The following is a 288,358-nucleotide window of genomic DNA, read 5'->3' on the forward strand; positions in this document are numbered from 1 at the left end:
AGAGCAGCCTGTCTACCCTTGCTCATCATTTGTGCTTAGTGCTATTTTATGAAGCTGTACTCTAGAGGGATGGCCTGCTGCAAGCCTCAGACTAAAGATGCCCAGCTCCCCTCCTGATCAGTTTACAGTTCTGGGTTTACTCCTTCTGAGTCTCCGAAGCCCAGCCCTGACATTTTCCAGCTGGATGATTGGGCAAGTTACTTAGCCTCTTTGGGCCTGGGCCTGTTTCCTTGTATGTATGAGGACAACCTCATAGGGTTATTGCGGGGATTAAGAATTTGGCCATAACATACGTAGAACAAATCCTACTCACAGGAAGTGCCTAGTAAATAGCACACTATTGCTACTAAGTAAGGTTACCAGATAAAATACAGGCTGTCTGGTTAAATTTGAGTTCCAGATAAACAACAGATTTTTTAGGCTGGGGGTGGTGGCTCATGTCTGCAATCCCAGTGCTGTGGGAGGCTGAGGTGGGAGGATTGCTTGAGGCCAGGAGTTTGAGACCAGCTAGGGCAGCATATCAAGATCCCATCTCTACAAAAGATAAAAAATTAGCTGGGCATGGTGGCTCATGCCTGTGGTCCCAGCTACTCCAGAGGCTGAGGGGGCGTCGCTTAAGCCTGGGAGTTTTGAGTTTGCATTATTTTTTAGAGACAGGGTCTGGCTCTGCTGGCCAGGCTGGAGTGTAGTGTTGTGATCACAGCTTCCTGTAGCCTCAACCTCCTGGGCTCAGGTGATCCTCCCACCTCAGCCTCCTGAGTAGCTGGGCCCACAGGCGCACACCATCATGCCTGGCTAATTTTTCAAAATATTTTCTGTAGAGATGAGGCCTCCCTATGTTGCCCAGGCTCAAACTCCTGGATTCAAGTGATCCTCCCCCCTCAGCCTTCCAAAGTGCTGGAATTACATGGTGGGCCACCACACCCAGCCAAAAATATTTAAATAAATTTAAAAAGGGAAAATTTTAAAAAGTGCATACACCAAATACTGTATGGGATATACTTACTCTAAAAAATGTTTACATGAAATTAAAATTTAACTGGGCGTTAACTTTCCTTCCTAAATCTGGCACTCCTACACTGAGGGAGGCTCCACAAACCCAGGAACCTTCCTGTTCCCCAGCCCCAAAACAGCCCCCACATCCCTCTAGTCCACCCAGCACAATGGGATCATGCAGAAAAACCTTCTTTCCTGTGGGCAGGACAGAAAGCTGGTTTCCCGCAGTGCTCTGAGACCAATCCCAGATCCACTCTGTACTTGCCTTGGGACTTGGAACAAGCTCTTCCTTGTCCCTTCCTTATCCTGTTTTTCCAGTGAGACTGGTAAATCCTCTCGCTGGCTATCCAGAAGGAGTAAAAGACCTATGATTCAACAGAATCAGCAGTATTAAGAATCTCATTGATTGGGCCAGTGGCTCACGCCTGTAATCCCAGCACTTTGGGAGGCCGAGGCGGGCGGATCACCTGAGGTTGGGGGTTTGAGACCAGCCTGACCAAAATGGAGAAACCCCGTCTCTACTAAAAATACAAAATTAGCCAGGCGTGGTGGCGGGCGCGTGTAATCCCAGCTACTCAGGAGGCTGAGGCAGGAAAATCGATTGAACCCAGGAGGTGGAGGTTGCAGTGAGCTGAGATTGCACCATTGCACTCCAGCCTGGGCAACAAGAGCGAAACTCCATCTCAAAAAATAAAAATAAAATAAAAATAAACAAAGACTCTGATTAATCATTTCAATGAACCCCATCAACAGCCCTATTAGTGCAAATTATCATTATCCCCATTTTACAGATAAGGAAACAGACTTGGAGAAGGGTGTTCCAAGTGGCTGTTCCTCCCCCGAAACTGGCCCTCATTCTAGTTCTTCCCATTGTCCTCCAAGGCCTGGGCTGAGCCAGAACTCAAACCCCAAGGTCGTCTAGGAGGCACCAACTTGTCACAGCCATGCTCAGACTCCATGTCCAAATCAACCTCATAAAACAGCTTCCCAGGAGCCAGCGTTGAACTCACCCTTTTCCCTGTTCCCTATTTTGTCCCATAGATACCTTGCTGAATTTGGATTATGAAAGTGGCCACAATGCCCGCCGCTACGCAGCCAAGATCTAAATTACTGGGCTGGGTGAACCCTACTTCTGACCTAATAAAGAAATCCTGTGGTTTCCAGAAGAGGTAAATGAACAATACTTCTTACAAGAGGCCATTTAAGGAATCTAGTGTAAATCAATCTAGCATCAAGTTTTCCAGAGGGTGTGACACTTATTTGAGTGTTCTGTTTTTCCTGGTGCCAATTTTTCCGAGTGTAATTTCTTCATTCAGTTTTGGTTTCTGAGATAGAGGCCCCAGACTGTTATCACGAAAGGCAAAATTGGGGTGCTGTCTCCCCAGCTGGTGGGACTGCGGGGTCCAGCCCAGCTCTGCTGTTCGTGATTGACAACATAGCTTTGGCAGCCTCTCTGGTGGCTTTCAGGAGGCAAATTCGATGTTGGCATCCCTCTACCCAGTGCCCAAGATGCTGTGAGGACAAATGAGGTCACTAATGGCAAACACACACCAACAGTAGTCCAGTGTGCTGAACCAACTATTCCTATTCTGCCCTTGTACAAGGTAGTATTTCCTGGAACAGGGTTTTAGGTAAAAAATGAAACCAAGACGCTTTACTACTTATTAAGTTATTATGAGGGCTCCCTATGTCTTGATTAGAGGCCTATAAAACCTAAGGCCTTACTGTAACAATGCCCATCCATGCTTCAGGCCATTCATGCACCCATCTGGTGGTGCTTAGTTGGGACCCAACAAGATGAGGCTGGGTCAGCCTCTTGCTCAACCTTGAAAGAGGCTTTGGCACTTTCCTGCCAGCCTCATCGGTAACTTCTGACCCACCCCTTTTGGGGTTGAGACACCATGCTTAGGAGCACAGAGTTCTGAAAAACCTTGAGAATTTCAGCTACCCTGGTGATCCTATGTCTTATGAACCTACTGTAACCTATGCAAGTCTAGTTCCCCCATACATTCCAGGTGTGTGATTGAGGTGGGACTCTTGGTATGGAGCTTAAGAAGTGGCGCTGGGGATGTACCAGCTGAGAGCATTCAGGCCTCAAGTCTGTGGAGCAGGATGCTGTGCTGCCAATTCCTTTTTTTTTTTTTTTTTGAGATGGAGTCTTGCTCTGTCGCCCAGGCTGGAGTGCAGTGGCACGATCTTGGCTCACTGCAATCTCTGCCTCCTAGGTTTAAGCGTTTCTCCTGCCTCAGCTTCCCGAGTAGCTGGGATTACAGGTGTCCGCCACCAGGCCCAGCTAATTTTTGTATTTTTAGTAGAGATGGGGTTTCACCATGTCGGCCAGGTGGGTCTCGAACTCCTGACCTCAAGTGATCTGCCTGCCTCGGCCTCCCAAAGTGCTGGTATTATAGGCGTGAGACACCTTGCCCAGCCCCGACTCCCTTCTAGGGCATGTTTTAACCAGGTGTTCTGGTCAGTTGGTCGAGAGATAGGCCAAGTCAACCCTCATGATGAATATTCAACAAGTCCTCAGTAGGGTGCCCAGCACGGATCAGACACCTCAGAAAGACGGTGGGCATACCATGCACTCCTCAATGCCCCAGGCAGCAGGAGACACCCAAGTGCCACTGAATTCCTCAAATACAAATGTGACTTTTAAACTTTTTCTTTTGTTTTTAAATCCAGGATCAAGACCACAATTTATTATGTAAGACATGGGGTGAAGAATGATCAAGGAAAGTTATGGCCGTGAGTGACATGGAATTAGATGAAAAGGCTCAAGTTTGCTGAAGAGAGTTTAAATTTGGCTTTTGCTCTTGGAAACGTCAAAATAATCATAAGAAGCACTTGTGCCTTACAGAGCAAATAATCCACAGAGTGTCATATTCATTTTGCAAACAGGGTCACAACAGCAGTCAAATAGAAGCCTGAACACCCAGAGAGTTAACATACAGATTCGATAAGGATAACAAGGGATTGAGCATGCTGGTGGGTTTTTAAGTCAGATCCACATTGAACCCTGTGACCTATTGGAGGTTATAAGTGGAACCCGGGGAAAGCAGCTTTTCCATACAAAACAACAACAACACAACGACAACAAAGAAAACCAGACTCTGCTGGATGTCTATAATACTCATTCGCAGTAAGGCTTTCAAGATACAGGAATTTTTATAGCATTTGTATTTTAAGGATTTAGGGCAAATACATTTTTTTTTCTACTTGATAAAAAGAAAATTAGTACTTAAAAGGTTCAAAAATATATTGATTGAGTTATTTTTTTTACATAAATAAATTATATTGATTTTTAGGATTTAACAGCTGAAAAAACCCTTTCTGCTTCCACTGGAGGCAAAACTGAACAAAATGTTAGTTAAATAGAGAGAGCAGCATTTCTAAGAAATCTGTGGTCAGCATTATAGACCATCTATGCTACAAGGATGTCATTAAATAGGATTTGTTCAATTACTGGATTCTTCTTCTATGATCAGTTATAGAATTTCTGGTTTATATCTCTGATTCATAAAACTGGGACTCCACTTTTTGAAGATACATCTGATTGATTTTTTTCAGTCATGATTTAACAGACTTCTTTGAGATGCTCATTTTAACATTTACATAATTTATAATCCCAAATGTATAAAAGACAATGACAAAAGCATCATAAATAAATAATGCAAAATGAAATAGTTATGTCAAACTTTTGGACCTTCTGATAAATTAGCAAAACTGTAACAGAAAAAGTAAAAAATACAGTAAATTGTGACAACAAAAAGTGAAACTGGTACTAGTAACACTTGCAACATTTCCAAGGGTCCTGCGCAGCCCTGCGCCCCCAGGGTACTGAACCATGAGCTTACTTCAAGTCTCAGAGTGTGAACTACCTGTGAAGAGTGAGACCATCAGAAGGGACGTTAATATGAAGGTGAAAGGACACGGGTAAGTGCTGCTTAGGCAGGTTCTTTCTCAGTTCCTAAACATGGAGAAGCTGAGGAAGAAGAGAAAATAATGTTGACTTGCAACGTAGTTTCGATTAACTGATAATTTGGAATTTGGGTCCAACTGTAAGATATAAACAGAATGGAGAAATTAATGGAGAAGTAACTTTTCACAGCTGTATTATAAAGGGTGGCACACATTTGACAGCCTCAGACACTCCTGATCAAAGGACCTACTAGCAAGTGTCAAAGTGTTGGGCACTGGTCTTCTTGCAAGCTCCAGAAAGAGCCTTATTCTTGGTGAAGGAAAGCCTGAAGTGAAAATCCATTCGGTCCTGGTGCTCTTTAAACACAGAGAGGCAAATTAATGGCTAGAGAAATCTGTAAGCGAACCAGGTGAAGAGCAGAGCGCTAGCCGTGTGCTTGTGAAGCAGCGTGTAGCTCTACAGAGCGCGGGTCCTTGCCCCACCCCCGTCGCCAGCAATAACTCATGGTGGGTAAAGCTTTCTGGCAGCCAGAGGAATCTTTTCACTGGTGAGAGGGATGTATAGAAAATAATGCCTAGTCAGTCAGTATTTCTTCTTGCTGCAGGTGTCTGAAAAACCATGAAGGGGGAAATTATATTACTACCGGTAAGGTTTTTGTTTTTTATAAAGAAATGAATATATGTATTTTCAACCATTAGTTATATACTTCTGTCTATACTACTCACTTAGTAATCATGATAAAATAGGGAAATATTTTAACTCAAAAATATGCACCAGCACTTCCTTTTTCTGTGCTTTTTGGTTCCCTGTGACATTCTTCCTGTGCAACCCAGCTCACAGAAAAAGAGCTCCTCTTTGTCTCTGTTCTTCAGCCCTTCAATGGTAGATCCCTAGACAGCTTTCTTTTGCCATTTTTCCTCCTCAAGTGAGTGGGAAACTCGGAAGAGAAGGGGGTAGGGCGTGTCACCACGTACTGTATTAACTATGATTGCTGGAATGAACTGGATAACAGAATGAGAATTCTGTGCCTCCTAGACTAGGTAGACAACACTTATCTAATGAAGTGGTGAGACCCTGCAACTATTAACATCTGTTACCATAGTTCTCAGACAGGAAATCAGGTAGGTAATCTTACTTATGGAAACACAGGTTCTTATGGAGGTGAAGTGAGGGAAGTAACAAACCTTTATGGGATAAGAAACTTACAAGTCACAATAATTTCTTAAATGAAAAAAGTTCTAATTGGTGTCGTTGTTGGAGTCTTTGAGTGCCCCCTCCCCAGCCTGTGCCCCATGTTCTCTCTCTGCGGGCAAAGGGGCACTACTGGGTTCGGCACAGTTCTCATCACCGCTGGGCTCCCTTTCGCAGCTGGGAGCAGGCTCTGGGTGGGAGTTGGGGTTGTCCCCCTTTGTCTTCTTCTTCTTCCTCTTCTGGCTCTCCAGACCTACTATTTCCGAGTGTCTGGCCTGCTGCATGGCTGGCAGAGCCATGCCCATACCAGGGGAGAGGAACATGGATGGGTAAATGAGTCCAGGAGATACTCCTGGGATGAGAAATGGGTTAAAAGCCACAGGACTACTAGTAGTTATTGCAGGTTCAGACTGATCAGAAAATGGACCTGGACCAGGCTTGTCCTCAGCTAAAGTGTCTGTTTTCACATCATGGCTACTCGGCTTGTCTTCCGCAGTCTTTTCAGTCACTGCCGTACCACTTTTCGTTGTGCTTGATAGAGACGCCGGAGCAGTGGAAGTGCAGGTGGTTGCCATGGGTGGACTGAGGAGTCCCCCAACACCAAACATCTGGGGCACAGCAGCCATGCCTGGCAGCATCATGGGCAGCATGCTTAGGGTACTTTTGACCTCTTCACCAGTTGGCATTGTGGCAAAGCCAGCTGGAAACCCCACCAGCCCGGTGAGGGGGATGCCTGGCATATTTCTCATGTTCTGAAGTCCTACCAGGTCCATCCCAGCAATCAGTCCATTCATGAACAGTGGCCCCATTCCAGAGGGAGAGTCTGCTACAATGGAAGGAGCCTTCAGGAGTTCGCTCCGAGGCCGCCTCCCCCTCCTGCGGGGGCCCGTATCTCGAAGAATAGGCTCAGCCAGGGTGTGATTGAACTTGTTTTCTGGAAGAAACCCCTGGAAAAACAAAGAAACACAAAATGCTGAAGGCAAAAGGATGGCAGGTGGTCAGCTGAGGGTGATGACCAGGGCTCTGCACTGGCCTGGCCTGTCTCCAGCTGCACGAAGGGTTCCCAGTACAAGGAGCACCTCCCCCCTACTTGTGCAGCTCTCCGGCCTGACTGTACCTGACCGGCTTCTCCCTCAGCAGCTGAGATCATTTTGTGGCATGGGCACAACTAGGGCACCTGTACTGCCCAGTGGTAATTCCAACATGCTGACTGGCAAAAGTGGCATCCAGTCTGTGAGAAGCTGGCAGAAGAGAGTGGGGAGCTGGAGAAAGCACTAAAAGTGCCCTGGTTCTCGGTGAGACTATTATGGCTGAGATCCCTTCACCAGATCCCAACACTTGCCTTCCTCTTGACACAGGTTTTTATTGAAGCAACAAAGCAGAATATGTAAGACAGGGTTTTAATCCCGAGTTTAAATCCTGACTGCAACCTCCTAGCTGTGGGACTCAGGACACGTCAGTTAGCCTCTGAGTTTAAGTAAAAAAGGACAATGGTACCTATCTTTAGAGTCACCAAAAGTGACATGTTTAATACATTACCTGATCCATAGGAAGCAGTGCTTGCTAATGGCACATTACTTATTTACTGTGTGTATGCCCCACTCCTCTCTGAATACAATGGGATGTGTACATGTTTGTTGAAGAAATGAAGGACTTCTTGAACACTGTTGGGGAAACTGCCACCAAAATAAGTGGTGGTTCTCCCTAAGGGAGACCATCTATTTTTTCTCTATTTGGAGGTTCACTCTCCAATTTTCTTAATTAGCAGAGAGTTCTGCAGTAAAGTACTTCTGCTCCATGTGGACCACACTGTGACAGTTCCTGGGCCCTCAACACGGGTGATCTGGCACCTGCACTGGACATTCCCGTAACCCATCAGGATGGCTGAGCTGCACAGAATCATGGGGGAGGGCAGATCGCTCCAGCAGCATCAGGGAGCGGGAGGCAGCACGTGGAGAGGAAGGCACAGGCTGCAGCCCCACACCCTCCTTCCTGAGAGTGGAGCTCAGGAGCTCTGCAGGGCAGAGAGGATGCAGCCAGGAACCCGGTCCCTGGAGTATAAACAAACCACTGCAATTACGATGGATCTTTCTCTGAATTTATAATCCCTAGAGAGAGAGAGAATTTCTTCCCACAGATGGGAAGCAATTTCTTTCAGGACTTAGTGCCGTAGTCCCTGTGCCCCTGGAGAACCGCATGCCTTTCTCTCTCTCTCGATTGCCCTCCACACCTCACTGCTATCAGCTAGTTTATCAAGTAGTACATGCCCATGGTATTAAAAAAGGTGAACTGTACTTGTGCAGTTCAGCAGTCTCAGCATTTCCTCACACAGGGGAGGTGTACAGTTTGAGGACAAAGCCCTCCCCTGCTGGCACCCTCCCTGACTGCCTGGGCATCTTCTTCTTATGGTTCCTGCTACAAAGTCAGTGCTGTTTTACCCCCTTCCCTTTGATTACAGCAATGGTGAAGCAAAAATGTTCAGAGTGGCTTCAATGGATCTTGTCACACTGGATTCCACTGAGGTCAATGGTCACCATCAAGGCCGGAATGCGCAGCCTACGGAGCACTATGAGGTAGGAGAGCTCAACAGCGAGGGGTGAGGCCTCTGGGCTGCTGAGGCAACTCCCAGGGCTGCACCTGCGGCCTTTTCAGGACTCTCCTTTGGAATACCTTCCCTTCCACTAGAGTCTGCAGAGTTGGGGGTGGGGATGTGACAAGCAGCAGCTGAGGCTCCACCAGCCCATAGCCTCCTTGTCTGTGGGAATCAGAGGCAGGGATCTGGCTGTTCCTCTCAATGGGGCACACTCTTGGGGCAAGAAAGGAGGTGTGGGTCCACCAAGAGACACCAGAATGACCAGAAAAACCCCACAGAACGTAGAGAAAGAAGCCAGGGAAGCTAAGGATATCTCTGGGCTGAGACTGGCCACCAGGCCTGAGGGCATTTAAGAAATCTATTTACAATCTGCCTAAGGGCACCTACTTTTAACTTTAATTCGGCAGCCCAGGCATTTCCCATTTTTTCCACTGCCTCTCTTCTCCATAAACTATGAAATAAGCAAATCCTTAGAAGACCCACCAGATTTTTATTTAAGAGGCAGCTGTAACCTTAGTTGGTGGCACTGGTTTCAGGTTCTCATGGGCTGTAAGGACACATGTGTGTGGTGGGCCCCAAATGAGCAGCAGCTGGACCGTGTTGGTTCCCACACTAGTGGGCACTCAGCAGCGAGGGGAACGGCTATCAGAGGCAGCAGGGAAGGCGGTGCTGATAAGAGGATGAGCAGCAGAAGAGTGCGAGACGCCATGAACGAAGTACTGATCATGTGTCAGGCACTGTACGAAGGGCTCCAGCAGCATCTCAACAAATCAGTGAATCAGCCCTGTGGAGTCAGTACTATCATCATGCCTGCTTTACAGAGAATTTACAGATTCATAGATGTGTGAAAACGTGCATATCTGAATGTTTCTGAGTCCCCAGTAATATTTTTTGAACTCCTACACCTGTCCTTCAGTTTTCCAAGAATATTAAAAAAAATAAAAAATAAAAAACCCAGTTCATCATAGACAAAAAAGCTTTATGATGGCAACTTTAAGAAAATTCTTCTCAAAAAGCCTTGGTTTGCATCACAGAGCTGGAAGAAACCCCTGAAACTGTTATATTTAGTCCCCTTGGTTTTCACAAGCCGGGGGGTGGGGGTGGGGAGGGTACAGTTGGTCAGGGACAGAGCAGGTGAGAACACAGGCCCTGTGGTTCCCAGCCCAGGCCTCTTTCCACAGCACACCACACCCTCTCTCCTTCCCAGCATGACCTGCCACTTGCAATTTGCTAGGCTGGCAACTGCACACTCTGGCTCTAGGGAGGATCACTGGGGAAGCAATTCCTGGCTGGTTCCTGTTTCTAAAGAGAGACAGTAGGACTTGATGGATCGGGGCCAGGCTAAAAGGATAATTTCTCACCAGTCTGTCTTGAGCTCATCAATGCAAATCGCCTCATTCTGGGCCAGCCACTCTGTCTACACAGCACAGTCTCAGGCCCTTGCTGGCATGGCACCACAGCCCAGGGTGCTTCAGCCAGGGTAACCACAACTTGACCACGTATCTTTCTGAGCCCTCTTCCTGCAGCCTACCCACAACCGAGAGGCAGACAAAGATGCTGGGGAGTGTCTTTCCTTTACATCCACAAATGTGCCCTCATAACTCTCCAGAGAGAGGGGGCATATTCCACCTCAGAGGTCTTTCTGTTAGGAAGAAAACAAGCCCAGCACTTGATGAATGGTGCCTCTTTCTTCTTTTCAAGCAATCTGCTATAAATCAGATCTTCTCTAACATGCTTTGAGACCGTCCTCAGGGCATCTAGGACCAGCCTATGCCCCAAAGGACCTTTGGCCACCTTGGCCCTGGCCCAGTAAGTGCAAGTAGCACTCTCAGGATCTGGGATGTCAAAAGCATCCTTTCCCTGCCCTTGCTGAGAACCATGAGTGTAGAGAGAATGGTGGGTCCTTTCAGAAATGAGAACTTGCTTAGAAGGCACAAGCTGATCTTTCTTCCCCTCTAGATGTGGAGAATAGCAGCAGAAATGCCCCGAGGATAAAGAGAACACTCTTCATTTGCAGCAGAGCAAGAGCCTGGCAAAGGAAGTCAGCTTTAACCATGTCCTGTGGAGGAGTCACCCCAGCCACCAGCTGCTGCCCACTCCAGTCAGGTGCCCCTCCCAGCAGCACGGCGACCACACACAGCGGCCAGGCGGGCTTTGGCAGCTCTCCCTCCCGGTAATTATACCCTGGGAGCAAACCTGCTTCCCCTTCCAGGAAAGGCCTGCGGAGGGGGCAAAGAGAAAAAGGAAAAGGAGCTTCCTTATGTTCAAGTACACTGGAGGCAAATCTGCTTTCTATCTAATTGCACAGGCATTCCAGCCCAAGAAGAACATCCTCATTAATGCATGGTGGCATTATTCCAACTCTAAAACTTAACTCTGGGTGGAGTTAAGAGAAGGTGGTGACCAGAACTTCCTTTCTCCTCCGAAGGTTAGTACATTCATCCAACAAATGCATGCTGGGTGAAAAGAGACCTAACGACAAAATGCGATGTGTGGCTCTTCATTTAAAAATCCTAAAACCAAACCAAAACACAACCACAACCAGCTTGACAAAATGCGATGTGTGGCTCTTCATTTAAAAATCCTAAAACCAAACCAAAACACAACAACCAGCTCTAAAATACATTTTTGGGATAACTGGTGGAATCTGAATATAGACTAGATAACAAGTATTATTAATATGCACATGTAATAAGGGCAATAATTATGCAGGAAAATGTTCTTTATGAGATGCATGCTAAAGTATTTAGGGGTGATATGTCATGTCTGCAATTTACTGTCAAATGGCCCAGCAAAACCTCAAAACTATACACATACAGGTAAAACCAATATATACATATGTAACTTACATATATAAACTATATTAAGTATATGTGTGTGTATACATATATTTAATGAGTAACCACTAGGTAGTGGACATTAAAAATTGAATCCCACAACCTTCCATGCAGCCTGCGCTATGAGAATTCTGTGGACACCACCTGTCCAAACCACAGCACGTGTGGCAGAAGGGCCATGTGAGCTTGAAGGAAGGGAGGAGTTCCTTGTGAGATTTAAATCTATTTCTAAAAAGAGGGGTAGGGTTTCTGCCATAAATATTTCAAATTACTATGTTGAAATCCTGTGCCCCAAGATGATGGTAATAGGATGCAGGGGGTTTAGGGCGGTGATTAGGTCATAGGGGCCGAGCGCTTATGAATGGAATTAGTGACCTTATGAGAGCTGGCTGTCCCTTCCTCCATGCGAGGGCACAGTGAGAAGACCCCGATCTGGGTGATATGGTATGGGGCCTCACCAGATACCCAATCTGTCAGTGCCTTGACCTTGGACATTTGGGTCTCCAGAACTGTGAGAAATAAATTTCTGTTGCTTATAAGCCCCCCAGTATTCTGTTATGGTAGTCGGAATGGACTAAGTTTCTATGGCAAAGAAAAAGGTACAGTGCACCCTAGAAGGCCCTGTCCCAAGAGGAGCTGCAGGAGATACACGGGTGCCCCTGTTCGGAAGGCTGAGCTGCCCGAGGTCGTCTTCTTGCCTTACTGCAGGAAAAGGGCCTCCGAGGCAGGGAGTGTGTTTATTTAATAAAGGAAGCTAACACATCTCTGGGAAGAGGCTGGCTTGCAAGAACAGCTTAGAAATGGGTTTTCTGGCAAAGGGTCAGCATCTGTAGGGAGGGATGAACACTAATTTCCAAGGAACATGAGGGAAACTGTTAGACATGGAGAAAGAAACAAGCAAGCCAAGGGGGAACTACGTGGCTCTTCCTGACACATCTCTAAAGCAAGAGCTCAGAGACTACAACAAAGCAAGAACCGGAGATCTTCCCTTGATGGCCTATCTAAGACACCGTGTGCCGAGACAAAAGGAGAAGGTGGGAGGCAGCGTGAAGGGGTGAGGAAAGACAGAGGGGACACAAACAAAGGTGAAACAGCTCGTACTGCTCAAGCAAGTGGAAGTAGGGGAAGAATCCTAAGAAAAGGGTGGAAGGGACATTTTCTCAGACTAAAGCAAGAGGGGAAGAAAGGGCAGCTTCTCCAACGTGACAAACTGTCTAGGGCCCAAGTCTCCCCCAAAGGGACTGTGGTAGCAGATGGAGATGAGCAACGGCCACTAGTGGAACTACTAGACCAGCGGTAATCCACGGTGACAAACTCTGGAACAAGTTCCCTGAGAACATTAAATGCCAAACTCTTTCTGCACGAGGAGGAAATGACTAGGGTGGGCGGTCTTTTGGAGCTATAAAAAGAAATCACATTGAAGCAATCCCACCGAGAAGGGAATTCCTACTCCAGGAAAGATGTAGCTGGCAGAGTACTTAAAAGAAGGCATTCACGAAAGCTTGAGTTTATGGAACAACCTGGGAAAGGCAAAAGTCCCCACGAGGATCTTCAGAAGCTCCCTATTCGGGCAGAAAGTGCTTTTAGGAGGCTAAAAGCACATTTATGTATAATCTGCCCAAGCGCAACACATTTTCAAGTTGAAATGTTGTTACCGCCCCCTAGAGGTTATGACTTTGGTAGTCCAAATTTGTACTAATCTGTAAACTATAATTAACTCGGATTCGTTATACTAGAAGTATTCTGCAGAAGTCTTTGAAGTCCCTTCCAGTGTCATGATGCTATAATAGGAAAAGGGTAGTGCTTAGAGGCAGCTGTTTTTCATTGCCAGTGAGGCTGGACCAGGAAGAAATGTCTTAAATGGTAGCCATAAAAACCTAAATTAGGAAATGAAAACTTCCAATAATGAATTTTGTTCACTGACAAAGGTTAAAATTTCTTTCCCCTTGTAACTCTACAAATAGGAGAAACAAAACACAAATCCAAGCTTTGGCAATGGTTTAACAAACAATTCTGGAGGTAAGGGTTGAAAACAAATGACCACTGGGAGTCATAGAGCGCTCAAAAATGCCACAGCACCACTTCTCGCTGCTAATCAACTTCCTGTGCTGGCTTCTAGTCCTCTTGAAAGATGTCTCCCAGCGAACCCCTTCCCAGCTGGGGCTTTCTCTCAAGTGTGTAAGGCACAGCTCAACCAGGATGCTCCTCCTGGCCCCACACTCACGTGGCCTTCTTCCTTACCCTCAGTCCTGGCTCCTTGGGGATGGCAGGAACCCTCTCTTCCCCGCTCAGGGAGCTGACATCTAATTTTCCAGGTTCTTTACAGCGTGGCCTCCTCTGCTTTGGTTTGTCTGAAAAATTCTAGGATGAAAACAGAGACCAACATTACAAAACATACTATCCCAGATTCTTCTGATGAGGCTGATGCTTTTCAACTGGTTTTGCTATTGTTCTCATCAATGGCTTTCTGCACAGGAGCTGGCCAGGTTAAACTAAAGGAAATAGCCACTTGGCCTCACCTAGGCTTTCTCTCCTGAAGCACCAGTGTTCCTACAGTAATCTGGAAAACAGGCCGTGTGGGCCCCCCAGCCCTCCAGCCTAGAACACCTGAGCCAATTCACCAGGCGGCCAGGGCCCTGTTAATCCCCGGCCTTTTCCTCTTGATCATTTCCTTGGATTCTCTCGTCACTGCTACCTGCCTGGCTGGTTTCGCCTGTCTCCGGAGGGTGCACATCTGTGAATGTGTTCTCCTCTTCCTGTGTGCTCTCTACCTACATATCTTATTAGTTAGGTGCACCCAGGACAAAGACAGTAGTGGGGTAGATAAGCAAGTGAGAAGAGAAAAACCAAAAAAGACATCCGTGCTCGAGTCCTCTCCTAAAAATGTCTAGTCTGAGGGACTTAGGACAAAGGCAGTACGATGACTTGAAGGGAATGTCCTAAAGCAGAGTAACCATAAAACTAAGGACAGACGTCCCCCAACCACTACAAATGAAATGCATTAACTTGAAAAGAATTCAAAGGAACATTTTCATAGGTGGCAGAGTTTATGCAACCTAAAGATTTCTCTATGAGCTTATGACACTGTGTGGCAATTTTTGTGGGGACAGGGGACAAGTTCTGTCCTCTTAGGATTTTGAATGTCTACTTTTTGGCATAGTATTTTGAGATGGGCTATCATTTCTATTACTGAAGAATTTAATCAAAATTTAAACTTAAAAACAAAAGTCCTTTAACATGATGTTGTCAGCTGACAGATTTCTCCCAAACAGCTCCCAACTTCCTGGTTGCCCTCAGCATGCTTTCATCAAAAATAGCAACAAGTCAGCAGGAAGTAAACAGTGATCTCAGGCAGCACCAACAAACACTTACTGCCCCAAAGCCAGGAACTTCTAAGGAGTAGTCAGCCTGCTGCCTCAGCCAGTCAAGCAGACTCTTGCTGGGAATGGATTTCTCGGCTTGGCTGCTGGCTGCTGTGGCTGGCTCAGGAGCCGAGGTGGCAGGCCCTGGCCCCTCAGGGTGTGTGGTGCTCAAGGTGGCCTGCCCTGGGTCTTCATGGACTTCCTGGATGAAGGAAAAACGAGTATGTATAATCACGACAGAATGAAAATTAGTTTCTAAAGAAAGAAAACATGTAAGGTGTTATTTGAATCACTCCATCTATTTCCACCCTGATTATTACTCAGCTGGGGTGCCTGAATTAGAACCCTACACACACCACTGACCCACGCCCGCAGAAGCTCTTGCAAGTGATTTGGTGTTCCCTTCACCTGAGCACTCCTCTCCCGCTCTTGTCCACTTGGTACACTTTAACTCCATCCTGACTGCCGGATTCAGTTTTCCTCCTCTGTCACCACTGCCCACTGTCCCAGGCAGCACTCACTGCTCCAGCTCCTGTCCCCACAGCACTCGGTTCCTAGCTCTCTCACATAAAGAAAACGCCATACCACAATTTACTCACCCTCTATAGTTTGAATGCCTGTCTTACCTTTGTTTTACTAATGCCTATAATGGGGTCTATAACAATGACAATGCTAAATAAGTGTTTGCATCAATAAATTAAAAAAATACTCTGAGGACAAGGGGGAAAATTTTTATCGGTCATTCCATTGGAATTCTATGATCATTACAGAGAAACTATGGTGTTGCACATCTAAAAAAGATAAAAGACTTCTTAAAAGCTTGCAGGATTGAGCAGGGAAAGAACGTGTCACTTCAGCTTCCCAAATTACTTTGAAAGTCTAAGAGGAAGACATAACCCAAGCAATATGGCTTAGCAGTAAAGTTCTCAGCCCCTAGAGAAAAAGGTCCTTGGTTTGGTTTCCTGCTTTGTCACTTACTAGCTGGATAATCTTAGGGAAATTATTTAATGCTTTAAAGTCTTATTTTCCTCACCTATAAAATGGGAATAACAAAGCCCATCTTCAGAGTGGTTGTGAGGAACAAACAAGATAATCATGTAAAGCCTTGAACATGGTAAGCAGTAGGCACTCAATAAGTACTAGCTATTATTATTGCTTTTAAAATAAGAAAACATAAAATGTGATTCCTGTTTTGGAGCTCAAAATCCAGTAAATGGGAAAACCCAAAATACAACATGAAACATTAAACAAAGCATAAAAGGGATCTCTCTTGGCCAGGTATACGGTTTCTGACCTTTTCTGTTGTTTGCAAATGATTTCCTTTGAGTTTGGAACAAACTGTCTTAGCATGATCTCCGTGAATCTTCAACCCTCCGTGGTAGATGCTGTTGCCCCACTTTACACAGGAGCAAAGTGAGGCTCAGTTGTAGACCAATATCACCCAGTAAGTCAAGCAGAAGAGCCAGGATCACATTCAGGTAGCCCTGACTCCTGTTCTTTCTCCCATACCCCAGTCTTGGAGAGCCTTACTACCCCGGAGAAAAGCCGCTGCACACTCAACCCTGCCATCTTGCTCTGCCGTGCCGTCAACAGTGGCTCTTCTGAAACCCTGGAGGAGCGGGGGTGTTCCTATTTGAAATGGCAAGACCTCCTGGCTCATTTCTCCAGGCTGTAAGCAGATTAAGCGCCATTAATGAGTTAGTAACTATCTAGTTCTACAGAGGATGGAGGGCATCTTATAATGACAGAAAATAAAGCAGGACAACCGAAATAGAGATAAAAGATCCACAAATTATTTTGTGTCTGAGGAAGAAGGGTTTGTTTCTCAGTGTAGAAAGGTAAATGTTTTTAATCTAATGACCTCGATACCCACCAAGATTCCCGCCTGAAGTGTCTGCTCCTTCAAAAAGATGAGGTCCATCCCTCCTTCAACATGTTTCCGCCTCCCTCTCCGCCTCCTTGTGGCTGCATCATCTCTTCTGAGGCTTCCATTGACAATCTGTCCAGTCACAGGATGGATCAGGCCAGCTTGCAGAATCCCAGACAAGTCCATGCCAAGGGCTCCCTGAAGTGAACTGATAGCCCCAATCTTAGGGGTGCTGGCGCTCACTGGGAAAGGGGATGTGGCTCCTGGGGACCCCTCTGATGAGCAGGAGAGGTCCATAGCTGACTCCCCGTGCCAGCCATTGAGGATGATAGGGGTGTGCCCGTGGGTGGCAGAAAACTGCTCCAGGCCCCGAGCCTTTGCATCCCTCTCCACCTCAAACTCATAGGGACGCCTGTGCTTTTGTTCATCCTTTGTGAATACTGGAGCTAAGAAGCTCTCCTGTGAACACACAAATAGCAAGAGAGGTCTGAATGCCACACAAGTGGCTGAATGCTAGCTCTTTCCCCAGGCCTGATTTCCCTAGGCCTCATATTATTTCCAATCATCTTTTTAGGAGTTCTTCTAACTCAGGCCTCCTCAAACCTGAACAGCTTGTTAAAATGCAGATTCTACTTCGGTGGGTCTGAAGTAGAGCCTGAGAATCTGCTTTTTTTTAACAGGTTTCCAGGTGCTGCTAAAGCTGCTATGCTAGTCCGTGAACTACATTTGGTGTTGCAAGATGATAACTCAGAAATGTTCAACCTCACCTGTGCATCAGAATCACCTGGGAAGTTTAAAACAACTCAGTACCCAGGACACACTCCAGACTGATTAAATCAGCATCGTTAGCTTGTCAGGGTCCCCAGTTGATTCCAATGTGCAGTTGAGCATGAGAACCAGCATGTTAATAATGTATCTCAAAACTCATCACCCCCACCAAAACACTCACTCCTGCCTTGATTTCCCTAATTTCTATCAGCTTCCATTGTTAGCTCAGTCTCTAAGGGTCAACCACACTGTTCCATTCATGCTTCCCTTTCCTTATATATTTATTAGTCATGGGGTCATCTTTGCCAGTTCCCCCCATCTTTGTATCCACTCTGAACCAACTGGGGTCTAGAACCTCTCTTTATCAGTTTCCTGCTTGGCCCCCCTAGCCAAGCTGTATTCCACTCCAAGTGAGCTGCAAACCCCTGCTTTCATCATGCCTTCTCCTGCTCCAATACTTTTACTAGCTCTCCACTCATACAGGATAAAGTCTAAATTCCCCAATCAACTCTAATGGCTTGGCAAAAAAAACCCCCTATCCACTCAGTAAATACTTGCTGAATGAATGAACTCAACTGAGATGTGGAACACGCCCACCATTCTTTGTTTTGTGGTCATTCCATTCTTGCCGGCTCACCTTCTGGATCTGGGCCACCAATGCTGCACCATTGCTGAAGCTGTGTTCTGCTGCTTCCGGCTCTGAGAGGCTGGTTCGAGAACCAGCACTGCTGGTTAATACCGGGGTGGGCAGTGTGCCTGAGGGCTCATACTGCTGGCTGGAGGGCCACTTCCCCTTTAACACCACGTGGCAGATATTATCTAGGCGGTTAATTATCACGCGGTCCTAGAAAAAAGGTTAAAGCTCTGATGAATAAGGATCGAGTTACCTAAATTCACAAAATCCTTTGAGATCAAGGGTTAAGCTTTTCACCAGAAGGAGTCGATAAGAAAAGAGCACACTCAAACATACTCACTTTATAAGCCTTAAAATAAAAATCACAGTCTGGACAATACAAATTAAAGCCATGGTACTACAAATATGAGGACAATTTGACACCTTCATCTTACAGTCGAATTAGTTAAGCGCACGTATCTTTAATGTTCAAATGCTACATAACTAATATCTTTTAAAGGTATTAAACATTTCTGAGTTTCTTGTTTCTAAACTCAACAAAAACTATTTCTAAAAGGGTTAAAAAAAGCAATTCAAAGCTGAGAATGGTTTGGGGACGGGGTGGGAAATGCAAGCTCTGGGGTACCTTTGGCCACTCAGAGAAGGAATAGAGAGTTTTCTCCTGTAGCAGCTGAGCAATAGTGGGAGCTCGAGCCTCCTGTAGCTCATCCCCAATGTCTCCTGTGATGCCCGATGTTGAGCTCTTGCTCTCCTCTTCAGAATACTTCCCTGGATAATCTGGGAAGAGGTTAAAAAATTAATCAGGCACTTAACTGTAGTAGTGAGATACTAGTGATCTGAGAGATTAGGATATCCTCATCTTTTCCTTTTTAAATTAGCTCATTCTGTGCTAATTTATTTTAAATGGAATATTAATTATGATATCTTCTATTTCCAGGAGAACCGTATCAGTTAAGCCATAAAAGCAAATCCTGCTCTGGGGCTCCCAAGGCAAGTCTTCTAGTGAGCATTTGCATCCATATCCCAACACAAGAAAAGAAAAGAGAATGGAAATTTTTCTTGTGTATCCAAGAGTGAAAGGAGATGACTAACCACAAAGAGGCTTCTCACTTAGTGTAGTGGTCAAGGGAAAGCTGAACATTCTAACACTTTGAGATCTTTGAAGGGACAGTCTATGAAATGTAACATGGCAAGACGGTGATTAATATGAGAAAGGATGAAAGTCATGAAGCTTACAACAAAGGTAAGACAGACCTGATTCATGTAAAAAAAGATGCCAAGAAACTCAGAACATTTCAGTTTTTCACTCATGGAAAGAAATGGACATGTAACTTATTCTTTCAAGCTTCAGTAATGGTGAAAGTTTATCATCAACGTGAATGGATCTTCAAAGATCCACTTACAGGAAATGAACAGACAATGGAAAAACACCTAAGGCAGGAAAAGTTGTTGACCTCTTTCTTGGTTAAATGACAAGGAGCATCCATCCTTTGAAATGTGGATATTTCACTTCTGAATGTGCAACAAGAGGATCAGCGACCTGACCATGAAAAACAGGCCCTTGCTAGGCCTGGTGGACTCAGGGTAAGCCAGACAGATACGGCCCAGGTCCTCAAGGTTCTTACAGCCCTATGAGGGAAGACAGCCAGGAAAGAGGTGACAATAAAGGAGCAACTAAAATTATAAGCTGTGATAAGTGCTATCAAGGGAAAGAAACAAGGTGCCATGATAGGGAACAATAGGGAAGAACCTACTCAAGTAGGTTGTTAGAGAGTCTCTCGGAGGAGGGAACTCCCATGAAGATGAGGTGGCAACAGGGAAGGGTATCATGGACATGCTGAGGAACTAAGTGAGGGCCAGGAGAAAAGTACAAAGATGAGGCTAGAGGGGTGGAAATCATCTAGAACATGCTGAGTCCTCTAGGCCAGGAAAGAAAATTTAGATTTTATTCTAGATTCAATGGGGGACCACCACTGAAAGGTTTTAAGCAGAGAAGTTGAATTTAAGTTTTTTTTTTTTTTTAAAGCAAAATCATGTGAGAGAGAAAACCTGGAAAAAGCAAGGAGACCTGGGGGTTGGCCCTGACAGGTGTACCAATTAATTACTGCTCCTTCAGGACTGTAGATTTCTAGTTTCCAAAACAGGGCTAATCCTCTCTGCCCTACCTGTCCCACACCTCATATGTGTGGAGGATCCCTTCCAGGGTCTGCAAAAGCACTTTTAAAAGCATCAGTGAAAGGGACTCCCACCCACGCGTGCACATGATGCTCACCAAAGCTTATTAAGGTCACTGCTCCCTCTACTCTGACTTAGCAAGGCTGACGCTGCCATCAAAGGACACCAGTTCAGGAACATAATTTCTCCTCTAAACCATACTTATCTTTACCTTGTACTCACTTGACTGCCTGGGTTTCCAAGGACTGATAATTTGGTTATTTTTACCCGCAACACGGTTGAAAAAGCAATGTGGGTTTTATAATTCAACACATGGCAGCAATGCTTCATGGCCTGCCGTGAGGAGGATCAGGCATAGTTTTAGACTGGCTCCTTCTGGGTTGGCTGGGGTTACAATTCTATCAAGCTACTTTCAATTTGGCTTCTCGGTTTTTATCTTAGCTAGTGTGTAAATTTTAATTTGGGTTCAGACTCTTCCCAAGAGTTCTGAATAACTAAAACCAAGACGAGGAGTTTAAAAATAAAAAGCTAGATAACTTGAGGCTGGGTGCAGTGGCTCACGTCTGTAATCCCAGCACTTTGGGAGGCTGAGGCAAGTGGATTGCTTGAAGCCAGAAGTTCAAGACCAGCCTGGCCAACATGGTGAAACTGTCTGTACTAAAAATACAAAAATCAGTCGGACGTGGTAGCACACACCTGTAATCCCAGCTTGGGATGTTGAACCCAGGAGGCACAGGTTGCAGTGAGCTGAGATTGCGCCACTGCACTCCAGCCTGGGTGACAGAGCAAGACTCTGTCTCAAAAAAAAAAAAAAAAAAAAAAAAAAAAAAAGCTAGATAACTTGAGGGACTTAGCTCCTCTCTTTCCCTCTTCAACATAAAATCAGTGCCCCAGAAAGGGACGATGTGTCTGTCTACACCCCTCAGCACCACAGTGGACCAGGCATGAAGGGAGTTGTTTTTGGTTTTTTGTTCACCCTAATAGGCCTTCTTGGATCTGAAAAAAATTAAAACTACAGCTAACAATCATTTTGTTGCTGTTGTTCCTCAGGATCCCTGATCACTGTGTGTCTATTCTTGCAACGCCCATAGAATCTCAGGGTCACCTAGATTCTTAATATTTTGAAATTCCTTCTAGCTTAAACCCTTATCTAAGATTTCCCTATAGGATCAGATCTATTTTCTTCATTGTTGTAAACTTTTTATTTCTGTTGAGTTACTGAAAGGAATCTAAACCAAATGCACTGACCTTAAGCCACACAGTTTTGAGAATGACATGAATAAATGGCTTTTTTGCTCACCTTAACAAAGATCAAATTTATTTGTATTTTTGTTCAGTTCCTGAAAAATTAACTGCTCCTATATTAAACTGCAAGTTCCTAACATCCCAAGGCTGTTCTACTTTAGCCAGTTTGAAGCACCTTATCTAGGGGAAGAACAAACTATTTCCCGTTAACACCATACATAGCATCTATTGAATGAAAACACACAAGCCCCTACCCAAATTATATGAGTGAGGCAGCCAAACTGCTATGATTGTCTATGATCTTCAATTTTCTACAACATGACCACAGTTACTAAGCTACTTGAATTTTCAGTCCAAGGCCTATGACCTTTGGTGAGGGTAGGCAGGTCTGTTTCAGAAGCTGTAAAAATATGAAGCACTCTCTCCCCTAAAACCCAACCCCCCGTCATGTGTGAACTAGTTTATCCAAAATGCCACAAGATCCTACATACTATACCTTGACTATGGCAGTTTCCGTCTCTATCATAATCATCTTTATTCTCAAAATCCATGTCTTCTGATTTGAGCTCACTTCCTTCAAGAGGATATGTGGGGAAAACGTCTTGCCCCTCTGCACTTTCTTTCCAAGGTTCTTTTAAAAGCTCATGCTTCACTTTAAATGGCTGTGATGGAATAGCAGTGGGTTCACCCTCCATGGCGATAGTATTGGTTTTACTTTTGAACAGATCTGGGATATAAGCCTTGGGTTTCTCGATTTCAAATTCATCATTCTCGAGGCCATGCATCCACCTCTCCATGTGTTTGCAGTGGCACTGACAGGCTGCTGGAGGGGGGAAAGCCCTCTGTAGTCCAGGAGTCTGGTTTGCCACCTCTAAGCTTCCTTTCTTGGTTTCATCTGCATGGAAGCCTTGGTTCTTTTCCCTTGAGATGTCAGTAGTGGGCTCTGTGAGATGCAATACCTCTGGCCTTTCCCCCATGCCTACTGCCATGACTAAGTTTTCCTCCTCGTTTTCCTCCTCTTCCTCCTCCTCATCACTGTGGTTCTGACTCAAAATCAATTTACTTTCTAAGCTTTTGTTTTCCAATAAATCAATTAATTGCTGATCTGATGACAGGTTTCTTTTGGAGTCACAGACACTAAGACTGCACATATCTACAAACCCACTTTCATTTCCTGGATTCAAGGAAGGGGAAGCTAAACACTTGGCTTCCAGCTGGCCAATGCTTTCAGGTCTCTGTCCTGCCTCACTGCAGCAGAGCTCCCCTTCCTTTGAAATAGACATCAACAAATGTTTTCCATTTTTGATGTTTGCTTGAGCTACTCCTCCTGCTTCTAAGCTACCCATAAAAGTAGGGCCAGAAGCTATTTCTGCCTCATGGCCACCAGATTGGCAGTTCCCATCTTTGCTTATTGGGATGGTAATAACATCTTTTCTAGATTCAGTATTGATACTTGGGCTCTCCTGAAAAGAGCCTGGTTCTTGGCTGAGCACCTTCTTACCATACATCATGCTCTCTAAGGACTCAGGCAGCAGACTTTCATCATGGTTGATGGAAATGACATCCTGAACTTTAGAAATAAAGTCTTCACATGTCATATCAGGCAGGCTGAGATGATCATCTCTGTTTTCTACTTTCACTAGATTCTCAGGTTCATTTTCAAGGGACTCTGAAGTCCTACTCATTTGAGTATATGTAAGAGATTCATATAACTTGGAGTTGGTCTGGTAAAGGCAACAGAGATTTCCTGGTGCCTGGGTGTCAGATCTTTTATGCTGGGCATAGTTTCTATAGGCATCCAGGAAGGACAGCTGGGGGTCATTCATGATGTAACAGTCAGTGCGGTTCAACCCATGTTTGGCAGTGCCGATGAGCAAGTCTCGATCATGCTTCCCACACTCCCACCAGACTGGGAGGTAGAGGCTGGGCCTGCACAGCTGGAGGCGTTCATGCAGCTGAGGGCACTTGAGCACTTGCTCTCGGACTTTCCGTAACAGTTCAATGCGGTACAGAGTTCTTGCAGCACGTTCCTCAGTGATGGGTTCAACGTAGATGGTGGTATCTGGGGGACCTGGAGAGAAAGGGAAATAAAGCCTATCACTGAAGGTAGCCTCAGACACTCCCCACTCACCTGAGCCCCTGCATCTTTGGTCTTGGAGTTTAGCTCCCTGGCTCCTCAGCATGGCAGTTTTAGATGTGTGAGCCCTTGCCAAAATAGGAAACTGAGAAAGAATGGAAGGCTTTTATGAAACAAGGACAGACCCAAGGGGTGTGAAAGAAGAGCATAAAAATTCCAGTTCTGAAAATAGTATTAGTTTCCTTTAAATAAGCATGTACTAGGCCAGGCATAGTATAGTAGTAGTTCATGCCTGTAATCCCAGCACTTTGAGAGGCAGAGGCTAGGAGGATCGCTTGAGGCCAGGAGTTCAAGAAAAGCCCGGGCAACAAAGTGAGGCCCCACCCTCCATGTCTACAAAAAATAAAAAAAATTATCTGGGCATGGTAGCATGTACCTATAGCCTGGCTGCTTGGAATGCTGAGGCAAGAGGATCTGAGAACCCAGGAGTTTGAGGTTACAGTGAGCTGTGATCATGCCACTGTATTCTACACTAGGTACTTTATACACATCTCTTAGTTCTCATGAAAATCCCACCATACCATCATCTTGCCTGTCCTATTTCAAGGATAAGGAAATTGGCTCAGATAAACCACCCTGCTCCACGTGACAGAACCAGGATTTAAATCCAGGTTTTGTCAGTGTGACTCCAAGGTCCACATCTTTCCAATATATTCAGCTCCCTGGCTTGGATGACAACACTTTAGCCCTGCCATATAGGAGGCAAAGGCTGGTATGTCTTGTGCGTGCTGCCATCAGCCCTGAGCCCACACTGAGTAGGCTCAATGTTTGCTTTAGCTTTCCTAAAATATAGTCCCATGGTCCAGAGGAACTCCATCTACAAAAACGAGGCTAAATGGAGGCCTAAAGGAAGCTGTTGCAAGTGCCAACCAGGAAGACATTTTTCAAAAGGGTTCTCTATTGCATCAGGGGACATTTAAATGACAGCCACTTACTTTCCATAGTTACAAGTCAACATGTGAGGAAATACTTAAAGTTATTAAGATTTAATCTAAGGAAGGTGCAAAGTTCAGAGTAGGATAAATCTGAACATGACTTAAAAAAAACCATGACTTTAAAAAAACCCTTATACTTTGGAGAAAGCGGTTAGCAGTCTTTCAATATTTTTGTGATGTTTTAAGCTGAATTTCAACTTTCACTGAAGTTACATCATTTTGAGAGAGAGATTTTATGAGGTGGACCCAATTAGAAGTTTATGAATTTCTAAAAGCCACTCATCTTTACCTAAATTCCTCATGTAGACTCTAGTTTTTATAGGTATACCTAAAGTAATTCTGCAATTTGAAAATCAGAATGTTCTTTCCTTGTATCATCTGACAATATACTGATAGTTTTCTCACCGCCATCTTTCCATGTGGGTAGACGACAGACATTCCGGCACATGGCCACAAAACTATAAAAATACTGTTCCAGGCTCTCATCCGACTTCTTGTCCAAACGGGAAATGATGCGGAACTGTGTCCAGTCAAAGGTTTTCTTTTCTTGATCGTAAACAACACCAAAGGAAGACACTGTTCTATAGAAGTCTGCTTGTTCTCTCCTAGTCCACCTTGAGATTTAATCAGAAAGAAAGAGTGAGCTCTTTCTTCTTTTTTTAAAGCCAATAACTGCTTATTGAGAACCTACTATGACAGCCCATAAAGTCAAGAAAGGAGGCAGAGCTGGTTTGTCTCTTTTATTATTTTTATTTAAATTAAAATGGGCTGAAGGGCTTATAATGAAAACAGCCTATTATCCTACTCCCAAAGAGGTAATCACTTCCAAATCTTTCAGCTCTTTCTTCTGGTATTTACCTCCCTATTTCTAAACCAGGTATACACTTGCTATCTCTTGATTCATCAATTTTAGGAATCACCTAGTTAACTTCTGCCTGTAGATGATGAAGATTTTAAAAATACTATATATGCTTAAATAACTAGCCTTATTTTTTTTACCCGTATGGCAATATAGAAGCAGAGAATCCTGAAGGGATGTTCCAGACCATTAAATTCAACCTCCTCATCTTACTGGTGTCCCGAAGGGAAGTGACTACTTCAGTGACACAACCCCTGCCTCCCCATCTCATACTGCTTTTCTTTGTGGTTTTATGTAGGTAGGTTGTCCATGACAATTATCTTCTCTGGGACACAAAGGTCCTCTAGTCTTTATATCCTATATGACTAAGTCAATGACTTAATGGAGGTGGATAATTATATACCACCACAGCCTTTATGAGGGGCTCCTGGGCAGGGTGCTCTCCAATCCAGAGGGAGTCTAGCTAGGCATGGGGGTAACAGGGTGAGGGGTTAGAGAAAGAGTGAGAAGCAGGGAAGAAGTGGCTCTGGTTCTTCTCTTTAGAGATGTGCAAGAAGGAAGAAATATATTCCCTGAACTATCAAATTTCGTAAGTCAGGAGTATACAGAAGTAATTAAATTTGTTATGCAGTCTTCTTTTAATTCATGGGATGTTTCATCAGAAGGATAGACAGATATGACTCAAGGAATTGCAGCTTCGTTGATACCTTCTGGTGGCATCATTCCTAGCCTATGCTGGCCTTCTGTAACGCTTTTAGGGCTTAATTCTCAGATGGGCAAGTCACTGCTGGTAATTTATTCCTTCCTTCTGGGCTTGTATTTTACGGTATTTATTGCCCTGGAAGGCTTGATAAGGATTTGGCTATAAGACAGCTTCAATGCACACTGTTCCCTTTGTTACTAAAAGAATTAGGGGGTCTGAAATGGTCTGACACATTCCATTGTGGTGTTTCTAAACCATATCCCCAAAGACTGGGGTTTAACTTAGGTAAGACTGTCAAATTAGAAAATCATAAAAGTCTGGAAACTGTAAAGACAGGGTGTTCCTAGACCTCAACAGACTCCCGTCACCATGATACCATCACAACTGAAGGCTGAATGTAATGAATTCTGGAGATAACCTAACTTCACATGAGAACAGAAATATACTCGCTCTCCAAGCTACCAGCTTTACCTTTTGAAAACTTCACCCAGTGGGTGGCTGAGCATGCCCCTTTGGCCACTGGCTTTTACCTCTTTTGGGCTTCCTTGTTGATGAGGTCCATTTCTGAGGTTCTCCTGAACATCTCTTCCTGAACCCAATATCCTTGGTTACCTGGTCCCAGAATTTCAGGCCGGCACAGTTCCTTGCGGTTGCAGCGCTGGTAAACAGTGACCAGACGTCTGAGACGAGCTGTGAGGGCGGAGGAAACTGGCCAGGGCGATTTGTCTGGGTCGGAGCCATCCTGGGCTTCAAACATCAGTGAGGATATTAGTATTTACAAACAGAACTAAAACAGGAGTGACTGTCTTTTGGTTTTGTTTAAATAAAAACAAAGCTGATTCAATAACTTACTCAAAGTAGTTACTGTTTTAATAATTGGCCCAGGAGCAAGGCATGACTGGAAGGGCTGCAATTTTGCCTTAGATACAGCTCATGCTGTGGTCAATTAATTCTGTTATCTCTCAAGCACAGAAGTGCCTTTTTGTGGTGGCAGAAGTTATGTGAGGACTTTGCTCTAAAGCACAGGAATGAGCAGATCCTTTGTTGCCTGCGCCTTCCAATTACCAAAGCTCCTGTCATGTCTGAATTCAGAAAATTCAAAAAACAAACCAAATTAAACCAATCCCCTTTCTTTAAAAAAAAAAAAAAAAAAAAAAAAAGATGTCATCACAATTCCTTTTTACCTCTCAGACCCTATTCTAACTTAAGATATTAACATTTACTTCACTTTCAAATTTTAATGCCAGGTAGAGGAAGCCAGAGCCATGCTAAAGCTCCCTGTGTGACTCCAGGGGAGTTTGATGAAGGTCAACTTATTTGGCTTTTTAAAAGAGCCTCCTTAAAAAACTACATACTAATTACATATAAACTCCACGATAACTAACAAACTAAGACCTTACTTTCCTATGCCTTCAGAAGGACACAGTCTCACCTGCCCGGCTGTCATCCTTCTTTTCGCCAAAAACGCCATCACCTCCATCACTGGAGCTCTCCTAGGGATAAATAAAGCCATCCCATCAGCAAAACTGCAGCTAGAAGAAACCAGCTCAGAGAGTCTTGAAACGGAAAGAGTAAGCATCACGCATAAGAGCTGTCCCCTGCCTATGAACAACTCAGACCAAGATAGGACCTGATAAAGCTTACTTCTGTACAATCTTAAAAGAGCCAGAAAGCAGCTTATTTAAAATAGGTTTTTTTTTTTTTCTTTTCCTGGAACCATGTGGAATGCTTCTGCCTGTAGAGAATCGGCCTGAGCAATGATGAACTGGCACGCTCTCTCTGGCAATTACATTTTACAAGTACTATTTTAGTTGTGAATTTAAATATTTGCCTTACCATCGTCACTTGCAATTTAATACTGTCATTTCACGAAGGTTGTGCCTGCATTTCTGTTCTTTTGCTGTGAAAAAGTGTCATGCTCGTGTTCATTATGGTTAGCTTACTTCACAGCAACAGACACTATTTTCATAAAACACTACTGCTCCAGACATGAAACCTGATGGCGCAAAACCCCAGGAATTTAAAATTAAAATCATGACTTGAGCTCTAAGTGAATCTGGAGTAATATCACAAGCACTGAGCTTGCCCAAGTCGGTGTATGTGTCAAACCAGCTTTAATGGATTCCTTCACAAACCATTCTTGGTCTCAGGAATGGAACTTTAAAAACTCCTTATATATAATTCAGGTGGGAATCTGAGGGGGTAACAGAAGTGACTGTGCTATTTTTCAACTGGACTCTAATTTCAACACTAAAACTTACTACATTTTGACTAGCATCTTTTGACCTGAATGACAGTACAGAACAACCTCAGGATTCAAGACTTTGCTATTTTAGAGCACACGGTCAGAAAGAAGGGTCAGCAAACTGCGACCTGCAGACTTTCTGTGTGGCCCTCAAGCTAAGAATGGTTCTTATGTTTTTAAAGGGTGAAAAAAAGGGAAGAAGAATATGCAACAGAAGCCATATATGGCCTTCTAGCCCAAGGTATTTACTATCTGGTCCTTTACTTGCTACTTCCTGGAATACACAACACGGTAGACCAGTAACCTAGGATGGTAGGAAAGGAGATACCCATGACTGCCAACAGTGAAAATTCAAAATGCTCTTTTGGGCCCCTGATACAACGCAAAGAACAGGAGCCCATTTTCTGAATGAATTTCTCTCTTATGCAGAACAGTGATAACAGCTAATATTACAGAAAACTATGTGTTAAGCATTGCACAAAACCTTTTACGTGGCTCATCTCACTTAGTTATCAGCACTGTCTCATGAGATAGAAACCATTACTCTGCTCATTTTACAGATGCAGAAAACAAGCCCTAGAAATATTCAGTAACTTGCCCAAGGTCACACAGCTGGCAAGCAGCACAGCTGGGATTCAAATACAGGTAATCTGATTTGAGAGCCAACACTTTCAACTATCAAGCTGTCTAAAAAAGGACAAGAGAGTCTTAGATGAAAATTTGTTTTGGAGAGTGAAAACATATTTATAACAGAAGTGGGGAACACTAGCTAATCTCCTTTGCCTGGGCCAGAATTGTCTCCTGTTATCTCATGTTAATGAAGAGTGAAAACCCAGGGCTGATCTACTGTACCATTTTGAAGTGGGTTAAATATACCATCTTATCTTATACTACTATTTAGGCAGTTAAAAAAACAACCTACTATGCCTCATATAATTTCCTGCCAGAGAGAATCTTTTAAATATCCCCACAGTATCTGTGAAGATCCTTTGAATGCTGAAATGTGTAAGTGTAGTACTTCCAGCTGAGAAATGTTCTACAGTCTATACGACACGGGTGGCAGGCCCCAGAGCTACCATGTTCCTTCTTGCCATGTAGTGGTGGCTGACATGGGCATCATCATACCCCAAGTCCATGACAACAGGCTCCCAGCTTGGTGTGAGGCAGGCATACAGCAAATGCTAGCTTCTCTTCCAGTCCACCCAGTAGTTTCTGTTGGTACAGTTAGTAAACATGAATAGTTTTAGGCAAAACTTTCAAGTAAGGAAAGCTTTTCGTATTCATAGTGTTTTTCTGTTCCTGTCCTCTCTTGAAGGTACTTCCTCTCTCTAGAAATGACAGAATGAAGACGTAGTTTGTTAGTAGCTCAAGTGAAAAAGATGTCAGACTTTTAGTTAATAATCCGTTTAATGTGAGTGTGTGAGGTGCTGTAGCAGTGACAGTCCTGAGCATGCAGAGGCCCTGCATCTGAACTATGTAGTCTAATGTGTGCCACCTCAATTTCTGCTTACATGATTAACTTGAAAGAAATGTTCATCTTCGAAGAGGTATGAATCAATCATCTCACAGAGAAGGGCCCCAGAGTGCTGACAAGAATGTCAACAACAAAGCACACTGATTGGTTACAATGTGCAATTTCTCCATCTTGAGAACACACGTGGTTCGGAGTCCCATGATCCACTGCTCTCTGGCCTTGGGCAAGTTGTTTTGATCTCTCTCAAGCTCATTTCTTCTTTTGCAAAACGGAGAATGGCATAAACTTCAGGTGGAAAGCAGATATACCTCAAATGCCATTAACACAATATTCAAGGATTTTATTATGGAAAGATTGCAGAATGTAGAAAAAGAAGAGGGCAGGGGAGATACCACTCTTGTGTCCCCTGGCTGTATGACTTTTTTGCAGCTGATTAAAACTGAGCTCCCTCGTCTCTACAATGGGCATAAGAATAATGCCTAACAGATGGGGCAATATGCTTTGCAAGTGTGAAAGTATACACAAATACTAGTATTTGAGTTCACAGAACCCTCAAACTCCTAACTCACAAGAAGAGGGTGCTTGTTCAGTTCCTAATTAAACCTTTTGTACAACGGAATGTAGCCATTTTAGGCATTAAATTTTCCTGCAAGTCCTTGGCCATGACTTCATCCTTTTATACACTGACCTCATGGTTCAGAGAGCACCTGAGATGTCACAGCCACCTATGGTAGGAACTGTGGCACAGCACGGACATGCACGCTTTTGACAGCATAACTACAATAATGAAAATTGTGCTGTTACTTATTGCTATTTCTGTTAAAAGACGTGTTACTCTCCCCACATACTGGCTGTGATAGAGAAAGATTTTGTTTACAATTCCAGGCTCCAGACCATTCCAACCCAAATATACTTTCAGACTAACTGAATCTGGCTGCACGTGACATCTGTAATGATTTGCCAATCAAAAGTGCTATTGGTATTAAAACAGAGGGTGGGGGAAGCTGTAACTTAGATCATTTCAAATCTCCCTTCAAATTCTAACATTCTATGACTCTCTGAACGCCACTTTTTAAGAGGACAACAACCACTGTGTGCTCTGGAAGGCGCGGAATAGCAAAGGGTCTGGATATGATATGGTATGGAAAAATATAGAGGAACTATAGGTATTTCACCTGAAAAGAAATTTAAAGAAATTAAGGTCATGAGCTGGTCTCAGCAATTTAAAATTCTATCAGAGGGGAAAAACAACAGTTTTGTTCTTTGTAGTACCATGAAGAAAGCTAGATGGAACCCATGGAACCAGCTGGGAGGCAGATTTCTGGTGTGGTAAAAAGAAGTATCATCCAACAATAAAATAGACTTCATTGGAAGGTGGCATGTTCCTCTTGTTTTCCCCATGAACTCCCGGGAGTCCCTCGTCTACCTGGAACGACCCCTTGACAGCCCCGCTAAAGAGGGAACGCCACACTGACACCACTCAGGCATGTGCCAGGGCTCCTTGCAATGCTAAGACTCTACCAATCTGCTAAATGGTTGCCTTTCTATGCCCAGGTCTGTTGAATTCAGGGGAACTGCTCTAATGAACAGGCTCTTTTTATACAATGCTTTGGGCTTCTTTAACTCTGCCTGAGGACAGAGCTGGGAGAAAGAAACACCCAGTGTCTTCAGTGCAGGAGGTAGGGAGCAAGAGTGAAGCAGGGTGGGCAGCAGGCTTGGCTCAGATGCCGGCCATCCCTCTATGTGTGTGGTTTTAGCATGCAGACTAGAAGTAAAGGTGAATCCGTTTATAGTTTGTCCACCTCAGAATCTGGGGAAATCCACTCCCCATTTCAACTGCTTTTAATGATATTCTATACCCCAGGTTTTAAGGATATGAAGAGCAAATCATAAATGTGTTAATTTTGTAAATGAATACAAAAGTAATTCCAGAGTTTAATATATAAGAGCACGTAAGTTATTTTTATTGATTCTGCCATGGCCCTCCAGTGTCCTCCTAACTGATTAGCTAAGCATGTCCAGTTTAATGTCAGTGGCTTTCAGAGGCTGGCCTCTTCATATGAGCTACTGCTGGGAGGAAGAGGCATAAACGCATACCTGAAATACTCTCTATTGTCTGGACTACGAAAAGAATACCTGACTACAACAAAGAATACCGGAATATCTAGAGAATTACAAGTCTTAGCTCTGTCATCTAGTGGTTGTGAGAATTTGGTCAAGTCCTTTAACTTTCAGGGAGGGCCTAAAGTTTCCTCAGCCCTCAAATGAAGACAGGGTGAGGTGAGGATCAACTTAAATAAACGGAGTAACTGGTTTGAAAAGAGTCAAGTTCCATATGAGAATAAGGTACTATGTTCATTTCTTTGGTACTTGAGTTGTTTCTACAGGGAAAACGCGTCCCAAGTTCCAGACAAAAGAAATAATATAAACTAGGGACTGGAACAGCAGAACATGAATTTTTTTATTTTTTATTTATTATTATTATACTTTAAGTTTCAGGGTACATGTGCACAATGTGCAGGTTAGTTACATATGTATACATGTGCCATGCTGGTGTGCCGCACCCATTAACTAGTCATTTAGCATTAGGTATATCTCCTAATGCTATCCCTCTCCCCTCCCCCCACCCCACAACAGTCCCCAGAGTGTGATGTTCCCCTTCCTGTGTCCTTGTGTTCTCGTTGTTCAATTCCCACCTATGAGTGAGAATATGCGGTGTTTGGTTTTTTGTTCTTGTGATAGTTTACTGAGAATGATGATTTCCAATTTCATCCATGTCCCTACAAAGGACACGAACTCATCATTTTTTATGGCTGCACAGTATTCCATGGTGTACATGTGCCACATTTTCTTAATCCAGTCTATCATTGATGGACATTTGGGTTGGTTCCAAGTCTTTGCTATTGTGAATAGTGCCACAATAAACATACGTGTGCATGTGTCTTTATAGCAGTATGATTTATAGTCCTTTGGATATATACCCAGTAATGGGATGGCTGGGTCAAATGGTATTTCTAGTTCTAGATCCCTGAGGAATCGCCACACTGACTTCCACGATGGTTGAACTAGTTTACAGTCCCACCAACAGTGTAAAAGTGTTCCTATTTCTCCACATCCTCTCCAGCACCTGTTGTTTCCTGACTTTTTAATGATTGCCATTCTAACTGGTGTGAGACGGTATCTCATTGTGGTTTTGATTTGCATTTCTCTGATGGCCAGTGATGGTAAGCATTTTTTCATGTGTTTTTTGGCTGCATAAATGTCTTCTTTTGAGAAGTGTCTGTTCATGTCCTTCGCCCACTTTTTGATGGGGTTGTTTGTTTTTTTCTTGTAAATTTGTTTGAGTTCATTGTAGATTCTGGATATTAGCCCTTTATCAGATGAGTAGGTTGCGAAAATTTTCTCCCATTTTATAGGTTGCCTGTTCACTCTGATGGTAGTTTCTTTTGCTGTGTGAAACTCTTTAGTTTAATTAGATCCCATTTGTCAATTTTGGCTTTTGTTGCCATTGCTTTTGGTGTTTTAGACATGAAGTCCTTGCCCATGCCTATGTCCTGAATGGTAATGCCTAGGTTTTCTTCTAGGGTTTTTATGGTTTTAGGTCTAACATTTAAGTCTTTAATCTATCTTGAATTAATTTTTGTATAAGGTGTAAGGAAGGGATCCAGTTTCAGCTTTCTACATATGGCTAGCCAGTTTTCCCAGCACCATTTATTAAATAGGGAATCCTTTCCCCATTGCTTGTTTTTCTCAGGTTTGTCAAAGATCAGATAGTTGCAGATATGCGGCATTATTTCTGAGGGCTCTGTTCTGTTCCATTGATCTACATCTCTGTTTTGGTACCAGTACCATGCTGTTTGGTTACTGTAGCCTTGTAGTATAGTTTGAAGTCAGGTAGCGTGATGCCTCCAGCTTTGTTCTTTTGGCTTAGGATTGACTTGGCGATGTGGGCTCTTTTTTGGTTCCATATGAACTTTAAAATAGTTTTTTCCAATTCTGTGAAGAAAGTCATTGGTAGCTTGATGGGGATGGCATTGAATCTATAAATTACCTTGGGCAGTATGGCCATTTTCATGATATTGATTCTTCCTACCCATGAGCATGGAATGTTCTTCCATTTCTTTGTATCCTCTTTTATTTCATTGAGCAGTGGTTTCTAGTTCTCCTTGAAGAGGTCCTTCCTTGTAAGTTGGATTCCTAGGTATTTTATTCTCTTTGAAGCAATTGTGAATGGGAGTTCACTCATGATTTGGCTCTCTGTTTGTCTGTTATTGGTGTATAAGAATGCTTGTGAATTTTGCACACTGATTTTGTATCCTGAGACTTTGCTGAAGTTGCCTGTTAGCTTAAGGAGATTTTGGGCTGAGACGATGGGGTTTTCTAGATATACAATCATGTCATCTGCAAACAGGGACAATTTGACTTCCTCTTTTCCTAATTGAATACCCTTTATTTCTTTCTCCTGCCTAATTGCCCTGGCCAGAACTTCCAACACTATGTTGAACAGGAGTGGTGAGAGAGGGCATCCCTGTCTTGTGCCCGTTTTCAAAGGGAATGCTTCCAGTTTTTGCCCATTCAGTATGATATTGGCTGTGGGTTTGTCATAGATAGCTCTTATTATTTTAAGACACGTCCCATCAATACCTAATTTATTGAGAGTTTTTAGCATGAAGTGTTGTTGAATTCTGTCAAAGGCCTTTTCTGCATCTATTGAGATAATCATGTGGTTTTTGTCTTTGGTTCTGTTTATTACATTTATTGATTTGCGTATATTGAACCAGCCTTGCATCCCAGGGATGAAGCCCACTTGATCATGGTGGATAAGCTTTTTGATGTGCTGCTGCATTTGGTTTGCCAGTATTTTATTGAGGATTTTTTCATGAATGTTCATCAAGGATATTGGTCTAAAATTCTCTTTTTTGGTTGTGTCTCTGCCCGGCTTTGGTATCAGGATGATGCTGGCCTCATAAAATGAGTTAGGGAGGATTCCCTCTTTTTCTATTGATTGGAATAGTTTTGGAAGGAATGGTACCAGTTCCTCCTTGTACCTCTGGTAGAATTCGGCTGTGAATCCATCTGGTGCTGGACTCTTTTTGGTTGGTAAGCTATTGATTATTGCCACAATTTCCATTCAAAGCAGTGTGTAGAGGGAAATTTATAGCACTAAATGCCCACAAGAGAAAACAGGAAAGATCCAAAATTGACACCCTAACATCACAATTAAAAGAACTAGAAAAGCAGTGTGGCGATTCCTCAGGGATCTAGAACTAGAAATTCCATTTGACCCAGCCATCCCATTACTGGGTATATACCCAAAGGACTATAAAACATGCTGCTATAAAGACACATGCACACGTATGTTTATTGCGGTGGTATTCACAATAGCAAAGACTTGGAACCAACCCAAATGTCCATCAATGATAGACTGGATTAAGAAAATGTGGCACATATACACCATGGAATACTGTGCAGCCATAAAAAGTGATGAGTTCATGTCCTTTGTAGGGACATGGATGAAATTGGAAATCATCATTCTCAGTAAACTATCACAAGAACAAAAAACCAAACACCGCATATTCTCACTCATAGGTGGGAACTGAACAATGAGAACACAAGGACACAGGAAGGGGAACATCACACTCTGGGGACTGTTGTGGGGTGGGGGTAGTGGGGAGGGATAGCATTAGGAGATATACCTAATGCTAGATGACGAGTTAGTGGGTGCAGTGCACCAGCATGGCACATGTATACATATGTAACTAACCTGCACATTGCGCACATGTACCCTAAAACCTAAAGTATTAAAAAAAAAAAAAAAAAAAAAGTAGAAAAGCAAGAGCAAACACATTCAAAAGCTAGCAGGAGGCAAGAAATAACTAAAATCAGAGCAGAACTGAAGGAAATAGAGACACAAAAAAGCCCTTCAAAAAATTAATGAATCCAGGAGCTGGTTTTTTGAAAGGATCAACAAAATTGATAGACCGCTAGTAAGACTAATAAAGAAGAAAAGAGAGAAGAATCAAATAGATGCAATAAAAAATGATAAAGGGGATATCACCACCGATCCCACAGAAATACAAACTACCATCAGAGAATACTACAAACACCTCAAAGCAAATAAACTAGAAAATCTAGAAGAAATGAATAAATTCCTCGACACATACACCCTCCCAAGACTAAACCAGGAAGAAGTTGAATCTCTGAATTTTTCTTTTTTTTGAGACGAAGTCTAGCTCTGTTGCCCAGGCTGGAGTGCGGTGGCTCGATTTTGGCTCACTGCAACCTCTGCCTCAGCCTCCTGAGTAGCTGGGAGTACAGGCGCATGCCACCACACCTGGCTAATTTCTTATATTTTTAGTAGAGACAGGGTTTCACCATGTTGACCAGGCTGGTCTTGAACTTCTGACCTCGTGATCCACCCGCCTCAGCCTCCCAAAGGCTGGGATTACAGGCGTGAGCCACCGTGCCTGGCCCCGAACATGGATTTGAATTGTCAAGATGAGAACCTAACTTCCTTCATGTTACCGGGGTCTGAGGCTTCAAGCTGATTTCCTTCAATCCACTGTTTCTCAAACCTTGAGGACACAGGGAAATGCATCTTTGAAAAATTATTATTATCTATTTTAAGAAAGGGATGCCATTGTTACTGTTACAGGGGTCAGAGCTGATGGAGGCCAAAGTAAATAAATACCATACATTCTGCCAGCTAGAATCAACAGAAGAGAATGGAAAACAATGGATAATTTTTGGGTAGTGATCAGGAGAAGAAGAGGGAGGACCCTCACAGGGGAGTCACTTGGGGACAATGCTACAGTAACTTCTGGGATCCAGAATCCATAACATTCTCTCTATTACTCAACGCTAGAGAAAATTTGGTCATATGGTGCTGGGGCCCAGGTAAGGTTTCAGTCTGCTTATGCAAAATCTCAGGAACTCATTTTAAAAATGCAATACAGACTGCCGCTTCTGGGATGCATTTCCCTATTCTTTAAGTACAATTAAACCCTCTAGATATTAAATATGAAACAAGCATAAGAAAACTCTGAAAGGTGAAAAAAAGAAAGGACAAACTAGAGACCTCAGGACCCAAGGAATGACACGAAGAAAAAAAATGTTTTTTTTTTTGTTTTTTTTGTTTTTTTGCTTCGTATATCCTAGATTTGGAGGTAAAGAAGCCGGCTACCTGGAAATGGCAAAGGAGGCAGACAAAAAAGGTCCTCAAAAAAAACCTTCCGGGCGCAGTGGTTCACGCCTGTAATCCCAGCACTTTGGGAGGCCAAGGCGGGTGGATCACCTGAGGTCAGAAATTTGAGACCAGCCTGGCCAACATGGTGAAACTCTGTCTCTACTAAAAATACAAAATATTAGCTGGGCATGGTGGCACATGCCTGTAGTCCCAGCTACTTGGGAGGCTGAGGCAGGAGAATCACTTGAAGCTGGGAGGCGGAGATTGCAGGCAGCCGAGATCATGCCATTGCACTCCAGCCTGGGCAACAAGAGTAAAACTCTGCCTCAAAAAAAAAAAAAAAAAAAAAGAAAAGAAGCAAGGTTGCTTCCTGCTCTCTCTAGTTAAGGACTAGGAAGAGGCAGGTTAGCAGGTTAGGGACACAGAAAATATTAAGACAATAACTGCTATACCCCAGCCCAACAATGCAGAAGAAACTGTGTCTCAACTCTACCCATGGCAACAACGGTGAGTGGGAGCTTAGACTTCTACTTTTTCCAGGTGGTAATAGGGTACCCCATTCCCTTGCTGGGTTGGTATCAGAAAAAGCTAAGCAGGAAGTCACGACTTTCAACCCTGACAGGTAGTAAGTAATGAGGTTCCCCGCCCCTATCCATGGTGGAGCTAAACTTCCATTCCTGCTCAAAGTAATGAGAAACATCCCCTTTAGGGGTTAATGGAAGCAGACTGGGAACATGAATTTTTGCTTCCACCTCACAGAAACAAGGTGCCCCCCCCATCTCTGTTCCCCTGCCAAGAAAGGTGCTGAAAGAGAATGTTTAAATAAGATCCAGAGTCTCACAATATAATGTCCAAAATGTCCAGGTTCCAATAAAAAATCACATACCAAGAACCAAGAAGACCTCAAACTGAATGAAAAAAAGACAAAAGAGGCCAATGCTGAGAGGAAAGATCTTAGAATAATCTGACGTAAGAAATTAACAGTCATCAGCGAGCCATTCTGAACATGGCTCACTGTTCAGAATGAAACAGTGAAATGAAATGAAACAGACAGTTTCAGCAACGAAACAAAGATCCAAATAATATTTGGATTCAAAGGGAAATTTTATGTTTGAAACGTACAATAAACTGGAACAAAAACCAAAACCAAAAATGAAAACCCAAAACCCTCAACAGCAGAATGGTGGAGGAAAATAATCAGTGACCTCAAAGACAGAAAAATGGAAAGTACCCAATGTGAATAACAGAAAAAAAAAATGGACAGAGCCTTAGAGACCCACAGGTCTATAACACAAGATCTAATTTTCATTTTATTGGCTTCCCAGAAGGTGAGGAGAAAGAGGACAGGGCAGAAGAAATACTTAAAGAAATCGTGGCTGAAAATGCTTCACATTTAGCAAAAGACAGAAATCAGATTTAAGAAGATGAGTGAATTCCAAATAGGGTAAACTCACAGAAATCCATAAACACATAAAATCATAAACTTCTGAAAACTAAAGTCAAAGAAAAAATCTTGAAAGCATCAAGAGAGAAAAGACACATTACCAATAGGGGAAAAACTGCCTGAATGACAGATTTCTCATCAGAAACCATGGAGGCCAGAAGGAAGCGGCAGAACATTAAGAGTTGAAAGAAGAGAAGTATCAACCCAGAATCCTCCATTTGGTGAAAATATCCTTTGGGAATAAAGGGGATATTAAGACATTCTCAGATGAGAAAAACTAAGGATATTAAGACATTCTCAGATGAAGAAAAACTAAGAGAACTGTCTGACAGTTCTCTAGACTACCTTAAAAGAATAGCTAAAGAGATTTCTCTAAAAAGAAAGAAAACAATAAAAGAAGGAGCCTTGGAACACCAGGAAGAAAAAGAACACAGTAAAAAAAAATGGGTAAATATAGCATATGGTAAATATAGCATACTTTCCTTCTCCTCTTGAGTTTTCTAAGTGATGTTTGACAGTTGAGGCAAAAATTTTAACATTACCTGATAAGAAATGGTTAAGACAACTATATTATAAATGGAAGAGGGTAAAGGAACAAAAATGGAAGTAAGGTTTCTACACTTCACTTAAGCTGATAAAATGATAGCATTAGTAGACTGTGATACATTACATACAAATATATGAAACACCTAGAAGCATTAAAAAGCTACAAAAATAAAGATAAATCAGAATAAAATCATACAAAATACTAATGTAAACCAGAGGAAGGCAGGAAAAATAAAAAATCAGGGAAAACAAAGAGAAGACAATAAAATGACAAGCTTAAGCTTTAATGTATCAATAATTACATTAAGTATAAATGGTCTGAATAATACCAACTAGAAGACAGAGACCGGCAGAGCGTATTAAAGATTATGATCTACCTGTATGCTATCTATAGGAAACTCACTTCAAATACCATAAAGGCAGGTTGAAAGTAAAAGAATAAAAAAGTTATATTTATGCAAACATTAATCAAGGGAAAGTAGCCATATTAATTTATCAGATAAACTACACTTCAAAGCAAAGAAAATTACCAGAGTCAAGAGAAAGACATTATATAATGATAACAGGGTCAATTTGCCAAGAACGTGTAATTCTCTCTATACATTTTTTTGAGACAGAATCTCGCTCTGCTGCCCAGGCTGGAGTGCAGTGGCATGATCATGGCTCGCTGCAACCTCTGCCTCCTGGGTTCAAGTGGTTCTCATGCCTCAGCCTCTCGAGTAGCTGGGATTACAGGCATGCGCCACCACGCCTGGCTAATTTTGTATTTTTCGTAGAGATGGGGTTTCACCATGTTGGTCAGGCTGGTCTCAAACCCCTGGCCTCCAGCGATCTGCCTTCTTTGGCCTCCCAAAGTGCTGGGACTACAGGCATGAGTCACTGCGCCCAGCAAGAACATATAATTCTAAATGTTTATGCACCAACCAGAGCTGCAAAATATATGAAGCAAAAACTGATAGAACTGAAAGGAGAAATAAATAAATCCACAATTATAGTTGGAGGCTTCAATATTCTTCTCTCAACAACTGATAAAACGACTAGACAGATAATCAACAAGGATACAGAAAAACTCAACAACATCATTGACCAACAGGACCTAGTCAACATTTATGAAATACTGCATCCAACAAAACCAAAAGCATGTTCTTTCCAAGTGCCCATGGAACATATACCAAGATATACCATATACTGGGCCATAAAACAAACTTAACAAATTTAAAACAACTGAAATCATATAGAATGTGTTCTCTGATTATAACAGAATCAAACTAGAGATCAATAGCAGCAAGGTAATGGGGAAATTTCCAAATACTTGGACACTAAATAATAAACACCTAAATAATTCATGGAAAGTCTCAAGGGAAATTAAAAAAAAATACATTAAACTGAATGAAAGTGAAAATACAACACAAAATTAATGAAACGTAACTAAAGCAATGCTGAGGGAAATTTATAGCACTAAATGCATGTTATTAGACAAGCAGAAACGTTTCAAATCAATAACACAGAAACTCCCACCTCAAAAACCTAGAAAAGGGCTGGGCACGATGGCTCATGCCTATAATTCCAGCTCTTTGGGAGGCCGGGGAGGGAGGATTGCTTGAACCCAGGAGTTCAATACTAGCCTGGGCAACATAGCAAGACCCTGTCTCTACAAAAAATAGAAAAATAGAAAAAATTAGCTAGGTGTGGTGGTATGCACCTGTGGTCCCTACTACTTGGGAGGCTGAGCTGGGAGCATCACTTGAGCCTTGGAGGTCAAGGCTTTAGTGAGCTATGATTGCATCACCACACTCCAGTCTAGGTGAAAGAGTGAGACCCTGAGTCAAAAAAAAAAAAAAAAAAAAAAAAAGTAAATGCAGAGGTATACAGTAAGATTCAGTACTGTAAAAACTCAATGAAAATGTCAATTCTTCCCAAAGAGATATAAAGGTTTAAAGCAATGCCTATCAAAATCCCAGCAACAGTTTCTGTGGATAAGATTATTCTAACATTTATATGGAAAGGCAAAAGAACAAGAAAAGCAAAAACAATTTTGAAAAAGAAGAAAAAAGTGGGAGGTATCAATCTATCAAATTTTAAAAATTACGGTATTGCTACGGCACTCAGGATTATGTGCTACTGGTAGAGGAAAAGACAAATAGATATATGGAAAAGAGCAGAGAACTCAGAAATAGAATCCACAAATACGCCAAACTGATTTTTAATTTTTTATTTTTTGTAGAGACAAGGTCTCACCATGTTGCCCAGGCTAGTCTTGAACTCCTGGGCTCAAGGGATCCTCCCTAAAAAGAGACACTTACAGGGTGGGAGAAAATACTTGCAAACTACGTATCTGACAAAAGACTAGTATCTAGAATATATACAGAACTCTAGAAAATCAACATTAAAACAACGAAATTAGAATATAGGCAAGAGACATAAACATTTCACTGAAAAGGACATACAGATGGCAATTAAACACATAAAAGATCTTCAACATCATTTAGCCATCAGGGAAATGCAAATTAAAATCACAACAAGGTATTGCTACACGCCTACCAGAATGGCTCAAGAAAATAATAGTGACCACACCAAATGTTGGTGTGGATGGAGAATACAGAGAAAGTGGATCTCTCATGCATTGCTAGTGGGAATGTAAAATGGTACAGCCACTCTGGAAAACAATTTGGCAATTTCTTAAAAAACAAAACATGTAAATGTCATATGACCCAGCAATTACACTCCTGGGCATTTATTCCGGAGAAATGAAAATGTATGTTCACACAAAAATCTATATGCAAATGTTTACAGAGGACTTAACAGTCAAAAACTGGAAACAACCCATATGTCCTTCAGTGGATGAATGGTTGAACAAACTGTGGTTCTTCCATACCACTGAATACTACTCAGCAGTGAAAAGGAATGAACTGTTGATACAGACAACCACCTAGATGAATCCCAGGGAATTTTTCTGCATGAAAAAGCCAATCCCCAAAGTTTACACACTGTATGATTCTATTTACAGAACATTCTTAAAATGACGAAATCATAAAAAACAGAGAACAGATGAGTGGCTGCCAGGAATTTAAAAAGGGGTGAAGGCAGAAGGAAGAGGATGTGGTTATAAGACAGCAACAGGATGAATCTTTGTGGTCATGAGAATGTCCTGTATCTTGACTCTATCCATATCAGTATCCTGGTTGTGATATTGTACTACAATATTGCAAGACACCACTACGAGGGGAAACTGGATAAAAGGTATATGCAATTTCTGTATTATATTTTGTGACTGCTTCTGAAATATATAGTTATCTCAAAATAAAAAGTTTATTAGAATAAAAATGCAATTGCAGTCTGTATATTTTAAGTTTTTATAATAAAATGTTGGGGAAAATGCAATGTAACTGTAGTAATGCAATCAAGTTCCCCCAGATCACTACCAAAATAGGGATTTCTTTCTTAATATGAAAGACAGTGTAAATGACCAATACTGCACATTTGACTCACCGTTTGTTTCTGGAGGCCATCTACTTTGTCCTCAGCATTGTCTTCTTTATCTGTGTTGCCTCTAAATAAAAGTAAAAAAAGGCATCACATACTACCTAGGTCCCCCTTATCCACAGTTTCAGTTACCCTGGTCAACCACAGTCCAAAAATACTAAGATATTTTGGGGGAGAGACAGGGCGAGAGAGAGAGAGAGAGAGAGAGAGATCACATTCACATAACTTTTATTACGGTATATTGTTATAATTGTTCTATTATTATTGTTGTTAATCCCTTACTGTCCCTAATTTATAAATTAAACTTTATCATAGGTATGTTTATATAGGAGAAAACACAGTTTATACACGGTTTGGTACTATCTGAAATTTCAGGTATCCTCCATGAATAAAGTGGAACTTCCGAGTCAGCCATCTGTACCCATGGAGGATTGGTTCTCAGATCCTCAGGGATACCAATATCGGCAGATGATCAAGTCCCTTGGTTGGCCCTCTGGATCTGAGAGTTCTGCATCCACAGACAAGGAGGGCTGACAATAGATCCCTTCTTCTGAAGGCATTCCAAGTCTTAGTTTTTCCCTCCCTTGTGGGAGAACTCAAGAGACACTATCACCAAACAGTCATCATTTCTACAGGCAAGGACCTTTATTCAATTGAGACTGCAGCATGAGGCTCCAGCCTCATGTCTACTCAGGCAAGTTCAGAAAAAGGTAATTCCTGCCCATCAAGAGTCATCTGAACATGTGACTCTGATAAAAGAACACACTCTAGAAACTGAAGGCTGTGCACATCAAATGAGGCCTAATGTTGCAACTCCCTGGTCACAGTAGGATGAATCTTCCCACAGAATCATATTTGGCAAAAGTCACTCCTTGGCTTGGAAGGGAGCTCTGCTGCCACTGGTTAACATGGACATTTTCCCCTTGTTACCATCAGACCCTTGATGCTAGCTCAGCTGCCTAATGTCTTCTCTTTTGTGAGCTTAACTACTGCTGATGCCTACCTGTTTTTCATGATTCTTTTAAAAACTGACTGAGGGTGGGTGCAGTGGCTCACACCTGTAATCCCAGCCCTTAGGGAGGCTGAGGTGGGCAGATCACCTGAGGTCAGGAGTTCGAGACCAGCCTGGCCAACATGGTGAAACCCTGTCTCTACTAAAAATACAAAAATTAGCAAGGCGTGGTGGTGGGTGCCTGTAATCCCAGCTACTCAGGATGCTGAAGCAGGAGAATTGCTTGAAACTGGGAGGTGGAGGCTGCAATGAGCCGAGATCATGCCACTGCACTCCAGCCTGGGTGAAAGAGTGAGACTCCGTCTCAAACAAACAAACAAACAAAACCCCCCCAAAAAACTGCCTTTGAAATATTCCCGTCCCAAATATTCTTGTCCTTGATGCTCAAGTCCTAGAGGCAAGATAAGCTCCTGGCTTTACTGCTTAACCGTAGAAAGAAAAGCCATCCCACAAAAAATAGCCCTTATGCCACATTCAGGCACCCATCCAGGGAGTGTTTTCCCTGTATCAGTGAATGAACATGAGAATCACCAGTCTTATGGGCCTTTGTTAACATCTCCCAGAATGCATCCCTGTTACCTGTCCTCAAGAAACACGCTGGGGCAGCTGAAGTGTTCATCAGGGGTTAAGGACAGATGGAAAATGCACTGCACACTTTTCTTGGCCTGAGCAAATAGTTAGGGGCTCCTGGCAGTGCCACACTCTCAGGTCTGGCCACAGTCCTGGGCAATGCAAAGCAGTATCTGCTACTTTTGGGGAGAAACTAAGAGATAAATGCTAAGAGATAAATGCTATGTTTTGGCTGGGTGTGGTGGCTCACGCCTGTAATCCCAGTACTTTGGGAGGCTGAGGTGGGTGGATCACCAGGTCAGGAGTTCAAAACCAGCCTGGCCAACATGGTGAAACCCCATCTCTACTAAAAATACAAAAATCAGCTGGGCATGGTGGCACGTGCCTGTAGTTCCAGCTACTCAGGAGGCTGAGGCAGGAGAATTGCTTGAACCTGGGAGGCGGAGGTTGCAGTGAGCCAAGACTGTGCCACTGCACTCCTGCCTGGGTGATAAACCAAGACTCCATCTTGGGAAAAAAAAAAAAAAAAAGCTATGTTTTCAAAAACATATATATAATTTGAAGAACTACAATTTTTAGCTGCTTAGTTTTCCTATGTATTTATGTCAAGAGTAAATAAAAATCAGTCAGAGGAGATGCCTTCCATACTTTTTTGCACACAATCCATGGACAAGCTGAAATGCCATGGCCGTCAAGGAGCGGCCCCTAAATCCATCTTGCTCATGGACTATGCAATCCTTAGACAATACTGGAATTTCATCTGAGGAACTGTAGTTCAAAGTCAGGAAGGCTGTACTTGTGTCTGTTCTTAGCTTTCTGCCAGGCATGGGAGGTCTGAATTCTCCCACAGGAATCCTCTGACCAGACAAGGGATGGACATGGTTAGAAAGCTGGGCAGGCTTTTAGAAAGGTGGGCAGCCTGGGAAACTCATGAGGAACAGGAACCGGTACTTGGTTCAAAGTGCTTGGAAGTCAAAGAGCAGGTCTGAGGTAGAGTAGGGTGTAACCAAAGTAGCAATTACGGAAAACAGCGGCAGTGTGGCAAGGTGTAGGGAGATGCCAGACACTGAGGAAGAGATACAAAGAGTGCTGGGTGTATGAGGAAGGGGTCACAGATCAGTGGCATGGCATGTCACATCAGGGCTGGCCTATGTGGCTTCTCACCTTTCAGGAATGTCTGAGGTCCCATCTGTAACACCCTGTTCTGCAGAAAGGGACTTCTCATCGGGCATCCCAACTTTCTCCAGGAAGCAAAGTGCTGGGTCTGCTCGCATGGCATTGTACCTTTCATAACCTGATCAAGAGTGGTGAGAAATGCCAGAAGTCACGTTAGAACTCACAATATTTGCTTTGGGCACTAGTCGTTTTGTTTTCCTTATTTGGTAAAGAACAAAACAAACACAAAAAAATAATTACTTAAGATTAATGAGATCCTATAAGACTATCAGGGAAAAATCCTGGTGCTAAAGCGGACACCTTTGAGTAGTGTTTGACCAACAAACAATGGCTTACGGAAATACTCAGTGTCCGTGAAAAGACAATTGTATAGATACACAATTCTGTTTGCTGCTTCCCGTCAGTTGGTTTTGCAACTTCTTCCCCCATCCTCAACTCTGGATACCTTGTTATATCCTTTATGGGCCTTGTTTTCTTATAGCTCATTTTTATCCCATGTGTTAGAAAGGGAAGGTGAACAACACGATGGATGGCAGGACTGAAATATAAAGAGAACTACGATGATTGTTTATTGCATTAAGACAGACCTGTGGCCTCTGTATCACAAACTCAGTACAAATCTTAATCCACACTGGCCAGGGCTTTGGAATTACTCCTCATCACACCCCAAAGTTAACAACAGACAGTGTTTTGACCCAGAAGAGGGTCCTCAAAAAGGAAGCAAAAAATTTTTAAAAACCCTGATTTTCAGTTTGATAAAGTCCATGTGTGAGGATTTATTTTATTGAACCTAATGTACTCTTAGAATGAGACAGCATTTGGCCACATAAAAGGCAGAGTCCCCATCAGAGGAGATGGAAGAGCTGAGTGTAAATGAGAACCAGCTGGGCTCTTAGGAACAAACCTGATTTAACTGTGTTTGGTATTTCATTTCTATTTTGGTTTTTGTTCTCGTATCACTGTTGATGCAGTTGTATCCTTCATGCTGTAGGTAGCACCTGGTTCTTTTCCCTGAGGAACTGTGGGTAGCTGATCTTTTAATCCACAGTGGCTCTCCTGCCATATCCATGACAGGTGCTGCCCACATGAGGTACCTGGCACAAGAAGCTCTGCAGTGCCTTATGTTCTTTACTCACTTATTCCTTACGGCAATGACTTGATTGCTCTAAGTCTCTCATGAGGTCGTGAGCTTCCTAGGAGCAGAACCTGTATCTGTTTTTGCTCATCATTATATAATCAGTATCTAGCAAAGGGCCTGACACTGTACAGACTCAACAAACAACTGACCAGATGAGTCGGTTTTGCCTAGATTCTTTTCTCTTCCAATCACTGTTGTAGGAAGAAGAACCACTCTCACCCTTTCCCCACGTTCCTGCCCCAGCTCACATCAAACAGAAACTTCCCCAATACTCCTGCTTTTAAGGAGGTTTCAGCCAGTTTCTCCACCTGCTCCTCATGAAGACAGGGGTAATTTAAATGACAGGTGAGATGGTGAAATCCTTCCCTTACTGTCCCCTTACTACTGACGGAGGCCAACTGTCCAGGAGTATACCACCTTCACACTCTGTGCTCAGGCACGGAGCAAGCTGGGACCCTCCCTGACCTGGGCAAGCTTCTACTCTGTAGACTTTCTCTTGTCATGTGTGGATCTGAAGCCTAGAGACAGATTCAGTATTTTTATTTCTCAATTAGCTGTGAAGCTGGAGGTGAGGAAGAATGACTGTTTCAGTCCCCTAGAAAACCCTAACAACTGTCCTGAAGAGAGGCCAGTAGGAGCTGCAACAGCAATACAAAGACAAAGAGCAACGTGACAGGCCCGTGAGGGGGTGTCGGCTGCCTGCCTCTTTTCACTTTTAGTCTATAAGCTGCTCTCTAAGAATATCAACAGAAATATTAAAGTCTGTATGTCAAGGAAAATTTCACACATCCAGGCTACCTTGGAGGGGCAGCAGTCACTCAACCCAACTGAGCTGTCAAGAGCATAATTTAGAATAGGTTTGCCACAGAAGTCTTTTTGCTGCAGGCTAAAGCTCCAACCAAAAACTAAGCCAATGCTAATGGGGTCAGCTTGGAGATGGATCTATGGCTATATTCATCTCATTTACAGGGTTACAGCAGGCTATGTCTGGAGTGGACTAAAAGATCCACAAGCCCAGGCATGGTGGCTCACGCCTGTAATACCAGCACTTCAGGAGGCTGAGGCAAGAGGATTGCTTTGAGTCCAGGAGTTTGAGACCAGCCTGGTTTGGACAACATATGAGATCCCCTCTCTACAAAAAATTAAAAAAAAAAAAATTAGCCAGGCATGGTGGTGTGCACCTGTAGCCCCAGCTACTTGGGAGGCTGAGGTGGATGGATCACTTGAACCTGGGAGTTCAAGTCTACAGTGAGCTGTGATCATGCCACTGTACTCCAGCCTGAGTGACAGAGTAAGACCCTGTCTCTTAAAAAAAAAAATTTCACAAAACCTCAGTCAACGAACAGTCATGTGTTTCTTAGCAAAGAAAATGGCTGCAGCTCTACAGCTCATGCTTAACCAAGCATGCAGGTGAAGTGGGGAGGGCTTCCTGACACAATATCCCTGAAAAGTGAACACCAGACAGACTGGCTTTCTGAAAATGGCTGAGTATCACATCTCCAGAGCTGCTGAATATCTGAGAAGCTGTCACCTGGTAAGACATGTTGTATGGGCTTGGTTATACTGTGATGAGGGCTAAGGTTAGAAAGGGGTGGTCAGATGTGTTACATAGATGAGGACAGGTCTAAGCCTAAGCTCATGGAATAGGCAGCACCCAGGCAAGGGCAGGATCTGATTTGGACTCTGGCGGGTGCCAAAGAGGATGGGCCCATGAGGCATCCGTCCAATCTCATCTAAGTTGACTCCAATGTAACCATCCAACTAAACTGATCTGGCGCTATGCAGAGTCTGCATTTATGGCTTAGGATCAGTCTCCTAGCACTGAGAACAGAGGCTTTTTCTTCTCTTGTCTTTATAGCATTATCTGCTAAACTAATCCTGTACAATGAGACACTTCAGACACTGCACAAATCACCTTCAAGGCCTCTGCCCCTCAGCTGTAACTGTAAATTCCAAGTTCACCTCAACTGACAATCTGTGAGAATCTGAATGGAATTGAGTGATGAAGCGTCATCTTAACATCTCACAGGTGTGATCAGGAAACACAAATTAATTTATACTCCCCAAAACTCCTTCAACAAGCAGAAGAGTTTGGGAGCGACCTTATGTATCATCTGGGCTGACTCTATCTCCAACATGAGACTAAGAGATCAACTGATTAATCCCAATACCCTGAACCGTGATTAGGAAACTAGAAGGTAGGGCACCAATAATAACCTGTCTTTTCCAGGTGAGAAGGCGTCTTGGACCTCCTTAGATTCCTGTCCACTTTTACACATTCTAAGGCTATGTCCTTCACGTGAGAATTATTAATAATATCTTCCTGGTGAGTTGTATCTATCATCATTGTGTAATGACCCCCTTTCTTCCAAATTATGCTTTTTGCCTCACAGACTGTGTGTGATACTGATTTGCCTTACCAGGTTATTGTTAGTAATTTCTGGGCATGTCTTGTTTCACCTCTTGGATGTCAACCTCACTCTGTCCTCTAAGTCTCATCTTCTCTTTCATGTCTTCATCTCTTTATCTCTCAGGGATCTGTTTCTTTAGCTCTGCTTTCTTGGACCAGACAGCTTTTTCTTGCTTCCCTTTCCTGGAGGGGCAGCCCTTTCAAGGCCATGTTTTCCATTTCTGTGGGTATTAAAAACCCAGTCCTTCTGGTCCACTGTCATATTGGCTCCTAAGCTTTCAGTTCTGACTTTAAATGACTTCTGCATTTGGGGACTTCCCTTATTTCTTCCAAGTCCTGATCTACCTTGGTTTTCTGTATGTCTATGGTGGGTGTGTTGGGGTGGGGGAGGAAGAAGTAGCAGCATGTAAATTCTACCTGCCATACTTCTGGGACTTCAGATGCGTTCTCTTTTCACAGCATGTTGTTGCCATGCAGGGACTTGGCAATGTGCCCTAAAACCACCACTGAAATGAGACTCAGGGTCACTAGGCCTTTCCCCACAAACCAAATTCAGATGCTCTGGAATCTGGCTGCCTTTAGCAGCCTGTTGTCTTCTGGGGTCCTTCCAAAACTAGGTTAAGCCAAGTCTGGGTTGCACTGTGGTACCTTGTGACTAACAGGGAGATCACACACTTCTTTCTACTTTGGAGCTGAGTTCTATCCCTGCACTGTCCAACAGAGGAGCCACGAGCTACATGGGGCTATTTAAGTTTAAATTAATTAAAAGTACATAAAAGCTCTCCCTCTCCCTCTCCCTCTCCCTCTCCCTCTCCCTCTCCCTCTCCCTCTCCCTCTCCCTCTCCCTCTCCCTCTCCCTCTCCCTCTCCCTCTCCCTCTCCCTCTCCCTCTCCCTCTCCCTCTCCCTCTCCCTCTCCCTCTCCCTCTCCCTCTCCCTCTCCCTCTCCCTCTCCCTCTCCCTCTCCCTCTCCCTCTCCCTCTCCCTCTCCCTCTCCCTCTCCCTCTCCCTCTCCCTCTCCCTCTCCCTCTCCCTCTCCCTCTCCCTCTCCCTCTCCCTCTCCCCTCTTTTTTCGGTCTCCCTCTCCTTCTTTTTTCGGTCTCCCTCTGTTGCCGAAGCTGGACTGTACTGCCGGGATCTCGGCTTGCTGCAACCTCCCTGCCTCGGGCTCCTGTGACTCTCCTGCCTTGGCCTGCCGAGTGCCTGGGATTGCAGGCGCGCGCCGCCACGCCTGAATGGTTTTTGTATTTTTGGTGGAGACGGGGTTTCGCCGTGTTGACCGGGCTGGTCTCCAGCTCCTGGCCTCGAGTGATCTGCCTGCCTCGGCCTCCCGAGGTGCTGGGATTGCAGACGGAGTCTCGCTAACTCAATGCTCAATGGTGCTCAGGCTGGAGTGCAGTGGTGTGATCTCGGCTCTCTGCAACCTCCACCTACCAGCCTCCTGCCTTGGCCTCTTAAAGTGCTAAGATTACAGCCTCTGCCCCACCGCCACCCCGTCTAGGAAGTGAGGAGCGTCTCTGCCTGGCCGCCCATCGTCTGGGATGTGAGGAGCCCCTCTGCCCGGCCGCCCTATCTGGGAAGTGAGGAGCGCCTCTGCCCGGCCGCCCATCATCTGGGATGTGAGGAGCGCCTCTGCCCGGCTGCCACCCCGTCTGGGAGGAAGTGAGGAGCGCCTCTGCCCGGCTGCCCCGTCTGGGAGATGAGGAGCACCTCTGCCCGGCCGCCCCGTCTGGGAGGAAGTGAGGAGCGCCTCTGCCCTGTTGCCCTATCTGGGAAGTGAGGAGCGCCTCTGCCTGGCCGCCACCCCGTCTGGGAAGTGAGGAGCGCCTCTGCCCGGCTGCCACCCCATATGGGAAGTGAGGAGCGCCTCTGCCCAGCCGCCCCTTCTGGGAGGTGAGGAGCGCCTCTGCCCAGCCGCCCCGTCTGGGAGGTGAGGAGTGCCTCTGCCCGGCCGCCCCGTCTGGGAGGTGAGGAGCGCCTCTGCCTGGCCGCCACCCCGTCTGGGAGGAAGTGAGGAGCACCTCTGCCCAGCTGCCCCATCTGGGAAGTGAGGAGCGCCTCTGCCCGGCTGCCACCCCCTATGGGAAGTGAGGAGCGCCTCTGCCCGGCCGCCCACTCTGGGAAGTGAGGAGCGCCTCTGCCCGGCCGCCCACTCTGGGAAGTGAGGAGCGCCTCTGCCCGGCCGCCCACTCTGGGAGGTGAGGAGTGCCTCTGCCCGGCCGCCCACTCTGGGAGGTGAGGAGCGCCTCTGCCTGGCCGCCACCCCGTCTGGGAGGAAGTGAGGAGCACCTCTGCCCGGCCGCCCACTCTGGGAGGTGAGGAGCGCCTCTGCCTGGCCACTCCGTCTGGGAAGGGAGGAGCGCCTCTGCCCGGCCACCCCGTCTGGGAGGTGAGGAGCGCCTCTGCCCGGCTGCCACCCCGTCTGGGAGGAAGTGAGGAGCACCTCTGCCCGGCTGCCCCATCTGGGAAGTGAGGAGCGCCTCTGCCCGGCCGCCACCCCATATGGGAAGTGAGGAGCGCCTCTGCCTGACCACTCCGTCTGGGAGGTGAGGAGCGCCTCTGCCCGGCCGCCCCGTCTGGGAGGTGAGGAGTGCCTCTGCCCGGCCGTCACCCCGTCTGGGAGGAAGTGAGGAGCACTTCTGCCCGGCTGCCCCGTCTGGGAGATGAGGAGCACCTCTGCCCGGCCGCCCCGTCTGGGAGATGAGGAGCACCTCTGCCCGGCCGCCCCGTCTGGGAGGTGAGGAGTGCCTCTGCCCGGCTGCCACCCCGTCTGGGAGGAAGTGAGGAGCACCTCTGCCCGGCCGCCCCCTCTGGGAAGTGAGGAGCGCCTCTGCCTGGCCGCCACCCCGTCTGGGAGGAAGTGAGGAGCGCCTCTGCCTGGCTGCCCCATCTGGGAAGGGAGGAGCACCTCTGCCCGGCCGCCACACCGTCTGGGAAGTGAGGAGCGCCTCTGCCTGGCTGCCCCATCTGGGAAGGGAGGAGCACCTCTGCCCGGCCGCCACACCGTCTGGGAAGTGAGGAGCGCCTCTGCCTGGCTGCCCCATCTGGGAAGGGAGGAGCACCTCTGCCCGGCCGCCACACCGTCTGGGAAGTGAGGAGCGCCTCTGCCTGGTCGCCCCGTCTAGGAGGTGAGGAGCGCCTCTGCCCGGCCGCCCAGTCTGGGAAGTGAGGAGCGCCTCTGCCCGGCCGCCCTGTCTGGGAGGTGAGGAGCGCCTCTGCCTGGCCGCCACCCCATCTGGGAGGAAGTGAGGAGCGTCTCTGCCCGGCCGCCCCGTCTGGGAAGTGAGGAGCGCCTCTGCCCGGCCGCCCCCTCTGGGAAGTGAGGAGCGCCTCTGCTCGGCCGCCCCCTCTGGGAAGTGAGGAGCGCCTCTGCTCGGCCGCCCCGTCGGGGAAGTGAGGAGCGCCTCTGCCCGGCCGCCCCGTCTGGGAGGTGAGGAGCGCCTCTGCCCGGCTGCCACCCGGTCTGGGAGGAACTGAGGAGCGCCTCTGCCCGGGCGGCCCCGTCTGGGAAGCGAGGAGTGCCTCTGCCCGGGCGGCCCCGTCGGGGAAGTGAGGAGCGCCTCTGCCCGGCCGCCCCGTCTGGGAGGAGAGGAGCGCCTCTGCCCGGGCGGCCCCGTCTGGGAAGCGAGGGGCGCCTCTGCCCAGCCGCCCTGTCTGGGAGGTGTACCCAACAGCTCCGAAGAGACAGCGACCATCGGGAGCGGGCCATGAGGACGATGGCGGTTTTGTTGAAGAGAAGGGGAGGAAGTGTGGGGAAAGGAAGGAAAGATCAGATTGTTGCTGTGTCTGTGTAGAAAGGGGTGGGCATAGGAGACTCCATTTTGTTCTGACTAGGAGAAATTCTTCTGCCTTGGGATGCTGTTGATCTATGGCCTTTCCCCCAGCCCCCTGCTCTCTGAAACATGTGCTGTGTCAACTCAGGGTTAAACGGATTAAGGGTGGTGCAAGATGTGCTTTGTTAAACAGATGCTTGAAGGCAGCATGCTCTTTAAGAGTCATCACCACTCCCTAATCTCAAGTACTCAGGGGCACAAACACTGCAGAAGGCCGCAGGGTCCTCTGCCTAGGAAAACCAGAGACCTTTGTTCATGTGTTTATCTCCTGACCTTCTCTCCACTATTATCCTATGACCCTGCCATATCCCCCTCTCCGAGAAACACCCAAGAATGATCAATAAATACTTCAGAAATTAAAACAAAAAAAAAAAAAAAAAAAGAAAAACAAAATCCTGATTCCACAAATAAAAAAAAAAAAAAAAAAAAAAAAAGAAAAAAAAAAAAAAAAAAAAAAAAAAAAAGTACATAAAAATACACTTGCTCAGTTACATTAGTCACATTTTAAGTGCTCAATAGCCACACAGGGCTGGTGGCTTTCACAGCAGACAGTGCAGAATTAGGGCATTTCTATCATCGCATGTAGTTCTACTGGACAGCACCGCTTTAGCCTAACCCCAGCGGTTTGACAAAGGGTTCTCAGCAGCACTGCACCACCTGAAGCCTGCATTCTCAATACCAGTATCCAAGTTTTGAGTGGATTCCAAATTAAAATATGTATAGGCATGGTTGTTACTTAAATATAGCTGGTTAGCCTGTAAAAGTTGAAGAATTCCCTTTAAAGAATATACATTAGAAAGTTAACAACCTTCCAAAGGCAGAGTAACATGGGAGAGTGGAATAGCACCCAGCACCTATTATGTACCAAGCACTGTTCTAGGTGGTCTACATTTAATGTAATATTTAATCTTTAAACAACCCCTAGGTAGGCTGTTTTGATACTATACCTCCTCCATTGTATAAGTGAGAAAATAAGAGAAGCTTATGACTTGCCCAATGTCACACATTTAGTATGTAGTGGAGTTGATAGCTAAAGCCAGGTATACCTAACTCTTTTCAGTTTAAACCTTGCTCATTTTAAAATTTCTGTTGATTCACCTGGCAGGGAAAGTGTGTATCAGGTATACTATGGGTGACTATCATTTGCACTTTCATCATTCATTTTAATGGCTGGCAGTTGGCTGAAAGCAAGGGCAGTTGTTTCAAACACTGCCAGAGGTGAAGAAAGGGGGCACTTACTTCAGTTTTTCCAAGTGCTTAAAAAAACCTCTCAGTCCCCTTTAGTGGCTCAATTACCACATTTTTAAAAAGACAGTCTATGCTATCTTCTATGCTTAGTTTTTAAAATGCCAATGGAGTAAAAGATACACACTAGGAAGATGTAGATTATCTAAAATGACCTTATAATTCTGCATATATATGAAATGCGGAAACTTAGCATTTCCCGCCATTTATTTACTCCTTCATTCAAGGTGCCTACTATGTGCCAGGCACTGGGGACTATTAGAGGCAGTCCCACATGTGACAGCATGCACAGGCAAGGGAGGAAGATATACACCAAACAGGTTCTTTGTGGCCTGAATGTTCCTCAATAATATAATATTCGCAGTATTATTGTGAGCCATACATTCATCTGGTGGAAATTCCAAGGGGGCAGCGGTGAAGCTCTACTTTTTAAGATGAATGTGTAACAGAATGATGGAGTTTTGCAGGAACATGCCGAGCTTAGTCGGAGGGGCTGAACTCATCCTTCCTGGGGGAAACTGATCCAGAAGGGAACGACTTCAGAGAAATACACACCATGCTTGAACACGCCAATGAGAAGGGACTTATCGGCTTCAGCATCCCACCAATCCACTGGGATCTCCATGTAGTCGATGTCGGGCAGAGGTACATCCAGCTCTCTAGGGAAGGAAGGGCGTAGACTCAAAACAACACAAAAGCTACTGGCCCAACCCTGGTATTAGGCCACAGTCCTACTGGCATGCTGAGATGCTAAAGTAACAATAAACAAAAGGATTAGGAAGGCTGTGGGTCATTGTTTCTTAACCAGGGCTTTGCATGAGAATCACTTAGGGAGTGATTTAAGCATAAGTACTTGATTTCCAGGCTCTACCTTTGACAGACTGACACAGTCTTGAAGCACCTCTTGGAGAACCCAATGTCAGTTGGTCCAGGGTGGCATCTTGGGATCCATATGTATGGAGTACTAATGTACACCTTATGTGAACCACAGCAAAGGCCACTGATATATTGGACATCTGAAGGTAGAGCTTCCCCAACAGTTGAATGCATACATGATTGTATGTTTAAAATAGTGCCCAAATCATTGTGGCTCAGTATGTTGCCTCAACAAGTAGAGATCTTACGCACCATTTAGGAACAAGAGTCCACACTGGAACAAGTGGGTATATCAGGAGGACCTTTCAGAGGGTAAGTGCCATAACAGGTGGCACCTCCTGGCAGTGGTCTATTAGATCAAAATTGATCAAAAACTGCATTGCTCCTGGCCAAAGGGATGCACATAACTCACCCTAGGGCACAGACATGCAGGTGTTAGCCCCTCTCTGAGTTTCTGTACATGTTTGGAGAGCTCACATAAATCCTAAGTTCACTGTCTTCATTCATCTGAGTACAGTCCTCGCTCTTTAAGGCTTTGAGGTTTAGGGAATAGCATGCACCTGGATGGCTTCTCCTTCCCCCTCCAGCTGCCTCTGAAGTTTCTTCTTCCGTCAGACTCTTACTGTGACACAGGACTGAATGCTCCCTACTAGGCCCAGCTCCCTCTGTGGGGATAGCGTTTCCTGACCCCCACCTTTCCAGGGATCCATGGCTCTGCCTGCCCAGTGCCATGGCTGAATGACTTTTATGGGATGAACTACTGTTCATGCTTCATGGCAACTTCTCCACAAGAAGGTATTCAACCTGAACAGCAGCAGTAAGAGACAGAGGAATGCAGAGGAAGGAAGAGGGTGGGCAGCGGACTTACTCTCTCTGTGTTCTACCTAGCTACCACCTATGACTTCCTACACATGACAGCGGTAAGTTCAGAGTACTTCTGCCAGGTAACACTTGATGGATATTATCAGGTGGAATTCTGCTGCATTTATATGACTCAAATTCAACCTGTCTACCAAACACACAACCTCCCCATCCCTGCTGGAAATTACACTGGTGACTCTGAAAGGCACAGAAAGTGGTAACAGTTGCTGAGGAGCCTGGCTCTGATTACAAGTTGCCCCATGGGTCGAGTTGTCTATGTCCCTCTCTCTTACTTTAGTGCTCCTATGACCTCTAAAGACACTAGCATTGCTCAATGGAAAGCAAGAGAAAGAAGAAACCACGGCCCTAGGTAATCTCAACACAAAGTCCAGATATCAGCACTCTTGGTATTCTCTAGGAATGACAGGTGTGCACAGGGCTAGCAAACTGCACCTGGTGATCCCATTTATAAAGTGGGACTTTCTGACAGCTTTATTAAGTGGAAGCTGAGAACCTGGTAGCCTCAATCTTGGAAATCTTGGGATACTCCCACAGGATTCTATAGCTTTCCAAACACTAATTTGCAAAACTAACATGCAACAAAACAAACAGGCCGCACATATTATTAATATGATTAGCAAATAAAGGAAATATGTATATGAGTACTAAGGCAAAGAATGGGATGGTGGGTAAAACTTCCAGTCTATACATGTCAGATCAGTAACCGACACTCATTCTACAGTAAATGACTGTTTTAAAAGAAAATTTATAACACTTTTGAGGGAAATAAAATGAACTAACTCACCAAAAGCTAGGTTTCTAAGAAAAGGTTTTCTCCTTTATTTTATTTGTAGATGACCTGATGAATTGTCCTTATTCTACTTGCCTGTTCTCCCATCTGGGTCACTGGTCCTGGGCAGGGGGTAGGAGGAACATGGGCCTCTTTAAGCACAGGCAAGTTTGGCCAGCTCCATGAATAGGCATTTTATGTCAATTCTTTAACGCTGATATGTTAAGTTTCATTTGCTTTACCTGGCAGGAGATCCTTCAAATGCTTTCTCAGCTGCTTCTCCCAGTATTTCAGCTTTTAGGTAGTACAGCATCCGAACTCGCAAAAGTACTCTATGAAAGGTGAACACATTAATGCAAACAAATTAGAACCCATAACTGTCTGTGAACCACATCCCCAAGTTAACACTGGGAAATTCTGGGCATTCCCATGTAGTTAATATTATGAAGTAACAGAAGAGAAGGCACTAGAAAAACAAAACATTATGGCAGACATTATTATGATCATTCCCATTTTACAAAAAAAAAAGACCACATCAGTTATCTGTTAGATCATTCTGTAAGCCACAGGGGGCAGCAGGAACAGACAGCTCTTCTCATCTTTAAGAGTACTCACCCCTTCCATGTGGCCACAGTGACCTCTTAGGCAGAGGTGGCTTCCGAGAGGCCAGCTACTGAAGAGTGAGTAGGGTGAACAGTGGTGCTTTCAAACAGTTTCACTTGTACACATTTAAATGAATAAATGAATAAAGGCAAGTGTCTATTTTTCATGGCAGTATGTCTTCTCTTCTGAGGTGCTCAATTCATTTTTATTCTGTATGGACTACACTCAGGCTCCAAGGGAATGCATCAAACATGTCTCAGACAAAGCAATTAAGCAAGTATTTGTTGGGCAACTGCTATATGCGCTGCATCATGCCGGGTGCTATAGGTATATAACAAAAGTAATGCCTTTTGCCATCGGATGACCCTTGACAACAAGCTGGTATCATGCTCTTGGGCATCCCGGCCTGCAGAGTCATGAGCAAATACCCAGTCTTTGGTATTCTGTTACAGCAGCAGAAAATGGACTATGACAAAGGGGTAAGGCCTCTGAGAAATCATAATTTCTATGTATTAGATCTGGGTAGAAAGTGCCACTGTGGGCTCAAGTTGTAGGTGGCAACACACAAAGTCAGAACTTATAGATTGGAAAGAACCCTTATTATCTCTGGTATAACACTTCTCATCTCAGCTGCCAATCAACTCAAATAATTCTGAGATAATTTTTTTTTTTTTTTTTTTTTGAGATGGAGTTTTGCTCTTGTCGCCCAGGCTGGAGTGCAATGGCGCGATCTTGGCTCACTGCAACCTCCCCCTCCTAGATTCAAGCGGTTCTCCTGCCTCAGCCTCCTGAGTAGCTGGGATTATAGATGCCCGCCACCATACCTGGATAACTTTTTATATTTTTAGTACAGACGGGGTTTCACCATGTTGGCCAGGCTGGTCTTCAACTCCTGACCTCAGGTGATTCGCCCACCTCGGCCCCCCAAAGTGCTGGGATTATAGGTGTGAGCCACAGCGCCCAACCTGTTTGTTTGTTCACTTATTTATTTTTAAAGCCCAGAGAATAAGAACTTTTAAGAATTTATAACCACTGCCAATCCTTAATTTGTAGATGGTCGTAGCTGACAGCCTCCTTAGTAAAAACTGGAACAGAATGTCAGAGTCCTGCCTGCTGAGACTTAGCTCAATTAGAGTAGAGCTTTCCTGAAAATGTCTGTCTCCCTAAGATAGGGAGAGCTGTTTCCATTTCTATGAAGAGAAACAAATGTGTTGATGTCTGACAATATCTGCAGCATGAAAGAACAGAATTTAAAGCCAGTAGTGTTCAATTCTCCTCCAAATGGAAGGGAAATCAATTCAGAGGATGGATGGACAATTCCTCATAGCCAGCCCCCTCCTCCAAGCTGGTGTCTGAACTCAAAGGGACACACAGCTGCCGCAGGTTTTTAACACCGTTGGTTTAGCCAAAGAAAACAATCCATTAATATTTTGGGTGGCGACATATCCTTTTTTCTTTTTAGAAGTATTTTACTGATGTTAAATATACTTCTATAACGTGCACACTGCAAAAATGTATAGCTTAATGAATTACTACAAACAAAACATATGTGTGTATTCGGCAACCAGATCAGGAAGCAGAATATTTTCCCTTAAGTCCCCTTGGTATTCCCTTCCAGTTACTATCCCATCCCCAGTGGATAACCATTATCCTGTCTGCTTTTAGCTTAGATTTGAAACAGCGCTTTTTAACTTTTTAAAGGTTCTTTTGATGACAATTTCATGGCTAAAATAATATAGTACTAATAATAACAACACTTTGAGTGCTTACTGCTGTTTCTGAAGAGCTCGTACTTTTGTGTACAATAGTTTTTATTACAGTATTGGGCATGAGACTTATCTTCAAATATTTGAGGTGACCAAGGGAAAGGATTATACTTTATCTGTAAAAGAAAAAAAAAACCAAAAAACACCCCACAACCCAACAACTACAAAATCATTAAGAGGATGTTATAGGGAGACGGGAAAACCCAAGCAAGAGCTCTTAACCTATAAGGTAATAAACTCTTGATTACCAGAGGTGTGTAACCGGAGGCCCTCACACTGCCTACCAGGAATGCTGGGAAGATAACTCTTGCGTGACCTTGACATGAATTAGATCGTTTCCAAGGGTCAGATACATTGCACAGTGGTGCAAATATCTACATGCAAACTTGCCATTGTTTTGCTGCTGAATGCCTAAGTCCCCAAGACTAAACTACATATGAACAAAGTTTCATTTTTCAATCACTGTTTTTTTTTTTTTGCTGTCTCCATCCCACCCAACCCCAGCTGTTAGCCTACAGATACAAAGCATACTATCTCAAATGCATGTCTATCAAATAACTGAAGGCCATGAACGGCAACAGCAAACTGGAAGAGGAGGCTGAGAGTGGCAGCAACCAAGGCCGCAATGTTCTGCCCTTGTTAATGTGACCTCAGGGGCAGAGGATGACCTGACTGGTTTTTGAGAGTCAAAATAGAAAAATCCTCAGGGGTATATACAATGCAATGGCAGAGGGGCCAGGTTCTGTGGGAGAGCAGAGGTACTGTTAAAGGAGTTATAGGAGCTGTAACATGAATTCTGACCCAGCTTAGACCACAGATAACACATCCCGTCTTTCTAGACCTTGCATGGAAGTAGTACAAGAGCATGAAGTGGTCTCCCTGTGGGGTTCCCAGGAATCGAAGCAGTCTGAGTCGGGCTGCTACCAGGGTATGGGGAGGAGGGACACTCACTTGTTGCAGTGCTGTTTGAGGTGTTTCTTATAGCCATCATCATGCAAGACCACCTCGGGGTTGCAGGTGGCTAGCCAATCTGCATCCTTTAGCTCTGGGATTAGCAGCTGGTTCTTCGTCTTCTTCCCCTTCCTCCCTCTGGGGACTGGGGCAGACAAGCCTGAAACAGAAACACAGCATAGGGCAAGTGGATAGCCAAGGGGGGGTTACACACGGGTTTTAGAAGAGCTGGACTGGGGTTTGTTAGAACAGAGTTGGGCTGTGGTCTGGATGACAGACCCTACTCCTTAGCCCACAGGTGGTGGTGGTAGGAAGGCCATGCACTTGGTCTCCTCCTTAGTAAATAAACTCCAGGACCATTTAGTCTGTCAGTAAGATTTCCCAAGTACCCTGTGAGGATTAAGAAAGGTGTAACATAACCTGTGCCCTTTGGGAACTTATAACCTGGCTGGGAAAAAAGGAACATTTGACCTGAAACTTCAAGGGGAGCCTTAGCCAAGGACAGGGAAGGAGTGTGGCACAAGAAAAGGCACAGACAGAGGTGGGACAGGGACAGGATGGTGAAATGCAAAAGGCAAGTCACAGAGCACTGGGTGTGCATCCCTAATTCAGAGGGGGAACTTGTGTGAGACTCAGGTTAGTGGGCAGGACCGGATGTGGGAAACTTTAAGAGGGCCCAGTTGTACTTCAACAAAATATCACAGGTAACACTGGGAGATTCTGAGGCAGAAATGAAAGCAACATCTTTTCCCACTGGTAACATTATGAAAAACATCTGAGAAAGAGAAGTCCCCCAAAGCACAGCAGTATGGCCCCGCAGACGAAGAGGGAACGAAGTGCATGGGAATCGTGCTTCTTAGGCATGGCCCTGCCACCTCTCACCTGAGTGGTTCTGGAGGGTCTGGGCTTGCCCATCTTTGGTAGGTGTGATCAGTTCCCAAATGAAACTCTTGATCTTCTCGTCCCCCTTATAATGCTTGACACAGTACACCAGGAGGGCACGGCAAATCATCTCCATGTCCTTCTCGTTCAGATGCCACTTGAATCGGCCATGAGTCAGGATGTCCTTCCACCGGCCCCAGCTGACAGTGGACATACAGACAGGTGTTGGAGGGAGGATGGGCCAGGCCATGCATGCAGCCTCCCCACAGGAGAAACAAGAGCCATACATGCTTTTTGTTCTCTGTAGGTCTGTTAATCATTCCAAGGGCTTTGTCCCAAAAGGCCTTTGAGGACCACCTGACTGTAGCACACCAAATATCACTAAAGTGACCTGGACGTTGGACACTGAGAGCTTCATATGGCCACTACCATGTTAAAAAGGGGGGGACCAAAATACTGGGAGCAGGGAATAAATTTGGAATTAAAAAGAGTCCAGCAGCACTATTCAAAAGCAATGATAGCTCATGGAAGCTGAACCTTTGATTTCTACCAGAGCCAAAGCCCCGCACGAATCATGCCTTGACTATAACATCTGTTGTGTGGACTCCTTATATATCCTTGGGGGATGGGGGGAAGCAGGAAATCAGTACCAGACAGCAAATTAGGACCAGAGATTTGTTGTGACAGGCATATGAGAAAATCATGGCATGTCTGCATTGTGGTTGCGGAGCATACAGTGACTGAGAGGGATGCTGGGCAGAAGGCACAGTTCTCTCTTGCTCCAACAGATCCCCCTTTGCCCTATAATTCCAAAGGTGACTGGAGAGACATCCTAGACAAATCTCAGGGACTGAAAAACAGAGAGGAACAAACAACAATAACAACAAAACCAAGCAGAGCCAATACCCACCCAAAGATGAGCAGGTTCTTCTCTACCCGGAAGCACTCCGCTCGGAGGTAGCGCCTGGCTTTGTCATTGAGGCGCCTGGATCTTGTGGGCCTTTCGTCTGAGTCGCTGTCTAACTCTGAAAACTCCATGAGCTCGTCTTCCTCAAACGAGTTGTAGTGTTTGGTCTGCTTTCTCACGCGAGGTCGGTCGATCACTAAGCTTTCCTAGAAATGGAGAGGACTACTGGGAAGAAAGTCCTCTTTTCTCTACTCCTTTCACAAAGCATAAGTGTATCCTCAGGACACATTTGGGATAGAACCATGCCCCTGTCTCATCCCCCAGCACGAAGGGCTCTTCCTAGCACACCTGCAGTCTCCATGACCACAGGACAAGCAGAGAAGATTCTCTGGGACTTGCTCAAGTTGACGTGCTCCCTGGCCCCCAGTGCTGCTTGTCACCATCTGTTGTTTCTGCAGTCTTTCTACCGGGGGTGTGGGCAGGCAAGGCCCCCCCCAGTGACCAAAGTGGTGTCGGCTCTTGCCAAGAAAGACTGGAGTAGTGAAGACCCAGCTGTTCTGCCCAGCATGCAGAGAGCAGTCTGCACTCTGGAGACAAGACAAGCTAGAGAATTCCATCTGCTCAGCAACTTTCTGAAGACAAACGCATATTCCTGCTTTATTTATCTGCCTTCGACTGGTTCTATCCACTAACCTTTTGCCTTTCACTGAAAATACCATCTCCAGCTCAGGAGCCTCGGTCATTCTGATGGCTTCCCTGGCTATGTGTCTTCTCTAGTCTCCACTGCTTCCTGCTCCTACTCCTTCCCCCATACCTCTTCCCCAAGTCAGGCCAACCTCCTGACTACTCCTCCACACAGCCCAGATAACAAATGTCGTGTTATCCCTGCTTTGATCACCATGCCTCCCAACACAGAAGCCTCCAACTGCTTCTGCCTGGCTACAGGGCCACAGAGCTTTCTTCCCCTGCTTGGACCCAATGTCCTGCATACACAGTAGCTTCTTGATTGCAACACCGTGAAACACTTAGAACAGGTTACTAAAGGGGACTGCAGGATCTTCTTAAAAGAGGAAAATGAGCATTTCTATTTATAGGAGAAAAGAAGGTAGATTAAGCAACCTGTGGTGGTTCCGGCTGGATGCTGGTTACTGAATTAGCTAGCTACAAGCAGGAACTGTCTCCCGGCTTTGTGGAACCATGAGAGTTCAATACTCACCTGAGAAGACACTCATTCTGAAGTGAGGTGACAGGGTCAGAGATGAAGGAAGGGAAATCAGCATTTAAGGGGTGCCTCACAGTGGGCTGGGCACTGGTGCCAGTTATACCCACAAATGTTACCTTGTAACCCCACAGTGTGAGCCTGACCACCTCCTCTTCTACTAATCTCAGTGGGGATTAGTAGAAGGCATCCTCTGGTTTCACTCTCAAGTCTGTTCTCTTTCTCATGTTCAGAATTAAGAAAACAAGAGACACTGAAAGAATGGAGGTAAAGCCAACAAACTTTTGTCATGCTTTTTCCCTCTATTATGTGTGAAGTTTCTCTCACAGGAAGTGTTGAAATAGAAATAAAACAGTCACATGCCAGGGATAAAATGTTGGTTTGAGACAGAGGCCTGAACTTGACCTGTGTGCCCCAGTTTCAGTTCTAATTGCCTTCATCTAATTTCCAAGGTGCCCAACAGACTGAATGGCCATTTAAAAATGACAACAGTTAAGATTTATTGAGTGATGTCTATGTGCCAGGCATATTTTAAGCATGGTACAAATATCATTTAAGAACCAAGACTCAAGAGTAAATAATGACTTGAGCTGTGTAGGAATTTATTGTCATGTATGACATTAGTGAATGTTCCATGGAATAAAATATTATTTTGCTGTACCTTTTCATTCTTTGCTTCAGTATCTAGTTCAGCTATTTTAGCCCATTTCTGCCAAAAGTTAGGATCATCTAAGGAAATATCTGTTCTGTTTCCTGAAGCCACAAAGCTAGCCTGTGAAGAAGACAAGAATTAATAAACTGTGCTTGAACACAGCACAAACTAATAAAACACCAATGTTACTTAAGAGAAACCTAAGTATATTACCTATTTGCATTCAAAATCAAACCCTTAACAGAGCTTCCAAAATGAATTGAAAATCTCAAGGCTGTTCTTTTTTTACCTTTTATTTTAAAAATTGGGTGAGGAAATTATAATTTCAACTGAAGGGATCATTTTTTTTTTGGAGCTTAAGCTTGGAAGCAGGAAGGCAAACCCCGGAAGACAATGGCAATATGCCACTTGGTGTCTAGTTTCCTATGAAAGAGTTAATGCTTAAAACTTTTCTAGATTTTTCTTTCAGTGCAACAGTTACCAAATGTCTGCTATGGAAAAGGTACTAGGCTTGGCAGTATGAGGCATACAGACAAGGGATGGTTCACCCATATCCTCCTTATAAAACACTGAATGTCCCACTAAAAAACTTCCAGGTGTCACCAAACAGGAGATTTAATCAAACAGGTCACAAAGCTCACACAGGAATCAGCAGTGGTTGTGGCTAGGGAAACCTGAGAGTGATCTGCTAAGTTTTAAATCCAGTGGCCTAAACAGCAGAGAAAAGAGGCACCCAGACTAGAAGCTGGGAATTTTACGTAAAATCTCTTTCCCATGAAACAAACAAACTAATTGCTTGAGTTTGGGGAATGGAGTGTTCACTGGAGCTTCCACTCTCTATCAGAGATCAAGAAGTGCTCTACAAGGGAATCAAGATGTCCACTGGAAGGTTTCAGAGCAGTCCTTGCAAACAGAGCCAGCTGAGAATAGGAGTGTTTATTCTGTCTGTTAAAGATCAGCTCTCAAAGGTGAGGAGTGGTATTTTCTTTGTATAGTCCCTGACTCCCTATTCAGACTTCCTTCCTCTAAGGATCTACATCTTTAGATAGTCATGCAGACTAAATGTGCAGCCAATTTCTAGGATTTGCATTCAGAGAAACAGAAGCCCTGCTAATGGGTTTCAGAGAATAAACATTTTTTTTTTCTCTCCCAGCCCCAACAGCTCTGGAGACAAGGCCTTGTACCTTGGCAAAAGTGGACCCTTTCCCCTCAGACTGGATGGTGATGGTGTGCGTTCTCCTCTGCAGAATCTGGTCTATGTCTTCTTCACAGAACTTGGAGCCTTCATCTTCTTCATCCATTAAGGCTCCATAAGCACCTTTCCGGAGTAGGTCCTCTACCTCCATTTTTGAGAGCTGCTGTACCTGGACAGGTCACCAAAGACTACTCACAAAGTGGAAAATGTATAGGAGAAAAACAGCCTCAAATCTGGTTTTTGTGATTCAGTGCATAGTTCCTCCACGAACTGCATGTTAGAAGAACAAAGGACATGGGCAACAAACTTCAGCTAGTGAAAACCCAGATGCGATACTCTGGGGAGGGCAGGCAGACAGTCCTCTATAGGTAGCTCTGAAATAAAGCTCAGCACATGATCCAACGTCCCTAACATTCTTCAGGATGTTGGTTATTATCAAATGTCACAAGCCACTACAACTATGCATCACTGAAGATGGTATTTTTGACATCTTTATATTTTAGTTAGAGCTTGTATCTTTAAAAACCTCCAGATGCACCAAACAAGCAGAAGAACAATGATTTATTCATTATTAAATAAATATGTATATTAGCATTGTAAATGATGTCATTTCTCAACTAAAAAAAAAATGATCCCATGACAAATGTGATCCTCTCAAAAAAAACAGGAAATGGGGTTCCAAACACCCTTTTCTGGTTCTAATTAAGGATCTGGTTCTCTTTATATCAATCACAAGAGGGAATTCCATGACTCTCTGCATGACTAACTTGAAGTATTATAGTTAGCAACATATGCATAGCTAAGAGGATATGGAACATCTGGACTAAAGACAACTCATTTAGAAGGTTTAAGCATCCAATCTTTGATGCCCTGAGCCCAGAGATTAAGGAGATATTCTGCTTTGTTTGCCTATACTTTAAGAAACTTTAAGACAATTTAAGAATCTTAGCTGTAATTCTTATGCCCCTAAAGGGGGAAAAATATTTTAACTGCCTTATTTTAAGCTGCTAATTTATTCATTCATTTACTGACCATCCAGCACTTTATGTTTTTAATATGCCGAGCACTGTTAGGGGCCGAGGGGACATAGATAAAATTGGTCCCAGTACACTCTCAAAGCTCAAAGTCTGAGGTATGAGATAAGGCATAGTAACAAATACAATGTTAAGATCTACTGGCTTCTAATGGGCATGGTTAAAAACTCTGTTTACTGAAATGTTACACCAAGCTGGGCAATCCTACCTCATAACTGCTTCTACGGATTTCTTTTAACCACCCAGAAAACACAGACACCTGACACTGAATGATGCCCTGTTGCAGGGAATTACCCAATAATGATGTGAGGGCTGGCTCAATGCAGCGAAAGTGAACCTTAAACAGCTGTAAGAAAAGAAGCCTGCCTGGGCTGTGCGACCAATGCTCCTTAAGACTCCAGAGCAGGCCCATCACACTCACCCCATTGGTGCCGCCCTTTCGGTTGATGTCCTGAAGAACAGCCTTGTCCAGCCCCAGCTTTAGGCTGGCCTTGTCAAACATCTCGCGCTCGTAGGAATTTCGAGTGATGAGGCGATACACCTTCACAGCTTTGCTCTGGCCTATGCGGTGACATCGGGCCTGAGCCTGGGAAGAAGGGTCATACGCATCACGTCACCATATATATAAACAGCAGCAACCCTGGGAATAGGGGAGTGCTTAAATGTCACGTGGTGTGAGTAGCCAGCTCTCGGTTACAAGTAACGGGACTGATTTCAGAACAGAATTTATACCCAAAGGTTGGCTGCCACCTCCGTGGCCACTCATTTCTTCTCCCATTGTGTACTGACTACTGTGTGCCAGGGATAAAGCAATGAGAAGGACATGGTGTCCCATCCTGTGCTCCCACCCCGCTGTGGTCTGTGCAAGGCACCTTGTGAGTGGCACACATTCCCAGGATGCTGTCCTGTTCTCTTGGAAGATACGCTTCAGAGCTGGTAGCACTGAAAATTTATTTTTAAAATTTTGCTACTGAAATTTTCAAACATAGATCAAAATATAGGAAAGTATAATAATCTCTTACGGACAATCTTGTTTATTTTTACCACACTCCACCCTCCCAGATTGTTAGGAAGTAAATCCTAAGCATCATACTGTTTCATCCTTACATATTTCAATACACATTTCTAAAGATACAAACTCTTGTAAAATATATATTATTATCATTGCCACACTTAAAAACAACTGCATTTCTGCTGTGTCACTGAACAGATACCTTTATTCCCTGTATTTTCTCTAAACTAGGAGTTCTACCTTGGAACTTGATCAGCTTAAGATTTGAGCATCTGAATGTCCACCAAGAGGCAGATGGTATCTGGTCGTCTTTCTTTTGAATTGATGATCATTACCTAGATCTGTTAATTCATCAGGGGCTACCCTAATGTACAGTTCATATAGGAGGGACAAGCTAAATATTTGATTCTTTCTCTTTATTTAATCAGTTTTCAAAATAACATCCCAAAAAGTGACCAATGAAAATTTTTTTATTACTTCTTTATGGGATACAATGAAGGCATGCATTTAAATATATCTGCCATGTTTTACTGCACTGCAGTTATTATTCTTATTGCTGTTCACATTTGGCTCATGGGAGCCTCTCTAAGTCGGCTCCTGAGTTCCTTCAACATGACCTAGCAAATGTGGAAAAAAGGAAGGATGAGAATCAACTCTGCGGTATTTGAATGGACTGAAGATATCAGTATGAACTCACGGTTAGGTGTATATGTATATATACACACACATACATACACATACACACACAGATATAGAAATAGGTATGGATATGTGTACATTTATGTTTGTATGTTATATCAAAGACTGGTAGTCTTTCGATAGTTCCCTTGCTTTCAACATATTCCACACTCCTCTTATACATTTCCTGTCCAGACCTGGCTTCAGCCATTTTGTTTCCAGGCGTTCTAGTCTCTTTTAGCAGGAATGTTTTTTCTCCCTGAGTAAGCAAGCAGAGGGGTGATTACTGACACTGAGAGGAAGAGGTGGCCATGCCATGTGAGTGAGCCCTGCAGTTATCACTGGACACCGCGGGTCCTTCTTATCTTTGCCCAGAGCAGTAAGAAATGTGGCCCTTGCTCCTCTGTGAGTTAGTGGCAGAGCAAGTCTGGAGCCTTGGACTTCTGCTCCTGCCCCATGATCTTGATCCTAGAGTCCAGAATTGCAAGCAAGGGGTCCCCTGTGTCTGAGGCCAGGCTGTTTGAGTTGGATTTGAAGTTACTGGGCCCAGAGAAAGGGGTAAGTCTAAGCAGGAATTCTATGTTTGCCCATAAGGGACTCACCCAGTGCCAGAATCCCTGGATATGGAAGCCTCCACCCAGGCCCTGCCGACATTCTTCCCCTAACCTCATGGCTGAAAATGACGCAAGAATTCCTATAACTCAGTACTAAAGTGGCCCAAAGACTAAGAAGCCCAGTTAAGTACTGGGACAGAAGAGAGGCCACTGGGGCGGGGGTACAGGAAATGGCCATTAAAGCAAGGCTAAAGGAGGGTGGGTCCCAGGCACCTCCTGCCACTCGGCCCACTGTGTTAAAGAGGTCCTCCTTGCAATAAGAAAGCTTGAAGTTCATCTTGGTGCCCCAAATTTGCATACTTCTGTGATACGATTTGGCTGTGTCACCATCCAAATCTCAACTTGAATTTAACTCCCAGAATTCCCATGTGTTGTGGGAGGGAGCCAGCAGGGAGGTAACTGAATCACAGGGGCCAGTCTTTCCAGTGCTATTCTAGTGATAGTTAATGAGATCTGATGTGTTTATCAGGGATTTCTACTTTTGCTTCTTCCTCATTTTTCTCTTGGCGCCATGTAAGAACAGCCTTTTGCCTCTTGCCAGGATTCTGAGGCCTCCCCAGCCATACGGAACTGTAAGTCCAATTAAACCTTTTTTTGTTCCCAGTTTTGGATATGCCTTTATTAGCAGCATGAAAACAAACTAATACAGTAAATTGGTACCAGTAAAGCAGGGCGTTGCTGAAAAGATACCTGAAAATGTGGAAGCGACTTTGGAACTGGGTAATAGGCAGAGGTTGGAACAGTTTGGAAGGTTCAGAAGAAGATAAAATGTGGGAAAGCTTGGAACCTCCTATAGACTTGTTGAATAGCTTTGCCCAAAATGCTGACAGAGATATGGACAATAAGGTCCAGGCTGAAGTGGTCTCAGGAGATGAGGAACTTGTTGGGAAATGGAGCAAACGTGACTTTTACATTTAAGCAATGAGACCAGTGGCATTTTGCCCCTGCCCTCAAGATTTGCAGAACTTTGAACTTGAGAAAGATGATTTAGGGTATCTGGTGGGAGAAATTTCTAAGCAGCAAAGCATTCAAGGGGTGACGTAGGTTCTGTTAAAAACATTCAGTTTTATAAGGGAAGGAAAGAATAAAAATTTGGAAAATTTGCAGCTTGACTATGCGATAGAAAAGAAAAATCAATTTTCTGGGGAGAAATTCAAGCTGGCTACAGAAATTTGCATAAGTAACAAGGAGCCTAATGTTAATCCCCAACAGCATGGGGAAAATGTCTTTAGGCCACATCAGAGACCTTCATGGCAGCCCCTCCCATCACAGGCTCAGAGGCCCAGGAGGAAAAAGTGGTTTTGTGGGCTGGGCCTAGGGTCCCTGTGCTGTGTGCAGCCTAGGGACTTGTTGCCCTGTCCCAGCTGTTCCAGCTGTGGCTGAAAGGGGCCAACGTACAGCTCAGGCTGTGGCTTCAGAGGGTGAAAGCACCAAACCTTGGCAGCTTCCATGTGGTGTTGAGCCTGAGGGTGCACAGAAGTCAAGAATTGAGGTTTGGGAACCTCCACCTAAATTTTAGATGTATGCAAACGCCTGGATGTCCAGGCAAAAGTTTGCTGCAGGGGCAGGGCCCTCATGGAGAACCTCTGCTAGAGCAGTGAAGAAGGGAAATGTGGGGTCGGAGCCCCCACACAGAGTCCCTACTTGGTCAATGGCTAGTGGAGCTGTGAGAAGAGGGGCACCATCCTCCAGATCCACTGACAGTTTGCACTGTGTGCCTGGAAAAGCCACACTCAACGCCAGCCCATGAAAGCTGCTGGGAGGGAGGCTGTACCCTGCGAAGGCAAAGGTGTGGAGCTGCCAAGACCACAAGAACCCACCTCTTGCATCAGCATGACCTGAATGAGAGACCTGACATCAAAGGAGATCATTTTGGAGCCTTAAAATTTCACTGCTCCAGTGGATTTCGGACTTGCATGGGCCCCCTTTGTTTTGGCCAATTTCTCCCATTTGGAATGGCTGTATTTACCCAATACCTGTATCCAAATCATATCTAGAAAGTAATTAGCTTGCTTTTGATTTTACAGGCTCATAGGCGGAAGGGACTTGCCTTGTCTCAGATGAGACTTTGGACTGTGGACTTTTGGGTTAATGATGAATGAGTTAAGACTTTGGAAGACTGTTGGGAAGGCATGAAATGTGAAGACATGAGATTTGGAGGGGCCAGGGGCACAGTGATATGGTTTGGCTGTGTCCCCATCCAAATATCAACTTGAATTGAATCTCCCAGAATTCCCACATTGTGGGAGGGACTCAGGGAGGAGGTAACTGAATCATGGGGGCTGGTCTTTTCCATGCAATTCTCACGATAGTTAATGAGTCTCATGAGATCTGATGGGCTCATCAGGGTTTTCTGCTTTTGCTTCTTCCTCATTTTCTCTTGCCACTTCCATGTAAGCAGAGCCTTTTGTCTCCCGCCATGATTCTGAGTCCTCCCCATCCATGTGGAACTGTAAGTCCAATTAAACTTCTTTTTCTTCCCAGTCCCTGGTATGTCTTTATCAGCAGTGTGAAAATGAACCAATACATCCTGGTTTACCAAGCTGTTCTTGGGGCAGGAGGGAAGGCAGAACTTGTTCTCCACTGTCACTTTCTTAGACTCAACAATGCTGGTCACTTCCGGGGAGACCCAGACCCCACTGAGGAAGGAGCACATAGCTGGTGGGCACGAGCTTATGTGTGAGGCCACCAAGCATGGGCAGCAGAACAGACCCTGGGCTCTCTGTGCACAGCAGGGCCACCAGGAAGACCAGAGCAAAGGTCTTCATAGCACGGGAACAGCTAATTTTTTCTCTCTCTCACCAGGCTGCAGGGCAAGTGGCTAAGAAACAGTCTAGCCATAGGCATGGGTACAAAACTTACAGACAACGATCTGGATGCCCTAGAGGTGGTGCCTGCTACTAGGGATGATCATGGTTTCCAGTGCCTACTCAGTGGGCAAATATAGGAAGTGTTTGTGTGTGTAGAGTGTATATAAACATAGGCATATACAAGACAAAATACATCATGAGGTCATACTGATATTTTAGTTCAAATTATGATTGAAGGATTTTAGTTTCATCAACCTCACATCTGTATTTCTTTAATCATGTTGAAAAACTCAATTTTCAACCACACCAATATCAGTACTCATTTGATTTGTCCCATAATATAACATTTTCAGAAAACCACTACCATTACAACTCACTCGAAACATAATTACCAAAAAATTGCAAGATTTTTATCTCCCCAGCCACTTAGGGTTATATCCTGCTAAGTGTGTATAGTGTTTAAATACACACTTGAAAGTAGGTTTATTTTCTGTAGTTGCAAGGTTAGCAATCCTGAAACTACTTTCTGTTTAATCTAGGATTCAGCAAATGAGTACAGATGCCAGGGGTAGCAGGAGTAAGGGCTTTCACTGTTGGAGAAGGAAGTTATAAATATGGAAAGGAGGAAAACTAAAATAAACTCTGTAGTGCTAGAATGAATTGGAGGTATCAGTATTAACTCATGGTTAGGTGTACATGTGTATTTATATACACACATACATATACATAAAGGTACAGAAATAGATATGGATATGCATGTTTATGTATGCACTTGTGTCTATACACACATATACAAATGAATGCATATATTTACACATATGCATATTTATAGTCTCTCTTTCTGTGTGTATTCCAGCTATGTCCACTGAAAGGGCCTAGAAGAAACATCACTGCAGTAGCAATGAACACGCCCAACTCCTGAATCTTGATTGCTAAAAACCATTCTGTATACAACAGAGCCACAGTGTGCTAGAGAAATGGCTAACTGTAGCTAGGGCTGTGGTAGAGAAAGTACAGACTAAGCCTGAAACATATTACTGTGTCAGATGTAAGAAAGTACTCAAAGAATGAGGGAGACATGAGAATAACACTTAAAGCTCGAAGAGACTCCCACTGGCTAAGTCTAGAACTATACGAACAGAACATCAAAATAAAGATAGTAACAGATTATAACTCACTAAATAAAAAAAGAATCCATGTATTCATATTGACAGAAAATAAATAAATGGGAGAAAAAGGGAACACTCTTCCTTACAGTAGAATGCTAACTAACCAGTGCAGAGCGACAGTTAGAAAATCACCACTTTGTAACCATCATAGTGATGACTGATTCAGCCAAAAATAATCAATGGATGCTAAAACCAATGGGTGATACTTTGATGAGGAACAGGTATAGTTCCAATTTATTTCTCCAAAATTACTTATTATTTTCAAAGGGAAAACCAGAAACTTTATACGTGGAGAAATCTGACAGACATCACTGTACTAAGTGATCAAAGTTACCATCATCAGACAAATGGACACCATGTTATTTCTGATGTGATATATTGAGATGGCTGTGTCAGTTCTGTAGTAGTATTAAACCTAGATCCAACCCTGAGGAAATACAGACAAATCCAAACTGAGGGACAACCTACAAAAAAAACTGGCCAGTACTCTTCAAAAACTTGAAGGTCATAAAATAAAAAGAAAAACTGAGGAACTGATTCAGATTAACGAAGACTAAAGGGACATGACAGCTAAAGGTAATGGGTGATCCTGGACTGGATCCTGGACTGGGGAAATGACAGCTATAAAATATGTTGAAACAAATGATAAGACTTGAATATGAACTGTGGATTGGAGAACAGCATTTTTATTCCTTGATTCTGAGAAATGAACTGTGAATATACAAGAGAAAGTCCTTGTACTTAGTGAAATACACACCGAAAGTATTTAGAGGACAAAGGGGTACAATGCCTGCAACTTACTCTCAAATACCTCAGACAAAAAGTGACGTATGTGTCTATTCATGTACTCAGAGAAAGAAAGGGACAGAGACACAAAGGAGAGAGTGAGAAAGGGTAAAAATGATAGAGTCAATGAGGCAAAATGTAAACACAGCTGGTGAATCTGGGTAAAGGGTACACTGGAGTTGCAAAATGAAATTATATAGAAATAAAAATGTGTAAACATATTAAATATAGACCCTTGAAATAATCCTTTTCTGTGAGTTATAAGCTATTCACTTGATACACAGCTAGATTCAACTGTTTCATTTTGCTTTTGAGTTTTAGGAATTGATGTTTCCCCCTATTAATTTAACCACACTGAAGCAGGTGGTGAAGAAACTAACTAAACTAAGCAACTTTGGCAAATAGTATTCTGATTATATATACTGTAATACTAAAGACCAAAAAACCCGCTATAGACCAACATTATATTCTGGTAAATGTATTTTTCACAAAATATGGGTTAGCAATTCTAAAACTACTTGATGTGTATACTAGCATGAAATAAATGAGTAAATATACTGTGTTATGATAACAAGGTCCAGGCTTCATCCTGCCAGAGAAAGAAGTTACAAATAAGGAAGAGGAGGAGACTATAATGAATCCTGTGATGCTGTAATCCTGTAATCAGAAAATTCACTATGGATGAATATATACACAATAAATATAGCTGTGTGGTATGAGTGCTTGTGTAAGTATGCATACATCTGTTTCCTAGCTCCATGTGCACAGAGGGTCTAGAAGCAATAACAATCCAGTAGCAGTGGGCATACCTAGTAGCCAGAGTTTGGTTTCTAAATGCTCTTCTCAAGTAAAAGAAAGCAAGGATCGTTGGAGAATGGTCAATTCCAACGTGGGGGTATGAAAAATGTAACATGGACTTGAACATCTCATGTTGCCAGAAAGTAAGGAAGCACTCAAAAAATGATGGGAGCACGTCAAAAAAAACACAGAAGCCAATGTAAAGGAGCTACCAACGGCCAAATCTGGACAACTTGAAAACAAAATAAATACAGTAATGGATTATAAAATAAAAGAAAATCCACAAGTCAATACTGATATAAATAAATGGGAGACAAGGACAACTTCGTTATAATAGAATTCTTATTAATAAATGTAGAAGGAATGATAAGAATAGAAAATTACCATTAGCTAAACACCATGGTAATAATTTACTGGAAGCAAGAACCATTGATGGAAGCTAAAATTAATGGACAGAAGTAGGATGAAAAACAGGACAGAGTCTCAAAATATCCACTCAGAAGATACTAATTTTTAGAGATAAATACAGTTATTTTATGGTGGAGAAACTTGGCAGATGGCACGTTAACCAAGTAATCAAAGTTACATCACGAGTAATAAGATGTATTCATATCACACATCCCCTGATATAATGCACTGAGGAGGACATAATATGATTTCTATGATACTCTTGCCTAAAATGCATAACCTCAAATCTCACCATAAGAAAACATCAGGCAAATACAAACTGAGAACAGTCCACAAAACAACTGGTCAGTACCCTTCAAAAGTGTCAAGGTCATGAAAGATAAGGAAAGACAAAGGAATTGTCACACACTGGAGAAGGTTAGGGAGTCACAACTTCTAAATGGAACGTGGATACTGGGCCAGAAAAAAAATATTTCTAGGAAACTGAAGGAATGAATATGAATAAGGTCTGTAGATTAGTTAAAGAGTATCATATCAATGTTGCTTTCTTGGTTTCAATCATTATACTACGGTTATATAAAATGTCAACATTAAGGGAAGCTGGGTGAAGTGTACATTGGAATTCTACATAATTTTTGCAACTTTTAAAAAAGGTTAACAAATCAATTTTGTTTTAATAATGAGGTAAAATGCTTAAAATGGTTCCAAAGTCAAATACACAAAACGGCATATTTGGAAAAACTAGCTTCTTTCCCCGTCACTTCCATCCTGTTCTCTAAAGGTAACCATTTAAAAACAAAGTTTGTAGGCCAGGTGTGATGGGTCACGCCTGTAATCCCAGCACTTTGGGAGGCTGAGGTGGGTGGATCACAAGGTCAGGAGTTCGAGACCAGCCTGGCCAACATGGTGAAACCCTGTCTCTACTAAAAATACAAAATTAGCTGGGCGTGGTGGCGCGTGCCTGTAATTCCAACTACTTGGGAGGCTGAGGCAGGAGAATTGCTTGAACTCAGAAGGTGGAGGTTGCAGTGAGCCGAGGTTGCGTCATTGCACTCCAGCCTGGGTAACAGAGCAAGACTCCATCCCAAAAAAACAAAAACAAAAACACAAAGTTTGTTTTAGTTTTACCCTTGGTAGGGAAGGGACAGACAGATACAAAGACACACAGCCTTTTAAGATAAATGCTAGCATACAGTACAAACTTTTTCCACCTTATTTTTTTCCCCACTTAACAATATATCCAGGGTACAATTCCATAGCAGGATATAGTGATATTCTTCATTCTTTTTTCAAAGCTGAATATATTACAGTTTATTCAATTAGTATCTATTGCTGAACAATTGAGTTGTGTAGTCTTTGGCTATTATAATTCGTTGCTGGACCTTCTTTCTGTATCTGTAGCAGTAGCAAATCTCTGCTACTGGGAGAAGGTTTGATGAATGATTCTGCAAATTAAGGAAGTGATCATGGTAAACAATATGGTTTATGAGACCTTCAAGATAGTAATTTTATACAGCCCTTAAGTACTGACCCTGATTTCTTTTTCTAGCTCATATGGTGTTGAGGGTAAATTACAAGAGGGAGCTGAAAAGTTCTGAGCAAAAGATCTGATGGAGGAGCCCTGCAGGCACTGCTAATGGCCTTCGTAGCATCCATCTCTTTCTTGCTCACTGCCAGAACCCTGACTCTTGTACAGGGCAGCAACGTGCTCAACCGAAACCACTCCCAGCCTCCCAGGGATGGCCAGGTAACACAGTCCTAGACAATGAGGTGTAACAGAACCTCCTGAAGATATGTGCCAAAGTTCTGCTTTCCTGTAAAAACCAACATGCCTGCTTTCCTTACTTTTCCTTTCTGGGATGGAACCAAGAAGCTGTAAACCACACATATTGAGGCCAGTGGAGCAGAAAGACAGGAGGAACCTGGGACTCCGATGACACTATGATGTCGCCTCACTAGTCCTCAACTGCCTACCTCTGGACTTGTTAACTGAGAAAAATAAACCCCTGTTTGGGAGAGCTGAGGCCACAAGCAGCTAAATTACACAGAAATAAACATGTTCTCCCACAAGATGACTTACCTGAAGGACAACAGGATGAGTCCCATCACATTTAAGAGACTCATCATTTCACAGTCAAATCTCAAACCATTCTTTATTTTCCTAAGAGAACTCAACCAAAAAAACATGAGATAGAGAAAGAAACATTCAGAACTAGGGCCAGGAACTCAGAAGAAGTCCAAGGGAAATGCATCAGCAAAGGTATAAATATAAAAACCTTTGGAGTAAAACACAACTAGGGGGCAGTGGTGCTACAGTCCCCCAGCCCTAATCCCTGGAGAAAATTATAGTGCTCTAATGATTTGTGGGCTCACAATTTCTTCTTTATTTTTTAATACATTTGGGGTGGACAAAGGACAAAGAGAAATGAATAATGATGTTCTGACAACGAAAAAAAAAAAATGCTGGGTGTTGTGGCTCTTGCCCATCTTCCCAGCACCTCGGGAGTCTGAGGCAGGACTGCTTGAGGCCAGGGGTTTGAGACCAGCCTGGGCTGTCAACATAGCAAGACCCTCTCTGGGGTTAAATCTGTCAGATAAGTCAGTCAAGAACTAGCTGAGAACAGGAAGGACAGATGAATTCACAGAATGGGAAAGGGGTGCTTTTGGGCAGCAGAAGGGAGTTAAAAAAAAAAAAAAAAAAGAGGACATTGACAAGGAGAGGCAGCAGTGTACTCAAAAGGAACTTGACTCATTCTATTTAAGACTGGTGCTGTGTAATAAGTGCCTGTCCCATCCTGTGCTTCAGAGGTGCCACCTATTCACATCCCACTCTACATGGTCATACTCTTTGTTTTGTCTGGAATATTCTTCCTTCTTACCTCATAATTTTAGATCCTTTTCATTATTTCTGCTCAAATGTCATCTTCTTAAAGAAGTCTTCCTAGACTACTCTTTCTAAACCAGGGCAACCAACTCCTATCATTCTTTTTTTTTTTTTTTTTTTGGAGATGGAGTTTTGCTCTTGTTGCCCAGGCTAGAGTACAATGGCATGATCTTGGCTCACTGCAACCTCCACCTCCCAGGTTCAAGCGATTCTCCTGCCTCAGCCTACTGAGTAGCTGGGATTACAGGTGCCCATCCCAATGCCTGGCTAATTTTTGTATTTTTAGTAGAGATGGCATTTCACGATATTGGCCAGGCTGGTCTTGAACTCCTGACCTCAGGTGATCTGCCCGCCTCGGCCTCCCAAAGTGCTGGGATTACAGGCATGAGCCACCACGTCCAGCCCCAACTTCCATCATTCTTATCCCCTTATTTTATTTTCTTTGCAGTAAATATTGCTTATCTGTAATTATCTTATTTTTCCTCATTTATTGTCTGCCTAATCTACTGAAATAAAACTGTCAGTCTAGCTCACCAGTGTCTCTCCAATACTTTAAGTAACACCTGGCATGTCCCAGTGACCAAGAGATAGTCACTGAATAAATGACTACATAGTATAGTATTTGTGTATACATTTACAAATTATTACTTTCTCATAGCAAAGAAAACTCAACAGGTGCAATCCTCCAAACTCCAGACACACACACTGTCAAGAAATAGGGGATGCAGGTGGGGCGTGGTGGCTCATGCCTGTAATCTCAGCACTTTGAGAGGCTGAGGTGGGTGGATCACTTGAGCTCAGGAGTTCAAGACCAGCCTAGGTAACATGTTGAAACCTCTTCTCTACAAAAATTACAAAAATGAGCCAGGCATGGGGCTCGTGACTGTAACTCCAGCTATTCAGGAGGCTGAGGTGGGTGGAGGTTGCAGTGAACTGACTTTGCCTGGATAACATAGCGAGATCCTGTCTTCTGAAAAAATAAAATTAATAAGATAAGAAATAGGGGGTGCAAGCAACGTGGTGGCAGCAGAGGAAGAGGCATAGGGGTCCAATACCTCTTCCCCTCGGAGCAGTGTGGGAGTTTCCTGAGTCCTGCTTCTGGCGATTGTGGAAAGGGCCTGTCTCCTCACTTTGGACTCCCAACTTACTTCCAAAATGCTGCAGACATGCAGCAGCTGCATTATCTTGTGGCTGTGCTCTTGGCCAGGACATCCGCTCCCACACTTTCTGAATTCTGCCTTCAGGGACCTTAGCAGCAGGAAGGACACAGAACTGTGCAGCCCACCACTGTTATCTTGAACCCTCTTCAACTCTAAGGATCTCTTGCCTCCAGGTGCAAAAAGTCCCCCACAGAATAAGAAGCAGAAGTATCATGGAATAATGGAAGACGAAGGTTTGTGGTCTCTGAGGGGAGCATGATACCATGTTATTCCCAAGAGGTCTGCCTTTGCCTTCAGGGGTAGCAGCAACAGTGGCCTACTCCTAAGAAGAAAGAAGATAAAAACCCAGTTTTTCCTTTGTCTTTCCTTCTCAGGCTACTGTTACCGTCCTGTGCCACTTCTTAACCTTAGGTGTTATGGGAAACCTAGACAACACCTGCTGCTGCTGATGTGCCAGGACTAAATTAGAGCCCCTGTCTTCTAAATGATGGTGAGAAAAGGCGAACTGATAACCTTCCATTCTGTACACACATTGATGCGAATACAGACATATTCAAGGTTTGAGAGAGGGTGTGGCACTTACCTGACTCTAGATAAGATCTCCCCATTAAGGGGACGTAAAAATTGGTTTTCCTTTAATAGTCCAGAGAAAACAGTAATATTGTTAAGATCTCTCAGTGCTAACTTTAATCTCTTTTGTTATTTCTAAGTAGTACCCAGTTTCTATCCTGGATCCTAATGAACCTGTGCCTTCATTTTCTGGAAAGCAAGAGGAGGAGAGGAGGATTTGGGAAGAGGAACACGATGATCTCAGCGTCCCAGCCTCCACACTCTCTCTGGAGTAAATATTCTATATTTATAGCATGTGGATGCAAGGGCAAATGCCAAGGGGCATGGGAATGTGTGTGTTTGTGTGGGAAGTGTGCATCGTTCCGTGGACAGTCTCCAGCCCTCTTGCTTTTGGAAAAGCCCTCTTGCTCTCTTCCTCATCACACCAAGCAAGCAAGAACCTTACTCCATCTCTGTGGGAGACACAGAATTTGGACCTTCCTCTCTCTATCACATCTTTTTTATAGCCCACCAGTCCCACTCATTAACAGCCACTCTTCTAGTCCCCTGTCCTAAAACTGCTCTACATTTCTCAATTCTTTCATCTCTACCTAGACTGGCTAGACTTTAAAAAAAAAAAAAAAAAAAAAAAAGATGATTCCTTCCGAGTTGTACAAATGTTCTCTCTCACACAGTAACCTTTTGCTGCATTCTCCTTACGAACTCCCACCCTGCATCTTCCACCTTGGATCTTCCGCAGTGCTGGTCTTCTTTGTTTCTTCATTCAGGCTGAGCATTAGAGAAAGTTCAGAAACTGACTCAACACACTAATAAAGTTCACACTATCCAATTTCAGTTTGGACTTCACTGCTACTCCTTAATTCATCTCTTGCCAGCTCCCCAGCAGTGGACATTGAGAACAACTACTCCAAAGCTTCTCCCTTCATCCAAGACCCTTATTCTGGACAGTCCCACCCAACTTCTCTGGTTGCTACACATATAAATCAGTCACCTCAGATGACTTTGCCTTCTCCACTAGGTTTGAATATTCACGTTCTTGCTTTTCCCATGGCATTGCACCTATTCAATTGGTAATGTTTAGAGTTCACCTAGGTGAAGCATGGTCATTCCAAAATGTTTGCCTCTGGCCATGAGCTGTTGCCAGCCCCATGCTTCCACTGATCCTCCTGGATATCCCTTCAGGCATGTCCAGCCGAGGTGTCCTCAAACTGGCCATTCAACTTTGGTTTCCTGTGCCATTATTCTTCCAGCTGCCATGCCTCACAGTCAGGTGAGCATCACAAAGAAGCCGAGAACTTTGTAACTGTCAAGGACTTAAGAAATCATGTTTTGGGGTTGGCAAAAATCTGAAAAGGGCCTGATAGTAAATATTTTAGGTTTTGTTGGCTATGAGGTCTCTGTTGCAACTACTCAAATCTGCCACTGTAACATGAAAGCAGCCACAGATTATATACTTACAAATGGTGTGATTATATTCCAATAAAACTCTTTTAAAAACAGGCAGCAGGCCAAAAGGCAATCATTTTCCACCTCTTAATCTGTATCATTGTCGTAAATAGGTTCTTGATAGTGAGCTGATCAAATATTAGTTTTTGCTTATTATTATTTTAGTGTTGAGTGTGTTACTCCTTTAAAAGTGGGTTATTCGTTATATCTAGCAACTCATATTCAGCCATCTTTTCACCAGTAGAAAGATGGTAAGCTAGTTATAATCACTGGTTTTCTTTGAGATCACTGGTTTTCTTTGAGGTTGCATGTTGAACATAGTTTACTTTATGATGTATACCATGAAATATTTTGTTTTTGTTTTTTTTTTTTTTTTGAGACGGAGTCTCGCTCTGTCGCCCAGGCTGGAGTGCAGTGGCGCGATCTCGGCTCACTGCAAGCTCCGCCTCGCGGGTTCACGCCATTCTCCTGCCTTAGCCTCCCGAGTAGCTGGGATTACAGGCACCCACCACCACGCCCGGCTAATTTTTTTTTGTATTTTTAGTAGAAATGGGGTTTCACCGTGTTAGTCAGGATGGTCTCAATCTCCTGACCTTGTGATCTGCCTGCCTCGGCCTCCCAGAGTGCTGGGATTACAGACATGAGCCACCGTGCCTGGCCATTATTTTCAGTTTTAACCATCACTAACTTAATTTAAAGCACTAGTTTTCAACTAGTAGGCTGCTTTCTTCAAACACAAGTTTATGTGGAAACTCATTACATGAAAAAGACAAAGGGCCGGGTGCAGTGGCTGACACCTCTAATCCCACCACTTTGGGAGGTCGAGGCGGGCAGATCACCTGAGGTCAGGAGTTCACGACTGGCATGCCCAACATGGCAAAACCCCATCTCTACTAAAAATACAAAAATTAGCCAGGCGTGGTGGCAGGCCCTTGTAATCCCAGCTACACGGGAGGCTGAGGCAAGAGGCAAGAGAATCGTTTGAACGTGGGAGGCAGAGGTTGCAGTGAGCTGAGATCGCCACACTGCATTCCACCCTGGGGGAATGGAGCGAGACACTGTCTCAAAAAAAAAAAGGAAGGAATAGACAAAGCAGCAACTCTGTAGGAGTGGCTGGGTAGAGAAGAAGCCCAGATACCCATTGGCTTAGTGCCCTCTTCCCTGCATCCCTTCTCTTGCAGTATCCCCTAGAGTACCTCTTGAATCCTGTCAAACAGCAGCCTCCAAACTTCTTTTGATCAATCACCTGTATTATGAAAAAGGTTTTGAGCCACCCACCCACCTTCTTCACCACATACCCATAATCCTAGTGTTAGTAAATATCTCAAGATATATGCAATATACACTTAAGATGAAGTTCTTCATTAATGACAATGGCTGTAAATCTATATTCCATATAGTCTTATTGACAAGTTAGAATCTTTTTGGCTGACTTCGCGTCCCATATAGTTAGAATACCATTGTTTTTACTTTGAAACAGGGTTGATGAAGAACTCCAAACTGGACCCTGCCATTTTCTTGCTTGTTTATGTTAGCTTTTAAAAAATATATCAACTCCAATCTTTGCAGTAATCTTTTAAAGCCACCGGTTATTTAGTTTGGCTAAAACCAGAAAATAGAATCCATAAAGCCACTTAACTGGACACATATAAACTGTAACGTGTTGCACTGTGTGGAGAGCAAAGGAACTAGTGAGGCTGCCCCTGCTGCCCCTGCCACGCCATGGAACTTTCCCACCCCTCTGGGTTAACTCGTTTACTGTACATGACACATGACCATCTTAACCAACAAACTGAGTGAAAATGCCCGAATCATCTACATATCAAGAATTAGAGCATTAGTCAAGATTAGTATCTTTACTTCTGATAATAATAATTAGTAGTTCTAGTCTATATCTGGAGGCTACCACTGTGAAACATCATTTGATTTAATGGAAAGAACCACACTCTCTAATTAGTCGGAAGGGTCGACATTTACTTTTCATTCAGTTTCACCCCCTGACCAAGGCCCTAAGCCTGTCATCCAGCTGACACCATAGCACAGAGCATCACAGATGCTCTGTAGCCAAGCCAGGCCCTATCATGATGTTCTGGGATCTAGGGCAGCTAAGGCAAAGAGCAATCATCCTAGTGGTTACCTGCAAGTCATTTTGTGGGTTCCAGTCAGAATCAAATATGATGCAGGTATCAGCAGCTGTGAGATTGATCCCCAGGCCTCCCGCTCTGGTGCACAGAAGAAAGACAAAGCGGTCTGAATCTGGCTTACAGAACCGGTCGATGGCTGCCTGGCGCAGGTTTCCCCGTACTCGCCCATCAATTCGCTCATAGGTGTATCTGAGGGGACCCAAATGAACGAAAGCCCAGGCGTTAATCATGACTTCAATGGAGAACAGCACAAAATGCAGGAAGCTGTTGACTGATGGCCTTAAATCCCTCACTTCTAAATTTGGACCAAATGACAGCAGTCTAGAAGGAATCCTGCCCCCTACATATGCAGCAGGGCAGACACTTAAAACTGTATTGCAAAATGCCCCCCTCTCAAAACAAAACAAAAAAACCAAAACAAAGCAAAAAAACCAGCTTTTGTAAACTAAGAAGGACTAGAAGAATTAAATCATAAAATACTGATCCCCATAGCCCAAGCAACTTATTCTCTCAAGTATTTCCCAGTTTATATTCGTACTAAATCTAATCATAAGACCAGGAAAAACAAACAAAAGCCTTTCCCATCTACTTGAGTAGTGCTCATAAAAAGGACTCAGAGTTCTCATCAGTTTCCAGCTACTTTAGGGTAAACCAGAAATGTAAGAAGATTACACTGTGAGGCAGTCCTTTTATGTCACTTCTAGCCTACCAAGTTCCTCAAAGCTTTGGAGGTACACAGCAAAACCTCCAAGTTTATAGGTGAAACCAAGGTCTTCTGGGCAGTACACTGCCAAGCATAAATCACAGGAAAGGTTTTTGAGGTGTGTGTGTGGGGTGAAGGAACTGATGAACAGTTAGAGGAAAATAAAGTAGGAAAGTAAAGCTGAATATCATTGAGAAGGCATACACCTGTGTGGAAAATCAAGAAACAGGGGTGGAGTGAATGGTAGAGGTAAGGGTAAAAGGAAAAAGAATAAGAAATGAAACTGTTAAGGGAACATATTACTCATGCCCATCTAGAGGGAAAACAGAAGAGACCTTTATGTTGGAGATCATGGGATTAACACAGAAGATATAGCAGCAATCTGGACAGCTGCTGGGCGTCTTACTCTTTTCTTATTTACCCCTGACAACATACGAATTAACAAGGGGGATGTTACTCTGGGCCCAATTTTGACCCCCAAACATGAACTGGTTAGTGAAGCAGAAGTAATAGGAAACTTGTGAGAAAAGAACCAAATAATCCCAAACCGACAACAGCCAAGACCATGAATCCTGGCAAAATACTATCAGTAGCCCAGAATTTGGGAAATCAGATCTCTAAAACTTACATAAATAAGCAGGAAGAAAATAAGGATAGATACCCTAGGGGTAGAAAATTCTGTGTGAGGATGGCTTTGGAAAACTAAATCTGGCAATATGATCTTGACTTCCTTGAAGAAATGAAAAAGCCATGTAAAGAAACCACTCAAGGAAATGCACATGAAGAAACCTGACCAACTCAGACTTATAAGGCACACGTATAAAGCAAAGAAACAAGCCTGAAAATGCTGTCTCCCTTTTACAAAGCCACAATACAACCATACCTAAAATTAAGGGTACAATTTTTTGTTTCTTCTTTATTTAAAATTATAATACACTCAAGAATAATAAATGAGAACTACAGCAGCAAATGAAATGGGTGGTGGTGATAGGATTGTCATGAAGGCAGACTAAAAAGATTTTGTGTCATAGACAAAGGCTAAGGATTAGATGTCTGAATTCTATAGACTTAATTATCACCATTATTCTTAACAACCACAATAATAATATTAGCAGCAAATTCTTAAGTGTCAGTTCTGTGCCAAACCCTGTGGTACATGCTTGGTACACATCATTACGTTTAATTCTCACAATAGTCCTATGAGGTAGTTTCTATTATCATCCTCATTTTACACTTAGGAAACCTAAAAACAGAACAAAACAAAAATTCATACAAGTAAAATATCTTGCTCAGTCATCTAGCTGGTTAACTGAGTTAAACCCACTGTACCTTACATTTCAATGCAGTAGGACAGAAACGTTTCCCTAAACACTTAAGAAGAGAAATGGAGAAAACATAAGGGACACTAGTAAACTTTGGAAGCTTGTAACTCTAACAGAAGGTGGAAACAGAAACTATAACTAGGTATCAAAACGTTTTTGATAAATCAGTGCTCAGGATCTGTAACAGTTACAGAAGTTTAGCCATATATGTGATGCAATAGAGGAAGCACAATATTTGGAGTCAAAAACAGGGTTGAGATTCAATTAAAGAACAGCCATTTACCCCCCTCCACCCTCCACCACCATCACACATATGAATGATTAATGCTGCAGGAACAGATTCCATGCTCTTTGAAAAGACACCCCTAGTCATCAGATGAGAGTTAGATACCACATGGATCAGAGTGAGGCTGGGAATTAGCACAGCCTTAAGGGGGAGGGGAAATCAATACACAGTTGATGATACAGCTCAGCCATCACCTAGGGAAAATGTTCCCATAAAATTAGGTTAAGTTTTTGTGTATTATAATGTAACAACACTTTTAGAACTTTTAGAACAAGATGAATGGAATAATTCTCTATCACTTGTTTAGTTTTGAGGGATTGCTCTCAAAGAACACAAAACTTAAAAAAAAATTGAATTATTTGAGCTCCTCCCTCACTTCTGAGCCAGATCCTCTGGCCATGCCCTCATTCCTGTATGAGAGTCTGGCATGAAATTAAATGGGAACAAAACCAAACTGACAGCTGGAGAGGCAAAGAGGCTCAAGAACAAAGAAAACCTTGAGGGCTAATAAGTCTGAATGAAGAAATCAGACATCATAAAATTTTCCACACTGAACTTCAGCACAGCAATTAACCCTCTGTGACAACTGTATTTTTAACAAGTTCCCTAGGAGCTGATATGGTTCAAACTGTAATTCTGAGTCACTATCAAATACTATCAAGTATCAACAAGCAGCAGGTGGCACTCTGGAAAAAACCTCTATGTGACTGGCCGGGAGCAGACTGGAAGGGAGCGGAGTGACATGTTTTTGGCACAAGAAATGTTGACTTTAGAAAGGCCTGAAGGGAAATGAACAACTTTCTGGTCTCCCAGCAATAATCAACTGGAAAACATGAAGAGTTAATTTAAAAAAAGAACCCCCCCCCAAAAAAAAAACACAACACACACACACACACAAAACACCAGGAAAAAAAAAAACCAACACAAAAAACCATTCACAGCAGTTACAAGCATATAAAATACTTAGGATTTAATTCAGTAAGAAATATGAAGGATTGGTAACATAACACTAAGGGGCCATGCTTTGTTCACCATTATGACTGTAATACCTATAGAGGTTCTAGCACAATGCAGACACTTTACAAGTATTTACTGAGACAATAGTGTATATGGAGGACCTAGGTTAAGTGTAGTGAAAAGCATGTTCTTTGATTTTGCAAAGATGTCAGTCTAAAAAAAAAAAAAAGAAAAAGAAAAAAAAGCTAAAAAAAAATCCCAACACACGAATATATGTATATATATAAACATGTAAATGTGTACGTATGTATACATACATCTATACATACACACACATTTTTCTGGAGTTAGGGGCTGGAGCAGACAGAGACAGAAAAATAGGCCAGGTATGGTGGCTCACTCTTGTAACCCCAGCAATTTGGGAGGCCAAGGCGGGAGGATCACTTGAGGCCAGGAGTTCAAGAACAGCCTGGACAACATAGTGGGACCTCACCTCTACAAAAAAGAAAGAAAAATTAGACAGGCATGGTGGCCAATGTGCCTATCGTGGTGGGAGGATTGCTTGGGCCCATGAGTTCAAGGTTGCAGTGAGCTATGATCATGCCACTGCCCTCTAGCTTGGGAGACAGAGCAATACCCTGTCTCTAAATATAAATAAATAAATAAGTAAGTAATTTTGAAGTTCATCTGGAATATTAAATGTGCAAAGGAATAAAACTACTGATCAAAAGAATAGGCTAGACATATATCCAATATATATAATATCTGCCTATATTTCATAGAATTTTATGAGTGAGGGAAATAGACTATTTTAATAAACAGAAAATTAGAAAATTCAATATATTTGGAAATAAATGAAAATCAGACTTTGATTATATGCCATTTACCAAAATTACAGAAGGGCTAAAGACTTAAATGAAAAAAAATCAAATAATCCAGTTAAAGATTACGAATTAACAAACACATTTAATTCTTTGATCTCTCCAAACCTCTAGTAATATGACAGTAAAGGATTTTTTAAAAAGGTATAATCCCTTCCCCAAATAAATCCACCAAAAGAACAGAAGTGATAAAATTCTGGAATCTGGAAAGTTGTATTTGATTTGAAGAAGGCAGAATCCCAGGCAAGACACAACCTAATTTAATAGTGCAGAACACTTGACGCGATCAAACATTGGTGGCACTAGGTACCCCTGAAAGCAGGGATGCAGAGTCTAAAAACAGGGAAACTGGTGGAATATTTGCTGAAGTATTTACTTAGCCTCTAGATCACCTACCCCAGCCTTGAAGAGGGTAAAATAAAAGATCTTGATCCTCTCTACTCTAGAAGATACTAACCACAGTTAAAAGTGAACGTGCCATGCTGAAAAGGGGAAGAGAGACAGAGATAGTGGGAGCCCTTACTCTTTCTCACCCCTCCCCACAATTAGCTCTAAATACAGTCAAGTTTCCACCTATAGGCAGGGGAGAGTAAGAGGAACAGGGCCTCAAAATGCTGATATAGGAGGATCCCCAATGAAAATGGTCCAGCCAGATGCACAGTGCTCCCATATGGAAAGTGAAGTGCACAGTCAACAAGCCTTGCTCACATACTCAGAGCTTCTGGTTGGCTCCACAGTGCCCCCGATCTGATGGCCTAAGATATCAGACATGAGGCTGATACGAAACACACAGCCTCTGCTTCTGGTAAGGAGGGGCAAGGTCCCAACACACCAACCCTCTAGCAAATGACAAATTCTGGACAAACTATAAAAACCAAAATGAATGAACAGAAAAACCTACCTGAGGGCACTGGTGAGTTAACAAAAGCAGACAGATCTTGGAGAAGAATAGAAATTTGTGGTTTCAGCCAGAGGGGAGGCACAATTATGGTGGCGAGGTGTTGATCAGCTGTAACTGATAAAAGCTGTTGTCTTTCTGACACACATCAGGGGAAGGTACCTAGGGCAACTAAGACTGCCAGAGAGTGAGAGGGGATCCCCAGAAAGCAGAGAAATAGAGATGGGAACCCCAAACTCTGGGTATAAACTCTGCCCAAGTTTCTGGCTGACTTCTGACTCACACTTGCTCGGGCCTGATTGTGGTAGTCTGAAATGGGAACTACTATCTACCAGAGACATTGACAGAGTTTGCACTTTTAGCATAACCTAGTTAACTGCTTCCAAATAAAACCCATCAACATCTTCAGAGCAATATAACAGAATTCTAAATCTCTAGAACATAATATTCACTAGGTCTAGGGAAAAATTCAGTTATTCTCATTCTCAAGGGAACAGACAACAGATGTCAATGTCAAACCTACAATGTTATAATTCAGACAAGAACTTTAAAGCTGCTATTATGCTTACGCTTAATGAAGTCAAGGAATGTTAAGTAATGAATAAAAAGATAAGAAAACTCAGCAGAGAAACAAAACGTTAATAAACATAGAACCAAATGGAAATTTGAGAACTAATAAATAAAGCATAGAGTGTGCTTAATAAGCATGAATGGAGATGATAAAGAGAAGTCAGTGAACTTGAAGACAGATAAAAGAGAGAGAAAAAGGGTTTTTAAAAAAACAGCCCATGGACTTGTGGGGAATATCTCAAGGTCAAATAAACAGGTAATTAGTCTCACATATAACCAAGAGAATGGGGCAAAAACAAAAAAGAAATTGAAGAAATAATGATCAAAAGCTTCTCAAATTTGATGAAAGACATACATTTACAAATTCAAGAAGCTCAGTAAGCAGGATGAATCCCAATGATCACAGTTAAACTGCTGAAAACCAAAAATTAAAAAGAAAATCTTAGAAGTAGCCAGAATAAATTAATGTATTGCACACAGGGAGCAGCAATGTGAATGTCTGCAGAACTTCTCAAAAGAAACCACGGGGACCAGGGTACAGTGGACTAACACTGTAAAGAGCTGGAGGGGGAAGAAAAGGAAAAAAAAAGTGAACCTAAAATTCTAATATGAAAGACAGATAGAAACAAATGGGAAAAAATATGACTTGGAGAAAACAGATGAAGATAAAAAAATTCTATCCTGATAAGCCTTAGAAAGACAGGAGAAGACACTGTACTTGTGAAATAACTGGTGCTATTAAAAATGGAAAAATTACAAAAAATGTTCTGTGAAATTAAAAAAATATAACTATAATGAAAGATAAAGTCAAGAAAATTCCCCAGCATCTGAACTTAGATTTCAGATGGGAAAGATCTATTTAGTATCCAGCACCAATGAAGCAGTTCATTGTAAAATTTCATAGGACTGGGGACAAAGAGAATACATTAGAAACTTCTAAAAAGAACAAACATAACACATACACAGACTAAGAATCCTACAGGCTTCGAACTTCTCAATGGCAACCCTGGAAGCTAGAAGACAGTGGATTAACACCTTCAAAATTCTGCAGGGAAATGATTTACAACCTAGAATCTCAAATCCTGCGAATAGATTCCTTAAGAATGAGAGCAGAGTAAAACATTTTCAGGAAATGTCTCAAAATTTACTTATCATTCACCCTTTCTCAGGAGCTCCTGGAAGAGGTGCTCTAACATGGAATCCACCAACAAGAAGATCTGATTTAAGAGGAAAAAAAAGAAAGCTGTCAGCATGAGAAAGAAGGCAGATCAAGCTGACAACTGTGTACTCTGTGGGGAACAGCAACAGGCCAGGGAGGAGGAAGTCAGGAGGCCCCAGAAGGTATGGCCTAGAGAAGAGGAAACTGATGTGCTGGAACATAAACAGAGATTTAGACAACCAGGGTAAAGTTTGCTGCTGAATTATAATAGGTGTATAGAAAAATAAGCAATCAAAAGATAATTTTTAAGTTTCAGAGAAAATACAAACTGTACAAAAATGAAAAGTAAACAGCACATGACATAACTCAGCTGTAATTTCACATTTTCATAAGTCATAATAAACAACAAATATTAACCTAACGCAAAGTATTATGTGGCACACTGGGAAGATGAGAGGACAGGAAGCTGTATACATGACGGTATGAGGAGCAGTGAAAGAAGGCTAAACATTCATCTTCCATAGTGAGAACAGATAATACCTACAACTGAAAAATATCAAGAAATTACAACTAATACCATTATTGAGATACAGCTATAAATACCAAAAGAAATAGCATACAGAGTTGAAAGTAAATGCTTCTGGGATATGAGAAACTGGGGGAAGGTAGAGAGTGAATTAACAAGTAATTTTTCATAAGTGTAATAGAATGATATGGCTCTTTAAATTATGTGCATGTACAACTTTAATGAAAATAAAAACTAAACTAAAAAGAGAAAGGCAATGATAATATTAATGCCAGAAGAACCCTGTTGGATGCAGCTTGGGTGAAGAAGTCATAAACATGAAAAGAAGAGCTGGGTATGGTGGTGTATGCCTATAATCCAGCTACTCAGGAGGCTGAGATGGGAGGACCACTTGAGCCTAGGAATTTGAGGCCACAGTGATTGAGCCACTGTACTTCATCTTAGGTGACAGAGCGAGACATTGTCTCAGAAAAAGAAAAAAAAAAGAAAGAAAAAAATATATATATACACTTCAGAATATCTATATGGGTCTCACGGTTAAGATGAGACAGAAGCCTTTTAAAGCACATTAATTTAAGCTTAAGTTTAGACCTAAAAAAGGATTTAAAGTTGTTTTAAGACAAAGATTTGACTATTATAAAATTTAGGACATCAAAAAATAAAATAAATGAAAACCAATACTCATAAATAAAATTAAAGAACAAAAACAACACTGGGGAAAGTTTTTGCAACAAATTCTTATAAACAAAAAGTCAAAGACCAAGAGAAAATGCATGAAAAACATGAATATGCAATCCACAAAAATGAAATATAAATAACAAATATGAAAAAATACTCATTAGTAATCACAATTACAAATTAAAGAGATAATAATTTTGAATTACTGGATTAGCAAAGATTAAGAAGTAAAAACAATATTGATCAGAATATGGAAAAAAAAAAGCATTCTCATATGGTATTTCGGAAAGGAATACAAATAAAACACTCTTAACTAGAGGGCATTTTGGAAATACTGAGTGTATCAAATGTTTTTAAAAATGTGCACTGACATTTATCCTAATGAAATACTGAAAACATAAGTACTTTAAAGGGATATTCATTTATAGAGTCCCTTAAAATGCTGAAAAATTGGAAATGTTTAAAATAAGAGTATCACATAGATCATTAAAATTTTGTTGTAGAAAAATAAAGAAAAAAATTTCATTATATATTAAATAAAAAATAAGTGTTACAAAGTGCAACACAGAACAGCACTGCAACTCAAACAAACAATAAAGCTAAACATATTTATGCAGAAAAAACAGACTGAGAAGATAACCCCAAGATGAATGGCGAGTTGTGCAGGTGGTAGTGTTACATATTTCCACATTTTCAAGAGAAACTACAATCTTAAGTAATTTGAACACAAAATGAGCAATAAATAATAAAGAGAAAATAGCATAAAAGAGAGCTAAATAAAGACTTCTATACTTACCAAAAGTCTGTTATATACACTTATACTCATTTTGGGGGGTTCTTTTTTAAAAATCTGCAAACTAACAGTTGTACATATTTTAAAGAGTAAGATAATATAAGAAGCAAGTGCTCTGGCAATAGGCTCCTAATCTATAGTGAATTGAAAGCTACAAAACTGCTTTACAAGTTTTGATTTATTCATGTAATACAAGTCTCAAGAATCCTTTACATAGAAATCTCTCCTATAGAGCTCTGAGGAATTTATTGTCTAATCAGACTTTGAAGAATCATTTATGTTACATTAAATGTCAGTATACCCATAGTTTAATTTGTCATTTCTTTTAATCCTCTTGCTATAAAGTACATGTAATGTACAAGGGCAAACAGAATGTTAAAGAATAAGAACATCTGTTAAGACACCCGAGATTTGCCATGAAAACAAGATTTTCTTTAGACTTAGCAATGCGTAGGCTACCAGTTTCTATGATCTTGAAAGTCTTTTATCATTAAGAAAGAATTTTTAAAAACTCATTTGTCATCTTCACATCATTGATGTGTCACAATGACTGAAAATCTAAAGTAATACATATGAAGTAACAAATGTAGTTCCCATACAGAATCCAAATAACCCACACAGCACCATAGACTTTTTACTTGCATGAAGAATGTAACTTAGATTCAAGGAATTCTAACAGTATGAACAAGAAAATAAATTGGGATGCCATAGCCAGTGCATCATAAAACCTTAGAGGGCTTGCTGAGAAAGGACACAAAATATCCCCAAATTCTTTCTCTGTGAGTTGCCAGTTTATGCTCTTTTAGAAATTTGATATAGTGATGATTTCCAGGATATATTTCTTTCACCATTATTAACCAACAAAAACGTAAATACATTATTTTCTTAGCCCTTTCTAATGCTATTTGAATTGTTTCCTCCAACTAAAGTGAATATAAATAAATATGTGGAATTTTTTTTTTTTAAGCAAAGCAAGGACTCTACATCATAGGTCATGAAATTTACTCTTGACAGTTAAACTTGGGTCCATTTGGTCATAAAACTTAACTCTGAATTTCAGTCTATCTTTAAAAGGAGATTCCTTTCCTCCATTTTTGAATGTTTTGTGTTTAAACAAAATTTTTGAATGGATCAAAAAAAAAATCAAAGAAAAGGAACTGTCCCAGTGTTGAATGCAGAGCTTTGACACAAGTCTCACCTTCTCTGGATGAGGTAATCTTCCAGGATGTCGAGGCAGCGCACCATCTGGGAGAAGATGAGTACTTTGTGGCCACCTGCAATCAGCTTAGGGAGTAGTTTATCAATCAACACAAGCTTCCCTGCTGCCTGAATCATGGCCTGCAGCTGAAAGTCAGGGGCATCAGGGCTGTGGGTTTTTCGGAAATCTTCTAGAATTTTCTCCTCTGCTCCTGAAAAGGAATGGAACAAAACTATTCCTCGGACAGAATATAAGGATAAAGGTTGTACTCTGCTTTACAGATCCTGGGAAAAATGAAGTGAATTCTTAGGTCCTAGACCAGCAGTCCAGTGAGGAGATACTGGGTGCACTCTTCGGTCTGTGCCTTCAGCAGAGGGCTCTGCAGTGGCAGCAGGAGAGAACGCAGGTGCTCCACTCTCCTGGGAAGTCTCACCAAGTAGAGAGAGGATCTGAGATACCAAGTCCTAAGCCGACTCACCCAAGTAAAAAAACCTTCCCAGACAAGAAGGACTTTCATACCTCTTGACATCACAAGACTATAAGATAATCCAAGCCACATTTTGATTTTAAAATTTCTCCAGAAGTTTCATTGTAAAAAAAAAATCCTCCCAACATTTTCTCTAACTAGTTTGGTTAACTGTTAATTTGTCTGCAGAGTTTTAATCATTGCAGCACTTTCACTGATTCAACTAAGTAACACATTTCCCTGTCCCCAAGTAGAAAGTGTGGGTCAGACTTTGAACAAATAAAGGGCAGCAAACTGGTGAGTGATATCCATCTTCTGCCCGGCAGAGTACATGCTGTGAGGCAGCGTGTTGGCAGAAGTTAAGTTCAAACCTTGGCTCTTGGTCCTTAGTAGCTATACCGCTTAGGCAAATTCATCAAGCTCTGTGAATCTCAGTTTTATACTCTGTAAAAAGGTGAGAATGCATACATCCTGGCATATAATGAAAATTCAATACATGAGTTATTTGATTATCATTAGCTTCTCGCAGAGGTCATGGCAGTCCTGAGTTACTTCCTAGTGCCCCTGACTCACCATTGATCAGGTAGGGATGGTTACAGCACTTCCTCAGCTCCATCATGGTGTTGATGAGATTGGGCATGTTGTGCTGATTTGCCCCCTTGGTCAGGAAGGAAAAGTTCTTCTCGAGGATGGCACGGTAGTACTTTTTCTGAATATTGGTCAGTTCCACCTCAATGATCGTCTCTTGTTTGGGAGCAAGGTTCTTTTCCACATCATCTTTCAGCCGCCGAAGCATCATTGGTTTTAGGATAGACTGCAGTTTCTTTACCTGTCCAGGGAAATGAGACCTAGTTACCTGCCTCAATCCCAAGTTAACGATTACTGGGGTATTCCAACCTTCACTCTGATTTCTTGAACATTTACGCATAGTACTGTGGTAGTAGACTAAAAGATTATGATCGATCCCTGAAAATGGAGAGTTTATAATAGTACTGAAAGGGAATAAGGGATATGATTTTAATTCACAAGCAATTACTCAGAATCTAGTGGCAATCTCAGAAGATAAAAAGGGAGAAAGGTAGAAAAGAGTACCTATTGTCTAGGATGGAGAAAACACGTCTCTCTGTCATTCTTTTCTCTAATACACACACCACATGCACAGTAATTACCTGAAGAATATTTTAAATTATGTTAGGAGGTATGAGTGATATATTACAAAGGAAACTTAGATGCTGAGAGAATGGAGTAAGAAGTAGAGATGATCTGGAAAATAATTCCTCCTATACCTTTTAAGTAACAATAGCAGCATACATGCTTGGGTGTAGCAGTATGTAAAGAACTAATGTTATAGATGACATCTACTCTATCATGGAATCTGTCACATCAGGGGCACTTTAAGTCTGATGGTGTTCTTTGCTACAATTTGTCTGTTCTTCCCCTAAAAGCACAGGCCTGGACAGCAGATCTTTATGCAACTGACTGCACCAGCAAGGTGACTTGTTGCCCCTCCCAGTGAGACAATGACAGACTGAGGGATTCAAAGTCAAAGTACCTGAGTTAACCTGGAGCTAAAACTTGATACCGGGAAGATTAACTCTGATGGAAAAACAAAATAAGGGAAGATCAAAGTGCAAAAGAAATCACGTTTCAAGTCAGAAACAGCTGTTCAAAAATTTTAAAAGGGGTAGACTCTGCATAAACAAGTTGTGTGATGCAAGATTGCTTCCTGAAGAAATATAAAGTGATTTACAGAGAGTGATTTAGAAGAGTTACTTACAAAAGCACATTTTAGACAATGATGAACATGCTTTATTTTGGAAACAGATACTTTCCAGAACTTTTATTTACTGTGTTTTAAAATACAGACATCTCATAGAGCAGAGATTAGAGTAGTGGTTACCAGGGTCTGGGGGGTGGGGCCGGGTAGGGAGGTATTGTTTAAAGGATACAAAATTTTAGTTAGACTGGTGGAATAGGTTCAAGAGATCTACTGAACAACATGGTGACTACAGTTAATAGCAATGTACAGTATTTCTGAAGATTGCTAAGAGTGGATTTTGAATGTTCTCACAAAAAGCATGTGCTAATTAGCTCTATTTAGCCATTCCACCATGTATACATATTTCAAAACATATTGTACATGATAAATACATATTTTTGTCGATTAAAAAAATAAAGCCAAAAAATAAATTATATATAAATATTTAAAAAATAAAATATTTGATGTCATTTTTATGGTTTTCTCCTACCTAACTCCAATCTTAAACTTAATCTTTTTATGAGACTTTCATTTTTACCAACCAAGGGTACTTAGAAATCGAATCCCCCATATGGGTAAGGAATTACTATATAAGAACCTAAAGAGAAAAGACACAGCTAGCTGACTGTTAAAGACAGGGACAAATGTCAATCTGCCACATGCTGGGTTCAGCTTTTGCTCTTCTCTTGGTTCATACCTTGAATCATTTAGAGTTTACTATATGCCAGACATTGTGCTGGTCAATACAACAAACACAACTTGGGAGAAGATGTGGGCCTTGTCCTCAAGGAGATCTTTGTCTAGGAAGAAGAAAAAATGCATACCACAAATTAAGTGCAATGGGAGAAGAGGATGCATTTCTAATGGTCCAAAAACGGAGAGAAGGTTGGAGCTGGCTTTTGAAAATCAATAGAGAGGGCAAATGTAGGAATTAAGTTTGATTATTCACTGCTCTGATGCAAGCCTGACTTGCATCAGAAGTAGGAAGAAAGAGATTGGAACCCCAGAGTATATGCTTGACATGTGGGCAAAATTCCCAAACCTTTTCATTCCCCTCATTCTTTGCCCCAACCCACTTACACACCATTGCTGGATTAATTTGGCAGAGCTAATTATGTCATTCCTGTAATAAGGCCTTGCATGGCTTCTCTGTTACCTACTGAATTCTTCAAACTACCTTTCAAGATCTTCCCACAATATAACCCTAAACCCTTCTGGCCTTATATTTTCCAATTCATCCACTCTGTTTTCAGCTTAATCAGATGTTTCCCCACTAGTGAATAACTACCATGACTCTGATTATGCTGGGTTTTTTTTCTATGCAGAGTGGTTACCACCTCTTCCCTCTACACCTGTGAAAACCTGCCCATCCCTCAAGACACATTTTCAAATTGTACTCTCTCCCTAGAGTCTTTTCTAATTCTCAAATAGATGTGACCTGTCTCTCCTCTGAAGGACCAACTCTACTATTTGTTCCTCTTATGGCACGTACATTTGTCTGGGTTATTTCTATAATCCCCAGTAGAGATTCTATAATCCCTAGTAGAGTATTTATTACTATCAGTTGTTTTTTATTAGCTTTGAGTCCAACAAGGTAGACTTGGAACTGGACCTTGAAAACTGCAGAAATGCAGTTGATCTGGACAAAAGTGGACTTATCAACTACTCCAGGTATGTGACTGCCTTCTTTTCCTCACTACCTGTGTATTGCATTGTACTCAAGAAGATGGGCCTGGGAAAAAGTTGCAGATTTTGAAGGGGAAAGGATGAAGGATGAGGGAAGCAGAAGAAAGCACCATGCTCCTGAGACCAGAGCTATAAGCAAAATCAGTGAATGCACAATATGTGAAATTAGTGAAGCAAGGAGGCCTGATACACCAACATGAAATATTTTGGGCACATAAGACATTTTGGGTACGGACCCATCTATCCTCTGGGGCAATAATAACTGCTAATTATCAGCTTACCCTTCTCAACATAAACAAACACATAAAATAAAGGAGGTAACGCTCATTTTACCAGGAACATGACAACTTGCTAAATCCTGGCCCCATAGCATCCTGCTCTTTTCTTGATGAAGATAACGATCACATTGTCTTCTCAATTCTTTGGGTCCCTAATTACCTGTTCCTCTGTTTTCAGATCTCCAAATTCCTCCAAGAAAGCGGTCTCTGAAGGAAATTGTGATGGCTCCAGAAAATTTAACAAACTGAAGAGCTCCTCCACAGAGTTCTGCAAGGGTGTTCCAGTGAGAAGCACTTTATGTTCCTGCGCAAATTAAACACACATGATGAACAGTGCTTGAGCCACCAAAATAGTGCATTTCTGTGGGGAAAATCAAGCCAGGGCATTGAGTGCTCAATTTGGGGCAATTCTGATCTGCTTTAATGAAAAGATAATATGCCATCATAGGGGTACAGTCAATAAACGAATCAACCTTCCTTTCACATCACTGATTCCAGCAGCACGTTCGTGTTAATTAAAGCAACTTTCACTCATTCACTAAATATTATTGAGTGCCTCCCCACCAGATACTGGGCACTGTGCCAAGGCAGTAACGTTAAAAGGGCATCATCTTTGGTACCAGTTCATTTAGGGGCCTGGAAACCAGCCAAAACACCTTACGTTTCCAAGTCATATATTTCATGGTATTTAAGAGTCCTCCTAAGTCTATGGAAATCAACCTATGGCAAAGGCCAAATTGTTGACCCAGTTTGTAACAAAAAAATCTTAATTCCCATACTATTGCAGTTGTAGAGACCCAAAAAAGAAAATCTAATGTAAAAGGACTAGGCAGAAATAAGTTACATGCAGAATGGCTAAAGAGTGTTTCCTCCAAGCTGAACAAAAGGAACCTGTGTTTATGTAAAGAGCTGCTAACTCTCACCAGGGCCATAAGCTTTAGACCCTCCAGAAGTTTGCAGTTCCTATTCTTCAGTCTGTGGGCTTCATCAATTATCACACAGCTCCAGTGAATCTTCTTCAACTCTGGGCAGTCTGCTAGGATCATTTCAAATGTTGTGATGACGACATGGAACTTGAAGACTCCTGAAAGGGGGTTTCCCTGAGGATGACACAACCAAAGTCAAAGCTTTACACCATGGCTATAGAATTCTGCTAATATCTGCTGGATTACAGGAGGCAGCACTACAAATGCTGGGGCCTAGGTGAGAAGACAAGCACTGCTTTTCCTCATGTGAGAAAAGAGAATATAAGACTGAACGAGCTAGTTAGCCAAAAGGCCTCACACCATCAATGAAACAGAAGCAAGACAACATCTGCCCTCACAAAGGTGAGAAGGATGGGCAATATGGAAGGCACAGCAAGGGAGCATTTTTATTTATTAGCTGTCATGATAAGGAAATCAGATAGGTGTTGGTTCACAAGTTCCCAGCCAGGAGTCAATGTAAACCATGCATAGTTTGAATGCCTAAAGGAAACTCTCTGCTATTTTTCAGACTTAATTTCACCTTATAATTTGAGTTGTAGCACAGATTGAAGGTAATGATCCTGATTCACCTAAGACAAGCGCTACTAGGCAGGACACAGCTTTGTTTTCCAGACTGTCTCGGTGTTGCCATCACATTTCAAGAGCAGAGCTGCATCATGTTAGAACACTTCTTAAATTTCTTCCAAGTGTCTCTGCTGTTTTTGAAACCTCTGGGGAGACCACTGGCTTTCCTCTGATTGAAATCGTTTAATTTTTACCTTAATTATAAAAACCAGTGTGCAGGACAAACACATAACTATATTCAGCTAAGTGATAGCACTTAAAAAACTTAAAAAAAGAGAAAATGTTGCTGTTGTGTTTTTAATGATTTGAAACCTATTTTCTCTTTATCCTTCTCTGTCAAATCTGTTAACCTCCTCTCCAAACTCCCTGGCTGGGAATCCATTCTCTGTATAGTAATTCTTTTGCTCACTTTCTTCACTGAACACGTAACAATTCAGATAAAATCTTCTGCATATAAAAGTAACTTCATAAACCAACAAGTAAGTCAAACTTTCAGTGTCCTAAAAAAGGTATATCTCAGAGTTTAGACAGCATGCCCTACAATCCTGTGTTGTATCATAAATTAAAATGAGCTACCAGGGAGAGCAGGAGTCAGCCTTGACAAACATATTACAAAGTCATTCCACATTAACACAAGATGCAGGGCACTGGAACTTCTGAAGATAAGTGACAGAAAGGCTGTTCTGAGCTTAGGCAGTCCCTGGGTCTCTGATTTCACGTGAGGCTCACCTGGGCATCTCTGTACACCATTTCATACTGCTGGATCATCTGCCTGCTGATCTGGCTACCGTGGTACACAATGGCATTCATCTCTGTCCATGTCCGGAACTCCCGCTCCCAGTTAGTGATGGTGGAGAGAGGGGCGATAATGAGAAAAGGGCCGTGGATTCCTCTCAGAAATATTTCTGAAAGGAATGTGATGGACTGGATGGTTTTCCCTAGGCCCATCTCATCAGCCAAAATACAGTTTTTTCTGCAGAGAGTGAGAAATATAGATAATTCATTATCAATATAGGAAACTTATAGAGGCTGGTTATAACTTGAAAAGATGCTTCACAAATAGACCTTTACCTATAAGATTATCATTGAAGGCTTTATCATCATTTTACATATTAAACTGAGGTTAGTTATTATTATTATTCATACCTTGCCTACTTCCAAAACAGAACTGTGCTAATTTGGGAGAAAATACAGTCATGTGTCACTTAAGGATGGGGTCACATTCTGAGAAATGCATCACTGGGTGACTGTGTCATTGTGGGAACATCATAGAGTATACCTACTAAACCTAGATGGTATAGCCTACTACACACCTAGGCTACGTGGTATATAGCCTATGGCTTCTAGGCTATAAGCCTATACAGCATGTCACTGCAGTGAATACCGTAGGCAATTGTAACACCATAGTAAGTATCTGTGTATCTAAACACGTCTAAACACAGAAAAGGCAAAGTAAAAATGGAGCAAAATATAGATTAAAAGTGGTATACCTGGCCAGGCGCAGTGGCTCACACCTGTAATCCCAACATTTTGGGAGGCCAAGGCGGGCAGATCACCTGAGGTCAGGAGTTCGAGACCAGCCTGGCCAACATGGTGAAACCCCATCTCTATTAAAAATACAAAAACTAGCAGGGCGAGGTGGCAGGTACCTGTAATTCTAGCTACTAGGGAGGCAGAGGCAGAAGAATCGTTTGAACCCAGGAGGCGGAAGTTGCAGAGAGCTGAGATCACACCATTGCACTCTAGCCTGGGTGACAGAGCAAGGCTCTGTCTCAACAAAAATAAAAAATAAAAAAATAAAATGGTATACCTAGGTGATAGGTTGACAGGTGCAGCGAACCACCATGGCACACATTTACCTATGTAACAAACCTGCATATCTGGCACATGTACCCTAGAACTAAAAAATAAACATTAAAAAACAAAAACAAAAAAAGTATACCTATGTAGGGCACTTACCATGAATGGAGCTTACAGGACTGGAAGTTGCTCTGGGTGAGTCAGTGAGTGAGTGGTGGGTGATGTGAAGGCCGAGGACATTACCGCACACCACTGTAGACATTATAAATACTGTACACTAAGGCTACACTCTATTTAAAAATATTTTTTCTTCAATAACAAATTAACTCTAGCTTACTGTAACTTTTTTACTGTATGAACTTTCAATTTTTTTAAAACTTTTTGACTCTTAAGTGTTATTTAAAAGAGTCAAGAAGTTTTAAAATATTTAAAAGTTTTTGTATAGCTGTATATTCCCATATATATATATAGATATAGATATATATTTTTGGTTAAGGATTTAGAAATGGAAAACAGCTTTAAAGGATCTTCTGGATTTTGTTTCATCTAGATTGAGCCCAACCTTTTGGTGTGGCTGGCCAAAAAACCAAAAAAGGCACAAAGTCAATGATGTCTAAAGATCATTCCTTTTGGTTGGAGAAACAACCGACAAAAATAAAGTAAGTCTTGGATGATTAATGTGCAAAGATTACCACCCTAAATTGATGGCCATGCTGCTCCCTCTCACCAGTCTGCTACTGCGACTCTAGGTTTTCCAGGCTAAGGCAATGATATACCTCTGGGTACAAACATCTGGGCTGGTTTTGGTTCCTTACCTGTTATACCAGTTAAAAAGAAGCCAGTTCATCCCCTCCAGCTGGTACTCCCGGAGCTGGTTACTGTTCTTATACTCGCGAGACTTCTCGAGTTTCTGCCAGGAGTCTGAAGCAGGCCGCTCCTAGGGAGGAAAGCAAACAGCATAATAGATAGAGAATGATGTTTTAGGAGCATAACATGGATACTAATGAGGACAGTGGTAAATCTCACTGTCCCAAGGCTGGTTTCAAACTATAGTTATTACCTTCTGAGTAATGTACAGGTTGGGGGAACTAAGTAGGAGTCAGGCTGAGAGAATGGGTAGGAAACCTAATTGCTTCTAGATAATAACTTACAATTAGCTTCAGAATGAAACTCTCCCTGCTCTCTATCTGGTCCATCACTGCATTACGCCACACACCACAATTAGCCTGGTGCCGTATTTATTTATCCATGCACACACATGCTTCTTCCATTAGACTGTGAGCTCCTGAGGGCAGGGCCTGTACCTTGTTTCTTACCATATCTCACACAAGAATCAACCTATAGCAAATGCTTAATAGATGATTGACAAGTTGAATTAAAAGCAGAAAACAGTATACATGGGAAAGGGTTGAAAGAATAATAATCAACCATGCAAACAAAACACTATGAACTATGTAAGTTTCTAATCACAGTTCTGCATCTCAAGACACCTCTATCTACCTTTCATATGCCAAAAAAAACCCACAAAACACTGCTCTTGAATGGACTCCTACAGGGACCTAAGTTTAATGTTCCAAGTATCAACTTTCCAGTGATGTAAAAGCAACAAATAATATTAATAAGGAACTGGATAACAGTTTTTCATATAAAAATGGCAACTTTTTTTTTTTTTAAACAGAAACTGATCATTCCAGCCTATAGCCATATTCTTTAACAACTGACTCTCTTTTCAAGTTAGTTACACCTTAATAAAGCTCTGGGCCAGTTGTTGTGGCTCACACCAAAGTAATCCCAGCATTTTGGGAGGCCAAGACAGGCAGATCACCTGAAGTCAGGAGTGACAAGCCTAACATGGTGAAACACCATCTCTGCTAAAAACATACAAAAATTAGCCAGGCGTGGTGGCACGCGCTTGTATTCCTAGCTACTCAGGAGGCCAAGGCAGGAGAATTGCTTGAACTCGGCAGATGGAGGTTGCAGTGAGCTGAGATTGTGCCACTGCACCCCAGCAACAGACCAAGACTCCATCTCAAAATAAAAAAATAAATAAAAGCTCTGATCCCAACTCCAACTCTCCCTCCTTTTCTTTTTTGAGACGGAGTCTCGCTCTGTCGCCCAGGCGGGAGTGCAGTGGCGCGATCTCGGCTCACTGCAAGCTCCGCCTCCCGGGTTCACGCCATTCTTCTGCCTCAGCCTCCCGAGTAGCTGGGACTACAGGCGCCCGCCATCATGCCCGCCTAATTTTTTGTATTTTTAGTAGAGATGGGGTTTCACCGTTTTAGCCAGGATGGTCTCGATCTCCTGACCTCATGATCCGCCCACCTCGGCCTCCCAAAGTGCTGGGATTACAGGCGTGAGCCACTGCGCCCGGCTCTCCCTCCTTTTAATTGTTGGATGATCTATATACTTCTCAGGTGCCCTGGGAGATCTTGGCAGTTGAGTGGTAATAATCCAGAATCAGAAAAACAAATAGATTCAATAATGTTTATCAAAAACCTATGTTCTCTCTGTGGGAGTCACAGGGATCTGCAGATAAAGGACAGTTCTTCCACTTAATATTCCAGTTGAGTGAAGAAGGGAAAATCAAAGAAAAGAGGTAGCTGATGAAGAGATAAGAAACAGGAAAGATACTACTGAGCTTCTCTTGCACGCCAACCATTTCTTACAAATTTTATTTTACTGACTCCATATAACAGCCACACACCAAGAAATCTAAGCCAATATCAAAGCTTCTTAAATGTCATATACATCAAAATAGACCTGAGACCTAAAGATGACCACGGTGCTGGCAAAGTTCGATCTGGGGTGGAAAACACTGAATTTCGGATTCAATGAGAAGTAACAAAGGTAAAATACCACACAAACCACCTAGGAACAAGCCAGGTGGACTTCCGTGATTGCAAAGTTCATAAAATTACATGTTCCGAGAAGTGTCAGAGAAAGACAAAACTACTTTACCACATGCTTAATTTCAGGGAGAACTTGAAGAGATTCAAATTCTTTAACTTTTGCAGGATCCACATCTTCCTCTAGCTCCCATGTGCTTTCTTCATATGGTAGTGAGCACCACTTCACCAGGTAATGTGTTACCTCCTGGTGGGAAAACAGGAAAGAAACTTAATGTTCTATTAGGTTAAAGGAGTCACTCATATCTGCCCACCTCTGAAAAACCACCCTACATGACTAGACAGGAATACTATTGAGACAAAGGCCACATGTTAAAACAAGTGAAATATGTGGAAAGAAGGGAAGATGCTTTAGGAGAGGCGAATACCCACCTCCCCTGTTTCTGCATCCTTGGTGTGGGCCACCTCCAAGATGCGATCAACTTCTACATAGTCTGGATTGAACAAGTCTTCATCAGGCTAACACAAACAGAGGAGAACAGTTAGGAAGTGTGTCCCCTTGCCTCAATTCCAACACCTAGGGTGTTATCTCTAAGTGACCCCTACTCTGGGCCCTATCAACAAACACAAAAAGAAAGGGTTGGCTTAAGAATAAAAGTCACAGGCATTTATTCACTGTCTCCAAATCCTGCTCTCCATGACTAAATTTAAAGGATCCAACCATCTTAGAGGCTACACCCTAGCCAGGTAATAATTCCCTGTTGGTCATTACAGCAATGTACAAAAATCAGCAGAAGGGTACCCTTTTCCTTACTGGTCCTTATTTCAAACATAGCCCTTGGCAACTAGGAATTACAGTTTCTTTTTCTTCTTAATAACAACAATAGTTAACATTGGAAGGGGGCATGAGGGAAGCTTCCTGGGTGCTGACAATGTTCTATTTGTTGATCTAGGTAGTAGTTACACAAATGTGTTTACATTGTAAAAATTCATTGAGATGTACACTTTTATCTTTATGCACACTATGCTTCAAAAAAAGTTTACCTACAAAACAACAAGAAGCAACACATGGAAATACTTAATGTATGTCCAGAGTAATGCTAAGAACTGTCATTTAAGCTCCAAAACTACCTTACGGAGTAGGTACTATAATTACCTTACAGATTAGGAAACTGACTCAGAGATATTAAGTAATGTGACCAAGTTGACGGAGCTATGTTAACTGGACCGTTCACCCAGGTCTTTCTTACCCAGAAGCCTCCTCCAGGAGTGCTGAAGAGCTCTTACTGCCACTTAGGCTGCAAGGCACTTTTGGGGCTAGTTTCATCATCTAATCAATGCAGGATACTTTTTACAACATCCCTGGCAAGCCTCTCAGATTCAATTATTCCCAATTAAGAAATTTACTACCCTTCATGACCTGATTCACTGTTGAAACAGCTTTATCTCTACCTCTTTAGTAGTAGCATCATGATCTTTATCATTAGTAAATTATAACTTAACTTCCTTCCTTATAACTTGTTGCTCATTGGCGTGAACTGCTTCCTTTACAGCAGCAATAAGTAATTTGATTCTTTCCTCTCTCTTTAGGCTCTTCAGCAATCCCCTCCCTATCTGGGTTAAAAAAAAAACCCAGTTTGTTCAACAGTTCTTCATATACCGTTTCCATCTTAATGATACGAAAAGCTAATATTTATGGAATAGTGCCTATGAGCTAAACACTGCTATAAACATTGTGTCCTTTATTATTCACAATAGTCAAGATATGGAAACAACCTAAGTGTCCATTGAGGGATGAATGGATAAAGAAAGTGGGGTGTACATATCTAGATAATAGAATATCATTCAGCTTTAAAAAAGAAGGAAATCCCATCATTTGCAACAACATGGATGAACCAGGAGGATGTTATACAAAGTAAAATAAGCCTGACACACAAAGACAAATATTGTATGATCTCACTTACATGTGGAATATAAAATAATCAAACTCATAGAAGCAGAGAGTAAAATGGTGGTTGCCAGGGATGAAGGGAAGGGGTAAATGGGGGAGACATTGGTCAAAGGGTATAAAATTTCAGTTACGCAGGATGAATAAGTTCTGGAGACCTAATGTATAGCACGGTGATGACAGTTAAAAATATTGTATTATATATTTGAAATTTGCTAAGAGGATAAATCTTAAGTGTTCTCACCCTTAGGGGGGAAAAAAGAAAGAAAAAAAACCCTACTTATGTGAGGTGATGGATATGCTCACTAGCTTGACTATAGTGATTATTTCACAATGTACACATACATTAAAACATCAAGTTGTACATCTTAAATATAAATTTTTGACAATTATACTCCAATAAAGCTGAAAATGGCAAGAAAACTATCATCTAATCCTTGCAGGTATTCCGTGAGGCTGATTCTATCAGTTCTCCTTTTTCCTATGATATTGAGTTTGAAGGAGCTTATGCCATGGCCTGAGGCCACCCAGGTGTGTGTGAGGCTGGGCTGGGAGGGGCAGTTTGACTGCAGAGCCTAGGCTCTTACCACTGTGCAGTCTGCTCTCCACCTATGCCCCATTCCCACCATGACAGTCCTCTTGCAGCTGCCCTCACGTTTTGCAAAGTCCCTCACTGAATCCTGGTACCCAAATGAACATAGCATTTAGGAATGAAAAGAGCATGGTACAGCAGGACTGTTCTATTGGTGCAGTCTAGGATTAGTAGGATTCGTTTACTTTTTAAACAGCCATGTCCTACTCCTGACACACAGTAAATGTGTAGTTAATTGAACTGGCAATATGTTTTCTCCCTAGAACTGCTACCCAGTCATCTTCCTCACTTCAGAACTAGAAAGATTCCAAGAACAATGTAGGATATTACATTTATTCCTACATTTTATTCATCCTACCCTGTCCAGGCAAACCCAGGCTGATCCTGACATTTATTCTCTCAGTATTGGATCTGGTTAGAATGTCTCCTGGGTGTTCAGGAGTTAGGATTTCATCAGGAGTCTATCTCTGTGCATGTGGGAAGTTGCAGGCTCTTGGAGCCTGAGTTTCCTCCACGTGTGCTTTAGCTACCTCATAAAGCAGCTGGAAATAATGGATATAAAGCTCTACTCAAAACTAAGTTACTATTTGTATCACAAAAATATTTACCCAAGTTACTAACAAATATGTTGAATAGGTCAAGACCAAAGGCAGTGTTGAACTACTCTTCAGTATTATTCCTCCTTAATTTCATGTGTTCCAATCTTCTCAAAAGCCTTTCCTTCCCACAAGAATATGAACTCTTGTTGCATTATTTCTACATACCCCAGCACAGTTTCCTCTATTCTCGGCCAAGGAAAAACCACTGCTTTGGGAATAGATCAGAAAACAGACACAAAGGGTTGTGTAGGCTATATTGCAGGGTTTAGTCTTTATTCCAAGAATAACACATTAAGGTTAAGGTTTGTGGCATTTTCTGATATATAGCACTTATAGATTTGTTTAATATTAAAATCCATCAGTCCTTCCTCTTGCTATAGGTACAATACTTAGAAATTCCCAAGTTTACATAAATAAAATTATTTATTTGTTTACTTTCTCTCACTTTTAGATTTGTTTTGTTTTTTACATTCAAACTTTAGGACCTTCTGAAATGTCCTTTTTGGGTTGCAGCGGGTTGAGGGAGCAGGGACAAAAGAATTGTGTGCATATTCCTCTCACTCTAGCTATTTATTAGTATTCAGACCAAGATGCATGCTCTTATGAGTTGTCAGTTTATAAGGTTTGATCCTTAACTTTGGTGGATACTTTTCTTTGACTTGAATCTAGACTAGTTTTGTTGCAAATCAGCACACATTTATCAATTTGACTTGAGCAACAGATCTGTATAGGACTTTAACTTGGACTTAGAAATGTAAACACAGTATTTACTGCTGCAAGAAAAGCAGCAGTCAAATGAGTCAGTAAATATTGCTTCACCTCCGTAAAAATGTGCTTCATCTGGGCTTGTTTATTCCTAAATCGCTTGATCTTCTGCGCGATGCGAGGATCCTTTTCGAGCTCTTCCATTGTGGCCCATTTACAATGTAAGTAGGAACTATCCAAAGATATACAAATTGTCAGGCAAGCACATAACTAGCAAACGATCGAGCGTTAAGGTGTTCAATAAACACGGTGACCACCTAACACAGAAATAGTAAAATGGTTTATTGTGAAACTGCTGGAGATTGGGCTTAGAAAGACCTTCCTCTTAAGGGCAACAACAGAAAACAAAACAAAATGGAGTAATTCCAAGCAACTGATCTCTCTGTAACTTCTAGAGAAACCGGCTGAGAACAGAGGGAGGGCAGCTGTGGGCAGGTTATCATTAACACACATTAGTGAAAGTGGGTCTGTAGCAGAAACGAAAATATACAAGAGGGGAAAAGAGCATATGCTACAGGAGGGTGGTTCTCTACCCTGGTTGCATATGAGAATTGCCCAAGGAGTTTTTAAAAAAACAACAATCCTTGGGCCCCACTGAGTCTGAGCCAATGGTCTTGGGTGGAGCAAGGTCTTTAGTGGTTTAAAAAAGCTCTCCAGATAATTCTGTGTGCAGCTATAATTGAGCGTTACTGCCTAAGGTAAACTTAAGTCAGCCAAGATCTGTGGGTCATGCCTTAGAGGCAAGACTCTGAAGATGTAGAAGATAATAAAGTCACAAGAGAAAAAAAGTTTTATTCATATAAAACCCAAATACAGAGAATACTTTAAATAGACGTACAAATTTCTATACTTAACGTAGAACAGCTCCAAGTCGAATGGAGGTTCTCCTGGGTGAACCTGTAACAAATAGCAAGCAGTTATCAGCCCAGATCCCAGGCAGATCACCCTTACTGAGCCAAAAGAAAACAGGTAATCAACATCTCTGCCTGATTTCCATAAAGATTTCTTAAAGCATATTTTCATTTTCCCAGGCCTTTTCCTGACACCTATTGGGTCAGGTTTTCCAAAGGTGGGATACACAGCTGCAAGGTAAAAAACTGATCTTCCTGCTGTCCTTCCAAGGTCTAGGTTGGGATGGCACTCAGCTGATAAACCCAAACTGGCCCAGGACTCTGAGAAATGTCAGGACCAGAGCCTGGTGTGGAAGTGACTACATTAATCTCTGGCATCCCCCTAACGCCTCACTTCTGAAACACCAATAGTATTCACTCTCCAAATAAGGAAGTTTACTTTCACAAATACTTGAAGTAAAGATGAAGCCATGCTCTCACCAGCACCAACATACTCTACCACTCCAGGAATTTCCTATAGGAGATTCCTACAATGGCCCTGAGATGTCTGAAGAAAAGAACCCCCACGTTTCCATTAGGACTCATATGGGTGTGTATGTGTGTGTGTATGTATGTATGTATGTATGTGTGTGTGTGTGTATATTTTTTTTAAATAGAGACAGGGTCTCACTATGTTGCCTGGGTTGGTCTTGAACTACTGGGCTCAAGTGATCCTCTGATGTTGGCCTCTCAAAGTGTTGGGATTATAGGCGTGAGCCAATGAACCTGGCCTCCATTAGGACTTTTTTTCCATCTCTTCTTCTTGGCCCTCTGCTAAATTTTGGTGGGCTACAGCAACTAAGGGATATATGGCTTTTGCTAGGATCACAATGGAGGAAATCATCAGCTTGAGCCATTCTAGATATATTAAGAGTTTTATGTCCTAAAATGCTCTACAGGGGTAAAAATAAGTGTTGGCTAGCCAGACAATATTCTTGCCTAGCTCTCACTCCAGCCAATAATGGTCATTCTAGGTTCTCTAGCCAAAAATCTCTTCACAGAAGATGTAATCTGTGCTAATGATATAAAAGCTAGAAACATAAGCCACCAACCTCCTGGACAGTCTTAGATGCCAGGATCTTCTCAATGATGTTTGCATCATCTTCTGGAGGCTCCTGGGGACAAAGATGAAGAAAAAAAGAAAATTGCTGGAACCACAGAATCCAAGAAAACAATTCTATAAGAAATACTACAATGGGTACTACTTCTTTCAAAAGTTCACCTTTGAGTACCAAGGCCTCCCATCAGGCCACAGAGTGGTCAAAAGGTCACAAACATTTTGCAAAGCTAGAATTTAAAGTGGTGGCTTCTAAGCTCTGGATACAAGTCTGTCACAAGAGCAGAGAAGTTTTTCAGATTCAATTTCAGATCTGCATTTAACATACCTAAAATTGGTCCTCAGATTTACCTTCTTTGCAAAACTACCTACATGTTGCTGCATACAATTTTCAGAAAGCTCTAAGAGTCTGGGGTCTTAAAATTGGTTCTAATATCTACCAGCTATTGACTTTAGGCAAGTCAATTAATACCTCCTAGTCTCCAAATATATTAAAATAGGAGTTAAAAATACGTATCTCACTGGATTAGTGGGAAGATAAAATAGTATTACTATTGGAAAAATGTTTTCACATACTATTCAAAATCAAGGTATAATTATTCTCTATTAAATTGTACCATCTTTCCCCTTTGTAGCTGGAAAAGGCTGTTTCACTGATCATCCTTTGAACGTAAATCTCAACTGAAAACATAAATTCCTTTTTACCCTAGATAACCATCAACACTTCTATGCTCCAATCTCCATGAAATCTCTTTCTATAGGGTATTTATAGTTAAAAATACAAAATGTTTAACATTCTTTCTAGAACCTTGAGCAGCATTATTTCTCAGTGGTTCGTATGCACAATGACCTTTTCAGATCTATTACAATATGAGACTTAAAACACCATATGAAAAGAACACTCATCACAACAACGAAACTGCCAAATTCGGTATTCTGGGTTCCTGGCTGGAACGTCCCAGAAGGATGATTTGTATATCTTCAGTCTAGCCATTCTAGGGCATAAAGCCATAAAATTACAGAAAACATCTTTTAAGATCTTAAATCAAGCTTTTCCCAGGAAAGTGATGATGGGTTAAAAGAAATGAGGAAGGCATATGGCAGAAAAGAATTATGGAAATCAGCAAGCAGGCACAGGCAGATGCTCCCGAAGGTTACAAATATTTACTAAGCTCTCTCAGACACATGGCATTGTGCTAGATGCCATGCAGAAGTTAATCCAAAACCACACACATCCCTTCTCACCACTCAACAGGAAGGCAAGTAAACTATAATTACCATACAATAGAAGAAAGGGGTGTGAATACAGATTATGCTTTTGTTTCTCTGTTTAAGTATTTGTTCTGCTTGGTTCCTAAACACAGACAGGTGGCAGGGAGAAGGTGGCAGTTCACTGTTTATTGCTGTCTTCTCCCTTTACTACATAAACCTTCAGAGGGCAGGGATCCTTGTTTTATATACCGACATAGCTAGACCAGGAAATGCATAATCAATAGGTATTTGTTGAATGCTAAACAACAAGGAAGAGGAAAAGAAAGAAGGAAATACAGTGAGGAAATAAAGTGTCAAACTCTCTGAGGCTACAGAGTACAGACAGCTATTTTTCTTGATTTATGTCACTTGATTTAAGAAGTCTCCCCCTTCTCCATACACTCAGACTTACATACTGTCAGGACGGTAACAGCAAAGGGCCAAAGCCAGGTGTACTCTAATGAGCAGCAAGGACCACTATCACTGATCTTGCAGCCAACTAACTAAAGTCTGACTATGGCAAGTGGGCAGCGAACAGGTGCTAGGTTAAAAGAAACTAGACTAATGAACCAGCTTCCTACCTCATTTCCTTCCTAAATTTTTATCCCACATTATTTATGGAGTGCTTTTACTTTATGCACTGGTCTTACAGAAGTAAATGAGATATGTCTAGTCTTAATCATCAAGGAACTATCAGGCATGCTAACATAATGCTTAGTTACTGAGGTATGGCATGCTTGTAGTACACAGAAATCTCAAGTGTACATCTTGATGAATTTTTACATACAGAAATGCACTTATGTAACTACCACTCAAGATCTAGTTATATAATTTTTCCAACACTCTGAAAAGTCCTGTGCCCCCACTGTAAGTAACCAATATTCAGACTTCTACCACCATGGACTGGTTTTGCGTATTACTAAACCTCATGTAAATGGAATCATACAGTATGTAGTTCATTTTTTTTTAACACTGTGTAGTATTTTGTAATATAAATAAACTATCCACTCTACTGTTGAGGAATATTTGGTTTGCTTCCAATTTTTGTATTACACAAGAAATTCATAGAAATTATGTCTTTTGGTGGAAAAATATGCTCATTTATCTTGGATATATAACTAGGAGAAGAAATACTGGGTTATGGGGTAGGTAGATGTCTAATTTTAATAAATATTGTCAATAAATAAATAATATTGTCAAAAATTTTCTCAGTGATTGTAAAAATTTTGACACCTACCAGCAAGGTATGGGAGTTCTGGGTGACTTGATATTGTCAGTCTTTAGCATGTTAGCCATTCTGGTGGATGTATAGTGTTGTCTCTTTAATTCACATTTTCCCGATAACAGAGGATGCTGTGCCCCTTTTCATATGCTTACTGGACATTTGGATATCCTCTTTTGTGAACCTCCTACTCAAGTCATTTGCCTATTTTATAAATTGTTCTAATTTATTTTCAAGAATTATTTTAAATAAGAGTCCTCTCTCAGATAGACAGATTACATTTTCTACCAGTCTATGGTTTGCCTTTTCAATCCCTTAATGTGTCTTCTGATGAACAGAAATTCTATATAATCCATTTTATCAATCTTTTCTTTTATGAATAGTATTTTTGTGTGCTGTTTAAGAAATGTGTGTTGCCACCAACATCATTAAGCTACATATGTAATTTAAAATTTTCTAGTAGCCACATTAAAAAAGTAAAACAGGTGCAAGTAATTTTAATATATTTCATTTAAACCAATATATCTAAATTATCAATATGTAATCAATTAAAAAATTAAAAAATATTTTAATAGTCATTTCATACAAAGTCTTCAAAATATGGTATTTTATATTTATAGCACATCTTAATTCAAACTAGCTACATTTCAAGTGCTCAGTAGGCACATGTGGCTGATAGGGTCCATACTGGACAAGGTAGTTCTATTTTGTTCAGCTGGTCTATTTGACTATCCTTATGGCAATACTGCCCCGTCTTCATTCCTATAGCTTGATTACAAAGTCTTACAGTTAAATCTTCCAATTTAGTTCTTTTTCATGACTATCTCAGGTTATGTTAGATAGGTCTTTAGAATTTTCATATAAATTTCCACCAATTAAAAAATGCCCTGCTTAGTTTTTGACTGGGTTTGAATTATAGACATCTTTGCAGTATTAAATAACCATATATGGCTGGGCACGGTGGCTCATGCCTATTATCCCAGCACTTTGGGAGGTTGAGGCAGGTGGATCATTTGAGGTCAGGAACTCGGGACCAGCCTGGCCAACACAGCGAAACCCTGTCTCTACTAAAAATACAAAAATTAGCGTGGCGTGGTGGTGCACGCCTATAGTCCCAGCTATTCGGGAGGCCGAGACAGGAGAATCGCTTGAACCTGGGAGGTGGAGGTTGCAAAGAGCAAGATCATGCCACTGCACTCCAGCCTGGGTGACAGAGTGAGACTCCATCTCAAAAACAAAACAAAACAAAACAAAGCAAAGCAAAACAAAACAAAACCCCATATGTGCTACATCTATTTGTTTAGTTCTTCTTTTTCATAGCTATATTTTTAGCATAGACGGCTTGTGTATTTTTTGACTTATTCCAGGGTCTCTAATACCTTGATGCTATTATAAATGGGATTTAATAATTATCCTTTCCTGATGTTATGTCACTAGTTTATAGAAATAAAAAATATGTATTTGCATATTGTCTTTATGTATCCATATTGCATAGTCTTTATATATCCACCAACTTAACTAAACCTACATTTATTATTTCCAATGATTTGTTAGTACATTCTGTTCAATGTTCTACTTACGCAGTCACGTCATCTACAAATAATAAAAAAGTTTTACTACTCCCTTTCTAATCTTTTAACTTTTTATTTATTCTTTCTCTTTATTGTAGTGGCCAGGTCCTACATTGTATTTTTGAGTATAAATTATGACAGTGAAATATTTTTCTTACTCTGAAATTCAGGAGAGAATGCATTCAATATTGTACTACTTAATACAATATTATCCACCAGATTTTCTCTTGTGGCTTTTAAATGTTCTCTCAGTCTTTGTTTATATAGTTTAACATATGCCTAGGTATGGTTTTGTTTTTGCATTTTTCCTGCTTGAGAGTTATCTGATTTTGAATCTACTGGTTGATATCTTCCATCAGTTTAGGAATTCTTGGTCATTAGTTGTATCTTCAAATGCTACTCTGCTCCAATCTCCTCTATCCCTAGCACTCCAATCAGAAATACTTAGAACTTTCGGCTGGGTGCAGTGGCTCACGCCTATAATCCCAACACTTTGGGAGGCCGAAGTGAGTGGATCAGCTGAGGTCAGGAGTTTGAGACCAGCCTGGCCAACACGGTGAAGCTCCATCTCTACTAAAAATACAAAAATTAGCTGGGCATACTGGCACACACCTGTAATCACATCTACTGGGAGGTTGAGGAACGAGAATTGCTTGAGCCCAGGAGGCAGAGGTTGCAGTGAGCTGAGATTGCGCCACTGTACTCCAGCTCGGGTGACAGAGTGAGACTCTGTCTCAAAAAAAAAAAAAAAGAAAGAAATACATTACAACTTTTAACTGCATCGCACTTGTCTCTCTTTCTTATGCTTTTACCTTTTGCTCTGTTTGATTCATTCTTTTTCCTCTATGTGCTTTAGAAATTTTCCATTGATCTGTCTTCATATTCACTCCTCTTCTGCTGCATCTAATCTACTTATAAACCTATCCACTTGGTCTTGAATTTTATAACCTGGATTTTTCATTCTACACTGTTATCTGATTCTCTTTATAGATGTAATTCTCTGTTGGAAGTCTTCATTTTAAAGTTCATCTTGTCCATCTTTTCCTCTATTTTCTTTTCTTTTTTTTTTTCAGACAGGATCTCACTCTGTCACCCAGGCTGGAGAGTGCAGTGGAACGATCTCACCTCATTAAAACCTCCACTTCCCGGGCTCAAATGATTCTCCAGCCTCAGGCTTGCAAGTAGCTGGGACTACAGGCACAAGCCACCACACCCAGCTAATTTTTGTATTTTTTGTAGAGAAGGGGTTTTGCCATGTTGCCCAGGTTGGCCTTGAAATTCTAAGCTCAAAGTGATACTCGAGCCTTGGCCTCCAAAAATGCTGGGATTATAGGCATGAGCCACTGTGCTGGCCCCCTCTATTTTCTTTAACATTTTAATCATAGTTATTTTAAAGTTCTTTCCGCCTGCCAACTCTAATATCTGGATCACCTGGGGTCTGCTTCTATTTTATGATTATTCTCTTAATTTTTAGCCACCTTTTCCAGCCTCTTTGAATGTCTAATTTTTTTTATTTTATGTTGGACACTGTGGACAAACAAATTGTAGCAGCTCCAAACAATATTTTCTACTACAAGTGTTTCCCATTTTCTCTTAGACAACCAGGGCGAGGGGGTGGTCCCTTTGATCCAGTCAGAGACTGAGTTGGGTCAGGACTGAGTTACTGTTTTAAGATTCAATCCACCTCTTATTTTACTGTTTTTGGAACATGAGTATCCAGGGTCACTGACTGAGAGACTGGCATGTCTTTTTTCTCTTGAGCCCTGAAACATGCTCTATGGAGGTTTTGAGCTTAGTATTTTAGTCTTCTACCCCATGCAGGTTAAAAGTCCGACAAATATCTTAAGCAAGAGTCAGTATTTTGTGGTAGGTCCATTCCTTTAGCGATTTTTTTGTCTCTTAAGTACCAGGCAACTATGAAATTTCAATCTGCCTTCTGGCTGAACTCCCAGCTTCCTGGGATACCCCAGAATTCAGCAGAAGTCTCTTGAGGAAATCCCCTTGCTTTGGGGATTTCTTTAGTTTCCAAACATTCCACGAGCCTTGTATATTCAATCCCCACCAGGGTCAGATGGTTTCTCTTCTATCCAGAACAGTCTCTTTTGTTTGGGCCAAACCTGATCCTCGGCCCACTCCCAGAACTGAGAAATGCCTCCAGAGAAGAAAACAGCCAGCCGTCGTCAGCCCACCTACGGATGACTCTTACTGTCTGATATTTTAGTTCATCTAATTCTTGTTGTTTCCACAGCTATTTGATGCCTTTAAAAAGAGCTTTTTGCAATTTATATATATATTTTTTCCAATATTAACTCTTATTACCGGAGCAGTCTAGGGCCTAGTTTTTGGGTTTCTTCTCTTTTCTATCTGTATTCATTCTCTTGGTGATCTCACTCGGTCTCGGGGTTTTAAATACAGGCGTCATCCAGCTCAGAACCTCTCCCCTGGCAATAGCCTCATATACATAATTCCTATATGCCATCTCCACTTGAGTATCTCAGAGGTATTTCGAATTTAAAATATCCACACACTAAACTCCTATCCAATCCCCCTTTCCTACCCCTTCTACCTACAGTCTTCTCCCAGCTGAGTTAGAGTAAACTATCCTTTCAGATACTCAAACCAAAAATCTTGGTGTAATCCTTGACTCTTCTCTTTCCTTTCCATACACCATATCTGACTGGCCTAGAAATCTTGTTGGCTCTATCTTCAAAGTATGTCCAAAACCCAGCCTATTTCTCACCATCTCCATTGCTTCTAACCTGGTCTGTACCACCTTCATTTCTCACCCAGATTATTCTCAAGAGTCTCCTAATTTGTCTCCCTGCTTCTGTTCTTGCCCTACTAGTCTATTCTCAACCTAACATTCAGAATGACCCTTTTTATTAGGCTCCGCTTACACTGCTTAAAAGGCTTCTCTTTTAACTCAAAGTAAAACTAAACATTTTCCAATGTTTACAAATTCTACAGGGTTCCTGCCCACCCTCCCACCTCATCTGCTATGTTTCAGTTATCCTTGTCCATTCTTCATGCATACCACGCATGCCTCTACCGCAGGACTTTGTATAGACTATTCCCTCTGTCTAAGATGTTCTTCTGCCCTGCACAACTCCCTCTCTCCTTTACCTCCTTCAATTATTTACTCAAATATTATACTTTTAGCGAAGGCAACTCTGACCACCCTATTTAAAACTGCAATCCTCACCCTGAATTCCATATCACCCTTATTCTAATATATTTTTAGAATGGCACTTACTGCCATTGATGTACTAGGTAATTTTCTTATTTAAGGTTTATTAACAGCCTCTCCCTATTTACTTCTACTCTTTGGAAGTTTTGACCTTGGTCCTTTGAACTCCCATGCCATGTAGGTTCAAAATCTGGCAAACATTGGAGGGAGAGACCAGTTGTGAATTTGTTGCAGGCTCTTCCACGAGGGCAGGAATTTCTGTCTCTTTTGTTCCTTGGTGTTATTTCCAGAAATTAGATAGTCCTTGGCATATAGTAGGTGCTCAATAAATACTTCTGAATAAATAATGTTAGGAGATTTTGCAATAGAACATGGTAATAGAAGTAAAAAGCAAGTACTATGAGAACACAGAAGCCAGAGCACTTGGGCGAATTAGAAGAGGCTCTGGAAATGATATGACATATGAGTTATATCTGTGGGCAAGCAGTAAACTTTCACGACTGCTGACTACTTTCCCCACCTGCTCCTAAGTCTGTATATCTCAGACTAGCAAGCAAGCATCCACACATGTACACACACACTCAAAGGAACAAAGTTCCTTACTACTAGATTGCTTCAAATATTTTCTTATTTTTACCTACCATGAAGAATAGATAAAGATGGTTTCTGATGATAGGATTTTAATTACAATTCAGAATATTTAACTAGGACCAAATCTAAAGAAACTTTAACACATGGATGAAGAAAGCACAGGACTTTGAATATTAAAAGAAGTCAGGGTTTAAACACTCTTCATTATAGGAAATTTTCAAGTGAAAATTAAGGAGTTTGAAGTAAAATTTCAATTTTTTTTTTTTTGGCACTGTTAAAAAAGAGAGGGTAAGCACTCATGTTAAAGAATCAATAGTGATCATCCAAATATGGAAAATGGGTTTTTATTTTATCCTAATGAAATGAAAAGGGAGCAGCATTTCCGAAATACACATCGAAGTAGGAAGGAAACTGGAAAATCAGAATCTTTTTTTCCTGAACAGAAATTGTGCGTAAGTACGATCATGTGTGTATAAACACTCAGTGTATACAGATACACACAGATATAAACTAAATCTGCTTGCCAGACACACTTCCATAACAACCATCTGTTCTCAACTGCTTGGAATTTCCTTAAATTATCCTTCAAAGAAGACCATTTTAATTCATACTCTTTTTATGTCAGAGATTTATATAATCTTAATATTTTATCCTTAGGGAAAAATTTCAAAAACTTTTAACCCTATTTACCTTCAACCTCAACCAACTACCTCTTTTACTTCTATTTAGCAAACCATAAGGAGGGAGCCTAACAAGAAACAAATCATGTTTCAAACCACAGTATTTACCGAGTGCCGTGGAATATACAAAACCAGTATCAAGCTTGATGCCCAGTTTCAAGGGGATTACACTCATTCAGGGAAGACAATATAAACATATCTGTCTTAGAAATATCCCAAGGTAAATGCTAACTGGTTAAACAGTAACTACAGTCCAATGAGAGCTCAGAAAGTGAAAACAGCATGGATTTCACAGCATAGGTGAGGTTTTAGTTGGGCCCTAAAGAACAGTGGCTCATAAAAGAGGACAGCAAAGAGAAAGGTAAGATGAAATGAGAGATGAAAGAACAATCATATAGGATGTATGATGCATATTTAGAATGCTAAGTAACCTGCCTTATTAGAGAGAAAGCATTACACAAAATGAGGAGTAGTAATGAGAGTAAACAGGTAGTGTGTGGCCACATCTTTAAAAAAAAGAACACAAAACACAGGAGTTTTGATCTAACACGGGAGTTAAAAAGTAACCATCTTGGATTTCGTGAGCAGGAGACTGAGAAATACCAGCAATTCCCCTGGTATTCTGGGAAAGTTATCCTGGTATCCAACTGGGGAGAGCAGAGACTTGTGGCAGGGAAACTACAGAAGTGTGTGCTGCAATAAACTGTACACAGGGCTCAGCACAGGGGGTGGCAGCAGAAACCAAGGGGAAACAAATACAGGAAACAACCTAAAGACAGTGTGGGAATTGGTGGTTGTACCCAGTGAAGAAATGGGAAGACTCAAGAAATTACCCACCCAGGCTGAGCTGACAGGAGCCTTATGATAAAGGGCCCCAGTGGACACTTCTGCACCGAGTCACACACGCTGGCATGAAGCTACGGCAATGCCAAATAGCAGCAAGGAGCCTCAGAAAGGAGGCCTTTCTGAGGGTTTAAGTGAGACAGAGATGAATACCAGTGAGGAAAAAATGCCAGTATAAGGAAATGGAGGAAACAAAAGCCTGGGAGAAAAGAAAAATCTCTTTCCTTTCTAATACAGAGGCTTAAACAAATCATACCAGTTTACATAATGAGTTTTAAACATATTTATTCACTCACTGAATAAGTTATTTGATAAGTTCAACTAAGTAGGTCTTTATATTAGCTACTAACCAACAGAAACATAAAGTTCTACCTATGCTAAGCAAAAATTACAATAAATTAAAAAGTGATGCCTGTTTTTGCAAAACTCTGCAATCTGATTAGGGGAACGATCAGGAGTGATCATCAAAACAGTATGGCAGAGGCACTGAAAATCAGGACCATCACAGGCTATGAATAAGTGGTGCAATGATCCCAGCTCAATCTAGACTTAGGGAATAATAATTACAATAGTGGAAAACACTATCAAACAGAAGATGGAAAGTGCCACTTCATCTGAATAGTTCCTGGGAGTAAATGTAAATTTTAGTTTATTGAAACTCTCCTACCTGAGAGGCACATAGGACAAAAAAAGATACAAATCCTACACTAACATAACTCATGGTTTAGAAGACGGAAACAAAAAACTTGGCAGGTGTTCGAAGGACAATGACAGTTAAACATATTAGAGTGCCCTAAGAGCAAAGGGGAGGGGCACTTATCCCCAGCTCGGAGGAGCAAGAACTTTCGGAAGGAGGAAACAACTGAGCTCAGCCTGCCAGGTATAGAAAAAGGCCTATCAAAGAAGAGTACACTGTACGCAGACACAGAGCACAGCACAGGAGAGCACCACGAGCCAAAGCCTTATTCAAATTCAAGTCCTTCTGTTCCAAAAGGCAAAATCACACAAACCACCCAAACTGCAGGAGGCAAAAACTGAGATAGCCTTGTCAACAGTCTATACATTGTAAATGCACCGCGGAACTCTAAAAGTTTGTGTTCCACACACCAAAATCAGTTTGACAAAGAATAAGAAAATAAAGAGTCACATTTAGGATGGAAACTTACTTCCTGCCCCTGAATCCCATGCTCAGGATTGTGCTATGGAGTGCAAAGCAGAGCTGTGATAACATGCCAGTCCTGAGCTAAAGTGAATCCTGTGTTAAGATGTTTTCGCAACTCACCACTCGGTAACCAACGCTGAGGTTGTGATCTGGGGCTGGGACAAGGGCCAGCAGTCACAGAAGTGGGTTGAGCATACTGAGAAGATACTGCACAGATCTGCAGAGAGATGGCAGTGGGGCCATTCTGGTGCTGACTCCATCCCCTTCTCTGCACTGAGCTAAAGCTAGCAGGCAGGCAGACACCCACCCAGAGGGCCCCGGGAGAAGGATATAGGAAAAAGCCTCCTCTTCTTCAATGATTTTCTGTGCCACTGGATGCGCCTTGAGATTGCCTGGAATCCTAGATGAGATTCAAGGCTTTCAGGCTTTTTGTTAGCATGGGAAATCTTTGTTCAAACTTCCTCAGGAAGCCCAGTATGTAAAAACAGTTTTAAGTGGAGCTGTTTTGGTTCTGCAGCAACGAGGACTCTACAGACCACCAATTTTGAAAATCACTCGGTAAGCCGATCTCTCCAGTCCCCTCACTGGCTGTGTAGCTTGCCCTGCATGCTAGGCCAGGCCTTGGCTCGAAGGCCAGCCCCACATGGTTGCTTCTCTGAACGTCAAAGCCTAAACCATGAATCAGGCCTCTCTCTTCCTTAAACTTGGTAAATTTTTTTGAGATATAATTCAGATTCTAATTTATGTTTCTCTATATATAAACCCTCTGTTTGCTACATCCTTAGAAGGAAAAAAAGAGTCTTAATAAGATACATAACATTTCCCAAATTAGTTCTGTTAGTTAGATCAGCTACTGCTGCCCTTCAGGTGCCAGGGGAGAAGTCATAACAACATCTGAAATATGGTTAATGGCTTAGGCCAAATGGCTACTAGGAGAAAATAAAATCCCATATAGTGTTTTAACTACCAAACCAACCAAAACATCCCCGAGGAATGAAAACCCCATTACAAAGCAATACAATTCTATCACCTCATGGCAGTCTTGCAAGTGCTATTTTTAACTATTAATATTTGCTTGAAAAGTATTATAGTGACAATATATCAAATTATTACTCTTACTGTTATATTCATTAGTTGGGTAATGAATATAACCATGACATGAAATCAACTTTTATATGCTAGTCACTGATTAACTGCTGCTATGTAACTCTGACCTGGATCGTTCTGGGCTTCAGTTTCTTCATTGTTAAAATAGGGACAATAGTCCCTGCTCCCTGCTACTTTCCATGCAAACACAGAGCGAAAGAATAGGTGGAATTATATGAAAATGCTTTAAGTTGGAGGCAAGGTGGCCGAGGAAGATAAAGTACTATCAGCTTCCATAAGACACACGAGCATCCAGGAGGAATGACAGATATTTGTGCTGCTACCGCTCCATACAGAGTGTGAATTCTGCCAAGTCAGCAACAGTGACTCCATAACAACAGACAGCCGTATCCCAGAATGTGCTCTTGGCAATAATGCCCCTTCTACATGCACAGCCTGCTTCTTCTCTTGCTTTTCATTTCTTCTCTATAAGCTCCTTGGCACAGACGTCTTTCTTTTCAACACCTAACCCTTTTCTCCTTTCTAGTACCTCTGTATTAAGTGCTAATACTATCATCTTCTTCCTTGACACTGCTGCCAATGGAAACTGCTAAAATGCAAATATAGTGGTCCTACTCCTCTGCTTGAACTCATCAATGCCCCCTATCCCTTGTCCAATCTGCAGGATAAAAACGAAATACCTTAGGTGATATTCAAAGCCCTTCATACTGTGACTGCTCCTACCTCTCAGTCCTCCTCTCTCACCACCCCTCAAATTATACCCCAGCATCCAGCCAAGATTATCCATTTGTCATATCACAGCCTGCGGTGCCATTCAGTTTTTGGGGTTTTATAAAGTTCATGTTGGAAATGTTCCTCCTAAGTCCTTGTCTTCTATACATCTGACCACTCCTTTCCTGTCCACTCCTGCTTCTGTGTAGCCTCTGTACCCAGCACATTCTTCTAGACTTGCAATACATGCTTGTTGAATTAGAGTTCCAGCAGTAATTACTAGTTCATTTGATCTCATCCACTTAACAGCAATTTATTATACAAGACTTTTACATTCCTTTTTTTTTTTTTTTTTCCTTTGACACAGAGTCTTGCTCTGTCACCCAGGCTGGAGTATAATGACGCGATCTTGGCTCACTGCAACCTCTGCTTCCTGGGTTCAAGTGATTCTTTTGCCTCAATCTCCCAAGTAGCTGGGATTACAGGCCTGCACCACCATGCCCAGCTAATTTTTTTTTTTTTTTTTTTTTGTAGAGACGGGGTTTTGCCATGTTGCCCATGTTGATCTCGAACTCCTGGCCTCAAGTGATCTGCCTGCCTCGGACTCCCAAAAGTGCTGGGATTACAGGTGTGAGCCACCATGCCCGGCCAAGACTTTCACATTTTAATGAGAGACAAATAAAACAAAATCAGAGATCAGACACATTCAAATGCAATTTGTGTTGTGGTAAGTGCTTTAAGGAAGTACACAAGGGACTGAAAGAGAACATCATTGGGATGAGGGGCAGGAATCTACTTTAGATAAAAGATCAGGAAGGACCTCTCTAAGGAGATAACATTTTAGGCAAAACTGATAAACCAGTCACGTAAAGCATCCCAAGCAGAAGGAACAACAGAGGCAAAGGTCTGCGGGTAGAGAAGAACTGTTAGTTCAAGGCATTAAAAGACAGCCAGTCTTTTGGCTGGAAAGTAATGAGACAGGGAAAAATTGTTTATCTAAAAAAATGAAGAATTTGGCAAAACAAGGCGAGAGTGTGATCGTGGAGGGTCCCGCTGAGCACAGTAAGGGGTCTGAATGTTATTCCCAGTGCAACAGGAAGTCAATCGAAGGCTACAAGCAGCAGTTAAAATGATCTGACTTATGCTTTAGCAAAGGCCAAGAAGCAAGTCTGTCATCTAGGTCAAAATGACTGTCCAGCCAAAGTCAGTACCCTCATGCAAAGGCCATACCTCCGCCTGCCAGGCCAGTGTAGAGGCTGAGAGTGCAGATGTTCGACCAGCTCCAAGAACAGCAATTGTTTCCCCATCATCATCCACCACTTTGAAGTCCAGGTCCTCATTGTATTTTCTGCGCTTTACTTGCCTTCCTGAGCGTCGTTTCTGTGGGGCAAACACACCCGTCAGAGAAACTCTGAGTGAAAGACAACAGCCTACACAAAAATACCCTCATCTACATTTACTAACATGCCAAGGAGCGCTTTCTTGCCTTACAAAAGAAATCTTTCTTAAATACCACTCTTTTAAGGACTAAATTCAGTCAAAATGGGATCTAGCTGAGCAGGGGACAGAATAAAAGCTCAATCTCCAAATTGCCATGATCCACTAAAAAGAAGGGGTAGTGTCTCATAGTCCAGCGAGATGTGTTCTGTTCATCAACGGTAGTGACTTCCCCCCTTTCAGAATCTACTTCTCCTCCAATAAAACAAGGATGGGAGCTGAACTCTACCATCTTTGGGGTCCCTTCCAGCACTTGCTGGAAGCACAGATTTTATGACATGATGACAATTTTATTGTTTTTGCTTAAATTCACCATCCTTACCACGTACTTCTAAAAATGTAGTTTGAAAACTAATTAGTATCAATTTTTTGGATTTACTTTGAGACTCTCATAATACTTCTTGAAATGCTGGGAGATATCTTAAGTGTGACAAAACAAGGTTCCTAAGTCACCTTGAGTGTGATGATCTAAGGATTCATCTCTAATTAAGAAGCTGTACCTTTTAATAATCAACAACGAAACAGCCCAGTGGCTTTCCACAAACAGAGCAGCATACAGTTCATCTCTACATACTAATCATATCTCAACAGTAGAATCACTTCAGGGAACCATTTATCAGCCAGCTCACTCTCAAATATTTAAACCTTAAAAAACAAAAGCAAAAGCAAAATCCCACCTCTTTTTTCTTCTAAAAGATACCTCCTGAGCATCTCTCTTGTGTTCCTATCACTTCTTCACTAAGTTACCTCTATGATGTTTTACTTTATATGAGGGATTCCACATAAAAACCTCTCCCCAACACCACATACAGATCACCATTCTACAAACACCTAATTCCCTGCCAAATCCCATCAACTCAATGTGCTTGGCTCCTCTGCCAATCTAGACACTTAACAGCCACCAGCCCCAGTTTATAGGCAGTGAGGAGTCTGCTCTGACACCAGACACTGCTGCTTATTAATACTATGACATTACTAGCTGTCATTTTCCTACAGGGAAGAGCAGTGAGAAACCCATGAAGGTCCAGATGATCCTGGAAGGTATAGTATGTCAGTCTTATTCTAAATGAGCCTTGCAGCAGCGTGGCTCAGATAAATTGCTAAGAATATCAGAGGAAACAGAGCACTTTCAAATATTAGACTTCATTCTCAAGAGAGGTTCTCAACTCAGAAAATCCCTAACACTGTCACGGGCACACTTTGGTATATTTTTAGGAATCTGGTTTAGATGGGCAACTCCTTGTTTCCATGTTTGGCCAAACCTTCCTTACTTGTTGGCATAATGGATACATTTCTGACTTTCCCAGCATGTGGGATTACGAAAATGTCCCTGTACAGGCTGGCCTGGCACTCTGAGCACTAAATGCATTACCTGTATGGCAAAAGAGGCCTTACCTAGCTTGGCTCACAACTTCATTTTCCATATCAACTCCCTCTGCAGCCTAATAACCTGCTACTTTCCAGGAATGAGGCAAATACCACTAAAAAACTGGGATATCATTAGTATACTGATCGGGCTAGGGAAAAAGACTACAGTCTACCTGCTCACCCACCAAAACGGTAAAAGCCCAGCCCAGGGCTAGGGAGTGTGCTAGAGAAAGGCGTAGAGGAGCAACACGATCAGTGTCAGCCAGATCCCATCCAGCAGCCGTAATCTCCACCAGGCCTCCCGGTCACAGCTGTACCTGGCTGTCTGTAGACTCAGTGGACTCCTCAGGACTCCGCAGAGATGGGTTCGTCAGGCCCTGATCCAGCTCTAAACTCTCCACTGTAGTTTCACTTTTCCTTTTTCCTTTCTTCTTTTTCTCCACTGGGGTTGGTCCTTGCTCCTTGCTACAAGGAGAAATTCAGAATTAAAACTGTTGGGCAGTTTTTAAAACTAAGATTTCTCATGTGATCAACGTCATGACATCACATCCTGGAATTCTAGGACCAGGGCAGGCTTTAATGGGGAATCTACAAGAGTTTCTTCCCAGAAATAAACAGAAACATGGGAAGAAATATCTACATGGATCAATGCAGAATTCACTTTATTACACCCCATCATGACTATTATAGCTACAATTAATATGTAAGAAATAATATGAACATCTCCAAAAACTTCACTATCAGTTTATACAAATGTCTTCTCTAGGAAGTTCAACTGCTTCACAGATACTAAGAATCATCAAATTACAATCTCCCTTTAAGTTTCTTAGGAAGAGACATCTCCCTAATCCGTCACCATCCTCTATTGAGTACATGTTGGACCTAGTGTGAACACTAGGCACTCAAAAATGAAGAGAACACTGCTTCTGCCCTTGACGAGCTTACAATTATGAAAATCCTACAGTTCACCTACAACCACAGCCCAAGGCAGTACATGAATGCTTCCTCAGAGAGGTAGAGATGGGCCAAGTCCATCCACCCTGCAAGGCCCTGCTAAGATGGCAACATTTTCTCTAAAAGGCCTTTCCTGGCCTTCCTAGCTGGTAAAATCTCTTTCCTATATTCCCAAAGCACTTCCAATTATACTTTGCTTAAATGACCTTTCACCAGAATTAGTTGTTAACTACAATATCAGGCTCAGAATTCACTAACTACATACAGTGCCTGGATCTGGATCCTCTACAGTTGCTCAATAAATATTTGCTATCCTGGATAAATGAGTATTTTATACTTCTCTGATCTCTCTTATCAGACTTGAAGTTCCTAGAGGGCAGTATGTGCTTGACTATGTTTTGTATTCCTCAGAGTGAGCAGTCTTATGCTTTATGCATAGTAAGTATTCAATTAATATTTAAGCAAGCCTTAAAATTGCTTTTGAAGCAATGGATAGATGGATGCATTAATGAATGGCTATGATTAACTGTGGATGGGGAGATTTGAGAACATGCATTTGAGCAGAAATACATATATATGTATATATAAAAACATAATTCTGACAGACAGTAGTAGGAATAACAATAACTAATGATTGCAGCTAATACTTCATATAATAATTACTATATGCAGGCACATTCTTTTACATGAATTATTGCCTTTGCTCTTCATAACAGCCCTTACTGTAAAGCAGATGGTAATTTTTTTTTTTTTTAGACGGAGTCTCGCGCTGTTGCCCAGGATGGGGTGCAGTGGCGTGATCTCTGCTCACTGCAACCTCTACCTCCCACATTTAATTCTCCTGCCTCAGCCTCCCCTGTAGCTGGGATTACAGGTGTCCGTCACCACGCATGGCTAATTGTTTTTGTTTGTTTTCGGTATTTTTAGTAGAGATGGGGTTTCATCACGTTGGCCAGGCTGGTCTAAAACTCCTGACCTCAAATGATCTGCCCGCCTCAGCCTTCCAGAGTGCTGAGATTACAGGTGTGAGCCACCACACCCGGCCAGCAGATGGTATTCTTATTCTCATTTTATCTTGAGGAATCTGAGGCATGGTAAGGTTAAGTTAGATTTCCAGGGCAATAGGGTTAGTAAATAGCAGAGACAAGATGTGAACCCGAGTGGAGTCTGTGCTCTTGATCATCATAGCATTCTTGGGGAACAGAACAGTGTTTTGGATACATTTAGTAAAAGATAGCTGGCTGTGTGTCTGGATAGCAGGGCAAGTGAACAGAAGCACTATGTGATGGAGCTCAAAGGAAAAATCAAGGGTGCACCAGGCCAGGAAGTTTAGACTTCATTCTGCGTGAAAAGGGCCATGAAAGCAGGTCCAGGAAAGAGGGAATGAAGCCTTTCAAGGGTGGAAATGCTTTGAAAGGCCCAGCAGGAGTAGAACCAGGAAGTCTTGGCAAGTGACAGAATGTGGGGGACAAGAAGAGCCAACACTGGTACTTCCCATCAGGAGAGTTAGTAGAAAGTATGGGGAAGAGAAGGAAACTGGATGACCTTGTTCAGAGGGGTGATCAGCACACGAACCAGCCAGTGCTGATCGCTAAATCTGCCTGCTTCCCTCTTGAATACCCGTCACCCTTCATATGTCCCTAACCAGGTCAGCACAAACTCTGCCCAGCTTCTATTCCCCAGGCTGGAGACTGGCTTGCCTACCTACCAGGAAAGTTCATGATGAAAGCTATTTGCAAACTAACACAGGAACAGAAAACCAAATACTGCATGTTCTCACTTACAAGTGGGAGCTAAATGATGAGAGTATATGGACACATAGAGGAGAATGACACACACTAGGGCCTTTTGGAGGGTGGAGGATGGGAGGAGGTAGAGGATCAGGAAAAATAACTAATGGATACTAGGCTTAATACCTGGTGGATGAAATAATCTATACAACCAACCACCATGACATAAGTTTACTTATGCAACAAACCTGCATTTGTACCTCTGAACTTAAAAGTTAAAAACAAAACAAAACAAAACTATTTTGATCCAATCTAAAGAACTGAAACTCTAGGGGTCATGCCATTTTTGAGGATTACCTATTTTTAACAAGGGACTTGTACCCTTAAGCAGGGGAAAAAGCAAAAGTTCTTCCATTTCTTATCAGTTCAGAAGAGGAGACTCAGGTAAAACAGTTTTAAAAGATGCTAAATTTTCACATGAGTCTTTATCTCACATTATGTGGCTCCTCATTAAGAAAACTGCATGGCAAATTACATTCTACAAAGTACTTATGAATTCCATGTCTCATCCCAATCCCATGAGGGAGCCAGGACAAATAATCTCCACATTCCAGATGAGGAAAACTGAGATTTAAAAGCAGCAAATGCCCCAAAGTCAGCAGCAGGGCAGAGGCTTACGCTCAGGTCAGCTGAGTCACAGGGTATTACTTTTTCACACCAAGTCATGTATTTTTCCTCTTTTTTTCTAAAATCCCAGTCTCCCTTTTAGTAAATGTAAAAACTTCAAATATCCTTTAATGTTATTTGAATCTCAAAATAATGGTTTAAAAAATCAGCAACATTCCAATGACCCAAATATATAAAATTCACAAATTCATAGATGTTGATAGTTTTTTATAGCTCTCTTAGAAAAAGGTTTAATTCTTTGACACAAATTTAAAGAAAGCTTACAATATCCCAAAAGTCACCCTAATAATCGCATGCTCAGTGGCCTCTGAATCTTCTGTAGAATCTTAAATCTTTCTTTCCAGCATTTGAAACCAATTTCATCTACTTACTAAATGTAACTTCATTATATTAGAATACTGTCTGTATATGTTTAACCTTCATTTTAAATATTTATTGTGTGTGTATGTGTGTGCGCGCGCGCGTGCCCACATGCTAGAATCACGTGCTTCACTGTGGAACATCATACTCAAAAGCTAAACCAAGCCCAAATCATAACTAAGGAATAGAACTTCCTCAAAATATGACACTTTACTAGGAGACTTGTGTGCATTTTGAGCAACATGTTAAATGTTGAAAGGAGGGAGGAGTCATGGCAAAGCACTTTCCAAGTCAAGCCTGAGGAGCTACTAGATTTTCCCACACAGAAGCTGGGGGTCAGGTAGCCTGGGAATACTTTCTCAAATATTTGTCAGTAAAATAGGAAAATACCGGCTGAAACATGCTCCCTTATTTGCAGGTAAATAAGAAAATACTCTACTTGGGAAATCTTCAAAGTGATTTTTTGGAGGTTACCTTTGGCAAGAGAAGCCATTTTAATTTCCAAAAATTCTTTCTGGAGCTCTTCTGATAAAGGCAAGTTTCAGGAAGAAAAGATTCCTTGTAAGCTTACAAGTGGGATCTTCAAATAGGATACTAAGAAAATATCATCTGAATTCATCCTCTGGGAAGACCAGATAAGGTATATCTTTCTGCTCTTTGGAAAAAGTTTTAAAAACCTTATGCTTGAGAGTTTTATCAATTGAAGACATTTTAATCTCCAAATTGCTATACCTATAGATGATTTGGCCCATGAATGTTTCTTTGCTCCTTGAAGTTCCAAGTTCTTCAAAAATAATGGATAGACCAGGTGTGGTGGCTCATGACTGTAATCCCAGCACTTTGGGAGTCCCAGGCAGGCAGATCGCTTGAGCTCAGGAGTTCAAGACCAGCCTGGGCAATATGGCGAAACCCCGTCTCTACAAAAAAATTCAAAAATTAGCCGGGCATGGTGGCACAGGCCTGTGGTCCCTGCTACTTGGGAGGCTGAGGTGGGAGAATCGCTTGAGCCTGGAAGGCAGAGGTTGCAGTGAGCAGAGATCATGCCACTGCACTCCAACCTGGGTATCAGAGTGAGACCCTGTCTCAAAAAAAAAAAAAAAAAAAAAAGTGGATAAATAGGATCTAACAAAACTACATATGCAAATAATCTTTGACTCAGCAATCTACTTACGGAATGTAATCTAAAGATATATCACACGATATAAAAACACATATTCATGAGATTATTTATTACAACTTTTTTGGTAATTGTAAAATAATGAAAACTACCCTATCTAAACATAAGCGACTGAATAAATTAGAATATATATAATGTGATACTAGACAGCTATAAAAACAATTAAGAAAGAATTCTACAAACTGATAGGGAATGATTTCTAAAGATATATTAAGTGAAAAAAGCAGTGTTAAAAGAGTATAATATGCTACCTTTTGTGTAAGAATAAAGGGAAAATAAAAAAACATGTACGCATCTATTAATTAACACAAAAAGAAACACAGGAAGGATAAACAAAAAACCCCACAATGCCTATCTACCTACAAGGGGTAGGGGAGAGAACAGCAGCAGGGACACAGGAGGGAGTGACACTTCTCTGAGTATACCTTTGTACACAGACCTGACTTTAGGAAATCTGTTAAAGTTCTACATATTAAAACATAAAAAACTAAAGATGAAAACAAGCTGAAACAAGTGAATCCATGTATGTTTAAAACAAGTAATATAACTGCACCTCATAGAGAATAAAACCTCTTCCACTAATTGAAGAACACAGCATTTGACTACATACTCTCCACTTCTGGGGGAAGGGGAAAGTACAGCAAACCAATTCTGAAATTTTTTTTCTTGGTAGTTATATGGTGAAGTGACTCTGAAACTATTTTAGATGTGGTATAGGATTAAGCAAACGAGTAAATGTATTGATGTTGGGAACTGGCAAATATGAAATGCTATAAGGCAAGGGAGATACTGTGAGATGTATCTCAGCTGCAGGCATCATCAGTTGAACTCATGAGTTCTATAACATGTATGAACACAAGCATGTATATGTGCATATGTATATGTATATATACACGTTTATGTGTGTAGATATATGTATGTATATACATGTGTACATATATTCATATGTGCATGTTTGTATGTATTTTCCCCCTAGTTTTGACAACAGAAAGGGCCTAAGAGCAAAGATGCCCCATCAGCAATGAGTACACCTAACACTCAGATCTTGGTGTTGAATACTGAAGCTCCTCACAGAAATGGCTGATTCCAAGGCTAAAGCAGGGAGGACAGAGGATGAGCCTGAAACATCCTGCTATGTCAGGAAGTAAGAGGGTGTTTAGAAAAATAAACATGGCATGTCAAAACGACAAATAAGTCAGCCTGAAGAGCTTTCGTTGCCCAAAACTGAGACCATCTGAACACCAAAGTAACTGAGGACAGTAAAGAATGATAAGTCATTGAAAACAATAGGAATCTATACCGATGAGACATACATAAATAATGAATAAGGGATAAGGTGGAGCTCTTGTTTACTACAAAATACAAATGGTAACTGTAAAGGAAGTGGTAGAGTTAGAAAATCATTTTGAGGCTGGGTGCAGTGGCTCATGCTTGTAATATCAGCACATTGGTAGGCTGGGGCAGGAGGATGGCTTGAGGCCAGGAGTTCGAGACCAGACTGGCAGCACAGTGAAACCCCATCTCTACAAAAAAATTGGAAAAAAAAAAAAAAAATCAGCCAGGCATGATGGTGCATGCCTGTAGTCCCAGGTACTTGGGAAGCTGAGATAGGAGGATTGATTGAGCCCAGAAGGTTGAGGCTGTAGTCAGTCATGATTGTGCCACTGCACACCAGCCTGGGTGACAGCCTGGGTGACACCAGCCTGGGTGACAAAAAAAAAAACAATATCACAAACAAAAAAAACATTTTGTAACCAACGTAGAAAAGATGGGCATGGTGCAGAATGATCAAGGGATGCTAAATCTTGGGAGAACGATGTGAAAAGAAGCAGGATATTTGCATGATCTTAAAGTGTCTCCCTGCAGATTACTTATAAGGGAACGAAAAGAATAACCAGACAATGGTTATAGAAGAATAAGAACTTAGGAAAGACACACTGATGTATTTAGGGACAAAAAGGCCTGACATACATAACTTGTTTGCAACTGGTTCAGGAAACATGCGTGCACGCATGTGCGCACACACACACACACACACACATAAAGATATTTATTAAAATAAGTTTATATATAAGTGTGTGTATATATATATACACACACACTTATATATAAACTTTAAAAAATAATTTATCTTGACATACATCTATTCCACTGCAGAAGTAGATACTGTGTTTGGCATCTTTTTTTCTGACAACCAATACTGACTATAAAAGAGCTCTGGCAGAAGGTCAGACTGGGCTATGGTACCCTATTCCTTTTACCATGGTGGTTGGTCCAGGATGGACACATGCCCCAGCCAGACTAATCTGGGAGTCCTTCCTTTAAAATACGTATATATTTATATTTTTGCCTGTTTCTTGAACACTTGTCAAGGTTGTTTCTTGTGAAAAGCACCTCAGACTCATATATATATATAATATATGTACATATATAATATATATACACTTATATATATATAGACTCATATATATTATATATATATACACATACATATATATATATGGCAGGAGTGGGTAGGAAAATGAATCTTTCTTCCTAGGTCATGAAGTTGTTAAGCTGTAAGCCCACAGCTATGGGCAGCCATGATTCCAGCCTTGAAAGGAATGCAATCGCAAAGGATGGAGTGGCACCCAGACAGGCGCAGGGGGTCACTGGAGACAAACAGCCTTGGTCTCAACTAAACTTCCTGGTTCTGATTCCTTAAGCCAGTGAACCTCATCATCATTTTTTTCTAACTTAAGCTAATTTGATTGGGTTTATGTTACTTGTAATCAAGAGAGTTCTGAATAATACAAAGGCCTAATACTCCCACCAATTAATGGCACAGGAGCTTGAATCAAAGCAATCTTATTTCTAGAATCCTCTTTTTTATTAATAGCTTTCAGAGTTAGAACAAACTAACTTGCAAGGAAAAAAAAAGGAAGAAATAACATTTTTGAGAGTCAAAGTAACTATTTTTTACTCAAACTTGATTTTACAATCAAACATATCTCCACTTTAAAGAAAGTACCTACTATGCATTTATGACATGCAAGAAACTCCCAATCAATTATATCATACATGCAGGACAACTATTAGTTATAACCATCAAAGCTTTTATCCTGTCTTCCACATGGCTTCATCAGCCGAGAAGATTTTGCGCATCTTTACTTTCTGCAGTTTGTCCTAGGAAAAATTAGTTTTTTTTTTTTTTTTTTGCTTTCCAAATAGGGAATTTCATTATAATATTAAAGCGCTAGGATTTCTCAAACTTTCTCTTCAACCATTCCAGTTTCTAACCTCCACGTTTCTTTGCTAGAACTGAGAGTTAGGAAGTGAGTGCTGAATCTGAGTACGAGGAAAAGATCCGGGTACATGTCACGACACCGTACTACTATGAATCTTTTATGGCCCTGTCCCCATGGACTCCAGGTATTGAAAGCTCTTATCTACTAAGATGCATTAATTCAAAATGATTCATCTTCTCATTTTAAAATTAAAACCTTATAAAATATCCATCAGAGCCTTACGGAAAGAATGAGTTCCTACTACAGCCACTGAAAATAGCTCAGGATCCCAATGACTGCCTCCAAAGACACATAGAGTCTCAGGAGTCCAGTCCAGGAACCACTACTCCACTCCAGCAACAACGCTTCAGAGAAGCTTCCAGCACTGACCTTCCTATAGGCTTTGATCCTCTTCCCAGGAGTACAATACTGAAAACATGGATATCACCTTGAAAAAGCTCATTTGCACACTTGATTCAGCTTTTCCATAATACCCGTATTAATTGAGTCTACATGAGTTGGTATCGATTTTTTAAAGATACTAGTTAAAAGAAAAAAATACAAAAAGGTCCTAATTATTTTGGTACAGATATAATCTGCTGTAGATAAACTGTGAACTAAATCTGCCCTGTCAGTCCCTTTAACTGTATCATCAACACCTTCAAAACAGAGATTACAGAGGTTTGTGATATTGTCCTAGTAAAAAGGAAACAAAGAGAATTACTTCCTCTTAAGATGAAAAAGCAGAATTTTACCAAGTAGTCCTATTAAAAGTAATAAAAGCAATTGAAAATAAAAATTTAGAAAGTGTAGAAGAGTTTCAAATAAAAAGTATAACCCATCCTTAGTGCACCAAATCCCCAGAGAGGATCACTTTTGACTGATGCCTCTCTAACCCCAAATACACTCATGCTTCTAGTTCATTATTTATCAACATTAAGCAATGGCTACTGACATCCTGATAGGAAAGGTGATGAATTCAGATCTTATATACCTCCCCTATTCCTGTCCCTACTCAGTATTTTCATTGAACTCTCTTAGTGGAGGCAACCACATTTTAAATTTTCATTAATTCTTTGCTTTTCTGATTGCTCCTCTGTCATGACCCATTCTTGTGTGGCAGACAAAATATCCTCAATCTGAGGATGTTAATTTAAAATGTGTTCATTCTTTTCCTTGAATTATTTCTTTTGATGACAGTTGTTCTTTTCATTCTTCCTTTTCCTGCTTTATGTTGCCCCTTTTCCCTTATGGTCTTGTGCTCTTCAGTACACTGATTTCCTATTGAAAATCAGCTAGGCTGGTAATACAGGTGCCTGGTGAGGCTCTCCTCTGCTGCCGAGTAAACTGCTTTCTCTACAAGCCTCGTCCCTGAATAGGAAGCCTGGCCTAGGACTCTGCACACATGGCAAGACTTGTCAAGTGGCTGTCCCTCCCTTCACTTTTTAGGGTATGGGCAGGGAAGGGCAGAGAAGTTAGTGCCCTGTACCCCCTTCCTGTGGGTGTCATTCCTTATATGGAGCCCTAGCCCCTTCCCCAGGGCAAACTGCCCAATATCCTTAGAGTAATTGCCTGAGTTCATCCTGGAGCTGACAAACCACACAGCCATTCTGCAGACAGTCCCTTAATCAGCCACCTCCACTTCTGGCCTGCCTCCAATCCCTCCTCCAGAGCTGCCTGCTCCACTGCAAGGAGGAAACACTTCTATCTTTGCTGCAAACATAGCGCCTGCATGAGCTCTGAGCTGGGACTCCCTCCACACCATTTATCCACCAGTATGATACCACTGGACTTCTTTGTCCAGAAATTCAATAATAGCTCTCACCTATGAAAAATTTCTTCCCCTCTGTTCTTCCTATCATTTCAGTGAGATTTGGATAAGAGGTGAAAATGAAAGCAGGCTGCATGTACCATCTTAAAATCTGGGAGCACCTAAAAAGAACATTTGTTTAAATGTCTTTTGGTCTTTTTGCTTTAAGTCTTTTCTCATCTATTAATTTCTTTAATAACTGGATCAATACTCATCTCTTCCAAGGGACTCCCCAGACCAGAAATAACATACTCTTTACCTTCGAAATCCTTTCAGCTACTCTGTATGCACGTTATATCAGGTTTTTCATTTGTTTATATTTTTGCCTGTTTCTTGAACACTTGTCAAGGTTGTTTCTTGTGAAAAGCACCTCAAACTCATAAAAGTACCTCAATGACTAGTCTCACAGATACTTCCGTGACACTTTGCTTCCTTTCCCTATAAAAAAAAACTCATAAAGCAAGACACAGAAGAGGCAATAAAAATATACTGGATAAATGAGTAGGCATTTATCAAGCATTATTATTTAGTAACTCTTTCCTTACAGATTTGGTAAAGGTCTACTATGCACCAGGCCACAGAGTAAGCACTTCTGATGCTCTTAAAAAAAAAAAACAAAACCCAGAAATAAAGACTTAGTGCAAAGCTTCCAAGGTGGGTCTCTGACATTACCATTTAGATTTCTTCCCTGGTTAACATGAAGTCCAATGGGTTCCAAGCTCAGGGTCTCTACTGAGGACTCATACACAACGTTATGTCTTCTTTATTCTGATAAATGGTCACAATGTAAAAACAAGTCTCCCAACAAAAGAACCCCATAAATGTAATCTCTTGAACCTGAAATTAGCCTCAATAAAGATCTCTCTAAACAGAGATAGCTGATTGACCTTCAAATAAATGAGAAAGAGCCACCAGCTCTTGGGAGGAGGAAAGGTAGTTGAGTTCTACTACTCTTTCTGCACCACACAGTTATCAGCTGACTCAGCGGCAATCAGGCAGCTCAAATGGTTATGTAATCAGAAGGCCTGGGGTTTAACACTTTGCAGAAGCAATCATCACAGATGAAAGCAAAAAAAGGTAAAATGCTGGATTTGGGAGAAAAATTTGCTCTGGGTTGACAAACCAAACAAATGAGGATGAAAAACTGAAACTGGGGCTGATCACACCAACCACTTCTTTTCCTCTTTTTGCTTTTTCATTCCTAGCAGATGTTACATATAAAAACTTACACAGGCTCCATTTTTCCTGTGATCTTTCACCTGGGAAACATGTTTCTCAAAGGATAATCTAAGAATCAGTCACACTCTAATTACCTGGGAGAATTTTGAACTGCAAATTCCTGGGTTCCACCCCAGACCCAATCATTCTCTCTGGGGAATCCACTTTTCTAACAAGCTGTCCAGATAGTTCCCTAGGCACAGCAAAGTCTGTGGACCAGAGATCCAGGTAGATAGACCTCCACTTGGGCCAGCACACTGACTAATTTCTTGACTTGCAAGAAAGAATATGAACCATTCTGATATGGGTGGAAATTCCAAAGCTTATCCTCTGCCCTCACCAACAACATGAACACCAAAACTCAAGACCCTAGCTTTTAAAAGCAACATTCAGGCTGGGCACCATGGCTCACGCCTGTAATCCCAGCACTTTAAGAGGCCAGGCAAGCAAATCACTTGAGGACAGGAGTTCGAGACCAGCCTGGCCAACATAGCAAAATCCCATCTCTATTAAAAATACAAAAAATAAACTGGGTGTGGTGGTACACACCTGTAATCCCAGCTACTCGGGAGGCTGAAGCAGAATTGCTTGAACCCGGGAGGCGGAGATTGCAGTGAGCCGAGATCACGCCACTGCACTCCAGCCCGGGCGACAGAGCGAGACTCTGTCTCAAAAAAAAAAAAAAAGAAGCAACCCTCAGCTCAGTCAAAATGCTTGGCTCCCTATGTGAGAAAGGGCAACCTAAAGAGCTGGCCACAGACCTACTCCTCAGATACTCCCTGGATATAGAGTAAAAGAATCAGAAGGCTTCATACACAACTGAAATGGATCATCTTTCCTGCTCGCTCAGCTGTGCCTTAATGCCACGAAGCTGACTTTTTACTAAAGGCTATTTCAGGAAGAAAAAAATGAAATTCACAGGCATTTAGAAGCATTAGATGCAAAAACTATTGTTGAGCACAGTATCCACTGCATAACAGTTCTTGCTATAATCTGAATTTGTCCCCCAAAATTCCTGTGTTGGAAACCTAATCTCCAATGCAGCAGTGTCGGGGGTTGGGGTCTAATAAGAGGAGATCAGGTCAGGAGGCTCTGGACTCATGAATGGATGAATATTGTTATCACAGGAGTGGATTCTCTTGAGAGTAGCCCTCTCTCGTTAACATTTCATTCTCTCTTGCTCCTCTCTCTGCCTTTGGCCACAGGATGAGGAGCAGCACACAGGTCCTCCCCAGATTGCAGTGCCATACTGTTGGACTTCCCAGTCTCCAGAATGGTAAGCCAAATAAATTTCTATTCATTATACATTATCCAGTCTGTGTATTCTGTTATAGCAACATAAAATGAACTATAACAGTTCCCTAATAAGAAATTTCTTTCTCAAATGGTAAAAACTTAGCTTCTCTGAGAAACTGCCATGTTGCTTTTCTAAGGCCAAAACATTATATTCAATATAATGAACAATTTTGGGAACAATATATTCCCAAAGCCCTTATGAACATTTCATGACCCTACATGGTCTGACCCCTGCCTTTCTGATCCCCTCTTCCAGCTATACTGGCCATGTACAGCTATGTATGCATAGGTATGTGTATATGTTTGTATGTATACACATAAACATACATCTGTGGGTCTTAGGCAAGTGGCTCCAATCCTCTCTGGAATAAGGCACTATAATTTTAAAAACAGTATAAGCATATAAGCTATACCAAATGAAATTTTAATTTCAGAGTCAGGAAAATGACAGAGCCTAACTTGGCTTCCTGAAGCTTTCTTTCTTGTTTAAGTTTTACACAATAAAGGAATGAACTAAATGCATACTCAAAAATAATTTAGAGAATTAAGCCAGGTTTGGTGATATATATCTGTAATCCCAGCTACTGGGGAGACCCCATCTCTAAAAATAATAATAATTTGGAGGGAAAAGAATAAATACTAGTTTCAATTGAAACTTCTATTTAAGAATTTTAGGCTTTTATCTCTTAAGCAATAAATGAATACTGATCACTATTAATATCATCCTTGAAAAGGAAAATTTGCTAGACTCTACCTATCACCTGTTTAGAACAGACATGTTCAATAATCTGTTTGTTGCCTCTCAAATGCAAACACAAACAAAGGAAAAAGTTGAAGACATTTTAGTCCTTGAAAGGATACCATGGAGTATGCAAACTGAAATTCTATAGAAGACGGACCATTTCCTACAAATAAAAACCAATTTCTCTGACACTGAAATCTCCCCACCTCCATTTCTGATCTGCCTTAGCAAAACATAAAAGACACACAGCTATGGGGAGAAAAGTCGGTTTTACAGCCAGGTGAAACTGGAGTCAAATCTCAACAATGGTGCTCACTAGTTTTGTGCCTTGGACAAGTTACTTAACTTTTTGAACTTTCATTCAATTATAAAATGGATATATTACCTACTGTTACATAACAATGAGAGTTATAAGATACCTTATACAGGTCTTATTTTCAAGGAGAAGAACTCTATCCATTTATTCTTGGTATATATATATGTGTGTATATATATACACACATATATCTTAACTTTTGTTGAGGAAAACAAGTCACATATACCTGAAAACCACAATTAATGACGGGAAAAGTAGCCTGTTTTAGAGGCAAACATACAAGACTGGGAATCAGGCCTGAGATTATAACACACATCTGTGAATGATCTTAGACAAGTCACTTCTCTGTGGGTCTCCGTTTCCCTGGCTGCAATACAACAGGGCTATGGAAGTTCAGAGGGGACACACAGGTACGCTGGTTTGGGGAAACTCTGATATATATCTATACTGATACATATCTGAACTCTGATATATATCTCAACTGAGACTTGCACTCAGACCTGAAGAATGGAAAGGACTTGGGATACTCAGAGAAGGGTAAGAGCTGGGGAAATACCAAGAGCAATCCAAAGGAGAAGTGGGTCAAGGACCTTTGAGAGCTAATGAGATTAATCGAGTTGGCCAGGTATAGTGCCAGAGATGGAAAGGGAGGGAGATGTCAGACCCCAGAGGGTCAGAATAACAGAGGAAGGAGTCTGGATTTTGTCCTGTCTGGAGTCTGGATTTTGTCCTGGAGGCAACAGGAGCAATCAGGGGACAACAGGAGCAATCAGGGGGCAACAGGAACAATCAGAAGATTCTAAGCGGTTATAAATTGTTGAGGGAATCCCATTTCCCTGTCTCCATGTTTTCATGAGGAAAAGCATATTTTATTCCCAAGGACTGAAAAATACTGGAAATACATTTTTCGCCCTTCTTCAAACTTATCTCACTTCCCCGACTGGGGAAATACCCGAATAGCAAGACTGGAAGAAGGAACGGAGCACACATGGCCCAGCACTGCCACCTCTGCTTCCGAGTGCCTGCAGTGCTGGCAGATAAACTCAAGTGAGGGAGTAACAGCAAGTCTGATGGTGGCCACAAGCTAACGAATGTTTTTCAATCCAGTTTGCCAATAACAGAGCTGATAAATGAATGCCCATTTCTATTGACTATTTCTCAACTGATTTAGAATTGAAAAGGGAGAAAAGGCGATTTACCACCAACACCACCACTGTTGCCAACATAAATAAAGGGGCCAACAGCAGGGCTTCAGAAAGACTAGCCAGGTGGCAGCTGGCAAGATGGACTGAGGGAGGAAAAGGCCAGAAGCCCGTAAATCAGTTGTGGAGCTCCTACAGTAATCCAAGCATTTAGTGAATCATTTATAACCATCAAGTATTACCAGGGTCTAATCGATACCTGCTCAAATCAAAACATGTACTTGAGCCAATCTGCAAGAGTAAATCAAAGAGAACAAAAAACTAAGGCTTAATTACTAACATATGCATATATACATATGTGCGTGTATATATATACATGTATTTTTAAATCAATTAACATGCTTCATATCTAAAACTGCTTCTGCCTACCAGTAGGATCACTAATTAAAGGAACCAAAACAATTTTATAAAGATATAAAAGAGAAGCAATCAAAGGCTAACCAGTCCAGAACCCTGGAGCACAAAGAAGAATTCTATTATGTTACAGATCAATGTAATACAGCTCCAAAATAAAGAGAAAGCTCATGTAACTTGTCCACATTTTTAAAGACATGATCACTTCTGTCAGCCTCCTCTAATAGGGTGTCTCTTGGACTTCTAAACCTCAAAAGGTTCTGCTGTCTTCTAAGTTAGCAGCCTTTGAAAACACTACCAAGCACTTCTCCAACTCACTTATATTTCATACAGCCTAATTAGATCAAATCAAGTTGCGTTAATATTGCTACATTTACATAACAAAGACTATACATTTTCACTAGACAGAATCCTGATTTTGCCTATATATTTGGCATCCAACACTTTGTTAAATGCCTCCTTATTCCCCCAAAATGGAATTTATGACAATGTTTGCATACTCATCACTTTGTTTCAGACCTCATACAATGTAAACATGAATTCCTTAAAAAAGGAGGAGTTGATAAAATTGTAAACATCAGAAACCAGTGGCTAAGTGGGCTCAGACACCTATGGCTTTCTAATGTCTTCTAGATACAAACCAAGACTTCTTATTAGGGCTATAAAACCCTCCTCTAATTACCCTCAAACACAATCTTTATTCCTTATTATTCTCTGTAATAATAATAAAAAAAAGTTGCCACACTAGCTCATGTCTGATCCTCCTTCTTTATATATGCTATTATCCCAAAGTACCACTTCAGCTCCTCCAAAGTAATCTGGACATGAAAATTATTTGCAGAGACTGAACACTCTGCTACCCCATCCACACATTGGAGACTAGAGTATGCTCACTAGGTTCACTAAGAAACAAATCCTGTAAGGTCTTAGTTAGGCAGAATCCTGAGTTTTGTCTACCTCTCTCTTGGCCGTCTGTAAGGTATTTTATGGGCAATTTCTGTAACCTACATTCCTGAGATCCCACCCAAGTTTCTTTGGTAGATGAAAGATGAAATCCTCTGCCAGACAGAAGGGAGTGAATATTATGAGGCAAAATTTTAATTTGGATTAAGAAACTATCCATCTGGTCCCAACAAGCTGTCCTTCTGAAGAAGAACTGAACCATATAGTAAACTCCAGGTTGCAACACACACCACTTAAAATGCATTCTTAAAATTACCTCCTTCATGCCTGACCAACACAGGTGTGATGGCCTCATTACTTTATGTTTTGTTAGTATCCACATCAGTCTCTGTGTTTTTTATGAGTGCTCTTGGTCTAAAATAATAGATACATAGATAAATATAATTAACCTTCCTTTGCACTTAGATTTTAGACATGTAAATTCCTTAAGATAGGAGTCATATATTTGGTGTTTCCTCAAAATTCTAAATATAAAGTTCTCCACAAGGAATTCAGAAACAAAATGAGAAATATCATATTCGTATATGATGACAGATATTGAGTTCCCTGCACAAGGAATGCATTTGCTGTCTTGATAGGGTCTATACAGTGAATCTGTACCTATGCACTCTGGTCTCTCTGTAAGTCATTATGGTCTCCTCTGGTCTCATTTACTCAGCATTTCCTAAGCACTTGTCAATGTGTCAAGCACTGTGCTAGACAATGAACTAGATAAACAGATCAGGAATGGTCCTGTACTCAGAGCTTGGAACCTAGGGGAAGCTAGTCAGTCCTCATCTATCTGGAACTCTGTGCATACTGACGGCTCTCTCAGGCTTCCTGCACCACTGATTCCTGTGACTGTGCATCCTCCTCATAGCGGCTCCTCTGCCACTCTACACCACTGCTGTTCCAAAAATCACTGCCCTCTGTATCACACCTAGGATGTCACTTCCCTTACATCCTGTACATGTTAACATTTTAATTCTTTTTAGTCCAAAAGGAATGGCAAGAAACTGCATGGTCAGTATTAATTAAGGTTATCTTTCTCTCATTAGGAGGTAAGAAAAGTGGTTCATTTTTAGCTGAAAGCTAATATAGACACAAACAACATATAAACATGGGATATAGGGGGTACATCTACACATCTGGCAGGATCCCATATAAACATGGGATATAAGGGGTACATCTACACAGCTAGCAACTAAAGAATGCTAAGTACTAAGACCAAAAAGAATGGTTGGTGTCTGAAGGTGGTGGGGAATTCTTGGGAGTATCCTAAAAACACAAATGTCGTTTTTGAAACACTATGACTTCAGAAATGCAATGAGAAAACAGCAACCTCCAAGGACAGCCCCTTGTATTAGCACCAAGGGGTTATCCCTGCTCCCCATCCTATATAGGTGAGATGTGAAGCTTAGGCCCACAGGAGTGCAGCAGGGTTATGCCTAGGGGCTTGGGCTAATGCCAAAGGCAAATCATTCTGCATTGGCATAGGCAAGTGCTCAGAGAAGGGAGAAGGGAATGTACCTGGCCTTCCTGGACTTCGTCCTGGCTGCAGAGTCAGTGCAGCTCCTCTTCTCTTTGGCCTCCTTGGTGCCCGAGGCCTCCCGGGGCTTCCGTGCCTTTTTTGCCCCATCTTTTTGCTTCGGCTCCTTGTGCTCCTTGGCCTTTTTCGGCTCCTTGGCCTTCCTGGGTTCCTTTGGCTCTTTCGGTTCTCGTTTCCTCTTTGGCTTGGGCTCTCTGTCCTTGCTTCCCTTTGCTGCACCCTCTTGGTCTCCTGGCTCCTTTTTCTTCCGTTTCTTCTTCACTCCAGTACCTCCTCCTCCACTGTCCTCCATCCCATTATGGGACGTCATTTTCCTAGGAAAAAGGGTAGCAGCTTCCTCTTCAGCAGTATATAGGTCCTTCTGAGGCAGACAGTGACTAGCAACATCTTCAATTTTCTCTTCTTGATCAGTGGTGCAGTCAAATGGGGATGGAGATTTGTAGTCAAAATTGACAGAGGCATCAGACATTGGGGAGTGATTCAAAACTTTTAAATTTGACAACTGTAAAAGAAAGAGAAACAAGCATATTACCCTTCCAATTCATGCTTCAGACAAAGAGAGTTACCCAGTTTGAATACATGGATTTGCTCAACAAATATTTACTGAGTTCCCACTCTCTGTTAGTTCCTATTGTGCTAGGCCTTGGAGACAGAGTGGCAAACAGGACATACACGGCCTTTACACTTGTGGAGCTGTGCCAACGTGTTATTAGCATACTAAATCAGGATCATTCAAAGGTACGCCTTTGATTTTAACTAAAAATTGTGCTGTTCTGTATGATCATCTAATCTAGCCACCAGACTGAGCACCAAATAACCTTTAGCCACTTGCAAAAACCAAACTACCTGTATAGGAGGAAGTTTTATGGTGATAGATGCCATTAGAAAGGATGTGTCACAGGTGCTGAAGGCATCCCTAAAATGGAAGTTGCAAAGCTGCTTTTGAGCGCCAAACAAATAAAAGTACAGCCCCCAAAGTGACCGCTTTTTAAGAAAACATCCCTTTGGGTTAAGAAGTTATATCTCATTCTTTCAGGTCTGGTGTTGCAAAAAATATTTACAATTTCACAACAAAGCTAAGGTTGGTGATAATCGGTAACAATGTGGGTGTTAGTTTCAAGGAACAGCACCTTCTCCTTGGTCTGGAACAAAGAAATAACTTAAGAAGAGCCTGGGAGGGACAAGCAGGCTTTCTAGGAAGACGGTTACAATCATCTTTGCATGATGGCTTAGAAACAGCACCATTTGTGAGGAACCTGCTCTCTTAACAAGAGGCCTGGCGTGTGCTAAAGGACACAGACAGTTGCCCAGGTGGCATGGTTTCCCTTCAGTATGCCGGTTACCCAATCTGTGCTCAGACTTCCTGGCCCACCGTGGTAGTTACAGAGACTAACATTCAGCTGCATATTCCCCCTTCTGTTTTTCCAGTTTCTTTCCCTAGTCCAATGTTCCCAAACATAACACTGAGAATCCCAGGAGAAAAAGATGAAAGAAAAGAAAGAAAGATTTTTGGGGGGGCGGGGGGCAGATCTTTATCATATCAATACAGTCCAGCCTCATAAGCCTAAATACAAAGGGAATTGGTCATTCTGGCAGGACTCACTACTTTCAATCAATCAATCAATCAATCAATAAAAGGAAAACAACTCAGTTTGATGATCCCATTGCTGATTGAGCACTTGAGATGGCTTTGGAAAAGGAGGAGCTAAGCGGACATAAAAGGAATTTAAAATCAAATACAAAAAAAAATGGTTAAGGTGGTAAATTTTCTATCATATGCTTTTACCACAATTTTAAAAACCGTTTTAATGGGATACAAGGCAAGAAGAAATCCAGCAGTGAGGTGACAGGTATCCAGGTAAAGCTTGGCTCCTGTGAAGTGCAGAGCCGTCCTCGGAAGATTCTTGAATTCTGTGCCAAGGACGCCTGGCCCTCAAGGAACAAGTTTTTGCTTAGCACGCAAGGGTGTACAGACTGAAAAAGGACGAGTCACAGGTTTCTTAGGCTTTCAAAGATAACATAAAAGATCTACTCCCACCGAGGCAGCTCTCTGAAGATCAGAGTGAGACCCTATCTTTTCAGCTCATATCTCATGTCCAGGTCCCTTTTGTGAAGGACAGGGGTCCCCAAAGAAGCTAGAAGCAGGTGGCAGTAAGGTGGCATTCAATCCTTACGCAATAGCAAGAGCAGCAGCTAACATTTATTGAAAACATGCCATATGGGTACACTAGGGCTTGGACAAGGCATGTTTCATGACCTCTAATCTTTATAACAATCCCACAGGGTCAATATAAAGATGCTGATTTTGTATAGAGAAATGGAAGATTAGTGATGTTAACTGATATGCCCAAGGCCATACGACTACTGAGTGCGGGAGCCTGGATTTCAACTCTCCATCTGGCCAAAGCTGACACCCAATTCATTGAGCATTGTATGACCTCCCAGGGAACTACAATGATTGCTAGGCCATGAGACCAGCATGATGAAACTTGGTTAGAAATGTTAAATGCAGCCAGGCATGGTGGTTCACACCTGTAATACCAGCACTTTGGGAGGCTGAGGTGGGAGAACCACTTGAGGTCAGGAGTTAGAGACCAGCCTGGGCAATAGAGCAAGACCCTGTCTCTACCAAAAAAAAAAAAAAATTAAAACATTTGCCAGCAGTGGTGGTGCACACCTGTAGTCCTAGCTACTTAGGAGGCTGAGGCAGGAGGATCACTTGAACCCAGTAGTTTGAAGTTACAATGGGCTATGATTGTGCCACTGCACTCCAGCCTGGGCAACACAGCAAGACTCGATCTCTTAAAAATAAAAATAAAAGTTAAATGTGATGGCATATGCAATCACTTTGGGAAAGGTCAGGTAGTTCTTGATGAAAAAGCAGATATTAGTAATAAAATATATAAAATTATCATTGAAAAGTCTACCAGAAATGTTTGTATTTTTAAGGCACCTTGTTGGGAGCTTTGAAAACATATTTGCTAAAGATTAAAAAATATAAGACAAAAAAAATTTCCTTTCATGTGTCTCAAGGTCAGTGGGTGGAAAGGCAAAGAGCCTAAATAAAAGCTTTGTTTCAGCTTCTACCAAGGGCATTAAATCACCACTTTGAAACGGGCCCTAAAAGGAACAGGTTGGAGATGATGGGCCACAAGGTGCCAAAAATATTTTACAAATTATAAGAACAGTTTAAATAGAGACAAAAATCTAGGAAAAAAAAGAATGAAATGGAGAGGGTCCACTGGTAACACATGCAACAATGTTAGCTCATAAACTGCACTGTTAGTAAAGAACTCGTTTCTGTGATTCAAAGCTATCAATCCACAATATTCCTGGAAAAGACACTTAAAGACTTGAATCTAGATAAACTGGATCAGGTCAGTTGAAAAGGAGCTAAGAACTAATGAAAAAATTATGGCCCTGGGCAGTGGTTCCAAACAGAGGTCTATGGACAAACCTTTAACAATTATTCAAGAACTTGAAAGTCAAAATAGATTCTAATTAAGAAAATCATCCAGAATAATGAGCATATCTGCTACAGAATCTTCTTCATCAGTTATAACCATTTCTACACCTTTTAACAGAAAGCCTTGAAATAATATGCTAAAACTCAGGCAACAAAAACCATTAAATTTCAGTACATCAGGTTAAAAAAAAAATTAAACAAGCATATTTCACTGTTTTTTTTGTTTTGGGTCAGGAAACATATATTTCTATCTGTAAGGAATCCATACATGGATACCTGACAATCATTGCCTGTAAGCTGCTTCCAAGCTAGTACTGTTCTCTATCCAAGCTCCTGAGAAATAGAGAGCTTTTCACTCTTATTCATATAAACAGTATTTACTGGCCATTTACAAGTTTCTTTAAATATTGGCATGGCAAACAGGTATATACAGAGATGTGAAGGTTGAAAGGGAAGATACTCTCCAAGTTGTGATGACATTTCCCTCTCCCAAATTTAAGATGATTCTTTCTTTGAAAAAAAAATTAAATAAAGTGATAATATAATACTATTAGACTTCCCCCAACTTTTCCTAAAAACTATGCGTATTTTATGTGAAATATAATAATTAAGGAATTTAAATATTTTTCATTTAAAACTTTAATACACTTATCAAAAGTAATAACTTTTGCACTTTAAAGAACATTATCAAGAAAGTACAGTTGGCCCTCTAAATCCATGGGTTCTGCATCTATGGAGTCAACCAACTGAGGATTGAAAATATTTGAAAACAAACAAACAATTAAAAATGACAATACGACAATAAAAATACATATTTAAAAACAATATACTACAACAACTATTTATGTAGCATTTGTGTTGTGTTAGGTATTATAAGTAACCTAGAGATGATTTAAAGTGTATGAGAAGATGTGTATGGGTTATATACAAATACTACACCATTTTAAATAAGAGACTTGAGCATCTTCAGATTTTGGTATTCATGGAAGGCGTTAGAACAATCCCCCATGGACGCTGAGGAACAAGTGCATAAAGAAAATCCCCAGAATGGGAGAAAATATTTGCAAATTATTTGTCAGGTAAGGGTCTAGTGTCTAGAATATATAAAGAATTCTTACAACTCAATAATAAAAAAGAACCAAATTCAAGGCCACAATGAGATACTATTTTATACCCACCTAAGATGGCTATAATAAAAAAGACAAGACAACAATAATTTTGGCAAGGATATAGAGAAATTGAAACTTTTATACATTGTTGGTGGGAATATAAAATGGTGAAGCCACTTAACAGTGTGACAGTCCTTCAAAAAGTTAAACACAGCTAGCAAATGATCCGGCAATTCCATCACAGATACACACACACACACACATATACACAGAATTGAAAACAGGTGTTTAAACAAAAACTTACACACAAATGTTCACAGCAGCACTATTCACAATACCCGAAAGATGGAAGCAACTCGGTCCATCAACAGATGAACAGGCAAACAAAATGTGGTATGCCCATACAATGGCATATTATTCAGCCATAACAAGGAGTGAAGTGGGGCTGGGCACAGTGGCTCACACCTATAATCCCAGCACTTTGGGAGGCCAAGGTGGGCGGATCACATGAGGTCAGGAATTCAAGACCAGCCTGGCCAACATGGTGAAACTCCCTATCTACTAAGAACACAAAAATTAGCCAGGTGGGGTGGCATGCGCCTGTAATCCCAGCTACTTGGGAGGCTAAGGCAGGAGAATCACTTGAGCTTGGGAGGCGGAGGTTGCAGTGAGCTGAGATCGCGCCACTGTACTCCAGCCTAGGTGACAAAGTGAGACTCTGTCTCAAAAAAATAAAATAAAATAAAATAATAATAATAATAAAGGAGTGAAGCACTGAAACATGCTACACCATGGATAGACCTTGAAAACAGGCTAAATGAAATCAGCCAGACGCAAAAGGCCACATATTGTATAATTCCATTTATATGAAATGCTTAGCAAAAAACGAACTCAAAGAGACAAATTGGGGGTTACGAAAATATTCTGAAATTAAATAGTGGTGATGTTTACACAATCTTGTGAATATTCTAAAAACCACAAAATTGCACATTTTTAAAGGGTGGATTTTATAGTATGTAAACTACATTTTCATTTTGAAAAATCCAGTACTAGGACATGCCAAAATTGGTGCTCTCAAATATTGCTGGCAAGAGTATCAACTACTAAAAGCCCTTTTTTGCAGGACAGAGTAGCAACACATAGTGAATTCTTGGAATTTTATGTTGCCTCAACATCCATTTTGATGTACACTGGACTTTCTCATACCAGAAGTGGGGCTTGACCACCCTTGATACAGTTTCTACCCTTGACCCTGCCTCCTCCCAGTTCCTCAAGGTGGTCAATCCAGATATCTGCCTTTTACAACTGCCTCCTGGTGACCACCCACCTATGGGACAGCCAGAGAGCCTACCTATGTGTCTTGCTCCACTGACCCCCATACCCGGCATGGACTGCCCAGATATGCCGCAGTGACTCCACTGAACTCTAACGGCTTGCTCTAAACACAGCAATTAGAATTCCCTGCAGGAAACCTGCTTGGGTAATGGGTAATGGCCTGGACCCTAATGAAGGCTTTGATCCATGGGTTGGTTCATCTTTCTTTCTTACTCCCCACACACTGACTGAACATGCACGCCCTGGACAGCTCTTCACTTCTCACTGGCTCTGTGAGGTGCGCTGCTCTCTTCTCTCTAGGATCTGCAAGTAATAAAACTGCTTCTGCTATTTCATGTTTTGTTATGCTGTCTTCTCTGTATCTCACCTGACTGACACACATTAACCTAACTCTCCTCCTGGTCAAGGCTCTCCTAGAGAGTGGTTATCTTGGTAGGAATAAAATGGACACAGGACAAAGGTTAGACAAGAGCCACAAGGTGTCTGCCAGTATATATAAGTCTTCTGTGAGAGGGACACCTGGTCACTGGTCACTTACATTAGGCTGCCCTTCAGGATAGAGAATATCCGGTGAAAGGCACACTGTAAACACACATGACCACCCCACTGGGGCCCCATTAGGGCACTGCTAGAAATTACAGCCACTGTCCAGGGAGCGATCTTAAGACCAAATTAGAGAAAAATACAACAAAACAATACTAAAATTTTAATTGTGGATATCCTTTTAAACAGGGCAACTTCTCTTCTAGGGCATAAATAAAGGAAACACATAATAACTCCAAAGGATTATGTATAAGAATATCTGATACATATTGTGTTTAATAGAGAAAAAAGCTATATATAATCTGTTTGCCAATCTTTAGGAAAATATTTAAATTAACAGTACACCCATCATCTGGAATAATACTATGCAGCCATTATTATACAGAGCTTTAAAAGACATGAAACATGTCTACATTTGGGAAGCAAAAAAAAGAAAACCTATGGTCTAATCACATTTTTGTTTTTAAAAAATACTATATGAATGCTGCAAGGGCACAGACTAAATGTTAACCATCATCATGTCTGGGTGACACGACTGTGGGCAGCTTTCACTTCTTTTTTGTTTTTTTGTTTTTACCTGTCTCCCATGAGTAGAATGTAAGCTTCAAGAGGCAGTGATTCTGTGGGAGTATCTAGAAAAGTACCTGGCTTATGGTATAATGCAATCCTGTGGTTACTGAATGAAAGAAACAGTTATCTACAATTTGGAAAAGAGAAAAAGGGAGTCTATAGAATTGTACATGTAAACAGAAATGGCAATAAATATCTGTGCATAGAACAAATAATGGAAGGAAAACAAAATGTTAATAGTAATCATTTGAGGCTATGCAAATTTGGCTGTTTATTTCTAATAGACATCTACAATTTCAATAATGAGAATGTATTACTTTCATGGTATTTTTAACAGAAAAACTTTCACGTACATGTAATAGAAAAATTTTACAGACTTCTATAATAAGCGGGAGAAACTGTTTTACTGGACAATTCATGTTTCTCCCAATCATGACGATTCAAGAATCAAAGGCAGAATGAGAGGTGCCAGCACTGAGAGATTACATTTGACTGAGGTGCAGGACAAAGTGTGCACTTTGCACCTGGGCTGGAAGGGCCACCACAAACCCTTCATCCAGCTGTGTTTCCTTGCACCTCCAACCCAAGTAGTGAGCAAGGCCTCGCTGGCTCCTGCTGCTGGCTGGCTTTGGAGTCTTCTATCTTCTCCAGCAGGGAAAAGATGGTGTTCTGTGTTAGAAATTAGCTAAACATAAAAATGAGTAGAAAAGCTCATCAAAATTTGCTATCTACTATCTTTTTTTAAAGTTCAAATAATAAAAATGAAAATTCAAAGTAAGAGGTAACTGTTTCTACTAATAAATCAGTTTGTGGACAACATTTCAGGTAGCTAAAGTTATTTCCTAATTAAAATTAGGATTGTTTTATTTTTTTCACCTTCCCTTTCTTCTGAAAGATTTTTTTAAAACAGGTATTTGACTACAGAACATACTAAATGTAGAAAAAAAAAAACCCACATGTCCTCAGCTTTTATTTTGCTGCAGTTGTACTGGAACTTACCCATTCAGCAAAGGTATCTGTGTGGAATTAGCAAGACTGACCAGAGTGGAGGCAGGAACAATGTCTGTCAGATTGTGCATTTGTATGTCTCTTTCTCTCTTTCTTTTTCTGCATTTAGTATACAGTCAGCCCCCGACTCATAATGGTTTGATTTAAGAATTTTCAACTATATGATGGGTTTGTCAGGACATAACTTCATCTTGAAGTCCAGGAACATTTCTATTTCAATCTATCTCTACTGAGAAGTCCTGTGCTTTAGGTGACAAAGCAGGTACTTTGATCCTGATGTTCTTCACATAGTCACAGCTGGTTAGAACCAGGAGGAAGAGAGTTCAGTTGCAGGTATTTAAGGATAATTCAGGTGGAGAAATCCAGTAGGCTCTTGGATAATTTTCCAAGAAAAATTTCTAGAAGAATGAATTAGACTGCCCAGCAAGAATAAAAAGAGAAGAGAAAACAGGACCAAATCCTGACACACACTAATGTTTCAGGATCACCAGAGGAAGAAGAACCTACAGAGTGAGAAGAAACGGTGAGGTAAGCGAAGTTGGTGGGAAAAAATGTAAGACTGAAAGCATGGTATCCCAGAAGCCTGAAGAAGAGTGCATTTCAAGACAGAATCATCACAGGTGTCAAACGCTGCTGAGAAGCAGGTAAGTGAAGCACTAAAGAGTGGTCAACAGATTTGGTAATGTCATTTTTTCAAAATCTTTCCACCCCCAAATACTTGACTCTGTCATTTTTAGTCTCCACTTCTACTTCCATATTTTTGCAATTAAAATGGGGAGACAGGGACAGGAGATACTTTTATGATGTTTCAAGAGTCTTAGAAATTTGAAATCTCTAAATCTGCAGTCAACCTAATTCTTGTTAACTCTAGGCAGTAACAAAAACTGTGGGCTAGTATATGGCTAAATTTAGATGCTGACAGGGAAGAATTAGGAGGAGAGAGGGAAAATAATAATAAGTGCCTGTGTTGTTTTTGGAAACTACTTTTATTTCCAACTATGGCTTTGGGTAGACCAAAACCTCACAGTAACTCAATTTCCTAATCTGCCTAAGTGGAATGATGTTTGCTCCACCAACAAAGGCCAGGAGATACGTCTTTTAGAATTATTTGGTGATATATTCTAGGACAAGTAGATGCTGAACAGAATCTACTGGGGTGAATAAGACTATTTTCCTACCTCTTCATTCCTGGCCCACATGTAGTTTTACTGTAGCTTTGGGCTACCAGAGGCCCTAGGCCCAAAACTTAGGACAACTCTGCTCCTATCACTGCCACATAATAAACCAGGACCCCGGCCTAGAGTTAGAAAGACTGTATTCGGCTGGGCGCAGTGGCTCACGCCTGTAATCCCAGCACTTTGGGAGGCCAAGGTGGGTGGATCACGAGGTCAGGAGATCGAGACCATCCTGGCTAACACGGTAAAACCCGTCCCTACTAAAAAATACAAAAAATTAGCCGGGCATGGTGGCGGGCGCCTGTAGTCCCAGCTACTCAGGAGGCTGAGGCAGGAGAATGGCGTGAATCCGGGAGGCGGAGCTTGCAGGGAGCCAAGATCGCACCACTGCACTCCAGCCTGGGTGACAGAGCGAGACTCCATCTCAAAAAAAAAAAGAAAAAGAAAGACTGTATTCATGGATAAGGAATTGTTCTTTTATATACCTCAGCCTTGTAGTCACAATGACTGTAACCACCCAGAATTGTCCTTTTATATATCTCAGCCTTGTAATCACAATGACTGTAACCACCCAGAATTGTTCTGATATTTTACATATAAAATGGATGCCAAGGCCAGGCACAGTGGCTCATGCCTGTAATCCCAGCACTTTGGGAGGCTGAGGCGGGCGGATCACAAGGTCAGGAGATTGAGACCATCCTGGCCAACATGGTGAAACCCCATCTCTACTAAGAATTCAAAAAACTAGCTGGGTGTGGTGGCGTGTGCCTGTAATCCCAACTACTCAGGAGGCTGAGGCAGGAGAATTGCTTGATTCCGGGAGGCAGAGATTGCAGTGAGCCAAGATCGTGCCACTGCACTCCAGCCTGGTGACAGAGTGAGACTCTGTCTCAAAAAAAAAAAGGATGTCAATAATAATAATAGTTAATTTTACTAACAATTGGGTATTAGGAAGATACTAAGCTTATTAAATGTATCACCAAAACAACCTTAAGATACAGGCATATTATGACTCCATTTTACAGATTAGAAGCCTAGAGAGGCTAAATAACTCAACTTGGTCCCATGGCTAGTAAGTGGTAAAGCTAAGATTTGGGATTTGACTCCTATTTCAAGGGCCATTGCTTTTAATCACGTCACACTGTCTCGTGTACTGGATACAACAAACTTAGAAATAAGAATCAGCAAGAACCTCTAACCAACCTCTATTTTGTTTCCATCGCCCATTCCCCAACACACCTGTATCTCTCCTCAACCTTTCCCCAGATGACTTTCCATTCACTAACTTTTCCTCTTCTATCCATTTCTTCATAAATCCACTTGTTCTCCAGATCAGATGAGAAACATATCAAGAATAAACAATTTATTAAGTGGACATATATTAAATACATGTAGTACGACATATATTAAAGAAATGATGTCTAAGACTTTTCAGCTTCACCCAGAAGGGTCCCAAGATGAGGGTCATTTTAAACATGGACTTGGCAGCTACCAAAGATCTACAACCACCATCATAAGAATGTAGTTTGTTAGCAGTAGACATATTTCTTTTATCCTTACAAAATGAGAACGTTTTATTCTCAGTATCTAAATATTATGTAGTTCCTGGACAGTAAGTTCATGATAAAGTTACAAACCATACCAAAATGAAAAAGACACTCCTGTTGCACTTTTGGTTTTTTCATAATACTTTAACCCTTTGGGCTAGTTTTCCCAAGGATGAATCAAAGTTATGCAGAGCGGCCAGGCACGGTGGCTCATTCCTATAATCCTATCACTTTGGGAGTCCGAGACGGGCGGATTGCCTGAGCTCAGAAGTTTGAGATCAGCCTGGGCAAAATAGTGAAACCCCATCTCTACTAAAATACAAAAAATTAGCCAGGCGTGGCGCCGGGCGCCTGTAATCCCAGCTACTCAAGAGGCTGAGGCATGAGAATTGCTTGAACTCAGGAGGTAGAGGTTGCAGTGAGCTGAGATTTTGCCACTACACTCCAGCCTGGGAAACAAAGCAAAACTCTGTCTCAAAAAAAAAAAACAAAGTTAGGCAGAGGAAGACAATTCTTCACAGTCACATCAATACTCGTGCGCGAGCTAAAAACGTCACAGATCCAAATCCTTCATCATCACTTTGAAGCTGCTTCAAAAACTTGGTCACCAGAGCTTCCCAGACTCCTCTGGTCAAGACAGGAGACAAGGCAATTCCATTAGTTGTTTTTAAGTAGCCTTTTTTATGATAGTGTTTTCTTTTCTTTTTTTTTTTATGAAGTATTTATTGATCATTCTTGGGTGTTTCTCGGAGAGGGGGATATGGCAGGGTCACAGGGTAATACTGGAGAGAAGGTCAGCAGATAAACACATGAACAAAGGTCTCTGGTTTTCCTAGGCAGAGGTCCCTGCGGCCTTCTGCAGTGTTTGTGTCCCTGGGTACTTGAGATTAGGGAGTGGTGATGACTCTTAAAGAGCATGCTGCCTTCAAGCATCTGTTTAACAAAGCACATCTTGCACCGCCCTTAATCCATTTAACCCTGAGTTGACACAGCACATGTTTCAGAGAGCACGGGGCTGGGGGAAAGGCCATAGATCAACAGCATCCCAAGGCAGAAGAATTTCTCCTAGTCAGAACAAAATGGAGTCTCCTACGCCCACCTCTTTCTACTCAGACACAGCAACAATCTGATCTCTCCTTCCTTTCCCCACACTTCCCCCCTTTCTTTTCAACATAACCGCCATCGTCCTCATGGCCCGCTCCCAATGGTCGCTGTCTCTTCGGAGCTGTTGGGTACACCTCCCAGACGGGGCGGCCGGGCAGAGGCGCTCCTCACCTCCCAGACGGGGCGGCCGGGCAGAGGCGTTCCTCACTTCCCAGACGGGGCGGCCGGGCAGAGGCGCTCCTCACTTCCCAGACGATGGGCGGCCGGGTAGAGGCGCTCCTCACCTCCCAGGCGGGGCGGCCGGGCAGAGGCGCTCCTCACCTCCCAGGCGGGGCGGCCGGGCAGAGGCGCTCCTCACCTCCCAGGCGGGGCGGCCGGGCAGAGGCGCTCCTCACCTCCCAGACGGGGCGGCCGGGCAGAGGCGCTCCTCACCTCCCAGACGGGGCGGCCGGGCAGAGACGCTCCTCACTTCCTCCCAGACTGGGTGGCAGCCAGGCAGAGGCGCTCCTCACTTCCTCCCAGACGGGGTGGCAGCCAGGCAGAGGCACTCCTCACCTCCCAGACTGGGCGGCGGGGCAGAGGCGCTCCTCACTTCCCAGACGGGGCGGCTGGGCAGAGGCGCTCCTCACTTCCCAGACGGGGCGGCCGGGCAGATGTGCTCCTCATCTCCCAGACGGGGCGGCCGGGCAGAGGTGCTCCTCACTTCCTCCCAGACGGGGAGGCGGCCGGGCAGAGGCACTCCTCACCTCCCAGACTGGGCGGCCGGGCAGAGGCGCTCCTCACTTCCTCCCAGACGGGGTGGCGACCGGGCAGAGGCACTCCTCACCTCCAGACGGGGCGGCCGGGCAGAGGCGCTCCTCACATCCCAGACGATGGGCAGCGGGGCAGAGACGCTCCTTACTTCCTAAACGGGATGGCGGCCGGGCAGAGGCTCTCCTCACTTCCCATACGGGGCGGCCGGGCAGAGGGGCTCCTCACATCCCAGACGATGGGCGGCCAGGCAGAGACGCTCCTCACTTCCTAGATGGGGTGGCGGCGGGGCAGAGGCTGTAATCTTAGCACTTTAGGAGGCCAAGGCAGGCGGCTGGGAGGTGGAGGCTGTAGCGAGCCGAGATCACGCCACTGCACTCCAGCCTGAGCAACATTGAGCATTGAGTGAGCGAGACTCCGTCTGCAATCCCAGCACCTCGGGAGGCCGAGGCGGGCAGATCACTGGAGGCCAGGAGCTGGACACCAGCCTGGTCAACACGGGAAACCCCGTCTCCACCAAAAATACAAAAACCAGTCAGGCGTGGCGGCGCGCGCCTGCAATCCCAGGCACTCGGCAGGCCGAGGCAGGAGAATCACAGGAGCCCGAGGCAGGGAGGTTGCAGCGAGACGAGATCACGGCAGTACAGTCCAGCTTTGGCAACAGAGGGAGACCGAAAAAAGAAGGAGAGGGAGACCGAAGAAAGAGGGGAGAGGGAGAGGGAGAGGGAGAGCGATAGTGTTTTCTACATGTAAACTTACAAGACTTATAGCTTCTTTATGCATAGGATTTTAAAATTAGCAGCTTATTTCCATTAAAATTTTGTGTCTGTCTCATAGATGCTAGTGACGTATCTGATAACATTAGTAACATGAATTAAATCAACCACAGTGCAATTTAAATATTAAAATTTAATATTAATATATAATTAATCCTACTATATTTTAATGTTAATATTTTATACTAAAATTAAAATATTAGTATTTTAATACTAAAATATTACATAGTAATATGATTACTATATAATCATATATACTATGTTATATAATATACTATATTATAATAATCATATTACTGTATATGTACAGTAATATTACTATATCATAGTAATATATGATTACTATGTAATATTTTAGTTAAAATTGTGTCAACTTACATACAATTTACTTTGGTCTTATAAATACCATACATAAATGTACTGGCAAACTATGATTCTAGTCAGGATGGGCCTCTGAGGTTGAGTTCAAACTCCCATCTCATGCTTTCTAACATACAAGCAAAGAATTAGGAGAGAGAGAAAATAATAACTAATAAGTTCTGGAGACAGGGAGCTTACTGCTTACAAGGCATATGGCACAGCTGCGCAGCTCAACTTCTCCGGATGTCCTTTATATGAAGCTAAAGCCTATCCTCCTCTAACTCTCCCCACGTGTCCCATTCTCTTCCACAGGTCCAGCAATAGACACATTTAATCTCTTTTCCACGTGATGCTCTTAAGTCTTCATTTCCTCAGGCTACACAGTCCTAGCTTCATCCACAGCTCACATGAAATAAATCAGCGTTATTTTGCCATCCCAGTGACTTTATTCTGGCCTCGAGTGTATGTTTCAGAACATAAAGTGAGTAAGAATAATGAAAAAAAAATATTAAGATATGTTCAAAGAGGGGAAAGCATTTAATGCTAAGACTTCTTTTCTGGAGGAGGGAGGAGAAAAGAGGTGGATAGGGCCCTTTTAAGTCCTTTTGAAACATGATTCTAGGGTGAGGCTCTTTAGTCATCTAGGCTAGTATTAGCCCAGATGATCTTCAGACCCTCTGCAGGATGAGGTCAAAAAGTCTTAAAAGTAAATTATTCACTCAACCATATTATCAACTTTGCTATTCTTCCTCTTTCACTATTCTGAATTATGGATCATGATTTAGTGATCCATACTACTAGTAAACTGAATCCTCATCTCTCCCTAGAGGACTTCTGGGACCAATTCTTTTGGGAATTATTCCTTGTCCTAGTTCACCCTTGGTCACCACCCAAAATTTAGCACCATACACTAGGCCTTTCCTTTCTCCCTTCCCACCATGTCTTTCAACTTCCCAAATCCACCTGTATTACTCTCTTCCTTCCTAAGCTTTCCTCCTGAGGCCCCTGAAGCAAAAAGCCTGAAACCTAGCTCCCCACAGAAGACACTGCCTCTTTTTAGAACACTCTCAATTTCTTTGGTGGGGCTGACCTTCCCTCGGCCTCCATACTCTCCAATTCCAGAGCATGATCTTCCACCACAAGGTAAAACTCTGGCTCTTCTGAGGCATATTTCATCCCCCGGTTATATTAATAGTTTGTAACCAGGCTAGAAATTTCTTGAGAAATTGCTTTAGTTACTACTGAACCTGACCCCAAGTAGAACGCAAATATTTCTGAATTAATATTAATGAATTAATGCTGAAAAACTCAATAAATATTTGTTTAGTGAATAAATTATACCCTATTCACTCCAGGGAAGAAAATAAGGTCTAATAATCTGAAAGTCTTTGAGATTCTCACAGTATATTTGAAGAAAACTCTTCCCATCTTTATGTTTTCTAGAGGACCTAAGAATGAAGGGCTCTGCTTACCCAGCTCTTGGCATGGGGTCAGGAAGCAAGATTCTCCCGTAGTTACTTAAGTCAGCTCCAAGCTGTCATCCTAACTTATATTATGTATTTCTATTGCATTCACTGCTTATTAACTGTCTTCTACACTGGATATGTGGTCCCAAAGCCCTCTTACCCCTTAAGATGACACCTGCCTGCAGACCATATTATACATTAAGTAATATTTATCATTTTTTATGTTTTTCCCAGTGCCAAGCAAGGAGCTGAGATGAATAAAAATCAATATTCCTATATCACAGTTTCGTTGTTGCTAACCTTAGGATGTGCCCTCTTGCAAAGAAGTATTTACAACCATATTATACATCAATAGTGCCACACAGGTTTTCAATGATTAGAGTTCACATTTTATTTTTATAATTTTTTTCTGCCTAATAATGCTTAGTCATCTTAAGAATTAAAATAACGTATTTCTTAGAAGCAGTTTAGTTCTTTTTAATGTAGATAAAAGTCTATAGCTCTCCTGAATGATTCACTTTTAAACGTTTTATTAGTCTATTTTTCTCACAATGATTCTTTAGGCAAAACAAAGTCAATCTCTAAACCCTTTGTTCTGGGCACATTACTCCTATTATGCCCTTTCTGGTTAATAAGAAGCACGATTATTTATTACTGAGTTTTGATTTAATTTGTAAAAATCTACCATCTCAATTTACCTTGATAAGATTTTAAACAAAGAAATGAGGAATATCGAGATCAGAGGGTATTTACATGCCATTTTTCTCCAGGGAAGAGCAAAGTGAATTAATAGGAATGAGGGTTTTTAAAAGATGGATGTTTTATTTGCTGCTACTTCTAACACCTCAGAATCATGGTAAAAGGCAAAGTCTGATGGTTACTTTTATTGTTAAACTGAAAGATTTCCTTGCCACTGATGAACTAAATACCAAGTACTCGACAAATTACCCCACTTAATCCTAATCTTATGATGTGAGGCATGTTATGATTACTTCCATTTAAGTGACAGAAAAACAAGGCTGGCTTTTGTCTTCCAGCTCAAAGGAGGCCAAAGTGCAACTTTCTTCAGTCGTCCTGAATCGGATTCATCTGACACAAGCTGCCTCCACCATGCTGCTGAAGTTTGACCCCAATGAGATTAGAGTCACCGGGGGTGAAGTCGATGCCATGTCTGCACTGGCTCCCAAGATAAGCCCCCTGGGTCTGTCTCCCAAAAAGGTTGATGATGACATTGCCAAGGCAACTGGTGACTAGAAGACTGGAAGGGTCTAAGGATTACAGTGAAACTGACCATTCAGAACAGACAGGCCCAGATTGAGGTGATACCTTCTGTCTCTGCCCTAATCATCAAAGCCCTCAAAGAACCACCAATAGACAGAAAGAAACAGAAAAACATTAAACACAGTGGAAATATCACTTTTGATGAGACTGTCAACACTGCTCGACAGATGCAGCACCAATCTTTAGCCAGAGAACTCTCTGGAACTATTAAAGAGCTCCTGGGGACTACTGCCCAGTCTGTGTCTGCAATGTTGATGGCCACCACCCTCATGACATCATGGATGACATCAACAGTGGTGTGGTGGAATGCCCAACTAGTTAGGAAGCACAAAGGAAAAATTTCCATAAAGGATCATTTGACAAAGCTGAACTTACCCAAAATTTTACAACTAAATCGTAAGGTCAGAGTTTCCATCCTGTTCTATAGAAATCAAAGCTGAAATTCACTCCAGAACATGAGCCTCTTCTCTATTAGGCACTGAATTCTCCATCCTGGAGTGTATATATTGCTTTAACTTGAACATCATTTTCTATTTTCATTCTTTGCAACTTCTTGCAGTTCAGTTATCAGTATGGCCTACCATCAGTATTTATAAGAGGAGCAGGATCAAGTCTTTCTGAAAGTTGCTCACTTCTGTAACCTGCTTCTCTATCCTATCTAATATTAATTTTTAAATGAAAAATCCTGTTCTGTTCATCAAAATTACCATGAGGTCCAAAACAAAAACCCATCCAACTGAAGCTACATAACAGCTGGCTAACATACCAAAGGTCTTAACATGAACCAGTAAAATCTCACAAGAAACCAGAATTCATTTTGGTGGAATCACTATAGAATGTTTTGATTTAAATAAATGCTTATCTCCTTACACCTTATACAAAAATTAATTCAAGATGGAGTAAAGACTTAAATGTTAGACCTAAAACCATAAAAACCCTAGAAGAAAACCTAGGCAATACCATTCAGGCCATAGGCATGGGCAAGGACTTCATGTCTAAAACACCAAAAGCAATGGCAACAAAAGCCAAAATTGACAAATGGGATCTAATTAAACTAAAGAGCTTCTGCACAGCAAAAGAAACTACCATCAGAGTGAACAGGCAACCTACAGAATGGGAGAAAATTTTCACAACCTACTCATCTGTGTGGGGAAAAGCAAGAGAGATCAGATTGTTACTATGTCTGTGTAGAAAGAAGTAGACATAAGAGACTCCATTTTGTTCTGTACTAAGAAAAATTCTTCTGCCTCGAGATGCTGTTAATCTGTGACCTTACCCCCAACCCTGTGCTCTCTGAAACATGTGCTGTGTCAAACTCAGGGTTAAATGGATTAAGGGTTGTGCAAGATGTGCTTTGTTAAACAAATGCTTGAAGGCAGCATGCTCCTTAAGAGTCATCACCACTCCCTAATCTCAAGTACCCAGGGACACAAAAACTGCTGAAGGCCGCAGGGACCTCTGCCTAGGAAAGCCAGGTATTGTCCAAGGTTTCTCCCCATGTGATAGTCTGAAATATGGCCTTGTGGGAAGGGAAAGACCTGACCGTCCCCCAGCCCGACACCCGTAAACGGTCTGTGCTGAGGAGGATTAGTATAAGAGGAAGGCATGCCTCTTGCAGTTGAGACAAGAGGAAGGCATCTGTCTCCTGCCCGTCCCTGGGCAATGGAATGTCTCAGTATAAAACTCGACTGTACGTTCCATCTACTGAGATAGGGAAAAATCGCCTTAGGGCTGGAGGTGAGACATGTGGGCAGCAATACTGCTTAGCAAAGCATTGAGATGTTTATGTGTATGCATATCTAAAGCACAGCACTTGATTCTTTACCTTGTCTATGATGCAAAGACCTTTGTTCACGCGTTTGTCTGCTGACCCTCTCCCCACTGTTGTCTTGTGACCATGACACATCCCCCTCTCTGAGAAACACCGACAAATAATCAATAAATACTAAGGGAACTCAGAAGCCAGGGGGATCCTCCATATGTTGAACGCTGGTCCCCTGGGTCCCCTTATTTCTTTCTCTATACTTTGTGTCTTTTTCTTTTCCAAGTCTCTCGTTCCACCTAACGAGAAACACCCACAGGTGTGGAGGGGCGACCCACCCCTTCAATCTGACAAAGGGCTGATATCCACAATCTACAATCAACTCAAACAAATTTACAAGAAAAAAACAAACAACCCCATCAAAAAGTGGGTGAAGGATATGAACAGACACTTCTCAAAAGAAGACATTTATGCAGCCAAAAGACACATGAAAAAATGCTCATCATCACTGGCCATCAGAGAAATGCAAATCAAAACCACAATGAGATACCATCTCACATCAGTTAGAATGGCAATCATTAAAAAGTCAGGAAACAACAGGTGCTGGAGACATGTGGAGAAATAGGAACACTTTTACATTGTTGGTGGGACTGTAAACTAGTTCAACCATTGTGGAAGTCAGTGTGGCGATTCCTCAGGCATCTAGAACTAGAAATACCATTTGACCCAGCTATCCCATTACTGGGTATACACCCAAAGGATTATAAATCATGCTGCTATAAAGACACATGCACATGTATGTTTATTGCAGCACTATTCACAATAGCAAAGACTTGGAACCAACCCAAATGTCCAACAATGATAGACTGGATTAAGAAAATGTGGCACATATACACCATGGAATAAATACTATGCAGCCATAAAAAATGATGAGTTCATGTACTTTGTAGGGACATGGATGAAACTGGAAACCATCATTCTCAGCAAACTATCGCAAGAACAAAAAACCAAACACTGCATGTTCTCACTCATAGGTGGGAATTGAACCATGAGAACACATGGACACAGGAAGGGGAACATCACACTCTGGGGACTGTTGTGGGGTGGGAGGAGGGGGGAGGGATAGCATTAGGAGATATACCTAATGCTAAATGACGAGTTAATGGGTGCAGCACACCAAAATGGCACATGTATACATATGTAACAAACCTGCACACTGTGCACATGTACCCTAAAACTTAAAGTATAATAATAATAAAATTTAAAAAAATAAAAATAAAAAAATAAAATGTTTTGGGTCCATAAAAAAAATGCTTATCTTAAAGGATGCTTAGAAATAGACAAATGTGGAGATTGCTTTAAGAAATATAAACCTGCTCACATACCACAAATGACAATAGTTTTGAGGGTTTGGGGTTCTCTTCAGTAATGTATTCTTTGAGACGGAGTCTTGCTCTTGTCCAGGCTGGAGTCCAATGGTGCAATCTCAGCTCACTGCAACCTCTACCTCCCAGGTTCAAGTGATTCTCCTGCCTCAGCCTCCTGAGTAGCTGGGATTACAGGTGCTCGCCACCATGCCCAGCTAATTTTTTTGTATTTTTAGTAGAGACGGGGTTTCGCCATGTTGGCCAGGCTGGCCTCAAACTCCTGACCTCAGGTAATCTGCCCCCCTCGGCCTCCAAAAGTGCTGGGATTACAGGTGTGAGCCACTGCATCCAGCCAGTAATGTGTTCTTTTTAATAGCAGCATAATATTCCACTAGGTGGGTGTGCTATGATTTAAATAGTCCCCTTTTTGATGGATGTGTACGTTCTTTTCCATTTTTGCTATCATACATGAAACAGCAATTTAAGCCTTTATACACACAGTTTTGCACACCTGAGTGTATCCACAGGATAAGTTCTTGGTACATGGAACTGCATTCCATGTAGCGTTTGCCTATCAGCTGACAACTCTTTGAGCTAGGACAGATATAAATCCAGTGTGTAGACAGTATTTAGTCTCTGCTCTTCTTGTTATCTGACAGCAGATGAATTAACTAATTCCCCAAGCCAGCCTAGCCATTGAGGACAGACCAGGGCGTAGTCCTTGTAACCATAACCCTAACCCATAAACCTAAGTCACCCTATTATTAGACTAGGGTTCCCTAGAAGCAAACTGGAAAGGTAGGAGTGGCTAGTCTCACCCAACCTCTTTGTTATAGAGTCCCAGTGAAAAGCAGGGATTTAGATACCCCAGTTCCCAGGCTGTCAATCAATTCTGTAAAAGAAAAACCAGCCCATCAGAAATAGCCCATTTCCAAGAGACAGAGACAGGTCTCCCATCTAACCTCCCTGAGTGAGGTCTCAGAGTTCCTTTGAATATATTACACTCATGGCATAGCAGTACCAACCAAAGAAAGAGATCCTGGCAAGATAAATCACTCTCCATCCCACACGCCCTTCAAAATACCAAATGCCAAAGAGTTGATGCTCCCATTCTTCCAAATATTTCACTATTCTCTCTAGGGGGAACCCATCCACAGATCATTATAAATAAGGATTTTGTAAGTAAGAATGCTTTTAGTTTAACCAAAAATCCAGAAGGATAAATACATAAACTATAAAGAATCGGTCACATCTCTCTTTCAGAAAAGACTCAGAAAGCTGTTCAAAGGGAGGAAATGTTTCTCTTCTACTTGGCTAATTTGAATAATATTCTGATATACAGTTTTCATTACATTTACTCCTACACGAAGATGAACTGAGCAACAAGAAAAATCCATATTATTAAGTCATTCAGAACAGAGCTCTCAGTTACTATGATACAGGCAACAGGGAAAGTACCAGAGATTAAGGGACGAGCCAACACTGCCAGCGTCTCCCCTTGTTGAAAAAGCACCAAGATACCCCAGATGCATTCACTTAAAAGAAAAGTGATCACTTACCTGCTTCTCTTTCTTCTGTATTTTCATTTTCATCTATTGAAGGAAGATATTTATTTCTGTAAAACATTTTTAAAAAGGCAAAGATTATGACAAAACCCAAAATAAAACATTTTCAACATCTCCAGATTACTGTAACACACAAGGAAAACAAACAGGGGATTACTTCTGCAGAACATTTATGTCCAACAACCTCCAGAGCCCTAAGTGTACACCTAATTAGATCTAACTCTGTTAGACCCTAATTTATTGCACCCAATAAAATGAAGTCAAAAAGATATTGTCTTTGTAGATTAAATCAGTTATAAAAGATGCTGGCATGTATGAAAGTTAGTGATAACTAATAAAGGAACAAAAACAATAACATGCCTTCATTGAGGGGTATTAGGAGATGCGAAGGAAGTAAGGTAAGCCTTCATCCCTTTTGGAAGAAAACAATCAATGATGTCTACAATGGAAAAATCAAGAAAGAGAAATACAGACAATAAAAAAGAGCTAAGAGTTCAATGCAGTTCTCTCTAAGGAGTAAGACAGGATTTGGTATATTATTTGATGATTTAAACCATGTGCATTTATTACTTGAAAAAATAATTCCATTGCAATATTTCATACGATTTTTTTTAAAGGACTGATTTTACTCTACCCAGGACTTAAGCCCCCATCTCCACTGCAACCATAATGTCCTTGACGGCACTGAACTTCTCATAAATGACTTGTGAACACCATAAAAGCCCAGTAATTGTCTTCAGAGGTACAAAAGTGTGTTGGGGCATCTCAGGGAAAAGAACAAACCCTAGTCTAGGAAACCCAGAATTTGGGGCTGCCTGCATCACTAACTAGTACTACTGCCTCAGATCTGAAGCTCTTATCTTCCTCATATACAAACAATACAAGGATTATACAATTTCAGGCTTCTGGTTCTAGCCGGGATATAAACACTGCTTCCTATTTTTTGTTGACTTTGATTTCCCGGTCATCCCACACAGCTACAGAACACCACTCACTCAGAAAACCAAATTACCCTTAAGTTTCCTAATTATTTCTCACATCCAAACGAATGTGATGTGTAGGCATTAAGTCTTAATAGAGCTTTTAAGATTAGAGCTTTAAGATTAAAGTGAGATAAGTATTTGAGGTGGTTGATATGTTAATTAGTTTGACTTAATTATTCCACATTGTATTCATAAATGATGACATCACTCTGTACCCCATAAATATATACAACCATAATTTGTCAATTTGCAATTTAAAAAAGATTAAAGCGAGGTAGTTCCAATTCTAAGTAAGTTCATGGCATGTTGGACGCAAACAGAAAAATGAAAGACATGATTCCAATCATCCTTGGGACTGCAATTACAGTTTATCATTTTAATGTCTGTCAATTTAGATTTTTTTCCCTTTAAGAGTTAGAGGCATTTCCTATTAAAAGAACCACAAAATGCCATGCAATCTGTCCTAGAGAGACATGTCTACCAAGGTACTGCTGTTTGCAAAGAGTGCAGCAGCCAAGGAGGTAAGTAGCTGGAAAGCAGGTATGGTCGGGTGCTAAGGTGAAGGGGAGGAGGGTCGAGACTAACTGGCTAAATCAGGGAAAGGCAAGTCCAGTTAGTAAATGGTACTTCTAAGAATCAATGCAAGGGTTAGTGTTTGATAGGACAGTTATTTACCTGAAGAATCCATAAATTCCAGATAAATGGTAAGTGCTCTGAACCAAGGCAGTTAAAATTTAGAAAAAATTTATCTCCTAAGCTTCATTACAGTGGAGTCAGTTCTAGGTAAATTATGTTAGTACAAGTTTATCTCCTTTATCTCTATTCTTTAAATTATCAGATCCCAGAAAACTGACATTCTCAACCATCACAAACTGCCACAAAGTCAAAAATAAAGAACTTTGGGGGAAAATTCCAGCTAATAAAAAAGGGTATTATCAATAAGACATATGTGTAGAAAGTAAAGAGTTTCCTCTTCAAAGTTCCCCTTCTTGTTAAAGAATAAATCATAAGTGTTAGAAGTAGTAGTTTCTTTTAAAGACTAACTTTCTTCAAGCCTCCTTGCTTTGGGCTAATAACTCTTTGTCAGGCCCTATCCTAAGTAACTGTTGGACATGCTCACGGGCACGTTCCAGCTCACAGCCTATGCCCATTCCTTATTTGGAAATGTTATTGCTTCCTTAAACCTTTCATAAGCAACTTCCTCTCCTTCTTTGTTCTTCCCCACACTTACCTATTTAGGAAAGTTTTAGGCTATTAGCAAATCGGGAATTAGTTTAAGAGTGTGAGGTCCAGCTCCAGCCAATGGATGCAGGACACAGCAGTGAGGATGATCCAAATGCATAAGGGATAAATATGTCTGCTTTTCCTTTGTTCAGGTGTGCTCTCACCATTGTTTCATCTGCGATTGAGGACCCTTTCTGCAGAAAGTAAAGATCGCCTAGCTGAGAGATCTTTTGTCTCCGTGCTGACTTTTTTTTGTGGCACCGATTATTTCTAACAATTTTGGTATTTCTAACAATATGTCTCAAATAAAATTCTGCCCAACAAAATGAAATCATTAAAAATTACAGAAGGGTCAGGTACAATGGCTCACACCTGTAATCCCAGCACTTTGGGAGGCCAAGGCAGGCGGATCACTTGAACCCAGGAGTTTGTGACCAGCCTGGGCAACATGGCAGAAACTTGTCTCTATAGAAAATACAAAAATTAGCCGGGTGTGGTGGCTTCCACCTGTGGTCCCAGCTACCCGGGAGGCTAAGGTAGGAGGATCATCTGAGTCTGGGAGGTCCAAGCTGCAGTGAGATCACGCTACTGTACTCCAGCCTAGGTGACAGAGTGAGGCCCTGTCTCAAAAAACAAACAAAACAAAACACTACAGGAAAACTCTACCAATGTTAATAAAAAATTACTTTTGTAATGTATAAAGAACTGATACAATTATGATGCAGCAGGGACATCAGAAAGCACAATTTCTGATTCACTACCACAAACTAGCACTGGAATAAAAACAAGCAGGGCACCTAACACTGCCAGGAATGTGGGAAAACAGGTCCTACTTATCATTGCTAATGGCACTTTTAACTGTTTCAAGCTTTCTGAAGAGCACTCAGGCAATGTGCCACTAGATATATGAACGTTTTCAATCCTTTTATAGGCCAGTTCCACTTTAAGGAATATCACCCAAGGCCATAAGCCGGTAGGAAATGAACCTGACCCCTAGAGGAAGGTCAGAGATGAGGTGGGTGAAATGTGAAAATATCACATCAGACTTGGCCAGCCTCTGAGGCAGAGAGAATGTGCATGTGAAATCTGAATGATGGCGATGTTACTGTAGAATAACTGAAATAACTAGTTCACTGAAAGCAGACTCTGGCAAATCTCATGTTACTGTCAAATCATTTCTGGCACCCCAAAAGATCACAAAACACACCAGCATGCTGCCACCCCACAAGATAACAAAAGTCATCAACATCAATAGGTGTTCAGTAAGCAATTATTGACTTGTCCTTCTCCAGACAGCACCCCATAATTTATGAACACCCTTAAATTATCTCTACTTTTAAAATCTTTTTAAAGGCACACATTAAAAAATATATAAAACAATGTCATCTTTTTGTAAGGCTAAATTTTACGTACTAGGAATAGATGAATAGATACACCCTAAAGCCTGTACTTCTGCACGATGCTGGAAATGGCTTTAGTCTCTGCTGCCATCACTCAGAAGTTCTGACTAGATCCTTCTGGCTCAATAAAGAACAAATCAAAATGTAATTTCAGGGTCTCAATACTTAATTAGAAACATTATACAGATAATTCTACAGATAATTCTGTGTGGGCAAACCAGAAAACTTGTCAACAGCGGAAAATATCAAGTGTATATCAACTTCTGAACTGGGGAAACTGGTGGGAAGCTAGTGGGACTCCCACTCTCCTTGCTGCATTATGTATGAGTGCTTCCATAGAAGTGCAGCATTGAATTACCTTCACAAGAAGGTAAGCTGCTAATGATGTAAAAACAAACAATATAAAAGCTCCCATTCCTTCTTATACTCACCCATCTAAGGATGCTCCTATTAAGAAAAATGGGTGCCAGGTTTCAATAAGAACATTTCGAAAGTTTTCTTTTTTTTTTTTTTTAATTACTATCTCTCTCTCCAGTCCAAAAAATCTGCAACAGTGCCTGTGCCATTTCCAAGTTCCTCAGTGTTGTGTAATGGTAACTTTTTAAAAATAACAAAAAAATTAGGTTCACCCTATTCAACCATTTATTCACAGAAATGATTTAAATTCACTATACCTTGAGAACTCCACCATACTAACAATCCCTGCTCAGTCCAAGGGTCTATTTCATTACAAGAGTGTGTGTTTTTGCAAACACAAGCAAGTGCATACCCAGCAGACCCCTACCAAAGTCCTTCATATTCACAGAAGATGAGACTAGACCCAACTGAACACAATAACGATGGAGAATTTTGCTGTTAACAGGCCCCTATCCCCCACCACTCTATCAGGCACCTTTGAGACAGAGTATGTGGGAAGCAACTCTAAAAATCAGACCCACCTCAAATTTTCCACAGTGAATATGTATTTTTATAATCTACTCATGCCCATCCTCAACCTTGAGATTGTTTCCTATGAACCACTCTAACAACAGCAGGCATAAATAGGGTATACCATGGGGATTTTAGGAATACGAATAAGGACACAGAGAGTAACTCATCTGGGAAGAGTGAGATAATCAAGAAAGCAGAGATGTCTTGAGGAATGCCACCTTCCTTAAACCCCTGCCCAAATACCTCTTATCAAGACTCCTGACCTCAGAGGCAGTCCAACGGGTAAGAAATCCCCCAACTTCCCATTTCCCCACCTTACTACTCTCCACGCCCACAAACCGGACACATGTACCTATCTCTACTGCCAAGTGTGAGCAGTCTACAGGAAGTACTTTAATAGCAAGGGGTTGAAGTACCAGAAAGCAGTTTGGATCTGGGCTGTAATGACGACGAGACATGTGAATGTCTTCTCCCCTGTAAAATGCTGACAACATGTACCTCAGAGGGCCTTAGGAGAATTAAAAGGGATGGCAATCTATGACGTCTGCCACATGGTGAAGACTAGCTATAGGCAGCCATTTGTGCTACCTGTCCTTATGGTCATCCCTCCAGTGTCACAGGAAGAAGACATAAATGACGAAGAAGATGTTTTAATGATGTAAAAACAATATAAAAGCTCCCATTCCTTCTTACACTCACCATCTAAGGATGCTCCTATTAAGAAAAATGGGTGCCAAGTTTCAGTTAGAACATTTTGAAAGTTTTCTTTTTTTAAATTACTCCTCTCTCTCCAGTTCAAAAACTCTGTATAACAGTGCCTCATCTCCTGGGGACAAGTAACCTTTCCATCTGTATTTGAGATCCACCCTTTCTCCCCCTTCTCAGTCACCTCAGTCTCTTGATTACCTCCCAGTTACTCTTTCCTCATTTCATTCAGGACTCTCCTCAAATATCACCTTAGCAGCAATGCCTTCCCTAGCCAGCCTACAGAAAACAGCACCCCCACCTCCCACCCACCACCACTCTGTTATCCTCTTATTCTAATTTAATTTTCCTCCAGGTACTTATTACTCCCTGATATTATATTATAGTAATACCTTACTTAATGTCCAGACTCTTGGAAAAAGCTACAACTTTCAGTGAAACAATGACTTTAAGCGAAACAACTTAAGGCAGGTCCTCTAATCAACATTACTTCATTACAATGTTGATGAGAAAAAAAAAATTAGTTTCCTTAAAGCTGTTTTGCTTAAAGTAAGGACTTCCTATGTATCTATTTGGTTTTAAGCTTATTGCCTGTTCCTGACACACATACACACACACACACACACACAAAGTAAACTTGTCTTGTTCATGCTATACTCCCTGAGTCTGGAATAGCAGGTGTGCAATAAGCATTCTTTGAATGGAAGAATCATTTCTTCTCCCTAAGTTATCACTAAATGTCTCCCTTTGTATAGCTCTCCTCCTCTCAAGAAAGAAACAGGTTTAACTCTATCTCAAAACAGTAACAACATGAACAAATCCTCTACATACCTGAAAGTTCACTTCCTCCCAAATCACTTCCCTAAAGCTGTTCCTGACATTCACTCCCTGGTTACCAAATCTAATGGGCACTTTTAGGCTTTGAGTGCTTTGCAGCATTTTAAACCATGGATCATTTCCTCTTCTTAAAATTCTCATCTCACTGGTTTCTTGATCCCTCTGATTGCAGGCTTCTAGGCTCAGCTTCCTCCCTAGAATCCTCCTATTATAAAACCCAATCCTTAAATATCACTGTTCCCAGAGTTCAATGCTGTCAATACCAGAAAGGCTCCCTGAGTTTTCTACTCAACTCCCAAACTTCATCTCTTTGCACAATGACCACTGCACATTTGCAAATCCAAGCCCTCCTCTTGACCTCTATGTGGCTATATCCAACCACATCCTGGCCAGTTCCTGAGACATTCCACAGGTACCACCAAAAACCCCACAACTCTTCCAAAACGAAACTCAGTACCACCTTTACACACACACACACACACACACACACACACACACACACACACTCTCTCTCTCTCTACCTGCTCCTGTGTTCCCCATCAGAGGTTAATGTCCTGCAACCTGCCATGCCATCCAGCCCAGAATTGAGTTATCCTTGATTCCTTCCCTTTCCCATAACTCCTTTAATTCCAGAATCCCTTGGTTCCTCTCCAGTCGACTCTGGTTTATTCCCATATTTTTTTGTTGTCATTTTTGCCTGAAACAGCCTCTTAAATGCTTCTCTATTTTCCATGTCTCCTACCCTCACCCCCATTACCCTCATTGCTACCAACAGTATGTTTTCCTAAAGTGCAAACAAAATCAGATGCTATCTCTTCAGTGGGTATTGTGTCTTAAAACAAAATAAAAACATATTCCTCATAACACAGAGCCCTGCATAAGCGATCTGGCCTCTGGTTCTTGTCTACTGCTCTGACATTATTTCCACCATTCATCCAACCATACTGAACACCTGTGGGTTCCGACTCCTGCCCTGCTCATTCAGGTCTTATTCAGGCCCTGCCTCGTGTAGTCTCATCCTTTAAAATTCAGATCTGGTGTCATGTTCTCCGGGATGTCTCTTCCCTGGCATGCCTAAATCTTATAAGCATCTTGTGATAGGCACTAAACTAAAGCAGCTGTATCACCATGTAAATTATCATCTTTTATCTGTCTGTGCATGCCATCAGCTGTGGAGGGCCCAAGCACCCTCCGGGGAGGGACCCTGCCCTGCAGTGTAGCACTCAGTGCCTGACATTTGGACTCTTCAGTGATTACCTGTGGAATGAGTAAGTGAATTAATGGGAAAGCTGTGTTTACTGAAAAGGCTTTGAACTACTTTCAATGTAATTAGTGACCTCTTTTTTTTTTTTCTCCTAATCCAATCAAATTTCTCAGTATTCTTCCTTCACACCTTTTCAAATACATGTACTTAGCTTAAGAATTCAATTGAAATATAAAGCCTAAAACAAGCAAAAAAAAAAAAAACAGTCCCCAATTCTACTCCCCACTCCTGATTCACTATTCCCAGAGGCAGTCATTTAAACTTCAGCTGTTCCTTCTGCTCCTTTCCATTCTATTTTAAATAACATGGTTATTACTGCTATTAGATTTTCTTTTCGATTTTAGGCATTATTTTATTGGCTTCTTCCTGTGGAACAGGAGTCAGCAAGTATTTTTATAAAAAGGCCAGATAATAAATATTTTAGGCTTTGTAGGCCGTATGGCCTCAGTTGCAACTACTCAATTCTGCTGTGATGTGAAAACAGCCATAGACAAACATGCAAACAAATGGGTATGGCTGTGTTCCAATAAAACTTTTTTTCAAAAACAGGAAGTCCTCCTACTATGGAAGATGAAGTGTTATCTTCCCAGTATAGTTATTATCACCCTTATTTATTAAATCAACATTTAATTCACAGCTAAGCCATGAACTACACTTTGCTAAAACTTTGTGTAATTTTTTTCCCTGAAGATAATAACTACCTCATTTTAAAATTTGCATGGTTTTCTATGAATCACTAACTTCTCCTAAAATGCTCCTCTAAAACCTTGAAAGTCCTTTCAATCTAAGCTCAATGTTCTTCTCTTGGGTCATTATAGGTAGAGTCCTCCATCAGGAGTCCTTCATCATTGTCTCTAATCTGCCTCCTGGGACTTCTCATCACCATCCTCCCAGAGACTCACTCCCTCCGTCTCTCTCCATGGTGGACTCCTGGGTTTCTCCTCTCTAGGTTTACACTCTCATTTTAGTGAAGCACAACATCTAGTAATGCTCTAGAAAACCCTAAAAATGAGATGTAAGTTTTTGAGACCTTCATGTCTGAAAATGTTTCTATTCTACCTGGATGGACTGGTGGGTTGCAAAGCACAGGCTGGAGGTCAATTTCTCCTTGGAATTTTGAGATCACTACTCCATTGTTCTATTCCTTCCACCACTTATTTTGAAGAATCTGAACAATTCTGATTTCTGCCCATTTGTATGTGACATCTCTTCCGTTTTGGAAAGCTTTTAGAATCATCTTTTCAAAATGACATGCCTTGGGGCTATTTTCACCCATGAGGTTAGGTACCTGGTGGATTCTTTCACAATCTGGAAACTGTCAGATTTTTCAGTTTTGAGAATTCCTCTGGTATTATTTCATAATTCCCTCCCTATTGTTTTCTTTTAGTGGAACTCATGTTACTATTTGAATGATAGACCTTCTTGGCTGTACCTCTAATTTTCAGTCTCATTTAAAACAAAACAAAAAAAACCTCTTCATGTTCTACTTTCTGAGAAGTCTCCTCAACTTTCTCTTTCAAGCCTTCTTTTTTCTTTATAGCTAATATGTTTTTAACATTCAATAATTCTTTTTTGAGTGTGCTCTGATATTTTATGTTTATAGTCTCCTAAACGCATGTCAACTAACCAATAATGGAAGGGCATTCAAATGACAAATGGTTACTCTTTTCTTTCAAAAATGACCCTGTGGTCTAGTGGAAACATTTCTGCACAACCAGAATACTCAAACTAGCATGAGGAAAGGCTTCTGTAACAGTTTTAAGGATTTCTCATATATTCAAGCTCTGGCTGAGAATATTTTTGCCTTAAAGGTGCCAGAGCACCAAAATATACTCAGGGTTTGATTTTTTTTTTGTATTTATGAATTCTTTTAGATGCCCAAAAGTTTTCTTAGAAACATACGGCAATTTGTAAATTAGATCAACTTCAGTGAAAAATTATCTTTTGCGTATAAGTCAGGTCAAAGAAAGTCTGCATAGGTAAATTTCTGATGTTTTCTACTACAGGCTAGAGAAAACCTATCACCTTAAACTCAAGACTACATGTCAAAAAGTATCCATATCTGTAAGATTAAAAGAGGGCCATGAAGATAGGGACCGTATCTATTTTGACTATTGTCTAACTAATATTAGCATAATATTTGATAAATTAGTAAATATACTAATAGCATATATGGACTTATCAACAGTGGGTCAAAAGAGAAAGATCTTACACACAGCTGTAAAGCTTGGACTAAAAATCCATCTCTCCAAAAATGTGAACACCTAACTTAAAATATCTACCAAATATTACTTGTGAGAAGGCACTAGTACTGTCATCACTTCCAAACTGAGGAAGCTCTGTGCTTGGCTGGTCTGAAAGGATGCATTACCATCATTAACATTAAGACTCTACTCCTCAAAAAAAGTGTTTTAAACATTCAACGAATTAATTTTAGAGTAAAAGCTCTGCTAGCCTGCATGTGGGTAATATAAGCCAAAAAGCAAATCAACAGCAGTGATTTTAATTGTTGTCTGTGAGGAGATGGCAAAAGCCAGTAGTAGGACTGACAACAACCTCCTAAGAAACTCTCACTACTAAACCAAGAGTATTAGGAAAGTCCATTCTGAGAAACTTCCTGTGGGCCAACTGCTGAATAACAAGGCTTTTACTCACTGAATGACTCTCCTCTGGCTATTCAAACTAATTACTATTAACCTGAAGCAGTATCTTATGTTGCTATAATTCCTATAACCTGTTTTACCTGAGATGATATAAAGGTATATAAACTAAGGACGCTTTCTGTAGTCCAGAAATACTTCAAACAATGCCGCATTCAGAACTGAATGGGATCTCTGAGGTCACATGGCCAAACTCTTTGATTTTAATGATGAGTGAGGCACATTCGCACAATTCAAGAGGAGAAATACCAACTCCAGTTCATCTTCTTTGGTCAGAAAAAAATGATTTCTAAATCCTAATCTGCTCATAAAAATCAATTAGCTTGATAAGAATTACTATTAAGAAGAACAGTAGAAGCAAGTGGCCAGACCCTTCTAGAGCTATCATATATCACATTGTAAGGTAAAATCTGACTGTACTTTTTTGTTGTTGTTGGACCCTATGCCATAATGTCAATTGACCCAGATCAGGAATGAACACAGCTGTGAACAGAGGACTGAATAAACCAGTTTCTTGACAGCCAAGCCCATTCAAGCTTCAGAGCCCTGAAAATTCAAGTCATAATCTTATGGGGGAAGACAAAGGGTTTTACAAACAACACCCTATATATTCAGTCTCAAGAAGCCTCACCAGTAACACAAGAACTTTTCACTCATTACATTTTAATGCCTTTTGTGGTAGAACAGCAGTACCTGTAGACTTGGGAGTGAAGATATCTAGGTTCTGAACACAAGGGTTGTGTGATTTGGGCAATTTATTTGATCTCCCTGGGTCTCAGTTTCTTCATTTACAGAACTGGTACAAAAGCCAATCATATGAGACTGACACATGGGCTAAAAACAAAAAGTTATGCTGTTAACATTGAAATGAGAAGCCATCTATAAAATAGTTTAAACATGTTTTGGGGCACTAAAAACGATCTAGATGACATTTTCTCTTCCTGTTTTCCAAAATAGCATATAAGACACAAAAAAACTCACAACTCCCATTGTAAACTCCCTCTTGGGGGTATTTTAAAAACAGAGTTATAAAAAAGAACAAACTACTTATACACACAACATGGATGAATCTCAAATGCATTATGCTGAGTGAAAGAGGACAAATTGAAAAGTCTGTATACTGTATGATTTCATTTATATGACATTCAAGAAAAGGTAAAATTGTAGGAACAAAAAACATATCAGTGGTTGGGGCTGGGGACAGGAGAGGGTCAACTATAAAGAGAATTTTAGGGGATGATGGAACTATTCTATATCTTGATTGTGATGTTCATTACACAACGGTATGCATTTGCTGAAACTCAAAGAATTCCTCACCAGAAAGAGGACATTTTTCCGTGTGAAAAAAGTTAATAAAATTTTTTAAAATCTTATTTAAAGGATATGTTAATCCAAAGTTAATGAGTAATTCAATTAAAAAATTGTTTTCTAAACACCTAACATGTATAATGGGTGACCAATAGGTGAAGAGGAATCAGCAAAGGCAGGTGAAGTTTGGGGCTGGAGATAAGTGATGGAGAGAGGCTCTCAAAATGCCTGGCTAGGCAGTTCGAATTGAATCTTTTATATAATGGGGAGCCATTAATTGAAGATTTCTGAGAAAAGGACAAAAATTATCAAAGTTTGTTTGATGTAAAGATTCAACAGGTAGGAGTAGGTAGGGCAGGCTTGGGGTCCAAGAAGACCAGCGAGTCATACCTAGGTAGAAGTAACAGTAAACAGCAGGCTAGAAAATAAAACAGAAGAGATGTCATGGAGTCCAAGAAAATGAAGATAATGGATTTTTTTTTTTTTTTTTTTTGAGATGGAGTCTCACTATTGTCACCCAGGCTGGAGTGCAGTGGTGTGATCTCAGCTCACTGCAACCTCTGCCTCATGGATTCAAGCCATTCTCTGCCGCAGCCTCCCGAGTAGCTGGGATTACCGGTGCCTGTCACCACATCCGGCTCATTTTTGTATTTTTAATAGAGATGGGTTTTTATCATGTTGGCCAGGCTGGTCTTGAACTCCTGACCTCATGATCCACCCGCCTTGGCCTTCCAAAGTGCTGGGATTACAGGCGTGAGCCACAGCGCCCAGCCGGATTTTTTTTAAGTGGCCTAAGATGCTAGAATGCTGGTATTGGCAAGAGGCATCAGGGCATGAGAAAGAGGTAACTTTTGGGAGAGTAGATGGATGAGTTCTATTACAGTCAGGCTAAGTTTGAAGGAAAAGTGAAGACTGAGTCACAGTGAGAAAGAATCCAAGGCTCAGGCAATGTAATCCTTTTATCTTAAGATAATGAAACTTAGGGTTAGAGCTGTCAAATGATCTGCCCAAAGCCTCACATTGACTCCGAAGTACAATAATTAGATTTCCTGGATTCCAATTCGGCTCTCTTAGTACTACATCAAGCTGCCTTGTAGACAAATGAAAATAATAAAGTGAGAGATCAGGACTGGAAATATTCTATTTGGGGCGCTCAGAGAGTGGGCAGAGGTTGGAAAGGTATTCTACAAATAAATTACCACAGTCTAGAAGTGCAGCAGTAAAGATGAAATGAAATTAACAAAGGCTGACCAATGATAAATATCATTCTATGGAAAGTGGGAGAACAAGTACAAAGAGAATTCTAACTTTTCTAGCCTGGGAGATTGGGAAGATGATATTAGTACCATTAAGAGGGAAAAACAGTCAATGGGAAGAGCTGGCTCCATAGAGTAAGACAACACATTTGGTTTTAGACATGGTGACTTTGCTGACATCCATGAGAAGCAGTTCTCAATAATGGCTGAAGCACATTAAAAAAAATTCACTCCCATCTCCAAAAGATTCCAATTTAACTGGTCTGAGGTGAGACCCCACATAATTTTCTAAACTCTCTCTGATGATTCTAATAGGCAGCCAGGTTGGAGGACCTCTACTCTGGAAAAAGATCTGAGCTGAAACTCAACCATGAAATCACTATGCCAAGTACTTTCCCTGACAGATTGCATTTTCTAGTACTTATTAGAGAGTAGGTAGGGGGAGAAATGAAGGGGCAGTGAGATAGTGAGGGAAGGGATAACTACTAGCTTTGGGGGGAATGGAAGAAAGTCTCCAAAGTCCCACACAATGGTTTGTGTGGTGTAAAGCCTAAAATTCGGCCAATATTATGTGCTGCCTTGGTATCTGAAACTGGAAAGACCTCCAATGGTCTATCCATAAGTTCCCTTCCCCACTCTACTCCTGTGGATAAGGTCCCCTAACCAAACCTCCATCCTTACTGAGGGGACCATGTGCAGTTCCTTCTTATGCCCAAGTAGAGGATTTCCATTTCTTGCCAGCCTGTAGAATTACTCATGCAAGTCAATCACATCCTCCCATGGGAATCACGGGTCACCCCATCCTCTTGGTACTACAAAGCCTGCCTCCCATAGACCCTGGATGTTCACGCTTTTCCCACGTACAATCCCTGTGTGGCCCTGGGTGGTGTGTGGTGTCTCCTCCCACAGGCTATGAGTGTACGTGAACAATAAACTGCTGTTGATCTCATCTGCCCAGTGTTAGGTGTACTGTGCTTGGTCATCCCTATAATCCTGTGTCAGGAATCTCACACAAATGGGGTGAATAGGAGGTAACTAAAGCAAATGGCATCATGAACAAGAGGGCCCAACCATGACCAAGGACACCTGGTTAGTTTCAACTTATTTCTCTTAGCTAACTAACTAGTTCCATTATATGGTGAAGGCCACATGGGACAGAATCACCAGTTGCTGATGAGCTTGCACTATGGCCTACACAGCTCTTAATTGTCTTTGTTGGATGTTGTCATCTCTTCCCACCCTAAAAGGCACTTGTCTCCAAGATAAGACTCTGTTGTTAATTGACTGTACCCTGGTGTGATGCACCATCAGGTATGGCCTATGTGTGGCAGGTGTTCTCTGAGGCTCCTGCCTGTAAAGTGGTAACAACACAGTGCCTTAACCAGTAAGCACTTGAGTCCCCCTTATCAAGGGTCAAGCTATAGCTCTTCGGTCACTGTGTCTAGCCTGATGACCATCACTGGCCACTTGGGGCAGGCATACACACACTGTTTATGATTGTGTATCCCAGGAACAGGCTCAGGGACAGCTGTTAAGTTTTTGGAAAGGGAGGAGACCACCAACCTGGGGGAGACTTAAGCATGGCTCCTTGGTTGTGTAGTTCCAGCAAAGGTAGTGGTGGCCTTGCCTGTCTCCTGTGCTGCTAGCTTCCCTTGCTGTTGTCATGTACACTCTCCTGATCCCCAAGTAGGTATCAGTGTGCATGTCCCTGGTGGCTTGTGGTTCAGGTACTGATGAAAAAAAAGGGAGTGAGCATTTGGTACCAGGCCCTCCCAAAACACAGGAAGAGAGAAGTCAAATGCTCTTCCCATGTGAAACTCTTAACGTGCCTGGGCTCTGCTCAGTTCTGCTGCTTACCAGCATGCCAGGGAGCTAATTTTATGTTCACAGGGCTCAACAGGCCACAGACAAAATGACCTTGCTGGATGTGGACTCCAACCCAGGAAGACTGACTAGGGACTCCCTGAAAGAACACAAGGCTGCTATGAGGCAGGCTCGCAGGCTCCTAAACCTCTCCCTCTAACTACACAAATGTCTACAGCATGAGTGATTGGATGGAGACAAACACTGAAAATCATACTCTACATGGCTAAAAATCCAAAATATTCTGAGAAAATATGTAAAGAGAAAAAAGAATAAAAGTAAAAAAGCAAGGCTGTAGCAGAGGATGGTTTCAATCCATGGGTGAAGTACACAGAAAGCAATTAAAACAGCTTGATAAAACTATCATTTAAAAGGACCATATAAGCACATTTTAGACAAGATGGATGGATACTTCAGATAATATTACATACAAGGAAACAAAATATTTCAAACAAATAACTCATATAATTAAACACAGATAAAATCTTGAGGGATATAACTGTACATAATTCTGTTTAAATTCTTTATCTACATTCATATAGCCCTCCATTTGAATTCTGAATTGTTAAAATTGTTTTGGATCAATTTATGGTAAGGAACAAAGTTTATCTGATAGCTATGCAAGATGGCAGGGAAACAAAGTAAACACGTTAACAAAATTATAACAGACAATACTTAGCAGAGAAAAGTTTTTACTTTGAGATAATTAATAAAAGAAAAACCACATATTTATGGTTGCCCAGGCTCAGTACTCTTCAATCTACAGAAAACAGAAGAGTCAGCCCAAGTGGCAAGTCAGTCTATAATTGGAAAACAACTCCTCAACCAAATCTGTGGAATTCCTAGCAATAAAAAGATGGGCTTCCTCCTATTTCTATAACTCTGCTGTATTAAAGTAAAATTTTTAAAAACCCAATATTTTTCCAAAGTGTTTTTTTCCCTTTGTTTAAAGAGAAGACAAATAATGGATTCTGAATCTGACACAAATTCCTTCCATTCAGGTTTTACAGATGAAATGCTAAAACCTACTTCCACATCCTACATCAAATTGCCTTTGCAAACCAAGAAGGATGCTGCACCCTGATGGCTTCCACAGTCATTTCTGCCTCCTAAAAGTTATTCAACTCTGGCACCTCCTGCACTTTCCTTAGGGTATAAGAATTTTTGTTTAATATAAATTGAGAATGTTTTTTAAACTCTGGATTTTTCAAAGATGAGAAGCAGTTCTTAATCCTCTCCCACTTCCAATTCCTCCTTCCTAGAAGCCTAACAGGAAGGGAGTACTGAGGTAAACACAAAACTAGTCTGTTGGGAAAAATACATAGAGCAGGACACGGCATGAGGTGACCAAGAGGTATGGAAAAAGTTCTCCTTGCAAAAGCAAACAGAAAGCTCTGGATGAATGATGAGGCAGGTGGCTGGCAAGAGGATCCTCCTGCCAAACAGACAAAAAATGTCCTGGTTCTCCCAATCTGGTTGTAGTACACTAAAAGCAGAAACTGCAGGCAATAAGCAGAATATTTAGGAGGCCACTTTAGGCCAACTTAAGCCCATCGACAAAAATCTGTTAACACCATCTACACCACATGTGATTCATTTAATTTGCCTAAAAATTGGTACAGACTTGGTCACCTACTTTAACTTCATACTATATTAGCAAACCACTACTAACTTCTAATACCTAAATAAAACTAGTTGTTTTTTTCTAAAAGTGAAGATTTCAGATTGGCATGGGGCACTATTTTAGGGGGACTGGTCTGAGAGATGACAGAATTCATGCCCAGAATGAGCACAAGAATCACAGAGTAAAGTCTGTTTGTTTCTTCGTAAACAGTACCAATATCCAGATCAAAAAGTAACCATTTTATAATAGAAACTTAACTTCTTACCATGTATCACCTCCTGCATATACAGTCAGCCCTCCACATCCTCAGAATTAAAGCAGATCAAAAATATTTAATAACAATAAGGCAATTAAAATATAAAATTTTAAAAAATACAAAAATACAACTTTTTAAAATACAGTACAACAAATATTTACATAGCATTTATACTGTATCAGAGATGATTTAAAGTATATGGGAGGATGTGAGTAGGTTATAGGCAATTGCTATGCCATTTTAAATAAGGAACTGGAGCATCCTCAAATTTTGGCATGGGGTGGGTGTCCTGGAACCAATCCCCCACAGACACTGAGGGACTACTGTATTTATGTTACCTGTTCCAATGTTCCCTTCCATCATCAGTCCAAGCACTGAGAACCAGCTCCAATGGCATGATTTAAGGTTTTTCTAGATACAGATGACCAGTTTGGAGTACAGCAAATTTCCAAACTGCCACTCTAGAATACATGTGCAGAATGAGACTCATATCTTCAATCATAGGCACCTTTCCTCAAGATGTTAAATTTGAAAATGACAGTCTTTACTGGTGGCAGCACAAGCCCAGACTAGTAATAAAATGAAATAGAAGTCAGGAAACTCTCATTAGGTTGAATATGAAATCCAAGTATCAATTCTTAAAGGCCCATCAAAATCCTCAAGGAGTTGGTGCAAAGCTGCGTATCACAGACAAGTGATGCAGGCAGCCCTCAAAGAGAGGAATATAAAATAATAACACTCAGAGGGCCAAGGAACTGCCCAGATTCACCTTTGTGGACCCAGTATCTAGGATAGACCAATAGTGTAAGCACAGTACACATATACTAGTTGGGCAAGTAGGTGGAATGGATTTATATATGAAGGGCCCAATGGCTAATTTCACGACTTATGCTGTTTTCTTCCTTCACCCCCAAATGACTTAAGGGTTAAAGATTATAATGAAACAATTTTTATAAGGCAGTCATTCTAGATTCTCAGCCTTCTGTGATAAGTTTGCAGTAACTCTTGCCCTGGCTAAATCCTCTCTATGTAAAAGAATACCACCAGCTATTGAAAGCACAAAAACAACCTCATACGCTGTATACTGGGAGATATCAAGCTCTGCCCACAAAAGTGGAATTAGACTAATGTGACTCACTTTAACAACTGAGCTTTAAGCAGCTGGCTCCACTTTGAAATTCACCCTAAATTCTGTTCACAGTGTAATGCCAGAGCTTCTTAACAACCTCTGCTTTCTGTGAACATGAACTCTTTCTAGATTCCATATCCATCCCTTAGATCCAGATTCAACTGCTAACTTGGTAGATTCCTTAGCTTCTGCTCTCAGAGTTACCTACTCCTGAACAAATAACAGTACTGAGCTGCTTCTGCTTGAAGCTTTTAAAAGCTACACACTGAGTCTCTCCTATCACCAGTTCCCAAACAAGTCTATAGTTGTCGTTATCATTAACTCCTATAAGGGAGTTACAGTGGGATTCCAAATCTCTTAGTGAAGAAAAAGAAGGTCTGGTGATTTGTCAGCTGTGAGAAGGATATATCATGACAAAGATAAAGGCAAAGACAACGCTTACAGAAGACAGCAGTGATATTTTATTTAGAACAAGAACAAAGAGGTATCTGTGAGGCCATAAAAAAGCTTAGAAGTTGCTGCTTAAAGGCTTGGTAAGAAGAATGACAGCAAAATGAAGAAGTGTAAGTTGCTCTACTGACAGCCTCAGAGTTACCAATTTGATACCAAAAGAAAGGAAGTCTGGCCATTAATTTTTTTTTTTTTTTTTGAGACTGAGTCTTGCTCTGTCGCCCATGCTGAACTGCAATGGCGCGATCTCAGCTCACTGCACCCTCCACCTCCCGGTTCAAGTGATTCTCCTGCCTCAGCCTCCCGAGTAGCTGGGACTACAGGTGCCGCCAATACGCCTGGCCAATTTTTGTATTTTTAGTAGAAATGGGTTTCATCATGTTGGCCAGGCTGGTCTCAAACTCCTTGGCCGTTAATATTTTTGTTGAATGAATTAGATATCTATTTTTAGACATTAAGTTAGACAACCTTCAAATGGTTTTTAAACATTTAAAAAAAAAGGATGAGATACCCTGGATTATATTTCCTCTATTCTAGACTGGATCTTATTTTAAAGCTTTTACTTTTTGAATCAGGTTACACCATATTTTAAATTTTAAGGAAATATAATAGACATTATAATAGAAAGCACAGCTCTTCACAAACTGCACACAGCTGTGTAACCAGCATCCCCATCCAAAAACAGAACATTAGCACTACAAATCCATACTCCTTTCAATACTGCTTTTCCCCAAAAGTAACCACTAGCCTGACTTCTAACAATGTAGATTAGTTTTACCTGTCCGGTGCCTTATAAAAGTGGAATTACGTAATCTGTATTCTTGTACTTAGGTATTATTTAGTCAGTACTCTTGTATTTGGCTTCTGTGCCAGTTATCAATTTATTGCCTCTTAACTCCAAACTCACCCTTCAGTACCAGCTCTGTAATAATGGACTGGACTCTCCGGAATTCCTCCTTTACAGAGCACATGATGCTAAACCTGGTCAGCAGAGGGAGCTGAAGGGACAACGCAGGAAGAAGGGAGCTTGTCTTTTGGGTTCAAAAGCGCTGTGCTTTTGCTGTTCTTGCTCCTGCTCCAAGGTCTAGTGCGAGTATGTGGGGACATATGGTAGTGTTCTGCCTACCACATGCACAAAGCACAAAGCACATGGTCCCTCAGTGACCACACCAGGCCTGGTGACCACCTTCCTGTGCTCCTGTAGACATGGACAGCAGGGACTCCAGGCCTCACACACACAATAGCCTCCTGATGGCCTCTGCTGGCTTGTATCCCAGAGAGTTGTTTCCTGCAGCCCTCCTAAAAAGGATGCCATGTACCACTTCCCTCTGCATGCCCACCTACCAGGCCTGGCTCATCTGGACCCCGAAGGGTTGTTTAACACGGCCTTCCCAATGCGGACTCTGCACGCCTCTGCACCTTGTAGCCACAGTGGCACCCAACTCTCTTCTGCATGCCTACCATCAGGTTCGGTTTCTTGCTTGCCCAGCAACTGTGTATTAACTCTGGCCCAGGTAACCAGGGAACTCCTCTGCCACCCAATGGGCTACAACCACACCTTTACCAATTAAATCTGAACCCTAACCCTGGGAAAAAGGCCCTCTTATCCCATTCAGAGTATAAATAATTATCTGAAGTTATTCAACTTTAATAACTAGGAGAGCTTAGATCTGTACTTGCGACAGTATAATTCTAAAGCTCAAGACCCCCTTTTTTTTGAGACTGAGTCTTGCTCTGTCGCCCAGGCTGGAGTACAGTGGCACGATCTCGGCTCACTGCAAGCTCTGCCTCAAGGGTTCAGTCATTCTCCTGCCTCAGCCTCCTGAGTAGCTGGGACTACAGGTGCCCGCCACCACGCCCGGCTAATTTTTTGTATTTTTAGTAGAGACAGGGTTTCACCATGTTAGCCAGGATGGTCTCGATCTCCTGACCTCGTGATCCACCCGCCTTGGCCTCCCAAAGTGCTGAGATTACAGACATGAGCCACTGCGCCAGGCCAAGACAATTGTACTACCCACCAATCTAGAACAGATTAAGGACATTTCACTAAACTCTTCTAAATTCTATGAAGTTTGAGGCAGTGTCATACTTGCCACTATATTTCATTACCTAGTATAGTGCCTGGTACGCAGAAGGTGCTCTATAACTACCTGATGAATGAATGAAGATCTTGACATTGCAACTACCCATTTTATGCAACCTAAATTCTCAAATTCCATGATTTTTAGCCTCAATGTATTATGTTACACAGCAACCCTAACTGGGAAAATAATATTGCAGATTACTGTGATTAAATCATGTAAACATCCAGACCAAGTGACAAAGAAGAGCTAAATTCTGAAAGTTTCAAATTAGGAGTAAGTGATACAAATATCTATGACCCAAGAAAGAGGGTTAAGACCTATGATCTAGTAAGGAAGATAACACTAGCACACAAGTAACTGGAGAACAATGCAAAAAGAAAAAACAAAAACAAACATCAAGACCTAAGCTTTAAAAATCTAAGAGCCACGCGAGTTAAGAGACTGTATAATATCAATGAAAGTTTGACAATCCATTTCATAAAGTAAGCAAGGACTGGAAGTGAAGACAAAGAAAACATGGGTAGTTCACTCTACATTTCACCACGGGAGGGATCTCTGACTAAGGCAGCTCTAGAGAAATCAATTCAGGTAAGGGCTACTGCAGCCCCCAGATCCAACAAACCAACTCCCAGCTGTGGGCCTTTAGAGACCACAGGGAAAAGGGCAAGAGTGGATTCCTGATCCTTGTAAGCACATGGGTAAAAGCAAGGACCCATCACTCAATGTTCAGATAAATAGAGGGTCTAACTTTCTCCTAAATGCGGGTCGGCAATGCCCTCAGGCAAGCAAATGTTATTTTTAGCTATCACTACACTGAAAAGGAAGAGAGGAAGAGGGAAGCGAAGCTGGGGTGGGGGAGGAAGAGAGGGACAGGGGGTGGGGAGAGGGAGAGGCAAACCATCTAAAATTTAAATTTTATGTACTTCTTTGTATGTTATTGTTCAATAAAAAGTTTACCAAGGGGAAAAAAGTGAACTGTTTTTTCATTCTCAAAGATGACGTGGGAGCTCCAAAATGCCAGCGTGGGTCCTACCTATACTTGAAGATAATGAAATCATCCCCTAGTTTTTTCTTCTCTAGGATAAATATACCAGGTTCCCAGCTTCTCTACTTGGGTATTATTTAGTCATTCATACATTTTCTGCTCTCTCCTGGACCTTCCATGTTCTGTATACTCCTTAATTTACAAAGTCAAAGCTGAACTAAGGTACTTTATCAGGTTAAAGTAGTATGAACCCTCACAAATATTCATCAAAATCAAGTCAAACCTTATGATGAAATGCTAAAGGCACTCCCGTTAACAAGTTGGGACCAAGACAAAAATGCCAGCTATCAGTCAGTCTAAAGAATATGGGGAACGATTATGAGGTAATATAAACTGGAAAGAAAAACACAAAATTCTTATTTATATATGATGTGGCTGTTTTATCTTGTAAGCCCTTAAGAAACGACTTGAAAACCATGAGAACCAAGAAAAAGAGTTTCAAATGAGGTACGAAAATAGGGTCTGGAGGCAGGGAACCTGAGGCAGGGAACCTAAGGCCAATTCACGCCTACAGCTAAAGCCAAAGGGAAACCCCAACTTTCCATACAAACAAAAGGATCGAAGGCTACACCCTTTGCAAAGCCCCCTCCTTTTCCGTGTGGCCGAGGGAAAATCTATCAGACATTTGAATAGGAGTGTAACTTTGTAACTTCACTTTAGCCTCTGATTGGTTGCTTTCCCCAACCAATCAGGTGTTTGCATAGGAATGTGACTTTTGTAACTTCACTTCAGCCTCTGATTGCAGGCCACTACTTCATTTACATAGGGTGTACATCAAGTAATCAATGGGAAACCTCTGGAGGGTATTTAAACCCCAGAAAGTTCTGTAACAGGTCCCTTGAGCCCCTATGCTCAGCCTGCTCCCACCCTGTGGAGTGTACTTTTGTTTTCAATAAATCTCTGCTTTTGTTGTTTCATTCTTTCCTTGCTTTGTTTGTAATTTTGTTCAATTCTTTGTTCAAAACACCAAGAACCTGGACACCCTCTACCGGTAACAATAAGATGGCCAGTAAAAATATATATTTATACAAACATCAATAACTTTGTAAAAAGAAACCTCACGCTTTCTTCACATATGCACCTGCTATGGTTCATGTCATAAATACCAAGTGAATACCAACTGGCTGCAACTGCATACTTAAGAGACTGGTGCCAAAGGAGGGCCCGTCCACTCACACAGACCAGACATGAGAAGTCAACCTTCCAGAGGACAGTTCAGCCCCACACTGGAACCGACCCCAACAGAAAACAACAACAACAACAACAACAAAAACACACAATAGAAGTAGAACTCCTATTTATCCTGTCTCCATTAACGTACCCAGAATTGTGCTGATATGTCCAACATAATATTCATCTTGAATTTCTACTACACCAAATCCAATCATTTCTCAAATTTCTCCCTTTCATTGTATGGTTTGTCCCTCTGAGGAGCTGGTCACCTCACTCAACAACCAACGTGAGAAGATATACAGGACAGTCATTAATGAAACTGAAGAATCGACTCTTTTTCAACTATAAAGTGAAGCCAAAAAAAAACAACAACAAATCCTTTTCTAAAGATGCTATGCCATAAAATCCCATAATTCTATGACTCATTACCTAAAACTACATACCATGAAAAAATCTTTGGGAAATGAATTCTTTTGAAGAAACAGTAATATCATCTCTATTTACTGAGTTATCTATTCTCTAGATGAAAAAGAAAGCTCCTTTTAATATAGAAGAAAAATTAATTCATTTTTTTTTTTCTTCAAGCAAAATTTACTAAAAAGGAAAAGCTGCACAGAAGTCAGGAAAATGATTCAGGAAATGTTTCTGCAAGAAGACACAAACATCTTTACCAAAACATGTTAGGTACTTGAAGAAATTCTCTATACATGAAGAAAATTAGCCCTGTAATAATCATTACCAAAATAATACACAGCATCAATATTTGAATTTGTAAACAGAATAAGTAAAAGTAAGAAATATGTTGTCTTTAAGCCCAACCCCACTATATACGTAGCGAATCAATCCTTTGAGGCCTTTACTGTTAAGTTTTACCACTGGCACAGGCCACCTGAAACTTCAAACACAGGCCAGGCGTGGTGGCTCATGCATGTAATCCAAGTACTTTGGGAGGCCAAGGTGGGCAGATCAGCTGAGGTCAGGAGTTTGAGACCAGCCTCGCCAACTTGGTGAAACTCTGTCTCTACTCAAATACAAAAATTAGCCGGGCGTGGTGGTATGCACCTGTAGTCCCAGCTACTCATGAGGCTAAGGCACAAGAATCACTTGAACCCAGGAGGCAGAGGTTGCAGTGAGCTGAGATCGCACCACTGCACTCCAGCCTGGGCGGCAGAGCAAGACTCTGTCTCCCCCCTGCAAGAAAAAGAAACTTCAAACACAGACCCAAACACACAAGATACGTACATCTCAGTTAGCACCAGACCTGAGGATGCTCCCTCATCTTTTTCCATTTTATTCCTATCAATAACATCCAACTATTCAAACCATCACATTGTTATTAATGTTCAGATTCTTGAGGATCTAGTCATGTTCTTACTCACACAGATTAACCTCTTATCAGACCAACACAAAAGCACAATCCAAACATAAAAGCAGAGAAAGAGAAAGGTGGTTAACTTTTTTGTGAAAAACATGCCTGCTCAAATTATCTACAACTCCCGTCTGAGCTAACATTTGGTAGAATAAATACACATGCTAAAGTAAAAGCAGAATGAGAGACAGAAAAGCAAGGAAAGAGAATTATTTAAGAATTTGTTTAAATATAAGATACATTACTTCAACAACAAAAAATCACTAAGCAAAGAGACAGCAGAAATAAACTTAGAACAAGATAGACTCTAGAGTATCTCCTGGCTTGGTTCTACAGAGACTTGTGGCCGCTATTTATCAAGATTTGGAGAATTTGAAAAATTGTTTATTTGGTATTGGATACCAGCTATTTGGCTTTCTGCTCCAAAAATAGCCTGAAAATATATAGCTAAGATTTATGTGGGTGGCTGCTTTGTAACAGGCAGCTTTAACTTCAGTGCAAATGGAGTCCAAAGGTCAGAGTGGTATCCTGTGTGAATCTGTGACCTTGTCTGCTAGGTTTCCCTTGATTTTTCCATCTACTCTGACCTCAAAGATTCTCCTACAGAATTTGGGGGCTATTTCTGCTCTAAGGTCAAGTAAAAAGATTCAAAAAAGGGTTATACATTAAGGACTTTCCAAAGGGAAAGCGCTAAACATTTGCTCCTTTATGTGGACATGTGGTGTGTGTGTGTCTACACACACTACACATATGTGTAAACAAAATAAATATATGTGTAGCAAACACAATAAACAAAACAAATATATGTGTAGATTATTGTATGTTGAATAAACAGATTATCTCCCAAGGCTAGTGGGTCAGTACACTTCAGTTATTTTTCTAGTAAGAGACACTAGACAATCCATTCTCTCCCTCTCTTGGAGTACAAATTCTATGATCAACTGTCTGGGTTCACATCTTAGCCCTTGCTAATTGTTAGCCACACGGCCAGGGCAAATCACTTAACCTCCTTAACTCAAGTTTTCTCATCTACAAAACATGACAATCATATGAGGATTAAATAAATTAGTAGATGCAAATTACAAAGTACAGTGTCTGGCACATAGAAAATACTATTTAAGGTTAAATATTGATATTTAAACAACAGCCATCCTAGGTTATAGAAAAAATACGTGATAACAGCTGTGAGAATAAATGACCTATATGGATTTCAGTCTTTACCATGATTCATACTCCTCAACCAAATAAACTTTAGAATTTTATTTTCCTTGACTGAAGGAGCAAGCCCCCCACGCCCCCAGTGTAGCCAGAAACCACAAATGCATAATGCAGAAACACGATTCTAGATCAAAATCTGTTACCATAAAACTGTTTAAAAATAACACATTCAAAAACAAATAGAGTACTTAATTTAGCAAAATACAACTTTTAAACATTCTTATCTATCACAATGACACCTTTTTCACAAGGCATAATCACAGAAAAAGGTATAGTGCATAGTGAATAAATGAATTTCCTCACAGTTTTTTTAAAAAGAGTTTTTTAATAAAAAATTTCCGAGTCACTTATTAACAAAATGAAAGTTTGCTCTTCTTACAATGTAGCAATAGTGAAATAATTATTTAGGCAACAATCACCAATGAATGTTAAGTTCAAACCAATTAGCTGGGCGTAGGGACAGGCGCCTGTAATCCCAGCTACTCGGGAGGCTGAGGTAGGAAAATCACTTAAGCCCGGGAGGCGGAGGTTGCAGTGAACCGAGATCGCACCACCGCACTCCACTCCAGCCCGGGTAACAGAGTGACAAAGTGAGACTCCGTCTCAAAAAAAAAAAAAAAAAAAAAGAAAGAAAGAAAGAAATTTTCTATGATTAAAAAAAATTTCTTGCTGGGTGCAGAGATGCATACCTGTAATCCCAGCTACTTGGAGGCTGAGGTGGGAGGATCACTTGAGCCCAGGAGTTGGATATCAACCTAGACAACATAGCAAGGCCCCCATTAAAAAGAAAAAAAAAAAAAATCTACTTTGGGAGGCCAAGGCGGGTGGATCACCTGAGGTCAGGAGTTCGAGACCAGCCTGGCTAACATGGTGAAACCCCGTCTCTACTAAAAATATAAAAATTAGCTGGGTGTGGTGGCATGTGCCTGTGATCCTGAGGCAGGAGAATCGCTTGAACCCGGGTGGCGGAGGTTGCAGTGAACCGAGATCGCACCACCGCACTCCACTCCAGCCCGGGTAACAGAGTGACAAAGTGAGACTCCGTCTCAAAAAAAAAAAAAAAAAAAAAGAAAGAAAGAAAGAAATTTTCTATGATTAAAAAAAATTTCTTGCTGGGTGCAGAGATGCATACCTATAATCCCAGCTACTTGGAGGCTGAGGTGGGAGGATCACTTGAGCCCAGGAGTTGGATATCAACCTAGACAACATAGCAAGGCCCCCATTAAAAAGAAAAAAAAAAAAAAATCTACTTTGGGAGGCCAAGGCGGGTGGATCACCTGAGGTCAGGAGTTCGAGACCAGCCTGGCTAACATGGTGAAACCCCGTCTCTACTAAAAATATAAAAATTAGCTGGGTGTGGTGGCATGTGCCTGTGATCCTGAGGCAGGAGAATCGCTTGAACCCGGGTGGCGGAGGTTGCAGTGAGCCAAGATCACACCACTGCACTCCAGCCTGGGTGACAGAATGAGACTCCATCTCAAAAAAAAAAAAAAAAAAAAAAAAGTGCCAGGTGCGGTGGCTCACGCCTGTAATCCCAGCACTTTGGGACGCTGAGGTGGGCGGATCACGAGGTCAGGAGTTCGAGACCAGCCCGACCAACAATGGCGGGAAACCCCATCTCTACTAAAAAATACAAAAATTAGCCGGGCGTGGTGGCTCACGCCTGTAATCCCAGCTACTGACGAGGCTGAGGCAGGAGAGTTGCTTGAGCCCAGGAGGTAGAGGTTGCAGTAAGCCAAGATCACACCACTGTACTCCCGCCTGGGCGACAGAGTGAGACTCTGTCTCAAAAAAAAAAAAAAAAAAAAAATCTTAAAGGCTAAAAGAAACAAGAGACAGGAACTCATAACCAGTCCTAACTTTGGCCACCGTCCATGAGGCATGAAAAACTGCAGAAGGCCTACATCTGTAAAACACAAAAACATCTGATACTAGTGGTCTCTAAAGACTATATGTGAGATGCTTTAAGCATACCTCCTTGTCAGCAGAAATTCTCTGCACACTCCTATGGAGGTGTGCTTTCCACTAAGCAATGAAAATCTATTACCAAAGTGTAAACAAGATGTCTTGATACCAAACTGAACTATTCCAACCTCCTTAACCTTAGGAAAATTATTCAAAGAAACTGACCACTAAAACATGTTTTTAAATATGATATATATATTTTAAGAGTTCAGCAGCTTGCCTCTTTCTACTTTTCAAGCTTTTCCAACACTCATATATTTTTATACAATCAAAGAAATAATCTTTAGTAAAATAAAAGAAAAAAAATCGGGTTTTTGTTTTGTTTTGCTTTTTAAAGTACATTTACAGCAATCTCTTCTCCATTTCCACTATTCCCAACTTAGGTCAGGCTATTATCACCTTATACTTGGTATCAGTGTAGTTAAAACATTAACTGACTATATCATAGATTCATAGGTCAAGTGCATCACCAATTTCCTTTCAAAACTTAAGAAAACAGCAGTCTACTGCATGTATAGAAGAGGGCACTGTTCAAATGCTATAAACTACTATTTTGATAAAGGGGTTCAGCAGGCAATACAGGCACCAAAGCTATGCAAAGAGTGTTTATGTTTTGCTCTGTAACTGTCCTTTGTATCCTTTCTTGTTGGGTAAAGAAAATAGTGAATCCAAAATATTGTACCTTAACAATATTTTCCCAACAGCTGTCTGCCAAATATGTCTTACCAAGTTAAACTCACCTTTCTGTGACTCCCTTGTCTGCTTTACACATCTCTTGACTGGCTCACCCCTGTAATCCTAGCACTTAGGGAGGCTGAGGATGGCTTGAGCCCAGAAGATCAAGACCACACTGGGCAACATAAGGACACCCCATCTCTAAAAAAAAATAAAAAATTAGGCGGGTATGGTGGTGCATGCCTGTGGTCCCAGCTACTTGGAAGGCTGAGGCAGGAGGATTACCTAAGCCTGGGAGGTCAAGGTTGCAATGAGACGTGATTATGCCTGGGTGACACAGTGAAATCCAGTCTCAGAAAAAAAAAGGAAAAGACAACAAAAAATATATCTATTGATCATGTTTTGGCCAATAATGGTGGTAAAAAGGAGACACTATAAAAACGACAATAAATGATGCCTTACCTTTAGGTAAGAATGAATATAGTTTTAACATACAATTCAAAATAAGCTATAAGATGAAGTACATTTGGTTGTAGTGAAAGCTAATCTGGGAAATTTATTTCTCTATTGATCTTATTCCCCTAGGAATAGGGAAGATTGTTCCTAAGGTAAGACAGAAGAGACAACATTATTGCTAGCAAAGCTGAAATTAATTAGCTCTGCTCCCTTTGTGCTGTTAATATTCCAAGCAAAGGTGGTTACTTCCTTAATTAATACAGAATTAGTAGTTATATTTATCCACACTGATAGATGGCTTTCCACTATTAAAGTCCTTCTACTCAAAGAAGTTACCTTCTACGAACTTAAAATTGGGTTTGTCTAATATTCACTGTTAATAATTAAGGTAGAATGCAGCAGCTAACAATTTACTGCATTTTGTCTTAATCATCATAATCATCCCATGAGATAGGTACAGTACTATCATTGCTCCCATTGTATAGATGAGGACATTGAAGCACAAGAAGGTCAAGTAACTTGCCAAAGATAACAGATCTAATAAGTAGCTAAGCTAGGATCCAAATCCAGGCAGTCTGGTTGCAGAGTCCACATTCTTAGCTGCACATGATAGGCTTGCCATAATGAAATAATATCACCATTATCAGCTGACCACGGTGGCTCACACCTGTAATACCAGCACTTTGGGAGGCCGAGGTAGGCGGTTCACAAGGTCAAGAGATCTAGACCATCCTGGCCAACATGGTGAAACCCCGTCTCCACTAAAAATACAAAAATTAGCTAGGTGTGGTGGTGTGTGCCTGTAGTCCCAGCTACTCAGGAGGCTGAGGCAGGAGAATTGCTTGAACTCTGGGAGGCAGAGGTTGCAGTGAGCCGAGATCATGCCACTGTACTTCAGCCTGATGACAGAGCAAGACTCCATCTCAAAAAAAAAAAAAAGAAAAAGAAAATCACCATTATCACCACTTGAAGTTTTTAAGGGGCAAACTGAAAAAGTAAATCTATTAGTACCTTCTTCTAAAATCCACTAGTCTCATTAAATCCTGTGAAGAAATATTTAATGAGCATCTGCTGTATAGCCAGCATTGTGCTAGTAGTAAAGGGAATACTGGAGAAGCAGAAGACAGCTATTCCCTCAAAACCTTACTGTCAAGGTAGGGACACAAAACATACATGGATAACTAGGAGAGAAAATGTATGTCTTCTCTGTATAAAAGCAACTTCCTCACAAATTCATCCATGGCCAGCCCTCACTTCTTACTCCAGTGCATTTTTTAAGATACATCACAGTTGACTATGGAAACACAGAGACAATCTTCCCAAAAACTGTTGGTGGGAGGGGCAGTGTGGGTTTCTAAGGAATAAAAATCATTAATCTCAACTCAATTCAATTACTTAAAAAAAAACCTACACCTAAAATGTAGTTAAAGAATCCACATATCCAAATACTAACAAAACACTACCTGCTTTTAAGAATCAGTCTCATGAGAAAGACAAATCTGCTAACAAATGTCATTTGATGCAAGAGCTGATATAACTAAGGAAGAGTTTCAGACACGGTGAGTAGAAATAAAGAAGTAGGCAACTCCAAGGGGAAATTCTTGATAAGATGAATCTTTGGGGTATTATAAAAGGAAACAATATGGAAATGCGAAACTTTATAATAACTGAAAATAGTAAAGTTATACTCCAAATCCTGTAACAGGTGCTGAATATTCTATATGCACAAATATGACTCCCTGCCAAACCCCAATACCAATGTAACAGTAGTAGTCTCAACATCAATATTTAACGTCTATCTCAGTCTCTATTGTTCTACAGTAATGTCCACCAGTTCATCAAAAACTATAAGGCATATGAAAAAGCAAAAGCGGGGAAGAACCCATATCAAAAGACAAACCAAACAAGAGAGCCAGACTAAGAAAGATGACCAAGATGTTGTTAACTATTGGAGAGGAAATTTAAAATAACAACAATTGATACGTTAAAAAATTTAGTAGACAATATGTATGAACAGATGGCAAACTTCAACAGAAAGATGAAATATGTGACAAAGAATCAAATGGAATGGTATAATTTTTTTTAAGTCATCAGAGATTTAAAAGTTCCTTTGATGGGCTCATAAGAACACTCTACACAGTCAAGGAAGCAATCGATGAACTTGAAGATAGGTCACTAGAAATCACCCAAACTGCAACAAAAACGGGGAAAAAGAAGTGGAGGAAAACACAGAAAGAAGGGTGGAGAGCTGTGGGATATGATCAATGGCATCATATACATGTAACTGGAGTCCCAGATGGCAGAAGGGGATAGAGAGGGGAATGAGGCAGAAACAGTATTCGGCAGGGGGGAGAAAAAGGCTAAGAATTCTCCAAAAATAAAGTCATCAAACCACAGCTCCAAGAAGCTCAGAGAACCCTACAGAATAAATATAAACAAGCACACAAATAAATATAATACAATAAAGAACACACATCGAGACACTTCTCACAGTTAAATAGCTAAAAATCAAAGTTAAACAAAATCTTAAATGCAGCCAGAGGGGGGAAAAAGACATTACCTTGGAAGAAGAAAATTAAAATAAAAAATTCACCGGACTACTCATCAGAATTTTTGCAACCCAGAGGACAATGGAGTAATTCTTTAAAGTAATGAAGGAAAAAAAAAAACACACCTCACAACCCAGAAATATCTCCCGAAAATGAAAGCAAAACAATGAGTTTTCAGATCATTAAAAGTTAAGATAATTCAGTGTCAGCATACTTGCACTACAAGAAATGGTAAAGGAAGTTCTTTAAGTAGAAGGTATATGACACTGAACAAAAATGAGGACCTACATGAAGAAGTGGATACCTCCAGAAACGGCAAAAACAGACGTCAATGCGAGATCTTTTTTTCACATTTTTAATCATTCTGAAAGATAACTGCCTAAAGCAAAAACAGTAGCAGTGTACTGTAGAGATTATAAAAAATATAAAAGTAAAATGTATGACAATATCATATAGGATGAAGAGGAAAAACTGGAAATATACTGTATTGATAGGACCTCATACTATATGAGAAGTAGTATAATATGGGAAGGTAGGTTGCGATGTATCTTGTAAATCCAAGAACAATCACTAAATTTTTATAAAAAGGTATAACTAATACATCAATAATAGAGATAAAATTGAATTTTAAAAAACCCTCAATCTAAAAGCAGGAATAAAGAGGAAAGAGGGAACAGGTCAGAGACAAACAGAACTTAACTGGCAAGATAACAGACTTCAATTCAACCATATTAATAATTATGTTAAATGTAAACAGTCTATACATACCAGTCAAAAGGCTGAGATTATCACAACACCCAGTTATATGTTTCTATGAGAAATCCATTTTAAAGACATAGATAGGTTACAAGTAAAATGATGGAAAAAGATACACCATGCACATACTAATCAAAAGAAAGCTAGAGAGGTTACATAAATTTACACAAAGTAGATTTGAAATAAATATTGAAGGCAATAAAGAGAGACATCCCATAATGATAAGTGAGTTAATTCATCAAGAAGATATAACGATCCTTAACACGTATGCACCTGACATCAGAGCTTAACAGCATACGATGTAAGAATTCACAGAACTGTAAGGAGAAATATACATATCCATAATTAACAGTGGACTTAACACTCCACTTCTGGTAATCCATAGTGTGTAGAAAAAAGTTTCTATCTAGAAGATACCAATAACACTACAACCAACTTTACCTAATTAACATTTACAGAACATCTCACCCTACAAGAGCAGAATATACATTCTTTTCATGTGAACATGGGACGTTCACCAATACAGCCTATATTCTTGGCCATAAAACAAACCTCAACAAATTTGAAAGAATTAAAATTATATTATCCAACTACAAAAAAATTAAATTTGAAATTAACAGAAAGTTATCAGGAAAATCCATAAATAAAAATAAAACACATTTCTAGACAATACATGGATCAAAAAGGAAGTAACAAGGGAAACTAGAAAATACTTTGAATTGAATCAAAATCAAAACAACATATGAAAATTTATAGAATGCAACTTAAACAATGCTTAGACAAAAGTTTATAGCATTAAAGCTTATATTAGGGAAGAAGAAAGACCTCAAATCAATTAAACTTCCACCTAAGAAACTAAAAATGGAGACCAAATTAAACCCAAAGGAAGCAGAAGAAATCATAATGAACAAAAATCAATGAAATTAAGAACAGAAAAACAGTGGTGAAAAGGAAAGAAACCAAAGCGAGTTTTTTACAAATCTCTAAGTAGAATGATCAAGTAAAAAAAGGGAAAAGACAAAATTTACCAGTATTAGGACTCAAAGAGGAGACATCATGAGGTATACATTAAAGGATAATAATGGAATATTATTAGCAAATTCCTGTATATAAATTTGAACTTAGATAAGCTGAATAACTCCACAAAAGTGAAAGCTACCGAAGCTCACTCAAGAAGATATAGAGTAGCTGGGCGTGGTGGCTCACGCCTGTAATCCCAGCACTTTGGGAGGCCGAGGCGGGCAGATCACCTGAGGTTGGGAGTTCAAGACCAGCCTGACCAACATGGAGAAACCCTGTCTTTACTAAAAATACAAAATTAGCCAGGCGTGGGGAGCATTCCTGTAATCCCAGCTACTCGGGAGGCTGAGGCAGGAGAATCGCTTGAACCTGGTTGCAGTGAGCCAAGAGGTTGCAGTGAGCCAAGATCGTGCAATTGCACTCCAGCCTTGGCAACAAGAGTGAAACTCTGTCTCAAAAAAAAACAAACAAACAAACAAACAAACACAGAATTTGAAAAGTCCTTTATCTATGAAAGATGGTAAATTTACAGTTAAACGCCTTCCAACAAAGAGAACTCCAGGCGCAGATGACTTCACTGGTGAATTTTACCGTATTTAAGGAAGAAATAATATCAATTTTACATAACCTCTTCCAGAAAATAGAAAAGGAGGGGACACTTCCCACCTCATTTCATGAGGCCAGCATTACCTTGACATCAAACGCAGCAAATACAAGAAACCATCAACCAAAGACAAAGATCAAAACAAGTGACATTAAACTCCTTAACAAAGTACTAGCAAATTAAATCCTGAAATATATAAAAAAGATAATGAGAGACAGGACTAGCTGGATTTCCTAGGCCGACTAAGAATTCCTAAGCTTAGCTGGGAAGGGGACTGCACCCACCTTTAAACACGGGGCTTGTAACTCAGCTCACACCTGACTAATCAGGTAGTAAAGAGCGCTCACTAAAATACAAATTAGGCTAAAAGCAGGAGGTAAAGAAATAGTCAAATCATATATCACCTGAGAGCAGAGCAAAGGGGGAGGGACAATGACTGGGATATAAACCCAGGCATTTGAGCAGGTAGTGGCAACCCCCTTTGGGTCCTCTCCCATTGTATGGGAGCTCTGTTTTCACTCTTATTAAATCTTGCAACTGCATACTCTTCTGGTTCGTGTTTGTTCCGGCTCAAGCTGAGCTTTTGCTCCCCGTCAACTACTGCTGAATGCCGTCACAAGACCTGCCGTTGACTTCCACCCCTCTGGATCCGGCAGGGTGTCCACTGCGCTTCTGATCCAGCAAGGTGCCCATTGCCACTCCTGATCGGGCTAGAGGCTCACCATTGTTCCTGTGCAGCTAAGTGCCTGGATTCGTCCTAATCGAGCTGAATGCTAGTCTCTGGGTTCCACGGTTCTCTTCTGTGACCCATGGCTTCTAATAGAGCTATAGCACTCACTGCATGGGCCAAGGTTCCATTCCTTAGAATCCATGAGGCCAAGAACCCCAGGTCAGAGAACAAAAGGCTTGCTGCCATCTTGGGAGCGGCCCACTACTGTCTTGGGAGCTCTAAGAACAAAGACCTGCTGGTAACAATAATACATCAAGATCAAGTGAGATTTATCCTAGGAATGCAAGAGTGAGTCAATCCTCAAAAACATCAATCAATATAATTCACTGTATCAACAGACCAAAGGAAAAACCCCATGGTCATCGTGATACACAAAAAGCATGTAACAAAATTCAAAATCAATTTATGATAAAAACTCTCAACAAATTTGGAACAAAAGGTAACTTCCTCGACTTGATAAAAGGCATTGACGAAAAACATATAGTTAATGTGAATGAATTATTTTCCCTTAAATTCAGGAACAAAACAAAGACATCTAATCTCATCACACTGACTCAATATCATGTGAGGAGGAGGGATCCTAGCCAGTGCAATAAGACAAGAAAAAGAAACAGAAGCCATAAAGAGTAAACAGGAAGAAATAAAATGGTTATTTGCACTTGACATAACTAATCATAACATAGAAAATTCCAAAGAATCTATAAAAAGAGCTTCTAGAACTATAATTTAATAAGGTCATAGGCTATAAGACTGACATATAAAAATCAATTACATTTCAACATACTGTCAAGAAACAATTGCAAATTAACATTTTTTAAAGTACCATTTAAAATAGTATCCAAAAAACATACTTAGAAAAATACTTAGAGACAACTCTAATTAAGCATAGCCTTGTAATTGTTATAAACTAACCTTAAATTGGCCAATCTCTTCTGTTACAGAAATACTATGGGATAGCCTAAGTAGCCTACACCTTCCAAATGAGCTGACTTATTTTCTTCTTCTCTTTGGAGTTGATAAGAAAATAAGTCAGCTTACTCAGGATTTTGGAATAATTAGCAAGCCTTTCAGATGAATCAGCTTTCCTTTCAGTAGAGGGTCTCTTCTCTCATGCTTTTCATTGACAAAGGTTCATCCTAAGAGTTCACACCATAAGGTTAGTATCTTGGAACTAGGAAACAAAAAAGTGCTACGCAGCCTCAGAAAATTAAAAGCTTGCAAAAGCAAAGTTCTCTCTGGTAAGTGGGGAACTGATCAGACTGAAAACTGACAAGCTTTAATACTCATTCCCCAAAATAAGTCATAATGATACTAACGTGTACAAAGGATAGCCTCCTATTAATAATGCAGTGACACACCTAACTGACAAGAGGGGAACTCCCTAACCCAAGAGCAGTCAATGCCTGAACAGGCCAGCAACTGATGACATTTCTGTGGTGAAAAAAAAACAAAAAAACCCTTTCAAAATAGACTCTCTCAAATTTGAAATGGAATGTACCAAAAGAATAAAGCATTAAGCAATAGGAGTAAATGCTGAGAAGTCATGAAATTCAGAGAGCCTGGAGAAGCCATGAGGGAGGGACCTTGGGCATGGAAAAAGTAAGAGGGAGCATAATGTATAAGCAAGCAGAAGCTATAAAGTAGAGGCAGGTAGCAGCAGGTAGGAGGAGGAAGCCGGTAGGTGGGAAAAGAAGGGTGAGGCTGACCCACAGGGAGTGGTGTAAATGGCAAAATCCTGTAGAGACTATCCAAGAAAACCTGCTTACGAAAGCCCCTGGAGTTGTCCTGGATCCAGCAGGATAAATGTGTTAGTCATCATCTATTGCCACAATAATGCTGAACAACAGACCACAAAATCTCAGTGTCATACAACAGTAATAATTTTATTTTCACTCAAGCATCTGAGCAGCGCTGGCACTGCTTTAAGCTCAGGTTGGCTTGGGTGGCTCTGCTGTATGGTCTCACAATGAGAAACAGGCTGAAGAGGCTGTGGCGATTCAGGGTTTTTCTTCTCATAGTCATGACAGAGGCACTAGAGGATAAGCCCATCAGCCCAAGCATACTACTAACCTCTGCTTTTGTCTTGTCCACTAACATCCCACTAGGCCAAAGTAAGTCATATACCCATGCCCAAAATGAAGAGGCAGGTACAAAAACCCATCTCCCATGAGGTTATGGCAAGGTAAAGACATAGAAAACTACTACAGCAGAGTGAAGAATTGAGACCAATGATTCAGTCTCCTACACCACTCCACACCACTTCTCTAAGCTAGTTAGGCCTAAATCTTTGTACCCTGCAAACTAAAAGAGTCTAACTAAACACGGAGAGCAAGAAAATTTTCTAGGACCAAAGACATGCTACTCTAGCTCCCACTCTCTAATGCAATGTCATCTAAGGACCCTGATCTCCCCTTTCTCCCCTTACAGGATACGGTCTAAAATTATTTTGTTGAAATATTTCTAATCAAAAGGTAATTGGGGGGACTCTAAAGAAAGCCAGGAGAAGAGACACAACAAAAAAAGAGAATTTTAGACCAATATCCCTGATGAACATCAATGCAAAAATCCTCAATAGAATACTGGCAAACCGAATCCAGCAGCACACCAAAAAGCTTATCCACCATGATCAAGTGGGCTTCATTCCTGGGATGCAAGGCTGGTTCAACATATGCAAATCAATAAACGTAATCCAGCATATAAACAGAACTCAAGACAAAAACCACATGATTATCTCAATAGATGCAGAAAAAGCCTTTGACAAAATTCAACAACCCTTCATGCTAAAAACTCTCAATAAATTAGGTATCGATGGGATATATCTCAAAATACTAAGAGCTATTTATGACAAACCCACAGCCAATATCATACTGAATGGGCAAAAACTGGAAGCATTCCCTTTGAAAACGGGCACAAGACAGGGATGCCCTCTCTCACCACTCCTATTCAACATAGTGTTGGAAGTTCTGGCCAGGGCAATCAGGCAAGGAGAAAGAAATAAAGGGTATTCAATTAGGAAAACAGGAAGTCAAATTGTCCCTGTTTGCAGATGACATGATTGTATATTTAGAAAACCCCATCATCTCAGTCCAAAATCTTAAGCTGATAAGCAACTTCAGCAAATTTTCAGGATACAAAATCAATGTGCAAAAATCACAAGCATTCTTATACACCAATAACAGACAAACAGAGAGCCAAATTATGAGTGAACTCCCATTTACAACTGCTTCAAAGAGAATAAAATACCTAGGAATCCAATTTACAAGGAATGTGAAGTACCTCTTCAAGGAGAACTACAAACCACTGCTCAACAAAATAAAACAGGACACAAACAAATGGAAGAACATTCCATGCTCATGGACAGAAAAAATCAATATCGTAAAAATGGCCATACTGCCCAAGGTAATTTATAGATGCAATGCCATCCCCATCAAGCTACCAATGACTTTCTTCACAGAATTGGAAAAAACTACTTTAAAGTTCATATGGAACCAAAAAAGAGCCTGCACTGCCAAGTCAATCCTAAGTCAAAAGAACAAAGCTGGAGGCATCACGTTACCTGACTTCAAACTATACTACAAAGCTACAGTAACCAAAACAGCATGGTACTGGTACCAAAACAGAGATATAGACCAATGGAACAGCACAGAGCCCTCAGAAATAATACCACACATCTACAACTATCTGATCTTTGACAAACCTGAGAAAAACAAGCAATGGGAAAAGGATTCCCTATTTAATAAATGGTGCTGGGAAAACTGGCTAGCCATATGTAGAAAGCTGAAACTGGATCCCTTCTTTACACCTTATACAAAAATTAATTCAATATGGATTAAAGATTTAAATTTTAGACCTAAAACCATAAAAACCCTAGAAAAAAACCTAGGCAATACCATGCAGGACATAGGCATGGGCAAGGACTTCATGTCTAAAACACCAAAAGCAATGGCAACAAAAGCCAAAATTGACAAATGGGAAGTAATTAAACTAAAGAGCTTCTGCACAGCAAAAGAAACCACCATCAGAGTGAACAGGCAACCTACAGAATGGGAGAAAATTCGCCCTGACAAAGGGCTAATATCCAGAATCTACAAAGAACTCAAACAAATTTACAAGAAAAAAACACCACCATCAACAAGTAGGCAAAGGATATGAACAGACGCTTCTCAAAAGAAGACATTTATGCAGCCAAAAGACACATGAAAAAATGCTCATCATCACTGGCCATCAGAGAAATGCAAATCAAAACCACAATGAGATACCATCTCACACCAGTTAGAATGGCAATCATTAAAAAGTCAGGAAACAACAGGTGCTGGAGAGGATGTGGAGAAATAGGAACACTTTTACACTGCTGGTGGGAGTGTAAACTAGTTCAACCATTGTGGAAGACAGTGTGGCGATTCCTCAGGCATCTAGAACTAGAAATACCATTTGACCCAGCCATCCCATTACTGGGTATATACCCAAAGGACTATAAATCATGCTGCTATCAAGACACATGCACACGTATGTTTACTGCGGCACTATTCACAACAGCAAAGACTTGGAACCAACCGAAATGTCCATCAATGACAGAGTGGATTAAGAAAATGTGGCACATATACGCCAGGGAATACTATGCAGCCATAAAAAATGATGAGTTCATGTCCTTTGTAGGGACATAGATGAAGCTGGAAACCATCATTCTCAGCAAACTATCGCAGGGACAAAAAACCAAACGCCGCATGTTCTCACTCATAGGTGGGAATTGAACAATGAGAACACTTGGACACAGGAAGGGGAACACCACACACTGGGGCCTGTTGTGGGGTGGGGGGAGCGGGGAGGGATAGCATTAGGAGATATACCTAATGTAAATGACGAGTTAATGGGTACAGCACACCAACCTGGCACATGTATACATATGTAACAAAGCTGCACATTGTGCACATGTACCCTCGAACTTAAAAGTATAATTTTATATATATATATATATATATATATATGAAAGCCAGGAGATTGGGAGGCCAAGGTGGGCAGATCACTTGAGGTCGAGAGTTCAAGACCAGCCTGGCCAACATGAAGAAACTCCGTCTCTACTAAAAAATAAAAAAAATTAGCTGGGCGTGGTAGCTTGTGCCTATAATCCCAGCTACTTTGGAGGCTGAGGCAGGAGAATCACTTGAACCCAGGAGGCAGAGGTTGTGGTAAGCCAAGATTGCACCATTGCACTCCAGCCTGGGCAACAAGAATGAAACTCCATCTCAAAAAAAAAGAAAGCCAGTAGACATGTCTAGAAAATACGGCAGCAACCATTCAAGGATTTTCACAGATGGAAGGTGCTGATAAAACATACAGACCACTCTACCAAGGTATAAAGAATTTCAAGGCCAGGCACAGTGGCTCACAACTGTAATCCCAGCACTTTGGGAGGCCAAGGCAGGCAGATCACAAGATCAGGAGATCAAGACCATCCTGACTAACACGGTGAAACCCCGTCTCTACTAAAAATACAAAAAATTAGCCAGGTGTGGTGGCGGGCGCCTGTAGTCCCTGCTACTCGGGAGGCTGAGGCAGGAGAATGGCATGAACCCAGGAGGCAGAGCTTGCGGTGAGCCGAGATCGTGCCACTGCACTCCAGTCTGGGCAACAGAGTGAGACTCCGACTCAAAAAAAAAAAAGAATTTCAAATCAGACTCCCGAGAATCCAAGGGTCACAGGTTCCCAATATCCAAAGCTTTTGAGTACTATCAGCATTTTCATGGTTTAAAAAAAAAAAAAAAATACTTTTCTAAGTGGTATTCTCTACCTAATTTCTTTTTTTTAAAAAAAAAAGGACATGAACCACACACACAAGAAAAGTGGGTAAAGTCAAATCTAAGTGTAGAGTAGAATGAAATGGTAGAAAACAAAATAGAAAAACTTGGAAAGTTAACACATTTAATTTGCTGGAGTAATAGGTAATGTTTACTGTCTTAAACAGAGAGTCTTTTGAGAAAGATAGTTTTCCTCAAAAGTAAGTAAAATCTGGATATACTTTTGAACTATGATCCATTTCAAACAATTAATTTACTCCTTTTAAAAAGTATTAACAATGACACAATAGTCGTACTTCATTCAAAGACAACGAGTACACATATTCATACAAATAGAAACTGGAGCTACAATGCACACTACCTTTACTGCTGTTCAAAGATTTAAAAATGCCTGCTTCTGACCTAGACTATCCTGGCAAAATCTAATTAGTGGTCAAGAAGTCCATGACTAAGGGAAGGAACAAAAAGGCAATGGAACAGCACTGGTATTAGCAGGGATGCAACATGAGAACACCTGGGGATGCCATGACTTCCCAAGATTCCCTGCTTTACATTAGGCTGGGTCTAACACCAATGGGTGTTGAGCTAACATACCTTAGTAAACTCTGTGACACACACCATTATAATAAATACTATTACACTGAAAATCAAAGATTTCCAGTTCTCAGGTATCTAAAACATGCCCCTCCAAAATTCAATTTAAGACACAATTTAAAAAGTGACTATGTAAAAGCACTTCCTTAAAAGACTTTCTTAAACAAGAAAGAAAAAGACCTATCCCTCCACCCTCTTTGTGACAATCACAACAGAAAAACCAAAATACAATCCTTCTACAGAAAACAATTTCTTGCCTCCAAGGAGAAGATTCAGGCATTTTAAAACAGTTCTTTGCTATCCAAATGTTTTGATAAAGAGAATGCCAAGGCTGTTTCACTCAGCCCAATCAAAAAGGGAGGGGGGGTGGTTTAAATAGTAAAAGACGGATATGGTTTGTTCATCACTAGAATAAATTTAGAGTTATAAAAGTTATGAAATTATCTCCCTTGTGATGCTCACATGGCCTTTACAGTTTGGTTTCTTTACTTCTTAGTCTCTATTTTCAGCATTAATTTATGAGAACACACAAGGAGTTAGGCTGTACTACCCAAAGGGTTGCTGTATGCACAGACCCAAGCCACTAAGAACTCAAGAGATGGCACTTTAAAAGCGAGCCCAGCACCCACAGGGGTCCCACATGACTTCGGCCTACAACACTGCTACCTGCTGATATTGCAGCTCTTCTAGCCTGTTTTTCTCTGGTGACAACTCCCGAAAAACCCAACTCTTACTATAATAAGTTTTGAAACATGGGTGTCATAAGCTGCAGTGTCTGACCACCAGATTCATATGCTGAAGCCCTAAACTCTATTTCCTCAGCATGCGACTGTATTTGGAGATAGGGTCTTTAAAGAGGTAAGTTAAAAGGAGGCCATTATGGTGAGTTCTAATCCAATATGACTGGTATCCTTACAAAAAGATGAGATGTGGACATAGATAAGCACACAGAAAAGACCATGTGAGGATATGGCAAGAGGCAGCTATCTAGAAGCCAAGAGAAGAAAGAAGAAACCGAACCTGCTGACATCTTGATCTTGGACTTCCAGGCACCAGAATTGTGAGAACGTAATTTCTATTCTTTAAGCCACCCAGTCCGTAGTATTTTGTTATGGCCCTAACGAACTAAGGCAATGGAGAACAAATTTTGCTAAAAAAAAAAAAAAAAAATCCCATGATCAAGAAGAGATGCTACTTCTAAATCTACCCTTACAGGATTTTTGATGGCTTAATGGAACACCTCAATTCATCTCAATTATTGAAAAAAACACCACATTCATAATAAGCATCCCTATAGTTTTTAACTAACCTCATAGAGGTCTTCCACAATATCAACAGTAAAGCACTGTTGGAACCTTTTTACCTAGCTGCAGCAATCACCAAAACTCACTTCCACTCTTTGCCTTCTCCACTATGGTATTTTCAGGACCATATGCTTAAGTGGTCACATCCCATGGCTCCAGCCTAAGATGGAAGTCAAACTTATATGACAATGTTTTCCTCAAAATTTCTTCCCAAAGTGATGTTTTTGGCATTCTTACACCAATCTAAAATCAAAGTACTGGTATTGCAGGTCTCTGAAGACATTGTGCTCCACTTCACACCTCCATATCTGTGCATGAGCTATCGCGCCCTTTGACTATCTGGAAAACTCCTAATAATCTTTTAAGAATCAGAAGAAACTCACCACCTCTATAAAGTCTTTTGAAAACCATTTTCACCACCTAAAAGTTGACCTACCACCCATTGTGATTATTTGTGCCAGAAACAATAAGTTCCTCTTCAAAGCTTGCTTGGTCTTTCTTGCTCTGTACACAGCCCTTCCTGCTTAATCTGTAATGAACACTTGTTTCTCTGCTTAATCTATAACTAGCAAATCTCTTACTCTGTAAACAACCCTTTCCAACTAGTTGGTAATGGACAGCCTCTCCCTTTTCGTCTAATTGACCTTATTCAATTTCAAACACTAGCCAATCGCGTCAGCTTAGACTGTGTGGTCCAACTCCAGCCAATGGGGGAAAGGACACAGGAACTGTGTTAGGGATAAAAACCCCTGCCCTACCCCGCTCAGTGTGCTCTTGTGATCGGACAGGTGGAGGTAGCGCCCTTCTGCAGAAGTAAATGTGTCTTGCTGAGAAACTTTCTGTCTAAGTGCTCGTTTTTCTTTGTGGCACTGAGCACTTGTCTCTAACAATGTGAGGGATCGTCCAGGATCCCACTCTCCTCTGGGGAAGGGTCTCTGATCAACTCTTGTGAGGAGATGCGTCCCGCTGCCTTGTTGCAGTGGCCTCAGGGGTGAGGGATCGAGACCCACCTGGTGTGATGAATAAACCCAGACTCTCAGCAACGCAGGAGGAAAGGGCCTACTGATACCGTAGCGACCCAGTAACTGTGCACAGACCAAGGTAAGAAAATCCACGGGGCAGTGAAGTACTTCCTTGGTGGTGAGGACACCCTGGAAATTGAAAGTGTGTGAATGAGAGGCACAATTAAGTGTGAAGCAAGTGTGGAGTCCAGATTTGCAGTTCCGTGGTCACCTCATACAGCTTAAGGCGGGGCACGGCTTTCCTGTCGGGGGTTTATACCAACCCACCAATGCTAAGAGGGACCTAAATTCCAATGAGGGAAGCGTCCAAAGAAGGATGAAGGGACAGCAAAGGAGTGCAAGAAACCTCCAGTGGGGTGGTTGAGCCTCCAGGGGAAGGGTGCAAGGAATCTCTAGTAAGCGAGGTTTAGCCCCACACATGCAGGAAACTCAGGGAAACGCCTAAAACTTCCGGGACGGGAAATAACCCAAGCAGGACAGGAAATATAAAGGACAAGACAGACAATAAAATTCCCTCTAATAGCCCTCCAGGTCTCATGTTAAAATATTTTAAGGATAATGAAAGGACCAAACATAAGAAAAAGCAATAAATGATAAAATATTGTTGTTTTATTTGGACCAAAGAACCCATCCTCGAACCCTCAGTTTGCTTTTTCTTTGGCCAAAATTTGGGTCAAATGAGGACTGGATTTGTCAACTTTCAATAGAATATGTCAATGACAAAAGTCCTGTCTCCCAGGAGGAAACAGACTATGCCCTGTGCTGGTGGCAGGGGCCTGTCCTCCTCTACCCCCTAAAAGCTACAGGAAATAAGCCAAAAGCTACCTCCCCTGAACATAGAATCCCTACCCCCAAGCAGTCTAACACCACAGGGGACCCTTTAGACAACTTTCCCCCACGCACTGCTCTGCCCCAAGCTGAACACTCAGTCCCTCCCTCATATAACCCTGCCCTGCGGGCCCCATCACCCCACATTCCTACGGAGCAGTTGCCCAAACATGCCCCTCCCTCGGAGAAGCTCCAACGAAATAGAACAATGCCAGAACGATGCCACAGGGGCACTCACAACTTCCTTTTCCCCTCCTCCTCAAAGGAGTCTGCCCCAACCCCTTTTCCCTTAAGTACCACGTGGAGGAACGGGAATTGGCTTTGTAAATGCCCCCCTTAACTAGTTCAGAGGTCAGAAACCTGAAGAGGGAACTTAAACCACTATTAGATGATCCTTTTGGGGTCACGGATCAAACTGACCAATTTTTAGGACCACAAGTATACACTTGGGCTGAGCTAATGTCCATCTTAAGTATTCTCTTTTCGAGGGAGGAAAGAACCATGATCCGCAGGGCTGCTATGATAGTCTGGGAGCACGAACATCCTCCCGGTCAAAATATCTCTGCAGCAGAACAAAAGTTTCTGGCCCAAGACCCGCAATGGGATAATAACAAGGCAGCCCACCAAGAAAACATGAAAGACCTTAGGGAAGTGATAGTTAAAGGGATTCAGGCACCCAAAGTATTTCCCGAGCATTTAATAAGCAGCAGGGAAAAGATGAAGGGTCCAAGGAGTTTTTAAACAGACTCAAGGAACAGATGAGAAAATATGCAGGCTTAGACATAGAGGATCCCCTTGGGCAGGGGATGTGAAAGCTCCATTTTGTTACTAATAGTTGGCCAGATATCACAAAGAAATTACAAAAAATAGAGAACTGGAGATGGAAAGATCGGCCTATGGAGGAACCTTTGAGGGAGGCCCAAAAAGTTTATGTAAGAAGGGATAAAGAAAAGCAAAAGCAAAAGGCAAAAAATCATGCTGTCCGCTCTACAACAAAGTACCCAAGGGTCCAAAACCTGTAAAGAACTTAAGCCCCCGCTCACTAGGCCATATAAAGGGTATGAAAAAGCAAAGCAAAGAAACTTAAAAACAGGGAGAGCGAGGGCAAAACAAATGTTTCAAATGTGGAAGAATAGGTCACTTCAAAAGAGAATGTCCCAAATGGGAAAAGGAAAAAGAAGTCCTCCCACTTACAGCCTTCGAGGAAGAACAGGGAGGTCAGGGGTTCTGTTTCTTTTATCTCGAGTCCCACCAAGAGCCCCTGATAAATTTAGAGGTGGGACATAAACCCGAACTGCTCCCCGGAAAGACATCAGCTTATCCCCTTATGAAATGTTTTATGGGTTGCCTTATTTAATTCCACTACGGACCTCCCGACATTTGAGACAAAGGATCAGTTTCTTAAAAACTATGTATTTGGTCTGTCTTCCACTCTTTCCTTTCTCAGGACTCAAGGCCTCCTAGCACAAACTCCACCCCTCGAATTCGCAGTTCACCAACACCAACCTGGAGATCATGTCCTTATCAGAAGTTGGAAAGAGGGAAAGCTCAAACCCACCTGGGAAGGACCCCTTATCTAGTGCTCCTAATGACTGAAACAGCAGTCTGAACCGCTGAGAAGGGGTGGACCCACCATACCTGAGTCAAAAAGGCATCGCCCTCTCCAAAGTCAAGGACCATCATCCCAGGACCAACCCCCATCAGAGTAACGTTAAAGAAAAAAGCCTAATATGTCTATTCTTTTTTTTTCTCTTCTCTTTCCCTTAGCTACCCCACATCTCACTATTAACATAACCACGTCAGAGTCACCGCAAATCATTACTTTTGATGCTTGTCTTGTTATACCTTGTGGAGACTTGCAAAGTCAAAGGCAGCTCTCTACTTTGCCCTTCTTGGAAATTCTCAGACTGGGCAGATTCTATTAACTGGGCAGTTCCCTTAGACTTGGGATATTATTTTAAAAATTCTGTTAACTGGGAATCTTGTCCTCTGAAAACAGAGCGTCTCTGCCGTAGCTGGTCCAATGTTCTATGGACTACCAAAAATCAGGGTTGGACCTCCCCAACAAGTCTCTGTGTATCCCTAAAACTACACAATTGTTTCACTAAAGGAAGCCCCCCCACCAATTGCCAGCAAAACCAATGTAATCCAGTACAAATTTCCATTACTATCTCAATTTCCCAAACTTCCTCCCTTCATTAAGTCGTTTCTATGGTATGGGAGCAGAGGTCGCAGGGGCAGACTCTATAGGATTTTTCAAAATGAGTTTCATCGCCTCGTCATCCTCTCCTCCCTCTCCTTCAAACCTTCTAATCAAACTACTAGTCTCTCCCTACAATGCAATGGCTCCCAAAGTAGCCATTGTAGAAGTTTAAGATTTAAAACCCACCCTAGCTATTGAAACAGGGTACCAAGATGCAAATGCCTGGCTAGCATGGATTAAATATTCCATCCGCAAACTAAACAAAAGCAACTGTTACGCTTGTGCAACGGGCAGGCCAGAAACCCAAATCATCCCCTTTCCATTTGGATGGTCCTCTGACCAACAGGGTATGAGCTGTATGGTATCTCTCTTCCAAAACCCCACAGCCTGGGGCAATAAGGCATGCCAAACTCTCTCGCTGTTATTCCCAGAGTTAAAAGCCCTGCGGGTCAGCCCCCAAGGGCCATCTGTCCTCCAGGTACCAATGTCAATTTCATCTCGTGTCTCTCACAGCAAGGGGAAAACTTGGCATTCCTTGGAAATCTAGCAAAATGCAGTAAGCCTAAGCCTTTCTGGGAGCTAACCAGTCAGTCTGCCCTTGTTCATCCCCAAGCAGATGTATGGTAGTATTGTGGTGGACCACTATTGGGTACTCTGCCAAATAAGTGGGGCAACACTTGCACCCTAATTCAATTGGCCATCTCACCCTGGCATTTCGTCGACTAAGCAAAAAGGACAATCACAAAAAAAGGAGTACCCCCCACGGGTCCTCTGACCCTCACATTTACATAGATGCCATCGGAGTTCCATGAGGAGTGTTAAATGAATTTAAAGCCCAAAATCAAATAGCTACAGGATTTCAATCTATATTGTTCTCATGGGAAACTGTAAACAAAAATGTACACTGGATAAATTACATTTACTATAATCAACAGCGGTTTGTCAATTATAGTAGGGATGCCATTAAAGGAATAGCTGAACAATTAGGTCCTACCAGCCAAATGGCTTGGGAAAATAGGATAGCCCTGGACATGATATTAGCCAAGAAAAGTGGGGGTCTGTGTCATGATTGGGGTCCAATGCTGTACTTTTATCCCTAACAACACAGCCCCCGACGAAACAATTACAAAAGCCTGGGCCTTACCACCCTAGCAAATGAATTAGCCAAAAATTCTGGAATAGATTACCCCTTCTCTGGTCTCCTGGAACAATGGTTTGGAAGATGGAAGGGACTCATAACCTCAATCTTTACCCTCCTTGCAATTGTTATAGGTGTACTCATTCTTGTAGGTTGCTGCACCATACCTTGTATTTGTGGATCAGGGCAAAGGCTTATAAAAACAGCCCCCACCAAAACCCCTCTTGACTCTCCCCCACCCTACTCAGCTAAGTTCCTACTCCCAGACAACCAAGAGGAGCAACAAAGCCAAGATATGTTACAAAAATTTGAAGAGGAAGAACTATAAACTCAAGAGGGGGAAATCTGCCAGACACAATAAGGTCCTCTTCAAAGCTTCCTTGGTCTTTCTTGCTCTGTACACAGCCCTTCCTGCTTAATCTGTAACGAACACTTGTTTCTCTGCTTAATCTATAAGTAGCAAATCTCTTACTCTGTAAACAACCCTTCCCAACTAGTTGGTAATGGACAGCCTCTCCCTTCCCGCCTAATTGGCCTTATTCAATTTTAAACACTAGCCAATTGGGTCAGCTTAGACTACGCGGTCCAACTCCAGCCAATGGGCAAAGGACACAGAAACAGGAACTATATAGGGATTTAAAACCCTGCTCTACCCTGCTTGGTGTGCTCTTGTGATCAGACAGGTGCAGGCAGCACCCTTCTGCAGAAGTAAATGTGCCTTGCTGAGAAATTTTCTGTCTAACTGCTGGTTTTTCTTTGTGGCACCGAGCACTTGTCTGTAACATTTGTGTGTCTGTCTCCTTCAATACACTGAAAAGTCCTTGATGGCAGGAACTGTATTTATCTTTTATCTATAAACCCCTGTAGAGCTGCTGTAAATGTGTACTGAATAAATGAATGCCACCAACAAATTCAGACCCAACCCTCAATGGCACAAATCATATGTTATAATCAATGCCTCCCAACAATTTGAATCTCACAGATATACTTTGCACTAAAGAAGCCAAATACAAAACAGGACATTTTGTATTATTCCATTTGAAGTTCAATAACAGGCAAAAGTAATCTTTGTGACAGAAGCCAGAACTAAGCGGAGTAGGGTAGAGTGAGGGGGGTCTTATCCAGGAAGGGTCACAAGAGAACCCTATGGAGTGCTGGAACAGTCTCTATGTTGATCAGAGGGCAGCAGTTACACAGGTATATACATATCTAAAAGTATAATCAAGCAGTATACTTGAGATTAGTACCATTTACTGAAATTTATGTTGTATTTCAAAAACCCAAGTTCTATATATGGCCCTCATCTGCCTCAACCCCCATCCAAACAACAATGCTCAATAAACATTTGTGACTGAATGCCTAAATACTTTCTAAATAACAACAATCAACTACAGTATTTTCATATAAGGGAAGAAAAATCTAGTCAAGCAAATGCAGTCAAAGTTTTGGGTTGGAGCTCAGTAACCACCACCATCACCTCACACAAACAAGAAACTTGCTTCTGTCCAGAGTTGCAGTGTGCCTACAGGTGCTGCATGGGTAGCATTTGCCCCTCCCTATGACTGGCTGGAAACATAATTCCTACTTATCCAGCCCCACTGTTGAGGCATAGGATTCCAAAGGCATTTCAAGTCACTAGGGGAAAAAAGTGGAATTTTACAACTGAAGGCTCTTTCTATCACATCAAAAATCTAGACACACTGGCAATAGAATCAGAAGAAAACCTCTGCCCACCTTTCCAGGATTTTCACTTAATCTTTCTGTGACTGTTACCTGCCTGAGAAACTCCTATTCATCCTTCAAAACCCAACTCAGATGTTAACTCTTCTGGAAAGTTCTTCCTAACCTCCTCACCCTCCTTGTATGTTCCTTTTACTGTTCTATTACTTTGGTTCACTTCAATTTAAATATTGGTCATGTTTATTTCCCCTGAGATCACATTTGCCATTCTAGCACGAAGTACATGGCAGGGCTCTTTAGAAGCATGAAAACATCTGTTGAAGTGACTTGAAACATGACTACTACTGGACATGCCTTACAATTTATATGCCCAACTCTATAGTCCCAAAATAAGTGGTATTTCCTAGATAAGGCACAGTCTGTACTTATGAAGAGGGAGTGAAAAAACTATAAATATTCTCTAGGACAGTGTTATTTTTAGTATTATGGTCACCAGCCTCTAAGAGTGAACTTCAAGGTAGCAACCTGGAGACTAAATGACTCAAAGATTATGGGATCTGCCAGGAAAGGTATGCTCCTGAAGCTATGGTATAGCAGATATGGTCCCAGAAGCAGTGGGTTCACTCACTTCAAGGCAGGATCTTTAATGCCCTGCATATATATAAATGTCAGAACAAGTAACTGTGCAACCCTGAACAAGTTACTTTACCTCCCTGTGCCTCAGTTTCCTCATTGGTAAAATGGAGGTAATAACAGAACCCAAAATTTCATGTGGTGTTAAAGGATTAAATGAGATGATACAGTGCCTGGCATATCATGAGCACTCAATAAATGTTTGCTCCAATTATTTCACTGCTCTGGGATGGGACAGGGATCCCTCAGTTTTATTTGGTCCTGTCATATTCCTGCCCTACCTGGCACTGGCACCAAATCTCTTCTCTGAGCCTCTCCACCCTGGCTTCCTTGCTTGCACAGCTGATTACCCTCACCACACAGGGCCTCCCTCTGGCCATGAACACAACCCAACAAAGCAAAGCTACACTGCATTCTTTAGTCCCTCTCCTCTTCCACTCTCCTAATGAAAACTTAGTTGTTTCCTCTTTCATTTCCTTGGTGCTCTATCTCCTTTTGGTTAGCAGATTAATGAGAGCAAACTGATCAAATACCCATGTCCCTACAGTCACTCTCTCAAAGATTCTCATGAATAAACTCAGTTAAATAGAGTAACATGAATTACAAGAATTTCAGGCTCTACTGTCTAATGAGACAAAGCTTCCTTTCCTCTACCCCCTCCTCTCCCTCTCTCTTTCTTCCTGGCAAAGAGAAGAGGGGATGCTGGCACCACAAACCACAAAAAGAAGGTGCCCATTTCACCTTCCTATGAGGCAAGCCCCTTGGTTGACCACCAGAGCAGTTTTACCTGTAGGCTTACCCCAGCCTTCATCTCACACCAAGGAGTAAAACTGCCAGTTTGCTCAAGTTTAAGGGTGTTTAATGAAACACAGTCCAGTGACTGCAGTGAGCACAGTGGTTCAAGGCTGGGTGCCAGCCTGCCTTTCTTGCCTCCCTGGTGGACAGTCTCTAAACCAGCTGTGCCTCTGCACTGCTCCTAGCACTGTCATGCTTTTACAAGTCAGTGGGGTCATCACCAGCATTTCTTTTTACATTAAAAAAAAAAAAGAATTTTAAAAGGACAATTTTATAGCATGTAAATTATATTCCAGTAAAGCTTTTTTTGGAGACGGGGTCTCATTCTGTTGCCCAAGCTGAATTGCAGTGGCATGATCATGGGCAATCCTCCTACCTTTGCCTCCCGAGTAGCAGGATCTACAGGTGCACACCACCACACCTGGTTAGTTTTTTAAATATTTTGTAGAGATAGGGTCTCAATATGCTGACCAGGCTGGTCTCGAACTCCTGGGCTCACGTGATCTGCCTGCCTCATCCCCTCAAAGTGCTAGGATTACAGGCATGAGCCACCGTGCCTGGCCAAAACTATTTTTAAAAGATTAGAGAATAGAAAATCAAGTGCATCACAAGTGGTGAGAGTAAATACTGAATATTAAAATACTTGAATTATGCCGGGCATGGTGGCTCATGCCTGTAATCCCAGCACTTTGAGAGGCCAAGGTGGGTGGATCACTTGAGGTCAGGAGTTCGAGACCAGCCTGGACAACATGGTGAAACCCTGTCTCTACTAAAAATACAAAAATTAGCTGGGTGAGTGGCAGGTGCCAGCAGTCCCAGCTCCACGGGAGGCTGAGGCTTTGAACCTGGGAGGCGGAGGTTGCAGTGAGCCAAGATCATGCCACTGTACTCCAGCCTGGGAAACAGAGTGAGACTCCGTCTCAGAAAAGAAAAAAAAAAACTTTGAATTAACAATGCACACATATACACATGTGTGTGTACTAGGCACAATATAGTGTTTTTATCACTGTGAGTTATGGTCACAGGATTACAAAACTCTAGTTTCAGCAGTCAGGAGCTGGCCTGCTGAAGGTAAATTCCTTGTGCAAGGAGAGCTAGCAAACCCTTTGGAATGCTTCATTTCAAGGCATTAAGCTTGAGAAACACTGAATTTAAAAAATTCATTTTGGGCCAGGCGCAGTGGCTCACGCCTGTAATCCCAGCACTTTGGGAGGCCAAGGCAGGTGGATTGCCTGAGCTCAGGAGTTGGAGACCAGCCTGGCCAACATGGTGAAACCCTGTCTCTACTAAAATACAAAAAAATTAGCTAGGCTTGGCGGTGTGCACCTGTAATCTTAGCTACTTGAGAGGCTGAGGCAGGAGAATCACTTGAACCCAGGGGAAGCAGAGGCTGCAGTGAGCCGAAATCGTGCCACTGCACTCCAGCCTGGGCAAAAGAGCGAGACTCAGTCCCAAAACAAAACAAAACAAAACAAAAAAGAATTCATTTCATGAAGCCTAACTCCCAAGATTCTACGTCCAGCTGGAAATGACAGGGTTAGCAAGGCCTTACCCTGGGTTCACCTATTCCCGTGTGTGTGTGTGTGCACGCATGCGTGTTTGTATAGGAAAGGTGGGGTTGGGTAGGTAGGGGGTGTCAGGGAGAACAGGGGCTGCTAAAGAATGTGATCCTCATGTTCCTAGGCCCCTGGTTAAATATCATCTCATTCTCCATCCCATGCTTAACAATCCAACGAGTGCCCAGGTTTACACAAAAAGATGCTGAGTTCAGTTTTGCACTCACACAGGCAGGTGGAGCTGCTGTGTGTGTGGCCTGGAAATAAAGATTTGGATCACAGGAGAGGGTCGGGGTGGAAAAATAGATTCTAGAGTCATCAAAAGTTGAAACAACAAGAAAGAAGAGCCTGCCCAGGAAGGAGTATAAAACTAGAAGGACATAAGACCAATAAGATATGACTGAGGAATAGTTAAAGATTAGAGGAGTCCTTAATAGTTTTTTAAAAATTAAAACCCCAGGAACTACATTATGACTGGTCATGAAAATCAGTGGTCTTCAAGAAATAGCAGAAGATTCCTAACTCTTCAGGTTGCAGATGTCTTAGAGTTGGCTATGAAAATCATTTCCTAGTCTCATTAATACTATCACAATTTCTTAACTAAGCATGTGGGTGACTCAATGGCCTTAATCCTAAAATGGAAAATAACTGTCCAGATAAAGCTTCTCCGAGTCTCAGGAAGATGTGAACAAACAGGTCTGCACTGGATGTGAGGTTCCACTTTAGAACTCTGCCACCCATCTTCTCTAAGAAGACCAATTCCCCACCTGTGGTGGGGAGCACAGAAAAAGGTAAGCAGTGAAGAAGGCTCAGGAAGCTCGGCTACATCATTTTCCAAGGGTTTTCATTTCCATTCCTGGAATCCACGGACTACCAGGTCAAACTAATTGATACTGAAAGGTACGGGCACATGACAACGTAATACAATGCAGGATCCTTGACTGGATCCTAACGGGGGACAGGGAGTTGGGGGTGGGGAGGCTACAAGTAACATTTTCATGGGAAAATTTTAAAAAGAACTGTATATTGGGTTTTACATCAAGTTTCCTGAGTGATATAATTACACTGTGATTATTCTATGTAGGAGAATGCCTTTTTCCTTAGGATAAATATGTAAAGTATTTAGGGGTGAAGCATTACAGTGTCTGCAAGTAACTCTCAAATGGTATTGTCAAAAAAAAAAGTGCATATATAGAGAGAAAGTTATAAAGCAAATTTGTCAAAATGTTAATAACAGGTGGTTCTAGGTGAAGGGGAGATGGGTGTTCATGGTACTGTTCTCATACCTGTCTGTAGGTTTCATACGTTTCAAGATACAAAGGAGTATAAATCCTTCAAGTATAAAAAATGTTTTTAATTTCTACAGGTTCCAACTCCCTTCCATTAGAATGGAGAACAAAGTGTGACTCAAAAATGCCTCAAAACATTCTTTAATACTATTCCCATTCACAAATAAATGAATTTACTTGCCAAAGAGAAACTGAATTTCAAGTGCACAAACCAAGTCAGCCTCTACATCACACTGAGTTCCTGAGTTATTATATAAATTAACAAGAGTTAGGTGTTATTTTTAACATAAACCTTCCATATGTTGTTGGATACTTTACCTGAATTCTTTATTTTAAAGGGTGTATCAGTACTAAGGAGTTTTACACAAATGCCAAGGGTTAATGGGAAATTTACTTATTTGTGCTAATATAGAGAGACAGCATGGATAAACCATATGTAAGACTTATTGTGTAAGACATTGTTTTAATTAGTAAATTTTAATTTTAATCAGAACTATTAGTAAAACTGACAAAAAAAAATTCATCTCTATCCACTCTCATTCCTAAAGAAGATTCTATTTGATAACAAAAAGGAAAGAAGTGAAATGAAAATATCCAAAGTACTCAAGTATGAATACTTGACCAAAGGAAAACTGACTTTCATGCAGGCAAATAGTTTTTGAGAACCTACTATGTACAAATCTCTATGAGGAATTCAAGGTACAAAGAATGGGCCTTGCACCCATGACGACCACAATTTTGTAGGAAAAGACAAACATTTAGAACACTGAAGGAAAAGAATAATGGTTGACTCTGTCTCACCTTGTCCCAGCTGCTAATGCTTCAATTCAAAGACTTATCTCGGCCGGGCACGGTGGCTCATGCCTGTAATCCCAGCACTTTGGAGGCCAAGGCAGACAAATCACGAGGCCAGGAGTTCGAGACCAGCCTGGCCAACATGGTGAAACCCCGTCTCTACTAAAAATACAAAAAACTGGCCAGGTGCGGTAGCTCATGTCTGTAATCCCAGCACTTTGGGAGGCCAAGGCGGGCAGATCACGAGGTCAGGAGATCGAGACCACCCTGGCTAACATGGTGAAACCCCGTCTCTACTAAAAATACAAAAACAAAATTAGCCAGGCATGGTGGCGGGCGCCTGTAGTCCCAGCTACTCAGGAGGCTGAGGCGGGAGAACGGCATGAACCCGGGAGGTAGAGTTTGCAGTGAGCCGAGATCGTGCCACCACACTCCAGCCTGGGCGACAGAACGAGACTCTGTCTCAAAAAAAAAAAAATTAGCTGGGTGGGGTGGCGGGCACCTGTGATCTCAGCTACTCAGGAGGCTGAGGCAGGAGAATCACTTGAATCCAGGAGGTGGAGGTCGCAGTGAGCAGAGATTGCACCCACTGCACTTCAGCCTGGGCAACAGTGCGAGACTCCATCTCAAAAAAAAAAAAAAAAGACTTATCTCCTAGTCAGTCCACTGCAATAGCCTCTGAATTCCTTACTCCATCAGACCCCTCTAAAAGAGTAGTTCTCAAACTCAGATACACACTGGAATCACCTGGGAAATTATCAAAAATCCAATATCTGGGCCTCTCCTTCAGAAAATCTGATTTTACCGTTTATAGCCTGGGTACTGGTATTTTTATAAGCTCTTCAGGTGATTCTAATACACAACAAAGTCTGAGCACCACTCAACCAACCTCTGCTGCCAGAGTGTAGAGTACAAACCACTCTCCTGCATTAAAACCTCTGATGACTCCTCACTGCCAACACAAACCCAAACAACTGACCATGATCTTTAAAGCCTTTCTCAACATCTCCAACCTGTCCCTCCTCCAGCCCCTCACCTACCAGTACTCCATGGCTCTCCACCATACTCCAGCCAGAATGAACTTACCATTTGCCTCTGAGCCCCCAGCAACACATTTCTTATGCATAAAAGGCTCTCCAAACTCATGAACACTAATCTCAGGCTCTGATTATCAAACTCCCAATCAATTTTCAAGTACCCGTTTAAAAGGTCTTCCTTTCAAAAGCCTTAACCTACTCCCCTGGCTTAATGGTTGATCCTTCTTCTTGAGTCTTAACAAAATTTGGACATAGCTCTAATCTGACGTTGATCATGATGCTTGTAGTGGCAGTTTACCTTTCTGTCTCTTCTAACACAAAGTGCATTCCACAAAGGGAGAGATCATGTGCATTCCCAGGGCACGTGAATGACTGAAACACAATGAATTTTCAATAACTCTTTGCTAAATAAATAGGCATCACACATTGTGGAATAAATGAATAATATAAGAAAAGACAAAGGCAATTCAATATGAAATGCCAAATTAGTTACAGAGGGAAAATCTAACTCAAGAAATGCTGTGGGGAGAGAGATTGCTTCAAGCTGATATGGGAAGAGAAGGCTCCATGAAGACATGGGTCTTGCTCTCAAGTCTCATGGAAGGAAAATATCTGGATGGGCCAAGAGGGAGGGGCAGAAAACAATGAGCATGGGAAACAGTACAAAAGTAGACCATCCCACAGGGAAAAAAAAAAAAAAAAAACCTCATTAAAAAAGTTCAGTGCTTTAAAGCAAAGGTTTACTTGCTTACACTATGTAACCATTACATATTTCTTTAAAAAGAAAAGGTATCTGCCTAGAAGGGACACATATCACTTCCACTGAAATGTCAATATCCAAAGCAAGTTACACAGCCATGCCCAATTTCAAGGTGTGAGAGAGAATGTAACCCTACCATGTGTCCTTAAGGAAGAGAACCAGAATACTGGAGTCCTAATGACCACACCATGAAAGAGTCTAGCACCATACCTGGCACATAGTAAGCACTCAGTGATTGACAGCTATTATTATCATGATTACTGAGGGATCTGGGGAAAAAATCTATCCTAATAACCCTAAGTCATATAAGCACATGTGAAAAACATTTATGCACATTATTTACAAATAAAGCAAAGGTTAATTTACAAGCATTTTACCGTGATAAAAGGGAGGGATATGCCAAAAAGTTTCCATTAAGCAAAAAAATAGTAAACAAGATTTACCAAAATAGTACAACAAGCATTTTACCACGATGAGAGAGGGACATGCCAAAACGTTTCTAGTAAAGAGCTATTAAAATACCCATTCTTACTAATTTAAGACGTGTAATATTTCACTGATAGTATCTTTATTATTTTAGAGAACATTAAAAAAAATTATGGAGCCTTTCACATGTTCACTCCTAATCTCAGAGCACACCTGTCCCATATTTCCCCCATGAATTTTTAAGGGAAATTCTCCTATGTGGGTTTTCAGGACCCTAATCCTTGGAGGTTAAGGGAAAAGTCCTATACGGCAAAATGAGAATTGAATTCTAATCAAGGCTTGACCACAGCTCAGCTCTGTGACCTCACAAATATTTACATGAATAGGACCCCATCCCATTATGAATAATGAAAATAGATAGACGTCTTCAGAAGTACCTTCTAACTCTACTCTTCTGCAATCCCGACAAGATAGAAAGTAGCTTCGCTTTCAGAGAATCTAGTAATGATGGTGACCTGTGTAAGACCTGATAACACTTAAATCTGCCACAACCACACTCATAAGGGCAACAACAAAGCTTAGTTCAAGAGTAAATATGCAACACAGTCAAGAACACGCAGGGAGAGCTCTGCTACATGAAATGCTGCAGACACAAAGTGCAGATAAAAATGGACAGAGTACGGTTATTTTGTGTGTAGCTTATGAAATCACAATATTTCAGTAACATCTCATACAGCATTCCAAGGACAAGTGGCAGTGATGAGAACAAACCTGAAGTAAGGAACCTCCAAACCTTTCAAGCTTAGGATCTGTCCAACTATCAGATCTAAATTTCAGCACACTGGGCTTTCCAATTCTTTAAAACCCTACAGCAAGAATTCAAATACATGCCCAGAGAGCTGGGTGCAGTGGCATGTCTGTAGTCCCAGCTACTCAGGGGGCTGAGGCAGGAGGATCATTTGAGCCCATGAGTCTAGCCTGGGCAACATAAGAGACCCAGTTTCTATAAAACAAAAACAAAAACAAAATACATGCCCAGAGATCTAGAACTTGACATCCTTAGAAGAAAGTCAGACAAAAAAGCCAAAGCAGCAAGTTACAAAATGTTGTGCCCCCTAATCAGTGACACTTGTGTCAAACAGAAGCACCTGCCCAGACAACCTACTGCCAGTCACTGCTTTGTGAGTATACAACCACCCTTACAACAGAATTAATGAGAAAACAGTGCTGATCTGTAATGAACACCAAGGAGAGACTATATAGCATTAACTCACGCCATAAACAAAACAGATACTGCTGCATTATAAATTTTGCTATCCTGGCAGCCCTATCCATGATTTTTAAGGAACCTTCCAATTCTAATGTTCTGTGAGTCTATAAACCACATAGGACACCCGTTACTGTCTCTCATGCTTCAAGAGTCACTGCCTAAATGACTAACAATTTCCTGCTTGAAAATCTAAAACCTAGTAAATATGTCTAATAAAACTGCTGTATGATTAGACTCACTTTGTTATGACTGGACAGCATTTTTAAAGCTACAACTCCACATGTGCATGTGGATCTGTGTTTACTTTTTTTTTATTTCTTTTTTTTTTTTTTTTTTTGAGATGTAGTCTCACTCTGCTGCCAAGGCTGGAGGGCAGTGGCACAACCTTGGCTCGCTGCAACCTCCGCCTCCAGGGTTCAAGCGATTCTCCTGCCTCAGCCTCCCAAGTAGCTGAGATTACAGGGATCTGCCACCATGCTTGGCTAATTTTTGTACTTTTAGTAGAGTCAGGATTTCACCATGTTGGCCAGGCTGGTCTCGAACTCCTGACATCAAGTGATCTGCCCACCTCACCTCCCAAAGTGTTGGGATTACAGGCATAAGCCATTGGTGCCCAGCCTATGTTTATTTCTACAGTAATTTCCTCCTTCTTGTCAATCACAACATAATTTTCAATTTTGCAATAGATTTCGATGAATATACTAGAATCAATCTTATCATTGATTTTTAGGAGTTTAAAATTTGTATTCCCCATTTACAAGTAGATGGGGAGAGGAGACGGAGAAGAATATGCAACCCCGAATGAACCAAAGAAATTGCTTCTATTAACAAATCAATTTTTAAATATATTGGAAAGGGAAGAGAGGATAAGACTCAGTCTTTCAAGGGAGGCTTGGTAAATGTTATTTTAAAAAAACAAGATTCTCTTTATAAAGTTAATTGATAGGCCGGGCACGGTAGCTCATGCCTGTAATCCCAGCACTTTGGGAGGCCGAGGCGGGCGGATCACAAGGTCAGGAGATCAAGACCGTCCTGGCTAACATGGTGAAACCCCGTCTCTACTAAAAGTACAAAAAATTAGCCGGGCGTGGTTGCAGGCGCCTGTAGTCCCAGCTACTCAGGAGGCTGAGGCAGGAGAATGGCCTGAACCCGGGAGGCGGAGCTTGCAGCAAGCTGAGATTGCGCCACCGCACTCCAGCCTGGGTGACAGAGCGAGACTCCGTCTCAAAAAATAAATAAATAAATAAACAAATAAATAAATAAGTTAATTGATAGATAAACCTGAAATACTTTGTATGGTAAAAATATCCATTACTGGTCTAAAGTAATGGGAACCCCTATAGCCAGTAGTTTTTATTGAGAACAGGAGAACTACAGTGTTATACTCAAAAGCTGCCTATCTTCAATCTTAGTATGAAAGAAAAAAGCTTCAAAAGTCATGCTGAAAGACATCATGCATGTTAGTCATAGATAGGAAGGGTCATAAGTCCCCGCTGGAACAGCTACCTTGCTTTTTGTAAAGCCTTACAAGACAAATCTAAATTTATTCTTTGATCTTACTATTCTCTGAACATTCAAATCAACTTTCAGATAAAAATAAAGAGGCAAATATAAATAGATAAATAACTATCAATTTTTATTACACGGCTTGCTTAGACTCATTTTAGGTTAAAGGACAATTTTGTTTCCTATTATATTTTCCTTCACAGACACAGAAAAAAATCCACCTTTGCTCCAAAGAGGGTAGAAATGCTAAAGGGTCTAGAGCTGTGCTGTCCAATACTGGTACGACTGGCCATGTGTGGCTATTTAAATTTAAACTAATATTAAATAAAATTTAAAATTCTCATCCTCAGTCATACTAGCCACATCTTAAGGGCTTGAAAACCATCAGTGGCTAGTAGTTCCCATGCAGATATTGGATACCTCCCTCATAACAGGAGGTTCTACTGAACAGTGCTGATCTAGAACAATGTTTCTCAAATTTTGATGTGCCCAAAATCATCAGCATAGCTTGTTAAAACACAGACTCCTGGGAACCCTAGGTGGTCTATTTCAGTAGGTCTGGAATGGGGCCCAAAAACTTGCATTTCTTTTTTTTTGAGACAGAGTGTCACTCTGTCACCTGGGCTGGAGTGCGATGGCGTGATCTCAGTTCACTGGATCTCAGTTCACTGCAACCTCCGCCTCCCCGGTTCAAATGATTCTCCTGCCTCAGCCTCTAGTGTAGCTGGGATTACAAGCACGTGCCGCCATGCTTGGCTAATTTTTGTATTTTTAGTAGAGACAGGGTTTCACAATGCTGGCCAGGCTGGTCTTGAATTCCTGACCTCAGGTGATCCGCCTGCCTTGGCCTCCCAAAGTGCTGGGATTACAGGTGTGAGCCACCGCACCTGGTAAAACTTGCATTTCTAACATGCTCCAAAGTAATGCTGAAGTTTCCCAACACTTTTATTAGTGAAGAACTAGTTTTTGGTTTTGCTCTTTCCCTATCTATGGCCAAGACTTTCATGAAACACCAGAAAAATGAATTTCCAGGAAAAAATAAACAAAAAAGGACTACAATTATAAACTAATTGTTTTTATAATTAGATTCAACAAACCATTTTTCTAACCATCTGCTATAAAAGCACATGCTTCTTTTCAAGTTCCGTACTCACCTTGTCAGACAGGTAAGCAGCCCACAGACCTGCAGGAATCTGTAGACTACTTTCAGTAGCCTGATCCACAAGAGCTTATTTTTTTACATTTTCACACTTATCTTTCTGGAGCTGGACATTAATGACCCCTTTCATATCCTCTATCATTTCCTCAATGCATTTTTACAACTCAAGGCAAAACTGTTAATTCCATTAAGCAAAATACCCCTAAATCCCTTAAGTAGTATTATACCAGGTTTGCTTAAAGAAGCAATCTAATGGTGTCATCACTTACAATGTGATCTGATTCTATCACAGGATCAACAATAATGATGGCTTAACTTTTTCATGCAAGCCCATAGTTGAATTTAGACTGCCAGCAGTGCAAGAATTGCTAAGCCAAAATACACAATGAGCTATAATAAAGTCTCTGTGTTAAATTATGTAAAATTCTTTCCGTAAATAAAATCTATGATCTAGACTTAGCTTACCAGACATAATCCTTCAAAGTATTTCTTAGAATACTGATGGTTTTTCTTGGACCCAAAGTAGAGTCCAGATATATTTCTTTACTCATAAACACTTAAGGAAGGAACAAACCAAATAATCAAGTCAATGCCCTTCGCCATCTGCCTAAAGCTTAGGTATTTTCCCTAATCTAATTATTATTATTATTATCTATTATTAAACAAAATAAACTGATTTTTCTTCTATTCAACTTCTGTTCTGGCCCAACAAAAAAAAAAATCTCCAGACTAACTTTAAGTTTGACCACCTCCTAGAGTTATTCTTAGAATTTTTTTGTTACTCTAATATTGTTTTGGCAATTTGCTTGACTTAATAAGTAAATAATAAGGCTCTGAGAACTTTAATATAAAATCCTTTTGATATAGTAACACCTGGTTTTATATGTATGTTCTCTGTAAAATTTTTAGCAGCCTAAAAATAAGCTTTTATGTTCAACTACACATTATTTTAAGGAAGAACTCCACTAAAAATTAGCATTAATGGAGTTGCAAAGCATTTCATAAAAGTCTGGGGAATATAAAAAAATGGAGGGCTTCTTTTAATTCTTCTTCTTCAATGTAAGAAAGAAAAACCCTTTTCTTCCTAACATACTGAATGAAGCAATAGCAGAATTAGTAAGAAGCAGTATTCAAAGCAAGAAAATGTCAGGCGCATTTGCCACGGCCTCCCCTCTAGTCCCATCTGCAGAGGCAGACGTGTGAAAACGAGAGGCTGAGGACCCTCTAAGAGCCCCCATGTCTCCCATTCCAACCTTTAACTCTATCAGGCTGCAAGGGCAAGGGCAACAAACGGCTTCCATGTGATCGCAGCGAGGGAAGAATTTGGGGGATAACCCCAGGGAATGCCTGAATGCTGCCAGAGGGATGCAGTTCTTCCCCAAGCCCAGGCCAACTGACCAAGGCTGAGATTGCTAAAGGACAAAAAAGGTCCAAAGAAGTCAGCATCCAGGCAGAAGATTTTGTTCATGCAAAGCAGTTGTTCTAGAACGATCTAAATTAATGACCCTTAGTATTTTTTGTATGCTGGTGGAAAGGTATGGCAGTAGGGGTATGAGAGGCACAGATTCGTTTGAGAATCATAAAAAACAATGGATTGTCCGCCTATAAAATACGCAGACGCAAACAAAAATTTGCATACTATTTTGGGGCGTTCACAGACCAGCCAAAGACTCTCTAGAGGTCCACGAACTGCAGGATAAAAAGCTTAAACCTTTAGGTAGGAACTAAAGATGTTTGTTACTACAGTAGCTGGAACTTTTAACCTGAAGCCAAGCTTTTACATAAAAACAATCTTTGAGTTTAAAAAAAAAAAAAATCCAAAACCAGAATACCTTGGTCACATAGTATATAAGAAAATCCAAAATATATTAAAAATTTAACTACTTGATAAAGAATAACATATTTGATCCATAAAATGCGATCAGCAACTATCCTTTACAAGTATCCTCAATAAAGGGGTAAAAAAATGGAAATCTCCCTTTACTTATTTAGAAAATTCAAATATGCATCCATCACTTTCTACTTATGTTTGGATTCCTGTCCTGGTTATCTTACAATTCTACTTCCTAGCATCCTGAAATTTTCAAATACTGTCTTAGTATATTAAGTTCTTTTGAAATAGATAACAAAAGCACCATGGGAGTCCGTTGAAAACTTAGGTTTGTTCCTTGCTAGAATTTCTAAGTCCTTCATTATGACTATAAAGAAAAAAGGTTCATCAATTCAAAAAAAAAATCCTGATTCTTCAAAATAGGAGCTATTTAAGTTATATCATATACACCCCATTACAAATTCTAAAGGTTGCAAAATAGAACAGTGATGGCAAACAACATAATGAATAAATGTAAGAGGATGCACAGAATCACTATTTACTGACGATAAAAACCAACAAATACAGGTACTACAGGCAAAAATAAACATTTTTCTTTGGATTTTATGCAGATGATTTAGTTCAGAAACAGGGACAAGCATGGATATTTTAAAATAACTCCATTTTACTACCTTCAGGACTTTTATGGAAGTAACAGAATTTCTCATGAGGGTATCAACGCCTCCACAACATGAACCGAAGAAAAGAACATTTTGGCAAAGGAAAAAGTGACTGCCTTATCCCTCTGCACTTCATGGTTATTACTGTACCAGGGTACACCTGAACTCCTAAGTACCCCAGGAAGACCACTCCTACTCCATGGAGACAAAGGGGGGAAAAGGGTGTCCTCACTGTATTCCAACACTCCTCTTCAGTGACAAATTCCTGAAACGGAAAAGTAAAAATGGATGCACGTGTAGAACTTAGGGAAGGTGTGTTAGCTAACTAACCTAACACCATACCACTAAAATACAACAGTACGCTTGAGCTTTTAAAAAAATCTTGAGAGAGAACTATTGGTGAAAAGGACATGCATTGGATACAGATGATCAGGTTCAAATTCTGGTTCTATCATTGACTAGCTTTATTATGGCCTTTAATAAGTTACTTCATTTCTCTGAGCTGCAGCCCAGCCTCATGAAGTGGCTATGAAAGCAAAGATACTTTTCCCAACTCTGTAGCCCCAGTATCTGGCTGAGTACTGGACAAACACCAGGTATTCAATCAATGCTAGTTCTTTTTGCTCCACTCACAAGCATGTCACATTCCATTGCAAAAAAAAAAAAAAAAGTTCTCTAGGGAAGAGGTATCTCAGCTCTGGCTATCATTTTATGTATTTCAAAGAGTCTTCAATATAATAACCTGGTACAGGAGAATGCAGGCAATCCTATGGAATTCACTCCACCTTTCACTTGAATTAAACTAAAGCTCTGCATGAGCAATGAAGTATAAGAGAATCATTAAATATATATTAAAAACAAAACTATTTCAAGCCTTCTTATACCAGGCAGGGAAACGGGAAGGAGGGAGGGAGAGTACAGCCTCCTCAGCTGATATGGATATACTGTCATTGTCCTACACCAAAGATATTTCTGCAGGTAGAATCTTTGAATCCTTAAACTTGTTCAAAGAGATTCAGAACATGGGTGGTCCATGAGTGATCTCATTTAGTTATTACCAATTAAAGTCTTTCCATGAAAAACATAGGCACCTACAGGGAGAATCAAGCCTGATGTTGTGGAACCTCATGGTATAACACAGGAAGACATAACCACAAACTCTGCTTCGGGCAAAGCCATACTTCCAAGAAAACCAAAACATTTCTTCGAAACTTCTATAAACCAAGGAGCTCTCCGACACATAGTAGACCAAGGGCCGCCTGTTGTTTCTGATAGGTTTTCTGCAATGTCAGAGCAAAATCACAAATAAGATGTGGCTTCTAATGAGATATGATTCTTCTTCAGGTTTTCTTTGGTATTTGAAATACACAAAAAGTAAATCAATAAATACAAAAACATAACTGCCAAAGATTCTTCCAGAAATGCAGCAGTTAGTCGTATTTCTCCCACTTCACTTCTAACTTGTCTTTCAATTTTTGTGTGGTTTGCCTTAACTAATACACTGATGAGTTCAGAGAACTTCCCCAACTACATGAATAATAAATTATAAAAATTATAAAGATATAGAATATTTAAAAGTTGTAAAAATGATCATATTGAAAGAGTTTGCAGTGCTATTAAATGTAACAGAAGAGCTAAATATGAAAAGCAAAGAAATAGCTGCAGAATAAAAAACGTGACTCCAGGAAGACTGTAATACCACATTGAAGCACAACTCAATTTCGCAACAGATCTAGATTTTCTTCGCCCATGGCCAGACTACACCAAGAACAGTACTATGGTCTGGTTACTATTAGAGAGACTCCAAAGCTAACAAAACGGTGGGGAAAGATGTGTGCAGGATAGCTTTTAGTCACCCACTAATCAAGAAAAATGTTTAAATTCAAAAGAACTTATAATTCCTCTATGAAATCTGCCCTGGAACAAAAAGAACTCCAAAATTAATAATCTTACCACTCCGCATTTTCCCAAGGCCTTTGTTTATAATGATGCATTGCTTATATGAAACCACCTGCTCTGCTTGGCATAAATCATGTTACTTGAGGATTCATGCCTAATCATTTTATCATACACAGATCTCAAATCTTCTTTCTGTTGCCAGAAAGCCATAAAGTTCACAAAAACTCTCTCTCTGAGGTTGCCAACCCGATTTTCCAATTTGGCTTACAGTCAAACTCGACTGTGCCATGAAATCAATGGGACAGACCCCCAATAAGTTACACAGCTCACATCAGCCTAGGGAGCTAAACCGAGTGGTCTGCCCCGGTTTTTTTCCCCCAAACGCCACAAACATATTTCCACAAAGTACATCGAAATTGGGGGCCCATTGGGATGGTACTCTTACATACCATCTAGGAAACAATAATCAAATCTCAGGCAATATTTCAGACATCCTGAAAACTGTAAATATTTAAAATGTGTATTTTCTGTGTTCGTGGATCTGCCACCAGAAACGAGGAGTTTTCAGGGGGTGGGAAATAAGACACACACACAGCCCCAGAGAGATGCTCAGAGATGCCAAGGATTCACCAGAAACCTTGGCCAGATTACTAATGGTCCATAAACCCTAATTTGGAGAACAGGGGCCTACGAGCTCAAAATTGAATTATACTGCCTTATTAGATCCCACACGACTGAAACCACAGTCACATTAGTCATAACTGGAACTAGGAATACTTTATGTACACAAATATAAAGTGCCTGCTTATGCATTTTTAATTGTATCAAATAAAACTGAAGCTGCAAACAAACTCAAATTTCGATTATCTCACTAGTGAGGGAATTTCCTAATAACGTCTTTAAAAAAACCAAGTAGCTGCCAACCCTCTGCACATCCGACAGGCATGTCCCTGGAAATCTGGGCGCAACGGACTCCGTTACTTCTCAACAGCGAAGAAAATAAATACCTTGAAGAGGACAGATAGATCTTTTTTTAAAGCTCCAACATGCAATCTAATAATGCACAAAACTTGGCAGCGGGGTTGCAGGACCCCTCCAGGGCTCCAATTTTCGGGGCGAGTGCGCGCTAGTGCGTAAGAAGGGGGCGGAGGGGGTGCGCGATCCGAGGCCGCGCAGGGGCCCCCGCCCCCTCCCGGAACAGCAGCCTGGCACCAGCCCACCCTCCTCCACCCCTGCAAACAGACGCAGGACGCGAATAGAGCAACTTCTCCGCGGGGGCGGCGGCGGGAATAGCGGTCACCCCCGCCCCGCCCCAGCGCGGCCGGGCCCGGGGGTCCCACCGCGCCCGCCCCGGGGGGGGGGGGGCTCCGCACGCCCCGCCCCCGCCCGCCAGGCCCGCGGCCGGGGTCCGCCCGGTCCCCCACCCCTGCGCGCGGCCCGCAGCGGCGCACTCCCAAGGACGGCCGCCCGGCCCGAGCGAAAGCGGGAGCGGGAACAGGAGCCTGGCGCGGCAGAGGCCGCCCCTCTCCCCAGGCCGCAGGCCGCCGCCTGCCCTCCGCCAGGCCGCCCGCCCGCCGGCCCCGCTCGGACCCCAGCCCGGCCGGGCCTGGACACCGCCGCAGCCCCTCATCCCGGCTCCATTCATAGGGGCACCCTAACCCGCCCGGCGGGGCGGGGCCGGGGACCCGCGGACAAGGCCGGTCCGCCGAGGCCAGGGAAGAAAATAAAAAGTTAAGAGAAGAACTTACCTAAAATGGCTCCTGCAGCAGCCAAAATACAAACAGCTATTATTTGGTGAAGTTTAGCTCAGACACCCTGCAAGGACACCCTAACCCATCTCGGGCCCGCCTTCCCTGTCGCGCCATTGGGCTTCGCCGGTCCAAAACACAGAACCATTGGTCATCCCGGCTGCCGCTCAGACAGAAGCCCATTTCAAGCTTGCTTGCAGGGGCGAGTGATGGGCTCGCTCCATTGTGCTCGTATTTGCATGGATGTGATCTCGGCCTTGATTGGCCGGCGCTGAGACCGCCCCGCCCCCTGCCTCGTGCCCCCCGCCTTAGAGACGACGCTGCGCGCGGCCCCGCCCCCTTGGGACTAGCTGCGGGGCCACGGGGGCGGGGCGGGGCCGGGGTCCCGCGGGCCGGGGGAGCGGGGCGGGGTCCTGCACGCTGCAGATCGCAGGCAGGGGGCGGGGACCTGGCGCGCGCGGACGCCGGCGGGTGTTCAGCTCGCAGGTGGAGGTCTCTCAGGTAGCTGGCTAGTGATCTGGAAGACCTGGGGCTGGCGTCTCCGGGGGTGGGAGAGGATGTGGCTGGGGTCCCGCGAGACAGGGGTTCTGCAGGGGCCGAGGTCACGCGGGCAGATGCAAGAAGAAGCGAGGGACCCGCAGGTCAGGAAAAGAAGATCCTGAGTGGCCAAGCGAACGGAGCAGCCTCCACCCGCGTCTCCTGCCGCTCAGCCCGGCTCCCTGGTACTCCTGGCTCCCGACGGGCTTCTTCCCGAGGCCCAGCGCACCCGGGAGTTTTCCAGCCCCGGGGACCCTGCAGCGCCTTGGATAGATCTCCGTGAAATCAGGTGTCGAGCTACGGTGCATTTATTTTCGGGCCTGTCGCCCCTACCATCCTTGTAGCATCCTCAAGGACAGGGCCCAGTGTTTGGCAGAGATTCAACTAATTGTTACACTCTCGAATTCATTCGTTAGCAGCTAATCTTTTGAGTGCCCACTAAATTCCAGACATTGATATAAAATAGGGGATATTGCGGTCAACAAGACAAAGCCCTTGCTTTCATGGAATAGGCGAAAGACTAAATACAAGGGGTAGGTAGTGATAAATGCTGTAAAGAAAGTAGATGGAAGAAGGAGAGAAATTAGACCAGGGTTTAGGAATTAGGAAATTCCTAAATTATGAAAGGAGGGATGGAGAGTTTGCCCTGCCTGGCTGAATACTCTGTATGGCATCTCATTAGTGCCCCCTCCCACCCTAACCTTGGCAGCCACCTGCCCTCCTCGCGCCCTGCTTACCCATCGTGTTTCCTAAGCACCCACTAAAAAACTGATTGGATTCTGACTGTAGAGGCTCATTCTACCTCAAAGCAGAAATGATCTGAGTCTGATGATTCTAAGAGCAGTTTGTGGGATACATTTAGGATAAGCATATTTTGACTGTGTCAGGGGCCATGATAATGATTTAGCAGAGCCTTCCTGTACCCCCAGAGAGAGAATATTTTTAGCTTCTTTGAAATCCCAGTTTTCCGATAGCTTTCAGCCTGTGGCCCTAACTCTCTTCTGAGTAACACTCTTCACTTCTTGGCAGACACAAGAGATTTCTCCAGCTTGAAAACAGAGGCAACAGCCCCCTGCTGCCTCTCTCTCTCATCTGTGTGCATTTCTGTCATTTGACTCAAGGCTGGCCAAGATGTCTCATGGTCTTTCTTTCTTGTCTTTCTTCCTCCCTTAAACAGATATTTATTAGGCACCAACTATGTTCCAGGTATTGTTCCAGACACAAGGGATGCAGCATTAAACAAGACAAATAATGTCTTTGCCCTCAAGGAGCTTACAATCTAGTTAAGGGTGAGATAGAGAGTTACGCATAGATCCTGAGGGTCTCCAATTTTGCCAAGCTGCTGGTGAGTGAGTATACTGAGGGCTACCCGCCTGCTGCTGCCTCTTGGGTACAGCATGCTTGACCTTCTGAACCAGCTGCTTCAGGAGCTGAAGTTGAAGCTGAGGCAGGACCAGGCAGCTGGTAGCCACAGCCTCTCCAGCTCAAACAACAGAATCACAGGTTCCAAAGCTCTCCACAGTGCCCATGGGAGTCTTGGCTCTCATGTCTTGAAAGAGGTTGGGAGCAGAGTTGTTGTTTTTTTTGTTTTGTTTTGTTTTGTTTTTGAGACGGAGTCTCGCTCTGTCACCCAGGCTGGAGTGCAGTGGTGCGATCTCGGCTCACTGCAAGCTCTGCCTCCTCGGTTCACGCCGTTCTCCCGCCTCAGCCTCCCAAGTAGCTGGGACTATGGGCGCCCGCCACCACGCCCGGCTAATTTTGTTTTTGTATTTTTAGTAGAGACGGGGTTTCACCGTGTTAGCCAGGATGGTCTCGATCCCCTGAACTCGTGATCCGCCTGCCTCGGCCTCCCAAAGTGCTGGAATTACAGGCGTGAGCCACCATGCCCAGCCAGGGAGCAGAGTTTTATCAGACAGTTTTGGTGGGTCCTATGTGGGAGTCAAATGGCCCTCCCTTTGCATAATAAAGTCTCTTGCCTACAAAAATTGAAATAACATAAATGAGGTGGGACTCTAGACAGAGAGAGCAGCGTGTATATACCAATGCAAGAGGCAGCCTGGGGAGGTGTGAGAGCAAGAGGGAGATGGAAGGTAGACTTGTCAGTAATTACTGTTCTTAAACATTGAGAAAAGTCAGTAGCACGTAAGAAGTTAGATATACACAGAGACACAATATTAAGTCACCAAAAAAGAAATCAATAGAAGTGTATGACTGATTCACAAATGAGTGGGACAGGTACAAGCAAAGGAACGGTCTGGGGACTACATTTAGGAGAAGTGGCAGGCTTGACCTTATCCGGTGAGAATCAGGTCTGCAGAACTGAGAGGAGTTACTGGAGTCTGACCCAAGGTACTTCAGCAGGAACCAGTGGGGAGGAACTGAAGGGGAAAGGGAAACAGAGACAGCTAAGTTGCTTTTAGCTATACCCATTCATGGAAGTGTCTTAGCCTGCGTCTCCAGAAACAGAGCCTGATTCTACAGGGCAAGAGTAAAGCAAAAGGAGCAAAGTGGAGGGGAAGGAAGAGGCAATACCAGGATGGTTATTAATCTGGCCTCCACTAAGTATGGCTGATTGCTTCTGCTCAAGGGATTATCCTCTGAGAAATATAAAATGAGTCTCAGAATAGCCTATGGGAGGGGGAAGGGAAGGAAATCTATCCATCAGCTCATCTCATTGGATAAAGACTCACACCAGTTGTTCATGCATAGGTGCCAAGAGGGCTTCTGCAGTGTCCCAAAACTCAGTGTCAACAGGGAACCTAGCAAGAGGCACGTGGCAGGGCCACAAGGCAAAGTGCTGTCAGGGTGCAGCTGTGTGAAGTCAGATGGTGCCCACGCAGAGCTTGATGCCACAGCAGCTGCTGGAACGAAAGATGATTGATGCTACAAGGGTGATGCCAGTGATGCACACATTTTTGTACCATATAGTGTGCCCCGTTTCCAAAGGGCCCCAGAAAAGCAATCCTTGGGAGCTCTGAAGGGAGCCACAGAAGGGCTTCCAGCAGTTCTGGAACTTTCTTATAGTAACTCCACAAAGGAAGAGTTGCATTCCACCCGAATCTGTTCTCTCTTGCTTTCATGCCTCTGTTCACTTGTCTGTTTCCTCTATTAGACCATGAGCTTCTTTATTGTTCTTGTTAATATATCTGTGGCAGGAAAAACAACTCTTTTCACCAGCCCATTTCATTTTCCTCCTAGGCTCATAAAAAAATTACATTTCTCAGTAATCAGGTAGACCCATGTGACTGAGCTCTGGGTAATGGAATCTGGACAGAAGTGGTAAATATATCCCATTTCTGGACATCCCCTAAAAACTCCCGTGAGATCTTCCAAACTTCTTCTTTCCTCATTCCTGGCCAGATGCAAAAATATTGAGTGGAGGACTCAGAGGCCCCAGAAAATGGCAGTGGTGGCTCACTGCATGGACTAGAACCTCTGTGCTCACTTGCACTGGATTGTGTTGTAAGCAAGAAATAAAATGTCATAGTGTCAAGTCACTGAAATGTGAAGGTTGTCTGTTACAGCTATTAGCATACCCTGTCTGATACAGTACTTGTCTAACTTCATTTGATTCCGTGTCACTCCAGGGCAGGGACTGTGTTTGTAACTTAAGCACAATTGCAATGCGTGGCACATAGTAGGCATTTCTTGAAATATGGGCAAGAGTGAATGAGCTGATACTTGAGCCTGGTCTTAAAGATCAGAGGTAGAATGCCAAGCAAGGTGGCAAGTAGAAAGTGTTCCATGAAGGAAGTGTAGCATGTGTAGAGGTAGAGAAACTAGGGAAAATAGAGTCAGTTCTCAGCCCTGCAGAAGGGTCATGGATATGGTTAGGGTGAGGCTAGAGAGAAGGCAAGGGCCAGATCACAAAAAGTCTTGTATGTTACATGAAGGAGTTTGAAATTTATCCTACAGGAATCATTCAAGGATTTAAAACAAGAATGTGATGTCATCAAGTTTATCTTTAACAAATATCTCTCTAGCTACCTGGAAAGGGATGGATTAGAAAGGGAGAGTCAGAAATACAAAAAATTTTTAAAGCAACATTTCATTCTTCCCAAGTTATTTGTCCCATAAGATGTTCCACTAAAAAGAGGTTTTGGGGACAAGTTAGTTTGGGAAGTTGAGTATACTGTAGCCCCTCCTGGAGGTTCTTGGAGATTCCTGTTCACGTATTAAAAACCCTGAGAGGTCCTACATTAATGAAATCTGTTAAAGTTTAATGTAATAGTTCTCAAAATTATTTGACCACAGAACCCTTTTTTCATTGAACACCTATTAAAACTGGTATCACGGCCAGGCGCGGTTGCTCATGCCTGTAATCCCAGCACTTTGGGAGGCCAAGGTGGGTGGATCACGAGGTAAGGAGAGCAAGACCATCCTGGCTAACATGGTGAAACCCCGTCTCTGCTAAAAGTACAAAAACAAAATTAGCCGGGTGTGGTGGCGAGTGCCTGTAGTCCCAGCTACTCAGGAGGTTGAGGCAGGAGAATGGCATGAACCCGGGACAGGGAGCTTGCAGCAAGCTGAGATCACGCCACTGCACTCCAGTCTGGGCGACACAGTGAGACTCTGTCTCAAAAAAAAAAACAAAAAAACAAAAACAAACAAACAACAAAAAAATTGGTATCACTTAGGACTCAATTTGGCTGCATAAATATGAGAAAACGATATAATAAGATTAAAGTTCATGTCTGTCTTAAATAAAAGAAATTTGGGAAGCAGGCCATCCAGGGGTGGCATGGCAGCTCTCCGGTACCTTCAGGAATCCAGGCTTCAATGTTTTTGCTCCATTATCCTTAGCTTTCATTCCCAAGGTCACTTCAAGGTCCAAGATGGCTGCTGGAGCACCAGTCCACATGTCCTTGGAAGGAAAAAGGAAAGGCAAAGTGGAAAAAGTGGAGTTGAGTCCCTTAAACAACCTTCCTGGAAATACTACACACTTTTGCTTATGTCTCATTGTCCAGAACTTGGTCACGTGACCATGCCAAGCTGCAAAGGAGGCTAGGAAATCTGGTCTTTTATTTTGCTTTTCTATGTGCCAAGTTAAAAATTGGGTCTGTCACTAAAGAGTTGAGAGACTCAACTAGCAGTTTCTGGCATAATGCCCCACAGAAATAATGTTCCACAGAACCTAAATTGGGATAAAATGACTAAGTAAGGAGATTGATTTTTTAAACATTTTTAGCAGCTTTATTGTGGTATAATTCACATACCATACAATTTGCTTACTGCAAGTATACAGTTTGACGATGTTTAGTAAATTTATACAGTTGTGCAACCATCGCCACAATTCAGTTTTAGAATATTTCTGTCACCCTCAGAAGTTCCTTGTTCCCTCTTGCTGTCAATCTCCACTCCCACCTCCAGGCCTGGGAAACCATTGATCTGCTTTCTTCTTTAGAGTTCTGCCTTTTTGAGAAATTTCATATAAACAGAATAGTACAATATGTAGTCTTCTGTGTCTGGCTTATTTCACTTAATGTAATAATTGTGTGGTTCATTGTGTTGTAGAGTGTTTTGTCAGTTTGTACTTTTTAAAATTGCTTGAATGGCATTCCATTGTCTGCATATGCCACCTTTTATTTATCACTTACCAAATGATGGACATTCGGATTGTTTCCACATTGGGACTATTATGAATAATGCTACTATAAACCTTCAAGTAGAAGTCCGTGTGTGGACATATGTTGTCATTTCTCTTGGGTAGATGCCTGAGGAGACTAGTGTTTAAAACTGAATTTGTTCACTGAAAAGACATTTATTGAGTGCTTATTACTGACAAGTACTGTGCTAGATGCCAAGGATACAGTAGTGAATAAAATTTGACGCAAACTCAGCCCTCATGGAGCTTGCAGTCTATAGAAGAGAAAGGCATTAGTCCAGTAGTCATGCAAACAAATGTAACATCACAGCAGTGGTAAGTGTGTGCTATAAAGAAGGGGTATAAGATGCTGTGAGAGATTATGCTAGAAGGATCTGCCTTTGTCAAGGAGGTCAGGAAAGCTGCCCTTGAGCTGAGTTCTGAAGTATGTGAGAATGTAGTCACTCTGATTTCTGTCTTTCAAAGTAATATCTTAGGAAGCCATATACTTATTTCCAATAATGCTGCCCTTGCAAACATGTCTGAGCCAGTTTATAGATACACTGGTCTTGGGCCTATTTGTGCTTAGATAAAGTCTCTGTGTTTTAATCTCTCAGAGTTTTTGAAAACTCTGAAGCAAGCACAACGCACTGTCAGTAAAGGTACCTTTTCAGTCATCTCTCTCTCTCTCTTTTTTTTTTTCTTCAGAGATAGGATCTTGCTGTGTTGCCCAGGCCGGTCTCAAACTCCTGGCCTCAAGCAGTCCTTCTGCCTTGGCCTCCCCAAACACTGGGATTACAGGCATGAGTCACTGCTCCCGGCCCATCTCTTATATTATTTTCTGTATGTTTGAAATATTTCATGATTAAACATCTTAAAAATATACTTTTTAGTTCCCTTGAGAATTGTACCTGCCAAGCAGCCCAGCCTGTCTTGTCAGACCCTGACCTTGTTCTCTCACTATGGGAAGAGGAGACATGATCAGAAGGTGATTTCTGGAACCTGGAACTGAGGGGATGATGCTAATAGCCAGTATTCTGGAACTACACTGGTCCAATCCCTGTATCTCTACTGTAGGGGTGAATCTGCCACGAGGCATCCTCCTGCCAGAAGCTCCATTCTCCAGCACGAAGCTGGATAAGACTAGTTAAGCCCACAGGCTTTGAAGCCCTACAGATGTGGTTCAAATCTCAGCTCTACCACTAGTGTCCTTAAGAAAGTCACTTAGCAGGCCGGGCATGGTGGCTCACGCCTGTAATCACAGCACTTTAGGAGGCCGAGGTGGGTGGAACACCCGAGGTCAGGAGTTTGAGACCAGTCTGGCCAACATGGTGAAACCCTGTCTCTAATAAAAATGGAAAAATTAGCGGGGCTTGGTGGCACATACCGCTGTAATCCCAGCTACTCAGGAGGCTGAGGCAGGAGAATTGCTTGAACCTGCGAGATGGAGGTTGCAGTGAGCCAAGATTGTGCCACTGCATGCCAGCCTGGGTGACAGAGTGAGGCTCCATCTCAAAAAAAAGAAAAAAAAAGAAAGTCACTTAACTTACAGTTTCTTGATTCCAATAATAGGGTTGTTGCGTGGATTAAATGATTCATGCAAAGTGCTTAGCACATGGCAACTGCTCAACAAATTGGTTATTAATATATAATTATTACAGCCTTTCCTCTGCCTCCCATTTCCCCATGTTCTGTATAGACTTTCCACCTTTGTCGACCTGCTGTTTTTGAAACATATTAATTCAATTGATTTAACTGAAGTCAATCTCTGTTCTTGCGTTTGGCTTGGGGAACCTTCTGTCTTTTGGAGTGCCTTCTGCTGATATATGGCCTCCATCCCTCATGTATTAATCTCACTGATTTAACTCTTACAGTGCCACAGAGCTCTCACTCTAACCCATGTATAGCACTACTGCTATTTTGATTTTTTAAATCCAAGGTTTTATATAAAAATGACTGTGGTCCCTTTCAGTTACTATGATTTATGGAAAATCACACCTCAAATGTTCTTGGGCAGGATTTTTCAAAAACGCTGGTCACGCTACCCTGAAACAGCTTTGTAAATCCTTCATTCTTGCTCAGCAGTGTACTTTCCTGCAGTGACCATTAGACGGTTTCAGCCATAAAAACTTGCTTAAGGCCGGGTGCAGTGGCTCATGCCTGTAATCCCAGCACTTTGGGAGGCCAAGGCGGGTGGATCATTTGAGGTCAGGAGTTCGAGACCAGCCTGGCCAACATGGTGAAACCCCGTCTCTACTAAAAATACAAAAATTAGCTGGGCATGGTGGTGTGTGCCTGTGACCCCAGCTGCTTGGGATGCTGAGGCAGGAGAATCACCTAAACCTGGGAGGCAGAGGTTGCAGTGAGCTGAGATAGCACCATTGCACTCCAACCTGGGCAATAGAGCAATGCTCTGTCTCCAAAAAAAAAAAAAAAAAAAAAAAAAAAAAAAAAAAAAAAAAAAAACACACACACAACAACAACAAAAAAGTTCTTAAGCTTTTTACTAAGCCTCAAGTTGTTGTAGAATCCTTTCCTTTATGTGTGCAGTTCTACCATCAACATTACTGACCAATTTGGTGAGGCTACCATCTGAAAACTGGTAAGAAAAATAAGCAACACTTTTACATACTAGAAACAAAAAACTATAGTTTTAAAAAATTAATTAGTTTCCATGTTTTTGCTGAGATGAAGCATGGTAACTGTCCTTCCAGTTGGCCCCCAGTGATACTCACTTGCTGTGATTCAAACCCTTATACTGCCCTCTCCTGTACTGAATAGAGCTGATTTATGTATGTAACCAGTAGGATATTGCAGAAGTGACAGAGTGTAACTTCCAATGCTGGTCACAAATGGCATTGCAGCATCTGTCTTGCTGTTTTGGGTAATTTGCAATGGGAAGAGTCCGTTGTCATGACATGAGGACATTCAGTCAGTCTTATGGAAAAAGTCTTTGTGGGAAGAATTCAAGGCCTCTTGTCAGGAACCATGTGAATGGGCCATCTTGGAAGTAGATCCTCCATGCCTAGTCAAGCCTTCAGATGAGACTGTATCCATCCCCAGCCAACATTTTGACTGCAACCTCATGAAACCCCAAGTCACTCTCAAATTTCTGACCTAAGAAAACTACGTGAGATAATAAATGTTTATTGTTTTTAAGCCACCAAGCTTTGGGGATAATTTGTAATACAGCAATAGATAACAGTATTTCCTTGGGTGATACAACTGGCAGCCATCATTAAGTTACTGTATATGTAAAATGTGCTCAGCTATTGTATAAATTTGCCCCACATTTTAAGTGTTTTCTTAACATATGATCTACATCCAGATATTTTAGGTTATTCTATGACTCATTTCAGTCCCATTCAGCAAACATGCTGTATTAGTCTGTTCTCACACTGCTATAAAGAACTACCTGAGACTGGTTAATTTAGCAAGAAAAGAGGTTTGATTGACTCACATTTCTGCAGGCTGGACAGGAAGCATGATTGGGGAGGCCTCAGGAAACTTACAATCATGGTGGACAGGCAAAGGGGAAGCAAGCACGTATTCACGTGGTGGCAGGAGAGAGAGAGAGAGAGAGAAAGAGAAAGGGGACATGCTACACACTTTTAAACAACCAGATCTCATGGGAACTCATTCACTATCATGAGAACAAAAAGGAGGAAATCTGCCCCCATGAGTCAATCACCTCCCACCAGGTCCTTCCCCTAACATTGGGAATTACAATTCAACATGAGATTTGGTTGGGGACACAGAGCCAAACCATATCACATGCATTGCCTACATGTTTCAAAGCCTGTTTGTAACAGAAAACTCCAGATCAACCATCAGCGATTTGAACGAAACTGATGGCAGTAAGTTGTTTTTCTCCATCCAATTCCATTTATTGTGAATGATTCTTATGCTTTCATGATCGTAGTTAAAACTCTGGATGCCAGGAAGTCCAGCTCTTACCACTTCTTTTGCTTCTTTTTGGAATATATGCCAGAAGGGAATAAACTTGGAGAGAAGGATGCCCCCATGTTACTAAAACATGCACTGTTACACTGACAGTTCATAATAGCTAATTTTATTGCATAATTAATATGAACTAAGCACTGCTTTTAAAATTTTAAACAATAATTTCAATTTTTATTTTAGATTCAGTGGGTACATGTGCAGGTTTGTTACATGTGAATATTGTGTGATGCTGAGGTTTGGGGTATGAATGATCCTGTCACCCAGGTGGTAAGTATAGCACACAATAGGAGTTTTTTCAGTCCTTCCCTCCTTCCTCCCTCCCACCACTAGTAGTCCCCAGTGTCTATTGTTCCCATCTTTATGTCCATTTGTACCCAATGCTTAGCTCCCACTTATAAGTGAGAACATTTGGTATTTGGTTTTCTGTTCCTACATTAGTTAGCTTAGGATAATGACCTCCAATTACATCCATGTTGCTGCAAAGGACATGATTTTATTCTTTTTTATGGCTAGATAGTATTCTATGTTGTATATGTACCACATTCTCATTATCCAATCCACCATGGATGGCCACCTAGATTATTCTGTGTCTTTGCTCTTGTGAATAGTGCAGTGACGAACGTATGAGTGCATGTGTCTTTTTGGTAGGATGACTTATTTTTTGGGGGGTATACACCCAGTAGTAGAATTGCTGGATTGAATGGTAGTTTTGAGTTATTTGAGAAATCTCTAAACTGCTTCCCACAGTGGCTAGACTAATTTACATTCCCACCAACAGTGTATAGGTATTCCCTCTTCTCTGAAGCCTTGCCAGCATCTGTTATTTTCTGACTTTCTAATAATAGCCATTCTAACTGGTGTAAGATGGTATTTCATCGTGGTTTTGATTTGCATCTTGATGATTAGTGATGTCGAGCTTTTTTTTTTTTAATAGGTTTGTTGGCCACTCATATTTCTTCTTTTGAGAAATCTTTGTTCATGTCCTTTGCCTACTTTCTTTATTTTTTGGAGGCAGGATTTCATTCTTTTGCCTAGGCTGGAGTGCAGTGGTGCAATCATGGCTCACCGCAGCCTCAACCTCCTGGGCTCAAGCATTCCTACATTAGCTTCTCGAGTAGGTAGGACTACAGGCACATGCCACCACATTGTATTTTTTTATAGAGATGGGGTTTCACAATGTTGCCTAGGCTGGTCTCAAACTTCTGGGCTTAAGTGATCTGCCTGCCTTCGTCTCCCAAATTGCTGGGATTATAGGCCTGAGCCACTGTGCCTGGCCCTTTGCCTACTTTTTAATGGGGTTGTTTATTTTTGCTTTCTTGATTTGTCAAAGTTCCTTACAGATTCTGGATATTAGACCTTTTTTAGATGCATAGTTTGCAAATATTTTCTCCCATTCTGTAGGTTGTCTGTTTACTTTGTTGAAAGTTTGTTTGCTGTGCGAAAGCTCTTTAGTTTAATTAGGTCCCACTTGTCAATTTTTGTTTTTGTTGTGATTGCTTTTGAGGACCTAACCATAAATTATGTCCCAAGACCAATGTCCAGAATGGTATTTCCTAGGTATTCTTCTAGGATTTTCTTATAGTTTGAGGTTTTACATTTAAATATTTAATCTATTTTGAGTTAATTTTTGTATATGGTTAAAAAGTGTGGTTCCAGTTTCATTGTTCTGCTCATGGCTAGCCAGCTATCCCAGCACCATTTATTGAATAGGAAGTCTTTTCCTCATTGCTTATGTTTGTCAAAGATCAGATGGCTGTAGCTGTGTGGCTTTAATTCTGGGTTCTCTATTCTGTTCTGTTGGGCTGTGTGTCTGTTTTTGTACCAGTATCATGTTGTTTTGGTTACTGTAGCCTTATGGTATAGCTTAAAATTGGGTAATGTGATGCCTCTGGCTTTGTTCCAAGCACTGTTTTAAATGCTTTACATGTATAAAATATTTAATTCTTACAAAGAAAAAGTTATTACCCTCATTTTACAAATAGTAAAACTGAGGCACATCACTGGAAGGAAGGCTGCAGAGTCTAGAGCTATCACCATCTCTGTCCGTCAGCCACAAGCCCAGGTGCCAAAGTGCAGCAGTAGCTGCCACACCAATAGCAGTTCAGTCCAGTGTCTTAGCTTTCCTAGGCTCCCGCTCTAGGTATCACAAGCAAAAATAAGGCTAGGATTTGACAGAAGGAAAAGTGAAAAGAAAGCACCAACAAAGCAAACAAACAAAAATATTTACAGAACACAGATGCTGTGATGGTTAATGTTATGTGTCAACTTGACTGGGCTAAGGGATGCACAGATAGCTAGAGAAACATTTCTGGGTGTGTCTCTGAGGATGTTCCCAGGATAAATTAGCATCTGAATCAGTAGACTTAATAAAGAAGATTGCCCTCAGCAACGTTAGTGGGCATCGTCCGTTGAGGGCCCAAAGAGAATAAAAATATGGAAGAAAAGTAAATTCCCCCGTTCCTTGAACTGGGACATTGGAGCTCCTGGTTCTTAGGCTTTGGATTCTGAAAACTACACTTGCACTCCCCTCACCTCTACTCTCTGTTCTCAGGCCTTCAGGCTTGAACTAGGAATTATATCATAAGATCTCCTGGTTCTCAGGCCTTTGGACTCATACTGAATTAAACCACTGGATTTCCTGGTTCTACAGCTTGCAGATGGCAGATAGATAGTGGAAATATTCAGCCTCCATAATCATGTGAGCCAATTCCCATAATAAATCTTCTCGTGTGTGTGTGTGTGTGTGTGTGTGTGCATGTGTGCATGCTTGTGTGTGTCCTATTGGTTCTATTCTCTGGAGAACCCTAATTCAGATGTCTTATAGTAATTTTAAAAGATGAGGCTAGGCATGGTGGCTCAAGCCTGTAATCCCAGCACTTTGGGAGACTGAGGTGGGCGGATCACCTGGAGTCAGGAGTTCGAGACCAGCCCGGCCAACGTGCCAAAACCCCGTCTCTACTAAAAACACAAAAATTAGCCTGGCATGGTGGCGGGCGCCTGTAATGCCAGCTACTCAGGAGGCTGAGGCAGGAGAATTGCTTGAACCTGGGAGGCAGAGGTTGCAGTGAGCCGAGATTGTGCCAGTGCACCCCAGCCTGGGCGACAAGAGTGAAAATCCGTCTCAAAAAAAAAAAAAAAAAAAGAACAGGACCGGGCGCGGTGGCTCACACCTGTAATCCCAGCATTTTGGGAGGTGGAGGTGGGCAGATCACCTGAGGTCAGGAGTTCGAGACCAGCCTGGCCAACATGGTGAAACCCCATCTCTACTAAAAATACAAAAAAATTAGCCAGGCGTGGTGGCAGGTGCCTGTAATCCCAGCTACTCAGGAGGCTGAGGCAGGAGAATCGTTTGAATCTGGGAGGTGGAGGTTGCGGTGAGCCAAGATCGCGTCAATGAACTTCAACCTGGGCGACAGAGTGAGACTCCGTCTCAAAAAAAAAAAAAAAAAAAAAAGGATGAACAGCAACAGCTTAGCTTTACTGGCTTAATGGTTCTCCAAGTGTGGTTCCTGGACCAGCAGCAGCATCTAGGAACTTGGTAAAAATCCAAATTCTTGGACTCAACCCAAACCAACTGGATCAGAAAGTTTGGGGGTGGGGCTAGAAGCCTGTGCTTAAATGCATACTGAAGTCTGAGCTCCACCGACGTAGGGGACCCAGCTGTGGCCAAATCTGGGCTGTGTGACTCAGAGCCCATGACAACTCTGGGGAGTCATTACAGCGCCAATTTTGGAGTCCAACAGCAACAATGAAAGATATTCTAGCCAAAAAGAAACATGACTGTCATTCCTTCATAGGAATGGAATAAAGCAGGGATCTTCAACGTGCCTTTGATGCCCCTGTCAAATACAGATTCCCGGGCTAGGATGAAGGGTATCCACCTAACTTAACTTGAAAATATGGATTAAGTGCCAACTGTAGTGGATGAAAGCATGTTGAGAGGAGGCTGAAAGAGGCCAGGTCACTTTAGAGCAAATTAGGTAGTATAATATTCACTAGCTGCTATGATAAATATACACACAAAAGAATAATGGCTCCAACAAAAAGAAATTTATTGCTTGCTTATATAGTACTTCAAGGAAAGTTATTTCTTTCTTTGTTTCTTTTTCTTTCTTTTCTTTCTTTCTCTTTCTTTCGCTCCCTCCCTCCCTCCCTTCCTTCCTTTCTTCCTTTCTTTCTTTCTTTTTTTTTTTTTTTTTGAGACAGAATCTCACTCTGTCGCCCAGGCTGGAGTGCAGTGGTGCGATCTTGGCTCACTGCAACCTCTGCCTCCCCGGCTCAAGCGATCCTCCTGCCTCAGCCTCTTGAGTAGCTGCGGTTAGAGGCACACGCCACTGCGCCCAGCTAATTTTCATACTTTTAGTAGAGATGGGGTTTCACTGTGTTGGCCAGGCTGGTCTCAAACTCCTGACCTCAGATGTTCTGCCCACCTTGGCCTCCTGAAGTGCTGGGATTACAGGCGTGAGCCACCACGCCCAGTCTAAAGGAAAGTATTTTTGGTTGACAAGTCACAATCCTCTACCTAGTGATTCAGGGGGATTCCTTCTATGCCATAACTACATCATCCCCTAGGGTTTTGTCATCTTCTGCATCCAACTAGCAAGAAGAGATTGTGGTTAGGACACACCCCCTTTTAAAAAGCCTAGAAATCACACATATCACTTCTGCTTATGTGTCATTGGCTAGAACTCAGTTACATGGCTACATCAAACCACAAGAGGTGAATAATGTAGTTTGTATGTACCCAGGAAGAAGAGGAAATGAATTTTTGATGAAGACATAGCAAGATCTTTTATCAGGAACAGAGTGGGATGATAAAAATAACTGGATTGTGGGCTCCAGTTATTTAGATAGATTTTAAAAACTATCTGTTTTTGTTCTTCTCCAGTATTCTCAACACCTGACAGGTACCTTGCAGAGCTCGGCAAATGTTGGTTGAATGATGGAAAACACTGGAAAAATGATGGGAAATGGTGTCGCACCTGTTTCTACTTCTCCCTCCCATATCCATGGAGAAATTCTGGCTAATTTACCACCTTCTTTCTTGCTAATCCTGTATTTAACCCCAGAATTCCTATCAACTCAGAACTCCAGGCAGACATTATTATTATTATTATTATTATTATATATTGTTTTGAGATGGAGTCTTGCTCTGTCACCCAGGCTGGAATGCAGTGGCACAATTTCAGCTCACTGCAACCTCCACCTCCCTTCTTCACGTGATTCTCTTGCCTCAGCCTTCTGAGTAGCTGGGACTATAGGCACCTGCCACCACGCCTGGCTAATTTTTGTATTTTTAGTAGAGCCAAGGGTTTCACCATATTGGCCAGGCTGGTCTCAAACTCCTGACTTCAAGTGATCTGCTTGCCTTGGCCTCCCAAAGTGCTGGGATTACAGGTGTGAGCCACTGCACCTGGCCAGGCAAACATTATTAGTCAACTAGGAATGGCTCACAGTATGAAACCTAATTGCTATCTCGGGACATTGACTTTTTGCTATAGTCATTTCATCTGTAAAATTGGTATGAGCCCTGTCTAGGCAGTTTCTCAGAGGTGCTTTTTTTTAATTATTATTTTTTATTTTTATATACAGGGTCTTCCTGTCACCCAGGCTGAAGTATAGCAACGTGATCATAGCTCACTGCAGCCTTAAACTTCTGGGCTCAAGCGATCCTACAAGTAGCTGGGACTACAGGTACACACCACTGTGTTTTCTAATTTTTTATTTTTTATTTTTATTTTTGTAGAGATAGGATCTCACTATGTTTCCCAGGCTCAAAGTATAAACCTTTTATGTATAATTCACTGATGTCTTAGTGCTGGCCAGAGCTTATGTTTATAAACCAGTGATCTTACATTGTTGAAATGTTAGTTCCTTCAAAATCTTTTGACTCAGGGCTCTAGAATCATCCAACTGTTGAGGAGTGACATCTTCCCAGACCAGACTGCTGATCAGTCACAAGGAATTGTCTTTCCTCATTCATTTCTGAAATATTATTTTGGCCAATGTTCTGATAACGTCACATTTTCCGTTACATTTTTCTTGAAAGGTTTTGAAGTAGTATAAACTATGCCGTCATGGGCCAGTGTTGAGCTCCATGAAGGAGTCTCAATACTTCTGCATACCCAACAAATGAATGGTATCTCCAGGAGAGGAGCTGGGCCACTCTAACTCACCCAAACAACTTCACTCCAGTTTCAACTTATGTGCATGATGAATTCTTGACCTTAAACATGTTCAGAAATCTAGCAGTCATTTAGCCACGCTTCTCGGTGGTCACGTCTTGACATGATCACTCATGAGGTCTATGGCCAGTAATTTGTTACTAATTGTATATAAGGCACCACAGTCTGAATGATTTGCCTTCTTCAAAAAAAAGTAAATAGGAGGCTGGGCACAGTGGCTCACCCCTGTAATCCCAGCACTTTGGGAGGCCGAGGCGGACAGATCACCTGAGGTTGGGAGTTCAAAACTAGACTGACCAACATGGAGAAACCCTGTCTCTACTGAAAATACAAAATTAGCTGGGCATGGTGGTGCATGTCTGTAATCCTGGCTACTTGAGAGGCTAAGGCAGGAGAATCGCTTGAACCTGGGAGGCGGAGGTTGCGGTGAGCTGAGATCGCACCATTGCACTCCAGCCTGGGCAACAAAAGCGAAACTCCATCTCAAATAAATAAATAAATAAATAGGAACAGTTATTCTTATAATAATGTCATTCCTATTCATTTGCATTCTGACATGCTCTCCTGAGCAACAGGGCAGAGGGAGGCATTTTAGCTGAGCACTGAGAATTTCGCACCGTCTTCAGTCTAACTTATCTACATCTCAGCCTGTGATGAGAGACCATTAACAGTTTTGACAACTATAAATTATGGTAGTGTTTGTGAGTGGTGATGTTTATGGTTACTGCCACTACTTATCCTTTTGCTTCAGTAGTATATGCCTTCTCACCTTATTACTAGTACCTGTGATGGGAAAGCCTGGGGAAAAAAACAAAACTTGTTGTTAAAAATAAAACTAGCCATATTTGTTTAGCTTTTTCTTATATAATGGCAGTTTTTGAGCTCTTTAAATTTTTTTTATTATTCAAGTAGTTGCAAAATGCTTTTATGACCATCACACCACAAATATTTTACAGAACTATTTGTCTTACTTCCTTGGAAAAAATACCCAGCATAGATTGTGAGGAGTATGGGTTGCATCTAAACCTCTTCACAGAGAGGGAGGGCATGTAGCAGAAAAGGTATTGGGACACACAGTTTTAACCCAGTACCTCCCTACACACTCACATATTGCAGGGTTACCTATTGCCCTCACTCCTTCTGGGCATAACCAGGAGAAAGGCATATCTGGGTCAATACAGACAAAGTCAATACTGGCATGGCTCTGTAAGCTAAGTAAGATTCTGGAAAGATCCATTGGCATACACCGGTACAAAGTACCACAGGCAAAACTGAGTCAGGGTTAGGAGCTACAATCAAATAAAAAGATGATTGAGAAGAAATGACAAAGATCCAGGCAGAATGATCTGTTTTGGTAAGTAGGTCCAAATTGTGGAGACAGAGAGAGAGAGAGAGAGAAAGAGAGACAGAGACAGAGCAGAAACAGGGACAGAGAGATGGAGAGAGGGAGAAAGAACAGGGAGAGAGAGAGAGACAGAGAGAGTGTGTCTTTGTGGTCTTAGAAGGATACTGTTTGTTTATTACAATTAAAGTGTCAGAGGCAAGGCAGATAAGGGTAGCTCATGAATGATTAGATGGAGGGTTGAATAGCTGGGTAAATTGATGCATGGATGGTTGGTGAATGAATGAATGAATGAATGAAAGAATGGATAAATGGATTTAATGAAACTAGGATGGATGGCTGATGTTACTGATAAATGAATGGTGGGCAAGTGAATTATTAGTTGAATGAATAAACAAATAAATGGAGAAATGGACTGGATATATGTATGGATAGAAAGATAGATAGACAGACAGATAAATAGGTACATACATACATACATTATGAGTGAATGGATGACCAAAGTGATGGATTGGTGGATGAACACAAAGATGTATTAATGAATGAATGGAAAGATTAATGCGTAAATGGATGGACGTTATGGTAGGCAGAATAATGGACCCCCAAAGATGTTCATATCTTAATTACTGAAACTTTTAATATGCTAGATTGCATGGCAAAAAAGAATTAAGGTTGCTAATCATTTTATCTTGAGTTGGGTGAGATTACCCTGGATTATCTGTGTGGGCCCAGTGTAATCCCAAGGCTCCTTATAAGTACAAGTGGAGCAGAAGGGACAGAGTCAGAGAGAGATGTGAAGATGCTATGCTGCTGGCTTTGAAGTTGGAGGAAGAGGCCATGAGACCAGGAATGCAGGCAAGCTCAAGCAGGAAAAGTCAGGAAAACAGATTCACCCCTACAGCCTCCAGAAGGAATACAGCTCTGTCAACACTTTGGTTTTGGCCCCTTCAGACACATTTTAGGCTTCTGACCTCTAGAAATGAAAGATAATAAATCTTTATTGTCTTAAGCCACTAAGTTTGTGGTAATTTGTCACCACAGCCATAGAAATGATTGAATACATTAATGGGTAAATAAATGGATGGAAGATAGATGAATACTTGGATGGTTAAATGGTTGAATGATAAATGGATAAACACGTGGTTGGGTGATGGAGAGAATGGAGGAATAGATACATGAATAAATGATTGGTTGGCTAGAGGAAGGAATAAGTGAATACATGGATACATGGATGGAGAAACGAATAGATAGATTCATGGGTAAATGAAAGAATAGGTGGGTGGATTGATGGATAAATGGATATATTCGCACACAGAGAGACAAAATGTGTTAGATGTATAGATACATGGAGGGATGGTTGCCTGGTGGATTGGTAGACAAATACATGGATTGATTATTGGTATGATGAATGATTAAATAGATATATGAATGGGTAATCAGTGAATACATAAATAAGTAGATACTTGGTTAGAGATATGATTAGATAGATAGGTATTTACGTGTGTATATATGCATAAATACATGAAAAGCCTTTCATGGCCGGGTGCAGTGGTTGACACCTGCAATCTCAACACCGTGGGAGGCAAGGCAGAGTATTGCTTGAGGCCAAGAGTTCAAGACTAGGCTGGGCAACACAGTGAGACCCAATCTCTACAAAAAATTTAAAAATTACTTGGGTAGGGTGCTGTGTGCCTATAGTTCCAGCTACTTGGGGGGCTGAAGAGGAGAATTGCTTAAGCCTCAGAGTTTGAGGCTGTAGTGAGCTATGATTGTGCTACTGCACTTTAGCCTGGGAGACAGGACAAGACTCTGTCTCTAAAAATAAAAAAATAAAAAATAAGCTGGGCGTGGTGGCTCATGCCTGTAATCCCAGCACTTTGGGAAGCCAAGGCAGGCAGGTCACCTGAGGTCAGGAGTTCAGAGACCAGCCTGGCCAACATGGTGAAACCCCATCTGTACTAAAAATACAAAAATTAGCTGGGCGTGGTGGCGGGCGCCTGTAATATCAGCTACTTGGGAAGCTGAGGCAGGAGAATTGCTTGAACCCGGGAGGCAGAGGTTGCAGTGAGCCAAGATTGCACCATTGCTCTCCAGCCTGGGCAACAAGAGAGAAACTCTGTCTCAAAATACATACATACATACATACATACATACATACATACATACATACATAAAATAAAGAAAAAGAAAAGTATCTCATGGCTAGAGACAAACACTATCTTTGACATGAAATGTGGATTTGCTGGAGATTAGGGGAGTTTCCAGTTAGGAAAGGAGACATCCAGATAGACTGTAAATTGTGTGTAAAGCTCTGAACGTGGACTAAGCCTCCATTCTCCAGGATGAACCAGTTAAAACAAGGGACCTTTGCACTTGATGGTTTCTCTATCTGGAATATAATACTGTTCCTTTAAGTAATTAACTTCTAATTCCCTGCATCACAGCACAAGCATTGCTTTCTCAAAGAAGCCTTACTAAATATACTCTTATAGTATTGTGTACCTTTGCTTTGGAGCGCTTATTAAATTAGTAGTTTTGCCTGTATTTGTATGATCATGTGATTTGTAACCATCTCTTCTATTAGACTATGAGCTGCATAAGGACAGAGATCAAAGTATTTTTGCCTACCATTTTCTCCCCATCTCTTAGGTCATACCTGGCACATGGAAAAGTACCCAGTCAGCACTTTTTTGAATGAATGGAAACCTTCCTGTGGCATTCCCACTCAGGAAAGATCTTGATGGGTTGCTAGGGCATTATTAATACTATGGCAACGAAGTCTGGCTTTCCTGATGGAAGACTTTGACAGGGACAGTACTTCTCTTAAATGGAAAAGCCAACCAGCAGGTTCAGGACTCCCTTTTCCTAGAGTCCCCTCTGCCTCCAGAGAGGCCAGAGCCCCTGTCTCTGGGCCAGGTCAACCAACTCTTTGCTTTCACTCAGATCCTCCTCACTTGGCTGTCCTTGAACCAGTGTCCTCTCTGACTTGATGAGGTTCTAGCCATCTCCCATCCTGAACTCCATCGTTCCAGCTCCAGCCACCTGCCCCTGCCTTGCTCTAGGCTGGTAGATTCGGAAACCCTACCTCTTACCAAAGGCTAGCACATCCTCTTCTGTCACTCTGATCATCCTTCTCTTTTCTCATCTCCAGTTAGTTTCACTTTGATCTTTTCAGTTATCTGCTAGACTTCGGTTTGAGTTTTGTGATCTGTTCTTCCCTTCTGTACCCAGCACACTAAGGATCTAAGAGAACTGCACTCAAATCCCAACTCTGCATGAACTAGCTGTGTGCCCTTGAGCGAGTTACTTAACCTTTCTGACTCTCAATTTCCTAATTCATGAAATGGATGCAATAAATCTATGTCCCTGGGTGGTTAGAGGAGATTAAACAAGATGATACACATGAAGCATCTCGCACAGTGACTGGCAACAGTAGGTGATAATCAATTATTAATTTCCTTTCTTTCTTCCTAGGTTTCTCTCTCTTACTTCTTCCTGCAGCACAATAGCAATCTCTCTTTCTATTTTTCCCTTTTCTGTCTACAGAATGTTTTCTAGCCCTCATAAAAATAGCAGCACATAAAATGAAATTGCACAGTATTTTTATATCTTCCAAATAACTCAATTCAATTATAGACTGGTCAATTTTAGTTATTTGAGCATTACCAAAGCATCTGAAACTGGTAAATAAAGTTCTATATTCACATTCAGAAAATAAAAAGCTAAATGGATACTTTGGAAAAGCATAAAGGAAAGATACTTTCCTTGAGGCTTAAGACCTTATATGGAATGTGTCAGCCTAAAGCTAATCCTTCTGGCTAGAAGACAATGCACAGGAAACCCTTTATAGTTTAAATTCAACACAGCCGCAATGAAGTTAGTGGAAGAATGAAGGCTAACATTTTCTGGGAAGAGGGATTTGGCAGGAGGTCCCTGTGTGTTATCCACAGAGTCCTCACGTGCATGATTTAGTGCAGGAGATCTGAAAATTCAGAGAGAAAGGGAGAAGTTAGTGGGAAAGAGTTTATCAACTTATTACTGGGATGGTTACTAGAATAATTGGATAATAGTTTGAAGCTCCCTAAACTAAAGGGAGATTTCAAGACAGGGTCATAATCAAATATTACAAATGCAAGCACATAAGAAAGCAGACAGTCCAGGGTTCAAATACGGGCAGCACCAGTTTCTCGACTTTGTAATTTTGGTAAAGTTACTCCATCTCTCTGGACCCCTCTTTCTTCATGTGTAAATTAGGAACTAAGATTGTATACATCAGCCAGGCGTGGTGGCTTACGCCTGTAATCCCAGCACTTTGGGAGACTGAGGCAGGCAGATCACCTGAGGTCAGGAGTTTGAGACCAGCCTGGCCAACATGGAGAAACCCCCATCTCCCCTAAAAATACAAAAATTAGCTAGGCGTGGTGGTATGCACCTGTAATCTCAGCTACTTGGGAGGCTGAGGCAGGAGAATCACTTGAACCTGAGAGGCAGAGGTTGCAGAGAGCTGAGACTACCCCACTGCACTCGAGCCTGGGCGGTAGAGAAAGACATCATCTCAAAAAATAATAATAAATAAAAAGATTGTATACATCACAGAAGTGTGTGGCTGTTAAACAGTTCATTAAATGCACCAGGAACAGTGTTGGACACCTAGCAAGTACTTAATTAGGGGGTATTATTATTAGTTATGGAGTTTCTGGCACATTTACCTTCACAGCTTATTATTGAGAAAGGTATTTGCACAGTAATGGAAATGTTGGGGAATTATCTCTAAGAAAAGGTGGTAAGACTAACGTTTCTCAGCAAGGTCTGAGTGAATTACAGCCCAGAGTCTGGATGTCAGACTTATAGCTCAAAAACCTGATTTTTTTCAGTACTGAGAAGAGATCTATCTCTAGGGCAGATTCATACTAATCAAATTCATTAGGCCAATGTTTTAACCAGATCATAGTCAATTAATTTCCAATGAGAAATACAGCTTTTGAAAGGACCAGAATACTCAGGTCAGTGTGATCATTTTCTCCCTGGGCTCATACCTATTGGGAAGCCAAATCTTCAAAGACGGACTACATAATATAAAACTTAGAGTTAGAGAAGTGAGACTTAAGAGATCTAAATATAAAGTGGGTTCAGTCTAAGCTAGCCCAAGCCAGACATCTCATATTAGGGATAGCCTTTCCCACACTGTATATTGTGAAACTTTAGCCTCTTTGCCAAGCCAAAAATGGAAAACATTCATTGATGATTTTGACTGCATAAAAAAATTTTAACTTCTGTACAGCCAAAATAGCATAAACAAAGTCAAAAGACAAATGACAAACTAGAAAAATATTTATAACACATAGGTCAATCAAAAGGTTAAAATCAAATACATAAAGAGCTTTTTTTTTAAATTGGTGCAAATTTTTTATGCACCAATTAAAAAAAGACTAACAACACTGTGTCAGAAAAATGGACAAAAGGTAGGTATGGGTAATTTACAGAAAAAGAATACAAATGATTTATCAATCGTGCAAGGAAGCACACTGCACTTATGGTGAAATGCTTGAGAAACTTTGTCAAGCTGATAAATGGAAATTATATTTTATTATTGTTACAATTCACCAATTTGGTTAATGAAATTTATATGTATATGGCTGTGTATTTTTATGTATATGATATTAAATTTGTAATATGATTAATAGCTATTAATATATATTTTTATTAATTACATCTGTCTTTTGCCTATTGCTCTATTGGGCTTTTCTTCCTCTTATTGATTAAAAGAGCTCTTTATATATTCAGGTATTAACCCATTATGCATGTTAAATAAAGCCTCCTCCCCTTCTCTGGGCTTCTTGAGGCAGGTTCATGGGAGAGAAGCAGAAGATAATTCCCTTTAAATGAACATCCAATATGTACCAGATTCTTTCACATGGATTATCTCATTTGTCCTTAAAACATTCCTAGGAAGCAGGTGCTGTGATTCCTACTTTATAGCTGAGGACCCAGTGGCTCAGAGAAACTGAGTAACTTGCTTAAGGACATACAGCTAGTAAGCTGTATTTGAACTCTGAACCTAAAAATGTGCTCTTTCCTGTTGGTCATGCAAGTGCCTTCCCAGAAGGCTCCCAGCTCTTTTGACCATCACCTAATCTCTACTACAACATCTGGGGACCCAGCTGATGTTGCCCCAGATCATAGCTGAACCAATACCAACTGGGCAGGGGCTCCATCAGAAGCAATGGGTAGGTTAAAGTTAGTCATATTGCCCCTGTTCCAGCATCCTGTGTGTTTGGGGTTGAGTCCTGGACATCTGAGTACCCACTGAAATGCAATTCCCTCTTATTTTTTGCTTAGTTTCCCTCTCTGCCTGAGGTCAGACCAGATTTTCCTCTTACACTTAAAAAAAAAAAAAGGAACTCAAACTAAACAGCAGCAAACCATCTCCCCTCCTTAAGAGGAGGAATTGTAATTTGATTGGTTTAAGTGCTGGGTGGGATCACTAAAACCATATCCAGGAATAAGGTCTTTTCTTCTGCCTGCTGTCAACATCTGCAGAATTTGCTGCCACATGCTCATATACACTCAATGTGTTAGTCCCACACAGTTACCTACAGTGCCCCAAATAGGCTTTGCTCTAACACACCTCTATGCCTATGTATGGACTACTCTTTCCCACCAAGCAAATGCTTTTACCTCCTTCAAGTTCCATCTCACCTCTGCTATGGAGAACCCTCAGACCTTCCCTTCCACTGTAAAGAACCCCCAGGCCCTCCTTTGAAAAAGGCAGAGTTAAGTCCTCTTCATCAGTGCTCCACAGCTTCTGTGCTCACCTCTGCCACTGCCTTGACCATGTTTTTGTTGTTGTTGTTTGTTTTTTAGAGACAGGGTATTGCCCTGTCACCCAGCTGGAGTCGGCTTCATCATAGCTGACTGTAGCCTCAAATTCCTAGTCTCAAGCAGTCCTCTTGCCTCAGCCTCCTGAGTAGCTGGTACTACACTGGCACACTACTACACCTGGCTAATTTTTTTTTTTTTTTGTAAAGACGGAGTCTTCCATGTTTCCCAGGCTGGTCTCAAACTCCTGGGCACAGATAAGTGATCCTCCCGCCTCGGGCTCCCAAAGCACTGGGATTACAGGCATGAACCACCATGCCCGGCCCCTTGACCATGTTTTATGGTAGTTTCTGTTTATGTGTCTGGGGGATTCCCCACTGAACTCAAGCAGGGATTTCCTTCAGGGCAGGAGCCATAATCAACCATCTCTTCTTCTCCGGAGCCCAGCACAGAGTGATGAATGGATGAGGATGCCTCTGAGTCTGAGGTCTCTCCTTCCCGCCTAGCCTATGCCCAGACTCACAGAACTGGTTTCTGCTTTGTATCTCACTCTGATTTGCTTGTCTGAGTAATTTGCTTCCTTCCCCAGCTCTCTAGAAAGATTGCTTCCATTGCAATCTTGCTATGAAGGTCCAAATACTTCTCGATTTGTATCACCTGCTTCTGGTCTCCTTATCACTATTTCTGGCTGCCTGTTGGGAGAATCTTGAGGCCTGAGCTTCAGTGACAACACTGTAACCTCTTAAACACTTTCTGAGCTGGCAGAGTTCTCACAGCCCCTGTCCTGTTCCTGGAGTAAGTACAGGACCAGGCCCTAACCCTCCCAGCCCTCTCTATGGTCTTATGGGCATGAGGCCAGTCCTCCTCATGACCGTAAGACTCAAACCTTTGTTCCAACTTCACTCCTATCAGTCTGCCCCTCCTACACCACTCCAGGCATGCAGAAGGCAAATCAGCTGAGTCACTCTCGGGCCAGGAGTCCTGCAGCATCACAAGAGAAATTAACAGAGCAGGAGGAAATTGGCTTATTTCACAGAGAGGCACTTGGAGCAGCCAGGCAGCCCAAAGCCCCTGGGAAGCCAGGCAAAGGACCACCTAGGTCATAACTGCATCCTCTCTGCTGTTGTCACTCTTTGGAGAAAAGTGTTTTCAGGACCCAGTCCTCAGACCCATTCACACCTGAGCCAACTCCATCAGAGGAGAGGGAGGGTGGGACCTTACCAGGCTATGGGGTCTCGAAGGTGAGCTGCTGGAGCAAGGGATGGAGGACTAGTAAGACTGTGTGTTCTAAACTCTAGGGGAAGGATGTTTGGAGGTTGTTGCTGAGTTAGTCTTTAGAAACTCACTGACACTCACCTTGGCCAGCCCCAAAGATTACTGAGACATAATTCCTGCCCCAGATGGCTCATAGTCTAGCAAAAGAGGATGTTAAAGCTTTCTAGGTTGGGATCTTGCAGAGGAAAGAAAATCCAAGTAGAGACAGAGAAGTACAAACAAAGCCCCCTGGTATGGAGTGTAGTTGAAGGGAGAGTGCATTGGCCAGAGAGTTGGAAGAGCTGATTTCATTTTTTGAAATAAGTATTGAGAAGTTCAGACAGTTGCGGTACGATGGGAGTGGAAGGAGGTGAGGCTGGAGAGGTAGGTTACAAGAGGGGACTTGGTTTGGAAGACCAGGTCTCTACAGTGGAACATTCACCGAGTTAAGGAACACAGGGTGAGCAAGCAGACCTGTGAGTGAAGATGACATGCTTAGGTTTGCCCAAGTTGAGGCTGAAATGCAGAGTGGGCTCCGTTCGCTCTGTGTTTGCCACATCCTTAGTCTTTCTGAGGAACGTGGCTCTAGACCTATAGTCCTCATACAGGACTCTCTATGAATAGTAATCAGCAGATTTAATCACATCCTCGTTTGGGAAGTTTGGATCTAAGAGATAAACAGCAGAATGGCCTGGAAGTTGAGAGAAATGCAGAAAAAGGGATCACACCTGTAATCCCAGCACTTTGGGTGGCTGAGGTGGGAGGATTGCTTGAGTTCAAGATTAGCCTTAGCAGCACAGTGAGACTCTGTCTCTCCAAAAAGTATTTTAAAACAAGAGCTGGATGTGGTGGTATGTACCTATAGTTCTAGCTACTTGGGAGGCTGAGGCAGGAAGATTGCTTGAGCCCAGGAGTTTGAGGCTGCAGTGAGCTATAATCATGCCACTGAACTCCAGCCTGGGTGACAGACTGAGACGCTGTCTCCAAAAAAAATAATAATAAAATAAAAGCAGCAGCAGCAGTAGCTATGGGTTTTTTCTTCTCATGCTGTTCTTGTGATAGTGAATAAGTCTCATGAGATCTGATGGTTTTATAAATGGCAGCTCCCCTGCACATGCACTCTTGCCTGCTGCCTCCTAAGACATGCCTTTGTTCTTCCTTCGCCTTCTGCCATGATCGTGAGGCCTCCCCAGCCATGTGGAACTGAGTCCATTAAACCTCTTTGCTTTATAAATTACCCAGTCTTGGGGATGTCCTTATAGCAGCATGAGAATGGACTAATACAGATACTTAGTAGCCAAAAATAGTAAATATCCTCTTCTGAGATCAGTTAGGTCTCCCTCCAGCCTAGGTCAGTAAAATCCTTCACATTATTCAATCCAGCACAATCAGAGTCCAGAACCTCAGAGAAAGAAAGTGTGCATTTGTTTGGGCTTACTCTCTGGGCTCATATTTCTTTCAAAGGCTTGGGGAGAAGGGATAGGCAGTAGTGGCTGTGGCAGGACAGGTTTCAGATCTCAGGAATTTTGGGCATCCTCCAAATTCCATTATCCCCAACAAGACTCAACTCATCACAGTTGGCAAACAACCCTGGCCAAGACAGCTCCAAGTTGAGAACTGAAGGGTGAGTAGCTGATAGGCAAGTGGGGGGAGGTGGTTAGAATATTCTAGGATATGCGAAGGCTTGATGCATTTGGGTAACTGAAATTGATTCCATATGGCTGGGAAGGTAAGCACAGGAAATACTGGGATGCCATGAGCTAGAGAGGAAGGTGTCTTAGGGAGTTTGGATTTTATACTGAGGACAGAGGGATGCCATTGATGTGCTTTAATCTGGGGAATATTAGTTTCATGAGGATGACAGCTTTGTTTTGCTCACTACCGTATCCCTAGCACCTAACACTCCATAGGTACTCAGCAAACAACTGGGAAATGAATGAATGGATGACTGCTGTGCAGAAGATGTGTCCAGAATAATCAGTGAGGAGGTGACTATGTAGTCCAAATATTAAATCACAGGTGACCTGGGCTGTGGGGATGAAGAGAAGTGCACAGATTCATGGCATGTTTGGGAGGTAGAATAAATTAGATGCTGGTAGGGGCATAGTGATGCTGATGGTGGGAAGTGTGGTATCAAGGATGAGATCCTGGTTTCTAACATAACAACTGAATAGCTGAAGGTACCATTACCTGAGATACAAATGACTGGAGGAGTAGGTCAACAGTAGAGTAACAAATTCATGTGCCAACACATTTAGCTTTAGGTGTCCATGGAACATCCAAGTGGAGGCTTCAGCTGTTGCCAGTCTTTGCCCTGGAGAAGCACACTTAGACCCAGATGGATCACAGGTGGAGCTTTAGCCTCCCCTCTGGAGAGCAATGCCAAGGTCTATGCCAGCAGGGGCACCTGAGCCCAGTGTGCTGGGACCCTGACCCAGTCTCTGCTCTTGACTCTGCCATTCAATATCTGTGCAGTATGCATTATCGAGGGCCTACTCTGTGCCCTTTCCTGACATCCTCCACTCCCCCTCCCATTCCTAGACTCATCATTTCATTACTACCGTAGGGAGGATGGCCAGCACTGCTTTGATGGGGACTGAGCCTAAACACTGCACCAGAACTGCTTTCTCAGAATTATATAAGCTAGGACAGAATGCAGGAGCCTCGATTTCAGACAGCACAGACTGACAAAATGGAGTGCTCAGATCATGCTTGTCTTGCTTGTGTAGTTAAAATAGCAAAACTAAACTAAAACAAATCGCCTAACAAAAATGTTTATTTATACGCATTCTAACACCTTAGATAAGAAAAAGAATCCTGTTTTATCATTGCACTGTTGTCACATCACTGTGTCACTCCCCCTTCTCTGGGCTCTGATGTGAGGCCAGTCTGCCTTACAGTCATCAGCAGCAAGGAAATTACAGAAGAGAAGGCAGAAGGGTTGGGGAAGAACTTGGTGATTTGAGTTCGTAAGTCACCAAGTGGTAACTGCCCTGTTTCTTCTCTCGTGTCTCTGGGGCCTGGAGGTTTGGGGGCGCTGGGCATTGCTTCTGCCTGTGAAACTGCAGTTTGGGGGTTACTGTATCCCTTCTCCCTACAAATTTCTGTACAATTTATGAGTACAAGACAGTGTCATCAACACAAACAGTAAAGAAAGAAACAGGCATGTTGATTACATTGAGAGCACGATCAAGATACAAAGCGTTTCTAGTCGAGAAGACTTTCCTATTGTGTTTTGTGTGATAATATCTAATTTAATAATGAATTAAAATTGTGCATACCTTTTGAAACTTGATATACACATATTACATGCTATTTATGTAAATGCTAAAATAGTTTTATTCTAAACATTAAATAATACTTTAGCAAATATAATTTAAATAATGAAGCAGGTGCTGTCCGCATTCTGTGTCCTCTCAGATCCGTTCCTTGTCCTCCTTCTGCTTTGCTCTGTGCCACAGTGAGACAGACCTCCCAGGCTCCTTTCTTGGGCTCCTCTGCCAGCTGGGTTACAGCTAGCTTGAACATGGGAGGCAAGAGATGGGAGGACAGGAAGAAAGGAGACCTCAGGTGTTTCTCCCCCGACTCTGCCACAGGTGGCATCTTCAGCAGTCGCTGCATCTTCTTCTTGACTCCAGCTCTCATTAGATGTGCTTACCATGGTCCCAGTTTGCTCCAGTGACCCTAAACCCTGAGCACCAGTAACATCACCTCCTTTTGTCCTTACAGCCTAGGGCTGGTAGCGGTTTCTGCTATTGCTAAGCTCTGAGTTGCTTCACCATCTTCGATTTGGCTTATCAGCTCTTCTGTCACTTGGAAACCCAAATCTCAGCATTAAATTGCATGTTTTCAATACTTAGAATGGTTCTGTTTTCCATTCTGTTGAACCCTGCCTGATAAATGCAATGTTACTTAAAAGGTATCATGGATGGAGGATTTTTGTTGTTTGAACTGAGGATGGCCACTTTCTGAAAGAAGGTACAAGGAATCAGAAGCCAAAGTTTGCCTGGATCTTGCAGGAATATGGCGGGGGGCAGGGGTGTGGGGAGGATCTTGAGCTTCCTGGCTCTAAAATTAACAGCTTCGGGGAAAGGATACCCAGGTGGCAGAGAACAATGGTGAGAGGGCCATCCCTATCTGGTAGTACTCTTTGGTGGCAAGCAACAGAGACACACTTAGGCTAACTTAAGCAAAAAGGGATTTATTGGAAGACTATAAGAAAAGTCACAGAATTGTAAAGAAAGCTGAATAGGTCAGCTTTTGGAAAGAGGAAAAAGGGCATCTCAGGGATCTAGGGAGTAGGAATTAACAGTCCCTTTAGGAAGCTTGGACGGAGTAGCTGTACTATAAGGTCATCATTTTCATTCCTGGATCATTCTGCTCAAGATTCAAAATCCAGAGAGGGAAAGGGTCCAATGGGTTCAGCATAAATTAAGTGCTTCCTATTGCCCAGGGGAGAGCAGGACCCCGAGGTTATGTGCAATGCAGGCAGAGATTCCCCCCAAAGACAGAACAGCTTGAAAACTGCGTTATTTGCACCCTGGGCCTACCATAAAAATCAGAAGTAGGGAATGAAGAAATGGCCCAAGGAAAGTAGAATAATCTTCCTCTACAGCCAAGAAACTAGCCAAGAACCCAAATGGAGGTTAATCTAAGGATCCAGTGGCTATACCTTGAGACACTGGCTGGGGCCCAGATGATCCACGTGGACTTGCTTCCACTTTTGTGCCAAAGACAGCTCTGCCTGCCCCCAAGTAACTTGGGACCCAACAGGACTAAACCAGTCAATTCTGGGGATGGACGAGATGAGGATGCAGTGGTAGGGACAGATCCTCAGACAGGAGGCCAAAGCGTAGGACATGGATAGGACCTACTCACTTTGTTCTTAGGGTGTGTTAGCGAGTAACATTTGTTTGTACTCAGAGCTCTTTAGCAAAGAGTTATTTAATATGTGATGTCATTGTCCCTGAAAGCCACACTCAAGAAGTACCCAAGGGCCCTGGTCAATAAAAAAAAATTATATCTTCACTCTCTATGGTGGAATTGTTGGGTGAAAGCAATGACAGCATGAAAGGGATTACGAATGTTTTACTGGGATCAAGTGGGTATCAGCTGTGCCCACACATGGGGGTATGGCATGTCTGGTTATATCTGTATTGAGCTTGCCAACCAGACATCAGTTTGCATAAGGGCTTCTTGGGAGAAAACTCACCCTTAACCAAGAGGAAACCAGAGAACAAGCTGACCTAGTAAACGGGACCCTCATCTTGGGTAATTCTAGTTCAAAGAGGAGACTTCCATTCAGATTTGTGTTCAGTAGGCACATGTCTGAATCTTAAGGTGGTGGTGGAGGAGGGAGACAGAGAGGGGAGGCATACACACACACACACACACACACACACACACACAGAGAGAGAGAGAGAGAAAGGGGAGGGATATAATAAATTCTGAAATTTGAAAAATGAAAACATGCTGTAAGTGGGAAAATTGGAAGAGCTGCCACGCTAGATACTTGGTCAAGCCCTGTCTTCAAGCAGTTCAGCTGTGGATCTGTCATTGATTCTCAAGGCCTGGCATCTTGTGTATCTCAGCATTTTTGGCAGTGTCTGGAAGAAGAGAGCATAACTGAGCAGATGCAGCTGTGCTCACTGGAGCGTGGGTGGAGCCAAAGAAGAATATACCTGCGAAGCTTTCAGGATCACCTCCCAGGCTTGTAAATACGTGGGCCCCTGAATGATCTGTTGTGAGGCTGTTATCTAGAAGCAGGAGTTTGGGATTCGAAGCTAGGGTCGAGGGCCATCAGAATACAAAGTACTGGAGAAAGAACATTCCAGGCAGAGGGAATGGCAGGGCATGGAGATATTAATAGCCTGAATGCATCTTGTAGTACAGGCCCAGTTGCTCTCATTTGAAAAATGTCTAGCCATCTTCATCTTGGTGGTGAATCTGCAGTGGAAATACCTTGGCTGGTACTTGCACCCATGTTAAAGAAGCCCAGTTTCTTGAAGGCTGAGTATGTGGTTCAACCTGGGGGCCAGCTGGCCTCTCTCCCTCCTTCTGAATGCTTCCCTTCCTTCCTTTGTCTGTGTCCCTTTCTCTTTCCCTCTTCAGTCCTTTTCTTCTATAAGACCAATGCTTTGCAGTAGCTACCTTCAGGAAAGCTGATGGTTCATGCCTTCCAGGAGAGAAAGTTCACAAATTGCAACATGGTTTTGTTTTTGTTTTTTGTTTTAAAGCTGAGCAGCAGGATCACAGAACCTGCAGGTTTGCTGTCTGCTCAGCAGGACAAAGAGAGCAGAGAGAGGAACATGAAAGCCAAGCGGACCAGAAGAAAGGAAAACATGAAGGAGGCTCATTTAAAGGGGGAGGAGACTTTGCTTAAGATACTGGCTTGGGGGAGGGTGACTGCACCAAGCATGTGCTGTTTCCAGTGTCCAGATGGTGTCATTTGCCCTGCAAAACAAGTAATAGACAACATGATTTTGATGCTCAGAAATAAATGTGTGAGTAAGTCATTTGGGGGAAATGATGCCCATGGCTGTTATACTTAAAACAGAAGAGATTCAACTACATTTGAAAACAACTGCCCTGCCTTGCTGGCCTCTAGTTCATTTAAATGCTGTATTTACATTGTTACCAGCTGTATTTGCACAACTAGAACTTCCACCTGCTTGATAATTTACTTAGGGTACATATTGTATTTACATGGTATAGACTAGAATAGGGAAACTGGTCATACCTGTTTAGGGCTGGAAAGAGCAGCAGCTAACCTGAAATTTTCATCTTGGCAGACCCACTGACTTTGCTATAGGTGCTGGCACATAGTAAATACTGTATTATAATAATAATAATAATAATAATAATAATAGTTAACTCTCATGGAATGCTTTAAGGTATGGAGAGTTTCTATAACTTACCCACAGTTAAACAGCTATTCATGTACTAAAGCCAGCATCTGAAACCAGGCTGGATCTGGATGTTTTAGTACTGGTTGTTCTTCAGCATAAAGACCCCTGGTTCAAGATGGCAGATTGAACAAGTGCAATTGATTACTAACCCTCTCTTCCAAAACCCTACAAAAACAACACTGCAAGAAATTGTAAAATGTTTAAATGTACGAAGACAAAGAGTGTGGGAGAGCAGACATATCCCTATCCCTAAGCAGCAATACAATTTTAGAAGCTGGAAAGCAGATGAATGAATGGTGGCTGACTTCGCAGACCCAGAAAGCTGAATCCTAAACTGGCAGTGAGAAAAGCCAAGAAACAGTAACCTGATTTCATGGCAGAAACTCCCCAAGGCTCAGGAATTAGTGGCACCAGATGGGGTTGAAACAGGAAGATTGGTTCAAAGTCTGATATGCAGATTCCTAGATCCTTTCTTTAACCCCAGCAGAAGATTGCATGTTTATTTTCTGGTGGAGGTAAAAGAGGGTTTCTGAATCGGGGGTGCCAGGTACAATTGAGGGCTGTGATATTCCCTGATAATAGTAGGGAAATTAGATTTACATTTGCATACTGACTGTGAGATTCCCACCCTTTTCTTCTCTCACAACTGCTAGAATGCTTGCAGCCAGAATTATTACCCTTGAGGCGGGAGAGTGGGAGACCCTTTTCTCTGGGAAATATGACCAGCCTGAGAAGGAGGACCTCACAAATGGATCCAGGAGGATCACCAAACAGTGAAGCCCATAGACCACGTGCCCAAGCCAAGTGCAAAGAGCTTTTGATCGGGTTTTTCATGCTTTACTCTTAAGCATGACCAGGCAACCTAAACACTTAAACCTAAGCCTAACCCAAACATCGAATTATCCAAGCAACTATTACAGAGCAAAAGGGGCTTTCTGCCTGATGCACTAGAAGCCATTACTAAGACACCGGGCTTTTGAGAAAAGAAAAGATTTTTATTGTAAGTTGACTAACAAGGAGACAGGAGTCCAGCTCAAACTTGTCTCTCTGTGCTGACTTTCAGGCAGTCATTTTATTAGAAAAGGTTTAGGGAGTGAGTTCTGGGATTAGCAGGTGATTGGTGGAAGAAAAGGGGAGGTCTGGACGGTCCTTGGGCATGTGCAGTTATCTTTTTATGCTACCTCGTGGAGCACATGTGCAAATTTAGGGGGAGTTAGCATGAAACGTGGCGGAAATTCAAGCTGCGATTCAGCAAACTGGTTCTGCGCACACTCTGGTTGGCCATATTGGTTCCGTTTGATTCCAGCCAGTTTTGCTATCTCATAAGCAGAGGAAAGTTTAGCATTTCAGCAAGTTGTTTCTTTTCTTATTTGTTGTTCTGTGCAAACTCAAGAATTTCTGTTAGTCATTGAACAGAGAGAGCCAATGGAAGGAAATTATCAAAGAAATAACTGAAATCTATTGAAAATAATTGAAATATTCCAGAAAAGAAAGGCATGAGTTTCCAAATTTAAAGATTCCAAAGAGTGGCCTACATAAACTCTGGAGATATTTCTATCTCAAGTCACATCTTTCTTTTTCTTTTTTTAGATGGAGTTTCACTGTCGTTGCCCAGGCTGGAGTTCAATGGCATGGTCTTGGCTCACTGCAACCTCTGCCTCCCAGGTTCAAGTGATTCTCCTGCCTCAGCCTCCCAAGTAGCTGGGATTACAGGTACCTGCCACCACGCTTGGCTAATTTTTGTATTTTTAGTAGAGACAGGGTTTCACCATGTTGGCAAGGCTGGTCTCGAACTCCTGACCTCAGGTGATCCACATGCCTCGGCCTCCCAAAGTGCTGGGATTACATGTGTGAGCCACTGTACCTGACCCAAGTCACATCTTTCAGAAGTATCAGATCACTGGTGACAAAGAGAACATCCCCAAGTATTTGAAGAAAGGCTCCAGTGTGAAAGATAAAGACCCACACTACTACATGCAATTTTGAGGAATTTGGGATGATGTAGGAAGAAGATGATATTAGACACTGCACTCATGAAGAAAAGGACAGGATGTTATGAAAGGGGGACTGATCGTTTTAAAAAAGAGGCTGTCAGAATGAAAATAGCTGTAACGGGACAGATAAAACTATTTTCCTTGGATATTTAGTGGATCTTGCCCCATGGTGTTGGATCTGCCACTTGAGAAGTCTGATGCCATTATGGTTTTTGACATTTTCTATGAAAGTTGCTTTTACTCTCCGGAAGCTTTTAGCATCTTTTCTTTGTCACCAGTGATCTGATACTTCTGAAAGATGTGACTTGACATGGAAATATTTCCAGAGTTTATGTTGGCCACTCTTTGGAATCTTTGGAAACAACTCATGCCTTTCTTTTCTGGTATATTTCAATTATTTTCAATAGATTTCAGTTATTTCTTTGATAATTTCCTTCCATTGGCTCTCTCTGTTCTTTATTTTTGGAATTCCAATTATTCACTTGTTGTGCCTTCCTCATTGGTGCTCAAGTTCTCTTATATTTAGGCCAGGTGTGGTGGCTCACATCTGTAATCCCAGCACTTTGGGAGGTTGAGGCAGGCGGATCACCTGAGGTCAGGAGTTCAAGACCAGCCTGGCCAACATGATAAAACCCCCATCTCTACAAAAAATACAAAAATTAGCCAGACGTGGTGGCAGGTTCCTGTAGTCCCAGCTACTCGGGAGACTGAGGCACAAGAATCGCTTGAACCCAGGAGGCGGAGGTTGCAGTGAGCCGAGATCACCCCAAAGCACCCCAGCCTGGGCAATAGAGCAAGACTCCGTCTAAAAAAAAAAATCTCTTATATTTCCTCTGCTATTGTTTACCTCTTTAGCTGTTTGTCCTTCAAAGAGATTTCCTTATTTCTAGGAGAATCCTAGAGAAGAAGCCCCAGGAAGTATGGACTGGAAGACTGGGGAGGCAGGCCCTCCAAGAAGACAGTAGCATCCCCTGATGTGGCATCCACCTTCCTCTAGTGTTTGAGATGTGGGTGTGGTAAGTTGGCATTGGAAGGAAATCCCTGTCTGACTCTTGTGCTACCATACCTGGGACCCTGGAACAATGCTCTTGTCTTCAGCCCCTCTTCAGCTTTCCCATTGTTTAATCCAAGCCTTTTCCATTTTGCCTCTACAATGGAATCTAAGGATAGAGAATGGGATAATTGGGGATATGTGATTGTCTCCTGAATCCGAGCCTATTAATATATCCTTCTAAAGGCATTGTTCCTACTGACCACCCCAAAGAACTGGATTCCATGAGCGTCCAGCAAGTGACTAAGATTCCAATTTAGGCCTTCTCTTCTAAGAGCCAGTACCTGGATAAAAGGCAAAATTCAACCTGATAGTCTCCTATAGCAGTTTAGGGAACCACAACTTGTCAGGAATACAGGACAGCAGGATTTTTGTTAGGCCTCAGGTAACACACCGCTGCCTAGGCCTTGCTGCGTCCTGGGATGCCAGAGGACTTGTTTCCTTAGCTACAATAATCATGTGACAGGAACACACAGAGATTCAGAGATGTTGCTTAGCAACCGTACTGCACCTGCTGGGGCTCTGGGCCAGCAGCTTGGGCCAGGGAGCCTGGCTTTGAACTTGGAAACTCCCATAAGGGCTGTCAAAAGGAGGAAGACCTAATTTGGGGAGACTGTTTTGGCCCTGGGCTTTTGCAGAGATGGTAAAGGTACAGATGGGGAACTGAGGCAGAGGGAACTGGCTTTCCCATAGTAATGGAGAAGGGTGGTGGGCGTGGGAAGAGCAGGACTAGTGGGCAGAGACAGACTGTTGGGCTGATGTGGGTAGCAGTTTCCTGCCTGACCTACCCTAGAGAAAATCCTTTTGTCTCAGAGGATGGGTGTTCAGAACCCTGAGGAGGGATATGCCTGGCTCAGGAACCAGTTCCATAGGGCTTCTTAGGGACCTGAATCAAGCCAGATGATCTGTTCCCTAAGAGTCAGTCCAAGGAGAATTTCCTTCTAGAAGGAAGCAGAGTGCTTCACAATGGGTGACATTGGTGGTGGTCAGGGAGTGCAATGAAGTAGTCTCAGAAACTGGGCTGTTCAACCACAGGGCCACTGGGGAGCTGTCCATGGTTTGGGGTAAGCTCCTCACCAGCTCTGGCTGTCTCTCTCACTCTCTGCCAGGGCCCAGTTGATTTGATAGGCTGTGGAGTCAGATTGCCTAAATTTGAATCCAACTTCCTCTCCCAAGGGCAAGGGACTAAATTTTGTGTTTCAGTTTATCTGTCTGTACAATGTGGATGGGGATCTCAAGGACTGTTGTAAGGATCAAATGAGTTAATCACACTTCTTGGCATATACTAAATGGCTAGTAAAACTATCATCACCCTCACCCCCACCCCAATCCTCACCCCCAGCAACTGGCCCAGGGGACAAAGTCTATGGCCAGGTATTCTCCAACCTTTCTTGATACCCCTAGAGCACATGGGAATAAATAATGGCGAGAATCTATACCCTCTGCATTTGCGGATGGGAGGAGCATTCCTCTCCCTGCTTGCTGAGGATTTGAATATCCTTAAGCAATTGACTTTATTTTAGCGAACCAAGTACACCTCCAACCATTGATGCCCCAAATACCCTAATATCTTCACTTTGGTGCTGCTCATATTAAAATTGTACATATAGCACGGCACTTTAGGTGGCAGTGAGATCATGGGTTCAGGAGTTGAGCTCAAATCCCAGCTTCTGTTGTATCCTAACCACGAAATCTTGAACAAGTTTAATCTCCTCTCTGAGCCTCAGTTTTCTCATCTTTAATACAGGGAAGTGATAGTACCTAACCTTCTTAGTATGAGATATGCCCAGCTCTTGATAAATGTTAGCAATGTTACCAAATTTCTCTCTTTGTGGCTTTATGAACTTTATGAACTGGCTCCAAGTGAGAATGTGAGGACCAAGGGGGCTAGTAGATTCCAACTGTTCCCCTAAGGGGAGAAAGGGAGGAGTTAAAGAAGCTGATGGTTGAAGTGCCCCCCTCCTCAATACTCCAACATGGGACTGGCAGCTGCAATAGCATCTTTGTCCTCCTGTGTTTGGACACTGACTATTCTGCTATCTGGTGCTGAGGGAATCCCAGCCAGCCTGCCTTAAGCATTCTCCCTACCATCCACTCCAGCCAACCCGAGGTCCCTCAACACTCCCCCTCTCTCTAAGCCATGTCAAATGCTGGCGCCTGCCCTTCCTCCTTTCTCAAATGAGCTTGTTCCCCAGATGACCCTACAGCTGCATGGTTCTAAGATTAGCTGGATCTTGCATTTGACTCTGATAATTAATTACCCAAATAGAGAAAATTGAATAGTTAACTGGTTCACAGGAAGATAATTAGCTTTTCTGAGCCCCTGTTACAGGCAAATAAAGAGGAGGATTGTTTCTCAATTGCCTTCATTAAAGGGAGTCCCTCTCACCCAGGAACCCTGACCCAGAGGCCCTTGGGGGCCGTGAAGGGTTCTGTAGCACTCCTGGTGCTTTATCTCAAAATAGAGAGGCAGCTGGTACAGTGTAGCCAGCACAGGCTTCAGACTCTAAGCAAGTTTGGGCTCAAGCTCCGCCTCTACCATGTATTACCTATGAGACCTTGGTATTGCAGTACAACCTCTCTGAGCCTCCCTTTCCTTATCTGAATATGGGAATAATGCTGTGTAACTCACAGTGGTGTTATAAGCATTGAACTACATAATGTCAGTAACATGCCCTGTTCTGCACTCATTGATAGATTTTTCATTGATAAAGTTCTTCATAAAGTTTATTGTTCATTGATGAAGTGTTCATTGTTTGGGAACCATTTTACCATGTCATGATTGTAGCTCCCATCACAGCATATGCTCCCCTATCATAGAAACAAGGGAAACACATATGGAATCCAGGAGAACAGCAAATCAAGATTAAATCAAGCATCCTATCTGATTGGTGCAGAGTCTACACACAGGGTGGGGAAGGTTCACGAAGGTCTTCTTCAGCCTGTTCAACTTGTCTTTGTACTGATATTGGCTCTGCCGTTTGGTCCTAGGCTTTCTGGGTCACCATGTGGTCACTCTTCTGTCAGCAGCAATCCCTCACCAACCCTCTCTCAAGCACAGAGACTCATCCCCACCTACTTGACTGCACTCCTAAAATTTTATTTACTCTGCCCAAGCCCAGCTCCCTGGAGTGTTTGTCACTCTCTGACACGTTCAGTACATATAGATACGTATGTAGAGGTCAAGAGCATGGGCCCTGAGCCAGGCTGCCTGAGTTCAAATTCAGCTTAGGTACCTACTCTGTTACTTACCTTGTGCCTGAGTTTCCTCATTATAAAATGATGTTGATAACAATAGTACCTATGTCATAGAATTATTATGATTAAAAGTGAAGTGTTTGGAGTAGTGCCTTGTAAGTGCTCACACGTGTTATCTATTATTATTATTCAGTTCTGAAGCTGGATTAGGACAAGGAGAGGTCTACAGATTGAGGAAAAAAGGCAGGGCTGGAGGACTTCACCTGGCTAGTACAGGGAAGTGATAGTACCTAACCTTCTTAGTATAGGATATGCCCAGCTCTTGATACATGTTAGCAATGTTACCAAATTTCTCTCTTTGTGGCCTTATGAACTTTATGAACTGGCTCCAAGTGAGAATGTGAGGATCAAGGGGGCTAATAGATTCCAGCTGGTCCCCTAAGAGGAGAAGGGGGGAGTTAAAGAAGCTGATGGTTGAAGTGCCCCAGCTGAGTGGACTCAGAGGCAACTGGACCCTCTCCGCAGGGACGATTAACTCCTGGGTAGCAATCTCACATTCTCTCAGGTAATATGTTGTACTTCCTCATTTCTGCTTAAACCGCCAACAATTCTTCCCATAGTTTCACTCTCGGCTAATAACTTTGCATCTTGTTTCACTGAGAAAATACAGGTCATTAGAAAAGAGCTTCAACAACCTCCCCCACCACATTTACTTCCTGCCAGGGCTCTGTCCATATATTGTTTTCTTTTTTTTCTTTTTTCTTTTTTTTGAGACAGAGTCTTGCTCAGTCGCCCAGGCTGGAGTGCAGTGGTGCAATCTTGGCTTACTGCAAGCTCCGCCTCCTGGGTTCACGCCATTCTCCTGCCTCAGCCTCTCCAGTTGCTGGGACTACAGGCGCCTGCCACCATGCCTGGCTAATTTTTTTTTTTTTTTTTTTTTGTATTTTTAGTAGAGACGGGGTTTCACCATGTTAGCCAGGATGGTCTCGATCTCCTGACCTCGTGATCCACCCACCTCGGCCTCCCAAAGTGCTGGGATTACAGGCGTGAGCCATCGTGCCCAGCCCATATATTCAGTTTTCATTGTTAACTACCTGTGTTCTTTTCGAAGGCCAACCTTTTACTTATTGCTAGATCCCATCCTTTCTTGCTTACTCAAGTACATTGCTCCAGCATTTTTCCCTCTCTTTCCTGAATCATCAGTTTTTTTCTCTCTACTAGAACATTCTCATCAGCATAAAAACATGCTGCTATTTCTTTATTGTGGAAAAAAAAGCAAAACTCTTTATCTCACAATAATTCGAGCTACTACCTCGTTGCTTTGCTTCCTTTTGTAGCAAAACCTATTGAAAGAAGTTGTTGTTGCTGTTTTTAACAATTGCTGCCTCCAATTCTTCCTCTCCTATTCTTTCTTATTTTCTTTCCTTTTCTTCTTTTTTGAGATGTTGTCTCACTCTGTTGCCCAGGCTGAAGAAGACCTTCATGAATCTTCCCCACCCAGTGTGTGGGAAGTACAGTGGCATGATCACGGCTCACTGGCTCATTGTAGCCTCAACCTCCCAGGCTCATGTGATCCTTTCATCTCAGCTCCTCGAGTAGCTGGAACTACAAGCACCCACCACCATGCCTGGCTAATTTATTTTATTTTGTTTTATTTTACTTTATTTTATTTTATTTTTGTAGAGACAAGGTCTCACTATGTTGCCCAGGCTCGTCTCGAACTCCTGAGCTCAAGTGATCCTCCCACCTCGGCCTGCTAAAGAACTAGGATTACAGGCGTGAGCCACCATACCTGGTCCTCCCATCCTTTCTTGAACCCACTCCAATCAGTCTTTCACATTTACCACTCTAGCAAGACTGAATTATCAAGATCACCGATTTCCTACATATTGCTAAATCCAATGGTCAATTCTCAGTTCTCATCTTTCTTGACCACGTGGTAGAGAGAGGTTAGCTGTTCACCAAGTCTCTCTCTTCTTTCTCCTGGGCACCAGCTGGATCACATTTTCCAGACTTATTTGTAGCTAGGTGTGGCCATATTGCTGGGTTCTGACCAATGGAATGTGGGTGGAAGGGATTTACGTAACTTTCAAGCTTGACCCACAAAACCTTTTTGTGCTGAAGGTCTGCCCTCGTCTATTCACCTTTTTCCACTCTACTCCTGCCTTAGGAGCCTAACCACTAGATACTTTATCAATGAGCCCTCTGGTTTCTGACTGGGTCAAGTCAATCAGAGGTATCTGTAGGAGACTGGGAGGAAGAAGGAGAATGAGGTCAGGGTACTTATTCCCTTGGCTTCCTCTCTGTAGGGTTGCTTTGAATTGGCTGCTTCCTTTACTGAAGCTTCAGTTAGGCATCTCACCCCACATAGCTCTTCCTCTCTCCCAATTCCACTAACCATTATTTTCTCTTGCCTCTTCAGACGCAGGAGTGGTAACAGCTCCTACTGTCAATCATCTCTGGGTTATAGCAAATCCTTTGATAGCTTTCCTGCCCCTGCTCATACCTTTATAAGTAATCTCTTTATTAAACCTTTCTCAAATTTGAGTGTGTCCTCTATTTCTTGCCAGACTCCAACCAATGCACCATCCTCATCTCTCACCTCCATTTACTGGCTGGATAGAGTGACATTGGAAGCCACAAATTGAAGATAAGGATCAACATAAGACCCTGACTGCTGTCATGGAGCAGAGAGCTGCTGTTTCCCTCCTTTCATCCTTCCCCTCTGCTGCTGAATATACTTCACATAAATGAGAAACAAAGTTAGGTTGTTGACACCACTGAGATATGGGGATGTCTCTATTTCAGCATCTGGTTTGACTTGACTATTTTAACCTCTCTGCAGCATCCTATGCAGCTGATGATTCTTTGCTCCTGGAAACACTTTCTGTGCTTAGCATCCATGACATTGTATTCTCCTTGTTTTCTTTTCACTCCAACAACTACTCTTTCTTGGTCTTCCTTGTTGGTTCTTCCTTATCTCCCCATCTAAATGTTGAATTTCCCCAGGCTCAATCCTTGGTACTCTTCTCCATATCCAGTTACTTCCTGGTGACTTCATCCAATCCTCATGGCTTTAAACACTCCCCAGTTTAGATCTCCAACCCAGGCTTCTCCCGAGAACTTATGGCTCGTACATCTAACTGCCTGCTTGACATCCTCTTTTAAGTGTCTAGTAGCATCTCAAAAAGAACACATTGAATTCCAGACTTCTTTAAAACTTGCTCATCCTGTATCTTCCCTCATGTCAGCAAATAGCAATTCCATGCTTCTGGTTGCTCAGGCCAAAATCTTTGGAGTCATCCATGACCAATCTTTTGGTTTCTCATCCTACATTGAATTTATAAGCAAATTCCATCAGCTTTAACTTCTAAATATATTTAGAATCTGACAAGTCTCACTGCCTCTACCATTTGTGAGACAAGAAGTAAAAGATAAAGTGCTGTAATGGCCAATCAGACTCTACATGATCTGATTCCATTACTTATCTGACCTCATCCCCTGCTACTCTTCCTCTCACTCCACTCCAGCCATATGGACCTCCTTGAGTTTCGTGAAGCTACCAGCATACTCCAGCCCCAGGGTCTTTGCACTTGCTTTTCTCTTACCCTGGAATGTTCTGATCCCAGATAGCCATGTGCCTCATTCCTTTGACTCCTTTAGGTCTTTGCTCAAATGTCAACTTGTCAGGGAGGACTTTCCTGACCATTCTATGGCAAACCTCTTTCCCTTATAAGACTGTCTACCCCATCTTCTTTTTTTTTTTATAGCACTGATCGCTATCTGATGTGCTGTACATTTTACCTACTTATTGTCTGTCCCTTCTTGCCATGAGAATGTAGGTGCCTTAATTGTAAGGATTTCTGATTGTCATGCTCACTGCAGTATCTCTAGCACCCAGAACAATGTCTTGCACATACAAATTTGCTAAATAAATGGATTTATTTTTCTTGAAATGTTAAAAGGGTGTCGGCTGGGTGCGGTGGCTCACGCCTGTAATCCCAGCACTTTGGGAGGCCAAGGGGGGCGGATCACCTGAGGTCAGGAGCTCGAGACCAGCCTGGCCAACATGGCAAAACCCTGTCTCTACTAAAAGTACAAAAATTAGCCAGGCATGGTGGCAAGCGCCTGTAATCCCACCTACTCAGAAGGCTGAGGCAGGAGAATCACTTGAACCAGGGAGGCGGAAGTTGCAGTGAGCCGAGATCACTCCACTGCACTCTAGCCTGGGCTACAAGAATGAGACTCCATCTCAGAAAAAAAAAAAAAAAAAAAAAAAAGTGTCATCTGCTTCCCAAACTTGACTTATATGATTTCAGAGCTCATTCCAATATCACAGCCTCATGAGGCACCAGGCTTCAAGGAAAAGGGAGAAAATATATGGAAGCAAAACCATACTACCACATCATAGTCACCATTATTATTACTGAATCTCAGCCTTGAACTCATTTGAATGTGAAGTCTTCCGAGAAGGAATCTCTTCCCCAAACCCTATCCAAATCTGCCTGGTTCCTCTCTCAGACACAGATCTACAGACCAGAACTTTCAGAGAACTTATCCTCTTATCTTAGCAGATGTAAGACTGTCAGGGGCTTCTGCAGGGAACATACAGCAAAGGAATGGGACAAGCACAGTTACTTTTAGGACCATTTGAACTGGCTTTAGAGTGGAGTTGAAAAGCAGTTTTGAGGAAGAAATCTGTACCCCTAAGCATCAAAGGATGGTCACTGGATCTCACTTAGCTTTGTTTCACTACAGCAGAAACTAAGTTTCCCCCTAGGAGCCCCAAGAACATATTACTCCTCAGGTAGATATTCTGCCAATCAAAGGGTGGAAGCAGATGTCCCTGGGAACTCACCTGGGAAGCCCGCATCATATAGAAGTCAGGGTAGTTCTTTACTGACTCCTAATAACATGTTTTAAGCAGAAAAATTGTATTATTAGATTTGAAATCTAGAAAATATTACTTTGAAACACAAAAGGAAAGAAAATCATAACAAAGCAGAGGAGACTGTGGAAGCTGGTGTGAGGAATGGGTAGAAGAGAGACAAGAACGAATAGAAGGAGACCAGGAAGGTGTTTGCAGCAATTCACATGCGCGGAGAGGGTGGATGGGGTGATCCAAGGAAAGGCAATGCAAGTCAGAATGGAGAGAAATGGGTGAGTGAATTCAAGAAATGGTACTTTATTTTCTTTCTAAAAAGTGACCCTGATGCTATAACTCTTTATTTTACAGTTCTTTCATAGCTGTCTATGTCTTCCAGGGTAAAACACAGTGCTTAGTATGACTCTTGCTCATTGCCGTGTGTACCATAAGCTCCAGCCTTGCTGAAAGGTTTTTTGGTATCCCATAAGCACTAGGGGAGCTCAGGCCCTCAAATATTTGCACAAAAATTCCCCTTGGGCCTGGCTGACCTTATTTCCTAATGTTTGTTCTGTGGCTTCTGCCCCTACCATTAAAATACTATCACTAAGTTTATCAATGACCTTCCTGTTGCTAAATCAAAAACATGTTTTTGAATCCTTATCTTATTTGATCTTAGCTGAACTCAACATTTGGCCACTTCCTCCTTCTTGAAATATATATATGTATTTTTCATTTTTATAGTATGTGCTTAGCACTATTCTGAAAGCCAGGGATAGAGTGTTGGCAAAGTAGACATTATTCTTGCCTTTAAGTAAGATGTGATGAGGTCCAATCAAGGATAGAAGTGTAGGAACACCAGCAATTGAAGGAGAGGAATAAGAAATAAGAAACATGGGCTATTATTACTTATCATGGTCTTGGAGGTTCTAGAAAATGCCAAAAATAAATGAAATGGCTAACATAAATATTGGAAATAAAGAGCTAAACCTACTCCTTTTTTTCTGATGTTATTAACAAGAAAATACAAGAGGTTTCAGTAGAAAAAAAAAGAGTATATGAATAAGATAATTTGATAAGATGGCTTGTTAGAAGGTAAATATACAAAAAAGATCCATATATTTTCTTTATTCTATCAATAAATACTTAGAAGTGGGATGGGAAAATGTTTATAATAGCCTCAAAAACTACAGAATAGTTAAGAATATATTTAACAGGAAAGGCATAGGAAAAACTATATAAAAACTCTAAAGTTTATTGAAAGACATAAAAGAACCCAATAAAAAGTTTATCATGTTCTTGGATGGGAAGGCATAATACAAAAATTTTATATATCAATTTATTGTAATTCCAGGTTTTTGTTTGAATTGAATAAAGTGAGCTTGTTCTATGAAGGAATAAATGGATGATAACTATGAAAAGAAGACATAGGAGTAATATATTGTCAGATTTGATTAATAGTCTGGGAAAAGCAAATTGAGGTAACACCACTTTATGTCCACCAGACTGCAAAAAAGTAAAAAGGAGCTATTGCGGGTGGCGATGTGGCAAAGTGTCTCTCATACATTGCCAGTGGAAATCTAAGTGATGCAGGCTTTCTGGAAAGCCTAGTAATAGCTATTAAAATTTAAAATAAATACATCCTTCACCCAGCTAGCCTACTCTTAGGATTCTATCTCTTAGAAACAAGAACACCAGTATGCAAGGATGTAGATGTATTGCTTGTTAATTGTGAGGGGGAAAAAAAACCGGAAACAAAGCTAATGCCCACTAATGGGAGAATAGGGGCAGACATTTTGATACTTTTTTTGAAGCCATCAAAAAACATGAATTAGGCTGGGTGTGGTGGCTCACACCTGTAATCCCAGCAATTTGGGAGGCCGAGGTGGGCGGATCACCTGAGGTCCGGAGTTTGAGACCATCCTGGCCAACACGGTGAAACTCCGTCTCTACTAAAAATACAAAAATTAGCCGGGCGTGGTGGCAGGTGCCTGTAATCCCAGCTACTTGGGAGGCTGAGGCAGGAGAATTGCTTGAACCCAGGAGGTGGAGGGTGCAGTGAGCCGAGATCATGCCATTGCACTCTAGCCTAGGCGACAGAGTGAGACTCCATCTCAAAACAAACAAAAAATGAAAACCATGAATTAGAGCTATACCAATGAACATGGATAGTATTTCACAATGTATTGACTGAGAAAAAACAAGATGAACAAAGGTTTTTTTTTTTTCTCCCAGAAAACAATGACAGAAAACTGTATAAAACTTATGTGTGTGTACGTTTGTTTGTATAGGTCTGAAAATAATTATATAAGCATGGGGGGAAATATGAAGGGTTATTTTAATAGTATTAGATTCACCTATAAGCAAAGAAAGCCCAAAATAACAATGGCTCGAATAAGATATGTAGTTCATTTCTCTTTCACGTTAAGCTCCGTGTTAATCTGGAGCTGATGTGGTGTCTCTCTTTCATGAAAATCTCTGGAACCCAGGCTCCTTCCAGCTTTCTGCTCTGCCATTACTAGAATGTGAACATCTTCAAAGTCCAGCCTGCACAGTTTCATCCTCAGACTTCACGTTCCATGTAGCAGGTTAGAGAAAGAGGAAGGAGAAAGGGTATATGTAAATTGTCTCTTAAAGATTTCTGGATGCGCAACAAAATGCTCCCATTGGTCAGAACTTAGTCACATGAACACATCTAGCTGCAAAGGAGAATGGGAAATGTAGTGTTTATTCTGTGTGGCTATGCTCCTACCCAAAAATTTCGTGATGCTTAGCACGCATGCATTCTTGTAGACAACTTTAGAATCAGTCTTTCAAGTTCCAAAAATAATCCCATGGGGAGTTTGACTGCAACTGTATTAAATCCATAAAGTGATTCAGGGAAAGCTAACATATTTATACCATGTAATGTGGTATACCTCTCCAACTTTTTATCTTGTTTGGAATATTTTAGAATTTTCTTCATGTAAGTTTTCTATATTTCTGGTCACAGTTACACACAGTTATTTACAGTTATTGTTGCAATTATGAATGGAAGTTCTTTTCAGTACAATTTACTAAGTGGCTATTTTTGGAATATAAGAAAGTCATAGATTTATATTTCTTGTATGGAACCAATTTATTGACCTCTCATTAATTTCAGTAATATTTTCTGTTGGGTTTCATGGATTTTCTAAGAAGAAAAGACTGTAGTCTGAAAATACGAATAATTTGCTGTTTCTTTTAATATGTATTTCCTTTGTTTTTTTCTTACCTAATGGCACTGTTTTGAGACTCCAGAAACATTTTGATTAATGGCAATAATAGTGAGTATCCCATTTAATAATAGAAACGCCTCTAGTGTTTGTTTAATGTTTTACCATTAAGTTTGCTGCTTGTGGCTTCTGATTTTAAAAAGTGTCCCTGGGCCCTCTGTTCTTTGCTTAGTAAGGTGTTTATCATCATTTTTGTCATCACTGTCATTATTATCATCATCTGAAATGGAGGTTATACTCTAATTAATGCATTTGGGCATATATTGAGATGATCATATGGTTTTTTTCCTTTCACTATCTGATGTATTACAGGATGCTTAGTTCAACAAAGATTTCTTAATGTTGAACCAATTATTCTTCCTGAAATAAACACTACTTGGTCATGGTACATAATTCTTTTAATATACTGCTGGGTATGACTTACTAATATTTTATTTCAGACTTTCATACCAGCAAGTGCTTGGTTAGATTTTTGCATTATAAAATGAAATTGGATCTTTTTTGATGCTAGTTTAAATATCTAGTTTAAAGAACATTCAAATGGCATTTTTAATAAGATTTCCTAGAACCTACTCATAAAACCATCTGGGGCAGAATTATGTAGGGGCATAGATTATTTACCTTTTCAGTTTTATCAATGGATTTTAGTATATAGGTTCCTTTTGTTTTGTTTTAGTTTTTAGAGTTATGTACTTGCTCTGTTACTCAGGCTGGGGTGCAGGGGCACTATGATAGCTCACTGTAGCCTCAAACTCCTGGGCTCAAGGGATCTTCCTGGCCCAGCCTCCCAAGCACCTAGGACTGCAGGTGCTTGCCATTATGCCCGGCTAATTTTTTAAAACATGTTTTGTAGAGACAGGTCTCTTTGTGTTACCCAGGCTGGTCTTGAACTCCTGGCTTCAAGAGATCCTGCCACCTTGGCCTCCCAAATTGCTGGGATTACAGGCATAAGCTACTGCATCTAGCCTATATAGTTTTCTTAGAATCAATTTTAGGAGCTTATATTTTTATGGGATACCATTCATTTTAGGTAAATGTTCAGGTATATTAACATCAATTTTAACATAAAATTTTCAAATAACTTAATTCTTCTTAATATGTGGTGATAAAGACCCTACTCCTTAACCCTGGCATTGTGTCACTTGCGATTTATTTCTTAATTTTTGCTTATGCTTAACAGTAGTTTTTCCTTTTCTTCTTCATTTTAGTCTTTTTAAAGAAGCAGCTTAGTTTTATTTATCAAGTCTGCTTATTTTGACATTTTAGCTTTTATCTTTAATAATTCCTTTCTCCTAAAATATCGATGTTCTACCCTCATACTTATTGATAGCTCTGCTAACAGAATTCTAGTTCAAAATTTTTTTACAAAGAAATAAAAAAGTCATTGCTCTATTATAATAAGAAATGAGATAAAATTGTTCATATTAACAATGTGTTACATACCCAGCGCTGTCAAGGGTGTGAGTAAAAGCCACTTTCAGACACCACTGCTGAGAATGCATGTTGGTACAACCATCTGGCAGGCAATTTGACAATATGTATGAAAACTTTAAATGGGTATACGTTTGAACAAAAAATTGTACTTCTAGCAATTTACGCTTGGGAAATTAACTAGATCAGCAAGCAAAGATGTATTTACAAGGGTAGCCTTTAGAGTATTATTTCTAGTGGTTAAAACTGGGAGATTGATTGAATAAATGATGGCATAGCCATATAATAAAATACTACACAGTCATGAAAAAGAATGTGATAGGTGATGTTTTAAGTTGATATCAAACAGCTGGTTAAACTTCACAGAATATATGATTCCATTTATGTAATTATATTACGTATAATCTGAAAGTGTGAAGTGTGGCTATTTCTGGAGACAGGCAGTAGATCTTTGACATTCACCATTTTGTGTCATTCTTTCAATAAATATGTCTTATCAGAAAAAAATAATTTTCAGGAAAGAATTCCCAGCTGTTTACACATTCTGGATTATATACCATAAGGATTTATTACATGCTATGCTGGGTAGGAGAAGTGATGAGGAAAGGGAGGGTTAGTAGGGTTCTACACTTGGATGGTGAAGAGAAGGTAATGTTTTTGCCTAGAGAACATGCAGGATTGATGAAAGTTTCTACCCCCCAACCAGGTAGTAGACACTTCAAGAGATAGGGGAGGAGTCCCCTGAAAACTGGACAAGGGCCGGGTGCGGTGGCTCACGCTTGTAATCCCAGCACTTTGGGAGGCAGAGGCAGGCGGATCATGAGGTCAGGAGTTTGAGACCAGCCTGGCCTAAATGGCGAAACTTCTCTACTAAAAATACAAAAATTAGCCAGGCGTGGAGGCGCACGCCTGTAGTCCCAGCTACTCAGGAGGCTGAGGCAGGAGAATCCCCTGAACCTGGGAGGCAGAGGTTGCAGTGAGCCAAGATTGTACAGTGTACTCCAGCCTGAGCAGCAGAGTGAAACTGTGTCTCAAACAAAACAAAACAAAACCATAAAAAAAACAAAAACAAAAAAAGCCAACAAGGAGGCAGGACTCTTACTGTGCCTCAAGTTGTCTAGACCTTTTGGGTTTCCTCCAACCGTGAGATCCTGCCTCAGCTTGCTTGCTACACGTCCTCAACATCTCTCACAAGTGTCCTGAGCTTCTGCCCTTTGAGTCACCCACAATTCCTAAATGTACCTTGCATCTTTGTATCTGTCTGCTTTTCCTGATGTGGTCCTTCCTAAGGAACAGAATATTCTACTTCTCTAGAGAAGAACCAATACCTCTTGGTTCTTCAAGATCTGGTTCATGGTAGATTAGATTATTATTCAGCAAATATTCACTGTTTCTCACTACATCTCCATGGAGGAATGTTCTTCCTTTCATCTTGACTTTGAGCTTTCCCATGTGACTTACTTTGGCCAATGGGATGTTAGTACACATGATATGAGCAAAGGCTTAAAATGTGCTTGCATGTTGGGCTTAGTCTCTTGCATGCCTATTTTTTGCCATGATGACCAGGTAGCCACAGGTACAAGGAGGCCCCAAATGCATGGAACAGACTTGAACCAAATACATGGCCTGGAGTGAAGCTTATATAAGCCTAGACAAAGTCAGAATCAATGCATAGCAAACCTCCAGTCACCTGGATGAGAAACTTACAAATATGTATTGTTCAACACTGAGGTTGCTGCGGTGTTTGTTATGCAGCAGTAGCTGCCAGATGCATAGTTTTCAAGGTCTCTTGCCCTTATTCTCTGAGTTCTCCCCCCCAAATCCCACCTATAGTACAACTGATTAAAAGCTGTTATTATACTATATTATGATTATCTGATTGACATGCTTGTATCCCACATTAGATTATGAACTTCCAAGTGTATGTAAATGTTCTGGGAGAACTTTGAGGACCTAAAAACACCCACCTTGACACTTGTCTTACAGCTAAAAATTGTGATTATTGAGCAAGTTACACCAAGATCTGTGAGCATATATTGCAGCAAGTGAAAAACATAAAGCTTGTTTTCATGTTGCCGCTGGATAATAAAGAGGGGCCAGTCCATTCAACCTATCTTAAATGAGGTAAAAGAATATGGGTGGGCACCATGGCCCACGAATTCTACCCTAGGAGAGGAGTAAAAGAGGCCCAGACACCTCCTTTCTTTGAAGCAGTGAAGTGTTCTAAAAATTACAGGACATCTGAAGCTGTTTAGATATTTAAAAAAAGGAGAAGTCTCAACCAACAGAGACTGAAGGCGGTGTAGGTGAGTGTTCAACATTGTTTGGTACTGTCTGGGTAAAGAACAAACGGGTGGTGGAATGATCTTTGATCACATTCTGTCTCATAGTACTCAAAAACTTCCATTTTATATTTGATTTTAAAAATACCAAATACTAAAATTGAGCCCATAAAAAAGACGGAGTTGCCCATGATTCTGGAAAGGCTCTAAATCGCCAAGGTGTGGTCCAGGGTCATTACTAGGCTTGGCACATGTGTTGATGAACAAATTGAGAGATACATTAATATTTAAGTGTGTAGAAAGGGGATTAGGGCCTTAAGAAACCAGGTGATCTGCAGAGATATTCAGAATGTGAATGTCTCCAGGGACCCTGGAAAAACACATGACCCCATTTTAAATCTGAAATTGTATGATCTTAAAGAAGTCCAGTTACATGTATGACATTGCTGTAAAAACTATTTTTCCAAATATACCTACAATAAGCCTTAAAAATGTCCATACCCTTTGACTTAAAAATGCCATATCTAGGGAGTACAGCAGGCTGAAGGAATTAATCAGATATGTAGATAGAGATCTAAAGTAATGTTGATTACACGGTTATTTATAATAGCAGAAAACAGTGAACGTGTTAGTACAAACTACACTGGGACACGTGAGTTTCTGTGGGCACTGCCAAATTTGCTGTGTCATCTGTCTTCAGAGACATAGACCAATTTAATTTAAAGAGGCCAGGACTGGGAGAAGGGATAGGCAGAGGGAAAGGAAGATGTGAGAGACAGAGGAAGGAAGGGACAAGGAGAGAGGCAGGAATGGAGTCAGGGAGAGACAGAGAAAGAAACAAAAACAGAGACAGGGACAGAGACTGAGTGGTATGTGATGAATCAATGTCTGTGGAGTAAAGATTCAAAAGGGAGAAAGAGTCAGAGACAAGAGTGGATTCAAAGGCAGGTCCCCCACTCCCTGTTTTCATTAGAACTCACTGGCCCTGGAGCACCCACTGTTAGGACCCAGACCACATGGAGGGGGCAGCTGGCAGCAGGGCTAAGGAGTAGGAGGACAGGCAGGAGCAGGGCTATCAGCACAGGCTGCTGAGTCACCGGTGGTCAGGGAGAAGGGAGGAAGTCCCAGGCTATGCTGGCTCTGTTATGGGCTGGGGGAGCAGGGAAGGGGCTCGGGTCATAGGGAGGGGGAAGGATGCTGTGTTCTAAGCCCCACATTATGGCATTATGGGTGTGGAATTCACTTTCTAATTGCATTACCCACCTTCCATTAACTCTTGTGTTTGCTGTGGGATCCTGTTAACAGATAATCATTAGGAAATCCTGTTTTAGGGTTATAGATGCCTTTGGATAGTTTCTTAGGATGATTTTAGAACTTACCCTTTAATAATTATTTCAAGTTGATTATTTGCATGCATAATCCAGATCTCAGGGGACGTATTTTATTCCTTTCAACCTCTTGGTGGATTGGTGTGTGAGGGGGGGGTGGGAGTGGGTGGGTGTGGCATGCTCATGGTGGATAATGTCCTTCGGTGGCTCAGAGTTTCTGCTGCCACGAACTGAGTTCAGTTGGAGGATTGCTTTGCTTTTCCATCCCGCTCTTCTGTTCTGCACTGCAGCATCCCAAGCAGCCTTTTCATTGGATACCCTTGCCCCAAACCTCACACCCACACAGTCTGCGTGAGCAGCAGCCTTGCTGAAGGCTCAGTGCAACAGACAGCTTTCACACCCTGCCCAGCCCTTCTGCACCACACATTCCCAGCTCCCTCCTCTCCTTATCACTCCAGGTTCCCTTCAGAGGCCCAATTCTGTGCCTTGAATTTAAAGAAGCAATTGAAGTCTCCACCCTTTCCTCACCTCAGCATCTACCTTGTTACACCCACAGCATCCTTAACGTGCCTGATAAACAAAGGGCTACCTGGTTTTTCAATTTTTTAGTAGCAACGAACCAGCAAGGACTCTGAAATAGGATGCTGTCTTAGGTTGAGTTTTTGGAAGCAGACTCTGAGAAGAGGATTCCTATAAAAATTATTTATTTAAGAAGTGTTCCTAGAAAAAACCGGTTGGGAGTGGGCGGGAAAGTGGGCCCAGGAGAGAAAGAAGGCCAGGCAAAGGAACGGCAGCAGGCAGAGTCCGGGGAGGGCTGCTTTGGCTCAGTCTCTCCTGGGAACTCAGCAGACACCTGAGAACCACAGGTGCCAGTTTCCCCCACCAGAGAGCAAGAGCTGGAGGATTGTATTCCCATGTTTGTCAGTCACTTGTTAAGGGCCGTCCCAGGGGGATGTTAATTCTCAGGCTCTTCACCAAGAGATGCAGGTGCAGGCTGTTGGGAGTGAAGGCGCATAGGAAGCTGGTGGACACAGTAAATGGTCCAGGGATCTGAGGGGCTATGGGCAAGGCACCAACAGTGTCTGCCATAAGGCTTTCCTTCTTACTCAACTTCATGAGTGGAAAGGCAGTTGTGTGAACAATTTCCTCATTGATGTGAGTTCTGCCACTCTGTAGAAAACAAAAGCAGCTTGGTCAGGTGAGGTGACGCACATCTGTAATCCCAGCACTTTGTGGGGCTGAGGTGGGAGGATTGCTTGAGGCCAGGAGTTCAAGATAAGCCTGAGCAACATAGGGAGACCCCATCTCTACAAGTAGTAGAAAAAAAATAAAAATAAATTATCCTGGTTTTGTGGTGAGCACCTGTGGTTCTAGCTACTTGGGAGGCTGTGGCAGGAGGATTGCTTGAGTCCAAGAGGTGGAGGCTGCATTGAGCTACGATAGTGCTACTGCACTCCAACCTGGACAAGAGAGAGACCTGTCTCTAAAAAAAAAAAAAAAGAAAGAAAAAAAAAAAAGCAACAGCTATACTGGAGCTAGCTTGCTTACTCAGGAGGACAAGAGCTACTCCTCCTCCAGGCCCTTCTCCCCTTTTCTGACTCCTGTCTGGCATGACTTCTCTCTCAGGATGACTGCAGCTTGAGCATCAGAAGAAAAGGGTGAGCATTCACATCAAATCAGGGGTCTGTTCCTCAGAAATTCCACATGGAGTTGCTCAGCTCCCCTTCTAGATGGGGGCTTCTCTGGTTATCTCTGAGAAAATGCCCCAATCACATCACAGAGCCCTGGGTGCACAGGAGCTACTACACTGTCCTCATTCAGAACCTGCCCTATCTGCCCTGAGTTTGCCAGATGCAAGGGGGCAACTTATCCTGTTTGAGACACAGCTCCCCTGTTTGGGGCTCTCTGCCCCACACTGGAAGCAAGGTAGTGGGTATAGTCATTAACCAAGTCCTGCCCTTTTGGGGATCCCTCTGACTGGGGATGGGAAATCTGCTGTTTTCCTCCTTCAGGAACTCAACCTCAGGTGCTGGAGTCATGTCCACCTTGACTCCGGGAGTCCGAGCTGGGGCTGCTATTGTGAACTCTGCTACGCTGGGCTATTTCTCAATAGCACTCAAGATCGCCTCCCTCTCCTCCTTCCCCAGCATTAACTCCAGTAACGAGGGAATGAAGTGGGAGAGGTTTATCCAGATCTTGGCAATCAATGCTTTTCCAATAGACTTTTGCTTGCTCTGAGCTGGATTCTCTTTCCCCAGTTCAACAGCACCTTCCTTAGCTGCTTTTTGTGAAAGTGTCACTGGTCTGAACACACATGCAGACAGTTCCTCTTGACTTGCCACATAACTGAATACTGACTGTGTCAGGCAGTCGGCCAGCGGTATGGAGGCCCCTGAAAATCAGAGGCTGCTGCAGACATCGAGTGAGGCCCACAGACTGCCTGCAGTTTCTTATGCTTCTCCCCTCAGGTACTTGCCCACCTTCTAACATCTCTGCCTCATGGGTAGCGACATTAAAAACGTATGCCTTTATATCTTCTTTCTCCCAAAGCCTCAAAATGACAGTGGAGAAATGATAACAAAACCATAAATGTATAAGGACAAAGAGTTTTAGAGAGGATATAGAAATAGATCATGAATGTCAAGAAAATTTTGGAAGGTGATCAATTAAGTCAGTGGTAATTTACTTAGAAGAGCAGAGAAAGTTAAAATTTAAACCTAAAAAGGGGGGTGGTGCCCAGTGAAAAGAAGCTAGAAGATTTTTTACTGCAGTATCCCTATTGAAATACCCCTGAAGATGGGGATGAGTGTGATGGACCAGTTAAAAAGGAATTATTTAGGCAGATAGTGAGGGTAAAGAAGTCCTCGGTAAGCTTTTCCTTTTAATGAAAAGCAGCCTCCAAATCATTTTCTAACAAAGAGCAGCCAGTAAAATCAAGCTGCAGACATAGAAAGGCAGGCTAGAAGCTTGCATGGGTGAATGCTGGCCGTTGTGGCAATAGGAAAGGGGCTACCTGGGGACTAGGTATGTTCAAAATGATGACTCCATCTTCCGTTTTCCTTGCCAACCACGTGTGCAGTCGGGAGCAGACAACATGGCCCTGGGCAGACAAAGACTCCATTTGCATAAAGAAGATTAGGGTGGGGTGGCCGGCTTCCCCACATGCGACATAAACATCACATTTGGTCCAACCAATCTTAGGGCCCCTTTCTAAATCAGACACCGCTTCCTCAAGCCTGTCTATGAAACCCTGTGCACTCTGCCGCGGGCCAGAAGTTCCGCTTGGGCGCCTCTCTCTCTTGCAGAAGAGAGAGCTATTTTCCTTTCTCTTTCTTTTGCCTATTAAACCTTCACCTTTTTTTTTTTTTCTTTTTTGAGACGGAGTCTTGCTTTGTCGCCTAGGCTGGAGTGCAGTGGCGCCATCTCTGCTCACTGCAAGCTCCGCCTCCCGCCTGGCTAATTTTCTGTATTTTTGGTAGAGACGGGTTTTCACCGTGTTAGCCAGTATGGTCTCGATCTCCTGACCTCGTGATCTGCCCGCCTCAGCCTCTCAAGTGCTGGGATTACAGGCGTGAGCCACTGTGCCTGGCCGCTAAACCTTCACTCTTAAACTCACTCCTTGTGTGTGTCCGTGTCCTTCATTTCCTTGGCATGGGGCAATGAACCTCGGGTATTACCCCAGACAATGACAAAGCTTCAAGGGGTGGGGCTGAAAATAGAAGACACATCTTGGCTATCTGTGTGAGGAGCAATGAGGCTCCCAGATGTCTACCCCATTTCTACACAAGCCAGGCAACTATCCCCCTATAGCTGGAGGGGATGGGACGTTCAAATGAGGAGATGCTAGTGTTGGAGATGTCAGGTGCAGTTGAAAACAGGGAACTATACTGAAAATGGGCACTAAGTGGACATCTACCTGTGGATGGCCAAACCTCCAACTCGCCTTCCCTGCTCAGCAGCTAGCATGATGGCAGAGCTTATAGCCTCCAGGGAGAAGAATGGAAGATTCCTCTGGGGATACTGACCAGGCCAAGAGAAAAGACCTACTAACATAGGTTTCTCCAGTGAAACAGGTGGGTCCCCACCTGATCAGCCTACTGTGAAGTCCACTGGCAGATGAGCCTCACCCATACACACAGAACTCGAAATTACCATTTTGGTCCCTTTACTATTATGTCTGAGTAGGTAGATTATCGTCACTTGACATCAGAGGGGAGCTTTAACATGAAAGACAGAGGCATAAATGAACCAACCACCCAACCAGCCACAGTAGAGGAAAATAGACTGCAGAGAGCAAAATAAAATTTCAAGAAAATCCTAAACCTTGTAAGTCTGGTATCTATGAAAACTATGAAATAGTAAGCTATACAAAGGAATATATAGCCGGGCATGGTGGTTCATGCCTGTAATGCCAGCACTTTGGGAGGCTGAGGCAGGCGGATCACCTGAGGTCAGGAGTTTGTGACCAGCCTGACCAACATGGAGAAACCCCGTCTCTACTAAAAACACAAAATTAGCTAGACATGGTAGCGCATGCTTGTAATCCTAGCTACTTGGGAGGTTGAGGCAGAAGAATCGCTTGGACCTCGGAAGCAGAGGTTGCGGTGAGCCAAGGTTGCGCCATTGCACTCTAGCCTAGGCATCAGGAGCGAGACTCTGTCTCACACACACACACAAAAAGGAATATCCAAAGAATAAAAGCTCTTGAAAATTCAAAATACCATCTGTTGGGTAATATGCTCACAACATGGGTGATGGGATCATCTGTAACCCAGACCCCAGCATCATACAATATACCCATGTAATAAACCTGCATATGAACCCCCTGAATCCAAAATAAATGTTGAAAAAAGGGAAAATTCAAAATATGATAGCAGAAATCTTAAAAAACCAATGGATGAATTAGAATATAATTTGAGGAATTCTCTGAGATAGTAGAAGAAAAATATAAAGAAACAGAAAATGAAAAGAAAGAAAAGGTAAGAAAATTCAAGGCTTAGCCCAGAAGATCTAATAACTAACTAAGTTTCACAGAGAAGAGAGAAAATGAGGGAAAGAAATGACCATATTTGTAGACAAGATAGAATTTTTAAAAGGGGAATAACCTAGAGCCTGTTGTTGGGAAAATAGATAACTAAATTGTGGTATCTTCACACAACAGACTGCTACGCTGCAATAAAAAGGTAGTGAACTATAGCCAGGTGTATAGGTAATTCTTAGGAACAATGCTGAATGAAAGGCAAACCATGGAAAAGTGCTGTCTCTGTGCAATGCCATTTCTATGATGTTCAAAATCAAGCAAAAGTAAATGAGGTATAGTTTAGCAATGCATACATATTTAGTGAAGCAATAAAAAGAAGCAAGATAATTGGGGAAAAAGTCATGAGGGTGATTATGTAGCTGGTAGGGGGTGAGGCATGGCAGGCAAGGGAGAAGATGGAATGAGATCAGGAAAAGTCAACACATGGTTCAAGGCATTGGTCATGTTCCATTTCCTAAGTTGGGTGGTAGGTTCTTGGGAATTTGTTTTACTATGTTTCATAACTTAAGTTACCTGTATGTTAAGTCTCTCTCTCTCTCTCTCTCTCTCTCGCTCTTGCTCTTTCTCTCTCTCTCTCTCTCACACACACACATCCCAAATAATATAATAAAGTCTCCCTGAATTAAGGATGTGAGTTTTCAGATTAAAAGGGCCTAACAGTCCAATGCAATGAGGGAGAAAATACTACTCCAAAGCATATGTGAAATTTCAGAGCATCAGAGATAAAGACTATCATAACAGCAGGAAAAATAGCTCACATACAAAAAACTAAGAATCAGAATCGCGTTGGTGTTCTCATTAGCAAGACTGGAAATGGAAGACAATAGCACTTCTAAGATTCCGAAGGAACAAGATTCCTACCTAGAATTCTAGACCCAACAAAGTAATATGTGAGAGAGCAGAAGTAAGACACACTCAGACAAGTTAGACCTCAAAAATTTTATCTTCCACCTACCGTTTCTCAAAATGAGAAAAAGTACTCCACCAAAAAGAGCCAGTAAATAGAGGAAATCATGGAAACCATGGAAACACAGATTCCAATACAGGAAAGAAACAAAAAGAATATAAAGAATGTTAGTCCAAGGAAGTCCCCCCAAAACTGCTGGAAGTAGGCATAGACCACAAGAGATCCAGGTTGGAGAAAAACAACAAGAGATCTCCAGGAGAGATTTCTCCAAGAAAAACATGCACCTGGTCAGTTTCCTAATATTTCAGTGTACTGAGATGAGATTTACAGTTCTGCATGACAGTTTTAAGAAACTAAGCCCCAAACAAACAAACAAAGCAAGAGAGAAAAGAAAATAAAAAGGAGCCTATTTATTAAGTACAAAAGTTGTACAGGAAAGGCTATATAAATATATCATGTGGCTCGATAGCATATAATAGTTATGTAATTCTGATAATGTGAAATATTGACTGAAACAGAAACTATAATATAACTATATGGGAAAATAAAGGCAAGCGGAAGTATGTTTACAGGAATTTCTAAGGTGAAAAGAATCAACCAAAATAGAAGTACAGGCTATATAACTCTGAACCAAAACTAGATGAGGACAATAGAAGACAGGGAATTACAGCCACTTTCACTCATCAGCATAGACACAAGAGTTCTAAAGAAAATGTTAGCAAGCTGAATATGGCAGAATCAAGCTGGTCTTACTTTAGTAATGCAAAATCGATCCAACTTAAAAATAATGTGTTAATATAAATCATCACAATATAGACTAAAGGAGAAAATCTACATGATTATCTTGACAGGCACAGAACAAATATTTGATGAAACTTGCCAGTTATTTAAGTTAAAAACAATCTTAGCCAACTAGAAGTAGGAAATTTCTTTAACTTGATGAAACGCTCTAATAATTTACATCAGATAGAATACATAATAATAAAGTTTTAAAATGATTCACTTTGAAATCGGGAAGATGACAAAAGTGTACTCTAATACCTTTCTATCCAACATTGTATTTGGAGAGCCTAGCCAGTGAAGACAAGAAAAAGAAATAAAACTGCATCACCCTTAAAAGAACCTTTGTGAGAACATTGGGCCCACCTGGATAATCCAGAAACCTCTCTGCATCTTAAGATCCTTAATATAGTCACATATACAAAGTCCATTTTGTCATGTAAAGTACCATAGTCACAGATTTGGGGGATTGGGACATGAACATCTTTGGGGGGCTGTTATTTTGCCTATTGCGTATGACTCACATCACTTCCATGCAATTATTCACAGGTGATATGATTGTTTACATAGAGAAACCCAAGATAATTGACAAACAGGCTTTTAGAATCAATAGGAGAGTTTAGCAAAGTGATTCAATTGTTTTCAAGCAGTTCAGACACAGAAAATACAATTTTTAAAAAGATGTCATTTATAACGTCAAGAAAGAAAGGATAAAGTACCTTGCAATAAAGCTAACAAAAGAGGTTTAAAACCTTTATGAAAAAATTCTAGAAAGTGATGAAAAAATCTTAAATATAACCTATTAAATAAACAGAAAAACATACTATGAATGTGGACATGAAGATGTAATTATCATAAAGATGTCAATTCTCCACAGGAATATATAGATGTTATTGCAGTTCTCTTTTTATTTTATTTTTTTTGAGACAGTCTCGCTCTGTCGCCCAGGCTGGAGTGCAGTGGCACGATCTCAGCTCACCACAACCTCCTCCTCCCAGGTTCAAGTGATTCTCCTGCCTCAGCCTCCCGAGTAGCTAGGACTACCGGCGCGCCACCACGCCCAGCTAATTTTTTGTATTTTAGTAGAGATGGGGTTTCACCATGTTGGCCAGCTTGTCGCGAACTCCTGAGCTCAGGCAATTCTCCCGCCTCAGCCTCCCAAAGTGCTAGGATTACGGGTGTGAGCCACTGTGCCCAGCTGACTTTACTGCAGTTCTAATAAAAATTCTAACATATTTCTTTGGAACTTAAGCTGATTGTAAAATGTAAATAGAAATGTGTAAGAACAGATAAGACACAATGAGAAGTAGAGAATGGGTGGACTCACCCTAGGATACAACAAGACATATCAAGTATGGTAATTAAGGCAGTGTGGGCCTGGCATCATGGCTCACGCCTGTAATTCCAGCACTTTGGGAGGCTGAGGCGGGCGGATCACCTGAGGTCGGGAGTTCGAAACCAGCCTCACCAACATGGAGAAACCCCATCTCTACTAAAAATACAAAATTAGCCAGGCTTGGTAGCGCATGCCTGTAATCCCAGCTACTCGGGAGGCTGAGGCAGGAGACTCGCTTGAACCCCGGAGGCAGAGGTTGTGGTGAGCTGAGATCGTGCCATTGCACTCCAGCCTGGGCAACAAGAGTGAAACACTGTCTCAAAAAAAAAAAAAAAAGAAAAAAAGAAAAAAAAAAGTGTGCCATTGAAACAAAGATATATAACTGGACCATCAGAACAGAATACAGAGCCCAAAAACACACCCATAGATTGATATCTGATATATATGACACAGCGACATT

The 288,358-nt window shown here is 41.8% G+C and overlaps 1 protein-coding gene and 2 long non-coding RNA genes across 7 annotated transcripts; 1 reads left to right on the plus strand and 2 right to left on the minus strand.

Moving 5' to 3' along the window:
* Positions 1 to 4,152: 4,152 nt before the first annotated feature.
* Positions 4,153 to 228,060, minus strand: CHD6 (chromodomain helicase DNA binding protein 6). 5 transcript variants are annotated; one of them, XM_054542308.1, is made up of 38 exons: positions 227,841 to 228,060; positions 162,375 to 162,430; positions 141,178 to 141,698; positions 123,911 to 124,058; positions 121,959 to 122,108; positions 108,399 to 108,461; positions 107,295 to 107,353; positions 106,511 to 106,628; positions 102,985 to 103,071; positions 102,665 to 102,799; positions 100,522 to 100,643; positions 98,636 to 98,879; positions 97,280 to 97,456; positions 96,517 to 96,660; positions 93,207 to 93,462; positions 92,168 to 92,378; positions 82,190 to 82,385; positions 66,139 to 66,303; positions 64,673 to 64,852; positions 63,498 to 63,608; positions 61,621 to 61,823; positions 60,711 to 60,910; positions 59,829 to 59,988; positions 56,751 to 56,840; positions 54,537 to 54,640; positions 45,346 to 45,475; positions 42,606 to 42,666; positions 29,592 to 29,678; positions 27,654 to 27,714; positions 26,752 to 26,968; positions 25,065 to 25,273; positions 22,084 to 23,658; positions 18,793 to 18,944; positions 18,171 to 18,377; positions 16,772 to 17,224; positions 14,909 to 15,100; positions 13,778 to 13,897; positions 4,153 to 7,053 (listed from the first exon to the last, which is right to left on the minus strand). In XM_054542308.1, exons 2-38 carry the CDS (start codon positions 162,405 to 162,407, stop codon positions 6,154 to 6,156), a joined length of 8,241 nt encoding a protein of 2,746 aa, XP_054398283.1. In that variant the 5' UTR covers positions 162,408 to 162,430; positions 227,841 to 228,060; the 3' UTR covers positions 4,153 to 6,153. The 5 variants fall into 5 exon arrangements, 4 of the variants coding, with proteins under 4 accessions (XP_054398283.1, XP_063576594.1, XP_024094617.2 ...); XM_063720524.1 differs by lacking the exon at positions 227,841 to 228,060 and adding an exon at positions 204,617 to 205,521; XM_024238849.2 differs by lacking the exon at positions 29,592 to 29,678 and having other exon boundaries at positions 227,841 to 227,973.
* On the plus strand, positions 46,303 to 65,387 carry LOC129052235 (uncharacterized). Its single transcript, XR_008517178.1, has 4 exons — positions 46,303 to 48,693; positions 55,746 to 55,777; positions 64,333 to 64,456; positions 64,642 to 65,387. It is a non-coding gene; the product is annotated as an uncharacterized LOC129052235 (long non-coding RNA).
* Positions 228,061 to 256,945: 28,885 nt separating the features above from the next.
* Positions 256,946 to 263,926, minus strand: LOC129052236 (uncharacterized). The gene is made up of 3 exons (XR_008517179.1): positions 263,762 to 263,926; positions 263,493 to 263,586; positions 256,946 to 259,977 (listed from the first exon to the last, which is right to left on the minus strand). It is a non-coding gene; the product is annotated as an uncharacterized LOC129052236 (long non-coding RNA).
* Positions 263,927 to 288,358: the final 24,432 nt, after the last annotated feature.

This window comes from Pongo abelii, chromosome 21 (assembly GCF_028885655.2).
Source record: "Pongo abelii isolate AG06213 chromosome 21, NHGRI_mPonAbe1-v2.0_pri, whole genome shotgun sequence".
In the NCBI taxonomy this organism is placed as follows: Eukaryota; Metazoa; Chordata; class Mammalia; order Primates; family Hominidae; genus Pongo; species Pongo abelii.

Bases quoted from the DNA above. Each gene is read 5' to 3' on its own strand.
- CHD6 (XM_054542308.1), bottom strand. From the start codon at position 162,407: ATGAAAATGAAAATACAGAAGAAAGAGAAGCAG. The intron at 102,800-102,984 runs GTGGGTATTCGC...TTTTCCCACCAG, and splicing joins AGGATGCAGAAACAGGGGAG to GAGGTAACACATTACCTGGT. The intron at 17,225-18,170 runs GTGAGCCGGCAA...GTGTGTTCACAG, and splicing joins TGGTGGCCCAGATCCAGAAG to GAGAGCTTCTTAGCTCCAGT.